Source organism: Simochromis diagramma, unplaced genomic scaffold (assembly GCF_900408965.1).
Source record: "Simochromis diagramma unplaced genomic scaffold, fSimDia1.1 OVJJ01000344.1, whole genome shotgun sequence".
Classification (NCBI taxonomy): Eukaryota; Metazoa; Chordata; class Actinopteri; order Cichliformes; family Cichlidae; genus Simochromis; species Simochromis diagramma.
Genome location: NW_024387375.1, coordinates 8,312,940 through 8,598,818, shown reverse-complemented (window position 1 = coordinate 8,598,818; position 285,879 = coordinate 8,312,940). Strand labels below are relative to the sequence as shown.

The window sequence follows — 285,879 nt, the reverse complement described above, 5'->3', positions numbered from 1 at the left end:
GTGGAGTCAGCAGAATGTTGGCAATTTTTACACACTATGCACTTCAGAGCTTAACGACCCTGCTCTCTAACTTTATGTAGTTATTAAACACTTCTCCTCTCAAATAATACCACTCATTGTGGAATATCTAGGAGGCGAGAAATTTCATGAACTCACTTTTTGCAATGGTCTTGGATCACACTCAAATTCAGTGAGCTCTTTAGAAAGACCCATTCTTTCACAAATGTGTGTAAAGGCTGACTGCATGGCTAGGTGCTCAATTTTATACACCTGTGATAATGGCACTGAAGTTAATGATACAGCTGTGGGGTGGTACTTTTTGTTCGTACATATATACACTTCTAGAATATTACAAGTGCAGTCTACTCACTGCAGCTTTGATTCTCAAAGTTTGGAGTGGGCCCACCGCTGCGGCACAGAGCCCCTGCAGGAGGGACATGGATAACCAGGGTTAAAATACTGAGTGAAGCTTTGTTAAATGAATGATGTTTGCACGGAAAATAAACAGAGTTTGCTGACGCTTCTGTGTTGACCTTTAGTTCTATCAAATTCAGCTGATAAAAATTTGGGAGTGTGAAGTTGGGAATTCCAGAAAGAAATTTGAGAATCATTGGTCGAGTGAGAGAGAAAACTAACCAGAAACCAACATTTCAGTTTACAGAAAGCATAGAAGAGAGGGCTCTGCAGTCCATTTAGTACCTCGTGTTTAAGCTAGTGAATAACTGGCTATTCATAGAAGCAGGAAACCAACTTTTGATGAGTCACTGTTACTTCCTAAAGACCTAAAAGCAGGCCTAGTGCAATTCATGATCTTCTAATTATCCACACATGCACCAGGGCATGAAACCTGAAATGCAAAACAGGAAAAAAATGCTCAGTTTGTTGAGAATTAGATAACCTTAATTTCTCTGTATTATTACAGAGAGGGTTCTCTATTACAGGGAACATTTCTAGCCATATTTTCTTTCCATCAGGATGAGTCATAATTAGGCAGTGAAAAGCCTCGACTATCTTGTTTAGTTACGCTTTCTGCGCAGAGCCACGTCAGACACCACTTGTCACTCAGCTGCTGGGACTGTCAGAAATATTCACAAGACTCAGATGTGCTTGTCTGGAGGACGTTTCAGTGAAACAAACACTTAAATAGAACACCTGTGGTGCCTTAATCAGCTTACAGTAATACGAAGCCAGACAGGTCAATGTGGCAGGAATCCAGTGTGGGGTTCACCTCATTCAAACTCAGCCTCATACTGTAATGCTGCTCACCGTTGAGGAATCATACAAATTTGCACAAGCAGTGCCGTGCGGAAGCTACTGCATCTGCTATTTGTGAGCTAGTGTGTGTGTGTGTGTATTGCCCAAACACGCACATACACTATGATCTCTTTTCTTTCCTGTAGGCACAACAAGATTATGTTGTCTATGGAAACACTATTTAGTCACCCCATCACTAACACCCTAAACACAGCCTTACAAAACTGCACAACCAGCAGCCAAGAAGAGTGTCACTTTAAATGATGGATTACTGAGATTATTCATGTTTTCACTGCTCATATTAATGACACATTAATGCATTACTAATCTATAATAGACTGCACGCTTTTATGAAATATATCTAGGAGAACAGGGCAAGTTAAACTGTGATTAAAAAAATAGCAGTTGGGGTAGGTGTTCTGGAAAGTATATGAACAGAGTCAGCATTGGGATAACAGGAGGTGTTCCATTTTGTTTTTCTACTCCTTTAACTGACACTGCATGAAAATCCTTCTCACACCTCCCACCACACTGCTAGCTAACCGATATCCACAGCGTGAAACTATTGAGCGGACGAGAAGCAAACTGATATGAGCTCTTCATTAAACCTGTGCTAATGCCGCAAATATGTTTTGGAATTATGACAATTCTCAAAGCAAAGTTGTTGCATGTGCTACGGCAATCAGTAGTTGTGATGTAACTTTTATTTTTTTTTATTTATAATCATTGCTAATGGCTTTTCAGTAAAAACATTACTGCATTTAGAGGGAAATTTTAGACAAAAGTATGGTTGTGGAATACCATACAGGGTCACAAGGGTACAAGAATGCTCTTGTACCCTTATGTCATGTGTCCAAGTAAAATTACTGCTAAGCCACAAGCTTTTCTCCACATGTGTCTTTCTTCTGTCTAGCTGCATGTCTGGGCACATCACAGAAAGGCCTGACCCACCCAAGTCTGGATCTGACTGCCTACATGACTGCTTTCCTGAAGGGTGTGAAGGGGTAGAGAGGGGTTTGGGCTAATGGAGGGAAGAGGAGATGGAAGGCACAAGGGAGGGAGGGATCTGTGGAGGAAGGGAAAATGTGGGTCAACACAGTCAAAGCCCTTTCACATGTTCCAGTCAGCTGGAATCTCGCCTCCAGTCCAAACCAGAATGTTATGTAAGAGGTTATTGATCTGCTAGAGTGCATGTCGGAAAGCAGAGTGCCAGTCGGGGCTGAGGCAGCTCTTTGGTCTCTCCGCTGCAATGCTATGACATGGTGTCAGAGTATTGCTGGCACAAACTGATCCAGTGAATATCAGATTTGTAGCTAGTATGAAACAAGAGATTTGGCTGATATTTAACCTGCTCATGTGAAAGCGCAGGTCTTGTCACCGTGATACTGAGAAATAAAAAGTGCCTGAGAGCGGTCTGTCAGCTCCAATAGCTACCACTCGTCGCTAACATGTCTTCACTCAAAGTCCCCCTTTCGGAGTGATGTCATCAGTTTCAGCAGCCACGGTTCTGCCAACCTGTCTCCATCTATTAGCTTCAGCAGTTCACATTTGGTCTTCTTTTTCTTTTTTTTAGAAAGCGAGGAGCACCTTTTACTTACTATCATGGTTATTCATGCCAAGCATCAGATAAATAAGGCCGTTTGGAAAGAACAGAAGTTGGATCAGACTGTCTGAGGATAATGTGTTCCTTTTAAACCAGCAAGGCTAATCATATCAGTAAGTAGGCCTTGGCCCTGGATGTGGCAATCAAGATAAACCTTGTGGAAATGCTGTTCTCCAAGAATTCAGGCACGGCTGCACATTGCCATGGCTTTTTTGTCCTCACATGCAAAAGGATCAGAGTTCCCTGCATGCCGTGGGGAATAGTAGCTAATGAGTAGGAGAGTGACGTAACAAGTGACACATGGACCAATGTAACCTTTTACACTTAAAAAAAAGTGTTATAATTGCTGCTGAACGGTTACTGTCAGCTGTTATTGAGCATAAAAAAAATCCTCTGTGTAGTTTCCTGGTTGCAGTTACACGCATGAATGTGGCTGACATCACACCCTGAACCAGCTTATGAAACTGGAGGATGTGGATCACATGAATCAATAAGGAAACAGCTGATTCCTGTTTCTGGCTTGAGCTCCGAATAAAGTAGGTGATTCCGAAAAGGGTTCAGGGTTCAAGTGAGAACATTTCCTGGAACAAACAAGTTTAATGTGGAGAGGTGGAGAGGGCAGTGTTCACAGTACACTGACAGCACAGAGCACAACAACTAAAGATAGGGGTGCTCAAGGAACATGACACTTTGGTCCAATGTCTAATCTACTGGGAGAGGAATCGCTTTATCTACAGTTCTAATGATTTTAATGCAGAGACTGTATGTTCACCTGGTAGGATGAGTAAAAAATAAATATTCTGTGAATATAGGTATTACCCCTTTAGCATTACTTTAGCCTGCCCATTGTAAATGCACTGACCCCACCAACCAACTATTTTGTGAGAAACAAAAAGCTATGACTTGCCTTTAGTGGGAATCACATTGTACTTATAAATATAGGATGACTGATGTGATTACTTCTTCCAACACACAGTCCTTCACACAGTCACTGAGATAGACATCACTGTTCTGTCTAATCACATTTTATGTATGTGACTAAAGACTGCCCACATACATAACCAAGCGAACCCGTAGGTGTCATGTGCAATGGAGGCAAATTTTAATTCCTGTCTACAAGATATGACTCAAGAATGAAGTATCATATGTATGAAGAGCAGTCCTCTTCACCAAAGAACCGAAAAGGCATCTGATTAAAACGTCACCCTTTTCCTTCTCATCTCAAGCCTCATCTTCTGAACAGTTCTGTCTCTAATATACGAAAATATGTATAAACAGGCTGCCAACAGATTAGATATGCGACTGTCTCCTCTCTGGACAGCTCACAGCTCACAATGAGCCAGCTAAACAAAAGCAGCTAGTTATAAGCTAACCTTATGCCAGGTAATATTAACTTTCCCTGATAAACAGTTTGATTACATTCTTACATCGTATGAGAGTTTATTTGCTAAGTGTCTGCGTCCTACAGTTCAATTCAATTCAATTTTATTTATAAAACACCAAATCACAACAACAGTCGCCTCAAGGCACTTTATATTGTATGGTATACCCTACAATAATACATACAGAGAAAAACCCAAGAATCACATGACCCCCTGTTAGCAAGCACTTTGGTGACAGTGGGAAGGAAAAACTCCCTTTTAACAGGAAGAAACCTCCAGAAGAACCAGGCTTAGGAAGGGGCGGCCATCTGCCACGACCAGGGTGAGAGAAGAAAGACAGGAGAGAAGAGAGGCAGAGATTAATAACAAGTATGATTCAGTGCAGAGAAGTCTATTATCACACTTACAGTGTTAGAACATTTCATTAGCGCTGGGTAGTAGCAGCTAACAAAGGCTAACAATAGCAAACACAGCAGCTAACAGATGCAGCATAGCTTACTCGCAGAAAGGATATCCTCAATCCGCAACACCTAACCTCAGTAATGAGTTATCAGACAGAAGTGAACTTCACTCACTCATCATCTTGTGCTGGACTAATTTCACAAAAAATTTTGATCATACTGAATAAAAAATTTAGTCCGTTTTTAAAATCTTGGTTATACTTTGCTTCTAAACAGAGTATTATCTGGGTAAGAAACAGCGCATGATCACACTCCTCAGATAGGCTTTTTTTTGGCAACCAAACCGATGACCATTGAAATGTTCACCTCAAGACTTCAAAATGTTATTTTAGAAATCAATGAGTGATGTCACAGTATGCACCAACTTTTTACTATGAGTCATATCAAAAACAGCCATTCTGTCAGATGCTTCTGGAGCTGTAAGCACCAGTTGTCTTTTGGCAGCCTTTCCATGATGCACCTGCTGCAATGGAAGGGTCGTCTTCTAAAGTTTCATTAGACGGATTTAATGCAAGTGGTGGTGGAGTGACAGCTGATTTAGACCTCTGCAGTGCCGTTTTGTAGAGCCCACAGCAAAACCTAACTGGCCAGTGCCATTACCAACATATTTTTCTCTAAAGTCTTTCTACTTCTTTTTACATTCCCTCAAATTACCTACAGGAATTTGCTGATATCTGTGATTCCTTATTTTCTACAGTCAATGGTTTCACCTGGTAGAGCAGCCACATTGATCATTTTATTAAAGATGAAAGAATTTAGACAGTTTTTAATTCTCAGTGATGCTGCATTGTTTGTTTGGACCTGGAAATGGCTTAAAGACTTAAAGACCAGAATAGGTTTCAGAGGGGTTTGCAGTTACAGTCTACAGTGTAGATTTAACACAGAAGTATACATTCCCTGTTAGTCAAAGGTTTGTCACCGTGGTGTATGCCACTTCTGTCCCATTTAAGAGTTTTGTGCTTTGAACTGCAAAAATGCTTTCTGATCTTAATTGTAATCTCTATCAGCAAAGGATTATGTCTCGTATTGTCAGAGTAAAACTATATAACATGAAATTGTGAACTATGCCTTTAAGAGGCCCATTGTCCTTTTGCAGTTATAGCTGGGATACTGGAAGTGACTGCACTTACTGAATTACTGTTAGAAACTGTTCCACAGTTCACACATACACACACAAATATATATGAATTTGATCCCGTGTCTTGTCACTGAGGTGTGCCCTGCCACGACAACAAATACAGGCCTGATCAGAACAATACTCAGGAGTATTCTTCTCCTCTGGCCTAATGGAAGTTTCCACTACTGCTCACTGATCTGAATACTGCACAATACTTCTCCCTGTTACAGAGCAGAGAGGAAGAAGGAACAGTGCCTGACTGAATCATAATGTGGGTCATTCAATCTATAACAGAGTTGAAAGAGCCAACTCATTATCAGCTGTGAATCTTTATGCGAGCATGAGGATGACTTGCCTGGTCATATTTGAGGAAACAGATTATAGGGAAGCAGAGGGTGAATTAGATTCTTACTGCGGGAAATGAAAACCACCTTTAGAGAGTAATGCTCCAGAGAGTGACTTAAAATACAAACTAGGTCAAAACTAAATTAACAAATTTCATGACATGTGGTCCATTCGTAGGAATTATTGCTGCAAGTGTATCACACTGAAGATAGGTGAACAACAAGTTTATGCGCTAAAGTCTACTTCTTTATTCCTGCTTTAAAAGAAATACAACAATATAGATTTTTCTGACAATTTTTCAGACTTTTTACTTTTATAATTGATGACCATGTTACAGGCGCTGCCTTTTAAAAAAAAAAAAAATCAAGGAATATTTGGTAATATATAAATCACATGTAAATATACAGTAGGCATTTTCCATAATTTAGTTTCATTAGTTGTGGATTCTGGTATTCGGTGCTTTTTCAGAAAGGTGGGTGTACGTCTCCAGTGCAATGTTTTTCTTTACTAACAACCTTGCAGAACAGCACGGGCCACATACTTTCAGGATCTGTACCAGAGGGAGTGAACACTTGGGCAGAATTTAAGTACATTTTTCACCTTCCTTTGGAGGGCCTGAAGTCTGCATGCTGGCCCTTTAAAGCACTGCAAAGTAACATCTCACACGCACCCAACTTTGCTGAGTCATTGGGTTCAGACTGCTTTTGTAACCTCCACCCAGCAGGGCTTCTCATTGGCTTCAGTCTCCACACGGCACTCCACGTGGTTGGCTGCCAGCACTACTAATCAGTTTCTTTTCGCCAGAAGCCTTCCTTAAAGCGGCAGAGGTACTCCCCTCGTTCCCCTGTGACTGATGCATAACTGACATCTGTTTGAGAGGAACAGATCCCAGAACTCCACAGTAATTTAGCTTTGGGAAGCTTGGGAAGAGGGAAGCTGTGTGGTAAAGATGAGGCATTAGGTGGTGAAGCACTGGGAGAAAAAAATCAGGGACTGGGGAGGAGTCAGCATCGTGGCATAAAGACAGATTAATACGTGACACCTTTGACATTTAACCAACCAACAGTGAGGTCAATGACCACAAAAATAGTTTTATTGAGTCATTATATATAATATAAAACTAAAAAAAAGGGATGCAACACCTGTGAAAGTGATACCTGGTGCTCCAGCTCTGCTGACACTTTGATTCAAAGGGTAAACTGTACTGCTGATATGGACGTGGAACAAATTTTTTATAATTGTAACCAACTGATTTAAAATATGACAGTGTGTCACATTTTCATGACACCTTGCTGGCTCTAAGACAAATGATCTGTCAATGGGACCTTGAAAAGAGAAATGTACAGTAGGCCAGTGTAGTCATTTCTATGGGATTTAATGTGCAGAACATGCAAACCAACCTTTGAATCTACTGTCTACAACAGTATAACGACATGAGAAAGTATTAAACAAAGCCAAATGTATTAACAGTTAAACAGCATTTGGTTTGTTCACAGCAGAACCTTTCACGTGCTAATGTTTGTACCGTATGCATGAAGAAATGCTGCCGTTTGGCAATACTGTAAAGCAGTAACCTCAAACTCAGCACTTAGGGCCCAGCTATACACACTCCAAGTTTTAAGTGGATCAAATGAATGGCTGACGAGACAGGTGAAGAACACAAAGGTACCATTTACCATTCTAACTCCATGTTCTCCACAGAGCGATACCTACTGATTACAGCAATCTCCTGTATTTTCATCTAGAGTCACTCTAATAGTGGTATTTTTGGTTTGCAACAGAGATCTGTTAGATCAGTTGCCATTAAATCTGTGGAGGAAATTCATGCTGGCCACATAAATTCTACCATATTTTAGCACCATCATCAAGTCACATATTTATTTGTACAAACCCAAAACCCAGCTAAGGTGATGCCATTTGCATTACATTTAGTTGCATGACTGAATGCTAGCATACTACCATGACTAGCACAGATGGCAAACATGGACAGCACTGTTCCTGCTAAAGGAACCGTCATTGTGACTTTAAAGTCTTCCATTGCAACTGACTTAAAGGATTTTAACATCAATCACACTATTATGTAACAACTGAGCAATAATACAAACATAAATCAGTGAAATAATAACATTATCATGCTATAGTTACCTGGATCATTCTGCTATATAACTGATGCACAGTTTTGTGAACAATAATGCTTTGATTCTGAATGAGAGCGATTGCTTGTTTCCCTGCAGTCTCTCTCTCTTTAAACCCTCTGACTCATAGATTCAGGCTCTCAATTTCATCTGCAAGACAGTCTTGCTCGCCCAAAGCAGAAAAGTCCCTCCCCTCCACCTGTTGATGTGAGTGACTATACGCAGTGTTCTGCTTTGAAAAGCAATTACTTGGCTTGAAGAGTCCCCAGATTGCCTCCTTGTCTGGCAGAGGTGCCTATTTCTTCTTGAAATCTGTTTAACACAGGTGTTTATGTACTTCCCTTGCAAGACCACAACTAAAGAAAAGAGGAGGCCGGTCAGAGACAGTAGACAGGAGGACGTAGATTATTCATATGAGAAAGGCGATAGCGTCACAGCAAATCACGGTATTGTTCTCACGTCTGTGCTGTGTGTTTCTGAGAAACAGGAAGTAGCAGCATTATTTTTTTTTTCTTTTTTTGCTTAAAGACGTCAGAGGTTAGTCAGATGATGCAGGTCCTTTTTTCATTGTCACAAACAATGCTGATTCAGTCAGGCTCAAAATTCATAAAGTAACAGAGCATATGTTAGAGCTTGATAGACAAATAGATTTTGTTTGTCATTGTTTGTCAAAAGTCATCAGAAAGAAATTACCTGGCTCAGAGTAGCGCAACAAAGGTACAGTATGTTGAGGTCATAAGAAATACAGAACACTGAATAAATAAGCAAGAAAAATATATGCAAATGTGTATAATATATAAAAAATATAAGTTATAAAGTAGATAGATGACATTTATTTGATTTAGGTTACATGCAACAAGTTATTAAAGAATGGCAGGATGAAGGAAGGACATGACATAAAAATGACATAATGACATAAGTGTTCATATTCTTCTTCTTCTACTAATCACATAAAAGCAAGTGCTTTTATGTGATTAGTATAAAGCTCAGCTCAGAAAAACAGTCATGATTGTTACCTGTGGTGTGGCTTTATGTGCAGTTCCGTGTTTACTTACCAGTAACGTTTTCACACCAGTTTCATGGCTTAGCAGCCAAGATGTGTTTGTGTGTCTGAATACAGACTCGAAGGCACAACCTGCCGTGATGGGTTTAAATAAACTGGCAAAATATGAAGAAAAGGCAAAAAGAAAAACTGTCAGTGTTTGCTACCAGAGGTAAGAGACACTTCACAGTGTGGACTGAGACCATGTGAAAAGACTGAGGGCAGGAAGGATTGGTTTCCTGAGTGATGTGTGGATGTGGAGCATTTCTGTCCAGCTTTGTGAGTGCACCAACATAAATTCAGTCAAGGGATAAAAAGCTGTGTCACTGAAGCAGCACTGTGCTGCTCCACTGTTACAGCAAAAGGGTCGGCAGGTTGTTGCCTTCGATCTGCATAACCCCACTTCTCTGAGCCTCAGCACAAAGAAGATTTCTGACATGAATGTAAACGTGAGCATTCCTCTGTTTGTTCAGTGACAGGTAAAACCAGGTAAAGGCTCACTCCTAAAATCCATGATATAACATAGAACGGGATGCCAGTGCAGCATGAGCACACAAGCCCCAGTGCATTAAAAAGTCAAGAGCGAATTCACTTAAGATTTGGTTCTTCTCATGCGTGCACTGCAGTGGCTTGAAAGACTTCAGGTATCTTCAATTATGCATGTCCACGGCTTGTTCGTATCAAAGACTCTCTATACCCTCTTTTGTATTTAAGGAACAAATAAGCCTTTCATACTGTACCCGGACAGTAGCTAAGGCTCTCAACAAACTTATGTAAATGACATCATCTGCATTTTAATTTCACCTTCAGCCCTCGAGAGAGAGAGTTGCTTCCACAGCTGCCACACAAATGTTTCTTTTTTTCTTTCTTTTTTTTTTTTTATCCCATTTGAAGGAAAAATGTTGCACATTCCATTCTCTTTTCCAAATGTGGAATTGTGACTTCAACAAGCAAGCCTCCAATTGAGGTTTTTTGTCCACGAGAAGTGCAATCACTTATTTGGCAGTAGAGCCAGATTCCTGCTCAATTCAAAACCACAGGAATGCTGTGTTTGCTTAAAAAAAGAGAACACTGGACAACATTTTCTTTGGAGGTTTCGTTTGTTTCAATGTCAGTTTTACGTATTTTCTGTGCAGAGACTTCTTATAGGACTGCCTGGATATGAAACATAAGGAAAGGGGTTGGGCAGTGGGGGGTGGGGGGAAGCATGGCGAGTACCATTTCACTGCCTCATTTATTTAAGGGACATTATATCAACACCGCAATAACTGCCAGGAGTTCAAGCCAATACACTCAAGTGGTAATTCTGGTGTCTTATGGGAACACATAAAATAACACATTGCACAATAAAACCCCAAATCTAAAGGCATTTTAAATGCATATGCAAGTACAACGCTTTCAGTTGCAGAAACCAGCGTTAACTACATGGTGAAATTGTCATTCTCCACTCAAATCAGCTTGTCATGCTATAGTAATAAGTGTCTTCATGCAACAGACCTGATGCATGACCCTATTAACCTTGAATCGGACACGTGACAGCCTGAGAGGTATGCACATGTATACATACGAATAATGCTATATGATGGAAAGATATCTGACTTGTATAAACAACCGTGACTCTGGCACTTGGTGTGACACACATGCTGAAAATAACAGTAATTACCACTTGACTTTATGAAGTGCGGATTGGTAACCTGTCATCAGCTACAGTAAGAAGTAAGTGATAACATTTTGTTTCTCCGCTTGTCTATAATTTCAATTTCGTCTATGGCTTAGTGGCGTAAAAAAAGTTCCTCGCAGTTCACGCATAATACTTACCAACACCTAATAGGTCCGAGGATAAAACGCCTCCCATGGGCGGCTGTAATGTCATTGGCCGCTGTCTCTAGCGCCCGCCTTAGTTCTCACAGAGATTTGTGTTGCTATTGGTCGAAGAGCCTGACCGTCATCGTACGTACACAGTGGTCATCAGCGGTGAGTTTTCCGGTTCTTGTCTGATTGGTCGCTGGCGGATGTTGACGTCACGGCCCTGCCAGCTGATCGGAGTGAGAAGCCGGTTTGAAGAACGGAGTTGGACCGGAGAGAGAGACCGGGGAGGAACCTCGAGGAGCAGCGAGAAGCATGGGGTGGGACCGGACAACCGGATACACAGATTGGATCGGGTTTTTGGTGTTTTATTTTTTTGTTACAGGTTTAAACGTTAACACAGGAGTGCAAAAGGCGACCGTTTTATCAGGTTAAAGTTGAGGGCTTTCGCGTCACGTCGAAACCTCTGGAAGTGTCACAAAATTGATTGAGAGTTAAGGTGTGGCTGATGGTTTCTGTAAGGCTTCTGCGCTGACAGAAAAGCAGAAAAACCGAGTGATTCCACTCGAGAGTATTCAGTCAGGAGGTGGGGAGGGCTGAGAGTACACATCTACCAGTCGTTTTCATTAAGGATTATATTACATAACAAATGTAATGCCATTTGATTTGCGCACCTTTTCGCTTAAATCTCCCACGGTGGCCGCGATTGATTTGAGACCGTTGCGCAGTTAAGGAGGTTTTTTGGAGGGTTTGGGGTTTTTTTTCCTAGCGGGTCGTTCTGGTTTCATAAGTCTGAGAAACGTAACGGACGTGGCAACTTTACAGTAGCCAGCCCCGCTAAATGCCACAGGCGAACTGGGCGTGTGGGGAGGAGGATGAGGTGGAAGGGCGAGGAGGGGGTGAGGGAACAGTCCGAACAGAGTCTAATAATCCTCAAATCTCCCCCAAGCACGGCGCAAATTGCGCATATTTGTCACATTACCGCCACATTGACGCGCACCTCGGCGGAACCAGAGGATTGAGCTGAACTAAAGTAAGTGCGACTGTCAGATACGTTTTTTGCAAACTTTTTTTTTCAGGCGGAGGTGACATTTAGAGGCTACAACCATTAAAGGCATTTCATCGGGTTTTATTGTCTTGTCAGTAGGAAATGAAGACACGTAACCACGTAATTTCAAGCCACTGAAGGTGGTTTCTCGGTTGGTGACGCCTGTTTACATATATATATATATATATATATATATATATATATATATATATATATATATATATATATATATACTGTAGTTGTTCGTGACACAGCCCAAGGATAGACTGCGATGGAGCGGGTGTGTCTTTGCCAAGCCTGACGTTTGCCCGCTGGATAGACAGATCTACTGCTGGAGAGGAGATGAAATATACGAGTTGCTCTTTATGTTACAGTAGTCTGTTTGACTTGTCAAAGACAACCGAGGAGTCATTCTTCGGTATTATAATGCGTTTATATCACAATAACGCGATCGTAATTGAGTGCACAGGCAGTCTGACCCCGTGTAGTCTAATTAAGATAAGCTTTAAGTCCAGGGGAAAGAGTGAATTCCTCAAGGCCCCACCCTTTGCAGCTCAACATGGATGTGAAGAGTAACCCCACCACCACCACCACCACCTCTCTCTCCCTCCCTCCTTCCCTGAGCGTCATTCATTTCCCCGTTCAAGCTTGTATTATGCTGTTTTCCCCCCTCTTCAGTATCTCCAGGTGTCCACGGTAGATCTTCTTGTTTTAAATCGACTTTTTGAACATCACGGTTGGTTCTTCTTCCAGGATTGTCCAGAGGTTTTAATAAATTGAGGTAAGACTGGACTGTTTGAGAGTCAACCTGTGGAATTCTCGAGTTTGTCATGAAGTCATGTAGCCTATCCATTGTGACATGTCTGGGCGTAAGGAGGTTTTTATCTGTCAAGACTTTTTTCTTTCTTTCCTTCTTTCTTGTTGCTCGCTTCCCTTTTTTTCCTGGCATCTCTGACTCTCAACCTGTGACCATCAACCTGTTGCAAGTTTAGCCATTCTCTGTACTCTGACCTCCATTTTCAAAGAATTCTAGTGGCAGGGATTATGTAATCTTAAAGGCTGTCTTCACAGTCCTACTTTTGGTTAATCTAATCTCAAACATTTGAGCATTCAGGATGGCAGCGTGGTTAAAGAGCTGTCCTTTCAAACCTCATATTCTTCAGTGGAAAACTGTGGTGTCTGGTTATAATTTGATAAAGACTGGGTACTGAGCTGTAATCCATGAGCCAGTGGCTTTTTCCACCTGCATCCAATCTGTGCCGGCTACGCGACAGCTCAGACCTCGTCGTCCCTGATCTTTGCGAGGCTTAGAACTCCCGATGCATCACTTGACCTCGTGCAAATCACGGCCACTTCTGATGGCAGATGGCTTGCCTTTTTTTTTTTTTCGCTGTTTATACTACAACAGCCTGCTCCAATGCTGACAACCTCATCTAGTCGAATTACATATTATAAGAATGTTATTCATCCAGTTATATACTGTGTCTTAGAGAAAATGTTTTTATCAGGGTGGAGATGCTCTGGAAATGCTTGTTAGTTGCGTCAGCCTGTCTTTTCCCCAGGAGTAGCCAGTCCTGCTGTAACTATCCTCCCTTTGCCTATGAACAGTGAATTATACATGAAGCTGCAGGCAGGGCCAGAGTCCAGTGCCACTGGACACATCTTGATTTGAGGACGCAACCATTTGAATGCCAAGACTTGGGGCAAAATTTTACTTACTGTAATAGTTCCAGTGCATGTCCCACCCACACTCTGGGAAGGAAGTGCCGTGCTGGAACTAGTTTCACATATAGGAGCGTGATAATGTATTTACAAGGCCTCAATGACCTGAGTTACAATGACTCATTGTGAGTGTTTTTAACATTAGTACCCAAAAAGGATGTGAAAATGTTGTTATTGTTAGAAGAGTCACACTGAAGTCAGGAGACTGCATAAAGTATGGCCCAGACTCGAAGTTCACATGAAGTAGCTTACCTGATAGGCTCTGCAGTCAGTTAATAATCATTTTGGGGAATATTTGTGAAGAATTAAACTGTTGTTTCGATGACAACCTTGTTTTTTCTGCCCTCTTTCTCCCTTTTCTCCCCTTTGCCATCCTGTATGAATGTTTGCTTTGTCTGAGCTCTGATCGTTTAGCTGCTTTGGATTTACCTATGTCTGTGTGCCTTAGTGGTTAGCCAGCACAGTCATTATTTCCTAGATTTGATTAATACAGCCGTCCAGCCATGACGTCTGTTACTCCACTCCTCAGAAACGACACGTAACAGGGAGACAGACAGGATCTGATGTGTGTGCCAGTAATTTTTTTTTTTTTTTTTTTTTTTTGCGATCTTTAATCTAGAGTCAAATGATAGGTCAATGTGAAAGTCAGTATTTTGGGCGCATATGAAAGCATTTATCTTTGCATATTTGTCATATTTTATGAAACTGTGTGTATGCTTGTGGTTTAGTAAACTGGGAGGGGTTTGCCTGGCAAGCAGGCCTTTACTTTCCAAAATGCCCACAGACAGATCTATAAACGCTTTGCATCACCCGCGTTCTTGACGCGAAAACGAATAATAAAAATGTTATTTGATGAGTCACTCGTCCTCTGCTTACTTATGAGTGACCGGCCCGTCAAGTGACTTGTGTAACTGGGCAGGTCTGACTTTTTTTGTCGCTGAAGGCCGATCAAAGAGGGGAGGATCTGCGTTGGACTTGTGGTAGCTGCAGTAAGGTTGCGCATTTTTATGGCCACGCCCAGACAACCTCAGCGGGCTAACTGTGACTAGCTCAGAGTAATTTATGACAGACCTTATGGTAAATGTCGCATATGCAATTTTAAGAGGGTAACAAGTGTAGAAATTGTAAGTGGGTTGAAAGAGTGAGTGTCTCGGGATATTTAAGAGAACAGGTGTTGCCATGCTGTACGTAGGTGCGGGTATGTATGGTCTGATTGAAGGACAGATGCACTCTCTTTCTCTGATTGCATGTGCACACATGCACTGCACCAGGATGTGTGGGTGTATGCAGCATGCTGAAGTCTGGCATAGAGTAGTTGATGATGCAGCTTTACCAGTATTCCAAACATGTCCCAGAATAATATTTTAACTGCCTCATATGGAGAGATGTCCACTGCTCTTCGGTGTGTGGTTTACCTGATGGGGCCTAGACTTACATGTACGACACAAACACAAGTACCTGCTCCCTGGATCTCTACAAAATTCATAAAACTGTTAGTTTTGTCTGTGTGTGCAGAAATATGCAAACTTACTTTAGGTCACCTAGTAAGTTAGAAATACTAAGCTCAATCTTTTTAAGCTTAAGATGGATGCTCATCCATGATGTGTGTGTGTTTCTTCACATAGGGAATTCTTGCATAAATGGTTTCTAGATTCAGTTTGTCACTCTTTTCTGTAGGTGACCTAATTAAAGAATATGACCATTGTGCTATATAGCTTTAGCACACATAGAGGCGGATGTAGTAGCCCGAGGGATTAGATAAACTGTAAAAGAAACTACAGCCGCCTTTGTGCAGAGAGCTAAACGAAACACCAGTGTGCGCTTGGGTTGGCCCGTATATATCTCATATTTTGATTGAAGAGGCTTAATAAATTCCACCCTCATGCTAGCATAGGCTAGGCTAACCTAAAGCTGGGTTGAGATTATTTTAGGTTGAAGAAACGCAGTAGCATGCCTAGCTTTGGGCCCGTCTACGCAGGGCCAGCAATGAGGAGCAGTGGGCCTCTCAGCAGACCGGCTGGAATGTGAACCATATGTAAGAGGCATCCCAAGAATGTAACTCGGCCTCGCTGAACTGACCAACCTAAAGACGCTGTGGGAGCGCAGCAGGATAAGGAGGTAGAAAATGAGGAAGGAGCAAGGAAAGCACGATAGAAACTGAAGCTCAGTAGATAGAAGACGAGAGGTGAAGGATGCGTAGAAGAAAAGCTTCAGGAAAAATGTGCTGCATGTTATTTATTAGACAAAAGGTTACTTTAAATCACATTCAATAAAAAAAAATTGGTGTGTATAAGATGGCACCGCAATGCATTTTAAAATGAGTCTACTTGCTGTGGTTGAAAAAAAAAAAGAAGAAAACTAACTAGGAACAAACCATTTCTAAAGGTCATTATTTATTTTTTGCCATTTTAGTTTATTTCTCAAATTTTGCATTTTGGTCAAACAAAACCATCTCAAGTTTTTGGATATGTAAATGGCTCTTTTGGCAATTTTGCTTTGCCTAATAACACAGTTATCGACAGATAATTAATGAATATAGATTTTATTTATGTATAGAGTGTGACTATATTTAGAAATCTAATCACTTCTTTGCGTCTCAGTCACAGCCCATGCGTGCTGTCTTGTTTGTGGGGATTAAAGAAAACGCTGTAAGGAACTTGTAACTTGTCAATTTTTGCTCTTTTTCATTTGAAATGTAGACAGGAGGAAGAATTGATAGGAGAGTCAGGGAGCTGGAAACGTAACAGTGTCCTGCTTATTAAATGCCTCAAAATGCCATGATGCATGTAACTTGGATAAAAACCAACCAGCCTGAAACTAAATGGTCGTTTTTGAGTAAATGTGTCAGTAATTACAGTCTAGCGAGGCAGCCTACCCCATTAGTAGAGGCCTCATTTAAGACTTAAAGCTGCTGAATACTAATGTCATGTCTAATGTCTGTAGTAAACACCTGTACAGAGCAATAGGGGATGGGTGACTCTTGCAAATGAAACGTGGATGGGTGTTATCATGCAGGTTCAGAGCTGTAGTTCCTTCTTTCTGTGGTGTCAGAGCACCGTGATCTTCCAGCTCACTAACCCAGGGTGAATGCTGCTTTCTAGTCTCTGTTAGCTTAGCACACTGTGCTCTTAGGCTATTTGGGTACAGCTGGGGCCAGAATGGCAGGAAACACACTCACACACAGATACACACACTTATACAAACATTCTCATTTTTTTGAGTCTGGCACACCCCGGTCATGCCCCCTCTCTCTCTCTCAAACACACACACACACTGTCACACATATGCACACACACCCTGCTTGATAGAGTGTGATGAGCTAGTAGTTAAATGGCTTTAATCTAATGGTTTTATCTATTTTCATCTAATGAAATATTAAAGGTATGATATCAGGACTTAGAGTTTTCCTTATGACATCTACCTTGTACAACATTAGTACTAAAACCCTTTGTTGCACTAATCTGTAGCTCAAGACAAAACATTAGACCGTTAGTACATTTTCATCTCTGCACAAATGCGAGCTGTAGGGTTAAAGGTCAAGCTATCATCACATGAGTGGCCAATCAAATTGACCCTGTGACTTTTTAAAATGTATAAATGACTGAATAGAGAAGTGTCCACGTAAATGGCTTTTCCTTAATACTCCTTTAATAACCCTGTTGCACATCAGCACATTAGAAACCATGTGAGCTAACGTAAAAAAAATCACGACATTAACGCCACTCGTTCCTTATGAGAATTAACAAATTAACGACAGGCTGTAAGCAATGCAGCTTGTTGGCATGGCTACTGCTAGCGGCGGTTAAGTCAACGCAGCACCCAGCAGTTCTGAATTAAACCACCCGGCCTGTCTTGGGAAATATCTGCAAGTAAATGATAACAAGAAGTCATTGCCAATCAGTAAGACAATGAGCCTCAAAAGTTACTAAAGTGCTGCTGTGTGTGACGGTACACAGCAATTCATTTAGTTTATGAATCTGTGACAACTGGAGGCTGTGATGATGGTAGGAGGATGTTCTCCTGAAAAAGAAAAGCTCCGAGCAGCATTTTTTTAAAAACACATGACAATTAAATGTAACCCAGTTCATTTTTAATTCTGTGAACCGATCTTACAGCTAACTACGGCAAATGTGAACGTGCACAAAACTTGGAAACCTTAGGTGGCAAGTCAGAAGCCCAGAACAGAAAGAATATCAGACTTACACCCAAAAGGTTACCATAAACAGTTCTCCAAATTAAAGCTACTGTCGCTCTATATTTAAATAATGATTTCCTTTTTCAGGCTACTTCATGTTTCAGAGTATAATCATGTGTAAATACTAATACCAGAACTTTCTTTCCTTCTTTTCCTTATTTGTGTTCAACCCACCAATCTCCATGTTTGGTGCCTTTTACAACTTCAGCTTTTCATCTTCTTTTATCTTCTTAATAGATTATTTCTGCCTTTATTGTAAAGCTGCTGAAGAAGTGATCTTGAAATATGAAACGTAAAAAAAAAAGGGTCCCTCCTGCTCACAGCATTTTTGCCCATGTAGTTTAAACCCTATCCCCCTGAGCCATCGGGTCACCCCTGCTGTGTAGCTTCCTTATTAACTTGATGCAAGTTATAAATATCTTGTGATGCAAAGTTTTAGCTTGAAGGATGAAGCAATCACCTTGCATAGCAACCTAGTATTATAACACCGGTAAGTCTCGCAGGTTCAAGAGTGCAGGGTCACAGGTCTGACCATTTAACGTGACATTTTTGTAAGCTGCAGAGTGTGTCTGCTTGTCAAAGTAAATCTCACAGAATCGTTACCGAGATGTTATATGGCATATTTCAGTCTTCCGAACCCTTTTCTGCTCCTCTTTAGAGAGGATGGTTGGGATGAAGCGATGATACTGAGGAGATTCTCTGGATTCACACCGCCCATGGGCAGCTGCCACTTCTTATTCATTTACCCGACAGGCATTTTCTGTCTTTCAGCACGCTAACTAAACTGCTAGTTAGAGGGGGAGGGTGATAAGGGATATATATATGTATATACGGAGAGAGACACAGAGAAGGGGTGAATTCATGGGGACTACAGAGTAAAGGATGGGCACAAACCGAAACATAGGGAGAAACAATGTAGTCTTTGACATACTTCGTCCCAGTTGTAGGAAGCGAGATGACAGCCAGAGGAAGCACACAAATCTTTTCTTTATGTTGGCTGTCTTTGCCCAGTGTTCACACCCCGACTTCCACCCCTCTGTTTCTGTCTCACTGTGTGAGGATCTTTCACTCAACTCTGTGTCTCCCGTTCTATTTCTTTTTTTATTTATTTACTTTTTTTCCCCAAAGGGTGATTCGATTTGACCCTCGGTGTCCTTCACAGGGATCTTGCATCAGATGTGCGCACACAGATTTGAAGTCACGCTGCATCACCGTCTCTCCGCGCACGGTAGAGACGCCATATTCTGTGTATATATTCTGTGACGCATACCTCTGTTCTTGCTCGCAGACTGCCGTGTTCACATGCATTCCTGGCTCCAGATGCTCTCCATTAAATCCTGTAAGACACACAGCGGGACTTCACTGGAAGGGCTGCTTCCTCTTCCTCTTTCCCACCTGCGGACTTCCTGTCAGTTGACATCACCTCTTCCTTAAATAAATACCATACTCTGTTTGGAGGAAGTCAGCGCATTTCCAAGCTGTGCTCACTGGATGAATGAGGGTGGCAAATTTTTACAGCCACGTGGATAATAACTGTGGTATAATTTCTGTCAGGTTGTTGAATCTGTGGGGTCTTTTTGGTCCTTTTAGTGTGTGTGTGTGTGTGTGCGTGCTTGTGCGTGTTACACCTATTGTTTCACGGGACATACTGTTAATGCTATGCAGCTGAACCAGATAGAACCTATGAGGAACATGTTAACCTTTTATGGGGCTGTTTTCTACCAGCGGAAGGTGTTCCTCCACCCACAGCTGTAACTGGTTTCATTTTGAATCATTAATTCATATTCAGATAAACATCAGCCGTGGGCACAAAGAGTGATTACACAATATAGATCCACATGCACATGCAATTCACTCTCACACTGCAGTATCTAGTTGCATCTCATAATTTAAAGTCTGTGTGTTTCTGCACATAGGGTGAGTACAAGCTGGTTACACTTCCATGGATCCCACCACACCCTCACCCACCTAGCCTCATGCATGTATTTGTTTACTTACTAAAATGCATTATACATATAAGTTATCCTCCTCCTGTACTCACCAAAGAAGATTCCAGTCTTTCGTGGTGATTTTGATAACCCAGGAGCGCGAAGGAGAAACCTTTTCCGACAGGGCGCTAGTGTTAGCTTGCATCTCTTCCGGAATTACGCTTCAGTGGGATTTGTGTATGTGCGTGCTTGTTCATGGCTTTTGAAATTCTTTCCCCCTTCACTAATCCAATTCAGAGCTGTAGGAGGAAAGCACTGGCAAATATATTGATCCACTATTCACTTGAAAGCAATTTGTCATGGCCTTCAGAGAAGGATTAAGGGAGGTGGGGGTGCACATATGATCGAGTGCAGACCAGTCCAAACCGTGACAGTGATACAATAGGCCATCGGCGTGTGCACGTATAGGATGTTAGCGTGCACACTGGGGAATGCAAAATATCTTCGAACACCTTTTGTTCCTAATGGGTTGGCCTATTACCTTAAATGCACATTTTAAACTCTCAGATGACGGTTACAAACATGGACGTGTTTGAATGCCTGGGTGTAGTACGTGTGACTGACTGTATCTTACAAGAATGAGCTCAAGGTGGCCTGATTGAGAAATGCCAGACTGTGCATTACCTCTGCTGTTATTTATATGATAGATTATGAGGAAATTCTTCAACAGATACCAGTAAACACATGTTTCAGATCATTTTTGTGGCCTACGCTGACATTTCCAATGTTTGCTGCAGTAGAAATGGTAACTTCTTCTTTCAAAGCAACCTGCAGAGCATTCCTCTCAAAACTATGGTTAATTGTAGAGGACTGGCTCCCTGTAATAAAGAGCACAAGCAGTATTGTGACTTTTTTTTTCAAGTATTACATTGTTATTTGGAGAGGAAAAAAACTGGACTTGAATGTGTGCAATTGTTATACTGGCAATGAACTAATTGTTCTGGGGTGTGCCGTGAGTTTGCTGTAATAAAACTAGCATTAGGGTTTCTGCCAGGACTGCGGCTTTCAACAGAAAATATTTTAGATGACTACGATACCAAAAAAGACGAGGGCTTGATCCTGCTTGTAAAATGGATATAGTTGATGCTTTTGGAGGACAGATAAGAGGCTTGCCAGAATCTGTTGCACAGCTGCTCATATCCTCAGCACAGGAAGCACCTGTATAAGATTCTCTTGCTTCATATAAAGAAAGCCTTCATGGTATACTTAGCTGTAGCATTAGGCTTCCACCTACATTGGACACAAAGTCTGCCTTAAATGCTTGTGTGGTGGTTTTTTGTATCCTCGTTTTAGCTTTTTTCTGTTTCGTCTTGCAGGAGAAACATTTAGCATCAATTCCCACTCGTACCCCTGACAGTAAAACTGTTCAAATACCACAATATGGGCTGGATTCATTTTTTGCAATTCATTTTGGATAAGAAATGGCATTTCTGGAATGATTCATGGGGCTTCCCATTCTTTGGTCTTGGCAGTATCATCATCCCGTATTGCCTTCTGGGATATGTTGTTGTTGGCTTGCTTTCATAGATTGAATCTAGTCTCTTTCCTCTTAGTCATACTTCCGCAATTAGATAGCATTCCAATTTACCAAAAAAGACCATTATAGCCCAAACCATACCCACAGCCAAATCCAAATAAGTGGGATTGTCCTGGAAACAAACGAGGGTGAGCGCACCCTTTAATATCAGGTCACTTTTGTAAGAGGATGTCTACTTGGCAGTCGGCTGTGAGTTATTTTTAAACGTTTTTACAGTGACTTTGCAATTAAAGCGCGTTGGTTAATGTGTTACTTTTGTCGAGCCTCTGGACAGCTTCATATTTGCTCTAAGGCAAAGTTAACAATCGTGCCATCACTACTAAATACCCTTTTTGCCGAGTTTGTGTTCTCCATGGTTTTGTTTGCATTTTTAACCTAACAGGTATTTAGTCTGTCCATGTCTCTGCTGCCTCAGGAATAACCAAAAACACATGGGCTGGTTCGCTGCGCACGTCAACCTCAGAGTAATGTCACGATTTGGGGACAATGGGTCTTGATCTCAGAAGTTTAAGCTATCACTAGCTCACTGCCAACTCACTGCTTCTATCACTCGTGCACACATGCGCTGTGTGCCACTTGTGTGTATTTGCTTGTTTCTTCCTACACACTCCGAGGAGCCATTTTCACCCTGTTGCTTAGGCTTGCCGTAATTGTCCTGGGAATCGTCAGCTCTGGGTAATAAATCAGCCCTCTGGTACACTGTGTTCTCCACTCTGGTGTACGGGATGGCCTCTGCTTGCACGTGTAGTGCGCATACTTAGCATTTCATGAGTAGAGGGAAAAAAAACACAGCCGAGAAATAATGCGGTTTGAAAACTACACGAAGAACAAAGAAACTCCAGCTCTCTGTCACAACAGGCTCAACTTCATTTTTTATTGCATGCAATTGATAAATAATGAGGATTTTTTTCTTCTCTTTCTTTTTTTGCACTTATTTTCTTCTTCCAGACTTCTTTCTTTCCTGTATGTTTCACAGGTAGAAATATTAAACAGTGCTCTTCATCTTCCCCACTAAAGTGGTGCATTTAAAGCAAATGCTACAATTCTGGAAAAAAAAGTATTATTGCCATATATGCTTCTTTTGCACTTAATCCTTTGCACATTATGCTTATATCTGAACTGACAAGCTGCTAAAGCCTAGTATATTGCCAGAGGGAGACTTGTTTCATTCTGTGTCACATCAGGGTTACTGCATGGTCACCAGTCTGATTTCTTGTAGCAGCGATGATCTCTGACCTTGTCGCCATTTGCTGCCATCTTTTCTCCATCCTGTTTTCATTATTTCATCTGTTTACATCTCCGTCCGTCCTTGCGTAAAACTCTAATCTTCTTACCAGTTCAAACACACTCCATAGGACACCAGGAGAAACTAATCTTCTCACTGTTAACAAAGTCCAGTGGTGGCATCAGGTGCCTTTTTGTAAATATGCTCACTGAGTACAAAAGAGGAAGCTTTTGCCCTGGATCTCATCTCCAATATTACGTACTCACAATGGATCCCTCTGGATTTAGTGCAAGTTCAAGGCCCACAGCAGATTCAGAATTCTCTCTCGATCTAGTCTCGGTGGAAGAGGACAATCTGGTCACACGGAGTGAGTGTGTGTGTTTTGTGTGTGAAGTCCAGAGCTTTCCAGTGTTGCTCAGAGCAGCGTGGGGTTCGCTGAGTTTCTAGGGGTTGCTGGGTTCGCAGTGCCGCTGAGGGCTAGTTTGCCCAAAGTCCTGTCCTTGAACTGTGAAAGAATATGCTGCTAGGGAAAGGCTTTTCAGACTGTCTGACTGCAATAGTTGAAGTCAGGCCAGCTGAATGGAAGCCAGGCAAGACAAATCCTGGGCTACTCCTAAGTATTACACAGTCGCCAGCTGAATGTGGATGTTTAAAGGGGAACATCCCATAAATGGTTTTCCTGTCACTTTAAATCTCTAACACTCAATAAAGTTTAACTTTAAAAAAATTACTTCATAGCAAAAACAAATAAATGGGGGGGAAAAGGCCGGTTCAAATCGGCGCTGTGCAGTCAATTCATTCAATCCTAAACTCAGGTTTTTGGATGAAAATTTGTGGGGAGATCTTAAGGTGAAATAACAACATACTTGATATGTTGGTGAAGCAGTCACACACCCAGGGGAGTAGAATTGCCTGAACTGCGAGGAAAAATTCCTTCACTCAGCCCTGTACGGCTGCTGTAAACTGAACTGCCCCACAGGACGAGAGCTGTTTTCTATCAGGAGTTCCAGGCTGTAACCAGAGGCCGAGCTATCTAGCTAGCAAAGACTTCTGTACTCAATTATAGCAAAAAGCAGAGAGAAGGCTAAAACAGTAGGCTGGTACTCCTGATGCAGGATAGCTTCGGGCACTTACACACACAGCGCTGTCGTTTACGTGCGCATGGACATTTTAACTCACCGCACCGCAATATTCACCAAAAAACAAAGAAAACATGCTCTTTTTCTATTTCTCCTTCTTTCTCTCTGGCATCTTTCTCTCTACCTCTTCACCTTTCTCCCACAAGATCCTCTTGAAGCCAGCACAGAAAGAAGCAGTTGTGTGGTGGTGTGCCAAGCAGCAACCACCACGACTGAAAGCTAGAGCCAGCGTGGATGGGCCTTAAGATGGAGTACAAATAGAGGTTACTAGATGCAGGCACCTAAAAAAAACCCTCTAAAAACAAAGTCATTATTGCATCTGGTTGACTGAGAGGTATTTCATACTGTTAGCCTTATTTTCTCTAAGTTGGCAGAAGATTGACAATAAGTGAAATTATTTTAGCTATTTTTTTAAAATTTAGGACAAGTCAAAGGCTTAAAATGTCTTTCAGAAGGAACTATAGCTGACTTCACTGATGCTCTGCATATATTTCCCTTCAGGTTATGCTGTGTATCCGAATGTTGGATATAAGGTGCTCACTGGCTGACCTACAGCAGTTCTTCACTGGCAAGCTTTATGTCCTCATGTACCAGCTAAAGCTGCCAGCTGAAGAACTGTTGTGGTTGGCTATTCCCTGCACCGAAGACACTTCCACCCCCCTCCTAGGAGTGACATGAAGATAACGAGACTAAAAATCCAGGCTCTGACCATCATACACATTTAAAAAAAAACAGGATAGTCACTCAGGGTCTGAAAATCCTGTTACTTATGCAGCACGTTCATGTGACTGGATTCACACCGTGACACCTGCTGTATCATGTAACAATAATATTGCATCATGGAAGTCATCTGTCACTCAGGGTTAGTCTTCGTGATGGCTCTGCAGCTCAGCGTTTCTTTTTAATGACATGTTATTGTAAAGTTGTTGTACAGTATTGGCACAGCTGTAAGTTTCTCCTGGCTTGCATCAGCCCAAAGACACATTTTAGACGAGTCATTTTCTTCCACTTATTTCAGTTTAACTTTGAGTGTTTAAACAAACTCCTGTGTGAAAAGCTCAGCAGCTGATGCTAATAAGACTGAAGGCTTGAGTATAATAAGCATTTACACATCCTACTTTATGTCTTTGTATTGATATTGTAGTAAAAAATAATAATTTATTGATTTATTGATTAGCGTTCAAATATATCAGTGAGTACAGAACAAAGATTACCACAAAGAATTAGTTTGTAGTAGGCTAGTGAGAGGAAAACGGAAACTGCCAACACTAAAATGTATTAAAATGTATTAAAAAAGTGTGACAGCTAAAGTTTGCTGCTGTTAAGTGTTTCCTCTCTAACAGCCGTAAGTGTCGAGAAAAGAACCCACATTTAAACAGGCAGCCCGACATCTTGCCTGTGACCTTCAGCAACGATAAATCAAACTACAAGAGAAAGGGCAATGCCCAGAGCAGGATGTAAGACCAAATGTGTCCCTTTAAAAGCTGCCAGCCGGAGTCGAACAGAGGAAAGGAATGTTCTGGGGCCTTAGCAGAACCAGATGCCCGAGCTTGCTCTCCCTTGCACACATGCTCAGTGCTGCCTTCTCTCACTCCTCGAGCTCTTAGTTAACACCACAGATGGAACCACGAGCTGGCCAGACTCATTCGTCAGCCTGTCTGAAGTGCATCTTCATCTCTATCAAATACCTTTAGAGTAGTCGGGCTTGTTCTTCCCGGTCTGTGCCCCAATCTCCTTATCTTCTTGTCCTTGTTCTTGGCAGACATTTTCTTCATCCCCACCACCCCCACAATCCTCCTTCACTTAAGTGACAGACACAAACACAGGAAACACTAACACGGGATTATTCCACTCTCCCTTCTGTACATCCTCTTCAGGTAACACTGTCATTATCCTGCGTCATAACTCTGCCTATAAGAGCCACACCTTGACCTTCCGTGCTGTCTAGGTTTCTTTCAGGTCAACGACCGCTTGAGCCACGCCTGGGAAATTGTCCTTTGAGTGCGTTATCACGTAATGGAGGAACAGCTGCTCTAAGATGAATCCACCTCACCCATACAGGGTGTGACTTTATGCTATCTGGTACGGGTTTGATACTTGTACGTGTGTGAATCCTCCTCCTTCCTCTCTCCTTCTAATTCAGATGAATCTTAGCTGTGTCAAAAGACTTGGGTGGCCTGGTACCTGAGCCAGCTGTTTTGCCAGCTGTGCAGGTCGAGAAAGCAGAAAAGCATTGCACAAAGAGATGAACAGACAGCTGCTGCAAACAGAGACATGGAAGAACATCATCCAAAGAGAACTGAATCAGTGCGGACAACATCAATAATATTATTTTATTAGCTCATAGTCATTTACAGCATGTAAGCCATTATGTTCTAAGTGAATTAAGGTTGTATAATTTGTGCACTGCAGGAAACCTGAGTGCAGAATTTGTGTGTCTTGTGTTTATCTGTGTTCAGGTTCAGAAAACCTTATTTATTCCACAGTGGGTAATTCAGTTTGACAGTCCACCATCATTATAAACAAAAAAAAATAGAAACTCAAGTAAATAAATACTTTGCAAATCTAACATACCACATTCAGCTCGTCAGTGAGCAGCTCAGCGTTAAGGACCCCAAACGTGGAGTTTAACATAATCAGATGAAGATAGAGCAAACTGCTGCCCCTGACATTTAGCATTTTGCAGTTTGATTAAAGAACGTATGAAGGAATTCTGCTTGTTGTTTGTTTTTCTCAAGGATGCATAATAGTACAAATCTGAGGGCAATAAAAAAACAAAGCTCAAGTCGACAAGTAATACCACAAAAAGTAGTAGTTAAAAAAACCATCCACTAACACCCATTATTGACATTAAGGTTCTGGGTCTAACAATTCCCTGAAAAGTATCTTACAAGCTTCTCACTAAGATTTCTAACATTAAACTTTAATATTGTGTAAGTGCTTTGTTTTAACTTTATCTCTCACAAAGCCCGGGAGCCAGATTCACATGTTGGGAGCTGAACCACAGGACATTAGTGTTCCCGTCTCCAAGCTTATGGACTTAGCTAGCAGACTTCCTGCTGTAGACATACATTATACTGCCAGAGGGAACATAAACAATAATCTTCTTAAGGTGTGAGCTGCTCCATGAGCAGTAAAAGCAAGCCCTTACTCAAGCAATTTACTGTATCCGAGGACTGACTATCAATATAGCATAGTGTGGTCTCACAGTGGTGAAAAATGCTCAGTCAGCTGGCGCACGAGCTAAAATCAACAATAATTTGGTTTGGATTTCATTCTTTTGTCCACACCTGCACAGATTCCTCCACAGTACTGTCACTTAACTTCAACAGCATAAAGCAAGCTTAGCTTACTTTGACTGATAATATAGAAGAGCAGAAATGAAACTAATAGCATTAACACTGGCTTGATTTGATGTCACAGTGAGTTGAGTATCGATGATACCACACAATCTATTCAATCGACACCTCCACTGAATACAGCTAGAATTAATGTTATTGATTACATCTTTTTACTGGCCTCCAACTGACGGCATAATCCATCTAAAACTACATTTTCATATATTTTATCTTACCATGTAATTACATTGTAATTATATTTACTTACAAATACTTAAATTAAATACACCAGAATAAAGGGCTAATAATTCAAGTTTTTAAAGGAACAAAGAAACATTTTAAGTAACTTCAGGTATTTTACAGGAAACGAGTCGCAAATTATACGTAAGTAGTTTTAAATAGTGGGTAATCGCTTGTTATTTTAGCATAAAAACAAACAAAATTACATCTTGGATCGTAAAAACCCTGTACTTTTTGGAGAACAGGTCTTATTATGTAGTGCCTTAACCCTCCGTTTTTACATTTTTATTATGAGTTATGTGGGATGTTCTGCTAATCAGTTGTACTCTTGTTTTATATTATATGTACGGTAATTATGTTTAAACCCAAAACGGAATGCAACAGAATTAATGATAAATGGTTTATTAATACTTTTAATTTCTCTGTTTTGTGATGAATATGAAGATGGAGTTTACGGTTTATTGGCTGTGAGGTTCCTCTTGTCTTACCCCTGTGTTACACACTACGTGAGTGTGTTGTGTCATCTGTGTTTATGTCTCCCTCACCTTCTGTGTGTCATAGTCCTGTCCTTGTGTTTCATTCTATGTTTCCTCAGTCATGTCTGTGTTTGGTCTCCCTCCGCGTCTCATCTCCTTTTAACTGTCCCCACGTTCCTGTTTGTCCCCATGTCTGTTTCTTTCTTCTGGCTCCCGTGTCAAGCCATGTGTCTTAGTCTGCATCTTAGCATGTTTCCTGTTTTATTTTGACAATCTCTCGTCCCGAGTTCAGTGTGTTTGGTTTTGCTTCCCCTGTGTCTTTTTGTCTGTTCGCCTCAGATGTGTTTCCATGTGTTTCCTCTCTCCCCAGTCACCCTCGTGTGTTTATATTGTGTGAGTTTCCCTTTGTTCCTTCCTAGGTTTGTGCTCATCTTGTGCCATGGACCAGGTATTTATGTTCAGATTTTTCCTTTTCAAGTATTTCATGTCTGAGTTCTGCGTTTAGTTTTTATTTTCCCAGTTTAATTTATTGTTAGCTCTGTCTTAGTTCCCTTCTGCCCTTTGTTTTGTATGTTTTTATTAGCCTCAAATAAATTACTTGCTTTAAGTTAAGTCCTTTCTTGCCTCGAGCGTTTGCTTTTCAGTTCACACTATGCACTAGCTGCTCGGCCATGACAGTTTTGCTGTATAACCAGTGAATTTTGCTCCTTAGGCCTCAGTCATTAAGGCCTAGAAACTGACCGTGTCCTCCTGGCAACCTCCTGGTCTTGAGAACTTAGACTCAGGTGGAGCCTGATTTATCTAGTGAAAGGGGCTACATTGCAAACTCTTCCTCCATGTAAACCTGAAACAGCTCACACAAATACAATGTGTAGAAGATTACAAAACATTATTTACTGTCACATCCCAGCCATCACTGCTTCAGTGAAGATGCTGTTCCTATGCCATGTGCGTAAATCCATGAATCTCTTGGTTTTTTCTGCAGTGTGAAACTAAATTGGAATAATAGACTGGGTCTTTGCCTCACACCATACAGTTAAAAAGCCTTGCTGTAAGGGTGTCTCTGAAGAAATGATCCACACACGCTTTGCTGGCTTTGCAGCTGATGGTGCAGCATCTGTGATGGACTGATGGAGAGGAACAGCACCAGCCCTGACTGAAAAACTCAACCAGAACCTGACTGTCATTCATTGCATAACTCACAAAACCTGTCCATGATGCTGTAAAACACGTTACAGAGCCAAATCATTTTCACATATTTTCAACTCTTAGCACTAACATGCCTCCTTCACTGTACAGATAATCACTATTTTTCATTATTTGATGGAGAAAATCAGAGTGACTGCAGTCAACCTGAGTCCAGTTAGGACAAGTTTCTTTCCACCAGGCGACCTATGTAATTGCCTTGTGTGCATGAAAACAGAGGACTTCCTGAAATGTTTTGTTTTTCCTTCAAGCATGAAGGTAGCCCTGCACTTTGAGAGATGTATCCTTTTTGCAGAGCATGTATAGACTTCAGGGCATTGACTTTCACCCCTGGCTGTTTGCAGATTAACGTCAGTTCATCTGCTGCTAACAGAAAAGGTCACAGAAAATTCCGGAAACTGAAGAGTTCTCCGGGGATCAAATCTGATTCTGCTCTCTATCTTTTTGTAGAGATATCGCCTCTCAGGACATCTCTGTAAAATCTGATCTCTGTTCCTTATCACTTCTCATTGTAATGATGCCAGTGTAATGGCTAATGGAACGATGTGTTTTAGCAGACCTATATATAAAGTCTGGGTAAAAAGCATTAACAGAAAAGATGCTCATATGGATTCTTTTAGATAAGTGAAGATAAGTCACTGAAGTCCACGTGTATAAATTACAAATGAGCCAAGTATTTTTTACACTAAGTACTCTGTTGTAGTGTCTGCTGTGCAGCCTTGGATCACCTCTTAAGTCAAAGCAGGAAGAAGATCCAAGGCCAGGTCTGAAGAGGTTTACAAACCTCTCCTAAATTCTTCCCTGTGGGTGAAATCATGTGAAAGCTGCTTAGGCAGATTATCCCTGCCTCGATGGCAGCTGGCAGTGAGATCCTTGGGAGTACACCTGACTCAATACTCGTGGTGACGCAACCACAGCCTGTGGCGCAGCGAGTTCCAACAATCCCCCATGACCTTTAGCCCCAAGGGAGAATCGTATCTTGTGGCAGAAAGCAGACTAATGCCATAATCAGCACACAAGTCATCTGATTATACAAAATCTAGCCATATTTAATCTGCCCCAAATAAAACAGGCCAATAATTTAATTTGATTGTATAGGAATATGCTCTAAGCAACTAGATTGCATGATTAGTAAAAAGAAGAAAGGGGGTTGAAATCTTGTCATCGAGTGGTGCCACGTAAAACATTTAACTTATATTAACTTAATATAAATGGTCAGGGATAGAATTCAAATTGTCTGGACTTTGAGTGAGCAGTAAAAACAGAAAAGTGCCATAAAAATGTCAGTCCAGTGCACCAGATGTTCTTCCAATCCAATTTTTTATGGAAATGAAGAAAGGCATTCATTTTCTGGCAAAAACCCAGTAACAGTTACAAGTATTCTATAAAGAAATTTTATTTTTTTAGCCGCTCTCATAAATCAGTCATGGTCAATACTCAGCAAGGTTCCCTGCTGATAAATGGCCCATTTGGTGTGTTTGGTGTTTTTGGTGTGGTTAGTTCAGATTGCAGGTGCACATTCACAAAGTCAGCAGTAACTACTGACTACTACATTAAACTTTAATATTACAACAACAAATTTTGTTGTCTTCTTAGTCACATTCAGTTGAGACTATGTAAATATGTATTATTAACAGAATATAATAGTCTTCAGCTCTGACAGTTTCTGTCACTTAATTTTTGATGCTGGCCATTGTTGTACAGCAAGACAGCAATACCCTATATTTAGTCTATAATGTTGGTATATGAAAACTTTTGATTGAGTTGGTATCTGCTTAAAGAGTGAAGCTTGTCTTGTGTGCTTATGTTTGTCAGGTACTGGAAAGTCATTTTTCTAAATTAGGTCTAGGCATTAGTAGAAGAATGGTCTCCCTCCAAGTATATTTTAATGAGGTCCCAGGTGCGCTGTCACCTCCTGCAAACACAATGCTCCAATAAAATCCACATCCTATCACACTCAGCCACCAAGGCAACTTTCGTTAACAGTGAAGGGACTTCAGTTTCTTGAGCTTCACACAGAAGCCTTTGTCTGGTTGAAGGCAACACAATGTCCAGCGGCAGAGCAATGCTAAACTGGAAAACGTATTTTCGCTTTCAGCTGATTCAGAGGTAAACCATGGAGCTTGAAGCTGCTGAAATACTTTTAATTCTTGAAAAACGACAATTTCAGGGTCGATTACACAACCCGCAGCTAAATATACCATCAGGCTGTCTAGACCACAGCTGTAGTTTATGATTTGAAAACAAAAATATAGATTTTCTGCGGGGAATCACATAAAAGCGAAGAAATGGGAAGTCACTGGCTCATTCCTGCCAGATGAGATGATGAACAATAAAAAACATATCGTCATATCGTCTTTCCTTAAGATCACATTTTCTAAATTTACAGTTTTAGATGTCAGCTGTACAAGTTCTCTGTATAGCGCTGTAAAGCATAACAGTGCCTCAAGGCACTTTATATTCTAAGGCAATGACCCTACAACAATACAGAGAAATCCACAATATTTAGATAACCCTGTATGTGCTAACACTTGGTGACAGTGGGAAGGAAAGACTCCTATTTAATAGGAAGAAACCTCCAGCAGAACCAAGCTCAGGGTAGCGGCAGCAATCTACCACAAAACAGTTGGGGGTGAGGGAGGAAGACATTCAGTGGTGGGGTCAATTCTCAAGAAACGTATTAGATATCACTCGTTATTTTAAGTAATGAGGTAGGTTATGATGTGACCTCATATGACCTCCGGTTCATCCAATAAATCCAGATCCACATTGTTTTATGTCAACTATTTTTTAGATACCGAGATCCGTATTCTTACATCCAGCTAGCATACCGGACATGTTCATTACACATTTTTCTGATGCTGAGTATTTCAAAATAAAGGTCCCATATAAGGTAGTGACATTACAGGTTACTTAATAACTACCCTGGAGAAAGTAATTTGTTGTTGTACTTGCTGAATTACTTTCATGACCTGAAACACCTTGTCATATAATTACCAGTTAACAATATAAACCTTAGGCTATAGTCCCACAAAACAACACAAATCCCTATGCTAATGAGGATGCTCGTATATTTATGATTTTTATTTTATTAGTCCCCCAAAAAAGCAGATGAAAACCAGCCCCAGGAGACTGCCACAGTGATTCTGCTGTAGAAACATCAACCAGTAGAAACCAAGGCTACAAGCCTGACTGCTCGTCTCTGTTTTTGTAACCTGTTGAAGATCAGGCTCTGGCTTCTGGGGTGGGGTCCAAATACAATTAGCTTTAAAATCATTCTGGGTTCTTTGCTAGCTTTGCATTAGCATGCTGTCTGTGCAGAGGCTTGCAAAGAGCTGAAGTTAGCAGTATATTGCAGTTGTTTCTTTCCTGGATCCAGTTTGCACATTATCATTGTGCTTTTGTCCTTTTGTGCAATAAAAATAAAAGTCATGCCCATATTTCCACTCCTGTATTGCTGCATCGCTGTTTCTTTGATGTTTGTGGAACTGGGTCAGACATTAATAAATTAGTCATTATTAACATTAAATTTGAAATATGTGTGAAAGGACCTTGATTTTTTTTTTGACACGGGTGGATTGCTCCCCATTTTTTGCGTAATTTAATATGTAACATTTGCATGAAGTGATAACCACAGGCTCTAGATCACAGGCTATATACTGCTAATAAAATGATAATTTTTAAAGTGTCAGTTGTCTACTTTAAAGCTATAAATTTATACTACTGCTCATGCTCCAGAAATTACCTAATGTATCTGGGAGAAAATGCAGATATGAAATTACCACACTGTTTAAAAGATTTTCTAAACTGAGTCATGAAATTTTGGGTGAAATTTGTGATGTGTGCATAAACTGTCAGCCAAACACTGAAGAATTATTGTAGAAATGGCAGCAGCTAAAATGTGGCGAGGTCTGGTTTTACTCATGCTGTCTTTCTTCAGGGTCATCTTCTTTTGAATGCAGGGAATGTGGCGCAATGGCGCTCTGTTTTGTCTCAGACAGCTGTTTTATGGGGGAATACTTATTGAAACAGTCAGTCTTTAGAGCTTTTTTTGTCATCTTTTAGTACCAGCAAAGGAGATGGCCATAAATTATTGAAGCCCCTCAGAACAAGAAGAGACGTAAAAGCAGTTGTTTGATTTTTTTTTCTGTAAATGCTCTTAATGTTGAAGCAAACAGGTGTAAATCCAATCAGAGATAATCAGAAAAATGGAAGGACAGTGTAGAAAAAGTCAGATTTTAATCCTGCATTCGTCAATGATATTGTAAGAGTGTATTAAATGTGTTGCAAAAAGGTATAAGGTCAGGCATTCTGAAAGCATTGTGAGATATTAAAAAGTAGCCTCACTCACTCACTCATCACATAGCTCAAACTAGGACTCATCCTGTCTCAACACGGCCCCTTTGCTTGTGATGTGTTCTACACATTGCAGCAGATACTTGGCTTGCACTGAGCTCTGAAAATAGATGGTAGTTCCAGATAGGTGGGCTGTGAGGGGGGGAAAAGAGAGAGAATGTGGGAAAGGAAGTGAGACATAGGCTATTGTAACAAAAGAAGAAAAGACCAGGATTGTGTGTCTCAAATCTGCTGCCCGCACTACTATTTCACCGTGTGTTAGTGTGTGTGTGAGTTTTAGTGTGCAGTGACGTAAGGAACGGTGCTCTTGTCAGTCTGGTGCTCTTCAGCGAAGCACCCATTATGTAATTCTTTGGAAAGTCTGACCAGTAGTGGCTAGACAATCTTATTAAATAGCTGTGATGTGCAGACACACACACACACACACACACACACACACTGCCACAGCGTGAGGCATGTAGATATAGTCCAACATACTTTAAACACACTCGCTAAAACGACCACTATGATGTGTTACCCTCGAATCCACATAATTAGAGCTCAGACGCCCATACATGTCTATGCGCTGAAGTAGGCCGTGGAGAGCGGAGGCTTAACTAGCAGAGTTATAAATAACTGGACGGCCTGCACCTTAAGACGGTTTTGTCTGGGTGGAGGGCGCTCAGAGTTCAATGTAACCTGACAACTTAATCCCTTGTAAGAGACAGGGAGACAGAGGAAGATTGGTGAACGTGGGGGCCGTCTAGGATTTCCAAGCTACTGTTACTTATTAGCACTCAGACAGGAACAGCAAAGTTTCGTTTTTTGTTTTTTTGGATACAGCTCAGCTTGTGTTACACGAGTGAAAACCACTGACACATTTACTTATGTGCAAGATGAACATAGTTCTGCTATATTTTTCCACTCACATTAATAGTTTTTTTATAGTATAGTTTGACATTTTGAAAAACGTGCTTATTATATTGGGGGTTTTTTTGTTAAGTAAATAATATATACGAGGTGCTGATGAGTGAATCGAGATGTACTCTTATATCATAAGATAGAGCCAAGCTATATGTGTCAGTGTATTTCCTGTGTTTATGCTAAGCCAGCTGTCTGCCTGTAGCTTCATTTTTTCCTCTCTTACTGTAAGTATTGAATATAAGCCACCTCCTTGCTTCCTCTACTTTTACGCAAGTAAAGTACCAGAACCTCTAGTGTCCTCTGGATGCGTGCACATTACCAGAGGAAGCTTTTAGGTGTTTGAAGTGAGCAAATTCAGCAGCCATGAAGAAGTAAAGCTAGCTAGCTAGCTTGCTAGATGCAGCATCCATTTGCAAGCAGGCTGAGCTTTTATTCTAGCCGCATGCAGCATCATCACTGAGATGAAAAACATTGTGCGTGTGTGTCAGGGAGTGCCCGTCTTTGTGTGCATCTCACGCATACTTGAGGAAATTGTCAATAGTTGCTCATAAAGACCAGGACCAGCTGAGAGCACATGGTCCACATTAAAGCTGGTCAGATGCTGCAGACTCCCACAAGTGCGTGCTTGCCATCAGGCTCTCCAGTCCAATGTCTGGCTATTTCAGTGGTCTTCCACGGTCAGGAAATGACTCTGGGTTTGAAACGGAGCTTCTGAGTGGATAATCTCTCCCGGCAGTGCAGACACTTCCAAGTTCACTGGGTTTGTGTTCAGTCATGCAGAGTGTACCAGTGAACTGTGATACTGTAAGGCTGGGATCGATGCATTATTCACATATCTTGGTTTAGCTCCAGAGCTCCAAAAAGCAAGGCTCAATCTCCTTTTAAAGATATGTAGTGTGCTTGAAGCTGTTCAAACTAAAAATCAGTAGGAGTCAATCTACAGGTTGCACATTTCAAAACCTAATAGACTAGAGATTTCTCATTTGTAGCATTTGTCTGAATACAACAGGTTAAAGTTGTTGTTTTTTTTTAATAAAGAGGTTTACTTTCACCTGTTATTTGTCCATACAGTAAAATAATATTATACAGATTTCAAAACCTTTTAATCAAATTTAGGTGTGTTACAAACACCCACTTATTGCCTGTTTTTTAATTTGTTAGGTTTATTTGTTTGTTTTTAACAACACACTTTTCTATTGGATAGTAAGACAGACTTTTTGTCGTAAGGACTGGGCCAGGTTAAGTTTGTTGAGATCAGATAGGTTGGCCACCAGACAGCAACCATTTAATCCCTTGACCTGGTCTAACCAACAGATTAGACCAGCTTGTTGAGGGAAAATACTCAGGTCGATCCTGTCGCTCTCTGTTGGATTCACTTCAATCGCATTCAATATTCTGCTTTTCTCTCCCATGTTCTCACTGACCCAGAAGGAAAGGTCATGACGGCATAGCTTGATCACAGCACAGAACTCTCAGAACAGGCAGGGCTTGGTAACCGGATGACTTCATGGCATTAAGTAATTTAAACCAGAAAAGGGCGGACAATACCTTACACAGACAACACAAAGATATAATAAAACATAAGCCAGAACAAAACAATAATGCTACAGCAAGAGGCTGCATCACAAATATAAGCCATATTTTTTTTTATTGATTTCAAATTTACTATAGCTTTCTATTTGGATACACTGCAGAAGGAGACTAACTGTTGTTACAGTCACAAGATTAAAAAAAAAAAAAAAAAAAGCTCTAAAGTTAGCTTTGCCTTTTTTAATATAATATATAAGATTGCTAATGTTAGCAGTTCCAAACTTGATGTTATAGCAATTATAACAACTACAGTGCTTTGAAAAAGTATTTATCCCCCTTCTTAATTTTTGCATATTTTTCATGAGCAAATACAATATATAGTTTTTAAATCATGATTTAATTAACTGAGGGGGAAACGTAATCCAAACTTACCTGGCCCAATATGAAAAAAGTAATTACCTGCCCCAATTAATTAATTAAGTATTAACCACATTCTTTGGAGTTCTTCGAGCCTGATTACTCCCAGACCTGTCGAAATTACTGAAGTAGAACCTGTCTGACAAAGTGAAGCAGGCTAAAAGATCGCAAAAAGCAACACATGATGCCACAATCTAAAGAAGAAGCTGAAAAACAAAGTCATTGACATCTATTAATCTGGAAAGGGTTACAAAGCCATTTCTGAGGCTTTGGGACTCCAGTGAACCACAGTAAGAGACATTCTCCACAAACGGAAAAAACTTGGAAAAGGCGTGAACCTTCCTACCAAAATGGATGACCTTCTGGATAAGCGCATCAATGAGTCATCCTAGAGGTCATAAAAGATCGCAGAGCGACATCTAAAGAACTACAGGCCTCACTTGCCTAAGTTAAGGGCAGAGTTCATGATTCAACAGTAAGAGACTGGCATCCAAAAATGGCATCCACGAGAGAGTTCGAAGGACAAAACCACTGCTGACAAAGAAACAACCAAAGGATCATCTCACATTTGCTTTGAGTCTCGTTATATCTGATGTAAAACTGACACAGTATCTCAGAACAGGAGCATCATACCAGCAGTCAAACGTGGTGGTGGTAGTGTGATGGCCTGGGCCTGCTTTGCTGCTTCAGGACCTGGATGACTTGCTGTAATTGGTGGAACCATGAGTTCTGATCTCTACGAGAAAATCCTGAAACACACTCAAACACACAGGTAATGCAACAGGACAATGATCCAAAACACACCAGAAAATCAATCTGTGTGTGTGAAAAGTGTGGCTGAAATAAAACAATTCTGAAGAGTGGGCCAAAAGTCCAAAAACAAAAATTCCTCTCCAGCAACTAAAAGACTCATTTCAGTTATCACAAGCAGCTGATTTTGGTTTTTGCTGCAAAGCTGTCGCAGCCAGTTATATTAGGTTTAGGGGGATACTATTTTTCAGACAGAGCCAAGTAAGTGTTTTTTTTTCCTTAATAAATGAAATTTATCATTTAAAAACTGGTTGCCCTCGTCTAAGATTAAAATTTTCTTCTATGATCTGAAACATATGCAAAGAAAGAGAGAAAGTATTGTGCATAAGTACCATTGATATAGTTTTCTGTAGAAAACAAATGATCTGTTGTTTTGTACTTGTTTGTAGCCGTTAATAGCATCAAAAATGTTTGTACCATAAATGAAAAAGTAGGAAAGTAACATCATGCATCTAGCATGTGCCTCATTTGGAGAACTCTGTTTATAGCAAAGAATTTTGTTGTTAAATTAAAAAATGTGTTTTATTGCCTTTAATGTTTCTGCCCTTGCGTGCTCTTAAATGAAAAACAGTCAGTGAAATCAGGGTTTGTTGCCATGCTACTGTAGCAACAGGCGAAGCCAGAACTCCGATTTTGCTGACGCACTTCACACATATATGGATGTGTATGGACAAAATTTTTAATGTTCTGACCTGTTTGTTCTTTTGTTCTGTCACAAGAAACATCCTGTAATTACTGTTTTTTTCTCCTATATGTCTCTGTGTACGGGATTCTTTTTCCATTTTGTATGTCATGCAGGTAGAGAAAGCGATCTGCGTGGCTTATCTTAATAGTCGAATAAGCTGTTGTTGAAAGTAAGCAATAGGATTAGGTCTGTATAGATCTGTCGGGTCAATTAGCTCTATTAGCTCGCAGCATGGCACAAGAGGATTTTCCATGTCTTTGTGTTTGTCTCATCAAAACTGTACTGCCAGTTACCTTTGACAATTTACAATCATGAGTTATTATGAGTTGTTAAAGGTACAGATGTGTGATCTACAAGTTACCCACTTGAATTACAAACTTTCAGTAAAACCATTATAAATAATAATAGATAAATGAGTATTTTAAAGCTCATTTAAGTTTAAAGATGATGCTTAAACTTCATTTTACCAAGCACTAATCTCAAGGATATGTTCATTATAGGATTTCATAATAGGGCTCATTTAATCTGCTTTGTTCTTAAATTAAAACTCCACTGAGTTGAATGTTAAAGTTACTAGTCAGAAAAGAGTAGCCTATTCAGTTGTGTAAGGTCTTTGCTGACTTTGGAGGAGCTTTGTAAAGAAAGGAAGAAATAACCCAGTGGCATAATCTGGGTTTGCACTAAGGCACTTTGGTTAATTAATGGAAATCCTATGACTGGAGCTTAAAAAGTCCATGTGCTAGTAGAAATAATCAAGTTGTGTCAAAAGAAACTGCAGGGTCCAGTGTTTTTTGAGGACTTTTGAGATAACTAATTAAGATGAAGGGAGATAGGAAATTAGATTAAAAGAGCCTTTGATGCATTAATTTAATTTTTTTGCTATAGTTCTATCTCAATCCCACAATTCTTCCAAATCATTGTCAGTTTTAACATGCTCTGCAAAGAATCACTTAAACCTAAATAATAAGGAAAAGGTAAAATGCATTTACACTTAATTTATATTTCTGCAGTGAATCTATGGAGCAACTATGACGTAGCCTACGTGAAGGTTTTGCTGTTTTGACCTACCTGTGGCATAGATTTTGCATAGAAGTATAAATTCTTTGTTTACTGGGAAAAAGGGTCAAACTTTTATATTTAAACATCAAAAACATAACTACATAGATAATTTTCAATATGCCTAGGGGTTTGTTGTACTGATATTTACCAGATTTAGCATGCTAATCAGCTAGCATAGGTTCACATCATCTGGTAATATCACTTTGTCCCTCAAGGGCAATTCTGAATCACTGTTGTGTCCAATCGTTGTCTCCAACCAGGCCCACAGCAGGGACAGGGGTAAAAGTAAAAGTAGTCCTAGTCTTTTTTTATGGTGTACAATTCTAACACTCTTGTCATCCAGGTTAGAGGATATCCCACAATGCTTACAGTTATAGTGGCTAGACAGAGTTGGGGAGTAACAGAATACATGTACCAGCGTTATGTATTACCACTTAAATGGGTGATAATTAGAATACAATTACTTTGTTGAAATAAATGGATTACGCGGTGGTCTTTTCCTGTTTCATGTTAGGCTGTCCCCTCTCTAATTTTAGTAATTCCACATATTGCTGGAAACCCAAACAAAACAAAACAAAAAAGTGGCTCTAATGTAAGCGCCCTGTTAATGTTGGTGGCGTCAGTTACACAATGGACTCGAAGCCAGCACAACAGAGCCAGCAGTGCAAGGGCAGGAATGCATTTCTTACTTGGAAATTCCAACAGTACTTCACATTTAAAGAAGAAAGGGATGGGCGAAATCTGATCGTCCAACACAAACTCTGTTTGCCAGCAACCAAGCTGCTCTCAGTGTCAAAAGACTGCAACATAAAGAAACATCTGTAAGTAACTTCTTTTTAAAAAACTAACATTAGCCTACTGCAGCTACCTTGTTTTAGTGGTAGCTGCCTGGGTTATGTCCAACTTCAGTATCTTCACTGTACTATTGCTGTGTTATTTATTACTATTACTGAAGGCTGCATTACAAGCTGCTAGCTACAAATAATCATGTGCAGTTCTGAAAGTAGACATAAAGAAAATATATTACTGATACAGAAATAGTTTTCTATACGAGATCACTGCAACAAAGTGTAGCCTTACCTAATGTCTACCCAACTGTTACTCATTTTTATTAAGATTTTAAAATCTAGCTGGTATTGCTTTCAGAACTGCACATGATTATTTGCAGCTAGCAGATTGTTGATGCTATCCATCAAGTCTAAAAGTCTGCAGTCTATGAACTACCCTCAGCTAACAATGTTAGCTCGGTGGTTAGTAACCTTCAGTAATAGTAATAAATCACACAGCAATAGTACATTGATGCAGTTGTAAAAAGCATGACAATATATCAAGTAATCCAAAGTATTCAGAATACATTACTCAACATTGAGTAACTTCATGGAATAAGTTACAAACTACATTTTGGGCCATGTATTCTGTAATCTGCAGTGAAATGCACTTCAAAAGTAATCTTCCCAACACTGTGGTTAGACTAGCATATGCCACCCTTCTAGGCTATGTACACACAAACTGAAAAAGGGAAAAACAGTGTCATGTGCAATCCATAGCATGCCAAAGCAGCAGCTAGTAATACAACTCAAGCCTTAGAAAGGCTGCTCAGTTTGAAGCCTATTAGGGTTGCCAACTGTCCCGTTTTATACGGGACATCCTTAAATGTCCTGTATATTGACCATTACCTGCACTTTTTGACGTTACGCTCACCAGATTTATTTATTTGTTTATTTATATATAAGGAACCCCATTAGCTTCCACAATAGTCTTCCTGGGGCCCAAGCCATCAAGTATAATCTAATAACATATTACACAATAAAGTAGATGCAAAAGATGTTAGGAGCAATATGCGAGTCGTAAAAATAAGGTGCTGTTTGGTCTGTGTAGGTTAATAAACTGGGTAATTGAAGCCCATATTTACAGTATTTGCTTATTTTACAAAGGAAATGCCCATGTGATTTCAGTTATCATTTACTGTAGTTTTCTTTCTTTTAGATGAGGTATTGATTAAACTGAATCCCAACACATTGCTGCATTTTTATTATAAGAATATGAACATACAGTGCATATTTACACTATGCCCAGCTGGTTGTACACTGTGCCACTGGCACGCCAGAGTGTCCTGTATTTGATAGTTAAAAAGTTGGCAACCCTAAAGCCTATGAACAATAACACAGGACACCTCTGATGTTGCAAGGCAAAATATTTGTTTTCCGTATCCACACGTAAAAGCTTTCTACAAAAGCTCTAGTGCCTTTAGTGGCTTAAAACATATTAAACGTGTGGACAAATTCCCAAAAAAACAATGAAAAACACAGAAATACCAAATTATTAAGTCTAAGTGTCTGACTAAGGCCCTGGATTGACAGGTAGTGCATGTGGCATTTTGAAAGTGCTTTTCACTTGGGGACTTCTCCGGGTACTCCAGCTTCCTCCCACAGTCCAAAGACATCAATCTTTGGTTTACTAGTGATTATAAATTGGCCGCAGGTATTAATGTGCGCGTGAAAGGTGTCTGTCTCTATGTGTTAGGCCTGTGGTAGACATGTTACCTGCCCAAGGGTGTACCTGGCCTTGTACCCACACGGCAGCTGGGATGGGCACCAGGCCCCCTCCCCCTCATTGGTGAATTAGATCAGCAGACGAGGACGGATAGATAAAGGGATGGAATTAAATTGCATGTATTATTTATTATATATGTGTGTGTTTATTTTTTATCACAGATTCTAATCACAGACTCTGATATCCAATATTTCCTGTGCCACATAGTCACCTTTGCATTATAGAAGAAAGCGAGAGCCTGCATGTACTGTAAGAGTGTATTTATGTGTCATGTGCATTTGCCCTTTGTCCTTGCTGCTATGTGTTCTGGTATGTAGCTAAAGGTCGGGGCCAGGCAGCAAGCAGGACAGCAGGGGCCCTCTCAGGGGGAGCTCAGGCTGGGAAGAGCTGCAGGGCCGAAGTCCAGCTGCACTGACGAGAGCAGAGATTAGGATGGAGCCGTGAATATCAGAGCAAAACAATACACATATTTATGTACAAAATATAGCTCGTGTGAGGAAATAATCAGTTAGTGAGCACTGTGTATTTAATTTCCTCCATGTAAACTGAGGTGTCATCAAAGTGCAGGTACTGATGTGTGCACCTCACGAATCTCAGCAAATGTGATATTCTAGAAACTTCTCGCCTCTCGTTACCCGCTGCATGACTTCACAAGACTCCAGTGCAGGCTGTTCCTGGGAAATTTGCAAGTCAGGACAGCTACTGCACAAAATGTACACACATGGAAACACACACACAGCCAGCAACCTAGAAGTCCTCCTGTTGGTCAGAAAAGGTACTGCAGGGCCAAAAGTCCTCTGTCTCAGTGGTTTAGAAAGCAGTCACCTCTGATTTTGTCTTCTCTGCATGACAAGACGCCACAGTCACAAGAATCTTCTGCTCCATGAGTGGATTTAAACAAGAGACAAAAACATATCTCTCACATAATTTCCTTATTCGTTAAATATGGAAAAACAAATATTACTTTTGGCTTTTGTTTTGTTTTTGTTTCCCCTTATTGACTCAAAGCTACATTTTGTAAGGCTAGTTGGAAGTTACACAGTCTTTTTAGATTTGTGACAATCCTTTTAAAAAACTTTGAGTTTAGAAATATGTGGAAAAATATATGGAACTAAGGACTGGAAGCAATTTATCCACAGCTTTAGTCCTGAACATGATTGCTTGAATTCCACAGTCATCTGTAATCTATGAATGCCATTTTTGTCCACAGCTTTCCTCCATTTGGTAAATATAGTGTACACGCAGTTTTAAAAAAAAACATTCAATATGAGATCCAAATATGAAATCCCTTGTGGCTGAAGGATTTGACTGGCTTGGTTGAACTGCTGCCATCTTGCTTATCCTTTTGAAATCTTTAGAGGAAATATGAGCGATGCATTGGGAATCTTAACAGTTCTAATCTAACAGGCTAAAAAGGAAATATGCCATTATTTTTAACAGCAGTTTTGAATTCACACACAAGAAAGCCCGCACGTTTATTCTGCTTAAGTAGCACTTGACTAAAATGTACCATTGTAGATTCACGTGCACCATGTTCTGCTAGCACAAAGCAAAGGCACTAAAAAAGGCTGCAAATGGTAGGAACCTAAAAGGGTATTAAAGCACATAATTGCCCCTATTTTTTTATGCTAACTTTTTGCACCACATATTTGGATGATCTAATGCAACATATGTGCTTTTGACCTAAGGTGTTATTGTGGATTGTGGTGCAAACACTATTATTCCATCAGTTATTCAGACATTTGCCTCTTTGCCTGTTCAGGCAACACATTGACTTACACTGTATGGACAGATGCATTCTCCTCTCTCCTCCTCTTAATCATTGTTTTTGCTGGGGTTGGCCTAGGTTTCTTGGTTCTAGTGAAGGGACATCTTAATGCTTCAGCTTACCAAGACATTTTATTCTATGCTTCAAACTTTATGGTAAGAGTTTGGGGAAGACCCTTTTCTGTTCCAGCATGACTATGCCTCGGTGCACAAAGCAAGTTCCATAAAGGCATGGTTGGATAAGTTTGGTGTGGAAGAACTTAACAGGACTGCACAAAGCCCTGGCCTGAACCCCATCGAACACCTGTGGGATGAACTAGAACGGAGACTGTGAGTCAGCCCGTCCAACATCAGTGTCTGATCTCTATAGCTGGATGAATGGGCAGAAATCCCCACAAACACACTCCAAAATCTTGAATAAAGCCTTCTGAGAAAAGTGGAAGCCTATATAGCGGCAAAGGGGATTGGTTTAGAATTTGATGACATAAAAGCTCCTGTAGGTGTAATGTGTAATACACTATAATGATACTTTTATCAAATCCCAAACTGGGAGCTGGTTCCACAGAAGAGAGGTCTGAGAGCTAAATATATACCAGTACTCTACTACCACTCATCAGTGAACACTTGCTGTATGTGCAATTGATACCACAATCATCCTTTTAAAATAATGATGTCAAAGTGGGGCTAATTTACAGAAACCCACAAACAGTTCAATGCACTGGCCTGAACAAAGTCATCCTTTACATAAGTATTTGGAAGGATGCCGGTCTCAAATTATCATTAATCTAAACAAAAAGGTTGAGGTTCTCTAACCTAGATTCTAAACATCTCTTTTGCAATTAGCTTTCCAAAAGAAAAAATGAAATAATAAAAAAACATTCATCTATTCAACTAAGTAGGAAAAAGGGTAGGTTGAAAGTTTTCCTTTCAAAGTCAAAGCAGATCAAACCTCAAAACACTAGTGTGCATGAGCCTTCGCATTTGTGTATGATCAAGACTTCCAGTTGAGGTTACTGACTCTGGGCTGAACGGGACGCTTGCATGTGCTTTGCAGAGAGGTTTACACTCGATCAGTTTTTCTCTGGCGATTCGAGGAAGCATTTCTGTGGAAGTGACCAGGGAGGCTGTGATTCACCACGTAACCATCGATTCTGTCACTTCTCCTAAACCTGAGAGATGTGCACATGCATAAACACAGAAGCGATAGACGGTCTGTGACGCAGTCCCATGAACCCGCTCTGTATTGTCAGCAGTGGGAGAACTATTTCGATCCTTCACCGAAAAGTACAAGTTTTGCATGCATACAGTGTATGGCTGCTTTTGCTGTATGTCGTTAAATCTTAAAGCATAGCAAAATATTTTTAAATATATTTTTTCAAGAAGTCTCACATATTTTCTTTCAGATAACTCCTTCAGTAATATAATATAACAGAATTAAAATAACTGAATACTGAACTGACTCTGAGGTGAAAATACACCTGACTAAATAACTTCTAATGCTTCATGTCTGCTGTGTCAAAGGCCAGCAGAGGCCATTCTACCTTCTCCCTGTGGGAGGATAATAGGTTTCAGTAAAATGAGACAATCTTTTGGTAGCAAAATCAAACCATTGTTTCAAAAGTGAAAGCACTTATCAGGTAAACGAGGATGTCTGACATTAAAATTACTATTAAATTTGTAAAGTAGGTCAGTTTACTTAAAGATTTATTTTTTATCACAGTCCATCCTTGACCCAGTATGCATATCATTGTTTCATTGTTATGCAGATGACTCACTGATTTACCAGCTACTGAAACGTAAATCCATGACTCCTCCAAGGGCCTCAGTGGACTGTGTAAAGCAGGGGTGTCAAATATACAGCCTGGGGCCAGAATTGGCCTGGCAAAGACTCCAATCCAGCCCACTGGACACCTTTGGAAAATGTGAACAACTGCATAGATTTTTACCTGCGTTTTCACAGTTTTAAAGCTTTTTCAATTGATAAAGACCAACCCTGCCATTGCCATTCATACTACACCAAAGTAATAGATAAACAATTACATTTTCTGTGAATTAACAAAAACGTTATATTTCATAATTACAGTACGATGTGAGCAATGAACTAAGAGAACGTTTTATGTAATCACATGGTTCGTTCCAGCCCACTTAAGATCAAAGTTGGTTGTTGTGGCCCATGACAAAAAAAAAGACTGATGTTAACACATAATTTTGTTAATCATTGTGACTGGAACTCCTAACCTCCACAATCTCTGCCTTTTGAGGATTTATATTTTTTTTAAATAAACACGTAAATAAATACATAAATGTTCTCATTAAAGTTAGCTTTTTTCAGCTACCTGCAAAAGTAAAGCCATTTCTGAGCTTCAGAGACTTTCAGATGGTAATCCATTCCTCAGTTTCATCTCGACTTCATTTTTTGTAACAGTTGTCCCGGTGTCATTGCTTACATAGTGTCGGGGTTCCTGGGTCGTTGACCCAGTGTTTTCTGTTTTGTCATGTTCAGTTTATTTTCACATGTGTTTTCTGTGCCAGCATACCGCCTGCGTATTGTGTTCCAGTTATTTCCATGTATCATTAGTCAGACTAAGTTCAGCTGCGTACTCACCGGTTTTTAATCATTCCTCACCCAGCGTGTATTTAAGTCCTCAGTTCCATCCGATCCTTGTCGTGTCATTGATGTACATGTGATGTTCCTGTCGTCTCCCCGTATGTATGTTCAGTTAGTCAGCCAGCCATTCATCCAGTCTTTCAGTCAGCCAGTCCTTCGTTCCTGCTTTGTTCATTCACCAAATCCCCGTCATTTCTGTACCTGCGAGTCCTGCGTTTGGGTTCCTTCTTCCTCGCCTCCACACAACGCCTGACACATAGTCAACTTTAACTAGATCCAAAACCCAGAGGCATGGCTGTTAATTGGCACATACAAACAAGACCTCATGTCCCCCATATTTGCTTCCTTACACTTCCTTACACTGGGTGTCATTTGGTTTTATTTTTACTCACTTTGTGTTTTATTCTTTTTAAACCCTTTCTTTTTGTTCTGTGTTTCAGCACTTTGGTGCACTTTCAAAGTGACCAATCTATAAAACATATGTGTATGTGCATGCATGTGTTTGATGTCTCCTGCTCTTGTGTGCTGGCTCCAAACCTCCCCTCAGTGTCTGTTCCTCCTCCTTTTGCATCTGCCTGATGAGCTCTAAGTGTCAATCTCAAAGAGAAAGAAAGGGTAATCGAGCTATCGCTCGCCTGTCTCCTGTTTACTCTTTGTGCTTTGTTCCCAGCAGCAGCAGAAGCACAAATGGTGTACACATCCATAAACATTATTCTATGTGCGTATATAGTGTGCGTCATGGAGGAAGTCCTCCCACGTGTGTTATGTATATGAATGAAAGGCTTTTTACAAAGTGAACAGCTCCACCCCAGGAAATCCATGACTGTGCTTTCCAGAAATAGAGTATTACTTACTTAAGGTGGAACTACTGCATCACCAATTAGTTTCCAGAAGAACCCAAATATGGCAGAGACTGGGTTGTGCTGCCTGTTGGCAGGACTACTTGTAGATGAACCCATTCTCAAAGCTATGCAAGCATGTGGTTCATCAAAGTGGCGCATTCAATTTCCCACGCTACAATGTACATGCAGAAAATTCTGAGGTGCTTGCACGCACACACACACACACACACACACACACACAAATGGACCATAGGCAGAGCAATAGAACAAGGTGTAGGCGTTGTGACGCAAGAAATATGAGTCACTCTGACACAAAGCGGTTATAACAGAAACTGCTGTGATAGTATTACCTCTCCAGCAGGTCAGATGTTTTTTGTTGTTGTTGTTGTTTTTTTTATTTAAGAAATGACCAGAAATGGTGATACACATGACTTTAAATCTGAAACCTCTCTTGGGACGTGCTATCAGGTTTATGAGTAATTATAGGACTCCAGCGATAGATTGTTCCTCTAAACTCAGAGATATGATGATGCAAAAGGCTGTAACTATAGCAACACAAATCTGCCATCCGAGAGAGGCACTCTGCCATGTACCCATGTTGCATTTTCAGCATTTCACTTTCGAAAAGGAGAGAAGACAGGGCAGGGAGAATGTAGAAGAAGGAGAAATTTATTTATTTATTTTTTTGTAACTGACATTTAAATGTGTTTGTGAAGGTTTTAGTTAACATAAGCACCTCTGTGCCACAAGACTGTGTAAATAGTTTGTTTGTAAAGGCCAGCTTTACACGTGATTCCCTCTAAGAGCTTTACTTTCAAATCAGATGCAATACGATCTAGAAGCGGGCAAACTCCTGCTGCACTGCCCTGCTCTTCCACAAGAGGGAGTGAACTCTGCCTTTACCTTGAGCAGCTGCCAAGTACATACCGAACTATTGCCCAATCCTGTTTGTCACATCAGTGGGGGGAAAAAGGCAAACCTGATAGAAGGTTGCAGCATTTTCCAGGGATATAGAGGTCTTATTTGAACAGAGATTAGACAGCTGCCTCGCTTGATAATTCAATGCGAAACACTGACTTTTCCATGTTGTTGCACACAGGAAACACAAGCCTATAAAGTTACACAATTGTGAGCGTTGCCAAGGTGCAGTTATTGGGTTTTCTATTTGTGCCATTAGTATGGAATAAGACATTAACACTGGGTAATGCTTGAGAATAATTGCCCCCTCAAACTGCTTGCAGACTTTGTTAGCAAACACTACGGGGCACTTGGATAACACACCCGCACACATGCACACAGGCACTGCACAGATGGGAGACAGATGTTTCATAGACAAGGTCAAGGAGTCCATAGAGTAATTGTCTGCTCCACCATTTCTCAGTATTCTCTGCATTGTTTGGCTCACCACATCCACATAAATCCTGGAAATTTCCTCTGGAATGGAAACCATTCCAGTTTTGCTCTTGTAGACCTGTACAGCGTTTTCTTTTCATGTTTTATCTCTAGCACAAACACACACACAAACACACAATTAAACACGCACATTGGGACTTTTCATCCAGGCAAATGTTGACATTAAATCTAAAGAAACTTAAATCCATCCCAATTAAATCTAGTCCTGGATTGTTGTTTCATTTGTTATCGTCCTCTTGGTGTTTAGAGAAAGTGCTGAGGATGAGTGCTACAGAGGGATGATGGGACATAAGGAGAGGAGGAGAAGTTTCTAATCTCATTATCTCTGCCTAAACTAATCCACCACAATCGATACCGCCAAATCATCAACAAGCTTTTACATATATTGTACCCATCACAACACAGACACAAACCTCTGTGTGAGATATATGCTTTGTAATTTAAGGTGAGGTAAAGATGTCGGATATGAAAGACGCACTCCTGCTGGGATCAGAAGGAATTAAGAAAACCATCCTGCATGGAGGGAGTGGAGACATTCCAAAGTTTGTCACAGGAGTGAAGGTACTGTAGGCCGACTTCATTTAAACTTTTGGATTATTCTACCACGGATAGGCATAAAAAAACATTTGACTTCATATTGTCTCCGGAGCCCAAAATTAATTGTATTTGACCATTTTTCATGTGATAGGTTAAATTAAAACTATAACTCACAAAGCGAGAAATATAACTCATGCTAAAACTGCAGTTTTAATATGTGCACTTAATTATCATAGTGTCATCAGCATCACAAGACCATGCAGAAGAAGAAAGGCAGCGACTCTGTTATAACACTGTTGTCTGTGGCTAATTTTGATTTTAAGCAGAGCAGATGTACCTTTTTTTAAATTACAAAGGAACAGAATGACTGTCTGCACAATGAGTTCAGGAGCTAACTGTGTGTTGCACTTCCTTGAAGTAGTATTTCAATATACACAAAATTAACAATAAAGGAACAGAGTTCAGAAAGTTGAACAACAGAGTACAGAAGTTCATATATTTAGCTTTTTAAATATTTGTGGATTTTATCTCCATACTGTGTGCTTATTATTTAATAATTCAAAGCACTGCAGGAGGGGCAAAGAGGGATGAGCATGCTCAAGTTACTGTAGTTCCCAAGTTATTGCCAGTAGAGGTCGATAGAAGATGTAGCGGTTTTTAACATTTTAATGAGATTTTAATTTTATTTTATGACAAAATAAATTATAAGAACATTCTTCAAATGAGAACTGAATTTGAAAAAAATGGCTTGGACGTTAAAGACGTATGAAGTTCTCCTTATCTCAGTTACATTATGTGTCACTCCTGATCGAGGCTAACTGACTGCCTCATACCCTGTTCTTGTGTTTTCCTAATAATGTTTACTACTCGTTTCTCATGTGCCACTGAAGCCTTTCACAAGGGTCATGAGCTCATTGATGAATTGTACTGGTGCTGCGCATTAAAGAACTGGTTTTTCTTTGTTACTACAGCTTGCACACAGTTCTTTTAAAAGGTTTCCATTCCTTGGATATTACAGAACCAGGCAACCTGTGTGACCTTCCTCCTGTCTGTCTCCTTTGTTGAGTAACTGAGCTGTGTGAAGCTCGTGACGTAACATTTTTGTTGAGATGCTCAAATTTCACTGTTATTCAGACCCATATTTCACCATAATATCTTTTCCCATCACTGAGGTTTGAATACGTTTGCACTTCCTCTTCCACTTTATTCTTCTGGTATTTACACTCATGCTATCACTATGTTATGTAAACTAACCTGTTTGGGGAAGTATTGCCATCATTTTCTCCAGTTTGTCCATTCTGTAGAGTACTGTGTAAAAATCTTGAGTCAACCTTAATTTCTTTATCTTTTGCTTCCAAGGAGCCAGACTTTTTTGTCATTTTTAAAATGGTCTTGAGGCTTTCTGAAGCTCTTTTAAAACTGTTCCTTTGGACATCGGCTGCTTTTACATTTTCAGCCCAGTCCTCGTCATATAAAAAGGCACCTAAGTCAAGAGATCAACCAGTGTTGTGGCTACACACAACAGTCAACGTAGCAAAGAGACTATTTTAAATTGTGTCTTTAGGCACTTTTTTACCAGCAGCCGGATGCAAAAGCAAATGATTTGTTCCCATTTCTTTTGTTGAATCTATGGAAAATGCCAAAGATAACACAGTTTGACAGACATAAAATTTTATTTTTGCACCAATAGGTGATTGCCAAAGAGCTGTTAGCTTGGTGTATCTCCTCGTGGTATACAATGTGTCCCTGAAAGACTTTAAAGACACCGGACAACATAAACAGTATCTGAAATTCATGTCTTTAAGAATAGGAGAAAATCTGAAGCCTCATCTGAAATCAGTGGAAGGGTGGCTGTTAATAAGCTATTCTTATAGAAGGGAAAGAGGTGGGGAAAAGGCTGAGGGGTGCAAAACTGCACAAGAACTGGACTGAAAATCAGGTCCAACAGGTTTGATGGAGTGATGAATTCAAATTTGACATTTTTGGTTCAGCTCAGGAGAACACAGAGGCTCTTTAGTGGTTTAAGGGTGTTGGGGATCTTGGTAAAATTGGTAAAATTATGAATGCAGATGAGTTCAGGCAGATTTTGATCCATCATGCAGCACCATCAGGAAAGCATTTGATTGACAGTGGCTTCATTTTTGTACAAACCTTCTATATTGTGTTTTTCCATTACGTTTGCACGTTTCAATAAAACACTTAACTATTTCCTATTTTCCTAGCAAATATGAAAAAATAACAGGCGACTCTACTGTATGTAGCAGATTCACACGGCATGGGCCTTTTTCTCCTTACTATTTATCCAGGTGACCTTCCACTTCCGCACGCAGCTGTGTGACGACGAGCGCACGGTGATAGATGACAGCAGAGCGGTTGGAACACCCATGGAGATAGTGATTGGCAACATGTTTAAGCTGGACATCTGGGAGACCCTGTTGTCCTCTATGAGGATCGGTGAAGTGGCGGAGTTCTGGTGTGACACCGTTGTAAGTGCTAATAAAAGCTTTGGTTTTGTATTTATTTGATTGCACGCGCCCTAATTTTCTCACTCGTCTAACTCAAAGTGGATTACATCCTGTTGATCCAAACTTAGTCTGAAAAGTGTTTCCGTGCAGACAGAATGACATCATGCTGCAGATGTGTGAGTTATAAACAATGCTTTAAATAACAAGGAAACAAAATAACACAGGATGAGATGTGTTCCAGATATAGAGGTTGAAGGTTAAGATATATATGGGACACACAAGTCTTCATAACTTTTGGGTTAGAAGAAAAACTAAATCATCATTTTGTGGTTTTAAACAAACATTCATGCAGCAATAATAACAAGTCGGGTACCGGCTAAAGTTTTCCTTTTAATTCACTGAATATATGATTGTTTTTATGAATAATGTCATCTCATACAGATAAACAAAGACAGATAAAAACTAACAGATAAACAGATCGATCCCTGCAACAGGCTTTATAATATAGACATGCTACCTCAGAATATGTTGTCACATGTTATGTGATCCATAACTTTTTAACTTTTTATGCTAGCGCATGTGTGTGTGTGTGTGTGTGTGTGTGTGTGTGTGTGTGTGTGTGTGTGTGTGTGTGTGTGTGTGTGTGTGTGTGTGTGTGTGTGTGCGCAAGAGACAGATGGATCGAGGCATACTGTCATTAATCCGCAGCAGCCTCACTTTTCCCTAATCGGCTCTGACTCCTGCTGAATCAGCACTACTGACTCCCCTCCACTCTGATTAGATTTGATGGGGCTTAGAGCTTTTATTCACTCCGAACAACACGTCTGCACGACATAGCCTGCTCCACTGGCTGTGTCGTGCGCTGCCACTCTTCACCCAGCAGAGGGCAAACATAACTTGTTAAGAAAACAAGCTCCAGGGAATGCTGAGTAACTCAATGTAAAATATTTAGTGCAAAGCTTCAAGATTCTTTATTGTAATTATGCAGTCACATAATGAAATTCTTTGTGTTTACGTGTCAGCTTAAAACAGGCAAGATTTGAAACAGAAATCTTGCCTGTTAAATAGGCAAACATCCTGGAGCTCATCCCAGCTACCACAGGGCGAGAGGCGGGGCACACCCTGGACAGATCAATAGGGAAACAATTAAAAGTAATACGTATGGCATGTTGCAAAGGGTTGTCCTGTTACTTTTCAAGCAATAAAATTATATCTCTGTGCTGGATTATTAGAGCAGAATTAATAGTGTCACAATTAATATCAGTGTGATCACAGTTCAGCTTCTAAGCATCTTTAAACCTGTTCATTTGGTGTAAATTATGTAATGTATGAGCAATGTTCAGTCAGCACGATAACAGTGTTTTTTTTAGCTGCTAAGTGATGCAATATCACCATAAAACATATAAATATTTAACAGACAGCCATTTCAAAGACACCAAATAATGTAAAAAACTCATGAGGCACAGACTAAAAGTCATGGACTGTTTCGTGATCCACCTCAGTCACTTTAAGTCTTGTATCACCTTGTGATCCTCCTTTCCAGCACACTGGTGTCTATCCACTGGTGTCCAAAAGCATGCGACGCATCGCTGAGGGCAAAGACCCAGTCGACTGGCACATCCATACGTGCGGCATGGCCAACATGTTTGCCTACCACAGCCTTGGCTATGAAGACCTGGATGAGCTGATGAAGGAACCGAAGCCGCTCTACTTCGTCCTGGAGCTGCTCAAGGTGAGAAAGAAGAAAGACAACCTGCAAGCTCGCCTACCAAATAAATACCTTTTAAATTAGGAATATATTTGCATTAAAGGGGTTTAGCATATCTAGACGGGGATGTCAAACTCACTGTACCCTTTGATCATAAATGGGCTGTCAGTATAAAGAAGTTTCATTTCACACTTAATCCCTGAGATGTCTGAGTATTAGAAAAAGATTTCGAAGTATATCTCAGTTTTTCTGCATAACAAAGAAACACTGCTGTAGTAAATGAAAGAAATCTGTCAGTATGACTCTTGTGAGTTGTGAGAAATAAATATTTAAAATTAGGGAACAAGTTCTGGTAGCCGGGATTGGAGTCTTTGCCAGGTCTATTTTGGCCCTCAGGCCTTATGTTTGACATCCCGGCTCTGTAGTATAATTGATGGAAAACTGAAGTCCGTGTATGTGCATGTGTGGCTGACAGGTGCAGCAGCCCAGCGAGTACGACAGGGAGACGTGGGCTCTGAGTGATGAGGAGAGGCTGAAGGCCGTTCCCGTGCTGCACGGCCAGGGAAACAAACTCTACAAACAGGGACGTTACCAAGAAGCCACACAGAAATACAAGGAGGCCATCATCTGCATTAAAAATGTTCAGACCAAGGTTAATACTTGTAATACTGATAATACTGATCCAAGGCAGAAATTCCTTTACAAAGCACTGATTTTCATTATTATAGGCATGACTTTGAACCTCTTCCTCCCTTATCAGGAGAAAGCATGGGATGTCCCATGGATGAAGCTGGAGAAGATGGCCAACACTTTAACACTTAACTACTGCCAATGTTTGCTCCGCATGGAGGAGTACTACGAGGTCATTGAGCACACAACCGACATTATCAATCAGCACCCAGGTTTGTCACTCATCACAAGCTTTTTAACTCGAGCAAGCGAGGGATCTTAAAGCAGGGGGAGAATTCTCTGCCAAGAGTATTATCACACTTTCCAGCCAGTTGTGAAAGACTGTCACATGGTTTACAGTTTATTCAGGCTTTTTTATATGCCGGGCATGTTTTCATACTGTGAGAATGAGCGTGTGAATTTTTTTATGACCCTTGTAATTGCAGGTTGCATAGTCCCGTTAAAGTCTGATCCTGGTGCCTGCGCGTGTTTTTATCATTCATAGACCTAAACAGTTATGTCAGTTATGTCTTCTCTCACTGCAGAGCTGCATATTTCTATCGCATGACTGCCTGCTTGCAAATGCATAAACAAACAAGCTTATATTTGTCCTGCAGGCATAGTTAAGGCCTACTACCTGCGAGGGAAGGCCCACGTGGAGGTGTGGAACGAGGCGGAGGCCCGGCAGGATTTCAGCAGGGTGCTGGACCTGAACCCAGACATGAAAAAGGCTGTTAAGAAGGAACTGGCCATACTTAACATGCGTATGGAAGAGAAGAACGAAGAAGACAAGCTCAAATACAAAGGCATGTTTTGACCTGATGAGACTGAGAGCTGATCGACTAAAGAAGAATTCAGCTGTTAAATATCAAACCTCTGCACAGGATACTCACCTACATGAGAGTATCTGATAAAATGATCCATCTTATAAACTGCAAGGTTGTATCAAACTCCAAATTATAGCTGAAACGAAGGACTTTTCACTGTTAAAACCTGACTTATTGTGGTTTATATGTTGTGGATGTGCATTATGATTAAATTGTAATTAATATTTTTTTGTATTTTGACTCCATTGTTAAGCATGGTCAAAATATGTACCCAAATGCTATAAGTCAGATTAAAGTCTGAAAGTCTGTACTTTAGTCATATCTTGATTATTTGATTTAAACTCCATTGTGTTGGTGTACAAAATTACAAAACCTTGTGGACCAAACTGTATATCCCTGAAGCCAGAAGCCATTTAGCACAAAGCCTGGGAAGGAAGAGACATCTTCCAGCAAAACGGAAAAACTTTGGTTATAATTTGTGACCTTTGGACAAACCTGGTTGTTTTTTAACCATTTTCCTGTCATTTATATTCCAACCATTTGCTGGTTATAATAACTTGGCATTTGCTCTATACTATGGAGACACGGTTGTGGTTATCTTAGTTTTTAAAGGCCACAAATAAAGGGAGTACATTTATTTTCCACAAATTAAAATATTTTTAAAACTACTGTTCCGGTTTGCGACGTTGTTGACTCATCGAACTTATTTTTCCATTAAATGACTCGATTCGGGACCAGATGCTCATTATGAATGTGCCAGTAATTTAACTAAGAGGCAATGACCTGAGTTGTGTGAATATTGTGGAAAATTTTAAATATTATCAAGTCGTCCTGTTAAAAACTGAGAAATTACTTTCTTAGTCTTGCAGAAACGCTGAACGTCCACAAGATGGAGCTCTAACTGTAGCTATACCTCTGCAGCAACCTGATCCCTGATGGGAAAATTACTCTGTCTCAGCAGCATTCACATCTGTCACAGGAGTGTGTGCACTGAAAACTACTCCTTACTCCCTTCATATATTTACAAATGTGCTGTAAGCTGAACATAAACTGAACAGGAGAGAAACACTCGTGAACGACACAACTGATTTTAAGTAAATGCTTTAAGAAGAAAATACACTGAAAGCAGACTGCCTCTGCGTGTACACTGAGATAATATACTAGCTCAATAGCATGACATCATACTGAGAGCTGGGTTTAATTCAGGGAATCCCCGTTTATCAGTGCTTTCCACCCAGCATCCCTATAACAGGTCACCGCTGAATGCTAATGCACCATCAAATGATGACGAAAATCAATAGAAATGTATTAAGAAACACACACACACACGCACACACACACACACACACACACATGACATTCGACACAGGCCATTAACACCCCCTTTATGCATTTGTTTTTCGGGAGGTTTGCCTGGTTTAACGCAAGTAAACAAGTAGAATAACATGGTGGTTTAATAGAGAGCCCATTAGAAACCGGATGATGTCTATCTCAAGAGGATCCTCTTCACACATCTAACAACGTATTTTCCAAATAAATAAATAATATATGTATCTAAATCTGTTCCCAAACTTTGATTTATAAAGATTTGATTTATGGTGAATTGTGTCACTGAACTGCTGCCCAAACATGCCACAACGGCAAATTCTGCATAGCAGCACAACTCGCCATTGGCTCTCGTCCATAAAGCGCTGGTGCTGATGTTGGGAGCGGGGCAGGGAAGGGAGGAGGAGGAGTGGAAGGAGGTAGAAGGGAGGGGGCTCGACAGCCCTGCTTCGCCCGCTTTCAACAGTGCAATGCGCCAAGTTAGCCACAGAGAGCTAGTTACACGGCGGAAGTACAGCGATCATGTAGGCGAAATAAAACGCTGCGAATGTCACATTATAGGAGAAGTACATGAAAGCATGATTTCTGAGATTTTCTGTCATTTTGTTTTGGATTGGACTCTGTGTTTTAATGTCAACTTTGTATTTATTTTACTTTATTTTAGAGCGTAGGCTGCTTCGTACTGTGTAGCTAACCTATCCAAAAAAGTTGTTGTCTCTTATTTTTTATACTTATATTGCAGTAACTTGGTAAAGGCATGTGTTCACGGAATTTCATTCACTATAAGCTATTTGGAGTTTGGGGTTGTGCCAAAGGACATTAGTATGGCCCATTATAATTTATCATGAGTTACACAGATCTGTGCAAAAGTCTTTAGCCAGACTTTTTTGAAATGGTCTTGCTTGTTTGTTAAGTCACTTAATGATGAGTCATTCGAACTCAACCGATGAATCAGTGTTGACACTTACCAGACAACTTATCAAAGAATCCATTTCAAATATTATCTTTAGGCAATGTGTTACTAGCAAATGCTCACAAAAACACACAAACTGTTAAGAAGTAGGAAAAAATCCAGCAAACATCCAACACAGGACCTGAGAGATGCATCTGGCCCTTCAGGGCCTCTCTTTAATGAGAGAGGTACAACAGTGTGTGATGTGTGATGGTTTGGGGGCTGGTTTTTGACCAGTGGTGTTGGTGATCTTGTCAGAATTGGTATTCTCAGACTTTTGATTCAACATGCAATGCCATCTAAGCGTGTGATTGATGACAGCTTTATTTCTCAGCATGGCAGTGATCACAAACACACTACCAATGCATTCAAAGCATACCTGGACCTAATAACACACACACACTATCAACCATGAATTTTTGCCTCCACCTAGAAAAGAACAAAAGCCATCCAGGATTCAAAGGAAAGCTCTGAATGACCTTCGAGAAGCCTGGAGAACTGTTCCTGAAGACTACTTAAAGATATTATAAGAAAGCTTTCCAGAAAGAGTTCAGGCTGTGTTGAAGGATGAAGGTGATCATGCCAAATATTGACTTTCATTCTCATTAGGTTGTGTAAACTATATTTTTTCCTTATCTACTGTTCTTTCATTTATGTTTTCAGGTTTCAGTAAATCGCTGCACCTGTTTTCTATTTTTCCACAGATACGTGGGCTAATGAAAGTCTTAGGGGTGGCTCAAGACTTTTGCACAGTACTGTGTGTGCAAAAAACAAAAGACAAAAAAAGGGTTTTTTTGTCTGTTAATGACGTAGTAAAAAAAATAACCTACATGATGCCAGTACAACCAGTTAGGATGAACTCGTTTATTTTCCCTTACTGGCTTTTTGCTGAGAACGCTCGAGTTTTATTTTGTGCATCGTCGCCGGAAGTGCCCTGTTTAAATACGTTAACATGACACTGGTCCCAAGTAGAGTGCAGTGGCTGTGTTCCTGGAGACAGAGGAGGAGAAAGTGTCCGATTTTGGGGGGGTCTGCTTCGAAAATCACGTCTCACTTTGATCTTTCTTTTTTATGAAAGGAGAAGGAAACCCTTGAAGCTACTTCTGCAAGAACAGACAAACACAGGCTCAAGTGGTGGGACTGGATCTAGATCTGCATGGGTGACAGAAGCTCCTCTCACTGATCTGGATGTGTCAAAGAGGAGGGACGGTTTGTGCTGTGAGCTCCTTTTGAAATGACTCAAGTGTCGGGTGTGAACACAAGACAAGTGATCGAAGGAGGAAAATGATGTTTACAGGAGTCAGGCTGCGTTCATCTGATTTTATTCGTTGCTTTTAGGAAGTTTTTCCATCAAATCTCTCCGCCTTTCAGATAATCTAATTTGAAGCCATCCACCGCACCTCGGCGTGTCAGCTTCTTCGTTATCAAAGTTGATCTCAGCTTTAGAGATTTGTTGTAAAAACGAAAATTTGACTAGTCAAAGTGCCGTCATTCACTGTTTTGTAATCAATCTTAAGACATTTTTTAACAGATATTTATTTTCAAAAATTTATAAATATATAAATATATCTTTCTAACTGAGAGGTGAACATGGCGATCAACACGGATGCCAACTTCCAGAGATCCAGTTTGGGTGAGGGCGGAGGAGGCGCTCCGCCGCCAGACTTCCAGGAAACTGAGAAACTACTTGCAGTGACCACTGAGCCTGGAGGGAACCAGATGAACATGTCCACCTCCTTCACGGTCAACGTGGGCAGCGACAAGGGTCTGGAAGCCGAGGAGAACGGCCACGGCGTCTCCGTGAGATCGGGCTCCACCGGGCAGCTGGCCGCCTCCGCCCCTCTCTCCCCTTCCAAGGCGAGTCTGAGCCGCTCCTCCACCGGCAACGCAGTCCAGGAGACCCCGAAGCCCCGGGATTACCTCATCCTGGTCATCATCTCCTGCATTTGCCCCGTTTGGCCCATCAGCATCGTGGCACTGGTGTACTCCATCATGGTGAGCATCTTGTTGCCTCATCAAAAGTGTTAAAACCCCTAAATATGTTATTGCTGGTGCACATGATGGGACAGTGCTATTAGGCTAAGTAAATTAAGATCTTGGAACAAAAGAGGACTGGGTTCTTGAGATTCCATCACTGCTTCTTGCAGTTAAGGCTCACTTTATATTTGAGAATGCCCTTTACCTTTACAGCCTTTTGATATATGAAGGAAGCTTTTTTTTTTTTTAAGTATGGCTATTATCCCTAACTAAGAACCGCATTTGCGTTTGGGTGAATGGTTATATTAATTTTAGACAGAAAGACCATTTAGCAGAGCTTGGATGACAATTTATAAGAGTTTCTGACACTTTTACACTTAAAGGTTTTAAATTTTTGAATATATATATAAATAACAGAAGTGCAAATGTATGTGAAAAATTGACTTATACACACAGAACACTCAGTACCTCATTAACTTTCACTATTGCTGAGGCTTTAAATGAGCTCACGCTGGCTGCTTCCACTCAGCTGCCAGATGGTCTGCTTCAGAGGGGCTGATACTTGATGTATCCCTTCACAGGAAATTTAAGGGTGCAGCTAAGACACTAAAGCTACTTCAGTCAGATATAGATATGGCATTACAGAATTGTAAATAAAATGTTGTGTTTTTGCAGATAGACCATGTGGTCTTTGTATGGGCCGCATTCCAAAACGCAGCACATGTAACTGATCTGTGATGCTGAGGATGCACTTTCCTGCTGTCTCCCTCTGCAGTGAGGTCTGGAGCGAAGATGGTGGAGCTGTTGTTTGAGGCTCTGCTTTTTAGTATTGTTTTTTACACAATACTATGCCTATATCTCTCAAAGATACATCAGTACCAGTTTGTGCTGCACATATGAGCTTATAAAAGTGCATAATGCATAATGCAAAGAAAGATGTTTGTGTTTATTTAAAAATGGCATCATTCACATGATTTGTCTGGCAATCAGGACTGGGGGGGCAAAGTGACCATTTCAAAAAGCTTGGTATATTTAAATCACGTATGTAAATTTGCCTCCATGTGATATACACACACAACTTTTGAAATAAAGTAATACATAAACAGAACATAGTGTGAAGGTCAAAAATTTTATGTATGTATATATTCTTCTCTACCAATATGTTGAAACTGTATCAAATTCCTGCCTAAATTACCACAGCTATATTTACTATATTTTTACTCTTTTCCACATTTACAATAAAACATCTAAAATAAGAAAAAAGGCTTGTAAACTACAAATCGTATGTATATAGGCTCTTCAAGCTCTGTAACAGCCACAATAGAGCTTAGCAAAGTGTGTTGTTAGCCATAATATCTAATGTGTTCTGCATTGTAAGTGTAGAGAAAGGCAAACTGCTGTTCCTGAGCAGTACAGACACAAACAGCCTATGACGGACCTTTGCAGTAAGTATCTGGAACCATTCTAGCAGAACTCTTTTAGCGCCATCAGTCGTTTCAAGCCATTTGTGTTTTTCAGCGCACTTTACTTCTGACACTGTCCAGTAGCCAATTCTCAGATCTACAGAGAAACAAAGCAGAGGAAATGCAGTAAGCCATTAGTTCTGTAATATCACTCTTGCGGGGACTACACACCAAGGGGAATATCAGACGGTATCCACAAGACAGCCTGTACTTCCCTGAGCCATCATCACGAACCCACTGACATTCACAATTCGGTTGCTGGCTAATGGCATTGAGAGAGAAAGAGAGAGAGAGAGAGTGTGTGTGTGTGTGTGTGTGTGCGCGCGTGTGTGTGTGTGTGTGTGTGTGTGTGTGTGTGTGTGCGCGCGTGTGTGTGTGTGTGTGTGTGTGTGTGTGTGTGAGAGTGAGAGAGAGAGAGAGAGAAAGTGTGGCAGAGGGAGGTTTTCACAGAGGGCAGAAGAAAGAAAAGCGAAGGAGGAAGAAACTGGAGCTGGCCACTAACTCAATAGAAGGCGAGAGAAGTCAATTTAGTTTCTCTGCAGAGGGCAGATTGCAGCAGTTAGCCAGCTCAGTAGCAGCGATCAACATCCTCTCTCTTTCCTGGGGGGTAAGGAAAGGGGATATGGGCCTCCCAAAGAAGATCAAAACATCATTCGCTACAAGGGCAGATGGGCATGAGAGAGACAGCAAATAGCCATAAAGTAGTTCCTATCACTTGATTAGAAGAAGCTGAATCAGATAGCACAGTCAGATAAGTGCGAGTGAGTCAGAAAAGGAAAAACAGAGGTGTACAACGCTCGCTTGTGAGCAGATGAATCAAAAGTAATGTGGTTGATACCACACGATACAGCTTTGGAGTGCCAGATTAGTGCTAAGTGCCAATATTCGCTACTCATCATCCACTGTGAAATGGATATTGCTGGAAAGTCAGATAAAAAAAAGAGCAGCTTTTAAAATGGTATCAATGGGGAGGTGTCAGAGGAAGCTGAACAGACTTTAGAAATTCATTCACAGAAAGACAAAAAGATCAAAAAAGACCATCTTAAGGGGTAGCCTGATATGAAATGCCACAGTTGGTGGTCAGTTGCATTATTGATGAGCCTTTAGCTTCCAGTGATCTGGATTCAGACTTCATTTCATGCCAAGAGGGTTTGTGCTTAACAGTCGTGCTATTATGTAACATTAACTGTGCTGTGTGCTGTGTATTCAATTAAAACCTGATGTAAACCATATAGCTTTTGTTTTATAAGTATAGTACGCAATCAACATTTGTAGCTAAGCAATGGCTCAAAAATGGCTGTGTAATGTGATCAGAGTGATAAGCAGCAGTATCTGTGGCACTGTCCCGTAGCTCTAAGTGGCATTTAAGCCTGTTTCAGCTCATCGCTTTAGTTCTTCAGAAATACAGCTGTTTTTAGCCACAGATTCAAGCAACAAAGCTTTGACAAATCCACAGTATTCCAGCCTGTTCGACACAAAACTGAGCTGCAACAGACCCAAATATTTACCCCAGGAATCTTTCAAACCTCAAACAGAGCTGGAAAGAAACGCAAATATAGGAGTGGATACAAATATATCCAGCTGTTTTGTTTTTAGATCACACACCTGTCTCCAGCTCCAGCTTTAAATACAATCAAAACTCGTGTAATTGTCTGTGTCTAACTGTAAATGCAGACTTCAGTAGATTCTGCTATTATGCAAAACATAAACTATATCACAGAATTTAAGCAAATACACATTTTTGTGTATGTAGACAGTGCAAACATTAAATAAGATGTATATCCATCTTTTAATCGCTTAAACAGGTAAAAGTATCCATCTGTGTTGGTCCCATTTACCCTTGTAAAAGAGTCAGCATCTTTCCACACTGTAGATGGTGCATTGCTAACAGCAGGAACAGTTACATCCATCATCATCTCCCACTACTTTCAGCAGTAGGAGCACATAAAAGCCAACTTCCAGCTGGCTGCCGCCAAAGATCTCTGACAGATGCTTGGTGGGAAGGTCTTGCGGCTGGCAAACGCGGAAGATACGCAGTCAATTATGGTTACTGGAGAGGTTGGGGTAATAGGTTTTTACAGTGCGCACTAGCCTATCCCAGTAATGGGAATGCCCAAACTGCAGGAGCATTACTGCATGTGCTGCAGATTTGCCTGTAAAATATGGTCTCACAATGCTGCACTGGCGGGATGGCTTTGTTTGTGTGTGCATGTGTGTGTGTGTGTGTGTGTGTGTGTGTGTGTGTGTGTGTGTGTGTGTGTGTGTGTGTGTGTGTGTGTGTGTGTGTAGGTAAATGAGATCTTATTAGCAGTCAAGTGCTGCAGTCACCATCAGAGAGCATTTTACACTGTTCTTACCCAATGTGAGCTCATCAGAGTGTTACAGAGAAAAAAGAAAAGCCGTGTGCTACAACTCATTTATCATTTTAAATCAATGAATGCTACAATGTGATCATCCAATGAATAATAAAACCGAATGCATAGAAAGTCATGTTTTGAGTACAAGTATAGTACAGAGCACTTACCAGCGTAAGGGCCACTAGCTATATGAGTGGCTTATTTGATAATATAGGAGCTTTTAAAATCTTCAAATCCCACTACTCGATGATTTAATATTAAAATGAATGCATCTTCACTTGTTTTAATTATATAATATTGTGACATTTTATTTACAATATTGTACAGAAATCTTGAGCCACCCCTCTTTTCTTTCTATTTTGCCTCCAAAGAACAAGACTTTCTCGTATAATAGTTCTCCAGCCTTCCAGAAGGTCCAGAAGTTTCTTTAGCTGTTTTTCCATTCATTTTCATTCCAGTGCTTCTACCTCACTATATTCAGAGGAATGTTTTTGTTAGGCCACTTAACACTGACCTATGACTCATTCAAACATAAAAAGACATGATAAGTTAGGGGATGAACCAGTGTTGTCTCTACGCAAAGAACTGTATCTTCAGGCACTTTGTTACTAGCAGCCTGCTACAACACACATAAATTGTATTTTGAAGTGGAGGACAAAAGAATAAGAATCTTCAGAAGATAAAGTTATCTGAATGCCATGTCCTTAATAGGGGAAAAGATCCAGCCTGACAGGACCTGAGAGATGCATCTGGCCCTCCAGTTGATCTGAAGGCCCAGATGTTCACTGAAGACTCACGAGATGGTCTCAGTGGAAGGGACTGTCTTCTTCTGGCAAGAAGGCATTGTTAATGAAGGGATACTGGGACAAAAGGCTGAGGTATGCCAAATTGTACAAAAATTGGACTGAAAAATCAGTGGCAACAGTGGAGTGGAGTGGTGAATCCAAATGTGAAATCAGGATGTGCAGAAGAGGTCAGGAGAGAGATACGACAGTGAGTGTCTACAGCCATCTGTAAAACATGGTGGAGGTTCTGTCATGGTTTGGAGCTGCCTATCAGCCAGTGGTGTTGGAAATCTTGACAAAATTGATTACATTTAGTTTTATTTATATAAATGACAACAACTGTTGCCTCAAGGTGCTTAATTGATACAATTGTAAACACAGAGAACTGCCATCAGATGTTGATACCTAATGCAATACCATCTGCAAATCATCTGATTGGTGATAGCTTCAATTTTCAGCATGACAATGGTCGCAAACACTTCCAGTGCAGTAAAATCATACCTGGATAGAAAAACACACATTGGAACTCTATCAGTCATGGACTGACCTTCCCCTAGAGTCCCAACTGCAACACTACTGAAGCAGTGTGGGATCATCTCGACAGACAATGGAATAAAAGGCAGCCAACACCCAAATATTTTCAATGGACCTTCATATTGTCCTTATATATCGTATTTGCATGTGAGCTTACAAATGTTTCAGTAAAACATTACACGTATTCCTCATTTTATTAGCAAAATCTGGACAAATGCAACAGAAATCGCTTCAGCACATTAATTTGTGATTAACTACCTGCAAAAAAAAAGTTATAATAATGGCATTTGCACCAGCTTAAGCTGTGCATTCCCATATCTAAGTAACAGATGCTAAACTTACTTTTCATTGTGTGATTTGCATCACATTAGATAATGACAGCGGTGTAACTAGACAACTCTTTGCTTTAGAAATCTCACCTGTGGTGAAAGCGTTTCTTAGTGTTTGCCCTTTTTTAGTACAAATAGCCCATTTCTGTTTTGTTTTTGTAGTTGTATTGTATATCGATAAACTGTGTTTGGTTTAACAAACAGATTGCTAATAATAGCATACATTATCCCGATGATAGTGCACTGTGCTATGAACTAAACGATGAAACTTGACTCTGAGTTATTTAAATATGCCTGGCAGTGGTTCACTTATAAACGATCTGCCAATGGATAAAGGTTTATACTATGATGGTCTAGTCTTTAAAAGCATTAGCACTCTGTTAGTTTGTTTGAATTCACAAGCAAATATATAAACACAAGTAAAATCGTATGTAACCATCAGCTACAATGCATTTTCTAGAATAGGTATTGTGCCATCATAGCTCTGGAAGGTTTGATCATTTGGTCGCATGGGTGGTTTGAAATTTTAATGGACATTTTCTGTAAAAAGTCTAAAAGCCTTGCTAGCCGCTTCCGAGAGACTGCGATGTTCTTTATCCCTCACCGGACCAATGTGATTTAACTTAACATACCAAAACAAAAAACCCTGCAAAAGCCTCGTACAAATTCATTTGGGGATTAAAAATGTCTGTCACTACTAAATTATAAATGATTGTCATCTTTGAACTTAAAAAAAAAGTTAAGTAGAGTTTAAAAATAAAAAATTTAAGCAATGAAATGAATATAATCTAAAAGTTTTGAAAGATATAATGTATAAACCTGGAAATCGACAGATTTGCTCATAGAAGAAAACATCCTCTCACTGTACACTTCTGCGTTCCACCATGGCTGCTGTTGGTTCTCCATTATTAATGGCAAGTGAGAAAAGAAGCACTTACTGACTTACTACCACCCACACTTGTCTGCTGAACATTTGAACACATTAGAGAGAACGAGTGTGCGTGTGTGTGTACAAAGGTAGCACAATGAACACTACAATTAGGGTAGAATTTCCCATTCTGAAAACAAATATGACCCGTAGTCGTGCTGTGAATCAATACAGGCGTGATTCAGTGAAGCAAAGGGTGCCTCCCTTTCACTACACACAGATATTCACAAACACAAATGAAAACCTCTCGCAGGTCTCAAAGGTAACATCCAACAAGACTAGGTCCAAATGAGAGTGCTGACAATGCCTTCCTTTGTTTCTTTTTACTTTCTTATTATCATTATGCAAGTAAAATATCATCTTTTTAAATCACCTCCATTCTCCATTGATGGTTTCTCTCCAAGCTGGCCAAATAGGCTGTGTTTTCTGAAAGGGACTTCCATTGATTTAAGGTGCTGATGCTGCTTTTCTCTATGAGAAAAGATCAATACAGGCTCCAGCGGGACTTTGCACCATAGCTTCACATTGCAGTCCTCAGAGCAAGAAGATGGAGTGTGTCCCTGTGAAAGAGTGAGTGAGTGAGTGAGTGAGAGTTTTAAAAAAAAGTAATGTTTTTGTTTTACTGTCATGAGCCTGGATTGTGGGATGAGACATCGCATGTAGTAGATATTTACATTTGATCAAATTTGAATAAATCCTAGAAATAATCGTCCAGTTAAATAGTTTTTGTGATTACGTTTCTTACCATGCAGGATATAGGAGTACATTATATTAGGTGACTGTTTTAAAGCAATTGCATTATATTGAAATATCTTTGTTTTAATTGCGATGCAGCATCTGTCAAAAGTTGAGTTTGAGCCTTTTAGAATTAAAAATTGGGAGGCGTTTGTGAAGCTGCGATAAACTGTGTGAGCAAATCAGTCAGTAATTTAACCCCATAACGACTAGTGTATTATATTTGATACATACAGTTTTTGAGACTTCAACATTTCAGTGTGATTTTTTTTTTCCTAAAAAATACAAATATATTGGATAATACACTTTTAAGAAGTGCAGTGCATTTCATCTTTGCATCTACAACTAAGAAAAACATAATTTTCATAATTACCAGAGCTGTTAACTTAGAGCAGCTGTTTTGGCCCAATAAATTTGTTAAGCGCTGTGTATTTAATTTATTTCTCCTTTTTTTCCTGCATCTTTAATAATCCAAAACATTCATATTTCACCCATGCCTAGTACCACTTCCTCATCTTCTTAATATTGAGTTCATTATGTACTGGGCAGCTGAAATCCTTTATCATGCAAGAATGTGAAGACATTCTGCTTTGAAAGTATATCATGAGCTCGGTTGTTGTTATTATTTCCCAAACATCAGGCATTATTAAAAGAAGAGATGAATGCCATATTTAAAAGTAGTTTTCCACTCTACCCTAAGGTTGCACTGTCCCAAACCCACGTGCACTAGTGCACAGTAGTATCTTACTACCAGACTGACTGGAGGCAGAGCATCTCACGGGAGTGAGACGATGGAGTAACAAGTTAGTAATCAGGGGAAATACTCTGTAATTCAATCTGAATTTGAGGCAGTTCCCACCTAACCCCCAACACTCTATTTCTTCAGTATTCAGTGACTGAATGAAGCAAGAAAACAGAGACACCATAGCATGATTTCAAACTAAATTGTGAGGGTAATGTGAAATTAAGAATAGTGGATTACTTCCTGAAATTCTCTTATGAAACATGAAGTTCTCAATCGCTGCTAAACTCAGGTGTAGGCAGGTTTCATTGCTGCAGTCACACATGGACTGAGTCATGATCCTTCTTCTACCTGGAAATCACCTCTTACTTTTAATTCTGATTAAAATGGTTTTAATTTCAGTCAGTGTTAATTATATTTGTTTTATTAACACTTTCATACACACAATGCCGTTTATATTTAAAGCATTTGAACTTTCATATGTAAAATGGGGAAAAATCTTTTGAGGAATATGATAGTGTAGTTAAACTGTCAAACTGATGAATTTCTTTGTTTTGTTTTTGTTTTTTAACTTTTCATATTTTTATATCTGTAACTCCAACCTGTGTAGAGCTTATATGTATTTTAGTCTTCGGACAGTAGGGCAGCACTTTCTTTCTTCTAATACCAGATAAGTTTTGGTGAGAGTTCCAATTTCTGTTTTATCACCTCTGCTTTGAAAAGACTCATCCTGGACACTTGCTGAAGTATTTAAACACCATCTGCATTCAGGTTGATCAGGTTGTTTAGTTGCTCTAGTGCTCAAGTGAAACTTGTTAAGTTATAGAGCAAATACTTGGAGTGATATATGTAAACTATAGGCAAAACACACACATGATGAAATTTTGTTTTATGACTAAATAAATGAAAAACAGCAACATAAGATTTTTTATTTGACGTGTGCATGTACATGCTGCAATACAGTGAAGAGCAGTGTTCCTTTGTGTGGATTCCCTTTCACAAAATAAAAACATACACTGTTAAAAAACCCTGCCAATCCAATGAAAAGCCTGAGACATCAGTAACGGGAGATTTGATCTTTGGGGTGACTCACATAAAAGCAATGCAGAAGGCTGAGAATTCCCATCCATCACACCTTTCACACATACGCATGAATCACTCTGTCTCCGTATCTGCAGTGTACAAGCAAAGCAATATACGTTCAGCATTAAAATGATATACAACCCCTTCATACTGCTGCACTCACCGACTCCATCCAATTGGCTCTGCAAGTCACATTCTTCCATCAGTCCCAATCTGCCGGCATGAGATTTGCCCGTTTACAGTTGAAATAAATTACTCTCTGCATTTCACAAGTCAACATTACTGTGCTGCATGTTTATCAATTTCTTTTTAAAATAAGTATTGATTAACTATATGATAAATATTTTAAAGTGTAACTCTTGAAGAGCTGCTTCAGTATTTTCCTCCGGCGAGGAACTTCATCATTTGTCCAGTAAAGCCACGATCCCTTCTCTGTCAAAACCATCACAGCTTTGCCTCTAACATTGTTTCCAAAGCACTGTGAGATGTCACTCTGACATAATCATTTCTAACCCTGTCCATCATGGTCTCTTTGTCAGTGCCACAGCAGGTCTTACTACCATCTTGTAAACTTTCCCTTTGACTTTTGATACTCTTTACATTTTCATCTTTCCACCTGTCACTTTCTCATTCACACACACGTATTCTGTTTGCTACTACTGACTTTCATTCCTTTTCTCTCCAGAGCATACCTCCACCTGTCCAGGCTCCACAGAGTCCACAGAGACCCCTGCCTGCTTTCCTTTGGCTTTGCCACCTCTCTTTTTTATATTATTAGCCTCCAGTACTCTGTGCACTTCATTCATCTTCCTGACTATCCCACTGTTTCTTCACTAACCTTTGAGTGTTTTCTTGCACTTCCTCTTTCCACCACCAAGTCTCTTTGTCCTGTGTCGTCTGCCCAGAAGATACCCCAAACACCAGTAACTTTTCCCCACCACCCAGAGCTTGTCTCAACTCACTTCTACTTGTTTTTGGTGTCCAAAGTCATTCTACAGACTACCATCTGATGCTGCCTAACTACATTGTCCCCATGAAAACTTTTGAGGGTTAGACTTTTCAAAGAGCCACAGGTTAGAGTGTGAATAATTATTGGTACACCTCAGCGCTTCAGTGTATATGCCGAAAGAAAAACCAGCTCTGGAGAACATACGGGTGTTTTATGTTTTCAGTGTAAAATATGTACTAATCTGGACATTTTTCAAGAACTTTTCACATTTGTTTCACCCATAAGTGGGAAAAGCATTGCACTTTAGTACATAAGCTCAGTGAGCAATGGTGTATATGTATCTTGAATTTCACACCTTACACTCAATGTGTGTGAAGACTTGTGTATGTTCGTGAGTTAATAAAGTTTTTTTTTAATCACCTATTTCTTTTTTTAAATGTTAAATCACATTACACCAGATCAGCAAAATCCATTGATGAGCCTGACTGATCCAGGATGATTAGTTCAGTAGTTTCAGGGTGTTCAGAATTGATAATAGTCAAACAATTTGGAGTTCTTCAGGTGCAGGTGCAATAACTCAGGTTTTGGGGCAGTCACAAAGTCTTCGTGCTGCTTGGTCTTATGGTTTTTCCTACACAAACTGGAAAAATAAAGAAATTAGAGGAAGAACTGGATTAATTACAAATAATACTTTATAGGGTTCCTGCTACATCACTGTTTGCATCTCTAGCTTTATCCAAGAACTCATAAATATGTAGATGAAAATCTCCACCCTAAGTGTATCCTTGGTTTGGCTGGTTCGACAGATCTTCCTAAAAATGTTTGGTCTACTACCTAATATATTAAATTTGTTTAATAGTCTTGCTGCTTTTGTGTGTCCTCAGTCCAGAAACAGTCTCCAGGCGGGGGACATAGACGGGGCCAAGAGGCTGGGTAAACTGGCTCGTCTGCTCAGTATCGTCTCCATTGTCTTGGGCGTGGTCATGATCACAGTCTACGTCTCAGTTTCAGGTACATTCATTGAATCGAGCAGGACAAATTTTTGAGGAGAGTGATGTTATCATGATGGTGTCCAGTGTGCTGCACCGAGATTTAGATTGAGGTTTAAAGTGTAGCTGTAGGAGGAACTATCTACTCAGAAGGGCAGTCCAAGAAACATCTGCCAAGGCAGCTCACTCTCTCAGCAGAGTGTTCCTGGTAACTCATTTTGTTTACTTTGTTCTTTTTAAACATACGTTAAGAAGTTTGTAGTGCAGTAAAAATGAGATAAGAGTAGCATGACAGATGTTTACATTGATTACATTATTGTCATTTTGACTTTTATATCAATCTTGAAGGAGAGGTCAGAAGTCAAACGCTAAAACTTTTAAATTCTTGTAAGGCTTTTTGTCAATTTTCAACCAATAAATCATTAAGTTGACCTTGAAGATAAGGCCCCTCTACACTCAAAGTTTTATCAAAATCAGAATCCAAAATTTTTCAAGCGATCTTGTTTACAGACAGAAAGAATGACATGCTTCAGATGTGTTTCCTGTTTTCAACTTTGCCAACATCTGTGTGTGTGTTAAATTTACTTTTGCTGCAATCATAAGTGTGTGACATACTTCTTCTCTTTCCCTTTTTTACAGTTTCCAAATGAACTCGCAAGAGATGATCTTTCAGCAAGTAAACAAATGAAAAACACCATTCAGAGATGCATGTATTAGAATCTGGTTAGCATTTGCTTGACAAAAATAATGAAAATCCTGATGTAAATCTGTCAGGTTAAAACAGAGGAGGAAGAAAATGCAGATTTGTTTGTGGTCAGAAGGAATCCCGTGTGTTTCCCAGTGTGGAACATGGACTTCTCTCAATGAAGACAATAATCTGTGTATGAGGAGAGAGCGACTTTCTCTGTATGAGATGGAGCTTCTTTCGAAAAATGGATTTGGGGTTTGGTCTCCAAACTTTGGACAGCTGCATATAATCCTCATATATTCCTCATCGAATCTTTTGCATTCAAAGCATATACGGTTACAAATATATTTGAAATGTGGATAGAAAAAAATTACATATATACATTGTATATGTACATTTTATATAATGTTTGTATGCCAAGCGGTGCTGGGTTTGCTAAGGCTGTCATAGTGGCTGCTTTGTCAGTACCTGGATGCTCAGTGGAAACTCAAAGGTTTGTGAAAGTGGGCAGGGGACATAATTGTTTTTATTTATTATAATTTTTCATTGAAAACAAAAAAAAAACAAGACCAAGTGCATGCCTGAATGTAGATCACCGAACCTCTGCCTTCATTTTGACTGTTATTTCCATGTTTCTTACCTTTTCCAGGAGTCTGAGAGACTAGCAGGTTTGCACATGTGAGACTGTTTTGTGTACATCTAATTATTTACCACAAAACATGACTTAGTCTCAGCTACACCTTCAGGTGTTGTTTCTCCTCACCATATTCCCTTATAATTAATTTTACGTGTGTGCGTGCACGCGTGCGTGTGCACGTGTGTTTGCTGCCTTTCTACACCATTGGCATTGTTATACAACGACTGTTAAATGTCACTGATTGTTTCACTGAATGTTTTTTCCAGCTTGTTGTATTGGTATAAAATGTATTTATATAGGAAAATATATATGCAATATGTACGCATGCTATGGGCCAAACAGGCTGACACAAACTTCTTTTTTTTTTTTAACAACGAGCGGGTCTATAAGTTTAACTTAGTAACAATGAAAAGCATTTAAACAAAAAACACAAGCATTCTGTAAAGTTCAAGCCTGACATATTGTCTGTATTCATAATTTTATCGAAGAGATGCAGATTATTGTTCTGCCTGTGGATACACATAACAAGTATGTTACAGTGACATGTACCAGGCTTGTGAGCAGAGATAAAATTCAGTAACACTATGTTGCATTATTCAGATCATTTGGATAGATTTTGGGGGCAATAATGTTATTTGGATGGCGGGGTTAATTTACATTTTGTATCATTTTCATTTTGATAAGTTACAGTGCTTGTTTTCACTTGCTCATACAGTTCAAACAAGTGAAACCTTATAGCTATATTATGCTGCTAAAGTGATACTACCAAGTCCTCAACATCATCAGTGAAAGGATGTACAACTGCTAACTGTCGAGTTAACAGACTTTCAAGTCTCCGTTCATACTCGTGGTTGTGCAAAAAGTCACTTTAGCAAAACATCCGAAAGCAGCAAAATCCAAAGATGCCCTACTGTTTACTTAGTGCAGGCGACAGCCCTGCTGTTTTTCTTACATCTACATTTTTCATCTGGAACAATTGGCGAGCAGAAGCCAACTGTCAGTAAAACAGTTCAAACTTTTCCACTTCATTTCCGTGTATTAATGTGTTTCCTTTCCAGTATATTGTATGTGCCAGTTCACCTCTCTGTGGTGTACATTTTGCATGTCAGGAATAAACATTACCATGCATGGTCCAAGTTGTGCCTTCTCATGGTAACTTCCAATTCACAAGGAATTGTGTTGACCACAGCCATGCTAGCAACTTTCTGAGTCTGTAGTCTATAGATAGCATGTTGTTTCAAATAAATGTAAATATTCCAATAATTATATCAATAAAAACACCAACATGTTGATCGCAACGGCGATCGTGGCTCAAGAGTTGGCAGTTCGTCTTGTAATCGGAAGGTTGCCGGTTCGAGCCCCGGCTCGGACAGTCTCGGTCGTTGTGTCCTTGGGCAAGACACTTCACCCATTGCCTACTGGAGGTGGTCAGAGGACCCGGTGGCGCCAGTGTCCGTTAGCCTCGCCTCTGTCAGTGCACCCCAGGGCAGCTGTGGCTACAATGTAGCTTGCCATCACCAGTGTGTGAATGACTGAATGTAGTGTAAAGCACTTTGGGGTCCTTAGGGACTAAGTAAAGCGCTATACAAATACAGGCCATTTGTCACTTAGACCTTTATGGGTCAGACCCCAGTTTGCCTACATGGTGAGGACCACAGGAGGTGTTGAGCTCACACACGTTTTTGGAAGGAGTTGTGTTTCGGTCACACAAACACTACACACATGCATGTCATCACTGCAGTAGGGCAGCAAGACTTTGTACGCAGAGACTTCAGCAGATCCAACTTCCCAAACCCTTTCACAATCATCCTACTGTCTGTCAATGTGAACAGATTCACTATTGATGTATACACACACACACACACAGACACGTACAGTGTGAAACTGATGACAACTGAATGAAGATAAAAGAGCTCAAGTTCAGATTTTCCTTGTCTGCCTGCGTTTGTTAAATAACTACTTAAATAAGCAGTTATTTCGTTAACTCTGTTTTCCTGGGTCTTTTCACGTGTGCTATGAATAAATCTTCTTTTTTTCGGTACCGGTACTAGTTTTATTTTGTTGTATTCATCCGCGACACCTTAAAGGCCGGTCCGTGAAAATATTGTCGGGCACAAACCGGTTGGTGGCGCAAAAAAGGTTGGGGTTGATCTAAAAAGGTTGATCTACACGCTTCTCACATCGCCTAGATTTAAAATCAATGTTACAACAATAAAAAGAAAAACATTGCAAAATCTCACAGAGTTGCGAAAGCATCATGAAGCATGTGAATCAGAAAAAAAGTACAAATAGAACCAAAGTGTGAAATCCACAAGCTGCTTCAGAACACACAGTATGCGCCAGAGATTGTACGTAATTGTTGGCCAACACTGCTCAAGATGCTGCAGGTTAACCTGCAGTCCAAAACAAAGAAAAACCACCCATTCAGCACATAAAAGCCTCAGATCCTTCCTGCTTTCTCTCTCAGTGAGTGTAAATACACTGTCAACAAGCAAACACACACTCATTACCCCCTACAAAGACAAACACAGCCTATGTCTGGTACCGTTGTTATTATGGACGCTCACATGCTGAAACACTCAGACAACTATTCCTGTGTGTTTGTTTGTCTGTGTGTGTGTGTGTGTCTGTGTGTGTGTCTGTGTGTGTGTGTGTGTTGTTGTTTGCAGTGCTCTGTCTTTTCCTGCTGGTGGTGGAAGTGATTTGGAAAGAATGCAGTGGAAAGGGAGAGGCGTCGTGGCCGTTAAACCAGCGGGATTGGGCCTCAAATGAAAGCGCGGTGCTAACGAGGGCAGATGCTAATTGAAGGGCCTCCTGCTGTGGGGGTCACACACACACACACACACACACACACACACACACACACAGCATTCCTTTCTACAGAATTCACAATATACATACATAAACTGTATAACGGTACACTGTTTTCCTTTCTTTCTTTCTTTTTTTTGCAAAGAACTCATACTGGGATAGCAGTGTAAACAGTTCCCTTTCAGTCGATTCACTCGGTACAACACATAAGTATGGGATATCACGCCCTCGTGTGTCCTGGCTAAAGAAACCTTTATTCACGCCTTTAAAGCAGATGACATGTGATGACATGCGGACGGCCCCGCCTGCCCATATAGCCGCTGTCATCACAGTCATCCCTCAGTTCTTACGCTCTTCACCTCGCTGTGAACACCTCTGCTGAGTTGGGCTAGCTAGCTGCTGCTAGTTAGCTCCGTTGTCTGCTGACTTGAACTTAGCATAACTGCCCCTGTTTGTGCATTGCCATGGTTACCGGTAAGTTGGCATGCGTTTACATGCATTGCCATGGTTACCGGTCCGTTGGCATGCATTTACATGCGTCACCATGGTTACTGATCCGTTTACATGCATCGCCATGGTTACCGGTCCGTTGCCATGGTTACCGGTCCGTTGCCATGGTTACCAACGTCCGTTGCCATGGTTACCAACGCGTTGCCATGGTTACCGGTTTGTTGCCATGGTTACCGGTCCCTTGCCATGAACTTGCACTACTGGTGGCTGACTAAATACTGTTTTGCCCGACTGCAAGCAAGCTTTTGGGATCTCTTTCTCTCCCTTTGTTAAAGTGTAGTCCATATTCATTCTTTAGGAAGCCCTAAAATGAAACTCAGGACCCCACACCACCTTTGACAGGTAAAGGTGGTTTTAAAGCGTATATTTTTATTCCATTGTGGGAAACTCTGTGGAGGAACTCTTTTATTTTTAGAACTTAGATTACTCTCTGTAATCCGTAGAGACAGTTGTGTGAGTAGATCAGCCCTTTCTGAAATACTCACAGTTCTCAAAGTTGCTAAAATCACCTTTCTTCCTTATTCTGATGCTCGAGTAGATCTTCAGCAACTCTTCATGACCACGTCTACATCCCTAAATACCTGAATGCCTTGATTTGCCATGTGAATGGCTAATTAGATATTTGCCTTCTTAACTTTGGTTGCTAAGGCTAAAGTACGAATAGAATATTGTTGGTTGGAAACTGAGGTATTATCATTGAGCAGATTTATAAATCTGCTCAATGATTGTTTTAGAAGTAAAGGGACACTTTTATTATTGTATTCTGGCAAGAATTTGACGTTTACAGCCAAAACATATTCCATTTATCCACTAATTATCAATGCATTTTCTTTAAAAGCTTAATTTTAGTGGTGGCACTAGAGGTCAGTCAGTCAACAGCCAAATTCAGGCAGCCTGACTATGAAACTAAATTTTTTGAATCACCCAACTTTCTTGCATGTCCGTGACCATCTGTGTTTTTCTCATGACTGGCGTCTAAAGAAAGAAAGAAAAAAAAAGAGGCTTTTCCCACAGAGAAGAAAAAAAAATCCACTGTGGTACATTTGTGAATGTAATATTTGTGTATTGTTCAGTTTTCATTGAGACTGACAGAAGAAGATATTGATATTGATTCAACTCTGCACTGGTGCTGTTGTCTGCAGTCCTGTATTGGATTTCACAGCTGTTGTTGCTTTTATTGTATCTAAGCCCTGTACATAGGGGATACACACTTCGACTTCAGGGAACACAAACACCATTTATCATGGTCACCACAGCTACAGACTGTAGAGTAGGAGAGAATTTGTGTGTGTGTGTGTGGGGGGGGGTAAACATTTTATGGCTCTCTTCAACCACACACACTCACAAATAAAGGCCTGGCTTAGTTTCAAATGCTTAAACTGCTTTTTAAATATTCACTTTGTTCACACAAAAAAGACAAGATTTCTGTCTTTACACCTTAGCTCCTTCTAATAAGGAAATTTGCTAGCCAGAAGTTACTATAGCAAGACTCTTCTGAGAGAATCTAGCACTTAGTTGAGTGGCTAAAACATTCAGGAGTTGCACCTCTGCAGTCCTCCAACAGCACGTACACACTTCTGAGCTATACTTAGACTTCAGCGCAGGATTTCCCCCTTAAAGGACGTAAGATATTAATGGGCAGGTGGCAATTTATTCTGACTGCTGTAGTATGAAGAAAAGGCTATTCCTGTCATAATGCCCAATCAGGATACAGACCATATATATATATATATATATATATATATATACATACATTAGGGGTGCAACGATACTCATATCGATATTGAACCGTTCGATACAGTGCTTTCGGTTCGGTACGCATATGTATCGAACAATACAACATTTGTAATTTATTTTATCAACTTTCCTTCTTACGATGCTGTCTGTGTTGAGCGCTCAGTGAATCTGCGTTCGACTACTCCGCCTAGGCTGCACTGTCGAGCTCAGATCCACTGAACGTTCAACACAGACAGCATTGTCAGAAGGAAGAGCGCAGGGCAAGCTAGCGAGACAGAAGTTAAGCTCGCCTTGCAACATGGCAAATTGAACCTCCCCCACCCTCATTCAGATCTGGCGTTTGGAATTATTTTGGTTTTCATGTGATGTATGACCCTGAAGGTAAGCGCGTCATGGACTAAAGTAAAACAGTATGTTGGATGTGCCACGCAATGCTCAATTACATGGGTGGGAACTAGTGTGTTAGCGCAGTTAGCTCGGTAACGTGTTGGCCGTCTAGCCCCACATACGGGGCAATCAGGGGTAGCTCGTTAACGGAGATTTGCCGTGTTGTGGCGTTAACGTCATTTCAACGAGATTAACGCTGACAGCACTAGTGGGAACACAACGAATATGACTGCACATTTATGCCGACATCATCCTAGTGCAAAGACAAGTAGAAGCAGTCAAAAACAACAAGCATGCATGCTACAAACTTTACCCGAGTCATTTAGACAGCCGTTAGCACATGATTCTCCTTATGGGGACCTGATATGTTTAATCAGACAAGGTGGAGACGGAGGTGTCGTTTGGTCTTGCTTCCCGTGAGCTAGCCAGGGAGCACAGCCGTTTATTGACATCTGCAGAAGAACACTGCCGCTAGCTAACTGCTCAGCGCTGCAACCGCACAGCAACAACAACACACAGGGCGCCCTCTGACCCCGGAAGGACACACCGTCGCAGCGAGAGGGCGTCACCCATCACTATGGCAACATAAACAAAACATAACTGTACAAACAGAACCCCGAACAGCCCTGACCCGCTACATAGCCCCCACCTAAGGGGTCAGTCGTCCCCGACGACCCCATTACCCCACACAAAGTCCTGCAAATGTCCAGGTGCCTTCTTTTGGCGCACCGGCCGGTCACGACCGGCGGGGGGGAAAGTCACTCGGGTCAGAACATGGGGTGCCACCATCATCCCACTTCTGACACCAATGTGGCGAGCTCAGACAAGGAGGAGACGGAGGTGTCGTTTGGTCTTGCTTCCCGTGAGCTAGCCAGGGAGCACAGCCGTTTATTGACATCTGCAGAAGAACACTGCCGCTAGCTAACTGCTCAGCGCGGCAACCGCACAGCAACAACAACAACACCACACAGGGCGCCCTCTGACCCCGGAAGGACACACCGTCGCAGCGAGAGGGCGTCACCCGTCACTATGGCAACATAAACAAAACATAACTGTACAAACAGAACCCCGAACAGCCCTGACCCGCTACAATATGCTGCTGAGAATATAGCCCAGAAGAAGCGTATAGTATTGCTTTTATTTTGGAAAGAGCCATTTCTCTGTAATATGCAATATGACGAGCTATATAACCGGGGCTGCACATAAGTGGTCCGCAGGTGCGCATTCGCTGTCAAAAAAAAAAACGCGCACAAGATATGAAGTTGCAACGCGTGTTTGCATACATAAGATTTTCTGGAGGAGGACAGACATTTGTTTAGAACTCTTAAAGATGTCGAAGAAGCTCCTTTAAGCAATTACTTTGGTGTTCCTCCACCTCCAAACAAACATCAGAAGGAGTCCGAACCACAAAAGAAGCGCGTATTCTCGGAAAAGTGGCTGCAGGAGGTGAGCTGGCTTCAAACAAATGATGAACGCACAGAGATGTGGTGCGGAATGTGCCGTGAAAATCCCACTCTAGCGGACAAAAACAGTGCTTTTTATATGGACGCACACGCGCGTTGCAACTTCTTATCTGGTGCGCGTCTTTTATTTTGACAGCGAATGCGCACATGCGGACCACTTATGTGCACCCGTGTAAATAACATAATGTTCTGCCGGGTGTGTTGTTGGTTTTCTCTCGATTTCTGAGTCGACAAGCGCCTTTGTTACTGGGACCAGTCATTTTAAGAAAGGCCCCCATTAGAACCCATGAGAAATGCAAGAAATGCATTATTGCTCAGTCTGCAACATCTTTCCCAGAACAAACACCAATTGCAAATAACATACTAAAAATAAACCTGAAAAATCTGTTTAGAACAGCGTACTATGTTGCAAAGAGTGAACTACCACTGGCAAAATTTAGCAGTCTTTGCAAACTTCAAAAAGCAAATGGCCTCGGTCTTGCTTCCACTTGTCTCTTACCCGTGACTTCAGTGGAAATTTCAAATTCAGGATCTGACACAGACTGATTCATGTCCTACACAGTTCTTACAAGTTCATAGAAATTTCTGTTCAATTAGAACCAAGTATTTGAGTTGATGATTGTAATTTTTATACAATGTTGTAATTTGTTTTTCAACAATTTTTTGATTAATTTTTTGTTATACTTTAATGTATAATATTGTAAAGGAAACAAAACATCAATCAAAAAATTGCTCTCTTTTTTATTCGGGCTACTTACATTTATTTTGGGCTACCAAAAACTGAAGAGTCCCTGCCCGAAGGGCTACCAGGGATTTTGAAATTTTGAGAGCCCTGAGATATATATATATTTTTTAATTACTTTTGTTTCAGCAACATTAAATTTAAAAACTGTACTTTTGAGTTAAAATATATATTTATAATTTTAATAAATGACAAATTAAAAAGGCATGAACATTTTTTTTGTATCGAAAAAATATCGAACCGTGACACCAAAGTATCGAACCGAACCGAACCGTGAATTTTGTGTATCGTTGCACCCCTAATATACATATATATATACACATACATACACATACATACATATATATATATACATATACAGGGAGTGCAGAATTATTAGGCAAATGAGTATTTTGTCCACATCATCCTCTTCACGCATGTTGTCTTACTCCAAGCTGTATAGGCTCGAAAGCCTACTACCAATTAAGCATATTAGGTGATGTGCATCTCTGTAATGAGAAGGGGTGTGGTCTAATGACATCAACACCCTATATCAGGTGTGCATAATTATTAGGCAACGTCCTTTCCTTTGGCAAAATGGGTCAAAAGAAGGACTTGACAGGCTCAGAAAAGTCAAAAATAGTGAGATATCTTGCAGAGGGATGCAGCAGTCTCAAAATTGCAAAGCTTCTGAAGCATGATCATCGAACAATCAAGCGTTTCATTCAAAATAGTCAACAGGGTCGCAAGAAGCGTGTGGAAAAACCAAGGCGCCAAATAACTGCCCATGAACTGAGAAAAGTCAAGCGTGCAACTGCCAAGATGCCACTTGCCACCAGTTTGGCCATATTTCAGAGCTGCAACATCACTGGAGTGCCCAAAAGCACAAGGTGTGCAATACTCAGAGACATGGCCAAGGTAAGAAAGGCTGAAAGACGACCACCACTGAACAAGACACACAAGCTGAAACGTCAAGACTGGGCCAAGAAATATCTCAAGACTGATTTTTCTAAGGTTTTATGGACTGATGAAATGAGAGTGAGTCTTGATGGGCCAGATGGATGGGCCCGTGGCTGGATTGGTAAAGGGCAGAGAGCTCCAGTCCGACTCAGACGCCAGCAAGGTGGAGGTGGAGTACTGGTTTGGGCTGGTATCATCAAAGATGAGCTTGTGGGGCCTTTTCGGGTTGAGGATGGAGTCAAGCTCAACTCCCAGTCCTACTGCCAGTTTCTGGAAGACACCTTCTTCAAGCAGTGGTACAGGAAGAAGTCTGTATCCTTCATGAAAAACATGATTTTCATGCAGGACAATGCTCCATCACACGCGTCCAAGTACTCCATAGCGTGGCTGGCAAGAAAGGGTATAAAAGAAGAAAAACTAATGACATGGCCTCCTTGTTCACCTGATCTGGACCCCATTGAGAACCTGTGGTCCATCAAATGTGAGATTTACAAGGAGGGAAAACAGTACACCTCTCTGAACAGTGTCTGGGAGGCTGTGGTTGCTGCTGCACGCAATGTTGATGGTGAACAGATCAAAACACTGACAGAATCCATGGATGGCAGGCTTTTGAGTGTCCTTGCAAAGAAAGGTGGCTATATTGGTCGCTGATTTGTTTTTCTTTTGTTTTTGAATGTCAGAAATGTATATTTGTGAATGTGGAGATGTTATATTGGTTTCACTGGTAAAAATAAATAATTGAAATGGGTATATATTTGTTTTTTGTTAAGTTGCCTAATAATTATGCACAGTAATAGTCACCTGCACACACAGATATCCCCCTAAAATAGCTAAAACTAAAAACTACTTCCAAAAACATTCAGCTTTGATATTGAGTTTTTTGGGTTCATTGAGAACATGGTTGTTGTTCAATAATAAAATTATTCCTCAAAAATACAACTTGCCTAATAATTCTGCACTCCCTGTATATATACATATACATATATATACACACATACATATATATCTATCTACATATCTATCTATCTATCTATCTATCTATCTATCTTTTGGTTTTCTTTGTGAGGAAGGCATCAAACAGAGGGGATGAGGACAAGAAACCAAAGGCTCTCTCATCACTCCACTGTTGTGGACATTTTTGTATTGGATTACAGTCAACTGACAGCCTGAAGCAGTGAGAGAAAAGCGCATTGATGTTTCTCACACAGCTGCTTTGCTTTCACATTCCAGCACCGGCACCAACAAACTAAGACTTTAATCAAATGAGTCGAAGCCTGTCTGCAGTCATTCCCTTCTCAGCTGAAGGATTCAGCTCCTCTAGTGCCTCTTTGAGTTCCAAGTGGATTCAAACCAGACGCAGTCAGTCAGGCTCAGGTCTGCCAGGTACACTGTGAAATGTGCAAAACGTTTAACTCCACCAGAGGCTGGTCATCAAGCCCTGCTTTCATTTTTCTGCTATGGAAACCTTGAAGCAGTGCACTATAAAAAGGTTTGTGACTGAATATATTTCACCAGTTTTTTTCTTCTTAAAAAATACTTTATTTTGCATGGCTTTGAAAACAGCCAATTAGGCAAGCATGTGGATCAACTGTCCCAAAAGAGAAAAGCTGCCATTTATTTAATGCTTTCTTATATTCAACGATTTAGGACTGAACTTAGACGATCAAGCAAGTTACAAAAACTTTAATACAAGTTTAAAAGATTACAGTAAGAAGTAACTGAAATGTATATATTAATGTGGATGTGTGCAAGTAATGATTGTTTTCATTCTATGCCATGACTGCCTTATACTAAAAATGCCTTATTTTAACAAGTAATGGCTCCTGATTAACCTGTGAGTTAATTTATTGACAGTGCTGTCCAAAAGTCTTGAGCCACCCCTCATTTCTTTATATTTTGCTTCCACTGAGCCAGTCTTTCTTGACTTTTTTAACGCGTTCTTGCGCAATAGTGCTTTAGTCTTCCTGAAGGTCTTTCAAAGGTTTTATTTGGATATTGGCTTCTTCTTCACTAATTTTCTGTCCGTCTACTGTTCACTGAAGTCTCATCAGAAATGGTCTCAGTGGAAGGTAGAGAAACAGGGAGGAAAGGCAACATTACACAGGTTTTTATTCAAATCGTCGTGTTTTGGGGCTGTATTTGCAAAAGTATCATCAGACTCATCCACCATGCAGTTCCATCAGCTTTTTTAGCATGACATTGATCCCAAACACTCTGCCAAAGAACAAAAGGCATCGAATATCCAAAGAAGAGTTTTGAACGTCTATCAAGAAATCTGGAGAACTTTTGCTGAAGACAAAAGAAATTACAAGAAAGCTGGTCCCACGAAATATTGACTTTCAAGCTTATTAGAACTGTACCAACTCCTTTTTTGCCTTATGAACTGTATGTTAACGCAGGCTTATACATGTTTCAACAAACTGCTGCACATATTTCCCATTTTCAAACAAAAACGAAGAAATGTGGGGTGGCTTAACACTTTTGCTCAGAACCTCTGAATGTAAAAATGTAAGATACAAACGATGGCTCTGCCTTTGAACCTCAATATCACTTACTTGAATCTCTCTCCCACCTGTCATTAACTTTATAAATCCACTTTCCACGAGTAAAACACATAAAATGTAACAGATTATTATTAATTATTATTAATTGTTATTATTAATTGTTATTATTATTATTATTATTGTTGGAGCCTTGTGGTGGCATTAAATTTATGCAGAAATGTTGATGAAGTTTCAAATAATAGAGTTTCAAAAATGTTCTAAATGAGCATCTTCTAGTGTCACACACTTTGTTGTACATACTGATATGAATAATTTATTAATTCACATTGTACAGCCCACAATTAACTATCCATCCCACTCCACCAATTAAAAACAACCATTCAGCTTAAAATCCTTCACCTGTGAAAAAAATAAAAATAAATCCATCACACAATCTCAGTCTCTTTACACTTTCAGTGGCACAGAATTGCTCTCAAAGTGATTTATCAATATATATTTTTTATCTAGTCTTATTTGTAGTTTTGGTCTTCGTTCTCTTGTTGGCAGAAAACACCCAACCACCAACCCGCCATCTGTCCCCGCTGCTAAATACAGGTTCAGTAGAAAATGTTGGCCAAAATTTGCTCCTGTCCCAAAACTGGACCAACTTAATGTCCTTCTGCTTGGGAACCTCCAGGGTCCTCCAATCACTCAGCTCACCCCCCAGAGAGTTTCCATGCTACAAAGAGCAGATGAATCCTGCCTCTTTAAAGACTGAGTTTCAGTGGAAGGCATAGAGCAGGAGGAGAATGGTGCAAACGCCAATCACCGCGCCAAGGATCAGAGAGTCCCTTCTCTTTCGCAGGTTGATTCGCTGAATGAGGTTGTTGATAGCTGGGAAACGGTCTGAAAGAGTGTAAATTAAGGAAAAATACACAAATATGGGATATAGTAACCTCAGTAACACTATTACTGGCTACATTTCTATAAATCCTAATAAGAAAGACCATTTTCTATCAAATATGTGAGCGCTAATTTTTGAATGTCCTATACTGATTTCAGTCTAGAAATCCTTTAAAGATAACTTTAAAGAAGGCCATTTGGTTCCCCGCATACAACACTGCACATGTGCAACATAAAGGATACTGGCCAGAGTATTGACCTTGCTCTGTATGGATTTCAGCATGCCCCTTTGGAAGGTTACGTTCTCCTTGGTCGCCATAGCAATGCTGAAGAAAAAGAAAGATGTAGCAAAACAGATGAGTAGAGAAAAGTGACAATCCTTCATGTCTTTGCTCTTTATTAGTAATGTAAAAGTACCTCTGACTGTAGGCGAGTTAGAAAATGTAATTTTTATCTTTTCTTTTTTACTTTGGTTGTCTCCACCAAACATCGTGGTGCTGTAAATCCCCTGTGTCATTCAGTACTGTTTCTAAACTTTTTTTTTGTAAACCAAAACTACAGAAAAGGATTTAAAGGGTAAAACCTAAAATTGTGATCATTCCTGCTCATTCAAACACTATTCCTCCCTCCTACATGCAGTATCTTTATGAGATGGTTAGGCACCTATAAGGACAGTACAGATGTGCTGTGGTATTGTGCCTCTTGTTCTAAAACTTGGGCCTCAGGAATCTTCAGAGCAGCAAAGTGCAGCTGAGCAGTTGGCAGGAAAAGTTTCAGGCTCTATGTTACACAAAATAATCAATACAAGCTTCAGAGCCCACCTTCAAGCACTTTGTTCAACTTTTAGTTGTAAGAGCTAATCCCCAATAATCATTTATTTCTCTTACAGTAACCTCTCCACAGCTGTACCAAAAAAGATCCACAAACAGGTTCTATAAACAATAACTAATGGCTAGATGCCAGCAGCAGTGGCTGTGAGTGGTACTGGTTTGCTTATGCAAGGAGAGAAATTACTTTAAAAAGACATGACATGCTGAGAAGCATCATTTAATCTGTTTAAAGATGATGTGACATCAGCCAATTATAAAAGCTTTTAGACTCGTTCACGCCCCTTATATACGACATAATGAATAATATACTATTTAAACATATGTCATTATATTATAGAAAGGAAAATTTTGATTCGAGCAAAAAATGTTCAATTATTCTAAATTTTCACTACATGTAGGATTATGCTAGTATTCAGACTGGTGACAAACAGAACTAGTCATAGGAGACCAATTCCTCCCATCTCAGAGTAAAAGATCCCCAGAGGATGCCGGTGAAAACAAAGTAAATGAAATCACCAGTTGTTTACTCTTTTGGCTGGTAAAGATGATGAGCTGTGTGTGTGTGTGTGTGTGTGTGTGTGTGTGTGTGTTTCGACTGAGCACTGAGAGACTATGACCACTGTGTTCGTCTGATTGTGTTGTGCGTGTGATGTGTGAGCACGGGTGGGTGGGGTCTTAGCATCTCCTGTGGTTTGGAGGTTGTTGAGGGGACAATCTGCAGTCTTGGCCTGGAGCTGTGTTTTGGGGATCATGTTCTCCTCAGTCAGGAAGAATCACTTTGCTGATACCAGCAACCTCGACTAGTCAGTGTTAACCGGCTCATGAGAATCAGAGCTGGAGGACAGAAGTGCACTCTCTAATCAGTCAGTTTTTGTTTTTTGGTGACCTAAACGAGGAATGTTAAACTGTCCAGCAAACTGTTGAATAAAACCCCAGATCACAAATTATGATAGTGCCTCTTAATGCAATATGTGCAGCAAACAGTGCCTCTTCTCCTTGGACTGAGGTCATTAAGATTAAACTAACTACATCTACAAAACTTTTTAAAAGGATAGCCTGTAAACTACAGTTCATTATATTTAAGAAGATAACGTGTTATCTGTCACACCTGAGAGAACTGTAATTTTTAAACCCATTTTTTAACTATAGCCAGAAACCAGAACAATACTCATCTTAAGAGACTTTAAATTATATTGAAAAGAGCCAGCCACATTATAAAGGGGAAACCAATGCAAAGCAACAATGCTCTGTGAGCACATACTTAGCAACAACAAACAAGAAGAAATCTTTGTAAGAACCAGACTCAGATGAATAAGGGAAAGAAGGGCTTACCTTATTGTGTCATCCATCAGTCGATCTGAGCTATAGACAGTGAGAAGGAGAGAAAAACGCAGGGGAAGGGCACTGGTTAGATATTGATACAAGCACTGCAGAATAAACAAGGAATCTGCATGATAGATTTGGCAGAATTTGTATACTTCCTGACACAAAACCAAAGGCCATGCTACAGTATGGTTTGATCTGGTCAAGCTGTTGGAAGACTGATATACTTTTTCACTTTAAAAAAAAAAAAGAAAGAGCTGTGGTAGCTGTTAAATTAAAAAACAGAACAAAACTTGCACAGTTTTGAGTGTCTTTTAGGATCTCCTCCTGTACAATCTGTGAGTCTCTGAGCTTCTGTACTGATTTATCATTAAAATGGGAGCAAAAGCCAGCAAATTGTACACTCGTGCGCCAACTGCAACAGGTCCGTTGATGTTTGCAAGGGCGACAACACCATTATATTTGGCCCATATAGCAGTGACTGAGTTGCACCAAAAAGGCATTAGTTGGGTTTTTTTTTTCTCTTTTTTTTTTTGTTTTGTTCATTTTCCCCTCATGGATAAATCAACTCAGATGCCCGGAGGTTAACGTTCTGCATTACTGCATAAAAGAGGGGAAAGTGGAAGGCACTGCTACACTCCTAATCCCACAAACCTCTTATGCTGTAACACTTGTTTTGTGTCTCAGGTTGCTCATAAGCAAAAAAGCTTTCAGCGGTTTATCTTCTAATTGGAATCAATTTGGATAATGTTCCAGAGAACTAAAGTCAACCAAACAAACAAAACTGCAGGGATTGTATTTCATAGTTCAACAGTCATTCATCTTCCATTCAGCAGCTCCACATCCTCCACCTGCATGCTCAATGTGTGGTTTCCGTTAAGCTCTTAACAATGTTGAGATGAAGTAAGAGAAGGCGCTAAAAGATTTATACCTCACTTGCAAGATGCGAGATCTTCCTGATTGCATCACAGTTTTTGTGATTCTGTCATTCTCTCTCTTGATGGGCAAACATGAGAGGAAACCACCAAGAGCTGGAAAATGTGGCAAAAACTGTAGTTCCTCTAGGTTACTAGCAATTAGGGCAACTAAAGACTATTTTGGTAGCTGACTAATCTGCCAATTTTTCTTTGACTAGTGGATAGTCAGTTATCTTATAACTTTTATTTATGCTCCCTGTGGGCAAACCTCCCGTTCTAGGTTCCAGTACCTCACTTGCTCAAGTCTGCCCACCTGCGAATATCACTCTGTTGTCTTGTACCACAGCAAATCAAAATAATGACCTACGAAACATATCAGTTTACTCAGAATAAAAAGGAAAATGCACAGTTTGTGTTTGTGTGTGTGTGCACGCATGCATCTGCATCATAAACTTTTAGAGCGCTTTTATTTGAATAATATTATGGTTTGCTGCGAGGTCAAGTCAGTCTCAGATATCTGTGCTTCAGTTTTGATAAACTATTACTGGGTACCAATTAGCAGTCCATTTCTTCATCTGTGACTTGATAGAACTCTTTTCTGCTCCAGCTGACTTTTATTTTGCTTTGCAGTGAGTGTTTACAGGAAAGGTGGTAAAGAAAGCCAAGCCCAGACATAACAAGGGACCTTTTTTCACTAGAGCTCCCTACTATCTGTGGTATTGAAAGGTAATATGTCTTATTTAACTTTTTGTCTTCTAGACAGCGAGTGGGCAGGACCAATTGGACTATAATGCATATTCACAATGTGGGCTATGCATCCTTCTGTTCTTGGATCACAGCTGCCCACACTGGCACCAACCTGCTTTTTTTGGCAGTAGTTTGTAAGATCGTAACTGCATTTGTCTGACTGAATGAAATCAGTTACAGGAGGTGAAATGATAACTGGCATCTAACTTCATTATGAGTTAGATGCCAGTTACCATTTCACTTAATAAATGTATTGTGGGAGCTGGTGGGTGGAGTGAAGAAGACTGCAATTAAGCAATTATGCAGTAGGAATAAGACTTTATAGCATTAGAAAAAGACCAGAAATTATATTCTAGGATCTGAGATTTTAAAACATATAAAAACTTGAAATAAGTATTTGGTTAATAAAATATTAAATTAATTGGTGCGAACAAACACTGTATGTCTGAAAGAGGCCAAAGAAGAAGAAGAAGAACTTAAGAATGCAATATGGACAGAGACTGCTTAAAAGATGGAAGGAGGTGCGACAAAAAAAACGAAGCCTTTAACTGTCCTTCACCTGACAGTGTTCTGCTGATAAATAATGAGCTGAAGAGGAAAAAGAGGAAGCTCGGGATCCGCCTTGATTTATGGAGTTTTTATGTGCAGAGATGAGATGTGGCAAAAGATTTATGCTTTATATCCTTCATAATCATTCTGCAGCTATAGTGGTGAGCTTGATTGTGCCATTTATGTATATTAGAATTTCTGTGGTTTCAGCTTTGAGTGGGGTTCTTTCTGTTTCCCTTGGTCAGTTGTTTTCCTGTCGTCATTAAGTCACTCGTTAGCTTCCAGCTAATTGCCCTTTCCATTTTGATGAATCAACCCATACTGTCCATATGATCTGCTGCGATTCACAAACAAATGATCACGCAGACAGAATGCTTATTGACAATTATGTACACTTTGGTTTCACCTGAACAGTATGTTAAAAAAAAAATACTACATGCATTGCAAAATCATGGCTACAAGGATTAAAACAGTACTGCCCACAAGTCCTTTAAAGTTGTCTCAAGCCAATAGTCCTTTAGGCTTTCTGAATGTCTTTCATAGTTTCTGTTTGGCTGCTTTTTCACTCATCTTCAGTCAAATCCTTGTACCTCACCCTTTTCAGAGGAAGGTTTTTTTTTTGTCTTTTAAGCCACTCAAGTGAAAAAAGCACCTAACTAACCTAATATGAATCAGTATTGTGTATACACATAACAGTCGACTTAGCAAAGCACTTTGTTTCTAGCAGCTTGTTGCAAATACACATCATTTGTTCAGCTCAGTCTATGAAAAATGCCAAAGATAACAAAGTTTGATACACACAACATTGTATTTTGCATCAACATGATGATTCCCAAAGAGCTCTTAGCCAAAAACCTGGCCTATGTCAGCATGGTGTGCCTCCCCAGAGCGTGGACCACAACATTATTGATGCAGTGTGGGATCGTCCTGACAGAGAAAAGAAGAAAAGGCAGCCAATATCCAAAGAAGGGCTTTGAATGACCTCCAAAGTTTACATCAAAGTTTAGTTGAAGGGCCAACAGATAACATAAACTGCACGCTCAGTCATCCTGGTAAGGAAATCCCAGAAAGTTCATTCTGTTCATCTGGATGTAGCGTTTCTGGTAGGAGAATCATTTGTCAATGAAGCTATGGTACACGTTTTGCTACTGAGAAGTCCCACTAAAACATTACCAACATTAAGTACTGAGAGGAAAATCAGAACATGCCAGTAAGCAGCTAAACACTTTCAACTCACTGAAATGAGTCTTCTCTCCCAAACCGTAAACAATCTTAATGTTTAAATTGCTTTCACAAGGAAATGGATATGAAATAGATCATAATGGACTGTTTTGTGTGAGCTAGTCAGTGAATATGGTTGATATGGATGATAGATTTAAAATAAGCTGTGGTATTATCCTCATATCATTACAAAAGTGTGAAAAAACATAAATTAACTGACACAAATTGGTCCACAAACACTCTTGTTGGGTAAATCTATAATTAAATCTCTAAACGTCCTCAACTAGTTCTGTGGTAAGTTGTAATGTGATAGAAAGAATACGAGAAAGCACTTCACCGTGTATCCATGGTGCAAACTTAAAAATCGGCAACAGGCTAGACAGACTAAATGCAGGCATCTTGAAGACGACAGAGTGACAGAGAGACTTTGAACACCTGTTTAAAATGCTAGGTGGAAAACCTGAAGAGTTCACCATGATCAAGACCTTGCAAAAAAATTATAAAAGAGATATTGGCATGATATACTGGCCACTACAGTTTTAGAAGTACCAGCCCTGGCTATTTGAGTATTTTCATTATTAAAATGGGCAATTAACTGTCCTTGTTAAAAGAAAACAGATTAACTGGACAACTGTGAAGATAACTAACCCACACAGCCTAAGCACTGTAGTTGTAAAATACCTAACTCTCACCAAATTACTATTGTGTACTTTGCTAAATTACCTAAGTAACTTAGCAAAGTACACAATTATTCAGCAACCATGCTGGTCTTAATGATTAGCAAACAGAAACATTCACAAATTGCAGGTTCTTTGCAGCTGTTGGATGTGGCTCATGGATCGTGCGATTTGATGCCCTTGTTCGTTATGCTGCACTAACTTTTTAATTTTTTATTTGTTATAAAAATGCACAATTTGAATATGTCTTGTTTGATATGTAGATGATATTTAGATGCTTTTTCACTTGAAGCAAAGCACCACATGCAATTCTCATGAACCTGGCAAACAGAGCTTACACATTTAGAAACAGGCAGACTATAGAGCCTAAATGGACACAAAATGATGAGTTGTGACAGTATTTACTGAAATAAAGACTCAGAGCATATCTTAAAGCTTAATAACTCAACTTTGTGAGTGACAAGAAAAGCATCCAGAGAATCATCATTGGATTTCCTTGTGAGTTTGAACTAGAAGTCCTTATGTGACCACTACCATTAAAGCTGTTGCAGCATGAACTTTTAATGGACTTACCCCTCCCTATCTCTTGTTTATTTATGAAGGCTAACCTCTATGGCAAAGAGAAATGGAAAAACAGATCTACAAGGATGGAGAAAGAACCAATGATGGGGCGAAATAACAGATCAGCAGCATTTATAGTAGCTTTAATTACTAAATGGCATCAAGTTACACTTGCCAAAGACTATTATAAACTAAAGCTAAAGCAATGAGTATCAGTGACAAAACTGAAAACAGCTTTCAGCTCTAATATGTAGAAACATCTGACTGCTGTAGAACCACATACTGAAAACTGATGAAAGCTATCTTAAAGTTACAGTGTATAAAACCTCACCACTAGATGTCAGTAGATTATAGACTGGATTCAACTTCATTCAAGTTTTTTTTCTTACACCTTCCAATTTAAGTACATAATCCTAGCTATAGTTGCAGCTTTAGTCAACCAAGAGAGATCGAAAACATTAAATTTAGACTGTACCCAGTAATAGTTGTGGCCAATCGGTGTGTTTCTACTACTGTTTGTGTGTTAAAAAAAACAAACAAACAAGCAAATAAACAAACAAACAAAAAAATAGTCTTTCACTATTTGGTTTGCCATCCTGTCTTTAAGTCTGACGTCATTAGCCATTTCCGGGTCCAAACTCCGCTTCAGGTCCTACAGTCAAACGGACAACGTGGCATCACTGAGAGTTAAAAATGGTCTAAATTCTTTCATCTTTAATAAAATGATGAGTGTGGCTGCTCTACCAGGTGTAACAATTAAATTTAACATCCAGGCATCCACGAAAACAGAATTTATGAAGTTTAACGGAGTTTGAAGTTAGCAGGGAGTTGGCTCGCTAGTTTCCATCTAAAGATAATATAGCATGTTCTGACTGAGGGATTTCAGAAAAAATTAATACATACCGCTCTGCTATCACTTCTGACATAAACAAAGACAAAAAACTAAACAGCAGTGACGTTTGTAGGGTTACTGAAGTTGGGCAAGCTGGTATATAATGATGTGGTAAGTGGTGGCTAGCTACGCAGCTATGGTTAGCATAATATAAACACGGTAAAGCTGGAGGATGAACGCTAACTTTTTTCCACTTGATTCAAGTTAATGTGAGGGTTTCCAATGGTTAGGGACAAATGCAATTGCATGGCAGGATGCTGTAAACGGGCCAAACTTCAGTCAGGAGAACAACTGAGATAATCCATCCACAATACAAGGTTAGTGATTAATATTAGAGGTGGGAATCACCATACATCCCACGATACGATATTATCACAATACTTAACGCACGACACGATATTATTGCAATTTTTTTAAATATTTTGCGATATTCAGATTCTGTACATAAAGGTAAACTTTATCAATATTCATTTTATCTAATATCAAAGTCTCACACTCAGTCTTTCTCTCATTTCAGTCAGTTTTATTGTTGACAAACTGAACGGTTTGTATTACAGTCTAGTCCAACTTAACTGAATGCAACCATCTGGTACAATTATAGCTATTCTGAACTATGCAATTTATGAAAACTATGCAGCCCATTCAGCAGCTGAAGAATTTGAAAGTAAATTAAAACAAAATATAATTTTACATTAAATAAAAAAGTTTTAAACTTAATTAAAATAAAACATGTCTTAAATTTAGTTTATCGCTGCCAAAAAAAAAAGTTAAACACATTTGGACAGTGAAGGAATGTCAGGATTCTTGCTCAGAAAAAGGAGCTGATCAACATGCTCTGAAGTCAGAGCATGTTCCAGTCCACAAAAACTTTTTTTTGTAACAAAATATCGATTTCTGCTGTCCCTGTATCGATACATTATTAGCAAACAAAATATCACAATACTACACACTATCAATTTTTTCCCCCACCCCTAATTAATATGTTGTTGTATTTGCTGGTCTGTAGTTATACTGTAAGGTTTTAAAAACCAATCTTTAAAATGTGCTGCCGAGAGAGGCCAACAGTGATCACTTAATAAACGCAGAGTAGTTTGGACCTGGAAGCAGGTTTATACGTCATCACTTAACAACTGGATTTGGTTAAGAAAATTTAACCAGTCCACTGTTTATATGCCAGATGACAAGCTTATGTAACCATTTACTCTGGAGGAGGCTGTAAATCTTTGTGAAACGAATCCGATAAAAGTCATGGAGTCAGAGAAGCTCACTTCTTCCTGAGGACAGCAATACTGAGGTGAGATGTTGAGGATACAATGAACTTTTCTGTCGGTTAGCACCGCTGTTAGCTATTGTTATCCACTGTTACCGAGCATTAATGAAACTTTTTTTTTTTTTTCCTTAAGTGGACTCAAATTATATTCTCACATGAGAGAAAATACGAGAGTTAATTCGCAGAGTGTCAAACTGTCAGAGAGAAAATGTGATTTTTAAGACACTGAAGCCTAACGTTAGCTGGCATAATAGCTTACAACCAGCTACTGTTGTTAAAGTCGGCTCATTCGTAGCTGAAAATGAGTAATTGCAACAATATCTAGAACACATAAACACGTTTATACACATTTTCATGTGTTAGAGGCCTGACTTCAGCTCAGGTGATGAATCTTGAGGTGAGGAGGAAGAGGATGATTTTTTTTTTTTTTTTTAAGATGCGTGCCACATTGTCTCCTTTCTTTATATTTTCACTCCTATGGTAAAGCGGACCCCTTCTCAGATGATAAAACATAGGTATGAATCTTCATATCTGAAGGTGCAGTCATGAAATAAATAAAAGTTGCTCACTGATATTTGTTTCAGTGGGTTCTCTTAAGAATCAATAGAGATTTGCAAGGATTTCACTCACTGCAGTAGCTTGTAGATTAACTGCAAGAGAGCTGTTTTATAGGCTGCAAATTGATTAGTCTTAGCTGACCAGTTTGGCAGCCTCAAGCCATCATTTGCCAATTTATAAATGGTTCAAACACAGTCATTACACAAGGCCTCCTACTTACATTTTCCACACTAAATTATTGGGGCAGCATGATGAAGCAAAAAAAAGTTCAATAAATTAAAACAGATCATGCAGCTTTACATAAAAGAAACCTCATTATTCATGCTACTTTTCCATAAAAGTCACCTTTGACAAGAGATCATCACAGACTGCGCCAGGAATCGGGAAAGTAAGATTTTCACTCAAATCTCTCATATTTATCGGGTATCTGTGGATAACAGTGATACTCACCAACACATTACATCCCTTTTCTCTCTTTTCCCTTTCCTGTTTTATGGCTTTAATAGGATCAATCAAGTGTAACTCAATCCTCATCTCCAGTATCCACTTTCCCTCCCATCTATGCCAATGGTAAGGGGAAGCCCTATAGATAGTATGGGCTGTGGTTTAATAACATAATTTAATTATCAATATCCTGATCAAATGCAAATGACAAGCAAAACAGCCCGACTGCTGAGAAAGCATCTCAAATGGTAATGTTTAGCTGTGTGTGTGTGTGTGTTTTTAAATAATCTTCATTTTAAAATAATTTATATTACATATTCAGTTAAGATGTTTGGAGCCAAAATATTCTTCGACCCACTCAAGCACTTGAAGCATTAACTTGTCTCCCTCATGTGCTAAAACGAGCACACCTAAATATTCACTGATCAGCCACGAAATTGAAGCCATCTCCAGCTATTATGTCACAGGAGTACTGTCTGGTACTGGGATGCTGTTAAAGCATCCATTGTGTTATGTGGGTTGTATGATACATCCACTGAGCAGTTTCTGTGGTGTGGTATACACTGTTCTCTGTGGGACGCCAACCCCATCAGGGGGTTGCTCGGTGTCCAATAACATGGGCAGTAATGTGTTAGAGTAGCATCCATATGAATGCTAGGACCAAATGTTTCCCACCTGAACAATTCATGGTAATGAAATGTCATGTTATACAGTTCAGCAGTCAGCAGTACCTATGTGATTCTTGAAAACCACTGGACTTACACAGGCTGAATTGTACTCCAGTTAACCATCAATATTGAGTGTTTTGTGAACGCTAGAATACCTCTGCTCATTTTTTATTCTGTTTAACTCAGCAATACCTTTGATTATATCCTTGAGCTCTAACAAATGTGTTGAATCCATTTCCTTCCTCTCAATTATTTACATCCATTTCTTTTGGCCTGCAGTCCTCTTCTTCTTCATCTTTATTTGCACATTGCTATATATCTTGGCATGTTGCTGCCACCTATAGGTCAGTATAGAAGAGTCACAGCATTTGTAGCACCGCATTCCATTTCCTTCTGGACAACACAAAAGAAATGGGGGACGACAAAGAGAAAAATAGACACAGCACACCAACCAGTCATGGCAGATGGCCGTCTTCTCTGAGCCTGGTTCTGCTGGAGGTTTCTTCCTGTTAAAAGGGAGTTTGTCCTTCTCACTGTCGCCAAACCGCTTGATCATAGGGGTCATATGATTGTTGGGGTTTTCTTTGTTGTATTATTGTAGGGTATAGCTTACAACATAAAGCGCCTTGAGGTGACTGTTGTTGTAATTTGGCACTGTATTAAATAAAACTGACTACAGACCTACAGAATACAGAGATGAGGGAGCCATGGACACTTTCACTGCAGTATTAAATTTACTGATACTGTTTATCAGTACCATTAAATAGGTGCTATAAAGACATACCGTCAAAAAACAAACAAACAAACAAATAAACAAAAAACACAGAGACATATGGTACACCCTAGGCCACTTCCACTCCCAGCAGAGCTTCGACAACATTCCATTGGTAGACTAGGGACATTGAGTCATTGCTGAACCTGCTACACAGAGCTGTGGCTGCAAGGTAGTTGGTGTCTGGCATGGGTGTAACCCCTGAACCAAATGGTTGACACTGAAGGTGAAGAGCGTAATCGAACTAAAGAGGGAGTCCTAACCTAGCTTGGTTAGCCTGTGGGACTTTGGAGGCAGCCGATAGTTACCAACAGGCCAAGCAGAACACATCTCGGGCAGTGCCTGAAGCAAAAACTGGGCTGTGGGAGGAGTTTGGAGAGGCCATGGAAAAATACTTTTGACTGCCTCGAATGGTTTCTGGAAAACAATCAGTCGACTCAGGAGGGGAAAGTGGTGGTCTACCTGCACTGTGTATAGTGCGGGTGGAGCACTGCTGACTTTAACTAAGAATTTTGTTGGACGGTAAAAGATCTTTGACAATCCAAAGGTCTGATTGGCAAACTGGGGTGGTTGTTCCCATCTTTAAAAAGGGGGACCAGAGGTTGTGCTCCAACTATAGGGTGATCACACTCCTCAGCCTCCCAAAACCTATGTCAGGGTGCTGGAAAGTAGAGTATCTGAGGTTCGACTAACAGATGGTTAGTCGAACCTCGGGATACAGGAGGAACAATGTGTTTTTTGTCCCAAATAACTGCCCTGGTCACGGAACACTGGACCAGCTCTTTATACTCTTGAGAATGATTGAGGGTTCATGGGAGGTAGCCCAAGCAGTCTACAAGTGTTTTGTGGACTTGCAGAAGCCATACCCTCTGAGTATTCTGTGTGAAATGCTTCGGGAGTATGCGTGGTCAGACCCGTTGCTAAGACCCATTCGATCCCACAGAAACTGTTGCTTTGTCCGCATAGCCAGCAATAAGTCAGACTCGTTCCCAGTGGGTTTTGGACTTTGCTAGTGCTGCCCTTTGTCACAGATTCTGTTCATTTTTTCTGGAGCAGTTTGCTCCAGGCTGCCCTGGGAATCTCTTGGTGTTTCCTCAAACAAGCTGGAGGAGGTGGCTAAATTAACATTTAAGATACCTGTTAAATACAATTTAATGTTGTTGAAACAGGAGCATTACTGACCTTCGTGCTAGTTGCTTCGTGTTAGTTACTAATTTAAATGCAAATTTATATTTAACTGAACATATAGTAAAAGTGTAACTGCTTTATTTCAAAGACATAAAAAAATCCATAAAATGCTATGCGATTAAAGTTATTTAACTAGACCACACTGTATTTTAAAGGGTCATTACATAAACATCAATTTCAGTATATAAATATTAGCCATGCATTGTGGGAGCAGGTAAAGCCTGTTAGAAAATGAATGGAGAGGTCTTTGAGAGGGAATAATTGCAGCATTATTCCTTTGAGAACTTGATATGGGAAACAAATGCAAATACTAATCAGTCACACTGCTATGTATTGGCCATGTAAATAGCTCTGTGGTAAATTTGTGTTTCGTTTCTTTGTGTGGGTATGTTTGTGTGTGTGTGTGCGCCCTGCTGCTATCCAATTTTACTTTCCATGCAGTGTGCATCTAACACCTCTGGCACAAACACAGGGAAACGCATAAAAAAAAGAACCACATGCTGTTCTGCAGGGGTTGAGAGTCAGCCAAAAGATTGTGGGATATTAAGGTTGCTAGAGATCAGGATTTGATCTTCTATGTCATGCATGCTCATATAAGACCTTAAGTTATGAATTAACAGAAGACTTTCACATCTGCTATGAAGTAAACGCATGAAGAGAACAAATGAATGTGTCAGAAAAAGACATTTTTATTTGTTTTTCCCAAATCATGGGCCTGCGCCATCAAGGTTATTCCAAAAAAATCGGACTATTTCACATTTAGGGTGGCAACCTTATTCTACTTTTAACTGCTATGGTTAAATAATACAAATGCTTTGGGAACTTACTTTCTCAGATGCTCATGCTCCTTTAGGAACAGCTCTGTTCTTCTGTTGTTGACCCCAGAACCGCTCTTGTATGTCCTAAAAAGGCAGGCAGATACACTCGTGAATAATACTTTTTTTTTTTTTTTTTTAATGAATGGTAATTTTCAACATTTAGGCAATGTCAGAATTACTTGTGTGTCAAAATCAAGTTTTCAAAGTGTAGATAAGAAATAAATCTAAAATGACAGCCCAAGTTAACAGGCGACAGCCTTGATCCCAATTCTTGTCTCTGTAACTATGCATACATCAGAATCAGAAGTCAATCAAAAAGGAGCAATCTGTAAGGCTGCCAATGTAATTTTCACAAGCAGATTGCCACAGGGTACCAAAGGCTGGCTAACTTTCAAAGTGAGGTGACAATCTGCGTTTTATCCTGCAGATCTCACTCTTCTTTGCAAGGACCACTAAAACACACAGCATATACAAGGAATATAAAAATGTAAAGGCCTTGTTCCTTAAACTGCACATTAGCAATGTGATAACATCGTTAAAGGTGTTAATCGCTTTACTGGTATGGTAGTGCTTTACTAATTCACACAAACTGCTAATATTTGTAGCATATATGGTTATTGCATACAGTGATTATGTAATGATTAATTAATCAGAAAAGCCAGACAGAGAAGGTAAGCATTTTAAACTTTTTTTTTTTTTACGACTTGATTGTCTTTCATGACTCTTTTTGTGTTTCTAACCCATTCTTTTTTTTAACACTGCATCAAATAACTAATTTCCTTTTTGTATTTTCACACCAAGGATGCCACCCTTTGCAATAATAATAATAATTCTTCAGACTAAATATTGTGTTTCCATAAAACTATAAGCCATGATTGGTCAACTGCTCAAGTAGGTCTGAGTCTGAGAAACTGCAGGGACATTTAAAAATAATGATTCCTTAAATGTGTCATTTTTGTCAGATCTTTTGAATTAAAGCTGCTGCAGTGAACAAAGCAAAATTCAAAGAACTGTTTGAAGGGCCTAACACAGATCCCTGAGGATCTGTGTTAGGCCCTACCCTGTTCTCATTATATATGCTTCCTTTAAGTGCTATCTTTGAGAAATACCACATTGCTTTTCATTATTATGCCGATGACATCCAGATTTATTTTGAGTTAAATGATGATCTAGCTCTGTCCTTGAGTAGCTTTCGAGAGTGCATGTGTGAGGTCAAGCAATGGCTTCTGGCAAATACTCTTATCCTTAATGATAAGAAAACTGAAATTATGATCTTTGGTAGTGACGCTCTCCGTGCCAAACTTCATGATGCCTTTGGTTTTCTCACTAGCTCCTTCTCTGACACTGTTAGAAATCTGGGTGTGCTACTTGACAGCTCATTTAAACTTGATAAACAAGTGTCTGCTGTCGTCAGATCCAGCTTTTACCAACTTCGCCTTATTTCTAAGGCCAAACACTATATCCCGCACAATGATCTGGAAAAGCTCATCCATGCCTTTGTAACGTCAAGGCTAGATTATTGTAATTCACTTTATTTTGGTCTCCACTCTACCCTTCTACATAGATTACAGACAGTCCAGAATGCCGCTGCACGCATTTTAACTAAAACTAAGAAGTTTGCTCACATCACTCCCGTCCTTGCTGATCTGCACTGGTTGCCTGTGAAATTTCGTATTCAATTTAAAATTCTGTTGCTTACTTTTAAAATTACTAATAACACAGGACCAAGCTATCTTAAGGAACTCTTAAACTCATATGCTCCTGCGAGGGCTTTAAGATCATCCTCACAGTTATTGTTGGTTCAGCCCAGATCTCGTTTGAAGTCTAGAGGTGATCGAGCGTTTGCTCTAGCTGCACCTGAGCTGTGGAACAATCTTCCGATTGGCATCCGGGCGTCTGATTCTATTCAATCTTTTAAATCACACCTTAAAACATATCTGTTTGAACTTGCTTTTTCTACCAGTTAAATACTGGCCTTGTTTGCAGTGAGTTATTCTATTAATTTTTCTGTTTGTCTTGCGTTGTCTATGTTCTCTATCACTGTGTTTGATGGTACAGCTTTACTTTGCTATAGCTATGTGCTATAGTTTACTCTTATTAGTGGTTTTTACCTGTGAACATAATTCCACACTTATATGACTCTGATATCATAGTGTTAATTGTTTTATTCTTTTATTCTTTTATGTAAAGCACTTTGGCATGCCCTTGGCTTTTAAATGTGCTCTATAAATAAAGATTGTTGTTGTTGTTGTTGTTTTCCTAGAGAATAAAAAAAGGAGAAAAAGAGATTTTTTTTTTTATGGTTAATGAAGAAACAGAAAAAGAACTGTGCTCTCCTCTACTGAGCAGTCAGAAGTGATGAATGGGCGTTGCACCACTCACAAAGTAAACACAGCAAACCCATTCTTTTCTGTTTGATGAATCTCTAGCTATCAGCAGCCCTGAACTGCTGACTCCCATGCCTTCTTCGTTTCTGGTCATTTAACACTGCCCTACCCTCTCGTCGAGCAGGGGAGGAGGAAGGCTATGAGCACATATAGTACACCCCAGAGTGACTGCCTTGAGCCCAATCTGACCACCCTAGCAACTGGGCTGATGCTTCTGTGGGACCAGAATTCTTTGTACTGACAGACCGATTCATCACTCCGGCGAGGCTTTTTAAAAGGGCACCAATGTAAATCATAGAAAACTGTCATTTTTGTTGCTGACATTTAAAAATCAAAGCAGGAGAAGAAGGGTTGTTACATCTCAGCTCAGCTCTGCAGCATGCTATTACTATGAATGTGGTGTGTGTGTGCTTCAGTAGTCTGTAAGCACAACGCAAGTTATTGATATGGTGTTTGATAAATGCCTCACTGTTTCATTTGAGTGCTTGTATCAATTAGATAGTTTGGACTCCTTCTTGTTACCAGTATGGACATGGAAAACATATTCTGAAACGTGTGCTGGTCCATTTACTTCACAGCCAAGAGCTCTACTGCCCTCTGCCTGACAAAAGAGAAAATGCTTAGCTGCACCAGATATTCCATCACTGTATTAATGTCATGATATTTTACACATTTCTGTACTGACCCCAAAATTGTATTTTATAAAAGCATCTTGTAACTACGTTAGTGTTCAGATAGGCCAAGGCTTAAACTGTGCTGCCAAGAAGACAATGTAAAAACACAAAGTCCAGAATTCTGTGATCAGGAAATTGTTTTTGCTGTTTTCGACAACAGAATTTTGTCATATATTTTCAAGTCACATCTTATTGCTTTCTGTCTATTATTTGCCAGTATTGATATTTAGGATCATTCAGATAAGGGGTGGTCTCTTTAATTAAAAGTCATTTTCCGGTTGCTAGGCAATAAGTTGTCACATCATGCTAGAAAACTGTATGAAAATGCATTTTTTTGCACTTAAAAGATCAGACAAAGGTGCTTTTAAAGTGGTGAAAAAGCAGAACAAACATTAAAGTGGAAAAAAAAAACCAAATAAAAACAATTGGCCAAAAAAAAAAAAAAAGCTCCACCGATGTCCTATGTAATGAAGTGGCTCCTAAAATAAAGAGATACATTTGCGTCCTTAAAAAAATATATATTACTTTCAGTGATTTCAAATGTAATGAAAATCCTGATTAATACTTTATTAAGTAAAGATTCACACTATATTTGATAACCTCTCCCGTCCTCTGTTAAAACAGAGAGAATAAAATCATGCATTTGACTGCTCCTTTACTGCTGCTGGTGGTTAAGGCATCATTTTCTAGCAGTGTCTGATTCACCAGAATATCTGTCATTCCATCGGTATTTTACCTTCTTCTTGTGCTGGACTCAAGACACACTCGAGGCTCCAATGACTTAATACAACATCTCGTGACACAAATTGGTATTACACAAAAGTCTGCTTAGTATCCTGTACCCTATCCTTAGTTTCATAATTTAAATGAAAAACTGCACCCAACGCTGTTTAATCTGTTGTTTTTTCACACTCAGGTCATTCTGGAAAAATGTAAACTATTTTAATTTATAGTAAGCTCCTTAAGAGCTTTATAAATTACTTAATGAATACTACATTTGTATATTTATATATAGTTAAGTGAGTGTATTCCTATTGAACATGTATGCCTGCCTGCAAGACGCCTCTGCATGAGAACTCTTCTCTTTGTACTCTAGATGGACAGGGAAGGATCAATAAGAATTCTGCAGTACTCACTGTTTGCCATCATCAGTGCCTTCACAGATCAATAAGCCACTGCAAAAAGAAGACTCATGGTCTAGGGAGACCTTCGTTTCAATAAATTCCCTCAAACTGTGCAAATCTGAAGAGAGGATGCACTTCCTCAATGCAAGGCCAAAGAGAGCACGAATCTTCTATTTGTTCAAGAACATGCCAAATGGAAGTGAAGTTTCAATTATTCCTCTCAGGAATAAGGTCTACGACATAAGAGCAGTGCTTGACCGTTTTTATTGCTCAGCACCCTTTCAGATCAAAACACAAGAAAGCATGCGTGTGTAGGATCTTATCATTTACTATAATATAATAAACAACAACGACATTAATAAAAATAATAATTAATTAATTAATTAAAACATTCCCACACTTCTATAAAAGCTAAATGAAATTAGAAGGTGCTGTGGCTGAGTACTCACTCAATGTCTTTCCTGACAGACCCTAGAAGGTCTTCCCTTTCCCGGATGGCCAAAAAGTTGCCTTTGGTTTTGTGGAATTCATGTGTGTAGTCCTTCGAGGAAAATAAAGGTTTTTTTAAAAAAAAAAAAAAAAAAAAAAGGATTACAGGAAAGACAGAGAAACAAACAAGTGGTAAACAGGACAAAACTGAACCACTAAGGCTAGGTTCACACTGCAGGTCTTAGTACTCAATTCCAATTTTTTGATCAAATCCGATTTTTTTGTCTACTTGTTCACACTACAAATAAAATGTGACAGCAAACACGCTTTAGTGTGAACCCTCAAAGCGGCCCGCATGCACAAAAGAAGACGTCACACACAACGCGCTCTGCTTAGACCCAGACCAAACAGTATTGTTTGACTGATGGCCGTTAATATAAAGACTTGTTTCGGACTTTACGTTTCCCAATTTTGCTTTAAGTTATAAAGTTATTTACATATGGCCTAATAATTATCCTTATTGCTGTTTTAGAGAGGAGCGGTGCTTCAAAGGATAGTTGCAGATTTCTGTCAGAATCTGCAGATTATACAGTACAAATATAACGTTTCTCCAATGTTGTCTTCCCAACAGTTTCACTAACATCTGCACGGGACGGCCAGGAAGCGTTCGCGATGTCTTATCGGGCGCTTCTCCAGCGCTGATAATTGGTGTCTGTCTTGTGTCAGTGACGTAGAAGACTGATTTAATGCGACCTGACCATTCAAGCAGCAGTCCCTTTCTAAAACATCAGATATGTATTGGATTCAGCACCACATACGAAAGTGACCCAGATCGGATTAGAAAATATCGGATTTGTGCCGTTCACACTGTCATACCATTATTGGATATGGGTCGCAGAGGGTCAAAAAAGTCAGATTTGATGCACTTTCGCCTGCAGCGTGAACGTAGCCTAAGACTCAGTATGTGCTTTAGAAAGTAGTTCTTGGGCTCTTCATTGAGTTCAGTAACTGTAACTGAGAAGAAGTCGCTATGAAAGAAAATTATTTCAATTAAATAAAAATTTAAAAAAAGCTATAGAAAACAGATGAGCGACAGGAAAAAAGGAACAAGACAGCAAACCTGTAGGATGTCCCTGTGCCTCTGGAGCGTGTGCATGAGAGCAGCGTTGAGAGCAGCTGCGCCCGGAGAGTTGGTGTACTCCGCCATCTTGTCATTCACTGCAGTCAGCTGAGAGAGAGAAGGAAACAGAGTGGACGGATGGATAGACACGAAGGACGAGGCATATATCCATTTCTGTTCTTATTATATTCTTTTTGCCGTCCTTTTCCACTGACCTGAAACAATTTACTTACTTTGGCTAGCAACTGTTCAATCTCCACTGACATGGTGTCAAACATCCTGTCCTGGGTAGAGTTGTTTAGCAGAGGTGTGGTGTCTGACCTGAAAGGAAAAATAAGATGGAAGAATATTAAGAATTTTTATTTAAAGCAGCTTATTTGTAATTGGTTTTTAACTCACATTAAAAAAATCTTGTACGGTTTTCTTGTGTTTAATGAACAAGAAATGTGCTTTATTTCATAGCAGAAATTACACATTCATCAAATAAAGAATTTAAAGCTGTTAGTAAAAAATAAATAACTGTAATCAAACAGAAGTAAGTAATCAAGTTTTTTTTTTTTCTTGATTGGTAATGTTTCAAAAGCCTACTTGGTCTCAAAATCCTTAAGGTCTGCAATAAAGAAACATGTAGTTTTTGTGTTAGAATATTCCATTCAAGCTACTTTAGGGGTGGCTGTAGATTAGGAGAGCAGGTCATCCACTGATCTGAAGGTTGGTGGTTCAATCCCTGGCTGCTCCAGAATGCATGCAAAATATCCTTGAGCAAGATACTAAACAAAATTTGCTCTCCATTGCATCCATCAGAGTATAGGTGTGTGATTAGTAGACAGAAAGTAATTAGGCATAGAGAAAAGTGCTTGGTGTATGGGTGAATGAGGCATGCTGTATAAAGCGCTTTGAGTGCTTTTGGAGACTTAACCTCTTTTTTTTTGCTGATTAACAAATATGCATTTTAACGATTACAATTCAGGCTAGATATGAAAAATCTGAATGATGAATATAATTAAAAATAATAACATTTTGACTAGTAACCCATTTTCAACTCCAATAAAATAAAATAAAAACATTAAGTTTAAGCTTTGGAACCAATCTTTGCTTTCATTATATCTTTATATCTTTTCACTATATCGTTGTTTTTAAGAATAATATTAAATATGTGATTAAATATGACAACAATAAAATACAATAAATACATCTTTACATTTGGTAAAGATTTATTGCTAGAAGAATATTAATTGTTTCAGCTTTTTAGTAGTTATTAACTCTGCAGTTGAGTGAGAAGCCTTAATCTTACGTGTCTCCTCGACGTCCATCTCTGGAGCTGCTGTAGCTGGTGCATAATTTACTGAAAGAGACCAACTTCAGGTCAAGTTCGTTCTCCAACTGTCTGGCCTGCTTTCGCAGATCTGTAACAGAAGCACACAACCCAGTAAAATACTTAAAAATAACTAAAACACCATCAATTAAGTATTACCCCAGAGTAGAAAATAGATGGTAGATAGATAGATGGTCCATTCAACTTTCTTGTAATGCCATTTTCTTAATTAGCAACTCAACATGAAGACAACTTGACTCTACTGCTCAGCTGTGATGTCTATTTTGTCTGTTGCTGACTGTGCAGAGAGTGTATAGTAGAGTATGAGAGCTATGTAGAACAAAATTTCACCATGACAAGATTTTCAAAACTGAAAATCTTTTTGTGCATCTTCTATTAAAAATATTTTATATCAGATATCCAAAAAATGTAACACTGAAACTTATACAGAGGAATAATTTATGTTAAACACTAGGGCTGGGCCATATCATACCGTTCACGGTAATATCGGTATAATGTTGGGCAATGATAAGAAAATGAAATATCGCGATAGAATATGGGTAAAGCGTGCATGCGCAGTGCCTTTGTTTTCATACGTACCTGGCGGAAAAAGCATGGCGGCGACAGAGAATGAGAAGGGCGAAAGCGGATCGTTGAATGAAACGGATGAACCAGAATTGGTTTGTAAAAATGGTTCAGTGGTGTGGAACTGGTTTAGCTTTCGTCCGTCAGATACACACCAAAGCACTATTTTTGGTAGAGCATGCTAGCGGGCCGTCGTTATTACCGTGTTTTTTGGAAAATAAGTCGCTCTTAAAATCAATCCTTTGATTTTCTGAAAAATCGAAGTGCGCCGTATGTATGAATTCTGGTTGTGCTTACTGACCTCGAACCGATTTTATGTGGTACACGGCGCTCAAAAATCTGTCAAAAAATGTTTTAGTACGACTTTGCTAAGCTAAGAACCCGCACCGCTTGATGGATTGTCAGAGCATTACGGCTACCGTAGGCAGGAGTCTCGCCGAGTAATACGTACTGTGCTTCAACATAATATTACCGTATTGTGTGTGTATAACCTCTTTTTAAGTTTTGTGGATATTATACATGGTTATGCTGAGGATATGTCGGCCCATTTCCACTGGAAATGCCTTTTTGGTTAAACTGTCAGCAAGAAATTTGCATTTACACTGTTAAATTTTTATATAGCTTTAATGCACATAAAAAACAGCTGCTTGTTTAAGTGAAAATACATTGATGGGGTTTTTTTTTTGCATCAATAAAGTTGTGGAGTTTTAAAGTATTTTGTCTCGCGTCAGTTATATCGTCAGTTATATCGTTATTGCAAATTTCAAAATATATATCGTGATAAATATTTTTGGCCATATTGCCCTGCCCTATTAAACACTTTCTAGCCAATTTGTTTAATACACACATCCAAATACTCATTAAAGCAAATATCATAATAAGAAGAATCAGAATCGTGTTTATTGGCCAAGTATATGTGCAAACACGGTTCCGGTAGATGGTGACACTCTCAGACAATCAATTAGATAAGATAAGACTTTATTGATCCCACAACAGGGAAATTTTTGCGTCAATTCAATGCATTTAGGCATAGTCAAGTCAAGACATAGTCAAGACAACCTGTTGAAGTTCAAATTGTCAAGGAAGGTTATTTGTGTGACTTGAATGTGGCATGGTTGTTGATGGCAGATTGGGTGGTCTGAGTATTTCACAAACTCAGACTCAGGATTTTTCCGCATGACCATTTCTAGGGGTTACAAAAAATGGTCCAAAAACATAAAATATCAACATAAAATATCAAGTGAGCAACAATTCCCTGGCAGACAATGCCTTGTTGAAGACAGAGGAGAATGGGCAGACTGCTTCAAGTTGACAGGAAGGCAACAAGAACTACTTAAATGGAAAACAAAAACAATTGTAATAACCAAAGTATGGAGAAGAACATCACTGAATGCACTATACATCAAACCTTAAAGCAGATAACCTACCTACAGCACACTGGGTGTCATTTCTGACAGCTAAGGACAAAACAGGGTAGTAAGATTACAGTTCACAGGTTCACCAAAGATGGACAGTAGAGGATTGGAAAAACGTTGCCTGGTACATGTGTCTTAATTTCTGCTGCAACATTAAAATAGCAGGATCCTAAAAAAACAGGAAAACATGGCTCCATTTGGCCTTGAATCAACAGCTCAAGCTGATAGTGGTGTTATAATGGTCTGCTGGCTATTACCAGGTCCCTTATCTCCAAATGAGCATCAATTAAATGCAGCAGCCTACCAGAGTCTTGTTGCTGACCATATCCATCCCTTTATAACCACAGTTTTGATGGCTGTTTCCAGCAGGATAACACACCATTCCACAAACCTCAAATCACCTTAAACTGGTTTCCTGAACATGATAATGACTTTACTGTGCTCAAATGGCTACCACTGGCTTCAGATCTCAATAGAGCATTTTTGGGATGTAGTGGTACAGGAGATTCACAAATTGGCGCCAACTGTGTGATGTTTTCATGCGAATATAGACCAAAGTCTCTGACCAAAGTCCGCGTTTACCCAACATGGTACTACGAAGATGAAATGTCCCATGAGCAATTTAGTTGTTTTAGTTGTGACTTATTCAGGGAGTACCCCGCCTCTAATCTAGTGACAACTGATACAGTTGTATCAGTTGTCACCGGATTGGGGGGGGGGGGCAATTTTACAAAATATGCGATTTCTTTTTCTGCATTAAACATCAACAAAAAAAACTCCTGTGCTACCGAAAGCTAAAGCAACAAGACCGTTATAGCAACAAAGCTCATTGTTTTAACACTACATTAACCAAGGGGGGAAAAATATGAAAACGCTATCTGCTCACTGCCGACAATTAACGAAGCAGCTGATACACTCGATGTGCCAGGCTGATAAGCTGTTTAGATCAACGACACGGCTTAAACCGCCGAAGGAACAGAGTTAAATTAACTTACACGGCGTCTAGTTCGCTAGCTTGTTGGGAGCTAACTTGTTATTGTAGTGGCATGTATGTTTTTAAACCATGTTTCTTACAGCCAGAGGTGGGGTGACAGGGGCAAATTAATTGCTGATATTATGAAAACGGTTAAAAAAAAAAGTGCTGTTATAATACTACTTGCTGTAAACAGGCTCGAGTGTTGCCTTACCTTCCCAGTACGTGCTGCTTCCTATTCCTGCCATCTTTGTTGTTCTGCGACGTCATCAAAATCCGGGTACTGTCACGTGTCAGCAGAAAACGTAAAGGACGTGCCGCACGACCGCGTCAGCCAATCAGCTACAACACAGCGTCACCTAGAGACCAGTAGCAGCCTGGGCAGAGTAAGACCCAGCTTTAAAATGCCACCATCTGTTAGCACAAATGACTGTAGAAAACATTGGTTATTGCAATAACACGTATTTTTATTATTATTATCTTTTTTGGGGAGGGGGGGTGGCAGATATTTAAACTTTACTGATAAATTCTCCAAGTAAAAAAATACCAGGGTCAAAAAAAAAATGTCCTATGACAACCCAATTGGCTTTTGGGATGTGATGTCACATATTTAGAATCTTACCAAAATTTTGATCCTTTGATCATTTGATCCTTGAATCCATAAATGAAAAGCTGCTGTCCCCTCTATCCCTGCATGGTTCTAAGCTACGTTTTCTTTCTTGTTTCTGTTGTTCTTGTAGTTTTTGTCCTCAGATAAGGTTTAAGTGTCTGTGTTGTGCAGCTGGTCTGGTCTGTCTCTAGACAGGCCAGGCTGCACCCACCAGTAAATGGTGGAGGCTCACAAGGACATACTCAACACACAAGTTTCTGGCTTTCTGAACAACTCTGCACGAGGGTTTCTCCGACGACGGCAGGGCAATGAGGCACAGCCCCCCGTCCCCCGGTGACCCTGCTATGCCCACCTTCTTAGGGAAACCCTCTGCAGAGGAACCGAGAGAGCCAGGAACTTGTGAGTTGTGTACGTCCACTCAGGCATCATTCATACTTCCTCTGTAGGCAGTTCCTGTCAGAAGGAGGAGGCACAGCAGGAGCGTCGGGGGGCGGAAGACGGTGCCTCAGTGCCTCTCTCCTTCTGACATTGTAAAAAAAAAACCATTTATAATTATTTATATGTAGGTAATGTCCTGAAGAGCTTGCTAACCACTTTTTCCTCTCTCTCTGTTTGTTTCTCGTCTGTTGTTGTGTGTGTTTGTGTGTATTGTCTCTTTCAGACAGCTGCTGGTCCTCACCTCTGCAGTGCTGCCGTCTCCTGTATCCCTGCATGGTTCTAAGCTACGTTTTCTTTCTTGTTTCTGTTGTTCTTGTAGTTTTTGTCCTCAGATGAGGTTTAAGTGTCTGTGTTGTGCAGCTGGTCTGGTCTGTCTCTAGACAGGCCAGGCTGCACCCACCAGTAAATGGTGGAGGCTCACAAGGACATACTCAACACAAAAGTTTCTGGCTTTCTGAACAACTCTGAACGAGGGTTTCTCCGATGAGGGCAGGACAGTGAGGCACAGCCCCCCGTCCCCCGGTGACCCTGCTATGCCCACCTTCTTAGGGAAACCCTCTGCAGAGGAACCGAGAGAGCCAGGAACTTGTGAGTTGTGTACGTCCACTCAGGCATCATTCATACTTCCTCTGTAGGCAGTTCCTGTCAGAAGGAGGAGGCACAGCAGGAGCGTCGGGGGGCGGAAGACGGTGCCTCAGTGCCTCTCTCCTTCTGACATTGTAATACAAAAAAACCCATTTATAATTATTTATATGTAGGTAATGTCCTGAAGAGCTTGCTAACCACTTTTTCCTCTCTCTCTGTTTGTTTCTCATCTGTTGTCACATGATCTCAGGGACCTGTTGGAGATGCATGGATATTAATGATCTCTGATATATGTCGGTGCCTGTTCATGCAGAGCCCCTAATGTCAAAGTCATATTCTTAAAGCGGACTCTGAATTTAATGGGGAGCCACTGCAGCTGGATCAGCAGGGGTGTGACATGAGAGTACTTGGAAGACTAGGTCAGAAGCCTTGCAGCAGCATTCTGAACACCCTGCAGACGTTCCAACGAAGCATTACATAAACAAGTGAACAAAGAATTACAATAGTCCAAATGAGATGAAAGAAATGCATGTATGACAATTTCGAGGTCTGAGCATGACACAGTGGATTCAGCTTTGCAATGTTTCTTAAATGATAATAACAGGAGCAAACCAGAGATTTAACATGAGCATCCAAAGTCAGAGCTGAGTCAAAGTTTACTCCAAGATCCCTAGTAGAGGATTTGCCAAATGTAGCAAGAGGACCTAAATTTTCCATAATCTTGGGCACAAATTTATTGGGAGCACAAACAAGGACTTTGATTTTCTCCTCATTAAGTTGAAGAAAGTTATCATCCATCCAACCTCTGATGTAGTCTATGCGCCTATGCATAATCTGTAGTTTGGAAACATCTTGGGGCTTAAAGGAGATGTACAACTGAATATCATCTGTATAGTAGTGATAAGAAATGTCCTTAAGAGTGCTCAGAAGGTGCTGAAGAGAAAGCAATTACAACAACAACAATAAAGGTCCCAAACAGGACCCTTGTGGCACACCTGGCTGTAGCTCAGGCAGGTAGAGCAGGTCATTATTTAAGCTATAATCAATTTGAATCAGAAAATCTTTTTTTTTTTTAACCCACTCCTATGAAATATTCCCACCAGGCTATGTGACAACAACAGCAATGCCACATTCCTTCATCATTCTTCCTTATTCTGAGGCTTGGTTTCAGCAGGCTGTCTTGAGGATGTTTGCATGTCTAAGTGCTTTGAGTTGCTGCAAACGGATGATTAGATTTGTGGATTACTGCAATGAATAGTGGAACAGATGTACCTAATAAAGTGGTTGCTAATTACATGTAGCATGACTTTGCTGCACTATACATCATGCTTTGTTCTCAGATTGCCTGATTGTATAAAGTTTTCAAAAAAAAATCTACTCTACATTAGGCCTATGTAACCAAGGTAACATCTGACACCACTTCCGGAAATCCCTTCATTGTGGCGGGAATGAACTCTGTAAGTTTCGGGTCGATCCGCTGCATCTCCCCTGCTCTCATCACTGCTGCTGCTTCTGTGGTTGGTGTGCTTGTCAGATACTGGATTTCGTCCGAAACTCAAACGTGGCAATGGCGGAGGAGCGCGGCTAAAAACTTTTAAATATTACTCTTTCTGGGTCACAAAATAAACTTTTAAGTTATTTTCAAGCAGAGGCGGAGCCAGACATTTTATACACCCGGGGCTTAGCCCTAAAAGGTAGTATGCATGTGGGATGGGGGGGTGTTAGAAATGACTGAAAGATTTATTTGGCTGTGTTTTGAGTTTTGTTCAAAAAAGAATGACTTCATATGGGAAAAACAAATCACATATGCAGGACACCTTAAACTAGTTTGTTAATCAAGCAGCAAGGCAGAACAAAATCAAGACACGAGGACTAAACCCCAACTCAACCAGATCCAGAACTGATCGGGAATTAAAACAGGACTACAACAGTTCAAAATCAGGACTACTTTAGGACGTAACCAAAACAGAACCAGAATCAAAACTCTGAAAATCATCATAGACCTGCACTACACTTATTTTTTAATTCTACCAAAGAACACTATTTAGATTGAGAAGTTTATATAATTATTTAGCCTTGTTGTGCAAACAAGCCTGCATAACTTAATAAATATAGAATTTGAAAAATAACAAACCTAAAAAGATACACTATGTACGAGATACATGAGTACCTATGATACAGTGATACTTTTGGTAAACAACCATGTGACTAACATGTCTCACCTGCTCTTGTTCCATCTCTGTTCTGTCCTCTCTCTCTCTCTGTGCTGACAATCAAGCCAAACACCAACATCATCAAATATACAGTTGAAACCAGATATTTACACACTCTTCAGATCAAAACACAAACACTTTTTTAATTGTAACATCAAATCAGACTAAATGTTTATTTTTTTAGATGGATAAATATAAAAAACATATTTGTTAACTTTAAGAGTAAAGAGAGAAATTGTCTGTATTCCTTAATTGCAAATGGCACCAAATTGTATTCAAAATTGAGCCACACTTATGCAGGTCCACAATTCTTTTCCTGGTGTTTTGGTTGACATCTCTTGATTTTCCCATGTCAAAGAAACAGGCTCTGTGTTTTGCTTTATATGCATCCACAGGTGTGCCACCAATTTACTCACATGGACTCTACTAACCTATCAGAAGCTTCTTCAGCTCAGAATGGAATCGTCTGCAGTTTTCTTATTAATTAACAATAAACTTAGTGTATATGTGCTCCTAAATTTGATAAAAGTGATAAAAAAATAGCTCTCTCTCTCTTTATTCTGATATTTAACTCATTCAAAAGATATTTCAATATTTATTTATCTAAAACAAAAACGTTTACTCTAAATCGATGTTTAACAGTAAAAAAAATCTTCTTGTTTTTTCCCTAAAGTGTATGTAAATATCTGGTTTCAACTGTGAATATACTGCTGTGTATTGAAATTCGTCTTGTTTTGCATACAGATATACTGAACAACATACAAGCATAATATATAAAATAACAATAGAAATAAGGGGCTTCTTTCAAAGAAAAAACTCAGGTAAATGTTAAGTTCATCAGTAAATGGCCTGTATTTGTATAGTGCTTTTACTAGTCCCCCCTAGGCACCCCAAAGCGCTTTACACGCCCAGTCATCCACCCATTCACACACACATTCACACACTGGTGGAGGCAAGCTACAGTTGTAGCCACAGCTGCCCTGGGGCAGACTGACAGTACAGTACATAACTGAAACCAATTTAGAGTGCTTTATTAAGCCGTGGAGGGTAACAACTGAAAATATCAAATAAACACACATGTAAGCTAAGACTTTCTAAAAAAAAAAATGGCATTGTTGTTCGGCTTTTCACTTCGCAATTTGTTGTTTCACTCGAGGAGCAAGTAACATAATATGGGTCAAGTGATCAGTTTGATATCAATCTTTTGTGATACACCGTCATATTTACATTATTTGTACAGTACGAATGATTTGCTTTAGTAACTGGTAGAGTTGGATGTCTTGAGACCGGTCTTGGTCTCGCTGTCTCAGATCGACATAGTGGTCGGGAGATTTGGAGTCAATAGTACACCCTAGACAGGTTGCCAGTCTGGCAAAGGGCTAACACATAGAGACACAGACAACCATTCGCTCTCACATTCACACCTATGGGCAATTTAGATTAATCAATTAACCTATCCCCACTAACTGCATGTCTTTGGACTGTGGGAGGAAGCCAGAGTACCCAGGGAGGACCCACACAAACACGGGGAGAACATGCAAACTCCATACAGAAAGGCCCTGCCTGATGGTGGAATTGAACTCAGAACCTTTTTGCTGTGCAGCAACAGTGCTAACCACCGTGCTAACCAATACTGTCTGTAGCTTTTGTTTTATACAGTTGTCAGTCAGGCATCTAACTATGAAACAAATTATACTCCAAAAGGGGTTCTGAAAAAATTACCCAGGCTTAAGCCCAGTAACCCCCCGCCGATGCGTTCCATCGGTACAAGCTACCACCACGTGCAGGTATCTGGGAAATAAATTCCCTCATTCCTTTTTGGCTCAGTTTTCCTCGACAAGGGAATTTGACAAGTGAAAAATCCCCAGTTTCCTACTAATTTAGTGCAAAAAAACCAAAAAAAACTGCCTCATGATTAAGTTACTCTCATTTCTTTATCATACAAGTAAACACAAAAGCAACGTGTTGTGAGAAGTTTTATTTGATTGTGTTCTGTGAGTTTTTGTGCACATCACAAAGAGGATTTTAAATGTTTTGTTGCATGTAGTTTCATGGTTAACATTTTACAATTACCAACATTATTTACAGTTGATTCCAGTTGATATAAAATGTTCACACAAAACTGCCCGACTGTGGCACGCACTTAACTTCAAAGGTGCCACTCTCTCTCACACACACAGTTTAAGAAAAATAATGTACAAAAGTGTCTCCCTACACAGATGTCAAGAAATCTCTTCTCAAACTGAAAATCAGGGCAAATTCTTCAGAGAACACACCTGTATTGCTTCAAACTACTGCCATGTAAAGAAATCACAGCGTGAATTTCCAACCCAGGAGATACTTAACAGATCAAGGATCCAGCGCAGTGATTTGAAATGGTGCTGCTGGGGACTGGAGCCTGTCCCAGCTGTCACTGTTCCTCACACAGTGACAAAAGGGTCTCTGATGGACTACCAACACAAAAAACTTCAACCAAACTCATAATTATCTCAATCACTGCAATTTAAAATAAGTCAGGAAAGATATAAGATTATAAAACCTTTATATGGTGTGGTATGGGTGTTTTAGACAGTCATGAATGGTCAAACCTGGTTTTCATTCTGTGATCAAAATATTTAGTACAAAAAAGGCAAAAAAGCCAAATATATTCAGATAAAAACTCAAATCATAGTGAAAGATTACACATATAGTGATCAAAAGGTGATGGACACAAAAGTAGTAAGTTTCCATATACAGATAAATTATCTTGCAAACAAACTTATTGTTAAAACAAAAAGGAAATAAAAATACATTCTTTTTATGATTACAGATTTAAAGATTCATTGTTTTTTGTGGCCAAAAGGGTGATTCTTTCCAATTTGTGCAAGTCCCTCCAACCCACATCACCCCCCACCCTACATATATCAAGTCCACGCCTTGTAACATTTTCCCTGATGGTTCCACTCATCTTTGGAAGGGAGGGGGCAGCAGAAGGAGGCAAGAAAAAAAAAAATTTTCTCTTTCACTCCACCTGAGTATAAGATGGATCAAATTCCAGTATTATGGTATTATATTTCCAGTATGTTACTTTCAGCCACACATTACAGCCTGACTGAGACTGTAAACTTTATAGAAGCCAAGGCACAGAACTGGATTCAGTCTCCCAAAGGCTTGGACACAGAGAAATAACCTACTTTCTAATTCAAAGCAGTTATAAAAATAAATACATGGTGCTCACAGACATTAGTGAAGAGAAACAAGGAAAAATAACGCACTTTTATCTAAAGTTATTTGGACATTTCGGCTTGATGTCTCAGCCGGGCAGGATGTGTGGTCGTCTTAGAGGATTCTTGGTTGGCTCGGATAACAACAACAACAAAAAAACACAAAACAAAACAAAGAAGCAAGCTGCTGTAAGGGCTGGATGATGACAAAGGTGGAGTGAACCTTTCTCCACCCTCCTTTTGTTAATTTCTTCCTTGCTCCATATGTTGAACAAGTTGATCAGAGATATCTGCAGGGAAAAAGAAAAAAAAGCAGCCCCTGCAGTCCAGACACCGACAGGATGGCAGGGAGAGGGTCCTCAGAATATACTGGTGTAACAGAAATAGTCTCCATCCCTTTCATACTGGCCATAAAAAGAGATGGAGGTCAAGTTCATGGTGGTCCTCGTGGGTCAGGTGTTTGATCTTTGGGAGACAGCGAGGAGGGGGCTGAGCTTCAAATAAAACACTGAGCAAACAAAAACTTTTGCTGTGTTCCTCAGATTTTGTTGGCATACAACGTCTCCTCGTCGCTTTCGCTTTCGTCCTGAAACTCGTGGGCAAGCAGGGACTTTTTGGAGCCCATAGAGGTGAGCCGGACCTCGTCGTCATATTCGTCTCTGTGTTGGCGCAAACGGTGGAAGCCATCTTTTTGGCGATTAGACTTAGCGGCACACACGCACCAGATGATGCACGCGGTCACCACCAGTGCTGTCATGGTGGCGGCTGTGGGGAGGAACAGAATATGCATGCATGACTTGGCATTATGTATACTTTGTTCTTAATTTAATAAAGTTACCCTCTTGCTCAAAAGAGCTGAGATCTACAGTAACTGCCAGTGGATTTTAGCACCGTTAAGACTTAATTTGAAACACATAATCTACTGAAACACTGAAAATCTATCTTGTTCATGAACAAGGAGCATAATTCATGCGACGTCAGCTCTCAGCAGGTGACAAAAAGCTGCATTATAAGACATGTTTACCTGCACTGGCTACAACAAACTCTCTGGGAAGGCCAAAGATGTTGTTGTCCATGTCAAACTCTATGATGATGGAAGTAGCAGCTTCAAAGGAAGATACCACGACCTAAAAGATAGAAGAAATATTTAAAAGTTAGATAGCAGAAAGTTGTCAAACATAAGAATCACTTCTCTCCTGTAGTTATCAGAGGCTTCTTAAAAAAATGAAAGTCGATGGTCATGCCAATCAAGGCTCTTCAAACAGATTTCCAGGATTTCACAAACAACTCAAAAGATATTTGAAGCATTTGGACCTCAAAGTTTCATTAGGGGTTTTTTTTGGTGCTTTTATTAAAGGACTTAAAACTTGCAACAAAAAGAAAACATCGAGCTGTTTTGTCAGAGAGGTAAAGTGTTTTTAAGCACTCTGCTGAAGCTCCTTGGAAGTTGGGCTTGTTAACTATCTAATCAGCAAGAGCTACTCGCAGGTGCGCCTGCTTTGTATAATCTGGTGCAGGTTGTGTCTGATGTCTGAAAAAGTGCTAAAAATCTCAATTTACTCACCCCAGAGGTAAATTACAAGAATCTCAGGACTTACTTTTTGCAACCTGCTTGATTATTTTCAGCAGCAAAGAAGCGATTTCACAATCCAGTGTAAAGAAAAATGGGAAAGCTGTACTTATAGTTCAGGAATTAAGGATTTTCAGACCTTTTTTTTTAGTGATGTTGACTGAAAATACACCAAGGAGTAAGTACCTTAATGGTTTCTTCCCCCCCAGTAACCATATATTTTTGTTGCAATATATATGATAAACACACAAAAGAACCTGAAGGGGCACAACCAAAACTGACACCACTTTTCTTTGCAGAGGTATGAGATGCGTCCCTATGGTCTAAGGCAGAGTATTCGATGTCCTAAGAAATATGGCGAGACGATTAAGGAGAGAAAATATTTGCTGGCTCCAGCTTACGATTTGCACCTTGTGTGGGAGCAAAAAGAAACGGACCACAAAAAACCCTTGGATGACAGATATATAAGGAATGCCGCCGCTCTTCCAGATCTTTTAGACCTGCCACGCAGCAACAGAGTTGTCACTACTGAAGAGGGAAACTCCAGTGACGAGCTCATGATCCACGGTTTCACAGTGCGAGACTACCAGCAGATTTATCACTCTGTGGTGGATCCCTTGCTCTTTAAGCCATGCGGGAAGCTCGCAGCCTACAGTCTGGATCTTGGACACACCATCAAGGAAAATCTGTTTAGAGAGCTGGCCTACCCCATGCTTCAAATGGCAGAGCATCCAAAAGGAAAGGTGGAGGTGATGGAGAGATTTTGTCTACTACGTCCCACACCTTGCATAGATATAGACCATAAATGAGACCTGTAGTAGAGTTATTCTTATTTATGTGTCTTTATGTTGCTTCATTTTGTTCATCTGCAACCCTTGCGTGGGATGATTGTAATAATCATATTTCTAATGTTTTTGACTAAAAGCTTCAAATGTTTTAAATGAAGCTCCTCATGATAAACCTCTGAACAAGAAATAATTACCGTGTGTGCGTCTGTGTGTACAGCAGTAAACTATTATATTATTCTTCCTGCGAGCGAGTACATTCTGTTGAAGAGAGTACCTTCTGACGCTGGCGTTGGTAGCCTTCAGCAACTGCTTCAATATTGTGAGTGCCAGGAGCTAGCAGGGCATGGAAGTAGCCACCTTCCACAGTAAACAGTCTCACTCCTCCGTTCAGTATAACGATCGCCCCAACAATTGGTTTTCCACTCTTGTCTCTCACTATGCCTCGCACACCTTTATGGATCTGGAAGGAGCAGAAACAGAGAAATGCGTGGCTGTATGACAGTTCATTAAAATACAAACTATGTATTACAGCAGCCATAACTTGTAAAATAAATAAATGTCAATGTCGCTGCAGTCCCCTAATAAAATCATGCATCATACCTCTACCAACATGCTTAGCAGAGACTTCTTGTTCTCAGTCCAGAGTGTGGCCAGCTGCTCAGCGGGAGGAAACAGACAGCAGCCAGTGTACACTGTGATTTCTGGACAATGGCCAAAGTCCATATTGAAGTCCTGGAAAGGAGATGTGGACATAAGCTGATGCATTTCCTATGCTTTACTTCTCATTTTCACTTGATCAATAACTCCAAAAGAACTTCAAGATTCTCAGAATTGTCAAGGAAGTTTTCAAAACAAACACTCTTGACTCCGTTTCCAATTAAATATGAAGTAGTGCCTTTTGTTTTTAGATTGTACACAATGACATGATGGATGCCAACTTAATTACAGAAAATGACAGCACAGACACACACTTACCTTCATGCTTCCCAGATGACTTTGTCTCTCCGCTGCTCTCATAACTCCATCTGGGATGTTGCCTAATGAGTAAAGCAAAACTTGGCCATTAACCACTTATTTGCATGACCGACGTGACAAGAATATGTAGCAGTCGTATGACTTACTCTGCCCATTATTTGAACATTCAGTGTTCCCAAGGTGCATTTTGGGGTGATTGCTGGCATAGACAGTTGCCAAATACTTCAAGGTGCCTTCATTGTCAACTGAAAAACAAAATAACTGATTCAATAATTAAACAGTGAAACCAGCGATTTTAAGGAAACTGTTTTCAAATGATTTATTTATCTGCCTGCAAGGGGGAAAACATGGTTCTGCCATCAGCTCTACAGACCATCAGTTACATGTTTACTATCACCAGGGGGCAGTGTCACAAACAACTGGTCTGTGGGCTGCTCTCACTTGTGCGCTTGCTGGTCCTGCCAGCGACAGAGAGGAGCAAAGTTATGAGATAACAAAGAGCTGAAGTGAAACCGAGTGATAAAACAATGAAAAGTGTCCACTGCAGCAACAATCTGTGCTTCACCTTCTGTATTTTTTTTTTAAACTTTGATATCTTAGTCTCCAAGGTGTCTTGACCGCTTTCATTTTTCCAGCCTAGTTTTCAACCAGTCAGCATTCAACCTATACATAGGCCCACATACACTGACGTGCTTGTTTTTTTGTGGCTGATACTGAAAGGCACTGACCACCCCCGTGTTTGGAAAACAGTGCATCTTTTGTAAATCACCCATAAAACTAACAACACCTATGAGCGCTATTTGGATATTGGGTCACATGCTATTTTTCCCTGTTTAGTAAATCTTGCCCACAGATGAGCTACAGCAAGCGTTGTTGGGTTTCTGAAAAGGCCCACAAGGGATGTTTGTCTCCTGCATGAATTCACATGTCACTTTCTCCAAACTCAAACAATTTTATTTTAATGTTTCCTGAATCTCATATGTGTGAAAAAGTGGTGCCCACAATCACGTTGCACTCATGCAGCATCAGCTAAGAGCTATCCTGGTGTTCTCAGATTTTTATACACAATATACTTTTTGTTTCTTGTCATAGTGGTATTACCAGTCTGGACAGGCTTGTCATAAGGATAAGTGGCAACAAGGGCGCCTCCGTCAAGGGCTACAGACAGAGTGAAGCGGTGGCTTTGAATGAAGTTCATCATCGCTCTGGTCTCAGGTTGGGGATCCACCAAACGCTGTGATGCGTTGCCTGTTAAAGAGGACAGACAGACAGACAGACAGACAGACAATCTTTTTTTTTCTTTTTTCTTTTGTAAATGGTACATGTAAACGTCAAATCTGTTTTTCATTTCAGCTTCACACATGCAGAAATCAAGACAACTGACCAAAGAAGTCTGTGTCCAGGTCCTTGCCACGAGCGTTGGTCAAGCCCTGGGTAGATTTGCACTGCTTCTCAACAGCCTGTTCTCGTCCGTCAGGGTTTACAGAAGGAACAATGAATATGCGAGTCTCGTTGATCAGCTGGAGAAGGATAAGGAACAATTACAGTCATATATTCACAGGTACTAAATGTTCATTGAGAAATAAATCAAGCTTTGGCTCCCTTAAAGCCAAAACGAGCTGATAAAAATGCTGTTGTTATAATCATAAAGAGGTCTTAAGGCACACCTTGGTGATGGCTGGGTTTTTGCCATAGTTGATGCACAAGAAGGCAGCAAACTCCAGCAGCAGCTCTGTCCCCACTGGGGCATTACCATGGATCCCTGCTACAAACCGAATATTTGGCTTGGACGGTTCAGATTCTCCTGGTTTGTTAGAGATTTCCAAAGCCCATATGGTCCTATACTCCACACTCTGGCCCAGGCTGGACATAGAAAAGAAAAAAAAGAAACAATATAGGTCACTGCAGTAAAATAAAGACTGGTTCAAACTCACAGTTTAGGGGAAAATAAAATCTTCTTACCTGTGTAAATATGTAATGTGGGGAAAGTTAAGCGTGAGGCCTCTCAAGAAAGCCGACATCTCTTTGGAGGGTCGGTAGCGGAAGTTGCTCTCGGTGGCTGTGTTTTTCACCAACTCATCCAAACCCTGGCCTACAGAGAGCTCCTTGATTAAGCTCTGAAACTCCTTCTCAGATGGGTTTTGTGTGGGTCGGGGGCCACTGGAAGAATGACGGTTACCCTCTGACCGCACAGATGTCAGTCTGAAGTCCACCACCTCCACTCGATCCTTTGAGACTGTGGCGTAGATCGTCACAGGCTTATAACTAGACAACATAACAGAATAACAGAAATAAAGGTCGCAATAAGACAAAAACATACTGAAACTAGATTTCATGTGGCTACTATGTTTTCCTTCTGAATAAAGCTGTTACCCATGAGCAGAGGCAGTGATAGCGTAAGTCCCAGGGACCAGCAATCTCCAGTAATCTCCAGTCTGAGCTGTAGTAATCTTGTGGTTTATCTTCTCGACACTAATGGTGGCATTGGGAATTCTCCTACCATCCCACATATCTGAAACTGTGCCCTTCACCCCAGTGTGAACCTAAAGACGCAAATGCCCACAAAAACATGAGTGAATGCAAAACTACGCTGAAGGCTCAGGATAATGTTGAGATCTATGTTTACTACCTGGTGTATAAACTGAAGCAAGGATCGCCGGTTTTGATCCCAGTATTTTGGGAGGTCCTTGGCCAGAGGATATTTGACACAACTCAGCTCAATTGTCACCTCGAAACAGTTTGTGTTTATGTAGTTCCAGTCTTGCATGCCACCTGGAAAAAACATGCACTCCTTTTTAGAGTCATATCAAGAAACTGTGTGGGTAAATAATCTGACAATTTCATAATAGAACATAAAAAAATAATTTAAAAAAAGTTATTGTGAAAAATATAAAAATTAGGGAATTCTTTTCTACATTAAAAATATACAATTTACACATTGATAGAATAAAAATCACATTTTCTTTTATTCCAGTGAAGAGCCCAAAACCTACTTTAGAACTACAAGTCACCATAGTGCCTTTAGGCTGCACTGCGTTGTCTCAGGAACACTTTTTTCCCCTGCCTTCTTGCCAGAAAACATAGTTTAACTACTACTGATGCAGTGCCAACACTCTCTCATGCAAATAGCTGACCACTCGGTTACTAAAGACATACTGAGGGCAAAGTAGAAAACTATCCCTCAGGTCTTACCAACAAAAAACTGAAATCTCTGTAAAAACTGAAAGCTGAGTACCCCAGGCTAAGAAGGAGAAAGACCACCCAGCTTGGTATCAGCGCACATCTTAAGGGCGGCATACGTGACATTATAGCAGCAGAAGTGCACATAACATGGGGTATATCTGTGAAGGCATCATTAATGCCTTTCTTTCTTTCCTTTCTTTCTTTGCCAGGAAGAATTCAAGTAGATCTTAATTAAGGCTAACCTCTTATATAAAAGGGTTTTGTGAATTTTTAAAAACATGGAGTATGCCAAAATTAATGAAGGGTGTAAGCATACCAGGAACACTATACCACTGGGCACCATTGGTTATGCCATCCTTAAAATAGTCATTAGGGTACAGGTCCTCACAAGGGTGTCCTTGGTGCATCAGAGGATTTTCCTGCATACAAGTAAAACCAAACAATGATCACTGTTGTTGTCAAGTTTTCAAACAGTCATTCCACAGATTTCAATGAGCTTCCATTAGTACTAAAAGTTGAAACTATAAGCATCAGGCTCAAACAGCTCCCACAGCAACGGTGTCCAGTTACCTGTGAGTAGGCTCTAGAGACCTGCTGAAAGACCTCGTCATCAGGCGACTTGCTGTAGTAACTATTCCCATCTTTGTCATCATCAAAGGGGTAGTTGACAACCAAGGACCCTGAATTGCACAACAAAAATAATACAGCGTAAAACACACACATACACACAAATAATAATATCTGAATCTGTGGGTAGGAAAGAAAATTTAGTCTGTGAACATAAAATAATTTTTTGTTACTAAAAACACTAATTATCATAACCATAAAATATAGAAAATATTTACAAATTTTAACAACACTTAGCAGATCACCACATTCAAAAGCTGGCGACACTGAAACACCACTGTACAGTACGTGCCTCCGTGGAGGTTGGCTGACAGGACGAAAGGGATGCTCTTCAGCCATTTCATCGCAGCTTTAGTCTCTGGCTGTCTGGGTTCTGTGATGTTGGCGAACTGATCGGGAAAGTTGCGGTTCAGGTCAAAATTGTTGGTGTTGTTACGCCCTTTGTAGCCCTTTGTATCACCTGTCAGGAAACAAACACCGGTGAGCAGCCATCTACATGCATCATAACCACAGCATATGCACATCCTCGGCTCCTCCTCCACAACACTCCCTTACATAGGCAAACAACAGTAGCTGTTAGCAAACACAGGATATGCCCTGTAAAACTTTCCCTTAAGTCAGACACTTATGTATGACTTCATACACTTCCTTTTGTGGACACTTACGTGCTCACAAAGGGAAATGAAAGCTATTTTAACACAGACGGCATAGCATGGAAGGAGATAATATAATTCTGCCGAGAAGAACAGCTACTCCTCATATGTCTCTCTCCAGGGTCAATTGCTTCTTTCTTTGTGACCACTGAAGATATCAAGTATACACCAATGTGGTGTGGTCAGTTTGTAATGCAGTTTCATTAGCAAAGGCAGTAATTTAATAATTGCCACAGACTCAAGGAACGCTTAGTCAAATTACTGTTTAAGGCCTGTAAGGTTACACCTTACGTATCCAAAAGCCATAAGTAAAGCCTGTAAAGAGCTCTACAGAATATGCACATGACCCTTTTACTTACCTTCCTCAGCTACCTCGTAGCCATCGGGATTCATCGAAGGCATGATGTGAATGCGGGTGTTGTTGACCAACTCGGTGACCTCTGGGTCAGTACCATAGTTACGACACAGGTACTCTATGAGGTTGAGCATTAACTCGCGACCCACCACTTCATTGCCGTGCATGTTGGCCACATATTTAAATTCTGGCTCACCTGGGAGAGTGTAACAGACAGAATGATGCTCTCTGGTTTGCATTTGATGTTTTTCAAGATTTACTGGTATAAAAAAATAAAACATTAAATCAAATATCATCACATACCATGCTCATGAGTGACAGGGTTGTCTGAGATGACCATCACATACAGCTCACGCTTTTCTACAGACTGTCCAATAGAGTAAAGATGGGTAATAGAAGGAAACTCGCTGCTGTACTTCCGTAGAAACAGCTCCATGTCTGCATAGTTGTGATGACGGAATTCCTGTGGCTGGTTGGCCAGTTGGTGTGAAGTTGGAGAAACAGAAGTAACCACCGGAGTCTGGGTGGAGCCAGAAGAGCTGGTAGTGGAACTGTCTGGATGGCTGATGGACTGCACTGAGGTTGTAGCCACAGTGGTGCTGCTACCTGCTGCCTCACCGACCACAGGTGTCAAGGTAAAGTTAAGCTCTTTTGCCTTGCCCTCAGAGACCTCGACACTGCTGACTGTCACTGATATGTACCTGTACAGTGAAAGAAGCACATGTTGAAGAGATTTAATCTGTTATACAACACAACTTTTCACTGAGTGTACCATAAGAAAACCATTTCTTTTAACCAAGTTTCGATCCAATTATGTACGTCAGGTATGTTTTTTAGGAGTCATGTAGCTTGCTATGCAGGCAACGTGTGTAAACATAGATTACATTTAGTATTTGTAGTATTTGTTCTTGTATTAAAGACAATCACAGGAAAATATTAGAGACAGTAAAATGTTATGTTTAAGAATGTTTAAGATACACACTATCGGGACAAAAGTTCTGGCCCGCCTACATGTTACACCTACACGGCCTCCTTGGCAATAGAAACGCATGCAAGTTCCTGGCACACAGTTTTGTGCTGATGTTAATGACGCAGGAAGTTAACAGAAGGTTGGAGACTTAATTTTACGATTCAGTCACTCAGTGACCCTATTCTGTAACTTTTTATCCCTAAAGTCTTGTAATAATACCACTTTAATTATTCAAGAGGCTATAAATTTCACTAACTGGTTTGTTGCAACAGTTGTATCCAATTGTGGCTGGCTTAGAAGCTGTTTTTTAGAACGTACAACATAACCTGTGTAAGTGACCAAAACCACTACCAGCATTCATACTTTTGCGTGATGTTTTACATGTTATCCTGTAGTCACGTCTGGGCTTTTATATGCGGTACCAGATTGTTTTTGCCTCATATGAGCCCTTATATTGAGGATATGATTAACTTTCCTTATATTGAAGTGATGTAATTCTCTCAAAAAACTGCAGCAAAATAGCAGCTAGAAATGCATAAGACTATTCATGAGCAATAAGCCAATCACAATAGCTGTGAGCTTCATCGACAAGAGGTGTAGTTACATTTCCAGGCAGGTACACTAAAGGCGTAGGGGTAGGGTTTCAGTGGGGTTTGCAGCTACCAGCATCATATATACAGGGTGGATTTAAAACAGAAGAACAAATTCTGTCTATATAGCACACTATCATTCAGTCAACTCCTTAGACTAACTCATTAAAAAAAGCTGAATTCAAAAATACTTTTGTCCATATAGGGTATGGTCGGTAGATGCCTCTGTTTTAGTGAATAAAAGTTGACCTGAGGCAACAAAAAAAAGACACACGTAACTTACTACACAATACTGGGTGTTAGTTAGCCCGAGATTAAGAAATCGTTTTGTTTTGCGGGGTTTTAACTTCACATTAGTCTAACTTGCATTACTCTTATATATACACCGTATTTTTCGGCCCATACGGTGCACTATTGATAAACGGGTCTGTTTTCATTCATAAGGCGCACCAGATTGTAAGGCGCATTAAGCGAAACAAGCAACAGCATTCGGCCTCCAGCTTCACTGGTTATTTTATGCTAACATAGCTTTGCTAGCGATCACGTAGCACATCATGATATATCAGCTAACCCAACTTCAGTAACCCTACAAATGTCACTGCTGTTTAGTTTTCTGTCTTCATTTATGTTGGAAGTGATAGCAGGGCTGTACGTTTTACTTTTTTCAGAAATCTTTCAGTCAGAACATGCTATATCATGTGTAGGTGGAAACTAGCGAGCTAACTTGCTGCTAACTTCCAACTCTGTTAAATTTTATAAATTCTGTTTTCATGGATGCCTGGATGTTAAACTTAATCGTTACACCTGGTAAAGCCGCAACACTGATCATTTTATTGCAGATGAATGAATTTGGACAGTTTTTAGCTCTCAGTGATGCCGCAGTGTTCGTTTGACTTTGGGACCTGAAGCGGACGAAGTTATTACTCCGCGAGGCTCCTGACTATGGCAGCCGTAATGCTCAGACAATCCATCAAACAGTGCGGCTTCGTAGCTTACCAAAGTCGCAGTAAAACATTTTTTGACAGATTTTTGAGCGCCTTGTAAAATTTAAAATCAGTTCGAGGTCAGTAGGCACAACCAGAATTCATATATAAGGCACACCGGCTTATAAGGCACACTGTCGATTTTTAAGAAAACTAAAGGATTTTAAGTGCGCCTTATAGTGCGGAAAAATACAGTAAGCAAAATCAAGGTTGGTCTAACCCAGACCTTCCCAAAGTGTGGGGGGCGCGGTATGAAAAGGGGGAGAAAACCCCCCCCCAAAAAACCGCTTGGACACTGCTAGCAGGGGGCGCCCACACAAGCGCAAAGCAGGAGATGAAGCATAGCTGAATATGTTTCCAAACCAATTTCATTCTAAGCCAAAGACTAGAAAATATGGTGAAGCATATCTTCCCTTTGGTTTCGCCTGCACAAGTGCCAAAGTAGGTCTCCCCTGCAGAATTGCTTTTCCCTGCGTCGGGAGCAGCGCTGGGCTCTTCAAATCACGGACAAACAGTATCCCACGTTCTTGATTTTTAGTTCACAAACACTTCTCATAATCATTAACTACTCCTGTCATTTTGGAGATGTTAGCTCTTTATACAGTAAAGTTACAGTGGGATACAAATAATATCAGGCTCATCCTGCCACGATTTGTTTCCCCTGTCTAAATCACGGACAAACAGTATCCCACAGTTGTTTATGTTTTTGAACCCATTTTGCACAGAGAGGCATTTTTTGAAAAATGTATTGATAGCAATGTTGAATATTATTACAAAGGAAAAAAACAACTACACGTAAAATAATCACACCGTGACGCCTCTGCCTTTCTAAATGGAGGGACAGTAACTGTGTATGTATATTTAAGCGTTTAAAAACTGAAGATAGAGACAAAATATTGTTACTGTTAATCTGACTATCTGCCATTCTGCAATTCATCTCATGTAAACAATAACTTGGCGCACAGCGTGACGTGGAAAAAGGCACATACCTTTGACGTTGCGTGACGAACTCTGTATTCCTCGTCCACACATTAACGCAAAAAAGGAGTTTTAAAAAAGATCTCCATTTTCAGTGATTCGAAATGCCGTTTACATGTGGACGAAAGCTCCAAACGCATAGAAACAGCTGCGTTTTCAAAAATACCCATGTAGGTGTGGACGTAGCGTAACAGAGTTAGTAGTTTATTTTATTACTACCTGTAATTTATTGCAGTTTACTTGTATTTGCTTAATTGTTTACTAAATGTTTGAGGTGTGAAATAGACTGCAATGGAGCAAAATATGGGTGTGTATGGTTGGAGGATCTGTTTGTGCGCGTGCGTGCGCGCGGGGGGGACATTTTTCTTGTAAAACAAAGGCGGCCCTAGCAAAAAAAGTTTGGGAACCACTGGTCTAACCCAACAAACGAGTCTAAACTCTATCAAAAAAAAAAAAAAAAAACCCTTGGTAGCAATCAGCAGGGAGCAATCTGCAACCTCTGGGCCGTCACTGGTCACTGAACTGAAACTAGAGATCTGGCCCAGCATTAAGTGTTTCCACTAATGAATAACCTCTGTTTGTAAAAAACCTGTTATGTGCACTCACCCTGGAGCCACAGCTGTTATGTTGTATGTTCCTGGTAACAGAAGGCGGTAGTAGTCCCCATATTCCCCCGTCGTCAGGTTGTGGCGAACGCCTGCTACCACAATGCTGACATTGCTAGGGACAGCACCACTAACTGCATCTTTCACATAGCCACGAACACCGATGTGCACCTGGAAGACAGCAGTAATATGAGTGCAAAGAAACCCTCAGTGGTTATAAAATCACTGGTTTGACTACAGTTGGTATTAATCTATAAAACACTTGTAATAACGTGATTTTTTTAAATTCGCTGAAAATACCATCTTTGTGGCTTTAGGCTAATTTTTTTCCACATTTTTTTTTTTTATTGTATGCATTTTCTTAAATGACCATTATGATTTTCAACAAAAGTTAAAGAACCTTACACTTGGCTTAAGTGGAGAAACTACATGACAGAAATGTTGATTGTGCTATTATTCTTTTATATAAACAAACAAAAGACACATCTTATGGACAATTTATTTCTTATGTACCTGTTCTATGTAGGCTAGCAGGGATTCCTTGTTTAGATCCCATTCCCTTTGGAGCTCAGAAGCAAAAGGGTATTTGCAACAGCTCAGCTCCATGGTGATTTCCAGACAGTTTCCATGAATGTAGTTGTAGTCCTGCATCCCTCCTGGATAAAAGAAAAAGAACATAAAAAACATGTACATAAAAGCACAAGTTAGAAACAGCTAAATCGATATTAAAGTCACATTTAAAAAGATGCATGCAAATGATGCAAAAATTACATATTCTACATACTATGCTGCCCTGAACGGTAATCCAGCAGTGCCAGAACTGTTTATTATACGAGAGGATCTGTCTGTAAAAGTTCAAGTCTGTCTTTGTCCCCCTCAGTGCCAAAGTTTACAGAGGGAGTTAGTGTGGCAACAAACCCCGACATCTGGGGTTTGCAAGGCACCTTGCAGTCCAGTAATGCAAACAGAAACGCACACAGAAGGGCAGGCTGTTCATCCCTGTGGAACATGAGCAGGCAGTCAGATGCTTCCTGGCTGCAAGGTTTCCATGACTCCTGGCTTGGTGGCCCCGGGAACCAAATGCAACAGACACTTCTGCCCCCAATCCTGTATGCCAATGATGTGCGGCTGCTTGCCCTACCAAGTGCCCAGAGTTGTTGGTTTGTTGTTACACATTTCATTGTTTCTATATGGGCTTCGTTTCTCTTTTTCCCCCCTCTGCCCTCATCCTACACAGTTGAGCCAGGGGGTCTGTCAAAATTTCTATAAACCAGCTTACACCAGCCTCAGTGAGGAAGATGCAAACCACAAGACAACAGAAAATGCTGGCACACAAAATTTGTGATGCACAACAAAGCCACATGCAAGTAAATCTGAGGAGGAAAACGTACAAAAAAAAAAAAAAAAAAAAAAAAAAAAAAAAGCGTATGGAAAGCCCCTACCTTGTCACAATACTCACCACCACTTTAGTCTACACTACTTGCAATCATTTTCTTAAAAATACTAATAGAACTACTATTATTTGTGCAATTTTATGATTGCTTGTATAACCCACTGAGTATCTTCCAAATAGCCATACTGCTGACCATTTTATAAACCTGGTCTGCTTGTCTGTTGTATTATTGGCTTTACTATGTTACAAAAAAACGCAGTAATGAAAATCTCAATGAATCTCTTCCACCCTAAGGACAGATGGTGATATGGTACACTCAACTCAGAGAGCAACCTCGGAAAAATACAAGTTATTCTGAGTCATCCCTCGTGAAGCGACAGCTGTTTGGCTGCCCGAAACTCAGAGTGTCTGCCAGTTCACTCAATGGAAGCTGAAAAGGGACATTACAAGCAAAGTGATGAACTCTTCCTATACCAACACAAATGCATTTTTACGGCTCTATAACCTTATGTTCATACCAACCACTGAAAGATTCCCTTTCTAATACACAGTCATTGCATAAGATGAGGGTCAAAATATAGTCATCATTTGTGTGTCTACTTGGTATAAACACCAAAGTTTATTTTGTAAAGGGGGTTCAACAGTCTAAATAAAGAATTCCAAAGACTCCAAAGCTAGCCTTTAATACAAAGCTTCCTTCTTGCTGCAGCTAAACAAGTAAACTATCTGAAACTGTGACTTTTAAAGCTACCAGCCAGATTTGACTTTTTAATAGGAAGCATGGCCTCTGGGCTTATTTGGAATATGGGTGGTGTATTTAGACGTGTCAGGGTAACGCTTTAATCACTGTGTTCACAACAGAGAGAGTAGGGGCATTGTCAACCCAGCAGCAAACAGGTCTTAAAATATCTTACCTGTTAAAGTAGAATAATTGCAGTAAGTGGCATTCCCCTGTTTCAACTATGTCTAAATCCAACTGCCTACAACAACATGACAAAAATAAGAAGCTTGTCTTTGGTCATAAGATGTTAGCCAAGTCTCGCTGTCTTTCAGGCAAATCACTTAAAGCAAACATCCTGCATATGCAGGAGTTGGATAAACACACAAAAAGGCCTAGAGCAGCCCCAACCTTACATGTCCTGTCTGTACCGGATCCAGTGACACACCCTGAACTCAGAGTGATGATTTAAGAAGCTGAGTCAAACATTTAAGATAGCAACCCAGGGCATAGAGTATAAATGTCAGGTGACTGGTTTTTTAAAAGTGTGGTTATCAGAGGCGTGAGTGAACTTAGACACTGGCAGAGCAGTCAGATAATCGTGGCTGTGGAGCGGTATTTTCATGCAGTAAAATTAGATTCAGGACCTTGTTCTCTTGTAAGTGTCTATGCAGCGACGCGTTTCTTTCAGCACAGACAGCAACTAAATGAGCCAAAAATATTTCAAACAGATAAGACCCTGGAGACAGCAACGCACATCATCAATAACACCAGATCTGGTTACATGAACAAAACACAGTTCAAAAGTAAGAGCACGCGAACAATAGACTGTGTCAAAAGATTATAGGTCATGATTACATGTTATGCACAATTATTATTTCAAGCTCTGACTCCCAAACAACAAATCCCTTGTTCCTGGTTCCTGGAGTTTTGCCTGAATGACTAATTACGTCACACAATGGCCTGACCGCTTCCATCATCTGCCGTTAGTCCGGTTTTAGTCGTGACATTTCATCCACTGTGGCATGGCAGACAGATGAACCCATTGTCAATTCAAAGGTTGTTCTTGGCACCACCTTCATCAGTGAGATATGAATATTATCGCTGCTAAGAGGTTCAATAAGTGTCTCATACTAACAATGTGAACCTCCACAGAGTAAATAGTGCATGTTTCAGTCAAGGATCCATAATATTTAACCTGAACATTAATTTTTCTTTCACTGTGTTTCTGATAAGTACGAGGATATATTGCCTGCTATTTAAGCCTTTAAGGCGATGATTTAGTGTTTCCTTTTCTCTAAGTGGTAAACAAATATTGTTCCATTTAATGACAAACTGAAACAAGAACAAATAGTGCTTACTTTTAAGCCATCTTTATATTCAGAGTTTCACTGCATAGACTATAAAATCAGCTGGGAAGATACAGGTGCATTCAGTCAGATGACACTTAAGTATTTTTGCTCAAATAGCTGGCTGACAGACACTTTTATAAACATAAAACCTTTATCATACATACTCCTACTCAGAGTTACCTTCATACTATATTCATAAAAAAGCTCAGACTTTGAAAGTGTCTGCAGACTTGCATATAGAGAAGACAGGTCCATTAATAAAACTAGGAGGTTTCATATAAGAAACTTGAAGAACATGTGCTTATATATAGCGCTTCTTTACTTGAATCCTTTATTCAAAAACATCCCTCACACCATTTTACACACCAAAGTTCGTTCTTCACACACATTCATACTCAACTTTGAGCAAGTTGGGGTTCAGTATCTTGCCCAAGGATACTTAGATTTGCAGACTAGGGACTGGAGCAGCCAGGGACTGAACCACCAACCTTCTGATTAGTAGATGACCTGCTCTACCTACAGCCACCCAAGTAAAAAGAGTAAAAGACACGCTAGTTACACAAAGCTTGAGTTTAATCAAAGCAGTTAATCTGGTTGAGGCAAATCCACCGCTAACCTGACATCTACCACAGCGCAATACAGAGGAAGAGCGGTTTGGTAACCCGACGCTCCAGACACATCACCAACTCCCAACCCCTCAGACAAGCCAACAAAACAAAGGTGGAGCGGAGCATGCTGACTGAGTTTCTGGCCCTCAGGTTCAGAGAAGAGCTTGTTTTCAGCCTAAATTACACTGAAGTCAAGGAAACAAAACAAACTGCTTTTAGTTTAGTTCATGTAAGAAACTGATACATGCAGTGTATTGACAACTGAAAAGAGTCAGCCCACAGAGCCATAAAAGGCCTCCAGCTCTAAAATGTTGCATAATTACAGGCTTTGGCAGACGCAAACGCGATGAGCAGTGCACTTCTGGTTTTGGAGTAGGGTCAAAATCCCGAAGCACTGTAAGCACATAAGCTCTTTGTGTTTCAAAGCACTAAGCATAAGACCTCTATTCTGTTATATGTACATGTATTAAAGAGGCTGTGAACTGGCTATCATGTGTTAAACAAGACAGCGAAATAAATGAACCGTAGATGAACACTGCGTTATAATGTGTTTTACAAAGAAGTCTTGCTACTAGAAATCTATCAGGAAACAACTGTGGGAACTTTTGGAGGCAGTTATTGTGAAGTTTTATCTAAATTAATCTTAAACTCAATGATCACTGGGACAAAAAAAAGGAAGAGGAACAAAGTAAAAAAAAAAAAAAAAAAAAAAAAAAAAAAAGCTTACCCCCCACTGAAAATTATTTTTCAACCGCCATCTTTGCATGAATTGTTGCATGGATTTTGGAATGCCATGTCCCGCTATTATAACGGCTCTGTTTTAACCAAGCTTATATTTAATGAAGAAATAAAGAGCCTTAAAGAAGGTTTACTACGTGCCATTTCTGGAATGTGGCATAATGTTTTCTCTGATGCAAATGCAGATATTTTGCATGCAATCTATCATGGAAGAATCTTTAAAAAAAATCTTTAAACTTCACAACATAAATAGTTTGTTTATCTGTTTTAAGTGATGGTGCTGCCTGGATACTCTATATCTGCACTATCCTTCACATCTCTAGAAGATTGCTTGCCTGCAGTGCATGTGTGAAGAAAACTGAAATAATCTCCAAGCCAGACCCTTCAAACAGCTTGCAGCCTACATACAATGCAAACAATGCAGCTGTAACAGAAAACATTCAGCTTGCAACCACACTCACCTGCTTGGCAAAGTAGACTTTCCAGAACAATGACTAAATAACCATCTTACACAACAATCAGCTTTCATTCAAAGAAACAACACACCGGTTCCACTGATCTCCATGCCTTCACTTACACAAAGTGTCTCAGTTTGGACTGTTATTTCCTTGCCCAAAAACAAACAAGGACATCATACGTTTAGTTCTAGCGGAAACAAACATTATATGATTAACGAAGCTCAGTTTATTCAGCTGAATCCAGTGAGATAACCTCATTTACCCTGATAGATTATTGAGGGCGTTCTGCCCCACACAGATCAATAAGAGCAAAGAAACTTGGCTGTCTTACCTGGCACGTCGTACCACGCCGCTCCATTAGTAATGCCATCTTTAAATGTTTCTTCTGGCGTATCAGGACACTGAGGCTTACCGGTCTTCATTACAGGGTGGTTCTGGGAATATACCAGGGCCAGGTGGCGAAACAGACCATCGTCCGCCGACGTGCTGTAGTGACCTTCTTGCTCGTGGGAGGCTGAGTCATCAAAAGGGTAACTGGCAACCACAGTGCCACCATGCAGGTTCCCTGACAGCACAAATCTAAGGAGATAAAGACAGATTTATATCACTAGCTTTAAAGCATAAAATTCACAGTGCTCCAAACTCTTTGTTACCATAACATTCATGTCTATACTTGCCATGAAGTAAAGAAAGAATCTAACACTAAAAAGACTGCCAGCCTGAGTTATGAACAATTGACTTGATTATGTTTGACTGCTGACATACAAATTATTCTTGGCTGAATATCATGAACAACTATAAAGAATAAGGACTTTAACGCTAGAAAGGCTCAACATATGGACATGTACATTAAATTAGGATGAAACTGTGAACCTTTTTGTATAAAAGTGATGATGAAAGAGAAATGCCTATAATGTAGGATGATCTGAGGTGCATCCCCCCTTTGCAAAGAGCTGTGAAGCTAGTGTGACAACTTTTTCTCTGTGAACCTTGCACTTCCCTTCCTTGTGAATGATGGAGTTGTTCTTTGATCTCCACAACTAGCTAGAGAATAACTGGAAACAGATTAACTAAAGTATCAAAGCCACACGAGTCAAAACCTCAAATAGCTGGACAAAAACATCTGGTATCTGCGTGTTTAAAACAAATAACGCCAAAAATACTGACTTTTTCTCCTGGATCCATCTCATCACTGCCATCACCTCGGGGATATTAGCTGGATCCACGGTGGTTTTGTCGAACTGGTCAGGAAAGCTTCTGTTTAGGTCCTTATTGTTGGCGTTATTTCGACCGCCGTGATCACCACTGCATTCCCCCTCTGTGGACTTCTCAAAGCCGTCGGGATTCATGCTGGGCATGATGTAAATATCCGTGCTGTTCACCAGTTCAGCGATGCGCTCTTCCTCCCCGTATTTGGTTAGCAGGTACTCCACTAGGTAAACCAGCACCTGTCTGGACACGGTTTCGTCGCCGTGCATGTTCCCAACGTATTTAAATTTAGGTTTCCCCAGTGACTTCCTGTCGGGGTCCCTGGTGATCCGCATCACCCACAGCTGCCTGCCCTCCACGGACTGCCCTACAGTCGACAGGCTAGCTATGTGAGGGTATTTCTGGGCTAACGACTGTAAACGTTTTGTTAGTTCATTATAATTGTAGTATATGTCGTAAGTTTCTACCGCTTCCTCCGTAGAGGCTCGGGCGCTTCGTGTGCCGAGCAGTCTGTCGTCGCCAAGAGAGACGACAAAAAGGAAAAGAAAGGCGAAAAGTGACACCCGTAGTTTCAGCGTCATCGAGACATGTTCCCAGTTAGCCACCATGTTGACCTGTCTTCTACTTCTACACCATCCGGAACTGGTAACTGAACAACAAACACTACACTCAGATATTTTGGTATTTGGCTCCGCACGGACGGACGTCTTTCCGCTGCCACAGTTGTTGTTCTGGCCTGCCTGTTTCCATCTACTTCCGTTCACCTCACAGGGTCGGAGCTTCGTGGTGACGTCAGATTTTAAGGTGGGCCGGAGTAGTTCCGCCTTTGACCCTTTAAAGCCCGAAATAATTGCCAGAAAAATCTATTTGTTGAAAACGGTGTTTATTGAACCTGGCCATTAAAAAAAAATATTGAATAACAATTTATATAGATTAGCTTTAATTTGTATCGTACTTGGTACATCCGTCTTTTTTGGTCATTTGTTAAAATAAAAATGCTAAAAATGTAGAAGAAAAATTCTGTATAAGTCCCAAAAGCACTCAACAACTCATCAAATATACTACATTTGGCTTTAAAAGGGTTAATTTTACTGGAATGGGGGACTGATATAAAACAGAATACCGTCTATTTTGTACAGTTTTAAAGCATTTTAAATTCATATGGTATTTTGATCTCTTAAGTATATTATTTCATACATTGCATTGTCTTTTTATTTTTATATTATTACATATGGTTTTTAATTTATTATGTGGCCATTATGGGCCTCGACTAGACAAGAAGGAACTGCCAAAAGAAAGGGAGGTCTGTTGTCCATATGAACACTTTATCTGCAATCTCTTCACAAAACCAATGTTTAGAGCATAGAAATCAACGCTTTAGTGTCTGGAGAACAAAATTATCCCAAATTGTCAGCTGTTAAGCATGGGGGGTAGGAATATCCTCCTGTGGGGTTGTATGACCACCACTATTGGGAAAGAATGGATGCTACCAATATTAGCAAATTCTGCAAAATTGCAATCCAAAGCATCTCTCAGAGCCTTCAGATTTCAAAAACACAAACTCTCCTCACATTTTCCAGGCTAGGATGTACATACAGCCTGGAAATCTTTCAATGCATGTATTTTTCACCTTTCAAAGGTTCTGAGGACACTTCAAAATGCTTTCAAAGTGCTTTGTTCTCCCTGAGCTGGTAGCAAGTTGTAGAAGTTTTTGAAACCCCCGAGGTGTTTAACTTCAGACAGCTCTGGCTAAACTATAACTGCAGGGGTTAAAGCTGCAGCAGCAAACTAAACTAGATCTAATAGGTTTAGCATAAGGGATCTAAGAATTTCATTGTGTGGTTTCCTTATCTGTGCTGTTGCTTCCTGCTGTTAGCCATTATAAGGAAGTCCCAATGCGTCCTGATTTTAAAAGCTGAATTTATTTTTCTAAGTAATTAGTCTCATTTCCACATTAAAAGATTCAAGAAGATGCTCGTGCTTTCCAATAATTAACCAGCTTTAGTACTGGCTAATGACACTCCTTAGGCAAAATACTAAACCTTGAGTTGCCCCTGATCCGAGTGTGAGTGCATGTGATTGGGTGACTTGTACTAGAAAGCACTTGTGAGTGCTCAAATGGAGTAGAAAGGTGTTATGTAAGTATAAGTCAATTTTGCTTCTGTTAAGGCGTAAAACAAAACATGACTACCAATATACCTACTATCCCTTATGTGCTCCCAGCGTCTTTTCACTGCAAATAGTCACAGTTAAACAGAGAAGCCTAAAGCAAAGCTCGCTGTTTTAAAATAAATCACAACTGAGCACACCAGAGGTTAGCAGCAGACTCTTTATTTAAGTTGCCTTCTTCTTTCTTTATTGAACACTGGCAGCACCACAGTTACCCACAAATATGAGGAGCAATGACTCTGAGTGACATCACCACCCTGCTGCTGCCTTGAGGCCTGTTTTTAGCGTCCTCCTTTTCTTTCCTCAGTGGGGCATCAGTCAGGAGCTTCTCTACAGTGGCCTGTTTTTAACTTTCTTTTATTCTTCTCATGTTTTCTCTTTATTTTCATTTGGCAACAGACAAGAAAAGTGTCGTAAACATCTCGATGATAAAGCACCAGAAGGTGCTGGAATGATTGGGTTAAGGGTGGAAGAGGAGGAGCAGGAGGGAAGATCTGGAGGAGGTAAAGAGCGAGAGGCTGGGAGAGGAGGCCGCGGGGTCTCATTGCTGGATTCGACGCAGCGACTGCACCTGGAAGGACTGAGCGTGGGAGCCCCACTCTCTGTAATGTTTGTACTCGCCACCGTGATGGTCACACTCCATGATGTACTGGTAACCACGGTAACCTGGAAACTGGTAGCACACCCAGCTGGTGGAGGAGGAGGAGGAGAGGGGAATTTGTGGTTTAGACAGCAAGTGAAATGAAATGCATTTAGAAAAATATACGTGAAGCTACAGGAGGAAAAGACAACAGTTAGATGCCAGTGGATAAGCCTGGAAGCCACTATCAGCTACAGTTTTCTTCACTTGTTCCAATTTTAACATGTGTGAAGCCTGTAAAGAGTAATACAAGTTCTGATGTCGAGACTTACGCGCCGCTCTGAACTTGCATAGATCCGATCTCGTTGTTGCCCCAGCCCATAGCCTGCAGGGAAGGATAGTCATCGTTTATCTCCCACTGGCGCCCCATGAAGTTCTCCTTCTCAAATAGCACCATCTTGGACTCCTTGTGATTCTGTGCGAGCATGAGTCAGCCAGAGAAAACAGACAAAAGAACACATGATGTTGGTGATAGGTGTAGTAATGAGGTAGCAACCTTCCAGGCATAAAAGAGTTGCATAATAATCATTAAAATTGTGTGAATTGGGCCCAAAATCTAATAATTTACAAGTTGCAAGTGCACTCCATTCTATTTTAGGCTGCACTCAGCGCCTTTATTAGTCACTCTATTGAGCTTTATACACACATGAGACCATTTCATGAGACAAATACATTTTTTTTTTACATTTTGTATAGATGGAGAAAAAGCAGAAGCTGCTGATTTAGGACAGAAACTCACAGCAGAGCAGATGGGGCGGAAAGACATCATCCTCTCAATGTGGTAGGCGTTGCTGCCGCTCCATGACTCCCAGTAAGGGTACTCTCCCCTCTCCAAAACAAACTGCTGGCCACAGAAGCTGGAGTGCTCATATCCTGCCCAGCTGCCACGAACAAACAGAGAGACACATGAATGCATCGCTGGATCACAGGAACACAGACCAATTAGAAGACATCAGGCAAATGTTTTGTATATTTAAAAAAAGCTTATAGTGAACTTTAAATAGTTATAAGTGAGGTCTATAAGTAATTTCAGATGTTATGTTTTGAGTTTAACTACTAACAGATCTTTCAGTATCTTTCTAATAAATGATAAATGTGTTTCAGGTCACACACTGGTTTCGAGATTTTCTTTTCTCTGTGGGTGACTTACGCGCCACACTCCACCTTCAAGGATCGAATGTTGTCAACGCCACACTCCATGATGTTCTGGCAGGCTGAGGTAAACTCCAGACGCTTCCCCTGGAAGTTCTCCTGGTCATAAACTGTGATCTGGAGCGGACACAAATGCATACATGTAGCATGCACATGTTGCACGCACACACTGATGTGTGCACAGATGCACACGTCACACATTTATCAGGCCAGGCTTGATATTTAAAAGCATTATCTGCTTTTGTTGTTGATCCATGACAAGGGCGTCAGACTCACCTTCCATGGTCCCAGTGGGTTAGGGTTGTTTAGAGCCATGCTACTTTGTGTTTCCGACTTGATATACCTTCAGAATGAAGAGCAGGGAGTGTTGCATTTATTAAACATACAGCTTATCATTCACACCACTTAAAACAATAACGAGCGTTTCTGCAGTTTTTATGCAAAATATAAGAGGATCTTACAGACTGTCATCATTTTATGTGTCATGTTGGTGTGTCTTTTTTTTAATTTGACAAAATTATATAACAAAATTTACAAAGTTCATTAATTAGAATGTTTTTGACATATATAACAATACTGCCTTTGTCATACATGTTTGGGCTTGAAACAGCTAACTATGGGAAATTCTCCACACTTGATGAAACCATGTTCAGATGTAGACACAGTGCATACGTGTCCTCCCTGTGTGTCGTCAGTACACCTTTGCATATGCATGTCTGCTCTCTGTCTTTACATTCATGTGACTCAGCGAAATCCACAAAGAGAAAAAAAAATGCAAAAATGTAAGTGACAATAGTCTGCACAAGGTTGTATAGGCTGAATGGACTGAGATAGAGGGCTTACCTGACCGGCCCCAAAGAATAGCTGTTCAGTGCTCACAGGGGGCTCCACAAAAACGATGTCCTGACCTCAGAGTAAACGGACCTATTTATACATGTTGGTGCTGAAAAGCAGCTGGGCCTGTGGGTCGGGGCAGGAGTCAGCACATTGCTGCTCCGCACATTGTTCGGCGCTGAGCTGCTGGGCTTTAGCTGCAGTAGGACTGGATGGAGGGCACGGTGCCCAGTGCAGATAAGCACAAGTTCCAAATGGTCCATGACCGGTGGGCCGGACCAAGTCCTGGCACGGCCTAGTCTGATAACAGATAACAGATGTTCACAGTCCTGGCAGAGACTGCCCTGCAAATAGGAAAAGCACCACAAGTAGAATTAAGTTAGAAAGCAAAAAAATTGAAAAAAGATAGGCAAGCTTAGACTTTTCATCATTAAAGGTTTTTCAAAATCTAAGGGGACATAAAAAATTGTCTAATACAAAAGATAACTTGTCTCTTGTTTACTCACAAGGGCTTTCCAGAATGCGGTGTGCTCTGTCTCAGATTTGTACATCATGTCCGCTTCTACTGACCCCACGTCTCCGATCCTTTCACCTCTCCCCTCTCAAATCAATGTGCACGCATGCTCAGTCATGCAGGCAGACTGTCATGGACAGAGACAGACATGCAATGGCTTCATTCATGCACTCACACACGCATGCAGAGCTTACGAAGGACACACAGAGAGAAAACCATTTACACGGGAACAACTGACCTTCCAGTGTACACTCATCTTCTCCCTGCATATTGCTATTACTACTGTTAATAATAATAATAATAATAATAATAATAATAATAATAATAATGAAAAGGAGCCAAAAATTGCTTTGCACTAAAAAGTCAAAGGCTGTCTGTGAATAGGTGGCATTTCACATGTTATTATTATGCACCCTAATATAATTTTGTCTTTAAGGCAGAAAAAATAAATAATAATTTCTGACTTAATTTCCTGCAAAGATATTCATACAGGCGGCATCAATTACACTCTTTTTGTGAAGATTAAAGCTTCACATTCTGCATATTGTGGGTCAGTGAGGAAAAACTAATGCTTTGAAGCAGAAAACCTGTTGGAGTTTTATCTAAGAAACTTTTGGTTTAGCATTTGAATAATTAACCACTTGATTAAACATGGACACTGTGAATTCTTTTTATTTTAAGTGAAGCTGTTGTGCTGATCTAACATTCAAGGCTGAAGAGCTAAACCATTGTGAAATTACTTTCTCAAATGTCAAAAAGATACAAGTACAGTGTTGAAATCAGTGTAACCCAAACTAAATGGAAAGAAATATGTCACCAATATAGAAAAGGCTTGGGATCATTGTCCTGTTGAATGACCAAGCTTCAGGGAAGTTTTATCTGTCTCACATTTGACTCTAGATCACTTTGATATACAGATGAGTTCATGGTTGACTCAGTGACTGCAAGATGCTCAGGTCCTGTGAGGGCAAAACAACCCCAAATCATCGCTCATCCACCACAGTGCTTGACAGTTGGTATGAAGTGTTTGTGCTGATAAGGTGTGGGGGATTGTCTCCAAACATGGTGCTGAGCATTACAGCCAAACTTTTTCATTTTGGTCTCTGTTGAAAGGAAATTGATCCAGAGGTTTTGTGGTTTGTTTTCTCCTGGTAGCCATACTGGTTCAGTCCTTTTCTGATAGTACTGTCATGAACTTTAACATTTAACATGCTAACTGAGGCCTTTAGTGTCTGAGATTTAACTCGTGGATTTTTCACAGTTACTCTGAGCATTGCACAGTCTAGTGCAAATTTGGCAGGACATCTATTTCTTGGGAGATTTGCAACAATCTTGAATGTTTTCTTCATTTGAGTCGTTTTTCTTTCCTTCTTTTTTTCCTTACTGCAGAATGACTCGTTTCTAATTCTTTGAAAATAGCCTTAATTTCACATTTATGGGCAGCAACAATTGCTTTAAGATCATTGTTGATGTATTGCCTACTTGGCATTGTGTTAGCACACACCTGAATACTACAGACCGGCAAACTGCTAAAAGTCCCACTTTTATAGAGTTGCTCACACTTGCTGTAGTTGTTCACTACAGCGAAATTGATTTGCAGTATGTCCATACAAACAAACAGACAACCAACACATCACATACACACACAAAAATAATATAATATAATATAAGCCTGAGAAAACAGCCAGTATCAGGTCTGAGTTTTGTCAGTGTATGTTTCCATGTTCCACTTTGAAGGTTCATGCCTGATGTCAGTGTATTCAGTTTTGCTTCCCCTGGCTCGTCTTGTCAATTACTCCCAGCTGTGTTCCCCACCTGTTTGTAATCTCCCTGTGTTCTTCTGCGTGTATTTAAGTTGTGTCTACTCGTGTACCAGTTGCTGGTCTGTCTGTGTATCCACCGTGTGTTCACCCTGCTGTCCACCTTGATATGCCTCTGCTCACCCTTTGTCATGTTTGTGTTCATGTTTGATACTTTAGTTTCTTACACTTTAGGTTATCTTTAGTTCCGTTCCGCCATTTTTCACCTTGTGTTTTATTTTTACAATAAACCTCCTTCGCACCTCCACAAGTGCCTGTGCTTGGATCCTCCTTTATTTTCTCCACACGGCTCATCCCATTCGCCGTGACACTGCTAAGGACTAGATTATGTTTTCATTGTGTCCAGATACATAAAACCTTAAAATTTAAAGAGAGAGTGCACTTGCTTTTACCATGATTGTAAAAGAAAATGACACCGTGTTTTTATTTTAATATAGCAAACAAAAATACATTTAATGTTTCTGGTCTTTTGGTCATTTCACAAGTCATGTCAAGAAGCTGCCGCTCTGCAAGTCTGCTGCTGTGCATGTAGAAAATAATGCGTCTGTATGATACAATCATGGATGCATGTCTATCTGCATGACTATAGCCTGTCAACCACCCAAATGTTCCACAGAGTGTCCGTTAGCCTGCCTATACAAAAGCTACTGCAGTCAGCATATTAGAGACGTGGGGCTCAAAAGCTTAGACTGCATGCACGAAGCATCAAAAAAAAGAGAAAAAATGGAAGTGAAAGCCAAAAAATATATATCACAGAGCAAGAAGTGAAAATGAAATGAAAGACAGAAAAGAAAAAACATGAAGAAAAGAAAAAGCTTTTTAAAAGAAAGTCATGAAGAGAAGTGACAGCGTCACACACACAGGACAAACACCTAAATGTGTGTGTGTGTGTGTGTGTGTGTGTGTGTGTGTGTGTGTGTGTGTGTGTGTGTGTGTGTGTGCGTGCGTGCGTGCGTGCGTGCGTGCGTGTGTGTGTGTGTGTGCAGACTTTCTGCTGATGGCAGTGACTGTCCCTGGTCCCCCACAATGGTCCAGGACAACAAAAGGAGCAGCTGAGTCATCATGACTTGTCCACGGATTAGCAGCGTGCCCTTTGACCCCACATTGTGAGCCAGCTCACAGCCAATGAGAAGTCAGAATCCTGCCTCTGTAGACTTGGTTTGGATGTGAATGTATATATATATCCCCTCTCATAAGGTCGGCGTCCATCACTTTCTCTAAAGGTCGGCCATTCCTTCAATTGTAACTGTAAGTTTTCCTCTTTCTAACTTTTAAAGAACTGCTAGACTCATTATTTGGAAATGTTGTGTTTATTTTCCTGTCTACTGACACCTTGGACTCAAAGAACCAACTAGGGACTGCCTCTTCTCTTAAACCTTAACTCTGGCCTGAACAGGAGGAATATTGACACAGAATGCAGTTTACGTGTTCATTTGTCATCCTGAAGTTAACATGAATGAGAAAGATAAGAGACTGCGCCCAGTGCTTTTGTCCTTAAAAAGCCGCTCAGGCCACTATTGACAGATTTATGGATGATCATTGAATGTTCTTGCAGTCCTGGAATATTTACACAGTAAATACAACTTTAAGGTCAAAATCTGATAAAGTGAGTTATTATAACTAAGTTAAGCATTAAAAACTGATCAGCCTTAGATTTATGTTCACATAATAACAATGTGTCCAAAATGCTTGAATATAAAGACACCCATAATTTATTTTTTTATTTTATAATGAGCTCAATCATTTTCAGAACGGATTTTTTTTTTTATCCTTAATGAGCAGCTTGACTCTACTTAAACCCTGTTTTTGTTGAACTGGTGTGGCTGAAGTTCTCACCTTGACCCCAACTGTGATGTCACTGCTGGATGTGCCAGAAGAAAAACTGACTTCAAATTATGTGTTTCAGTTTGCTTTGTGTTGACTCGTTTTATAGACTGCAAAAGTAAAACAAACTATATCTGAAAACAGCCATTGGATAACTCTGAGAAAAACCTACTTTTAAATGAATAAGCATCAAGAATCTATCCAGCGAATCTTTAGAAAAAGAAAAGAATAGTAATCTTTGATTTTAAATGACCACTATTTTAATTTAATTGCTGTGCTGGAGTTTATGCCATGTTCCAGCAGTCGAGTGGAAGTAATTATCCTCTTCAGGATCTCTAAAAACAGCTGACTGACTTCATGCTTCTTCCCTCTAGAGCTGATCATGTCTCACTCAGGTGCTCAAGGCAGCATAGGCAGCCACTCTGCCATTGGGCTGCGCAATCACAAGGTACTGCTACGGTTTTCTTTTTAACATGAAGAGCCCTAAAAAAAACATGAAAACAAGTAATTATGTATCTAAAGTACTGTACTTGAGAAACTAATGCTTTCAGTGTGTTTTTGCTTTCCAGATATACCTCTATGAATACGAGAACTTCCAGGGACGTAGAATGGACCTGTTTGGAGAGTCCCGTAACCTGTGCGAGAAGGGCATGGAGAGAATCGGCTCCATCCGGGTAGAGATCGGACCGTAAGTCACTGACCCCGTGTTAGACACAGTGTGAGTGACAGCACACTTTAGGTTGCCCCTTTTCCTTATCTGTTTGTCCGCCTCTCCAGCTGGGTCGGGTATGAGCAGCAGAACATGACCGGTGAGATGTTCATACTGGAGAAAGGAGAGTACCCCCGCTGGGACACCTGGTCCAACAGCTACAGGTGCGACCGCATCATGTCAATCAGACCTCTCCGGATGGTAAGTTGTGGTGGACATTTTTCAGCCTGTCAATTTTTGGTTTAGTTTCTGGTGTCCGCCTCACGTTGCAGCTTGTGTCCATCTATTCTTTCTTTTGTCTTTTGCTGGCTCAAAGGAAAATTTTTTTTGGTGTGAGGGGAGGGGTTCACAGTTATACGTGTATTTATAGTCTTCTTCCATTTTTGGATGAAAGGATTCATTAGATGTCTTTTTTTGCAGCTGTTTCAATTTCAACTATAAAAAACCCCCCAAACAACAAAAAGTATTCACTGTTGTTTTTCAAGGATTTGATTTTATCTTCTAAAACATTTATATTACACAACCATTGTGTATTTATGCATACATCATTTATCCTCAGTAATCATAATAATGCTTTGGTTATGTTTTTTTTTTGTTTGTGTTTGTTTAGTTTAGTTTTGTTTGTTAATCTAGAATAGAAATATGAACATTTACACAATCTGCGACAAACAATGTATTTCTCCAACAGGACCCGCAGGACCACAAGATCTGCCTGTATGAATGTGCAAATTTTGAGGGTCGTAAGATGGAAGTGTGCGACGAGGATATTCCAAGTTTGTGGTCTTACGGCTTCCAGGATCGTGTTGCCAGCATTCAGGTCACCGGTGGAACGTAAGCCATTTCTAGTTATCTTTTTTGGCTAATTCGACTCAGGCTCAGTGGCAACTCCCCACTTGGTTTGAGCTCTCTGTTTAGGGCGTGTTTTTTGGGGTGATCGAAGGGTACTGTTCACCCTGACTGGAGGGGGATTGGGCCATAACTGGTAGACTTGATGACCTCACTGAAGGCCATGAAAACAGATGTAAAATACGAAGCACTGGGAGGTGTTGTCTTATACAGAAAATACCTTTGTCATTTGTATAGCAACGTAGCTGAAAACTGAAAGCTAAAGCATTGTAGTTAACCTGTTTCTGTCTTCTTCACATAGCTGGGTGGGTTACCAGTACCCTGGCTACCGTGGCTACCAATATATGCTTGAAATGGGTCCTTTCAAGCACTGGAATGAGTGGGGAGCCCACCACCCCCAGATCCAGTCCATCCGCCGCGTAAGAGACATGCAGACGCACCGCAGGGGCTGCTTCGAAATGATCGCATAGAGGAGTCCAGTTGACTAAAAAGGAGGGAATAGCAAGGGTGAAGTCGTGCTGCTAAAAACATCCCCTGGAGATCCTTCAGCAGCCACATGGCCACACCAGCTAACAGCGTTTTAATATTGTTTCCTGGTAGGATTTGGAAGTATGTGGCGGGGTGAACGATTCTGAATGGGATGAAAATTTCTTATTGTCACAGGTTTAAAAAAAAACAGTAGCAAAGCTCTCTGTCTACAGACCTCATGGAAAGATTATATGATTTATCTGAACGGGGGATTAAAGGGGATTAGTGGATTTAATGGTTTGTGTTTATTAGTTTGTTTCAATGCTATTTTTCCAATCATACCTGCAACTCTTTGATTTTATTTTTATTTACTCGATGATGTATTTCAAGCTGAAATGATGTCACTAAGCCTGTTCATCACGGAGCTCTCCTTCTCCTGGGATCCATAGTCTAGTCTAGAATAAAGGTACACATATCATATCTGCTTACAAAGTACTACCATGGACAGCTCTCAACCCAACACATGGCCTGCAGTTATTTCTCCAGGCAGAGGGAGGCACCATATCCTCATCGCAAAGCAACAGCCTCAGAGACTGGACGGCAATGCTGGTTAATCATTAAAATAGACTTAAAAGGAAGAAGAAGAAAAAAGAGCAGTGCAGAGCTGTGGGTTTGCTGATGTGAATATCTTTTGGCTGGCCTGTTTCACCTCACTGATGGGGCTGTCCAGAAGGTTTGCATTTTAAATGTTCTCAGGGATGCTGGCATCTGGAAAGCAACTTTCCAATAGAAAAAATAAAAGAACTGTACCTGAAAACAAGTCTCACTGGGCCTACTTTCTTTTCCCTCTTGTTGTTTTTTTCTTTTCTTCAGATGTTGCTGATGTTCGATGCTGCTCAGACTGGCTATGAAACAGCAGTCTGAAGTGCCTTGCTTTGTCATTCAGTTCGCTCTTTTGATTTTCCAGCCTGGAACTCAAGTTTCTTGTTTCTGGTTCACTCTCAACACATTCACTGGACCCTACCTGCTGGCACACAAGCTTCAGACAGATGTGATCTTCAAAGCAGACAGTGTCAAAGCACAATCTAGACCATATGGTCTAAATAGTTCTGTGACTATACCGTGACATTATTTGGTTTGCCGGTCGCTCTGCATTTCTATCTTGATGACTCTCTTCTTCGGCTAAATACCTGCCCTAAAAAAATAAAATAAAAAACAGACAGCCTTGCGTTGTGTAGCTTGCACATTCGAGCTCTGCCGTGCACTTTAGCACCACTGTCTCTTTCCACTCAGCGGTGCAGTGAACGCATCATCCACAATACGATTTCCAGCGGTTATTCCTGACCCCCACTAACTTCCACGCGGGAGGTGCCAGAGCTCATCTCGGAGGTGCGAAACTGTTATTGAGCAAAAAGCCAACCGCGCACGCACCGGCAGCGCATGACGAGGCGCGCAGACGGACAGCCACGCATCGCCGGTCGCTTTAAAGCCGCAGGATTTGGATTAAATAGCTGCGAGAGAGCCGATGAGGCTTGGAGGAGGAGGGAAGGAGGGAGGGAGCCGAGGGCTGATTTTTATCTTTTACCGGATCGAGAAGGGGAGGAGGCTCGGAGAATGAGTTATTCTTGTAACAGAGCAGAGCCTATTTGCTGTACGGCGTATTAGCCATCGCGTAACTAAAGGCGCAAGTAAATCGGCTCCTGCGGCGACGACGCCGAGAACATCAGAAAGCCTCAGTTCCTGCCAGGTCGCGCTCCGAACAACCCTCTCCTGTCGGACATGAAAGTGCAGCAAGGCTGCAACTCATCAGACATGGGCATCCCGGTTACAACCGAAGAAGAATTGCGCAAACACACCGTAATAACGCCCGAGGATGTGCTCGGGCTACAGAAGATCACCAAGAGTGAGTAACCCGCCGCAACTCGCACGATACGGGGGGATGAGTTCAGCCTTACTGTTAGATGGGATTAGTGCAGACCCATGTGCTCCTTCCTTGTTCGCGGTGTCTTTTTTTGTAAATGTGCTTTCCTTGTTGACAGATACCATGGACAGCGACTCTGACATAACCTCCGAGTGTTATAGCTTAAAAAAAAGATTAACCACTTGTAATCAGTGTGCGTTTCAGTCAGTGTGCGGTTGTAGATTAGATGTCTCGTCCAATTGCAGTTGTATTTGCCGTGCAAAGTTTGACTGGTACTACTAATGCATCAGTGTGTGTGTGTGTGTGTGTGAGAATGCTTCCAGTTGTTTTGTTTTGTTTGTACCTCTGTGTTTGACTGTGTGGGCACTGAAAGAGACAGCAGGTGAGTGTAGGTGCTTCTAATGTGCGCCTCTCAACTCCCACTGCAGGGGAGGGGGGCCTGAGTGATGCTTACTACTCCCTCACCTCAAGATACCTGTGGCTCTGAGGTAACAGGTGGCCGGAGAGGTGATCCACTGATTATAACTCCTCTCAGACAGTTGGAACAAAAACAAGACAGTGATACCATTAACTTGTTGTTTGTCATATATAACTGACACTTTCCACATTATGTAATGGAAGCAGGGAGGCCACAGAGGCTCTCCCCAGCACCAGGCCTGCTTTCCCAACACTTTAATAAACTTGTGCTGGAGAAGGGGAACAGTGAAAGCCTCTCTCACGTGTCTTCTTCTCACAAGGATGTTTCACGCAGGTGCTTTTAGTCCATCTATTGCATCTCTGTGGTGATCAAGGATGCACTATTATGAAACTGTACAATTTGTGGAGGTGGCTTGTGTGAAAACTTACAGTATAGTAACACTACTCGAGGCCTGCGACAGTTAGTGTGAGCAAAGAAATGTGATTAGCTGATTTTACTTTAGTTTTTTTTAGCCTCATCTTAACAACTTTAGGAGCAAATGTGACCAAACTGTTACTAATGACTGGAATATCCATATGCAGTATTAAAAGACTGTGTGTGATGAAGCACTAAATCACACCCCAACTCAATGAGAAAAAAAGATGCTAATCTAAACATTAGAGTTAAGATTTCCCAACTATTATTATGCAAGTAGAAGGGATTTCAACAAGTGACTGATCTTTCGACAAAGTGAAAAGGCAAACAAATCCAATTTTTTTGCCTTTATTTTTATTTATTCAGTTCGGTTTAAGTCAAGCTCTCATTCTTTTCTCAAACAGTCACATGGATTTTCATCCAGTAACCCCTCAGAAGAGGAGAGGCAGTGCTCGGCCTGCATCAGCCTGATAATTCCTAAATCACTCGTGATGGTGCGGTAATCTCCGCTCTCCACTGACATGTAATCTGGATTATGTCAGAATGGCTGTAACAGCATTCTGCAGTGGAGCCATACACCTCAGGTAATTAATGACCCTGGAGACTAAGAATACGCTTACAAATGTGCTTGCCACTCATTCATTTATTGAGCTGCACCCTGTTATAGACATGCGGTGTGGCTGTAATCCTCGATGGTGAAAGATGACTTTTTCAACCTGTCGTCAAGTCCTATTTCACACCGAGGTGTCCAAAAGTGGTTCCAAGTCCTCACCATTTAACAAAAAACACACACACACATATCCCACAGATAAGCACAGTTTTATATAATTTGGGCTATTGTTTTCTGCTGCAAGGGAAAGAAAATCTTTTCTAGAAAAGGCGTCTGCAGAAAATACCGCAGCCTGCTGTGTAAATGACTTCGCCTTTTGTGCTTTTGGGAAGCAAATGCCACCATTTTGGGGCAGCCCAGCTCCAGTCTGTCATGGTGGTTCAGTGCTGATAAGCAAGGCACAGCGCCTCATTGTCACACAGGCAGAACGGAGAAGCAATATAATCCAGGCAGATGAGAAACAGTGCTGTGACATGAAAAATGGCACATAATCAGTTCACTGTTTGCATTACAGATGATTTATGATATGGCTGCAGACGGACATACTGTAAGCAGACTTACTGCTGACACTAAATTAATGTTGCGCTTGTAATCCTGTAACCTTATATCAAGAATTACTGATGGACAAGAGCGGTGTGAAATATGTTATTCTTGGTTATAATCAAACAGATTTCTGAAAAAAACGGGAGACTTAAATTTAAAATATTTGATCCTGTTACAGACATTTCTGGAAACATTCTATGCTTATTTAATTCTCTATTGTAGCCACTTTCCTGTCATCCACCATGTCTAACTATGTCTCCATGTAAGTGCACTTGAGTGCCGCAGAAAGGCAGTCAGGATTTCAGGCAAATTGTGCCTCTTGCTGAAAATGCATTCAAATTTCCAGCTGACAATTTAAAGCATACAGTCCACAGTGAGATTACAGCTACCTGAGAGATCCAGATCCCTGAAATACTGCTGTTAGCAGGTGGATTCAGACAGAAACGACCCTTTGTTGGAACGCTATGGGAAGGGTTGTGACTGTGGGTGTGTTTGGTTTATGATATCAGTGTGCAGCAGTGGATGCATTCACTGTTGCACACCAAAACCATAAAAATACTGAATCAGTCATTCATTACACCTCAGTTGTTTAAACAAATTATAGCTGATTTGAAATGGTCTCTGTCAAAAGTGCTCATCCTCCACACCTGCACTGAATTAACTGTATTTAACGTTTACCTTTCCTTATATTCTGCTGTTGATACAACCAGTATACATAGCCAAACTTTCAAACACTGAGGTCATGATCAAAGATGGGCTTACTGGTTTTGTTCTTCAGCCTGTTGTTGCACTGTACCTGATATGGATGAAAGAATGGAGTGCTAATTTATTAGCTAATGCTAGTTAGCGCAGTTAGCTGCAATCATAAACTGACAGCTACAATGCAAAGACACCCATACAGGCTAATTAGTGCTAATTTGAATGAATGAACATAATGGTGGATACACTTCATGGATTTGCTTCATGGATTTGCTTGGATGACAGAGCAACCAAACAAATCCAACATAAATGCTCCAAAAGACACAAATACAGTAAAGACGTTCAGTTTAATGACTGTTCGATGCTAGATGAGGCTGTAGGTGGTCTGGCGAGGAAGGAGCGGCTAGCAGGTCCAGCGGGCATGTGGTGTGGAGGTTTGCCGGACAACTTGGAGGCCAGTCAGTTAGACAGACTAACAGATCTTTATTTGGCTTTAACAGAACAAGACCAGACAAGCCAGGTCTCCACAGCACTACCCTATTTACCTTAATGAGAATAAATACGTATTATTTTCTCTTAGTTTTTAGGTACAACCATGAAGCTGAAAACCAGGCCAAAGAGACTTCAAAGCTATCACCACACTGATTTTAAATTAGAAACATAAAATGGTAGAAATAAAGGCTTCAAACCTGATTGTCCATCACTGCTTTCATTACCTGTTGAAGATCAGGCTTTGGCTACTGGGCTGGGGTCAGCAAACATTCAGATTTAACATCATCCTGGGTTCTTTACTAGCTTTCCATTAGCATGTTGTCTCTGCAGGTGCTTGTGAAGCAGTATAATGCATTTGTTTCTGTCTTGGATGCAGTTTGCACTTTACCTTCTCTCTCTTGCCCTTCTGGGAACTAAAAATAAAAGTAATGTCCGCTGTAGACTGCGCTGCTATTTTCCTCCTGCTACACATGAACTTTAAAAACTTTATCCAAGCGGCACGCAGATAAATGAAGACCTTTTGTAATGACACAATTGCAGCTAGTGTAATTACTGAATTTAGTACAGTATTGCATTACATTATTGCATTGCTGTAAGCTTTTAGACTTTGTAACCTGTTGGAGTCAGTCTTGAGCAGCACACAGAGGAAGTGAAGATTTAGCCACTTACATGCTGGCTTTATTTTTCAGAGACCAGAGACGGTCCAGTCAGACCCTTCTAACACAAGCTTTTAGAGTCCATGTTGTGTTGGCAGGTTAGCTATCAAAGCCATGACTTCGATCACATTTTATGGTACTTAAGTTTCTGTTTTGTTTTCATAGAGAAATCATAATGTACCAAAATTCTTCTTAACAACCATGACATCCACAAAACAGCTGGAGCAGACAACCAGATAACAGCACAACCTTTAGAACTGTTTCTTAAATACGATCAAACAGCGATCATTTAACACAATTTTTGCTGGGTACTTACATTCATCATGTTACCCGGTAATGTGAAACTGTCCAGACTGCTTATGCAATTCAAAAATGCCTCAGCCCAGATTTGAACCCAAGCCCTTTTTGGCTGTGAGGTAACAGTACTAATCACCATGCTGCTCTTAAAACCACAATGTCCATTATGAATAGAATGACCACTAGATTTTACCACTTTTCAAGGTGACAGCTATCTTTAGTTGAGACAAAAGCACACATGCACGCAGTAGAAGTTTAGTTTGTGTTGACTTTTTTGCTTTCGATGTTGTTTCATTCATGTCCTAATTAGCCTGAAAAAGGAGATTGGTCAGTTTAAATCAGTTCGTCTGTGCAGGTTTGAACATGGTAATCGCACTCGGTTGCAGACCAAAACAACCGCACCAAGACCACCTCCTCCAAAGAGTCTCAGTCTCCAGAGCGGTTCGTTTATGGTGTGAACATGATCCTACCCTGATACTACTACTGTGTACTATAGATGAGCACAGGTCCAGAATACAGAACCTTCTTCCTGTATTTACTTTTGTAGTTCCCGCCCCAGACACATCTGGCCAATGAGCGGAATGAACATTCTCACGTGGTTAGTTTGCTACAAGTTTACAAAGTAGCTTTGGACCAAAGTAAGCAAACTATAGGTTTGAAAACACCCTTAGAGAGCTTTCATCCAGCTGTACCTGTTGTAATGGTCTCGTGAAGGATGGATGTAAAGTTTGGAACCTGACACTTCCCTTTTTCTAAAATACAGCCAGGTTTAAAAAAAAGTTATCTTCAGTGTAAAAAATGACACCTTCATGGGAAGAGAGGAGCATGACCACACTAGATGCTTTCTTAGACTGTGGGTCTTTTTACTCAAAGGATCACTTGTGTGTAATTTTGAATTATCCAGATGATTTACTCAAAGCGATCTTGCTCCTTTTACATTAATGGGCAATCAATTATTTGGCCTTAATAAGTCTGGGACACAGAGCAGCGCTTTATCTACATCGGGCGGGATTTCCACTCTGTGATGTGTGCCAGCACAATGGATACAGTTTTAATTAAAATTGATTGGTGTAGCCGGTTCTTAATCTCCCATGCACAGCTGTCGCAAGGTTATTCTTTCGGAGCGATCTGAAGCGCAGAGAGATGGCTTTTGAATCCACATCAGTCACCGGCACGGTCTCGTGAGGTGTCCCTCACATGAGTTTAGGCCTAATTTTTGCTTAAGCAATTGGATTATGGTAAACGTGCACTTGTGAGACGGCCATCACCCTGTATCGGGTTTAACATGGTTACTGATCAATAACCTATGACTCTGTGCTTACTGGCTGGTGCTGGTATTTGTGTTAAGTCATATAATCAATTCTGATTGCTTGTGGATGACAAACCGTGAGAGCTGAAATAGAAAAATTACCACATGTCAGGATTTGGTGCTGAATAATTTCAGTTCAGTTGTGTATGCGAAGATGCCACCAGAACCCTCGTAGTGTAATAAACCTTTAGTTTTACTTGAAGATGAATTTAGACTCCCCAGCATAGCTAAGCTAAATGACAATCATCAGTGGAGCATCTGAATAAGTAATTGGAAAATATTCTGCTTATTCAGTAACATTAATATTCTTTCATGCCCCTTACAAATTGCAATCAGCAGTCTAGAAAATTTACTGTGGCTTCAAGAGACTAAACATATGCTTGTAGCCATTCATGCTGGATCTCTGCTCATTTTCTCCTCCTGATAGGAAGAATTTTCTGAAAGAGCTACATCAGATTAAAAATGGGTGATCCTAAACAGGATGTAGTCAACTTTACTCTCTGCTTTTCTGATGAGCTGGACGTCCTTTACTTATCGAGCCATTTGCGGAACTTAATCCATGTTTTATACATGTTATAGAATTAATATATTGAGCACACAAAGGACTCTTTGTTCTTATGACTAAAGTTATAAAAACTCTAAATAATAACAGAAAAAAACCTTCTTTCATCTGCTCCCTTTAGGGCTCGCCACAGAGGTGCGTGTCCTCCTTCATCCACAAACTTCTTCTGTGGTCTTCCTTTTTTTCTCCTCCATCTTTAACATTCGTTGTCCAATACTAGTAAAAAAAATGGGCGTTTTCTTCTTTTTACACCATCACTAAAATAGGACACTGCACTACTTTCAACACAATCACATTAATATCAACAACAAGAGCTTTTAACTTTTAAACTGAAGAAGTTACTGTCCTTTTGATACACTCATTTCTAATTTTATCCATCCTGGTTGATCCCAATGAAAATCTTCACATCTTCAGCTCAGCCTCCTGTCTTGTTGTCAGTGCCTCCATCTCCAAACCATACAACAACACACAGCTCAAACCAGATATTCACATACACTTCAGAAAAAAACACAAAAACATTTTTTTCTTTACCATCAACAATCGAATGAGAGTAAACTTTTTTGTTTTAGATCAATAAATATTAACATATTTCCTGTATTTGTGAAACGTCAAAATAAAAAGAGAGAAAATTGTTATGTATTTTTTACTTTCATCAAAGCCAGAAGTATACATACACTAAGTTTATTGTGTCTTTAAAGAAAATGAAAACTCCAGATGATTCCATTCTGAGCTTGAGAAGTTTCTGATAGGTTAATTGAGTCCATTTGAGTTGGTGGCACATCTGTGGATGCATATAAAGGCATACCCCAATCACAGAGCCTTTCTTTGACATCATGGGAAAACAGGTCCACAAGTGTGGCTCATCTTTAGGTGCAATTTCCCGATGCCTGAAGGTCCAACGTTCATCCGTTAAGATATATAAAAAGCATGGGAACGTACAACCAATCATCTGGAAGGACACGGATTCTGAGTCCAAGAGAGGAATGTTTCTTTGATGCGAAATGTGCGAATCACCCCCAGGACAACAGCAAAAGACCTTGTGAAGATGCTGGCTGAAACTGATACGTCAGTGTCACTATCCATAACAAAACAAGTCCCGTAATACCAAAAGCTGAACGGTTACGCTGGGAGGATAAAAGCCATTACTTCAAAACCACCATTAAAAAAGCCAGACTACAGTTTGTAACTGCACATGGGGACAAAAATCTTAATTTCTTGAGACATGTCCTCTGGTCTGACGAATCAAAATTGAACTGTTCGGCCGTAATGATAAAAAAGGGGGAAGCTTCGAAGCCTCAAAACACCATCCCAACTGTGAAGTATGGAGGTGGCAGCATCATGTTGTGGGGCTGTTTTGCTGCAGAAGGGACTGGTGCACTTCACAAAATAGAGGGCATCATGAGAAAAGAAAATTATGTGGACATATTAAAGCAACATCTGAAGACATCAGCCAGGAATTTAAAGCTTGGGCGCAAATTGGTCTTCCAAATGGACAATGACCCCAAGCACTACCTCCAAATTAGTTACAAAGTGCCTTAAGGACAACAAAGTCAAGGTATTGGAGTGGCCATCATAAAGCTCAATCCCATAGAAAATTTGTGGGTGGCACTGAAAAGGCGAGTGCGAGCAAGAAGGCCTACAAACCTGTACCAGTTACACCAGTTCTGTCAAGAGGAGTGGGACGAGATTCCAGCAAGCTATTGTAGAAAGCTTGTGGAAGGATACCAAAAACGTTTGACCAAGTGAAACAGTTTCAGGGCAAACCAAACACAAAGGAAGTATATGTATACTTCTGAGTTTGATGAAAGTAATAAAAAAATACATAACAATTTTCTCTTTCTTTAATCAGACATTTCATAAATACAACAAATACGTTAATATTTATTGATCTAAAACAAGATCTGATTTGATCTTTGAGGGTAAAGAAAATGTTTTTGTGTTTTTTTAAGTGTATGTAAATATCTGGTTTCATTTGCAGCAGGCCTCACTACTATCTTGTAAATCTTCTTCAACTAAAGGAAAAATAAAAGTATTTACATTAAAGTAGTATTAAATTTACACGCTGTGTATATTGGGAGAAACTAGAGCCCCACAGTGCTGACTTATGCAGGCTATTTGTTAGATGTTTGCTGTGCTGAACTTCACTTTTTACCTATTATAATGAAAGAATTTCCCAGCTTTGAGATTAAAAAAAAAATACATTTTTTCTAATGTTATCTTAACGGAGGGACACGGCTTGTTACATATAAATTAGCCTACAGTAACATTGCTAACAGGTTTAAATAGTTAAAATCTTTCACCACATGTAATTACTCTGCAGTAGACTAGTTATAGTGATTATTTGGTACTCTGACGTTACATTTCTTTTTCAGTGTTACCAAGATTTTGTTGCATTCATGAAATTCGAGACCTAAAATAACTAAAAGCGTTTAGTTTGCTTATGTTTTATTATCAACAAAACAGAACAATTTTAAAGAAAAACAAACCGTATAGACCCACTTTAAAACAGAGTTAAGCCATTATGAGTTCTTCCCATGCTTGTGCTAAGGAATTAAATTAAAAGTAATGATAATAAGTTTGAGAAACAGATAAAAGTATTTGCTGAAATATAGGAAAATAGTAAAAGACACATTTCAAATTAATTCTGACAGAAGTCCAGCCACAGGTAAAGTATACCAGCAGCATTGGAGATGAAAGCAAACAAATCTGACCATCACTGTTAAGTTTCTTATGACACTTTTATTTTCAGTTCATAGCTAAGGACACTAAAACAGGACGTGTATAGATGTGCATCCATGCTAGCCACTGATACGGAGGTCTAGAGAATTTAAGAGGATCATTTTCTTAATTTAGTTTTCTTGTCAGAGCCAAAGGGGGCCACTGGAGACAGGTGGAAGGGCCACATATGGATCCAAAGCCACAGGTTGGAGGCCCATACTATAAGACTTCAAATATTCATATCAGTGTGCTGCTGAATCTGCTGCTTTAAGCAGTCTCTATCTATTTGCAAGGTGATGCAGTTTTACAAGTTACAATAAACACATCAGTAGTTTTTTAAATATGTTTTTATATTTTGAGCTGTTTTGTTCTGCAGTTTAATTTGAGCTATTTTATGCACTTTTTAAAATGGATGATGTCCATGAAGAGAGGTGGAGTGTGTGTGTTTACTACCAGGCAGAGGTTATATCCAGTGTTGGGACTAACGCGTTATTAAGTAACGCGTTACAGTAACTACGTTATTATTGTGGTAACGAGCACGGTAACTAGTTATTATGCCAAAATCAGGAACGCGTTAGTCGTTACTGGGATTTAGATAGGGTCGTTACTCGTTACTTCGTGTGGTGGCTGTCGCGGAGCTTCCACAGATTCAGTAACATTAGCAAGTGGTGGAGGCCAGCAGGTGGATGAAGGAAAAGGGACGCAGGAAAAGAGACCCGAGGCGGCCGCCGGTCCAAGTGTGAACTGAACTTCAGGTAAGAAGTTATGACCTGCAGTCTCTCTGGGTCAGATATAAACCAAGTTTAGGTGGAGTTTATTTTCGTTATTCTGACTTTTTCCGTACTGCGTGCTAGCTAGCATGACGGAGTTTCTATACAGCTGGGTGGGTGCTATGAAGCTAATGATGTTGAACTTTATTTTGTTCATAAGTTATTAGAGTTGCCAACCGTCCCGTCTGGTATTCAGAGAAAATATTACGCGTTTCTTATTGAGGTGAAAAGGAACAGTTTGTCCCGTAATTCAGCTACAATGAAAAAGACACAAAGCTGGAGTTATTCTGTCTTTGCTGCACAGCTGCCTCTTCTTCTTTCATTCTCCCCCCCTCCTACTTCAATCATGAAACTGATCAATGATCAGCTGATCGGCTCTCTTGTTTGTTTATCGCTCACTTTGCGCCGAAAGAGGAAACCAGCGGATGTCGCGCTAAACAACAGCAGCACGTTTAAGCTTGATCAGCTGTTGTTAGAATTTATTTAATATTAATTTCTAGTATCAGCTGATGTTTGCTGGAGCCACAGCTGTAAAAAAGCTGCTGGTCATGATATGGTTTGGTTATCTGGTGAGAGGGAAACATGAAGATGAAACCAGGAGATGTCCTTACTGAATCATCAGAGCTGAACAAGTGATGGAGAAACAGGTTTACCTTTTAGGTGACATGAATGAGTTGAAGGGAAGTTATGAACTGTTTCTGAGAGACAAATAACACCAGGATCCTTTTTTAGGTAGCTGACAGCTGGTAACTGTGCAGGGGCGGGTCTAGCAAAGTGTTGCCAGGGGGCCAGGTAGGGCATTAACAGGGAAAGGGGGCACAAAGAAATACTTTTCTTTCTTATTCTCATTTAAAATGTCTAGCTTTTAAAAAATAATTATCTAAATCTTACAACAAACGATTGATAGATTGATGCATATATACCATCAGAACAGTGAACATCACTGTCACAACAGTATTTATTTTCATTCAAATGCTTGATGATTTTTCCTATAATGGTGGGCCGGTCTCTAGTCAAAATGCCCGGGCCAATTTTCTGTCCCAGTCCAGCCCTGTATGCAGCTCATCTGCAGTCTGGTGTTACCTACATCTTCCTATTCAGAAGGCAGAATTTCCGAGTTCTGAGTACAATCGAAAGCACCACGACTGCAATTTTTGTGTTGGATGTAAAAGGCGCACATGACTCTGTGACGTAGGCTAGAATCATGGCAGCAGTCAATGATGGTCCAGGCGTGGGATTTCTCTCGTGGAAATATGCACATTATCTTTTTCTTTCTATTGGTAGGTGGCACAGTGCACTTGTGGCAAGTAAGCAAGCTAGAAGACTGGCAAAGTTATGGAAGCAACACATTAACAAGAGAATTCTGAGTAAAACCAAAGTTACTTTCCCTAGTAACTAGTTACTTTGAAAGTAACGAGTAACTTGAAGTAACTGAGTTACTTTTGAGAGAAGTAACTAGTAATGTAACTAAGTTACTATTTTAAAGTAACTTACCCAGCACTGGTTATATCATACTCCATACTGAAGTGGTTCCACCTGAAGAACAGATGACCTACATTCAGTGTACATGTGTGCACTACCCTACAAATCAAACCTGCTGATCTTTGAGGATCTTTGCCTGCTATCAGCTGAAACACTCAGTTTATTTAAATGCAGGTTGAAGACTCACCTATTCTCAGCTGCATTTGAATAAAGCATCAAATCCACACTTTTAAGCTTAAATTTCAAAACTTACGTTTTAACTACAGATTTTATCTAATGTTTTTTTTAATCAATTTTAAATCATGCTTTTTATTTGTTTTTGTTTTTTAATGTCTCTGTAAAGCACTTTGAATCACCTTGTTGTTGAATTGTGCTATATAAATAAACTTGCCTTGCTAGCAAAAAAGAGAAATTATATGTTTAATTTCAGCATTTGCAGTTTTTGTAGGGATTTTACTTTTTTATTCTCTGAAGGCTAGTTTAGGCATAAAAGCTACTCTCAGCTGTTCTGTTGCCACAAGGGGTCGCCCCATTGGGTAGCACCGCATGTTTGCTCTGCATTGGCAGAGTTTTATGCCAGATTCCCTTCCTGAGGCAACCCCAGAAGGGATTTGTGCCTCCAGCTGGAACCAAACCAGCATGCTTGCAATTGCCAAGCAAATGTTTTAACCACTGCACCATAGCTAGGCATAAAGGGTGGAAAAGGAAAACAGCTGGCAGAGGTAACAATCACTCCTTGTAGTAAGCTAGGTGAATGCTATCATCTGTTTTCACTCCAACATCTTAAAAAGAAAACAAAGGGAAAGAAATTCTCAAATTTTCATTGCTTTGTGTGCTTTTATATGTGTGTGTGTGTGTGTGTGTGTGTGTGTGTGTGTGTGTGTGTGTGTGTACATAAAGTGCCATTTTTCAATATGCCAAAAACTGGAATGCTAATATATTTGTGGGGGCAAAATGCCCGTCCCCACGAGTTTAAAGGTATTTTTGAGACTCAAAATGTGGGTTTTGTGTCAGGGTTACAACTAGTTTATGGTTAGGTTAGAGTTAGGCATTCATTTCTGATGGTTAAGGCAAGTGGCTAGGGAAGGCATTATGTCAATTGTTTGTCCTCACTAAGATATGAAAACAAATGTCCACAAGATTATTTGTTATATCCACCCCTGAGAAGCTACAGACGACTCTGCTATTTTTATCCAAATCCGCCACGTGAACCAAAGTCAAGTGATTGGTGCACAAGCAAAAATTATGCAGGTAATTAAAGAACTTGCGTAACAAAATTTACATAAATATTTGATTAGTAACTGTAATGTGATTACTTAATTTAGGAACCATAGTGCATTGCAGACGAATGTAAAGAATTACCACCAGCACTGATCATAAGATACAGGAAGCCCCGGATCTTTTCCCCCCTCCTTTTTCTGGTTGGAGAAAGATAAGAGGAGAAAAATCTCATCTGCATTCAGCTGCTCAGAATGCAACCTCTCCATGAACCTCACCATTTGTCAGTTTGCCTGCAGGTTCTGTTAACTGAGAGACATGAAACAACCCGCCGCACTCAGGTGCACCATACATCATTACGTGAACTCCAACGTGTAATGCTAATGCCACAAGCAGCCAAAGGCTATGGATTTAAGGTGAAAACATGCAAACATGTTTTGCATTTTCCTTACTTGTGTTCTTAGATTTATTCAAAACAAGGTCTTAAAACTAATCAAAGGCCACGCAGTCAAAGAATGAGCCATGTGGAGTCAATCCCTGTGGCTGAAAGTCTGTAACTCCGGGCTAATCTCAGGGATTAGGGAGCTATAAGTGGCACCCGTCAGACAGGCTCTGGGAGTCTGAACGCAGGAGCACAGCATGACTCTTGACTTGGTGCTAATTTTACTCTCTGTAGAGGTGCTGCTGCCTCTTTTCAGGACTCTGTTGACAACTGAAAATTCATGTATTTAACAAAAGCCTGATGTTAGTCTAATCGCATGAGTCTGATTGTTATCCAAGAAATTAGATGTGTCGAGGTTAGAGTAAGATCCACAAGGCAAAGGCAGAATTAAAGGCAGCCTACCTGAGCTGGAAGATAATGACATGTTTCAGCAAAATGACAAGTACAGTAAGGTCTCATGTCACAAGTGGAGTCACTGTTTTCACTGCCACAGGATGTCTAATTTCTCCTGCACTTCAGGCACATCCTGCACAAACCTCTATAGGAGGAGGCCTCAGGCATACCTCCATTGGATCCCAGACGTGGTGCATTTCGTTTGCATACGACTGATGTCAAATCCGAGATGCTTTCCTTTGATTTGCTGCTGCACCTTGTTGTTGTGGAGCAGGCAGGTGGAACAGGAGAAGGAAAAAGACTGGCTAATCGAGCTAGTGCTCTATCACAAGGAGCGTTGCTAGGTGACAGTGTTGAAGGAAGTGAAGTGCAGCACTTTGTGTGTGTGTGTGTGTGTGTGTGTGTGTGTGTGTGTGTGTGTGTGTGTGTGTGTGTGTGTGTGTGTGTGTGTGTGTGTGTGTGTGTGCAAAAAGGAAAGAAGAGCAAACTGACGAATAGAACCATCATTTTAACCACATTTTTATGGATGTCCTGTCTTTACAATGATGGACGGTTATTTTCTTGTACTCTTTTCCTTGTTAGTGAGATGCTGTGTACAGGTTTCCTTTTTACAGCACCAGTAAAGCTACGTGTTCAACAAGTTTTACTCTCTGGACAAAACTTACTGTGTGTAAAGCCTAAAATGTTCTATTTTAAGCTTATTCTTATTCCCCAGGTGTTAAATAATGCTGTTTTCTGAAAGTCACTTAGAGGTACATACAGTGCCCTTTAGCATTGTGTATTTGTGATGCGCTGATTGAAACAATAGTTAGACGACGGTCACTTCCCAATCCTCACATATGGATGCTTGCTCTAGACCTCTGTGTCACATTGACACAGAGCATAATTTTTTAAATGTGCAGGGGTAATCTTTATGGCTGGAATATGTTAAGATGCTGGCTTCAGCAGTAGTATTTTTCTTCCCATTAATCAGCAGTTATGTAACTTACAACAGACTCCTGAAACACCCCTCACAGGACACCTTAAAGAAAGCAGTCCAATGCCTTTAGACTGGTTGGGTAAACTCCCACACACCCTTAAATATCTTCCAAAGATACAACTGGTGGAGTAGCAACTGACCAGGATGAAAACCATCCAGAGCAGAGTTAAGTCCTAACTTAATTGCTTTCACAGACGATATATAAATAATTCCAAATGTGCTATAGTAGGTAGATTTGCCCCAGCTACATGTTTTCAGAAACCAGTCTGAGACCTATTTGTTTATACTGTACTTCTCTGTCTTTTTTTATTTCTTCTTCTTTCTTTCTTTTTTGGTGTTCTAAATATGTTTCACAAACTGAAAATGACATTTTTCCTTCAGTTTGTGTGTTTTTCCCCTCACACCAAATTTTGTGTTCTCTAAACACCGAGCATGTGAAAAGGGCATATTTTATGACTACTACAAATCTCTGAAAGGCAGTCACCCATCATCAGTCAAGCTGCTCCATGTGCAGAGGCTGTGAAATCAAAGTGTGTTTTGTAGTGTGTAGTCTGGGCTTCATGCGACCGTAGGAGCACACAGAAGTGTGCAAATTCTTGCACTGCACTGGATGAAAGTGATTTCATTGGCTTTGCTATCAGATGAAACGCTCCATCTGTCTTTTTCATCAGGTTTGGCAAGAAGCCGTCTCTGATTCACAAAGTACGTCTATCAGTCATCTGTCCACAAAGACAGCAAGTTTAGTAGCTGTTACAGAAAATACACTTAGAGCACTCGTCAGACAGATTGTGAGAAAAGGAAGGGCTATTTCACCAAAAATGATGAGTTCAGTTTTCCTTGAGGTTGTAACATAAAAGATTCTTACTGGACAGAGGGAAAGAGCACTGACTTTGAGCTTTCAGTCAGTGTTCGTTCGATCAAAACAGCCAAAGGCGTTCTAGCAATGTTATAATATACTGTGAGTAAACTGTGGGAATAGTTCTGACCTAATCTTTGATTTTGTATGTACAGTACTGTACAAACGTTTTGAACCACCCGTCATTTCTTATATATTTTGCTTCCGAGGAGCAAGATATAGTTCTCCAGGTTTTCTGAAGTCCTTTCAGTGTTTCTTTGGACATTGGCTGCTTTTTCACATAATTTCAGTCCAGTCCTTGTACCTGACCATTTTCAGAAGAATGTTTGTCTTATGAAACCTCAGTTGAAAGTTTTGGTTCAAATCAAGGAAGGAGAGAGGCCATCTGTAAAACATGGTAAAGGCTGTTATGGTTTGGAGCTGCATTTCAGCCAGTGGTGTTAGAGATCTTGTAAATATCGATGTGACTATAGAAGCAGAAAAGTATCATCAAATTTTGATCCACGGTCCAGCATCATTTGGAAATCATCTGATGGGCAATAGCTTAATTATTGAGCATCACAAACATCCTAAACACACTGCCAGTGCAGTAAAAGCATACCTGTCAGAATAACACATAGATGAACACTATCAGTCATGGATTGGCCTCCCCGGAGCCCAGACCTGAACATTATTGAAGTAGTATGAGATCATCTTGACAAAGAACAGAACAAAAGGCAGACAACATCCAGAGCTTTGAATATCCTTTAGGAAGCTTGGAGAACTATTCCTTAAAGAAATTACAAGAAAGTTTAACAGGAGAGTTCAGACTGTGCTAAAGAATAAAGGCGGCCTTACCAAATACTGACATTCAGGCCTATTAGCATGGTAACTATCTGTGTCTTATATGCTGTATTTCCATATATGTATGCTGATGTTTCAATAAGTCATTGCACCTATTTCCTGTTTTCATAGCAGAATATAAAGAAATCAAAGGTAGCTCAAGACTTTTGAATAGTGCAGTACGCATGCGAGAGTTTCCTTTTTAAGTTGATGGTTTAACTGTGTGAGCAGGGTAACACACTGATGGACTTCAGTGTAACATACCCAATACATCCTTCACTTTGAAAATAATGTCAAAGCTGCAATTACAGTAGCTATTTTAAGCTTTGGATCCTGAGTGTAAACACTTTCCTCTCTGACTCTGCTGCATCCCTGAAACAGTCATTTAGCTCAGGACCCTGACATGCTGTCATATTAAACATGAGCTGTAAATGGTTTGGGGGAGGTGAGAGAGGTTGTAGATACTTATGTTATTAGTGTGAGTAACCCAAACAAGCATCTAATCTCTGCAGCATGAAGAGCGTAGTTTTGCACTGTGTTAGATAACAGTATTTGATTCAGCTTTCAGCCAAGACGACGATTTCAGTTCTTGGGTTTATTTCAAAACGACTCCGCGCTAATCGCATCTAGGCCACATAGCATGCAGGCACTCTTTAAATCCTATGTGAAAGTTGCATTTGCAGCAGTAACATTAGGCTTATAGTAATGTTCCCAGTGCATATAAGCCCCTCACATTAAAAAACCACAGCACTAGAGGGCGCTGCAAATAAACACACGCTATCTATACTCTCACTGTTTCAGAAAGTAACCGAAAAATATTAAAAAATAAAGGCAAAAATCTCTTGCTCACGCCGTTATTCACTATGAAAATGGAAAGCCACTTGTGTTTCAGAAAACACAAGCAATATAAAAATGCTGCAAAAACACACAAAAGAACAACAGAAATAGAAAAAGAAAGCAGCAAAACCTCATAGAAAGGGGAAGCATTACCATGACGGACCAGCTGCGGAAGTGACAAGCTAACGGTAACTGTTTTAGTGACTAAACCAGGGGGTTGCGTTCATTCAGCCATTCTGTTCATGGTTTAGTGTCAAAGTATCCACATTAATCTATTAATAGCAAATTCATTTTTTTAATGATCAAATATCCCAAATTGAATTACACTTAATGTTTAATGTGGTAACATAATATTCTCCCAAAAACACTTCCGTTTTGTTCTGTCTGCTTTTGTGGTGTTTTTCCATTTTTCATAAGTTGCAGTTTGTTTGACTTCACAGGGCCACCGTAGAAAGATGACACGATCTCATTCACCTAAATATCAAAGCTCATAAAGTTTTTAACTCTATGCAAATTGTGAGTTAAAATACATGTCAGATGTTAGAATTGGTTGGAGTTTGAAAGAAACTCTAAAGAACCAAAGAGACTGTCCTTAGAAAAAATAATAAGGTCTGTTAAGTAATGGGTCTCACTTCACCACCTGTGTAAATCTCCATTAAAACCGTGCAAAATAAGGGATTTTCTTTAACTCCGGCATAACAGCATTCAGATTTCTTCTTTTTTAAGATTATTATTACTTTATCAATACATTGATTGATTGATTATGATTATTATTGGTGTTCAGTAAATTTCACATTAAGTGTTGTGTGTTATCCTTTATGAAGAAGTCTATAAATACCTCGGAGCAGGTGGCTAAAGCCTGTGTGGCCCATCTGCTCCTTAACCCTCAGAAGGAAGGAGTCAAAGATGTAACTGTGCAGGTGTGTGTGTGTGTGTGTGTGTGTGTGTGTGTGTGTGTGTGTGTGTGTACAAATACATAGATCCGTTCAAGTCAGGTGATAACGCATTTAGTGTAACTTATGTTTGTCTTTCTTAATGTATCATATGAAAGGCTCAGAGAGAAAGACCCTTCAACACTTACGCAACGTAAACAGCTAATAATACTTGCCCTTACCATACCCTAATGAGATACAGTGTGTGCGTTTGTGTCTGCGCTTCTCAAACAGTCAGTCCATGTGATGGTAAAACACAATAAGCCTCTTAGGTCTAATCCTGCCCCGTTGGGAAGGCAGTGTCTCACACATGCCACGCACACATACGTGCACACATAGCGCCAACGTGGCCAAATCTGACAGTTCTTTGGTTTAATGCCATCAAAATCCTGAAAGAGAAAAGTGATAAAAAAACATTTATTGTTATTGTCGGAAAGCAACCTGTTTGGTCAACAATATTACAGGACAGTAAGAAAGTCATCATCATCATCTTTATTCATAAAGCATTCTAAAACAACCACAGGTGATGCAAAGTGCTGAACATTGGAACAAAATAATAAAATTATATAATACATTAATAAAAAACAACTGAAAGCAAAAAGCAAAGTAATTAATTAATTAGTTAGTAGCTAATTTAATTACAAGAAAAGCTAAGTCTTGCTGAGGCCGAAAATCAAAGGATAAAATTGGTGTTAAGACGTGTTTTAAAAGTGGACAGTGTGTGCGATTATAAAAATTCTTTATCGTAATTTAGATTTTCAGCACATGAGAGCAGCAAATGAGAGGTAACAGCATCCGAAATTATATGAGAATGAGAATGTTTGCTATGACCCAATACAATGTTTCTTTAAAAAAAAAAAAACAATAAAATAAAAATCAACAACACACAACAAAAAGGAGAAACTGGAGACATGTTAATGTAATGTGGCATATAAATGCACAGGAAGAGGAAGAGAGGAGAACTGCTTTTTGCACCATGGGAGGTCTCCCACCAGCCTGAATTTACAGCAGGAAAAACCAAGTTGTGGTCCAGAGCCATCCATAAGCTTCAAAAACAGCCACAATGAGGCAAGATTTACAGTGCTGCTTTGGTGTCCGGTTGTAGATCCTAAGCAGGTATGCAACTGATGCAGTTCTCCAAACAATAACATGTAGCTTTGAGTTGATGATGCCCTGCATAGGTCAAATACAGAATAGTTGAAAAGTGCAGTCCAGAGCAGGAAAGTGGAAGGCAGATGAGTTCCCCATGAAAGAGAAAACCTTTGGTTGGCTCTAAAAGGCCCCTGAAAAGTCTAGAGAGGAACAACTAGAGAGAGAAAGCGAGATCATATTTCTCACATATGCGCTTCTCTTTATTATTTCCCAGTGTAATCCAGAATTGAATCCTTCTCTTCACATACAAAGGCTTGAATGATTAGGCGACATTGTCTGTGCTGCTCATAGGGGACTGTCAGATTGTTTGGGGCTTTCAAGGTATAAAACCTGAAGCAACTGTTATTGTTAGCTGCCAATATGAAAACTAAATACAACTGAAATTAATTAAATTGAACTGAATTGGGTGACTGTGGGAAATTATTTTTGTTTGTAACACCGCTCCCTGGTGATTGTAGGATCCGTATCTTACAACACAAAGCACCTTTGCTTCTCTATATAAATGCATGTAGAAGTTGATCTGCAAAGCTGTCTGTAGGCTCTGCATAGAACCAGAGCAAAACTATGTTTAAGCCATTAAACTTCAACTTTAGTTAAAAGTTAAATAAAGAAAAGCTATTTCTAAACAACCCTAACATACAACTCATGCATACAATAATAGGATCACCATATTGTTTTCTGTATTGTTTTGTGAGATTTCTTTATCTGAAGGTAAGTATATGCATACTCAAACCAATCACAAAAACAATTCAATCACTCGCCAGAAATGAGACTACATAACTGCCGCTGTCAAACCTGACTCTGGGCGTATCTTCCGGTGCACATAAGTACAAACGTATGAGAGATTAGTGAGTTGCTTTGAAAGTTAGAAACTTTGAGTAACGTGTTTAGCTTCTGCTTTGTGTGTCTATCCTTTTGAGCGACTCAGACAATTCCCTGAGCTCAGCGTGACCTGAACGTCTGTGTTGGCTTTCACTGAAGTAGCTGAAGTAGGGAGTTTTGTATTGTGACTTCTCTCAGCGCAGAGGAAGATAAAAACGTGCAAAAATGGCTTTCCTGGCACCGCTGTGATGTTACACCGGTGACTATTCTTCAGCGCAGAGCTGGCTTTTATGAATGTGAGACCGGTTCGGGCCTGCCTGTAACAACAGATATGACTGTTTCTTGGAGTGTAACAGAAGTCTGTGGTTAACTGACAGTTGGTTTTGTATCATGTACAAAACAACAGAAGAACCTAAGACACATTTTTTTTCTTTTTTTCTGTCTTCAGATTACCTCTGCTCTCCAGAAGAAAATGTCCACATGATCGACTTCACCAGATTTAAGATCCGTGACATGGAAACGGGGACTGTCCTCTTTGAGATCACCAAACCTCCGACACCAGGTGAGCTCCAACGTGCAGAAACTAGATAACACATTATATGGCAGGTCCAAAGACCTTCCAGTATGTCAGATGGTTTATTGGTTCATCAGTTTAATAGGAAAAACCTGCACGCATATGTGCATAGCTCAAATAAGCCGAGCAAGGGCTGGAACTCAAAAAGCTGACTGCTTTTTATTGTTTTTATTCATCTTGTCTTCAGCTGGTGGTAAAAAGCAGTGTGACCCCAATGCCGGCCGTTTTGTCCGATACCAGTTCACCCCGGCTTTCCTACAGCTGCGGCAGGTTGGAGCCACGTAAGTCCCCATGTGGTGTAATATCCGGTCAACCCTGCTGCGACGACTGAGGGAACGTACCGGAAGTAGGATGTGTGTAGGCTCTGGTGTCAGGCAGCAGGCTGACAGCGATGAGTGTGAACAGAGTGGCCCAGCCCATCTGCTGAGTCAGGCACCAAGTAGCCAAAACTGCTCATCATGAGACTGAGTGCAGATTTCAAACCAACACATCAACTGACTAATCTAAACTGGGATTAGCCCTAAATTTGTATCATTATTATTGGTAGTAGTATTATCATCATTATTATTATTATTATTATTTGGATTATGTGTGTGTTAACCTGTAGAGTAAATGGTTTTAGTGCATTTGACAACTGGATGGATGGACCCAAAATGTAGGCCTGAGAAAATGGAAAGTAAACTCAAAATCAGCTTTAATGCTGTGTTTTTACTAAAATACAAAATAATGCAGGTCAAGAACAAACTTGCCAAAACTACAACTCTTCTAAGAAAACACGCAAGGAGGAAAGACTGAGACAATAAATATACACCGGAGAGGAAACAGGTGGGAGGGCAGCTGAAACCAATCAGAGATGGCGCGACAGGGGAAGTAGAATTAAATGCAAAGCACTAGTGACAGGAGACTATCAAAATAAGACAAGGAATAACTAACACTGAGACCAAGACTCAAATATACAATTATATAGTTAGGGCTGGATCCCTTTGTTAGTGTGCAATATGCTTAGGCTGCTTGGGACTTGGGACCATGATGCACTGGGTTTTTCTTCTTCATTCACCTTTTTTCACTCCGCATTTAATCATTAGTTATTCATCTCTGTTTTCCACAATGTGCCTTTTGTCCTGTCTTCTCCCCCTCGTCCTCAATTGGTCGCAGCAGATGGCTTCCCTTCCCTGAGCCTGAAGTTTCTTCCTGTTAAAAGGGAGTTTTTCCTTCCCACTTTCGCCAAGTACTTGCTCATGGAGGTAGTCTTTTTGTAGGTATATATAAAGCACCTTGAGGTGGCCGCTGTTGTAATTGCTGTTCTATATAAATGAAATTGAATTGAAAAGAGGTCAATACATAAGATGGATGGAGCAGAATTTGGAATACAAAAGGGAATTTTAAAACCTATCGTCAGCTAAAACAAGCAGGGAACTAAAGGCACAGATAAGAAATCATAAACACAAGGAAAGTAAAACTAACAACATAAACAGAGAGCTCCTATCTGAAAACCAAAAGGAAGTCATAAACCCACAAAACACAGACCAAACCTAAAGGTCTTTGCAACAAAGGGTCAGAACTAAAGTCGTGAAAACAACAACCAAGATTGAAAAAAAAAGACCCATAAACACTAAGAAATACAGCAAGCTAAATATCAATATTATAGAGTATAGGAACATAAAACAAGATAAGAATACAAAATTAGAGAAAACCCAAAACTCAAAACCCCTGACAGTCTTCATTTTTTAATTTTATAACTTCTATTTATCCTTTTTATCATTTCTAATCACATTTAATTCACCAAACTATGTTTTTTTAAGCCTCCTTTATGGGTGTGCTCCAGAGCAAGCTAAACAAAACCAGGCCTTCTTTGCATTACCGGGCTTAACAAAATCTGAAACCTCAGTCAGAGATGACAGGTATCACGACCATGATTATCGACTCTCTTATTTAACTCAGACTTTCAGCTTCAGGCTCACATAAAAGGGGGCGTTTGATGTGTTGTTTCACTCTTCTTCCAAGCAAAAAGGGGATCGATGGCACATGGTCTGCTCCAATCAGAGACATTATCAGAGGAACAGGTGATGGAGATGTATGCAGAATGTAAAAATATAACAGTAAAGAATAATTAAGACAAGAGAGCAGTGCAGAGTGTTGTAAGTAAAGTGATTTGCTCGTCACAACTGCATAAAAATAATAAAGCTAATGTGTTTATTTTTTCACCGCTATTTATTTCTAATGTGAAAGCTACTTGTTAGAGCTCTGAAGGAACCAATGCAATTAAACACTAAAGGCTACTCAGCGTGTTCAGATCTGACACTCTCCCATAACCTAATAAAGGAGACTTGCATCCTTTCTGCTTCCATAGGAATTAAGAGGCTTTAGTAGCAGCCAGGTGCTGCTTATCGGATGTCTGTGAACTTCAGGCCCTCAGACTGTGCTGCATTAAAAACAGACATGATTCTGTCAGGAATCAGGAACTCTTCCAGAAATCGTTCTCTTTGATCACAGTTTGTTGTGAATTCCACAAATCAGTGAAAAAAGACATATCCATCCATAATCTAGAAACACCACCGTATTCTTCTCCTAAAAGTCCAGCAGCTGCTCTCCTCAGTTCCTACATTTTACAAACTGTTATAAGAAGAGGTGATGTTACACGGTGGTGAACACAAACCCTGTCCCAAATTTTTCCAGACGTGCTGCTGCCATCAAATTCAAAACAAGCTTTTTCTTAAGATGTTAAATTTTCTCAGGTTAAGTCCTTGATATGTTTTCCGTGTTCTGCTGTGAGTAAAATATGGAATTTCTGAGATTTGCAAATAATTGCATTCAGTTTTATTCACGTTTTAAGCAGCCACCCTTTTGGAATTGGGTTTGCAGATAATCTAGATTGATTGTTACTAGGCTTTTCCCTTGTTGCGTTATTACAACTGTTATCATAAGTGTCAAAAGCAGCGACAGCAGTTTGTATTTCTATTCCCTTACTCGTTGGTGGGTGTATTTTGTCCACTTTGTGTCTCTGCAGAGTGGAGTTCACGGTTGGTGACACCCCCATCAACAACTTCCGTATGATTGAGAGACACTACTTCCGCGATCAGCTGCTAAAGAGTTTTGATTTCGAGTTTGGCTTCTGCATGCCCAGCAGCAAGAACACGTGCGAGCACATTTATGAGTTCCCCACGCTGTCCGAGGAAATGAGTGAGTGTCACACACTCCGACGCACTCGAGACAAATACCCCCGCCCCATGTTTAGATGGATTTGATGTTTTAGAACGCCGTGTGCTGTCTCTCTCCCCCTCTCAGTGCGTGAGATGATCCTGCACCCTTACGAGACGCAGTCTGACAGCTTCTACTTTGTGGACAACAAGCTGGTGATGCACAACAAGGCAGATTATTCCTACAGCGGAGGGCCGTAGGAAAGCCTCCATCCTGCAACCTTCCACCATTTCTCTCTTTCTCCTTCCCTGTTTTAGACATTTTCGATAATCCAGCTATCACTTCAGGACCAGAAACAGATGAACTGATGGACAAATCACTGGCATTAAATACTCATGTCTCCCTCCCTGTTAAGCTCCATGCATTTCCATTCAGGTACTGAGCTGCCCGGCCAATCAGATTTCTCCCTTTGCCTCTTTTTTTTTTTTTTTTTTTTTTGCAGAAACACTGAATTCTGACAGTTTTATCCTCAGTTTGCATCAGCGTGCGTGAGTGAGTGTGTGGGCAGCAAACACATGCAGTGTCTGTACATAGTGTTGATTTCTGTCTGTATATGTGGGTTCCAGTTTCTCATCAGGAAAACTTTTTTTTAATTTTTTTTTTTATTTTGTGTGTTTTGGAAGAGAAACCGAAGTCAAACAGACGAGGCGGAAACAGAATGAGACAAAGGAGGAAATGAAATTGCCCTAAAAGCAGTAAGAATTAAAAAAAATCAGATGTATATTTACAGTATATAGTTTGTATAGGAGTCTCACTGTATTTGTACTGCAGAGGTTCAGAGAAGTCTTTGTAGTGGCACACGCATCTGAATGATTCGGTCCTCCTCCTGTGATCTGCCATCGTTCAGTTGAATGACGGCACTGTGTCTTTGTGAATGTGTCACTTGTTGTCATATATTTTCATGTCCGTAGTACTACTACTACTACTACTACTACTACTGTAGTGCGTGAGGCGTATTTTTTAAATAAATAGCCATTTTGGAAAAGTGTCAGAGAGTTACACTAGCCCAAAGTCAGATACCAATTTTGATATCCAGTAAGATCTCTGTAGTACTGAGCACTGTGTAAACTTTAATTACAATAAATGTTTTAAGCAAAAAAAATAATAAAAGTATGTAAAAACGTTTTGACAACCAAAATTCCATAACTGCAATAAATGTGGGATTTTTGTGGGACCTTGATATTTGCTGTTTTTTTTCCATTAACAGTGAGGTTCACTCCAAATACACCCACTAAAAAAAAAAAAAAAGACCTAAAGTTGAGGTACAGACGATACTATTGACTGAACTTGATTACCTTTAAATGGACTGATGCCCAAACCGCAGTGGTTTATAAATTCCCCAGACTGCAGACTTTCCATTTAGCATCCTCTACACTTTAAGATCCGCAGGTCGTTTGTGTGCTTTTACTTGGAATTCTTCTTCCTTTGACTTATTTGATGTAGAAAACAGTCAAATACACACAGAAAGTAAAGCATGTCCAAAGATTATTCCTAACACGCAACAAGCAAAACGTGTTTTTGTCGCCATCTTCTGTAGCAACAGTCTTACTGCACCGTTATTATTGCATCTCCCACTGTATCACTCATCAATCATCAGCATCTTTTCTTTCTTTTTTTCCTCTCAGCACATACTGTGCATGGTTCGAGCCAGTGAGTACATGATACACAGACTCTGGTCAATGGTGTGTAAACATGAAACAACAAGAGGTTTTTTGGACACCCAGAGGCAGTGGAAACCTTTCAGAGCAAAATTAGCAACCATGTAAGGTCATATTTCCAACCACCTGGTTTCATCCAAATATCTATCATCGACAGAATATTCTAACAGTTTCCAACTGTTTTCTTCTAATAGCAGGTAAAAGCAGGTGTAACTAATCACATTAATGAAGCTTGGTGCTGTTCTGCTTAGAAACTAAGCCTTCATTAATGTGATTAGTAACACCTGCCTTATCTTGTTGACTAGTTCAAGTCAAAAACAGCTGCTGTGAAGAAGGTTTGTTGTGTTTGTTTGCCGCTTGTTGCTGATCCGGGAGTGAGCCGCAGGAAGAAACAATGAACCAAAACAGGAAATCTTTAAGTACGACAGTTCAGCGAAACTCTCTTTATAGCCAGGCTTTATAAACCTGAGAGGAGCTGCTTTGCTTTTCTTCAAGTTTTAGTTACAGTTGTTATTGCATAATCATAGCTGGTTGGGAAAAATTCTAATAATAGAAAATGTTATTAACAAGATCGTTTACAGCCATTTTGTTTTATTCATTTTATTAACCACGTAGAAGAGATCATAAGTGTGCACAGATTCACACAGGAGCAGTTGATTTATTCACATTTATTTGTACTGGATTTTCTTTTTTTACAAACAGTAAAAAAAAAAAAAAAAAAAAACTGATAATTCCTTAAACTACCTAAAAATACTGGGATACACAAAAATACCAATGTGACAACACACTCTGGGAGGGGTAAATAAATAGATACATTCAAAAAAATATATATATAGTTTTGCAAGAGAGCTTTATGCTTATTAAGTACTTTAATTACAGTTTTAATTCAGCCATTTCTCTTTTTATCCTCTGTGTATCAAACTTTTTTGGCTAATTATGAAGAGATTCAAAAAAACTCCAGCAACAATAATATCGCTTGACTGATGTATTTCTGGTTTTCACGGGGGTGTTTTTTGTTAACCTGTTTCTTTGCAATGACCTGATTAAGGTGTTACTGGGGTTTTGATCCATCTGAGTTTATCCTCCATGCACTTTGTAAATCTCTAATACTGAATAGTTTAATTCATCAGGAGCTATAAGAAGAAATGGAGGCGGAAAAATGTTTCAGACAATAACTATACACGAGCTCTTCTGTCCTATCAGCTGAACTGTGACTGCATGCAGTGAAAATCTCAACAACCAATCTCACCAGAGTCTGTTGCAGCGATGGCTTAAACAGTGGCGTGTCTAGAAAATTTTTGTTGGGGGGGCAGGTAGGGGCACAGATTTGGAGAAGGGTGGCAGATGTAATTGGCAGATAATGTTTAAAAAAAAAAAAAAAAAAAAAAAATTCTACCAACCGTTAACCATAATTCAATAACCCTATAAACCTAATAACCGAATGCGCTTTTTTAACTCTTATTAGAATGTAAATTAATTGCAACTACGGTGCAAAGTTTTTAGATACTGTGTTGATAAAGTACAAGAGATACAATCAGTGCTTTGTCAGTGTTTACTCAGCATTCAAGGACAGCAATATTTGCATAGTATTTTTACTGACATATAGTGCACATATGTTTTGGGCAAAAACATTTTTGAATATTAAAATACAAACATTTTTAACATACAAGCGGCAAATTAGCCAATGCAAAACTTTATCTGCGTATTAAAAAAAGAAGATAATCTTCTCACAAACTGGTGTTTGATTTTGAAACAGGAAAAAAAGTGGGGAAACAACTGAAAAGACTAACATTTGAATAAAACCTGAAAGCAAGTAAATACTTTCTATGCTGCCTTATGGTAAACTTTGGTAATATTGATGTATAAAGAACAACACTGGCTGATGATGAAATACTTTCAGCTGGCATGGTGACACCGTCAGTATTAACCTGCAGGGCTGGACTGGGACAGAAAATCGGGCATTTTGACTACAGACCGGCCCACCAGGTATTAAAGCCATAAAGCCTTTGAATGAAAACAAACGCTGTTGTGACAGTGATGTACAGTCTTTTTGGTATATGTATGATTTCTATACATTTTACGTCAGATAAAAACTTTGGTTGTAAGATTCAGATAATTATTTAATAAAAGCTAGACATTTTAAATGAGAATAAGAAAGAAAGGTATTTCTTTGTGCCCCCCTTTCCCTGTTAATGCCCTACCTGGCCCCCCTGGCAAAACTTTCCTAGACCCGCCCCTGCAGTTACCAGCTGTCAGCTACTTAGAAAAGGATCCTGGTGTTATTTGTCTCTCAGAAACAGTTCATAACTTCAACTCATTCATGTCACCTAAAAGGTAAACTTGTTTCTCCATCACTTGTTCAGCTCTGATGATTCAGTAAGGACATCTCCTGGTTTCATCTTCATGTTTCCCTCTCACCACATATCCAAACCGATATCATGACCAGCAGCTTTACAGCTGTGGCTCCAGCAAACATCAGCTGATACTAGAAATTAATATTAAATAAATTCTAACAACAGCTGATCAAGCTTAAACATGCTGCTGTTGTTTAGCGCGACATCCACTGGTTTCCTCTTTCTGGTGCAAAGTGGAAGATAAACAAACAAGAGAGAAAAGCCGATCAGCTGATCATTGATCAGTTTCATGATTGAAGTAGAAACAGGAGAGGGAGGGTGAGAGGATGAGAGAAGAAGCAGAAGCTGTGCAGCGTAACGACAGAATAACTCCAGCTTTGTGTCTTTTTTTCATTCTAGCTGAAGTACAAGACAAACTGCGTCTCTTCTCAGCTCAATACGAAACGCGTAATATTTTCTCTGAATGAGGGACCATTCCATTTTTAAGGAGAATAAAATAAAGTTCACTATCAGTAACATCATAGCACCCACCCAGCTGTATAGAAACTCCTCATGCTAGCTCACGCAGTATGAGTTATTGCAACTGACGGTAAAAAGTCAGCACAACGAAAATAAACTACCCCTAAACTTGGTTTATATCTGACCCAGATAGACTGCAGGTCATAACTTCTTACCTGAAGTTCAGTTCACCTGACACTCGGACTGGCGGCCGCCTCGGGTCTCTCCTCCTCCTGCCTCCCCTTCCCTCATCCACCTGCTGGCCTCTGTGGAAGCTCCGCCATAGCCACCACCAAACAACTGAGTTACTTTTACACATCGGCCAGCATCTGGCCAATCCACCACCTCTCATTGTTCATGTCGTTACAAAATAAATAAATAAATAAGTCATCAGCCCACCGGGCAAATGCCCGGTATGCCCGATGGCCAGTCCAGCTATGTTAACCTGTTAATCTTTCACCGAAATTTTGTTTTCTGCGGTGCCGTCTTTCGTGCTTGGCTCTCCTACCTTTGCTAACATGATGCTCATAGTGCAGAAGCCGATGCTGCATTCACATACACTCTGATATCTGACCTTCACTATGAAACATAATCATACATTTGATATTTCATTGAATTTTATTGTTTTAGCTTCGGGGTGGCACCTTGGGGTGGCCAGTCTGGTTTGGGGGGCCCCCCCCAAGGCCACCCTGCTGGACACGCCACTGGGCTTAAATTACCACCAATCATACACTGTAGTGTGAAACTGCTTGAAACTATATTCCTCATTCAGACTCACATGGTACATCAAATCCATAGAGCGAAGGTTTACATTAAAGAGACTGATGCAGTGCAGGAGGTCAGATACCCAGCCAAGCTTTCCACTCCTGAATATAATACGGGATTTAGTCCGTTAAAACAGCCATGCTGCTCCACATTTCGCCCTTCGTCCCCGTCCTCGTACTCCGCTTCACAACGACCGCTGGCAACCACAGCTGATGTCTGACTGATGGGAGGCACAACGTGCAGGCCGCTGCTCTGGATGTGGTGGTTCTGAGGGACAAAGGTAGCGGACGAGCTTGTGCTAACTTGTGGCTCTGCCACCAGACTGTCGACTCTCAGCTCCTCCCACAGGTTACCTGCAAAAAAGGAACCACAGGTCATATTTTAGAGAGCAACACCAATCATTATTTAGCAGGTCCTACACTCACAACAGTTTGCTTTTTTGTTATTTTTACAGTTAAAGCAGCCTGCAGAAATGCAGGGTGATCTCAAGTTGTGTAAAATATTATGATGGGCTTTGTCTACCAAGCAAGGAAATCAACTCTTCAGTGCTCTCTGGTGGGCAAACTATGCAACTAAGACACAGCTCCTAAATTCCCTTTTCTTTCCTATCAGCTTTTAAACCAGTTTGTCAGTATCAGTAATAAATATCTGCTGAAGCTTGCACAAGCAAAGCTTGGTGCACTCATTTTCCCTCCGTATTGTCCCTGTCTTTCATACCTTGCAGCTGAAGGTCAGTCAGACTGGGGTTGAGCATGTCAATGTCATAAGTGGTGTCTCCCTCCAGCAGAAACTCCTGCATGGTGGTCCTGGGCTCACTGTAATCACACTGGAGAGCATTGTTATAAACAGGTGGTCTCTTCCCAGCTACCGGTGAGTTGAGGCTTCCAGTGGATGATGGGATACCGGCCGCAGGCTGCTGTCCACAGGGTGAGAAGAGGGCGAATGAGTTGCTGGGGTGTGTGACAGCAGGGGGGAGGTAGAAGGGCTGCTGAGGCTGAAGGTGAGCATACTGTGACTGGCAAATGGGCTGGCATGCTGGGCGAAGCTCAGCTGGAGTAAAAGCGGAGGGGTTGTAGACGGGGGTCGCTCTGGTTAATGTGCCTGATTTGGGGTTCGGTGGCACAGACCTGAGTCTTTCCGGTCTTTCTCCCAGTAGTCGATCAAGATCTTCTACAGGAAAAGTAAAATAAGCAAAATAAGTAGTAGAAAAGAATCTTCTGTATACCTTAATTTCTACTCTGCAATTTCTCAGGTTGGATATCTACGGGACTGACCTGGCTTTGCCATGCTCCTGCGAATAGTAACGGGGTCTTTCCGGCGCCACTTGTGCAGCTCCTCCTGCATTTTCTCCACCTTGGCTGGATTGAGCGCCCACAGGCAGCCTTTACGAGACGTGCTGCCATTCTTGTTCTCCACCTTCTCAAAGCACTTATTCAGGGACAGATTGTGCCGCACAGAGTTCTTCCATCCATCAGGAGCCGTCTGAACACAGGAAGAAAAAGATAAATGAAGAACATTTATGTTAAAAGAATTCAAGCAGATATTCTTAAGTGAACCACTTGGCTGCCGGGACACCTCAAATGACTTTAAACAAACTGGACAAATTCTCCTGATGGCTCATGAATGTTATTATGATTCATTGTTTCAGGGAACACCCTATACAGAATTCCAAACAGAACATTTTTCCCCATAGTTTCCACCGTTTTTTTTCCCCACATCTTGAGTATGACTTTGAAAGAAACTCGACCTCACTTGCCTGATTGTCTTCCGCTGAAGGTGTTACATTCTTGTTAAAATATCTTGAGAGCAACTATAAATTAATTGTGAACCATCTAATAAAATCAGGGTACTCAGTCCACCCTGCAGGAAATATTACAACACACAGTATATTAATATTGCCACCATCTGCTCTGCCAGTAAATGGTATCTGCATGCCATAACAAGTGTCCACTGAACTGCACATAAGTGATGTGTTGATTGAAGCATTTAGACGTATCTAGAAACAGCTTTTACAAAGTGAACCCAACTTTTCTTCAAATATCACTTCATCTGTCTCATGTATATTCGAGCCCTGCGGCATATGTTTAACTTTTTTTTCCTCATTCTTTTTTTTTTAGGCAGCTGTTTGGAAAACAGCCATCTATAAGCCATCTTGAATATGAATGGCAGCAAGTCTTTCAGCTCCCTCCAGAAGTTACTCTGAACCTATTGAACCGATTCATAGATGGCTGGAAAATGTAAAATATTTGTCGTTTGCAGGGTTCAAGTCCAACCCTGCAGCTGCCTCATTTATCAAAATTAATGAACAAAGGCATTCATTTTTAACATGATCACATCTGTCAACTGCTATACAAAAATGTATTATTTATATATCTGTTTTTACATCAGCTCTGACACAATGTGGCTTTAACCACTAAAAAAGTATGAAAGTATTTTATCCATCCATCCATCCATCCATCCATCCATCCACTTTCTTCCACTTTATCCGGGGCCGGGTCGCAGGGGCAGCAGCCTAAGCAGAGAAGCCCAGACCTCCCTCTCCCCAGCCACTTCCTCCAGCTTATCCGGGGGAACACCAAGGCGTTCCCAGGCCAGCCGAGAGATATAATCTCTCCAGCGTGTCCTGGGTCTGCCCCGGGGCCTCCTCCCGGTGGGACATGCCCGGAACACCTCACCCGGGAGGCGCCCAGGAGGCATCCTTGTCAGATGCCCGAACCACCTCAGCTGGCTCCTTTCGATGTGGAGTATTTTATGAGCGTAACTAATCTAATCTAACTAAATCTAATCTGTTACTTAGAACTCCTCACCAAAAAAAGGATGCAATGCATTGATATGTATACTTCCCCTCCAACAAAAAAGTGCATCACTGTTTTATTTGTAAATTAATGCCGTGTGTGAGAACTGAGAGCAAATAATGTATAGCAGGGGTGTTAAACATAAGAAATGGTCCAGCAAAGTCCCCAATTCAGCCCACTGAACAGCTTTGGAAAGGAAGCATGGGTTTTCAGAAATGTTCCCAAGCCCATGAAGCGATTTCCATGGTTCCCAGAAAAAAATTGCAATATCAGTAAAACATTTAAAATCGCTTAATAATGAAAAATGCTCCATTTAAATATATGAGCTACTGTCTTACAACTATTTTCTGTTACATTTGTTAACAATTGTATTTTTCTGTCCTTTACCCTGGAACAGCTGTTACAAAATTGCCCTTAAAAAAAACATTTCTGAAGTACTGAAAGGTTTATTTATTTAAACTACTATTAATTAATTAATTAATCACTAAGGAAAATACGCTTGGTATAAACTGCACACATATCAATCAAGTTTTAATGGTAATTATATTGAATCTTTTACACTTTAAATTTGCAAAAAGAAAAACCAAATCACTTCGTTAATCAGCATTTTGGGCATAAAGATTTTTTTGAGTGTACACTCATGGTTCCACTTCGATTAAACACACAGAATAACATTTAGGAAGCCCATTACAATGAAGTCCCACATGTCAGTTCAGTGTCAAGAGACACTTGTATACTCAAGAACACAACAAAGAGCAAGGGAAGACTGGGACAGACACAGGAAGTTGAGACAGCTGTGAACACAGCAGCGACTAATCTGGAGTAAGGACACAGGAAGAAAAACTGAATGCAATGCATATAGGAATAAGGGATTATCAAAATAAAACAGGAAGTAACAAACACTGAGACCAAAATTGAGACACATGAATTTGACACAGGGACTGGAAATAAACATGGAAATATGACTGACTGAAGAGACAAACCATAGAGACTAGACAGACTACAACAGGAGATCTTGATGACAAGACACAGAGACGAGACTAGAAACAGACTGGTCACGAAAGGGAGCTAATGTAACAAAACAAGAATCAGGAACTAGAAATAATAAACTATGATGCACTAGAAAATACAAAACTCAGGACTAACTAATACCAAGCTAAAACTTAAATCCAAGAAAGTGGATCAAAAGTCGAAAATAAACTCAAAGCACTGGGTCATAGTGACTATGTCACATGCTTTGTTTCTATATCACGTGTCTGTATGTTTACCCTTAAAAACAAAAATGTCTTTAGCACACAAATGTCTCTTGAAAAGAAACCTTGGTCTCAGTGAGCCAACATGCTTAAGTAAAGTATTTAATAATAACGTTGTGGTACCTTGAAATATGGGAAGTGTTCAGTCATGAAGCTGTAGATCTCGCTGACTGGGAGACTTCCTGTTTTGCTGTTCTTCAGAGCCATGAAAATCAAAATGCTGCCACAATAAAGAATTTTATTTATAATTATACATTTTAAAAAGCTACCCTGCTTGTGATAGCACGCACAGTATTAAATATTAGTAAGTAAAAAAATGTAGACAAAAGATTTAGCTTCAGACCTGTATGAGTAAATGGGCTTAGGAAAGATTGACTGTGTGGTCTCGTACTGGTGTGACTGGCTGGAGAGACTATATTTTGAGGTGCTGGACTGGTCCTTGTTAGGATACAGTCTAGAAGAGACCTTTTGAGAACAGAGAAGAAATCATGATCTGACCACTGTGTTATAGTCCACTGTGCACACCATATCATAAATGCAAATATTAGATATTACTCGTGTCCTAAACGTCATGTCCTCTAAAGCATTTCTGAGTGCCTGAAGCAGGACACTCACCTGTTGTTGAGGACTTGCTGAGCTGTAGGATGGATAGCTCTGAGATAGAAAACAGGGAGGATCCACAGGTATGCCTGGTAGCTCTGGATATGAGTTCTGCAAATGTAAGTAAATGAAGGAAAAATGTTTGGAGAAGCTTTCAAGACAGTGTTTTTTGCTGTGATGTGGTGGATCTTTTTTTTTGGCCTGTCTATCTTCCTGTGTCAAATCAATCAGGCTGCTTTTGGCTGTACAAAACCTTATTAATATGGAAGGATAAAATGAGTGTATCATAAGGATAGAAACCTGAATGCTGCCATTGTACTGGTCCCAGGATGGTGGCATATCGCTGCTGTGCGAATGACTGCCAGGACTGCACACCTCATGCAGACTGCTAAAGGAAGAAGAGCACTGTTGTAGGCACTCTGTCACTGCTCCGTCACTGAACTGTCGCTGATACGGGTGGAAACGGTCAGCGTCCACGTCCCCTCGCCCTGACCGTGAACTGATCATTCCATCAGCGCTGTGCCTCCTGCTCACTGCTGCAGTTCTCAGGCTCAAGGTGTTGCTCTTTTCCTGGGTGAAGCAGCTGCCTTCTTTAGTCTGTGGTGTGAAAACCATCAGGGTTCTCCTTTTAGTCTCAAATCAATAAAGCCTCAAATCAATAAAGCAAAGAAGGAAGGAAGGAAAGACACACATGGACTGCCAATGCTGAAAGAAAACAGAGATTTAAGTTACTCATTACCGTAAACAATACATAAAATAAAAATAGCATCAAACAGAACCTCACCTCAGCTGCTGCCCCATGTGGGAGTGAAGAAAAAGTGAGCCAAAACTGAATGCAGTCCTTATATAATGTGTGACAGGTGAGTGCAATTGAGGACAAGCACCACACCCAATCAAAGGTGAGAGAACTAAACAAGGTGCATCTGGTGAAGTGAGTGGGTGTGCTGGGATGTGCTAAAAGGTGGGTCTTTACAACAACAGTGATTTGACACAGGCTGGATTTACTTGGAAATACAAATATGCTAACTGCTGCAAAACAGGTGGCACCCATCTCTCCACTTTAATTTTAAACAAAGAATTCAGATAACAGTTTTTCCAGGGAATCCCCTAAGGTAAACAGAAGTGTGCCATCTTGATTTATTACTATTCTTATTTATTTTATTGTTATTTAGAGTGTGGCCACAAAATAAAATGTGTCGGAAGTCTTTTTGAAGGATTTAAGACGGGTTTATTTATCCTGACAGCATTAAAGTGGCATAAGTTGTATCTGTTTGCAAGTCGGTAGCTGTACAATCCCCCTATATGCCCTCATATACTTTGTTCTTGTTATTTTTGAAAAACTCACTCAGTTTAATTCAGAAACACTACACAGAAATGCAGACAGCAGCTAGATGCGACTCAAAGCAGATTCAGAACTGGTTTATTTGCAGTGTTACATTAAAAAAAAGGTAATTTTGGGTTAAAATAGCAATGCCAGAGGCGGCTGCCTCTGTTTCTACCATCTGTTGGTGTGAGGCTCCAAAGGGTTCACAGGTGTGTAGACTCACCTGAGGGGATGATGTTTGATGATGAGATTTGCTGCTCGGGGAAAATGTCAGTGACTGTGACATCCTGCACCAAAACCTGCTGCTGTGAAGACATTTGTGAAAACAAGTTAAATGAGAAACGTTTGGGTTGTCGTCAGGGGCTTTAGTCAAATTGAACGTTAAAAAAAGCTGTGAAAGTAATTTAGTAAAAACGTAAATGCTGTTTGACCAAAATAAGACAACGAGACTGACTCTGGTGTCATTTTTGTATGCTAAATATAATGATGTTGTATCTGGCAGCTGCTTAGCTTAGTTTAAGCTAGCAGTGCACAGCTTAAAGACTGCACTGCTTGCTAGGATGTGACAAAATTGGCAAAAGCTGTGCAGTTAAACCTCACATTTGTTTATATTTTGCTAGGAAAATAAGAAATTGATGCAGTGATTTACTGAAACATAAAAAAATATACGCAAAAGCATCTTTAACGCAGCCTTAGGCAAGCTTTCTTGTAATTTCTTCAATTAGTCTTTAAGACATTTAAAGCTCTTCTTTGGATCTTGGCTGCATTTTGTCCTGTTCTCTGTCAAGATTAGTCCACACTGTCGATAATGTTGATCTTTGGGGAGGCCAATCCAAGGCTCATAGTGTTCCACTGTGTTTTAAAGATGGCTGTAGACCAGGGGTCTCCAACTCCAGTCCTCAAGATACAGGGGGTGTCCAAATTCATAGGCTGCACCCTCCTGATGCCGCGTTTGTAGGCCGATTACGTCACAGCGACGCGACAAATGCTGTCCAAATTCATTTAATGTTTTTGTTTGGCTTTTTTCAGTGTTTTATTAGTTCGTGAGTAAATCGGTTTGGCTGAGATTAAAGTTATAGTTTTCACACAGCTGAATAAACGTCAAAAAGAAAACTGATTAAACAGAAGTGTGAGATGATCAAGCATTTACGCCAGTGTCCTGTTATATTTTACATAGCAAGGAGCAGGCGGCTGAATTTATTAAACTCCACCGAGACAGCCATCTATACTCCAACACAGCTGAATTAAATAGCTGAATTACCTCTTCAACTTGCCATCAAGTTTGGCAAAGGATTGGTAACAAGCCATTAATTTGATTCCGATGTGTTGGAACAAGGATGCATCTAAACGCTGCAGGACAGTAGCTCTCAAGGACTGGACTTCTACAGATACTCACCGTGTACCTCTCTTTTGACATTCATAATGGATTTGTATACATCAATTAATAATATCTGTTGACACTGATTTTCAGTCCAGTTGTCCAGCTTTTTCCATTCTTCTCCCTGTTTCCCATCTTTTAAGAATTGTTTCTCGACAGCCATCCTTTCACTGAGAACATTTCCAATGACACTTGAGTAAACAGAACTGAAGAGCCAACTACATGTCTGAGGTAGTTGGTAAATTTTCATACATTTAAATGACATGATACTGATACTGTTCATCTGCTATAGAGTTTTCTAGGCCTGTGAATTCTCCTTTCCCCCCCCCTACCGATCCGGTTTCCTAAGTCTTTTAAAGACACCCTGAACACTATACTGAGAAATGCCAAGTTTTCAGCTATTGTAATAACTCTTTTGGAGCCACCTTGTTGGTGCTAAAATAACATTTCATGTCTGTCAAACTGTATTATCTTTGGCATTTCTCATAGATAAAACTAAAGATTGAAAACGACAACAATCAACTACTTGGAACAACAGGTTGTAAGTAACAAATTGCCTAAACATGCGATTTAAAATCAGTTCTTTGCTAAGTTGTCTGTTATGTTTTGACACAACACTGGTTTATTCCTTGGGGTGGGTGCCCCTTTTGACCTCAAATGATTCACATTGTTAAATGGCTTAACCAACAAACTAAACATTCCTCTGAAAATGACCGGGTACAAGGACAGGGCTAAATTAAGTGAAAAAGCAGCCAATGTCCAAAGATAAAAACAATTGTTCAACTACTACTAAAAAAATCTGGCTTAAAGAAATGAGGGGGTGGCTCAAGACTTTTGCACATGACTGTAATTTGAAGTTGTTGTTTTACAATGGGTTTTGTGTTTTACCTGTGTCCAGTATCATGCTAAGCTAAGCGGCTGCTTACTGCACTCACTCAACTCTCTGCTAGAGACCAACAACAGAAACCAATTCCCTTCATTCTGGAGTAAAACATGACAAGAAAACTCAAGTGGACGGTGGTGAAATCTGATTCATATTGCTGTTGCCACATAAGAGGAATCAACTCTGACATGTTTGGGGAAAGCACTTCTGTTCACTGATCCTTTGTGATAATATCGAGTGAGTCATTTCTCTACTGTAAATCTGACAGCACGAATGCAGGCGTGGGAACAGCTGAGTTCATTTTCACCACCAGAGCATTAAAACTCCAAAGTGCTGGTGGACGTATGTGGGTCAGGAGGGTTATCTGAAAGTGTTATGTGATCCCATCAGAGGTGTGAGACACGTGGCCCTGGTTCCAGTAAAGGTAACCTCAGCCTCCACATAAACCAAGCTCATTAAAACTGCCAACAAACCGTGGCGCTGGGTCACGTAAAGTAAAGTAATGCTGAGGCGGACAAAGTGCCTCTCTTAGAAAGTTTGTGTGTGGAAAAGAGAGAAGTAGCAATCGTAGCTCTTTCTGTTCACATCAAAGGAGGCTAAAGTGTTGAGGTGAAAGCTGAGAGATTGACGTTTTCATCACTGTGGCAACAAATCCTCTCATCTGCTTGACAGACACTGTCACCAGCCAGAACGGATGCACTTTTAGTAAGAAAAGAAGGAGCTGTAGTGGTGGCCATAATGTGTGTGTATGTGTGCTTATCTGTGTTTCCATAAATCAATACCTAAAAGTTGTGTAGTTTTTAAAAACTGCATCTATCTTAAAAAGAGAGGTTGTTCCTCTATCTCTTTGCTCATTTTGCACAAAAAAACAAAAAAAGTTTTGTAATGTTACAGAGATCAGTGTTCATGATTTCCATTTTATTTAAACATGAAAGTATACATGTATTAGGGCGGTTGAGAGGCTCCTACACTTTACATGACACTACCAAGACTTTGATGTGAAATTTACCCAAAATGAAAAAACGCATACCTGTTCAGTCTTAAAAATCTTTCTCATATATGAAAAGGATTTTTTATTTTGTCCATGCTTTTTATGGTACTTTTGGATGACTATTAATGCACAAGAGACAGAAATTTAAGTGACTAATCTTGTGTAAGTATTAAATCTGTAAATAGGTCAGCTGTGAGGATTCATCACCAAGTCAGGATAAAATTGTGCGCTAATAGTTTTAAGGAGCTTCATGACTCTCATGTCTGCTATTTTATTCTATTCCTTTCTATTTCTTATGCTTTCTAAATGTTCCAACTCACATTCCCTTTTAACAATCAGCAATCTAGTGAGTTTTCTATTTTATTTTAGAAAATAATTCTTTAAACTTAACAGAGCATGTGATACTTGTAATACTCTACATGACAAGGAACAAATAATGTATTGCATGTATGCATTTCCATTTTTGACACTTTCCTGGATTTTACACAGTTAGCCCCTTTTAACTAGCATTTAACTGTAAACCAGGCTTTTAACTACTGAGATAGTTTGTGTCATTTATTGTTAGATTATGACCACTTGGCTTCTTATGTTTAATACATAGAGGCAGAATAGTCCAAATTAAACACAAGATCAGAGTTTTGTGCTAAGAGTGAATGCTACAACCCTTTGATCTTCAGTTCGGGGTTATTTGTTATGTAAATTATTCAAGCTAAATAATCTTGTTTTAAATTATTGGAAATTATTTTTTTATGGGTGTAGATTTTACCACAAAGTGTCACAATTTCTGTGGTTGTATCTACACATAAGTTTTAATCATGATATAGAAAATATTGCATAATATACTTTTTGACCTCTGCAAGCAGCAGTAGATGTAGGATGGTGGATGTTATGCATGAAAAAATTCAATTTGTGTACTTTTTAATGTGAATATTAAAATGGGTTTTGTTGTGCTATTATTTTGTTATATTTGATAAATTCAGTCAGGTGGTTCGGTTTGTATGCGCTTCAGTGGAACTGGACAAAGATGATGAAATTTTATGAGCATTTAACATCTATTCTTTATCATTATATGACTCTTGCAATTGCAATTATTTTTAATGTACTGTGAAACAATAAGAATGAAAGTGACCATTTTATTCTATTAATTCTATTTGATACTATCAACAGTATTGTTTCTCCTCCAACTCAGCATGCTGTGTTACTTTCTGACGAAGATTGTAGCACTTTCCTCAATTACTTTGTAAATAAGGTGATGGACTTGAGATCCAAAATCTCCTCGAGTGCCTCCCCCTATGAAGATGCCCCTTGTTGTCCCGGGTCATTTACTTCTTTTTCTCCAATCACACTCAATGACTTAATTGCAGTAATATATGCTATACAAAACGCAGCAGCCAGACTACTAACTCGCTCTAGCAAGCGAGCTCACATCACTCCTATTTTATGTTCTTTACATGGGCTCCCAATAGATTTTAGAATTCGTTTTAAAATTATTGTTTTAACGTACAGAACACTAAATGGCCAAGCCCCAGATTATTTATCCAAGCTTCTCACAAAATACACTACTGCTCGCCGTCTCCGCTCACAGACTCAGAGTTTGTTGGTTGCTCCCAGAACACGTCTGAAGACGAAAGGGGACAGAGCCTTTCAGTCTGTGGCACCAAGGCTGTGGAACAGTCTGCCTCTACAACTACGTTTGGTTGACTCTGTGGAATCCTTTAAAAAACAGTTAAAAACTTTACTGTTTAAACAAGCTTTCTGTTGACCAATGCTTTTCATATTTTTATATTTTTTAATTTACATTTAAACTCTATATTGTGTATATTGTGCATTTTGCTATTTATTGTCTATTTATTGTACTGTTTATTTTAATCTCTGTGTGCAGCGCTTTGTGACTACCTGTCTATGAAAAGCGCTTAATAAATAAACTTTACCTTACCTTTATGCAATGCTAATGAAAACATTTTGACTTAAGGGACCTTCAACAGTCACATGTCAGATTCTGCCCTGCCCTATGGTGATAAATTGATCTTATAATATGCAAATTCTTCTCTAATGATTGTGTCACAGAAACAACACCGATGGCTGTCAGTGGAATGAATAATAAATAAATCACATGTGAAAGCTGACAAGCTGTGGACAAGACGCTGTAGCTGATTCAAATGTATGAATGTGCCCGCGGCACATGTCCAGCTACAGTGGCTTGCAAAAGTATTCGGCCCCCTTGAACTTTCCCACATTTTGTCACATTACAGCCACAAACATGAATCAATTTTATTGGAATTTCACGTGAAAGACCAACACAAAGTGGTGTACACGTGAGAAGTGGAACGAAAATCAGACATGATTCCAAACATTTTTTTTTATAAATAAATAACTGAAAAGTGGGGTGTGCGTAATTATTCAGCCCCCTTTGGTCTGAGTGCAGTCAGTTGCACATAGACATTGCCTGATGAGTGCTAATGACTAAACAGAGTGCACCTGTGTGTAATCTAATGTCAGTACAAATACAGCTGCCCTGTGACGGCCTCAGAGGTTGTCTAAGAGAATATTGGGAGCAACAACACCATGAAGTCCAAAGAACACACCAGACACGTCAGGGATAAAGTTATTGAGAAATTTAAAGCAGGCTTAGGCTACAAAAAGATTTCCCAAGCCTTGAACATCTCACGGAGCACTGTTCAAGCGATCATTCAGAAATGGAAGGAGTATGGCACAACTGTAAACCTACCAAGACGAAGCCGTCCACCTAAACTCACAGGCCGAACAAGGAGAGCACTGATCAAAAATGCAGCCAAGAGGCCCATGGTGACTCTGAACGAGCTGCAGAGATCTACAGCTCAGGTGGGGGAATCTGTCCATAGGACAACTATTAGTCGTGCACTGCACAAAGTTGGCCTTTATGGAAGAGTGGCAAGAAGAAAGCCATTGTTAACAGAAAACCATAAGAAGTCCCGTTTGCAGTTTGCCACAAACTAGAAGGGGACACAGCAAACATGTGGAAGAAGGTGCTCTGGTCAGATGAGACCAAAATGGAACTTTTTGGCCAAAATGCAAAACGCTATGTGTGGCAGAAAACTAACACTGCACATCACTCTGAACACACCATCCCCACTGTCAAATATGGTGGTGGCAGCATCATGCTCTGGGGGTGCTTCTCTTCAGCAGGGACAGGGAAGCTGGTCAGAGTTGATGGGAAGATGGATGGAGCCAAATACAGGGCAATCTTGGAAGAAAACCTCTTGGAGTCTGCAAAAGACTTGAGACTGGGGCGGAGGTTCGCCTTCCAGCAGGACAACGACCCTAAACATAAAGCCATATCCATGTGTTAGAATGGCCCAGTCAAAGTCCAGATCTAAATCCAATCGAGAATCTGTGGCAAGATCTGAAAACTGCTGTTCACAAACGCTGTCCATCTAATCTGACTGAGCTGGAGCTGTTTTGAAAAGAATGGGCAAGAATTTCAGAAGATGATGGACTTATTTTAAATCACTTACACTGGCCAGCTATCACATTTAAAACATGGGCAGTTGTATTAACAATAAAACCCTATGATGGGAAACCTTAGGTTTTGGGATCCATATGGATGCTTCTTTGACACATAACCAATGATGTAGACAACAAGGACTAGCCATGCAGGTGCCACCCCTCAACCCACAGGATCCAAAGGGTCCGCTGCCAGTTTCACAGGATCATACAGGACACGCCCAGAAATTAATGTGGAAGATGTGGTATGTAGCTCAGCAGTATTTATTTTTGTGTTAGTAGAAGGCAGATAAATTTTCATTTGTGTCAAGTTGAATAATTATTCCCTCTAAACTCAGTGATTCAGCGTTTCAAGAACTCCCATCCCACTCTTCACATATTTCTCAGCCCATTATGAAATCCTAATATGCAAATCTCATGATCTGAGGCAGTGCCAGTAACCGCAAGCAGCTAAATGACAGGTAAGCTGAAGACGAGATACCAATTGTCTGGCTAGCTGAGTTGCTTTTCAGTTAAGTCTTCACAGACCGGATGATTTTAAAGTTTGTGGTCTGGTGAGCAGGAAGTGGGTGGTACGTTTATAGTTGTTGTATTGAATCAGTAGTATCTGGCCTGAATTCATGTGGGATTTGACTGCTGCATAATGTGTCATTTGTATTTGCATTTCATGGGGGTGTGCAAATTAAGGTAATGTTCCAAGACAACCACATCCAGCTGGACTATTTACTGTTTTCATTTTAGTCAACTACTTTAAACCCTTAATTTGAGGATAGGGCATATGATCCCTCATTAGATCACATGTCAGTTGTTTTAATGGAAACAAATCTGGTGGCTGTCACTAACTATAAGGTATCAAGTAAAATTTGTTCATTTTCTCATGAATGCTTTTCTTGCTGCAGGCTGAAATTCTCTCTGGGTGATGTTGTGAGGATTACATAATGTATAGGGGTTCTTTTTAACTACTTGCTATCATGCAATTTGTTTGGAATAGATGCCTCCTTACGCCAACATTTTCTACAAAACATGAGGAAGCTTGATGCATATGTCAGCAGTCAACTGTCAGAATAAGCAAAGCTAAATTATTACCGTTTCTCCCCACAAGCTAAGTCTTACGCACACGATTGTGAAGGTGGGTAATTCACCTCGAAGTCTGTTGTTGGGGGGGAAAAAAGAGCAGGCAGATCTGTTAATGGCCTGGATGATACCGATGACAGTTGTGTTGGCATGAGAACGTTGCCACTCAAAGTTCAGAGGTTAATGAGGATTCCTCTCCTGCACCCATGCCAGCAGCAATACTGCAGTGCTGCAACTTTGCCATTAATAGAAGGATAATAAACTAACCCACTCATGGTAAGCATAAAAATAACAATGTCAGAAAATATCAAAGAAAGCTTACAAAAATTTACCACAACTATTCATTTCACTTTTATTTACATAGCGCCAAATCACAAGAACACTCTCCTATATTGTAAGGTAAAGATCCTACAATGATACAACAACTAGTAATTTAACTCACCTAGTTTTTGGATTCAGTGGCTGCTCTTTCTTGTCCCAGTCAGGTTCTCTCACTCAGCCCTCTAACCTCTGTTGACAGCTTAAGTCTATTTCTCCTGTGGACCTGTGCACCTCCCACTTCCTTATACCTGATAGTGAGGTACTTCGATTAGATTGACTGTTTAAATGTGTATGGAAATGGTTGATGGGTTGGTTTCAGATTTTGGCAGCTCGGAATATCATCCTCATGTTTTGAGTGTGAGTGTGTGTGTGTGTGTGTGTGTGGCACTCGTCCAAGCTAGCCCAGCAATAAGAAAGAAAAACCTGCTGGAACAGGTTTCAAAAGATCTACTTGGTGCAGTCACTGGCAGCTGGCAGCCCTCTCTTCCTCCTTCCATCAGTCTTTTCTCTGAATGTTTGGCTGTCTGTACGGGACATAAAATACAGCACCGCTCACAGCACAGAACGGGCATCTTGCCCTGCTTTCTGAGCTTGCCCATGGCAAAGGCTGCCTTCACTATGATCTGTTTTCATTTAACTATTGAGTGTTCAAACAAACATGTGCACAGGTGAATGCAGGCAACACCGTTTGTGCATTTGAAGCCTGCAAGAACACAAACGCGCCACTGCTTCTGTTGCTAGTGAACAGAAGCAGTCATTCTGGAAATGTTAGTTTCTGATGTAACCAGTAACAGTAAATGTCATACCTCGTGGACATATCGAACCAGTTGTTTCTTACAGTCTGCAGAATCTGAAGTCAACCTGATCTTAGGACCACCAGGCAGCTCCCACGTACATTTTAAGATCCCTGATATTTTTAGGAACCTGGTGTTTAAAAATCAGCTGTTAAGCTTGAAAAGAAACTGAGGTAGACATTTACCGAAGAATGTGAGAGAGGGAGTAAAGGTATGTCAATACAGGTAGATTCCTATCCTATCCTCCCAATGAACCAGGAACAACAGCAGCCTTAGCTCGTAGCTATACCTTGAACAAACCCTGTCCTCAGTGAGAGGGTGAGGCTGAGTGACAGAGAAAGACTGAGGATTAGTTACAGACTGAATAAACTCTTGTGTTACAATGCAACGCCTCTGCAGAGTGAAGATAGTGCCCAAGGCCTTTTCTGCCAAAGATGAAGATCTTGAGGAGGGAGTAATGTGGGAACAGATTCTGGGGGGCTCTTCAGTCAAAGTCTCAATGTCTTCTGGAAAATAATTGCTCCGGTGCTCGAGTGTTCTCAGTTGCAATATCATGTTTTCTAGAGCTGGAGCAACAAAACAATGCCTCTGACAGCAAGTCAGAGCACAGTTTGTACGGTTTTGAACTTGACTTATATCTTTAGAATTACATCACACGTAAGCCAGATCTAAAATCATGACAGGAAACAGGACAGAAAACAACATTCACTCTAAACATTCACTCGAATGTTTAGAGTGAATGTTTAGAGTGAATGTTGTTTTCTTTGAGGGCTTTTGCTTATAATTTACTCTCTGCTATATGCAAATAAAAATCCTGCAGAAAAACAAATGCACACTAACTTGCACATCCAGTTTAGTTGTTTGATCAGGTCAGTGATCAGCCTCTAACCTATGTAAGCCATTGTGAAAATGAATGGGATAAATAATAAATTAAAAGGATGACATTTTCATGTCTGTTTCTTCTCTGACCGTCCCCTCCATGTCACCACAGACTCGCTAATAGCAGATATGGTATGTACCTTAAATAGATAGATATCTCTACTGACATGCTGTTGACGGGCATGTACTTGTTAAATTGCTTCCTGATCTTTATTTGGCAGCTGTCGGCTGGCTTACTCCCTCATAAAATTTTTTTTTTTTTTAAAACTTTCTTTTTTATCTTTTATCCGCAAAAACTAAAGTCATTCCTGGAAATTAAAAAAAGACCCCAAAATGATCAACATAAAAATGGAAATTTGCTAAACGTGTTAGCATTATTAGCCTGCTAACTTTGCTTTTCAGCTCAAAGCAGAGTTGTGCTGTAATATGTTAGCACACCACTCATATGCAGTACCTGCTTCATGACATACTTTACAATGTGAAACAGACGTCATGTTTGTGATTTGTTGGCTAATATTTGAATTTTGACCTGGTGTTGTTTGCTTGTTCTTTAAGGATATTAGTTTTATGTGTTGTTACCCAATACATCACTAACAAATTCTACCATCATCACTAGTCCAGTCGACAGTTATCCATCCATTATGTTAATTGTTTAACTAGTTTAGGGTCGTCTGAGTGTCTGGAGCCTATCCTAGCGCTCATTGGGGGGGAAAACTGGCATTCACCCTGGTTAACTACCAGGTCTCTCATTGTGTTAGTTATTGATTAAAAGTCATGCATGTATATGTCTACCTTTCCTTTCAATAAAATTTTAATGGTGTTTAAAGCTGGTTGGAGTAATAAGACTAGGTACCAGCTAACAAATGAAGCAGTTTTTTTTTTTTTTTTGTTTTGTTTTTTTGGGGGGGGGGGGGGGGTTGCAATGATTGGCTGATCTCATAAACCCTTATTTTACTCATATCAAATGTTTACACTGGGGAAATGTATCATTTTAAGAAAAATGCTCATTTATTTTGAAATCAATGGCAACAACACATCTCAAAAAGTTTGGCCAGTTTAGTATTAAATGTTTCAAGTTTTCCCAAAATATTTTGCTGCTGTGGTTCAGAGAAGACAGCAGCATTTCTGGATCACGTTTACATATCGACAGTCATTTCTGAACGTGTTCATGTGTCCATCAGGTGATTTCCATGACAGAATCATGTCGGTTTTTAATTCAGTGCGGTCCGGGGAACCTGGAAATTACATAGATATAATCTTCGTCTTTGTCCCTTGCACACAGAGATTTCTCCCGATTCCACTGAATCTTTTCATTTTATGATAATATCGGGCACTGTAGATGGTGAGAAGTTTCTCTACAGACTGGTGAATCTCTGCCCATTTTTAATTGGGAGAAACTCTGCCTCTCTAAGATTGTTTTTAATACCAAACCATGTTACTGACCTGTTGCCAATATAACAAGTAGGTAAAAATGGTTTCTTTGTTCTTTTACAGGATTTTGTTGTCATCTCCCTTCTTTTGTGAGACATGCTCCTGTCATCCAATTTAAAATGAGTTAATATGTTTCTTAAAATGATCAATCTTCAACATGTTTGTTCTATTGTGAATAAAATATGAGCATCTGAGATTTGCCAATCACTGCATTCTGTTTTTATTTACACTTTATGCAGCTTTTGGCGCCCCATCTTTTTTTTTTTTTTTTTTTTGTCTTTTCTTTGTATACATATGACAAAATGTAAACCTTTTTAAGAGGGATGGATTTCCTGTGGCCATCAGATCACATAAATTGTCAATCAAATATCACCTGAAGGCAAACATGCTTTTTTTTTAAACCAGCTGGTTAAATTAAACATTGATTTGTTTTGTTTTGTTTTGCATGGCCTCAAACTGACAAATTGGGCATTTGACTCTTTATTCACAAACGATAAAGAGAGATAAGGAATGTTGGGGGAAAGTGGCTGAAACGTGAAAACCATAGTGTATCTACATGTGCTGAGAGTAATCCTTAAAGCTACAAGAACAATGTATACAGCTAAATCTAAGCAGAACTTTACCTGATAGCAGACCTCCTTTATTACAGTAAGCATGAAATATGTGTGATCATTAACAAATCAGGACTATTATAGGGTGGACCTTTAATGGTGTGGCTGCACGTGCTCTTCCCAAAGTGGACGTTATGACACCAGGCCATCGACTATATTTTCTTCCTCAGATCCACAGCTTAGCCATCCTGTTTAATTTAAGCATTTGAAACTACACACGTGTCAGTACACAGTACACAGCACTTTATCGCACACAGGGGTGTGTGCGATAAAGTGAGAATAGAGCTGAAATTCCACATTAGAAATAATGATTTATGAATGGCCTTTAAAAACTCAGGAAAACATTCAGAGTGCCTGAGGCAGCGAGCTTTATCACCGAGTACTTCACATTTATGGCTCAGTGTGCACTTAAATGAATTCAGTAATTACAGTTGGTATCCCAGGGATATTGAATAATAAAATGTGCAGCTGTTTCTCCAAATGACTGTTCGTGGTATCCTATTTGAAAGAAATTACCATTTCATGACCAGTTATTAAAAATCAGAGGTGCATTAAAGCAGTAAAGCTTTCCACTTGCATTTCAGATCATTATGCATCATATTGATTCTCTTCTCACTTATTATTACATGATCAGTAGCTTGAGTCTTGGGATAACCCAGCTGTACTGCAGCATTACAGGGCACAAAACACAACACTGGGATGTGAGTGGTGTAATAACCCCTCACATCCTATATAAAGGCATAAATGTTGAGTCTTACCTCTGATAGCTGACATCAGTTGGACCTTCTTGAACCTCCATAACTGTGAGAATCAAATCCCTGAGAGCGAGTGATAGATTTTCCTTTGTGTGATGCTGTCGTCCAGCCTTTACCAGGAGCATGGTCTGTAGATTAAATAAAAATGTTCTGGGCTTCATACCTGCTTACTCCTTTGACCCTTTGAGTTTTCTGCTTCCACCATTTTAAAGTCCTTTTTGCCCCATGCCTTCACATACAGCAGATATACGGCCCCCTGCCAAGAGGTTCAATGAAATGTTTTCAATCAGCGTCATATAATAGATTTTACCGACCTTCAATCATTTTGAATTTCTCCCACATGACCCCTTGAAAGGATTTGCCTCCTGTTCCCATGGCTATCCTTAAATCAGCCAAGGGGTCAGTGGTCATAATCCTATAGATGGCAATGAGATTTGAGCCCATCATTAGATTTAAAAGTAACTACAACTCTTGGATCTGCAGTGTCGCTATTGTAAAGATGTGCTTTCTTTAAGTAAGTTAAATATTCTACCTTTGATCAAATAATCAAAAGTTTGATTATCACATTTCTGTGTACTACCATGTGTACAATCTAACCATACTGACAGGATTGCAGTTTCACATGTATGCTTAATACCAAAAACACAATTTGTACTGAGGTTGAACAGAGGAACAGCAATCCCCATGAAGCCATTTTTATGTAGATATCCTGTCAGTAGACCTAATGTGAACCATTATGTAAGATGTATAAAATGCAAACACAATAAAATATCCATCCATCTATTCATTCTGTTATGCTCATCCAATTAAGGGTCAATAAAGTATCATTAAATCAAAATAAACTAAAACGATGCTGCTTGGGAATCAAGTGCAAAATCATATCGATGTTTTGGACATTGAAAGAGCCAATCTAAAATACAGCCAACATAACATTTCAAAAAGCATTTCAATATTGAGTGAATTAAGATATTTTACGGGCCGCATTTTGCTCCATGTTCTCTATTTTTCACTGATTTCACCGTGCTTAAATTGGGGCTAACCCTAAAATCATTATCTATATTGCAAAAAAAAAGGGGGATTGTTCATAATATGAGTAATAAAGATCATACAAATCCCTTATATCTAAAATCAAAAACATTAAAATTAACAATCTACTTCATTTTCATATATATATCAACTATATCAAAACCATGTTTACCAGGTTAGGCAAATAACAAACTGAATGCACAGTTTTATACCTGCACAACAGACTTTTCTGAGAGGTCAGAAATTAATAAAGCATAACATTCAACCACTAAAACTATTTTTTCTGCTCAGAAATACAAGTAAAGAACTGTTTGTTATTTACTTTGTAAGTTTGTAACCTGCTTGTTGTAAAACAGAAAATTTGAAAATTAATTGAGTGTTGTCACTCAGTAAGAGGCCTCAGTGGCTATCAGGCCACACGAAGGAGCTTTGATTAGAACTACAAAGACAGCCTCGTTGTTGCAGTCCTGCAAAAGTAGGAGATGTTTTTCAAATAATTAGTACTGCTAATATTAGCCCAGCTTGGAAATACACTCAGCTGAAACGTGGCTATGTTCCCCGCGTTAGTGGTTATGATGGCTGTTATGACTCCAGCGGGATGATTGCTGCCTTCGCTCGAAGAAAACAAATTATGTCTAGTGCTTGACCCGAGACAATGCAATGTTTTGTTAACACCATCAGCTTTCTAATAGGATCGATGGCAATTTATCAAACCACGGAGGCACGTTCACATTGCATTTGCTGCTTAAGCTTCCTGAGATCAGTTTCCATGGTAATATTCAGGATATTATGGCCACGCAATTAGATAATAAAGATCAGATATATGAGGATTAATATAAGCTGCTTATCAAAAAATTGGATATAATCTTTATCCAAAACCCTGTGTGCATATCAACATGCTCACTTATAGAGCTTTGTATGTAAATCTATACAAACATTAAAATACTATCACAGCCAAATGATGTGCATGGCCAGGCTGTAAAGCTTTTTGTTTTGCAATACATTTTTTTTAAGTCACAAATGACCAAAACCAAGATGAACTTATTGAAGTTTTAATACATTTAAAGGTTAAAGATATAAGAGATTTGTATCTCTGCCTCTGAGAGTGATATTCACCATGTTGTGGGCTTGTTTGAAAGGTTTTCATGATATTCTTCTTCTTATTGTTCTTGTTAGTGTCATGTTGTGTCTCACCATGAAGGCCAGTATTAGTACAAAGACCTTGGTGGAAACAACACTGCTGGAACATTCAGTGAATGTGGCCACCAGCACACACACAGCAATGTAGAAATGCCAAAGAGATTAATCTCTTTCTTTTTCTTCTTTCTTCAATCCACAGTGGAATTTTAGACTTCTTGATCCCAACATCCAAATATTAATAGACTGCATTATCTTTATAAAAATATGGTCTTGATGAACATCTGGCAAATGCAAATCATCTTCAGCGGAGCATAAAGGATGCTCCGTGGAACCACGACAAGAACAAGGAGACAAAGAAATACAATAACATCAAAAGCACCTCGATAGCTGTTTATTTTCTGTCCCAAAGCCTTCCTCTGTATTGTCTCCAGATAATGAATGTATATGATGAAAGATGAAACACAAGAATGCTTTAATGTGTTGTTGTAACTTGGTTTGTACTTCAACAGGTTTTTCCACTTTCCCAAAGTGACTAATGGACTATTGGCACCCGAAAGTCTGCATCACACCTTTTAAACCAAGTGTGTGTTAATCATTATGTCATCCTTCTGTGTGCAAAACACACTGATGTTTCAGCTTTTTGACGAGCACCAAGGCCTTGTTGCTCATAAGCAGGAGCAAGACATGCTCAACTTAAGTTACCAAGGAAGAAAAATTAATCTTTGACACTGAAGTAGTTTGACTGATGAACAGCACAGCAGGAACTGCTGCACAGGCTTGACCTTGAGGCTATCAGGCTACATCTCTGCAAGGAGTTGGTATAAAGTTAATTAGAAACCACTGAATCAGCGAGATGAGTTGTCACAGGCGGTAAAAGTAACTGACTGTATCTTTGGCTGTTACAGAAAACAGCATAAAATCGTAAAAAAGCTGTGTTTTTATCTTTAAGAGAGAAGTTACAGAGGTTAAACTGTGACGCAACAGTGAAAAGCACACTTTCCTTTGTGCTGCATGTATAATCGCAGTATGAAAAGTCTTCTTACTTTAGCATCCCTCCTCTTATCCTCCTAAAACAAGCTGACTTGTGCTTTTGTTTCTTCATCATGACCGTGTCAGTGTGACTCTGCAAATGAAAGCACAAATGTAAAGATGGTTCCATTTCAAGTGAACAGGAAGACTCATACAAAATAGAGCCGATAAACCTTCAGTGTCAGATTTCATACCTTCAAAATCTGATCCTGAAAAAGTGCCAGTCATCTTTTTATCATAAAAGTGTTAATAACTTTATACCTGTTATAAACAACTATACTGATCTCATTAGGTGACCTCTGGACTTCCCACAGCATCAGGGGTAAAGTGGAGAGGGTGCAGAGCAACAATGATGGTCTTATTCTGGCCACAGAACATCATATGCCTAAATTCCTATATTAAATTTAAAAAATCACGATTCTATTTCAGCAAATGGGTCTAAAAATAAAGCTCCTAGAAACGTGTTAATAAACCCAAAAGATTAGAGAAGCAATTATTACCAGGTTAATACAATAACAGCCCGCACTGATACAAGATGTCACTATTTGGTGATCGGTACACATTCAAAGCTGTGTAATAAACAACTACTGTACCAAGAGTTTGTCTTTGTTAAGGAGCACAGTGGTTTCAGCCAAGTATGAACTCAGACAAAACCAGAAATGTGACTATAACAAGCGCACAGCCCTCTGCGAAGCTCATGCTCCATGCTTTTATATTCATCTTTGATCGCTCCGTTGATTGTTTGGTATGTCTTGTTGCCTTCATAATCCTTTCTGTTCTTTCAGAGTTCCACAGAGTACAATCCACAGAACCCAAAATAATGAACTGCAGGCATAACAAAGAAAGGGCGAGCAGTAAAAGGATTTCAGGAGAAACAATTATCAGTCTCTGACAAATACATATAAATGCACACAGACATTACAACAGTTTAGAAATTCTACAACAGGTAGAAATTAAATTTGCATTTTAAGATGTGGTCATTACAACAGTCACATTATCTTGTACATTAGGTCAACTGATTTGGTAGTGGGAAGAATAATGCCCAGTCGGTCGTTATTAAAGTGAGCACAGCACATTGTAAGCAGGTATTCATGTAACAGCATGAATGTTGAACGTCATCCCACCTAACCTCAAAATAGCCCAAGAATAAATCCCTGAATGTGGTTGATTAAAAAAGTTGAAAGATTGGTTATGTCTCAATGCTGCAGCAGGATCATCTGTAAAAACAGGTTTTAGTCTCCGATGGGTGTAACTTACCAAGAAGACCAATGTTATGATTCCAGTGTAAAACCTTTCATGAAATTAAAATGTTGACAATCCAGAGCATTCTCCCGTGTGTGTGCGTGTGTGTGTGTGTGTGTGTGTGTGTGTGTGTGTGTGTGTGTGTGTGTGTGTGTGTATATGAGTACATAAAGTCAAATCAGTTCTGCAGAAAAGAGCGATCAGTGTTATTGCCTGAGGCAAACATGAGTTGTGTAAAAAATAAAAGCCTCTGATATCTGCAAAGATAAAGGTATTTTCAAAGTTTTAAAAAAAAAAGGATATCAGTGAGTAAACTTTTGCTTTAAAGAAATATCTTAGGTTGTGATGACATTTCGGTTTTACTGGCATTGTGCTGATGGGTGGTGAGATTCCTATAAGGCCATTGCTCAGGAATAGCCTACAGAGAGTTTGTGCATATGTCAGAAAATCAGAAAGCCTGATACAAACACAAACTCGGAAAAAAAAACTTTACATTTCAGATTAATGAGAAATATATTTTAGATAAATGATAAAAACACAATTACGTACACTCACTGTCGACTTCAGTGGACACACCTTGCAAGTACTGAGTTGGGCCCCTTTCATAGTCAGAGCTGCTTTAATTCTTTGTGGCATAAATTCAACTAGATGCTGGAAACATTCCTCGGATAGTTGCTGTAGATTTGACAGCTGCACATCCTTGATGTGAATCTCTTCTACCCGTTCATCCCAAAGGTGTTCTATTGGATTGAGATCTGATGACTGTGGAGGCCATGTGAGTACATAAAACAGCTCCTGGAAGCAGCCATCAGTACATGGTACACTGTGGTCATAAAGGGATGGACACGATACTCAGGTAGGTAGCTCACTGGACATTTTCTCTTTTTCAGACTGTTCTCTGTAAACCTTTAAGAAGGTTGTGTGGCAAAATACCTGAAATACTCAAACCAGCCCATCTGGCACCAACAACCGCGCCACGTTCAAACTCACTTAAATTATCTTTTTTCCTCATTCTGATCCTCAGAATCAACTTCGGCAGGTCGTCTTGACCATGTCTACATGCATAAATGCATTGAGTTGCTGCTATATGACTGTCTGGTTAGATATTTGCGTTATCCAGTGGTTGGTAATAAAGTACCTGGTGCGTGTTTCTGTATTGAATACACTATAAATAAAAGCTCTTGCTTTCTTTCTTGTAGTGCCATGGCTACAGGCTGCCAACCTTAATAACCACCCACTGAACCTTGTCAGTTTTTTAATTAAACAATTGAATGACAGAGAAAACGACAGCAAAGGCGGCACCTTTTTGTTTTTTCCACACCCAGTTGCACCTACACATTAGTGTGTGGGTGAAATGAAAGCCAGCAAACATTTTACAGATGTTTTTATTGGCATGTGGTCGAAACTTTAAATAACCTACTGTCACTGTATGTAATAACAAAAAGAAATTACATTAAAATTTATCAGAAAAACATGTTGTTCCAGCCCCCAAGCTCTGCATGCTGCTGTTAATCACTACCTGAAGGAGTGGAGCTTAAAAAAGGAAAGCACCCATCTGAATGAAATAAAATCTGCCTAGAATCACAGAGTACTGATGTGTGCTTTCATTTTCAGCATTGCTCTGTCACCATTTCTGCCAATTGACCTGAACCACCGCTTGTGATTCAGCAAACAGAAGTGAAATTAGATTTCATTTGGTCTCAAAATAACTCAGAACCATTTTAGCAGCCTAATCGTGCAATTATTTAAAAGAACTTAGATCTTATATTTATTAATGCTGAGTTATTCAGGGGTGAGGAAATGTTTTATTATTAGTGTTCTATTTTATTGCTGCTTGAGGGTAGATTTCTAAGAGAAGTGCCAAATTTTTACAGCCAGTGTCTTTTAATGTTCCCTTCATGTCTGTCCTTGACTCCTGTTTTATTCTCTTCTTAGCAGATTATCTCATCAGGCCAGCAAATACAGATGTTCTCTGTGCTTTTTATACTGACTTTGAGCAGAATAAAAAGAAGAAAAAAACATGTGTGCCCACATGACTCGAATCATGTTAAAATCAGGAAGGATTTTTCAACTGATAGTGCAGTATTTTTGCAAGGCTGTAAATAAGTGCTCTAAAGTTGGCTTCTCGTTTGAGTCTTAATTTTAGACCTCTTTTAAAAACTACAATTACAGAATCAAATTATGCAGAAAGTAGGCAAGTAAGCATCAATACTTTTTCTGAGTCTGACAAAGTACTTCGTGCAATGATGTTAACAAGCAAGCACACTAAGGTTAACCAACTAGGTGTAACTTATCTATACTGCATGAATCCAGCCACATTTAGTCTGATTTACCAGCCAGATCAGCCCCAGGGGTTTAGATGAATGAATTACTGATAATTATATTAATAACACTTATCAAATTACCAAAATCACCATGTTCTTACCCTATTATTGTATTCATGCACTGTCTTGCCCTGTCATTCCCTAAAGATTCCTGATATTTGGATTCTCTGTGTCTGTCCTGCGATTGTTCTGGACTTCTTTATATTATTATGAGCATTAAAGCTTTTTGTGTCTCCCAAGTCCTGCATCCGGGTCCATAGTTTGCCTTCCACACAGTTCATGGAATAAAAATTCTTCCAAAATAGGTCATTTCTTTATTTTACATATTTTTTTTTATTTTTTAAATAAACTCTTATGTCATCATCATTGTCATGAAAAAAATGAAAGAAAAGCTGTAAGAGTACAATCTAAATATTAGGGGTGCAACGATACTCGTATCGATATTGAACCGTTCGATACAGTGCTTTCGGTTCGGTACGCATATGTATCGAACAATACAAAATTTGTAATTTATTTTATCAACTTTCCTTCTGACGATGCTGTCTGTGTTGAGCGCTTGGTGAATCTGCGTTCAACTATTCCGCCTAGGCTGCACTGTCGAGCGCAGATCCACTGAGCGTTCAACACAGACAGCATTGTCAGAAGGAAGAGCGCAGGGCAAGCTAGCGAGACAGAAGTTAAGCTCTCCTTGCAACATGGCAAATTGAACCTCCCCCACTCTCATTCAGATCTGGCGTTTGGAATTATTTTGGTTTTCATGTGACGTATGACCCTGAAGGTAAGCGTGTCATGGACTAAAGTAAAACAGTATGTTGGATGTGCCACGCAATGCTCAATTACATGGGTGGGAACTAGTGTGTTAGCGCAGTTAGCTCGTTAACGTGTTGGCCGTCTAGCCCCAGGCACGGGGCGATCAGGGGGAGCTCGTTAACGGATATTTGCCGTGTTGTGGCGTTAACGTCATTTCAACGAGATTAACGCTGACAGCACTAGTGGGAACACAACGAATATGACTGCACATTTACGCTGACATCATCCTAGTGCAAAGACAAGTGGAAGCAGACAAAAACAACAAGCATACATGCTACAAACTTTACCCGAGTCATTTAGACAGCCGTTAGCACAGGATTCTCCTTATGGGGACCTGATATGTTTAATATTGTGGCGAGCTCAGACAAGGAGGAGACGGAGGTGTCGTTTGGTCTTGCTTCCCGTGAGCTAGCCAGGGAGCACAGCCGTTTATTGACATCTGCAGAAGAACACTGCCGCTAGCTAACTGCTCAGGGCCCTATTTCAGGAAGCCGGTTTAGAAAACTCAGAGTGAAAAACGATACTCAGGGTTGAGTAACCCCGAACTGTCCAACTCGGAATATTCGGTTTCAGAAAGGCTGATAACAATTAGTTCAATCAACGCAGAGTTGCTTTAACCCCAAGTTAAACGCGCGCACGAGGATACATAAAGCCCTGATTAGTGGAGCACAGATTAAGCGAGTCACCATGGAGACGGAGGGAAAGAAGGCGCGGTCAATGTATCTTACAGCGCTTGAGGCCGAAATTCTGATGGCAGCATATGCCGATAACATGCAAATTTTGCCTCAGCTGCAAAAGAAAGGGAGCATGCATGGCAAAACATAGCCGACAGAGTCAATGCGTGAGTGTTAATTTAAACATTGATCTAGGGATTTCCACCCATGTAACACGTTATTTTATTTTATTTTATTTTATTTTTTATTTTATACATTTTATTTTGTGATGTGATTTGAGCGCAGGTGCAACCCAACAGGCCCCAAACGTTCCTGGCAGCAAGTAAAAATGAAATATAAAAATATAGTCCAAACAGGTAAGGTGTAATTGTATTATGAGCCATAGTGCTTGGTCTGTTTGTCCGATGTAAATCAATTGCAGTTAGAGGCTACATTAATTTTCTTTCTGTAAGCACTCATTGAAATTATCTGAGCACATTACAAGTACATATTTGCTTACTCTGTATTCTCAAATGTGACCCGTTATAGCCAACAGAAAAAAAAGCGGAGGCCCGAAAAACAGGTGGGGGTCCTCCACCACCACCACTCACAGAGGCTGAGCAGTTGGCTTCCACATTTGTGATAATGTTGGCAGCATCACATATGATCTTCACAGTGCAGAGAACACAAATTAGCATCCATTACTATAATGAAATAATTTGTTAGTTTGAAATGCTACAGGGAACTATGTACCTGTACATTAATGCTGTGGAAAGACTTCCTGTTCACATAGTCTCCTTCATTTACTGAAGGAGCAATGATTGGAATGTGAGTGCCATCTATACAGCCAATCACGCCTGGGAACCCTGAGAATAAATGTAAAATTTAAGTAGTAGTTCAAGTATCACCACATCATGAATTAAGTTTTGTTCATCCTGATACCTGCAATTTTGCGGAATCCCTCTTTGATAAATCTTGTGGGTCTATGACCGGGGAACACCACAAACGAGTACAGGAGACGTTTCTGTGCAACTGTAACATTCCTGACTGCCCGACAGACGGTAGCCTTGGAAACGTGCTCAGCGTCACCAATATTATACAGAAAGCTCCCGTTTGCAAAAAACCGAAGTGCAATACAAATAATATGTACAGAACTGAGAGGATGTCCGCGATGTGTCACATGAGCAATATTAGGCCTGAGGATGTTATTCAAATAAATTATAGATTGTGCTGAAAAACGGTAACGTTCACACAGAAAATCATCAGGAAATGATAAAATGTCCGAACGCGCTCTAATCACTCTCTCCCGGCGGAGAGCTCTGCGGAGAATTTGGGCTTCAACATCTACTGGCTCTTCAAGGAAGGGGCACGCCATGTCTGACACTTCCTACAGTTAGGTTTCTGACAAAGAGGCGGAGAAAGTCAGGGTTAGTTGAAGTAAACCTGCTAGGGGGCAGGTTAGCTTCACGGAGTGTATCGTCATAGTAACTCACTCAGAATTAATCTAAACTCGCTTTGTGAAACCGAAAACCCAGAGTTTTCGTTAACTCGGGGTATACTTACTCAGAGTTTGCACTAAACCGGCTTCCTGAAATAGGGCCCAGCGCGGCAACCGCACAGCAACAACAACACACAGGGCGCCTTCTGACACCAATGTGGCGAGCTCAGACAAGGAGGAGACGGAGGTGTCGTTTGGTCTTGCTTCCCGTGAGCTAGCCAGGGAGCACAGCCGTTTATTGACATCTGCAGAAGAACACTGCCGCTAGCTAACTGCTCAGCGCGGCAACCGCACAGCAACAACAACACACAGTGTGTCCGGAAGGACACACCGTCGCAGCGAGAGGGCGTCACCCGTCACTATGGCAACATAAACAAAACATAACTGTACAAACAGAACCCTGAACAGCCCTGACCCGCTACATAGCCCCCACCTAAGGGGTCAGTCGTCCCCGACGACCCCATTACCCCACACAAAGTCCTGCAAATGTCCAGGTGCCTTCTTTTGGCGCACCGGCCGGTCACGACCGGCGGGGGAAAAGTCACTCGGGTCAGAACATGGGGTGCCACCATCATCCCACTTCTGACACCAATGTGGCGAGCTCAGACAAGGAGGAGACGGAGGTGTCGTTTGGTCTTGCTTCCCGTGAGCTAGCCAGGGAGCACAGCCGTTTATTGACATCTGCAGAAGAACACTGCCGCTAGCTAACTGCTCAGCGCGGCAACCGCACAGCAACAACAACACACAGGGCGCCCTCTGACCCCGGAAGGACACACCGTCGCAGCGAGAGGGCGTCACCCGTCACTATGGCAACATAAACAAAACATAACTGTACAAACAGAACCCCGAACAGCCCTGACCCGCTACAATATGCTGCTGAGAATATAGCCCAGAAGAAGCGTATAGTATTGCTTTTATTTTGGAAAGAGACATTTCTCTGTAATAAACTCTCTTTTCCAAAGATGAGTGATTCCTCAATCAGATAAAGGGCTTGCAAAATCGCTAGCCCGACGTCCCGGGGCTAGCGATTTTTCCAGTCGGGCTACCAAAATCTATCTCTGCCCTGCCCGTCGGGCTATTGTAAGAAGGAAAAATATATGTCAATGCTTTTGCATTCTTTCGGAAATGTAGCTGGGTAATTATGTCATTGGCATCGGTGAGCCACTGTCAATATGTGACATATTGAAATCGCGTTTGAATTTGCGCTTGTTTTTTGCTTTCACTTTGCAATCGCGCGAACTGCGTATAGAGAGCGACAGCACTGATTGGTGAGTGGTGATAATTTGCGCACCAATTCCTCTGACATCGTCTTATCAATCGTTAGCTTACTATGCAAACATGACAAGTGAAATCTCCCGCAGCAAGCTTAAACATATGAGAGGTTGATCGCGCAGAGAATCGCTGAGCGTTATGTTTGTGTGTGTGTGTGTATGTAAAAGCAGCAGGATATATATTTTAGTTCTGCTGAGCCAAATAAGACAGGTCAGGGTGAAGAAGTGACAGCCAAAGAAAAGCTTACCACAACACGGAAAAGTTATGACAAATCAGACTATAAGGCAAAAAGAAAGTGCAGCTTTATGGTTTCATGGACAAAAGAATTTCTGTCGCTGCAATATGACGAGCTATATAACCGGGGCTGCACATAAGTGGTCCGCAGGTGCGCATTCGCTGTCAAAAAAAAAAAAAAAAACGCGCACAAGATATGAAGTTGCAACGCGTGTTTGCATACATAAGATTTTCTGGAGGAGGACAGACATTTGTTTAGAACTCTTAAAGAGGTCGAAGAAGCAAGCTCCTTTAAGCAATTACTTTGGTGTTCCTCCACCTCCAAACAAATGTCAGAAATGTCCTGCAACCACAAAAGAAGCACGTATTCTCGGAAAAGTGGTTGCAGGAGGTGAGCTGGCTTCAAACAAATGATGAACGCACAGAGATGTGGTGCGGAATGTGCCGTGAAAATCCCACTCTAGCGGACAAAAACAGTGCTTTTTATATGGACGCAAATGCGCGTTGCAACTTCTTATCTGGTGCGCGTCTTTTATTTTGACAGCGAATGCGCACATGCGGACCACTTATGTGCACCCGTGTAAATAACATAATGTTCTGCCGGGTGTGTTGTTGGTTTTCTCTCGATTTCTGAGTCGACAAGCGCCTTTGTTACTGGGACCAGTCATTTTAAGAAAGGCCCCCATTAGAACCCATGAGAAATGCAAGAATGCATTTCTTGCATACGTCGTAATCGTAATCCTTATTGCTCAGTCTGCAATATCTTTCCCAGAACAAACACCAATTGCAAATAACATACTAAAAATAAACCTGAAAAATCTGTTTAGAACAGCGTACTATGTTGCAAAGAGTGAACTACCAATGGCAAAATTTAGCAGTCTTTGCAAACTTCAAAAAGCAAATGGCCTCGATCTTGGTTCCACTTGCCTCTTACCCGTGACTTCAGTGGAAATTTCAAATTCAGGATCTGACACAGACTGATTCATGTCCTACACAGTTCTTACAAGTTCATAGAAATTCCTGTTCAATTAGAACGAAGTATTTGAGTTGATGATTGTAATTTTTATACAATGTTGTAATTTGTTTTTCAACAATTTTTTGATTAATGTTTTGTTTCTTTACAATATTATACTTTAATGTATAATATTGTAAAGGAAACAAAACATCAATCAAAAAATTGCTCTCTTTTTTATTCGGGCTACTTACATTTATTTTGGGCTACCAAATACTGAAGAGTCTCTGCCCGAAGGGCTACCAAAGATTTTGAAATTTTGAGAGCCCTGAGATATATTTATTTTTTAATTACTTTTGTTTCAGCAACATTAAATTTAAAAACTGTACTTTTGAGTTAAAATATATATTTATAATTTTAATAAATGACAAATTAAAAAGGCATGAATATTTTTTTTGTATCGAAAAAATATCGAACCGTGACACCAAAGTATCGAACCGAACCGTGAATTTTGTGTATCGTTGCACCCCTACTAAATATGACAGCTGTGTTTGTTATGGGGGGGGGGGGGTTAATTAATTATTTAAAGAAATAGTTCGTTAATTCATTTTGGCACTCGTGACCCACCGCAGTTATCATTTCAGAATGTAGTTCACCTCTTCGTCCAGCAGAGGCCGCAAAGCCCGCGCTTTTATGGTTCATGTTTTTGTTTCATTGATTTTGGCTGAGCTGGCAGTAAAGTTACCTTCACTCTCCTTAGCGTAACCGTTGTTAGCCAGCCGCACACGTTAATGCTCTCGTTTTCACTGTATACTCCGTTAACAGGCAGCTTAAACTAGTCAACACACTTAATGTTTACAGTTGAGTGGATCCAACATGGACGAGCAGGACACTGCGGCGATCCTACACGGAGATGTCCTCAGTGACACAGCGGAGGAACCACAGCTCGACGTAAACAAAGAGGAGCCTGGTGTACCGTCCACCGACGTCGTACGACCGCCTGTTACATGCTCGCTGCCGGTGTCTGTGGAGCCGGTGTTGTTCCTGTCCATGTTCTCCCTGGCCCTGCAGGCACCTCTGTCGACCCAGTACCTGTGGGACCGCATAAGCGAAGACCTCGGCTACAACGGCTCCAAGAGGTCGGAGTGCGGCAACAGCTCAGCGCCCCCCGACCCGCTTCAGAAGGTAGTCCGGTCACCCTGAAATGTACTGCTGCTGCTGTCCACGTCTTTTCTGCGTGGGAAAAGCATTTGAATTACCCTTTAATTTAAAAACCATGTATGCTGTTACAAATAAAGGCTTTTCAACGTGAGTTTAATACATTGTGAAGTATTTTTATAACAGGAAAAGCACAAAAACATCTTTCATTAATATTACGTTACATGTTTATAACCTTAAAAATTCAATGTATTTTAACCCTTTTCTTCAGGCTCTATAATGGCGGAAAACTTAAAGGGGTTGTAGACACTATAACACTGTTGATTGATTTTATTAATGAAGCCATGCATAAAACAATATGCTCACCCCCAAGTAGACTAGTCCCAAGTAGCACCACAGCTTACAAGCACTAAAGAAGTAACCTGACAAAGACCACGGAGAAATGTGTGATTTAGTCCACAGAAGGACTGTGGTACCCTGTTTACCCTCATTTTTTTGCTACTTGGAATATTTATGCAGGCTTTAAAAAAAACATTTATACTTAATATCTTGTATATAAAAAAGCTGAAAAACTTCTCACTTAATTTATTATATTTATTTAATTTCGCTGCACACCATGAGTCAGGGAAACACGGCATTTCAGTCCTGTGTATACCCGGGACATATTGCAGAATGGACAATAAATCTGACTTTGACTCTCATCTCATATCATGACTCACTAATCCAATATTCTGTTGAACAGCCAGCAAACCTGCAGCATTATTTATTATTCATCACAAGTGAGACACAAAGTAATGCTAACATGCTAGATTTACAGTTAAACTAACTGGTTCAGTAGGAGAGGCCATCCCACTTTGTTGATTTCTTCAGGTTACATAGTTACCCTTAACAAACAACAAAATGAAAACAGTTATTGAAGAAACTGCATGCAAAGCAATCCTAAAAATAAGCCATTCCTGTATCATATTTTTTTACCTGTTCTAACAAGTAAAGCACGCTCATATAGTTATAAGCATCACCAAAAGGGCCATTTTTTATCACGCAAGCCCTTTAAAGATATGCAAGACCTCCTGTCAAGTGCTTACAATTTGGGGAAAGCAAAAGCAATGCACAAACTAATACACACATAAAGACATGCAGATGTGTTTTAAAGGCTTTTTTTAATAAGTAAATTGATCATCAGCACCTGAATGGCTGCATGTGTAGTCATTTAAGGAAAAAAGGAGTTGTAAGCCTTGAACCTACAAGCAGTTCAACAATGAGGAACAGCAGTCACATGCTGAAAATGGGAAAAAGGAATACAATCTACAAGCTCTGCTAAAAAAGGTGAAGCAAAACTAGTGTTTGGGCAGATCAGACGCAACGATGTATGGGTCTAATTACGCTGGTGCACAGACAGAGTTACACCTGGGATGCAGCTAAGAAACAAAAAGTAGAATCACAGCATCTATTAAAAAATCTTCTCCACCTCTTCGCTGATCACTGAGATTGATTGTTGTTAAATGTGTCTTTTTCAGGAGGTGGAAACCTTGACAGCACACTGGAACCTGTACATCAGTCTGGGGGGCTTTTCTGTCGGGCTCTTGGTTGTGCCTCTCCTGGGCTCTTGGAGTGACCTCGCTGGTCGCAGACGAGTCCTCATCCTCCCTAACCTTGGCCTGGCCCTGCAGACGATCGTGTACCTTGTGGTGATGTATCTCAAGCTGCCCGTGGTCTACTTTCTAGTGGGACGGCTGCTTAGCGGCCTGTCGGGTGATTTTAATGCCATCCTGGCAGGCTGCTTTGCCTATGTGGCAGACATCAGTGACAGGCGCTCTCGCACCTTCAGGGTGGCAATCCTAGAGGCGTGTCTGGGCCTGTCAGGGATGCTAGCCAGCATCATTGGAGGACAGTGGCGGCGGGCTCAAGGGTAAGGAATGTGTGTTAAAAGGTTTGTTCACACTGCTCTAATATATATCTAAATCAACCATATAAGCTTTACCTCTCTATTTCTGTGCTTTGTTTAGTTACATCAACCCGTTCTGGCTCGTGCTGGCCACCAACTTGGTGTCAGCTCTGTATGCCTTCCTCTTTGTCCGAGAGTCTGTGGTGCCAGACCCGAGTGCTAAGCTCCTCACTACTCGACACCATAAAGCTGTCTGGCACCTCTACTCATCAGGAGGCAGCAGCAGTGAGGCTGGAGGACAATTTCACAGATGCAAGCTGTGGCTTTACACGCTGTGCTTCTTTCTGGTGGTGACTGTTCACTTTGGCTCCAGAGAACTGTACGTGTTGTACGAGCTGAGCTCACCTCTGTGCTGGGGCCCAGACTTTATTGGCTACGGATCAGCAGCTCACCACCTGGGCTACCTGAGCAGTCTGGCGGGGATAAAGATCATGCAGCGCTGCATGGAGGACTCCTGGGTGGCTCTTGTGGGTCTTGCCTCCAACATTGTTGGTCTGGTGGTCTTTTCTGTGGCTAACAGCACTCAGCTCATGTTTACAGGTGAGAGGTGTCGGAGCACATTCATAACCTCCAGATGGTTTATAAACCGATTGTAAAAAGTCAATCTGAATGTACTATGTGAGGAAAAATGTGAGGTAGGATAAATTAAGTGAAGATGACTTTTACTATTGTAGTACTTTACCATGATTAGGTGTTTTCTCTCTTCTATTATGTGTAATGGAATGCGGCCTCTGCCCAAGAAAAAGTCTTGTCTGTGTTAAGACTTACAATATATATTGGTGTCAATTTAATTTGGAGTTAAATGTCACTGCAGCATGGTGGCACAGTGGTTAGCACTGTTGCTTCACAGCAAGAAGTTCAACTTGGCTACCTGGCCGGGGGCTTTCTGTGTGGATTTTGCAGTTTACATGTTCTCCCCGTGTCTGTATGGGTTCTCTCCGGTGCTCTGGCTTCCTCCCACAGTCCAAAGACATGCAGTTGGGTTAATTGGTGAATCTAAATTGCCCATAGGTGTGAATGGCTGTCTATCTCCCTATCTTAGGCTGGGAACCTGTCCAGGGTGCACCCTGCATGTCGCCCTATGTTAGTTGGGATAAGCTCCAGCCTCCCTTTAGACCTTTTCAAGGATAAGTGAATGGATGAATGTCTGCTTGTTACTTTGATTATCTTCCTGTATTTGTGCTTTTCAAATCCTTTTACCCTATGTTATTGTTATTTTTAAAGCAAATTTTAAACATAATGACATGTCAGTGAACAAAAGGCCACTGATTGTAGCCTTGTACTCAGGGTTGTCAACCCTGAGTACAAGGCTACAATAAACTGTCTCTGATTGTAACCTCTGGAAATAATTAACACAGTTTATTCACCCGCTCTGGATTATTTCATGGATATTGAACAATTACACGCTTATAAACGTAAAAATCAGTTTTTGTTTTGGTGTTTTTTTGTTCCCAGGTTATGGTCTGTGTTTGCTCTTCATGACATCGACACCTGTGCTGAGGTCCAAGCTGTCCAAGTTGGTGGAGCCGTCAGAGCAGGGTCAGCCCGTGATCGTGTACAAGTGTTACACATTTAAAACCAAAGTTGTGCGGATTGTGTGAGAGAGAGAGCTCAGTGTGTCAGCTGTGCAGTGGTGGAGCCAGTGAACTAATTAGATCAGCAGCACATTTGAAGCACATGTTCCCTTGTCACGCGGGACAGCTTGTGCTCTGCAGGTTGTATGTGTAATTGTGCTACTGGGTGTATGTGTGCTTTTTCTTAGGTGCCCTGTTTGCATCTGTTGCCTGTGTGGAGAGCTTGTGTTATCTGGTGGGCAGCGGCGTTTTCAACTCCCTCTACCCAGCAACCCTGCACTTCATGAAGGGATTCCCTTTCCTCTTTGCTGCTATCATCCTCTTCATCCCAGCTGGAATAATAGGGTGAGTCTGTTCATGCCTGTGTGACTGGCTTTAGTCTTATGGGCTGTAAACAACCAGACAAATGTCATTACTGACCACCTCCATGTCTGTATTTCTAGGACTCTGCAGTGTTTGGAACAAAGGAGAGACCAGAGAGATGCCACAGTGTCCTGACCTGCAGAGAGGTGGAGGGCAGGATCACAAAAGAGAGTGCAGGTTCATCCTGGTGTTAGTCTGAAAGGTGAGCAGAGGCATCCGTCGTGTCTGCAGTTTTATTCGCTCACCCAGGGATGGGATATTTCCATCTTGTTACACCAGAAAGAATAAGTAAGCGATGAAGAAACGACATCCTGACTGACAGTTCTGCCAAACCCAAAAATGTGTCTTTATAATTAAAATTTGATGTAATTTTTTAATATCATGAGCTACTGTAGAGCACCGGAGATCATGACACTGCAGTGTCGTCACAGATTCTATGTAACTCGTCAACAAAAACAAAGAAGTTATTTTGTAAATTGCTGCTTTCTGATTTTGTCCAAGTGCTCACTAATACAAATATCTGATCAGCTGATCACATGGCGGTACCTCATGCATAATAAGTGGAACCTTGAAGCGGATGTGCTACAGCAGCAGAAGACCACACACACTCCTGTTAACTAACTCCTGTTAGTTAAAACCGTGAATGTATGTAATTGTTGTATATCTCCAGGTGTCACTGATTTAAGCCATATGTAGAATCAATCAGGAATGTTTTCCATTGTATGAATGTTAATCATTTTTATCTAAATGACTGCTTCTGCATTACACGCTGATCTGTGAAGTAATGCAGAAGCCGTGCACACAGTGTCACGTCCTAGTTGCACAATGAAGGAACAGGAGCTGTCGAATCAGCTTTAAATGCACAAAGGGAAGTTACTTGGCTGAGTGAAGTTTCCACTGACCTACCATTAACTGATTAGCAAGATTCGCGTGATCATGTGACCAAAGCCATCCTTAGAAAACATACAGTGTGCTACAACTGTCTGAGAAACCTGTCTGTTCTTCTATAATTTCCAATATTTAGCAATCTGAATACATTTTAGAGTACATTTTTTTAAGTGATAAAATAAGTGATGTTTGTGTTTTAACTTTTAACATTTTGTTTTTTCTAGAATTACAAAATGCGATTAAATTATGGTTTTGCACTTCCAGTTCTGTCAACAGAGTGATCTGTTATAATGTAAAGTGTGATAATTTAATGATTTCAAACCCCAAAAATCTTGTTAATCGAGTTACATAATTTTTTTTAATAAACTTGATTAACACATCTGGATGACTGCTTTTGTTGGTTTTTACAGGTGTACATTTATGCTTCATGAATACAGGACAGGTGTGTCAGATTGCTGTATTTAATTATTTATTTATTTTCTGAACAAGGATACACTTTGGGGCAGTACAGTGGTGTGGTGGTTAGCAGTGTTGCCTCACAGTAAGATTGTCCTGGGTTTGAATCCACCGGCTGTTTGGGGCCTCTCTGTTCTCCAATGTCTGTGGGGATTCCCTCCAGGTACTACAGCTTCCTCCCACAGTCCAAAGGCACGCATGGGGTTAGGTTAATGGGTCATTCTAAACTGGCTGTAGGTGTGATCATCTGTCTCTGTGTGTCAGACCTGCGATAGCCTGGCCACCTGGCCAGGGTGTACCTCTCACCCTGTGACAGCTGGGTGAAACAGCCCACCCACTCCCAAAACCCTGACTGGATAAGCAGAAGATGGATGGATGATACATTTTCAGTTCAAAAGCAGACATATAACTATTGGACAGACTGTGGTGAAGTAAGTCTTATGTCAGCAGTAATAATGGATTACACAGTGTGGTAATTCACAATTACACCGTAAAACAGAACAGATATTGAGGTCCTTTTTACCCACTTTTATTACAGAACAGTATGTTTAACGCTACATGGAGTTATTCCCTCTACACATATTTCACTTGTTTATGGTTAAATTTGGGGCTTAGATTAAACTCACAGTAGTCACTCATCCTAAACAAATCAGCAAGTCTGCCGAGGAAGATTTCTTCTATCACAACACAAACATGAAAACGGGAGAAATGTTGGTAAAGTCAGAGACCTGCTTTGGTCCATTTGATGTACACAGGTTAAAAAAAAACGATGACTGCATATAGAGGAGCTTTGATGAACACTGATGTGTTAGCAGTGATAATGTTGCTGGGTGTCCATGTCAGCTGGTCTATCACAGTTATTTTCCTGAGATACAGAAGGCGCTTACTGTACCTGATTACACATATACAGCACTGACTAACATTAAAGGCTTAGAGTTTTTATATACAATCCCCTTATCAGTTCTATTTATTGTTAATAATTAAGTGTGTGCATATCAGGTATTCCGGTCAGCAAGTAATCTAAACATCCGGATTCATTTCACATGCATTAGGTCAGAGCAGGGAAAGCTGCCAGACTATTCACTGTAGGTTATGTGGAATTTTGGCATCATGGATAGTTATTATAGCTGAAATCGGACTGTGTTTATCTCAGTTTATTTCTTCTGCTCTTTGGAGCCATCTGAGCGGTCGACTTGGTCTTGGGGTCCTTTCAGAAAGCGCAGGATCTTCTCGATCGTAGCCTCCTGATATTCGTGGGACCACCTATGTGAAGAGACGTCAGCAGGCATTAGATGATGTCGATTCAGGGAAAACAGTTCCCTCTAATTGGAATTTTTACACATCTGCACTAAAGTGAATGAAATATTAATGAGAGAAATATGAGTGCTATTGGGAGATTGTAATAAATGCAGTACAAATGGAACAAACAGCTGTGGTTTAGACCTGGTGGGAAAACAGTTTCCCCGCACATCACAACAGGACTGTGTCCACTGTCCAATCGGAGCACAGTATGCAGGGACTCACTTGATGCCGTTGAAGTTGAGAATGGCTCTCATGTCTTCTGGCAGGGACATGGGGTCAGGCCATGCAAAGTTATCTGTGACAGGAACTATGTTCTTCTTACCAGCCAGGGCCGTGACTATCTCCTGCAAAATGAAACAAATGAATTGGAGATAATCTATCTGAATTTCACTCCCCAATGGCAGCAGCTTCCCTCATAAGGGTAAAACTGCCTACCACAACACAAACACTGCTCAGGAACAGTGTGAGCAACACGGCAAAGAGCCCGACACAAGAATCATGCTTTCTCATAATAACATGCATCCTAACCATGTTATTATGAACCTCTATGTACGCTTGGTTAACCTCTAACCAAGGATAGGATGTCCTAGAGCAAGTCCAACGCCACAAATCACAGGGAGCAGACACCACAGGACCCCTCCAAGGGTCCCATGTCCTGTTGAATCAGAGATATTTAATGGCATAATATTAGGCAGAGTGGGATTTCCGTTAATTCAGTTTTTAGTCATGATATTTTATTAAAACCCGCCATCATGAATTTAAGTGGGTTTAAATGGAACTATAAACCTATTCATGAGTTTTAAGAGAGTTGTGTTCCACTGAAAATACAAAAACACTATCCAAAAATGACTCCACAGAACAAACTTTAAATGCAATCTCACAAATCTGATCTGATGTAATCCAATTGCCTCATAAACAGAACTACTGTGGAACATCTCGAGAAGAGTTCGAGGTGCAGTGATCTGACATTTTTCAGCAGAAATTAGACATAATTAGCCCTGACATTTCAACCATCGTGTGCAGGAAATGGAAAACTGACCTTATGCACCCAGTCCTTCATGGCTGTGTCTCCCATACACTTGTCGAGTGCACTGGCAGACAGGACCAGGATGAAGTTACGTGCTCTCTGCACACTCTGAATGAGTTTGTCCTCAAATTTACCAGCCTCCAGCTTCTCCACATCTATGAAGACGCTGTATCCTCGAACCTGCAGGTGCACCTTCAATAGGCTGGGAGCAAAACAAGATGAGCAGGATTTAATTTTAACCTTATCTGATCTCACTCTTCATCCTAAATGACCTTCTGCACAAAATCTCCTCCAGTTCTAACCTGGCCAGCTGGGAGCCCGTGGTTCGTCTGTAGCTGATGAAGACGTCAGGCCCTGAAGGCTGTGCATCGGTGTGGCTCAGTTTTAAGGGCCCGCGGCTGGCAGACAGTATCTTTGCTCTGTGGACACCATTCTCAATGTGGCAGTCGTGCTGGAGCTGCTTATCGGTCAGGCTCTGGATGTTGTGACGGTCCACGCCTGACTGGACTAGGCCGTAGGTGTACTGACGAAAACGGGGGTCCACCTCGCTTAACCAGTCGGCCATGTTGTTGGGGTCACATGTGGAGTAATTGGCGTAAGTCTTCAGCACACGCAAGTCTCTCAAAAACCTGGATGATCAGACAAATTAGAGGGTTGTTTTTTTTTTCAAGACAAATAAACGCGGGTTCAAATATTATTCACCACTTGCCTCTTGCGAGTAAGGTTGGTAGTCATGCTCAAATCACAGCTCAAATCTTCATCTGTGATGTTCAGAAGGAGGTCTCCATCCACCTGGAGTTCCTACGTAATAACATCACCAAACACATCAGGCCAGTTTAGTCTGATTTTATTTATAAAGCATGTTTACAACAACAAAGTCGGCCAGCACACTGTACATGAAAATGAGGGTTACACAACATAATAAAAGATACACCACACGCACACACCATTGCCCACACACATCAATAAGTATATGTGAAGAATCACAAATATACTAGAGGCAATAAAGTACCTAAATACCTACAATTTTCACTCTAGGATAAAAGCCAAGGAATGAAAATGAGTTTTAAGTCTTACTTTAAAAATGTACAAGGTGGGGGGCAGTCTAATTGGCAGTCCAATGATATTCTTCGGTGCAAAAGGCAAAACTGACCCTAAAACCTTTCTCTCCACTAAACCACTCCTAAGACCCAAACCACATCCATGTCAGTGCAGCCGTTAAACTGAGCTGTGAGATGAACATGTGGATAGATATTTCATCTTTCTGTAGGAATAATGTGTCGCTCACCTGAAAACGATCACAGCAAGCGCTGAAGCCGATCTGCTGCAGCCACGTCTGCACCTCACAGGTTTTCCAGTTGGGCACGCTTGACAGGATTCGTTTCGGTACTTCCTCTCCCATCATGCTCAGCGCCCGCTTAGCGAGGGCACAGACTGTGGCATTGCTGGAGTACATGACGATTCTTTTGAGGCTCTGCACAGCACCAATCTCTTGAAATATCTGAAAAGGAAAGAGAAATTGGGGCTCAGCCACAATATATTTCAATTTTAAGTGAAATAGCCACCTGCCACAACAACAAGGCTTAAAAGGATCAGTCAACGCTAAAACATACATCTCTTCATAAAATAAAGGCAAATAATTAACGTGAGAATTTTCTCAAATTTTACTTTCCAATTAAGGTGAGGTTGTTTTGAACTGTTATCCAACTTATACCTGTCGAGTCATGCTAAATACAAGGAGTCATGCTAAATAAAGCTCAGTTATTCAGCTTTTCTTAAGTACTGCTAAATGGTGATTTCAATCAGTAATGTTTCTTAACAACATTAAAACTGAATTTGTTTGCAGGTTTTGCCTCTGTAGGAGGAAGATGAGGCTACTCTTGTCCAGAAGCAGCAGAGCCCTTCTTGTGGAAAAACCTGAACTGCATACTCTGCTTTTTCAGGCACACTTCCTGCAAATCTTTGTTCTGTTTTATGAGGTCTGTCTTCTCTCTGAAAAGTTCTTCATGCTGCACTTACACCTTCTTACACCTTCTCTCCAGTTCTTCTAAGGTTTCCTGCTTTTCTTCACGTTTTTCTCGCAGTTCTTTGTTTTCCTCTTCCACGTCCTTTTTTGTTCTTCTTTTTTTAATGGATTGTTTGTAACGCCGCATGTCTCTGCTGTAGTTCTTGAAGTAAAGACTTCATGTCTTTCTGAGATTTGTCCTCCTCAAACATTACACGCAAAACTTCATTGTTTTTCTCCGATACTTGAAGCTTGCACACGATTTGTTGGTATACTGCTTCCTTTTGTTCCTTCTCGTTTAGCAATGGTGCATTTCTTCTCAGTGCTTTGTCTATCTTTCTCTGTGGCTTGGAGCTTGGATTGCATCTCTTCATGTGCTGCTTCCATAAAAGCTCCTTCTGCTCCTTCTCAGAACTTCGTCGAACATCACTTGCAGGCCTTCATTTTTTCTCCATGTCTTGGAACTTGCATTTTCTCTGCTCTTCATTTTCTTTCAACATTTCTGTAATTTGTTGCATTTTTCCTCTTTCATTTGTTTAATCCTGATCTTCAGGTCTTGTTTCTTCTTGCATAAATGTTCTAAAGCTTTTCTGAGGGCTATAAATACACCCAGGTGAGCAGTGCTGGGATCTTGCCTTTGGCTTGAGTGGTGCTGTGTCTGAGACATTTTGGGACCTCGATACAATAACTCTGTAGAGGATTTAGATGTTAGTAATATTTGTTAAGTAATGTTTTAATGAATATGTTGAATTGTTAATTTATTTTATTAATTTATAATCAGTTTTGATTCAAATATCTATAAAATCCATGCACTTCATTAATCTAAAAAATAAATACTATGTGTCAGCCACTGGAAGTATTATTTATTATTTTATGCATCTGATGCCTTTCCAACTCATTAAATAAGAGAGACAGTTTTACCTTTGTGTTGCGCTGACGGGACTTGATGCTGGCCTCAACACACAGGTAAAAGGCTGAAATGCACTTTCCCTCCACTCTCGTGCCATCCAGTAACGGCAAAAGTTGCTGCAGGTCAGATGCGGTCCTTCCCTGCATGCTGTCTGCACTGTCCAGTAAACTGCGGGCAAAGTCCTCTGGATCCAGAGATGCGATGAACGGCTCCACCAGCTCCAAGGTCCCTGATTTCACCACCTCTTTCTCAATTTCTCTGTTTGCAGCTAACACAGTTACAGCCAAGCAGGCATAGAAACGAATGAGTTCATCCTCTTTGGAAAAGGCCAGTGGGAAGAGCCACTCAGCTGCCCGTTTCTCGATCATCCAGCGCTGGCAGCAGTGGCCTCCATACATCGCACAGTTAGCCAGTGCCACGGCACAGTGACGCAGAACAGTGGGGTCCGTACCTCGGCACCAGAAGAGGAGGGTGTCCAGGGCGCCGTTGGTGATGAGGTGGATAGACGTCTCCTCGGTGTGTTTGAACATGTGCTCGAGGATGCCCGAGACGCTCCGAGCCAGCTGAGCATCTTCCTGCTGACGAGTCAGATTGAGGATGACCCCCAGACCTATGCGAGCCACGTAATCCCTGTAGACAAATTTGGAAGATGGTAACAAACACTAAATACAGACTTCATACAGTCTGGGAGACTGAGTGACAGCACTTCAGCAGCCAAGAAATTGAAGTTCATACCCACCATCCCACATTCTTTATCACTAATTAACAGAAAAATTGATCAGAGTTTATTTACACAGCTAACACCCATATTTGACAACTGTTAGAATTTATATTATGGTATGAACCAATCGGTTAACTAAAGAGAAACGACAGTCTCTCATTGTTTAAAGAACTGAATGTCAGCCAGTCTGCAAAATTGCTAAAATTTTGAATGTGTCCCAAAGTACAGTCGCAAAAACCATCAAGCACTACAACGAAACTGGCTCACATGAAGGAAAGGAAGAACAAGAGTCACCTCTGCTGCTGAGGATAAATTCATCATCATCGCCAGCCTCAAAAAGTTAACAGCACCTCAGATTAGAGTCCAGATAAATTCCACACAGAGTTCCAGTAGCAGACACATCTCTACATCAACTGTTCCGCCACAAATCAGGCCTTTTCGATCAAATAGCTGCTAAGAAACCACTACTAAGGAAAGCAACAAGCAGAAGAGATTTGTTTGAGGCAAGAAACACAATGAATGGACAATAGACCAGTGGAAATCTGTGCTTTGATATGATGAGTCCAAATTTTGAGATTTTTGGTTCCACCTGCCATGTCTTTGTGCGGCACAGAAAAGGTGAACAGATGGTTTCTACATGCGTGGTTCAAACCATGGAGCAAGGAGGAGGAGGTGTGATGGCGTGGGGGTGCTTTGCTGGTGACGCTGTTGGGGATTCAAACCAGCATGGCTTCCACAGCATCCTGTAGTGACATGCCATTCAATCCGGTTTGCATTTAGTTGGACCAATGACCTCAAACACACCTCCAAGCTGTGTAAGGGCTATTTGACCAAGAAGGAGAGTGATGGCCTGGCCTCCACAGTCACCTGACCTAAACCCAATCGAGATGGTTTGGGATGAGATGGACTAGCAAAAGGGATGAGACAGAAGGCGAAAGTGCCAACAAATCCTCCGCATCTCTGGGAACTCCTTCACAACTGTTGGAAAATCATTTCAGGTGACTACCTCATGAAGCTCATCAATAGAGTGCCAAGAGTGTGCAAAGCAGTAATCAAAGCAAAGGGTGGCTATTTTGAAGAATCTAGACTATAAAGCATGCTTTCAGTTATTTTACACTTTTTTGTTTACTACATAATTCCATATGTGTTCATTCATTCATTGTTTTGATTCCTTCAGTGAGAATCTACAATGTAAATAGTCATGAAAACAAAGAAAAAACAATAAAATGAGAAGTTGTGTCCAAACTTTTGACTGGTAGTGTACGTCAGTGTGAATTCAGTCTATTAAAGCTTTTGACGTCTGTTTAAGTAAAATTTGTTGTTTCAAACTGCAACATTACATGTTATTTCTGTGACAGGTGTACATAAGAAACGCTGCATGGTTTTAAAAGTATTCAGCAGACAGATCTCAGTACATGCAGGTAGAAGGGAATCACTTAAAAAAATTACCAATAATCATCCCACAGATGTAATATTATCTACAGCTACTCTTAGTACCATTGATGTTAAGTTAGACTCTTTTTCTCCAATTGATCTTTCTGAGTTAACTTCAATAATTACTTCCTCCAAACCATCAATGTGTCTTTTAGACCCCATTCCTACAAAACTGGTCAAAGAAGTCCTGCCATTAATTAATTCTTCGATCTTAAATATGATCAACCTATCTCTAATAATCGGCTATGTACCACAGGCCTTCAAGCTAGCTGTAGTTAAACCTTTACTCAAAAAGCCATCTCTAGACCCAGCAGTCTTAGCTAATTATAGGCCAATCTCCAACCTTCCTTTAGGGTTAGGGTTAGGGTTAGGTTACTGGAGGCATTACCTTGGCCTCCAGTAATGCTGTGAGGAACCTTGGAGTCATTTTTGACCAGGATATGTCCTTCAACGCACATATTAAACAAATACGTAAGACTGCGTTCTTCCATTTGCGCAACATCTCTAAAATTAGAAATATCCTGTCTCAGAGTGACGCTGAAAAACTAGTTCATGCATTTATTACTTCCAGGCTGGACTACTGTAATTCATTATTATCAGGATGTCCAAAAAACTCACTGAAAAGCCTTCAGCTAATCCAAAATGCTGCAGCAAGAATCCTGACAGGGACTAGAAAGAGAGAGCATATTTCTCCTGTTTCATTGGCTTCCCTTCATTGGCTTCCTGTTAAATCCAGAATTGAATTCAAAATCCTGCTCCTCACATACAAGGTCTTAAATAATCAGGCCCCATCTTATCTTAATGACCTTGTAGTACCATATCACCCTATTAGAGCACTTCGCTCTCGCACTGCAGGCCTACTTGTTGTTCCTAGAGTATTTAAAAGTAGAATGGGAGGCAGAGCCTTCAGTTTTCAGGCCCCTCTTCTGTGGAACCAGCTTCCAGTTTGGATTCGGGAGACAGACACTATCTCTACTTTTAAGATTAGGCTTAAAACTTTCCTTTTTGCTAAAGCATATAGTTAGGACTGGACCAGGTGACCCTGAATCCTCCCTTAGTTATGCTGCAATAGACGTAGGCTGCCGGGGGATTCCCATGATGCATTGAGTTTTTCCTTTCCAGTCACCTTTCTCACTCACTATGTATTAATAGACCTCTCTGCATTGAATCATATCTGTTATTAACCTCTGTCTCTCTTCCACAGCATGTCTTTATCCTGTCTTCCTTCTCTCACCCCAACCGGTGGCAGCAGATGGCCACCCCTCCCTGAGCCTGGTTCTGCCGGAGGTTTCTTCCTGTTAAAAGGGAGTTTTCTCCTTCCCACTGTCGCCAAAGTGCTTGTTCATAGGGGGTCATATGATTGTTGGGTTTTTCTCTGTATCTATGAAGCGCCTTGAGGCGACTTTTGTTGTGATTTGGCGCTATATAAATAAAATTGAATTGAATTGAATTGAACTTACAACTTGGTTAATGCAACTAAAAGTGTGCCCTGGGGTTCAGTTGAAAGAACCCTTTCACTGTAATGATGATAACAAGGTGGATGGACTGCTCTGCACATACTCCGACCCAGCCTCTCCTTCAGCTGCAATCAGCTGCTAGTACATTACAGCACAACATGTTTGAAATCCTGACGACACCGAACTGATGATCTTCTCAAATGCAAACTCAAAACCACTGAACCGTATCACTGCAGTCCTGGGCTGTGAATCAGTATCTCAGTATAAGTGCTTAAGAATTATAATAGATGACTCACTCTCTTTTACACCTCACTTTCAGCAGCTGTCTGTATTTTGAGGCAACAAAGAGACTTGTTGCTCCCCCGTCATATCAGAGTTGTTATATGCATTTGTATAATGCCTGCAAAGAAGTTCCTTCAACTAAAACTTCATACGATTCCAGGTGAATATAACTGATCAGTTACTTCAGGCTGTAGAAACAGAGCAGAGGTGTCTGGCACAGCTTCATCTACTTTCGAACTGCATGGAGACGCTCCAGCAACACTTGTACTATAAAAATGAACTTTATCGCTTGACTGACGCGTTTCGGCTTGTAGTCTTCATCTGGATCTGGAGAGCAATCATCTGGATCGTGGATGCCAAGCAGTAAAGTTGTTCTTTATGCTACAAGTGTTGAGCTTCACCCTCTTCATGCTGCAAATATTTGACCACCCCTGTGTTCTGGCCCCAGACGCTGAAGTTTAAATTGATGACTTGGAAATGTACTACACTTATTTTGTGTATTTTTGCTGAGCACTCATTTCTGAAATTGTACTGCTGCCAGTCTTGGCCAGCTTGCTTGTGGAAAGGAGAGTAATAATCTCAAGAGTCACATTAACCCCATTAAATAAAGGTTCAGTAAATAAAGATCACATTTTATAATCATTTACTAAGTGATTACTAGAATACTCAGACAAATATGGAGACACACAAACACAAATACTGCACTACCTGCAGCAGTGTTTAAACTTTATGTCTAAGTACAAGAACAGACTGCAATGTAGTACAGTCTACTGCGGTCCTGCACCGCATCACACCGTTACACCATACCTGTTCTCTGAGATCAGTATCTGCTCCAGCAGTTTTGCAGACTCGTAAGTTATCTCCACAGCAGGCGACTGCTGGAGCTGAAGCAGCAGCTCCAGGCCTCCATGCAGCCGGATCCTGTTGCAGATCTCCTCGGCCACTTGACGACCCAAGGTAGGTAAAACCCAGGCCTCCTCCACCAGCTGGAAGATCTCCGCGATAGCTCTGCGGGTCTCATCTGAATTCGATGTTTCCCTGGATGACTTCAGCCTACTGATGGCGGAGCGCAGGGCGGGAAGTGACGTGTCCAAAACCGCCTGGACGTCGGCATTGATCCCCGGAGAGATGGACCTGGGGTCGCATGCGGAGCCGCTCCTCCCTCTCTGCAGCCGGCTGACGTAATCCGGGACTGTGAGCCGGTCAGAGCTGAACATGATGTAGAAATGTCGGTAGAGCCTCCACAAGAAGAGCGTCAGGGAGAAAAGCATCTACCGGCACAAACAATGTGATCGATCTGGATGCGCACTGCTAGAAGCAGCACTGCTGTGTTCACTTAAGGCCTGTGATCCGTGTTCAGCCTACTGGCCGCCCTGTAAACAAAGCCAACTCCTGCAGAAAAAGCAAGGCCTCGGTTATTAATCAAAAGTGACACCTTTCACCAAATCGCACATCACCTCACTCTGGGTGTCATACGCGCCAGTAAGCCATTAAAGACGTCTGAGCAGATCTTGAGCAGATCAGCGGGTATTTACGCTTCACAGTTGCTGCTTTGTCTCTCTCAGTAGATGTGCTAGTGGGCACAATTTGTAGAAGTGTCCTTAAAGCGCACAAGACCTCGAACCGAAACGCTGGGAAGCACGGCCTGCTCGTTTTGCTAAGAAGAATAACAATAAACTATTGTTGTCTGTATTCTCGCTCGCATTCATTCACTGAGGCTTGGCTAACAAAGGAGACTTTTAGTTCTCATAGTTTCCCTTCCAACGCATCCAGCGCGCTGCCGCGGATTGTTTTCTCCAAAAATATCAAAAGTAACGCTCGTACCCTGCGGAAGTTCCTCGCCTGACATCCTTTGGTCAGCATCCGCAGGCTGCCTGCATCTTCAAGGCTTCGCACCGCCCACCGGCCCCGGATATGTTATCAGTGATGTACAGTGAAAGAAGCAGCACCGCTCCTCATCATCTCTCAACTCCCTGCATCACAGCCGGTCAGAGCATGCGTATAGTGGCAAGGGCGTTTGTAAACACTGCAGGCCCTCTGTATATCTGGAGGGCCAGGAGTGGCGAAATGAATGAATTAAATACGCCATTAAATAATTAATTAAATATGTCGATAATTAATTGAAATTTGAAGTAATTAATTAAAGAAATATTTAAATAATTAATAAAATGCCCATTCATTTCATTTAAAACATTAAATACATACTTTTTATTTATTTCAAATTTTATTTAATTAATGACACATTAATTAACAATTGCTTAATTGTATATTTGATTAATTAATTTTTGACAAATTTGATTAATTATTTATTTATTTCTTATTTAAATTAATTATTGAACCGTTTAATTAATTACTTAATGATGTATTTATTTAATTCATTTTGGCAGTCCTGACCCTGTGGCTGTCTTGGTGAATTCGTTTTACCTGTCAGCCTCACCCATCAAACTCAGGGGGCGGGGTTAACGCTGTTCAAGTCAAAGCCATTGCTTTGGCCTGGTGGCCATTCTTTTGGGCATTTCTCCACGCCAACAACCAGCATGTGGAAACTAACTAAACTGTACTTTGAAATACCCTGTTTTTGTCTCACCAAATGCACTGTTATTTATTTTTTTTAGCCGAGAATGTAGTGGTTTAATCTTCAGATATCTGGTCGGTTTGTCAAGATAGAGCCTATTTGCAAAAGTTCTTCGATGATTTCGGAGATGTCTGCCCAGCCCAGACTCACAGCAAAGCATGTGATAGACCTGTTCCCCTCATAAGCGCTTGAGCTGTTATACCACCGACAAAGCTCAGGTCCTGGTACACACCTGTCATAACCCAGAGTTTCCCAGCTCACATGAAAGTGTTGGCATCAAACTAACCTAACGGTCATCTATGACTCTAATTCACAGGTCACATCAATATTCTTTTACAGAAAATTATCCTCATTACTATCAACTATTCCAGAGACTCGAAAATCTAAAGCATAAAGAATATAAAAATATACCAGTCTGAGGCAACACTGTTGTAAAAGAGATGAAGGCTTCAATTTGTCGCAGATCAGATTCATGATGTGTGTTCTGTGGTGTCTGCATTTCCATCAGCGTAAGACTTGCTAATTAAGACTGCTAATTAGCAGCAGATTAGAATCAAGTATAATAACATTTATAGGCTACATTTAATAAATCACCAAATTAATACCTGCATGCTCCCGTGACAATGCCAGGCACCATGCTCATTTACAACACATTCCTCCATCATCCCCCCCGTTTAAAACACTTAAATCGTGCTGTAAATAAAAGACTGAGCGAAAACGTGGCGCTTCCAGATGACTTTAAAAAGAAATGATCAATCAGTTTGAGCTTGTATTCTCTTAGCAGCAGACTTGCTGCTGTTTAAAGGTTTGAGAGTAAAGATTAGATATAAAAACAAACGTCAAACATAGACTCAGTCCACGTATATATTTGATATTAGGTCAGCAATTACAGTGTCTGTGTCCTGTTTTAAGATCTTATATGTAAAAGTTGTCTGACCTGCGTCGAGCCAGCCGCTCGGAGTCCGTGGTTACCATGGTTACTTGCATAAGCTCCTGTGAATTAAACAGCCGGCACTGCGGTAACTAACCGGTGATATGAGTGTTTATGTCTTTCATTGCAAAAGAACTGTCTGACTTGGTTAACTGATGTGTACTTGGATAAATTATAGTTTAGGAATATCATATAGATTATGGATATGGATAACGCCCACGTGGCCACCTGTGGCCTCGGAAATTTGAATTCGCGTACACCACTATACTGAAATAAACAGCCTATTACTGAAATACACGTGCAATATAATAAACTGTGATATAAATGTGGAGGTGCTGTTAACATGTTTAGTTATAAAACACACCTCCTTGCCTTTAGTCTCATTCATGAGCATTATTAATTGTCTTCTAACATCCAGAAGTCTGTGACGTGTTTCATAGTTTCTAACAAGCTTTTGACAATTAAAGGTAATATTTCAGTTCAATTGAATTTTATTTATTTAGTACCAAATCTCAGCAACAGTATTGTAAGGTAAGGGCTACAATAATACAGAGAAACCCAAACAATCAGACAACCCCTTATGAACAAGAACTTTGGTGACGGTGAGAAGGAAAAACTCCCTTTAAAGAGGAAGAAACCTCCGGCAGAACCAAGGTCAAGAAGGGGCAAACATCTGCCACGACCAGCTGGGGGTGAAAGGAGGAAGAGAAGACAAAAGACACACTGTGGATGAGAGCCAGAGATTAATAATAGCTAATAACCAAATGCAGAGTGGTGTATAAAAGTGTTAAAAGGATATGTGTACAATAGTTGCTTACAGTGAAAATATCTCTAATTAATATATTGCTGTTCATAATTTAATGCCAAAAATTCCTATTTAGCAAGAGACCAGATTATTGATACATTTTTCATTTTTAAAAAAGTTACAAGGAATCCCTGAAAGATGCTTTTCATCATTTTTTCATCAGAAAAGGCCTTTAAAGTTATTATCAGCCAGAGTAGAATATCTGTCTTTAGAATATTTAGAGTCAATGTTGATTTCAATAATTGAAATCTGTAAAAATGACCACAAACTACTTAAAATGCAGAGGTGTGGACTCGAGTCACATGACTTGGACTCGAGTCAGACTCGAGTCATTAATTTTATGACTTTAGACTTGACTTGAAAAAATGTTCTAAGACTTGTGACTTGACTTGGACTTTTACACCAATGACTTGGGACTTGAATTGGACTTGAACCGGTTTACTTGAAAAGACTTGATATTTTACCCCAAATATAAAATTTAACATGCATATTATATAGAGATTGAAAATGTGACGTCATTCACGGGTAGAACCGCAAAGGATTCTGGGAACTCGTGGCAAGTGGTACTAGCGCACGCAGGCTTTCAATTAAAATCAGTTACACAGCGATAAAAAGAAACACAAAAATGTCAAGAAGCTGTTGTATTATTAACTGCAATAGCCGGTCGCATGACAGCCACGGGAAGCCGACGGGTAAAGAGATCGGTTGTTATCGGATTACGTCGTTGAAGAGAAATTGTTCGAGCCATTTTTCCGAAGTAACAAAGACGCGACTGGATTGCAGCCATTCAAAGACCAAATATAACGTCCCAGAACACTCCAGCTCACAGGTTAGTCTGCTCCAAGCATTTCCACAAAGGTCAGTCTGCTGTTGTAGTTAATGCGTCATTTTCATAACATAATTGGTGATATAGGTTACAAGCAAGTCTGGCGCTGAACAGAAATGGTCGCGCTATGCTCCTTTGTTTATTGTGCATAAATAGTGAATTGTCCTGACACAATATTGCGTTTCGCTTCTGTTATTATGGTACATTGACAAAAACATATACTTTTATTCACAGGATAAAACAGTTGTTTTGTATCACTAATTGCCCAGTACGATTACAGCATACAGTATTATTGTCACTGCTACATTTCTGTAATGGGTACCAGAAATTATTTCCACTACTAATTAATTACCCTTGAGCTCAAAGGTCCTATTAATAAACGGTTAACGAATGTGTATTTATGACGACGATTTGTGAGACTGGTAAACTTATGATACGTACGATGGTCTTTACTTTCTACACGGTGCATTTCAAGGTCCTGCACCCATCCGTCGGTAAACTGTACCTGGGCTTGTTGCAGTGACCTGAAGTTACTAAACTTCATGAGTGTATGCACTCACTCCAAGAACCGTGTAATTATAAATATGCATATAAATATGCTACGATGAGATAGCTGACTTCATCTAACTAGCAAATGTTTTCCAGGCTACGTTGGTGATGCAGTTTTTTTTTTAAATGATATTTTAAAAAAAATATCATTTATTTATGTATGATATTTTTGTCATGTGATTTTAAAGCCAGTCCTACAACCGCATCCAAGAATAACATGCAGCTTATCTCAGAACTGTCGGTGAAAATTATTCTTGGAGCTAGGTTTAATTGAGCTGCATTTTAAAGAGGTGCAATTTCACAATTTGTGTATATTTTCTAAGTTCACTATTTTGTCATGTGTTGAGAAAAACACAGATTTAAAAATTACATGGTCTAATATTTACATTTAGCATAACTGCAACATGCTTTTTTTCGTTTTTTTTTTAAAGACTCGAAAGGACTTGAAATTCAAAATTTCAGACTTGTGACTTTACTTGGACTTTTACACCAGTGACTTGAGACTCGACTCTGACTTGCCTGACATTACTTGAGACTTGACTTGAGACTTGAGGATAAAGACTTGAGACTTACTTGAGACTTGCAAAACAATGACTTGGTCCCACCTCTGTTAAAATGTACAAACATCTTTGGTCAGATGTCAAACAGTAATCCCCACACCCACCCCATTGATCTTTTCCCCCTCTCAGTCTGTGTTTATTTGTCCGAGTAGACAGAAGTCTGCAAATAAGGTTCAAGTGAATGAGGAGGTGGGGTGACTGGCACATGCTTCCAATGATAGGGAGCACACAGGCCTTCATTATTTCCTCAGTCTGTCCTCGGACACAGAGGAGGCAACATGGACCTGTGGGCCGTGCTGCTGCTCACTCTGCTCGCCGACACTTTGGCTTCAGACGGTGAGTCTAACAAAATCTACTTTTGACTTCATGAAGACTTCGTTGTGAGAAACATAGAGTAGCTTTGTGCTCTGTTCAGGACCCTGCTTCAGATCTGATTTGGGACCCATTGCGTACAAGTTTGGGTGGTAAAAGTTGAATTATGTTCATTAACTGTTGTATTAAAATGTCTGACGCATAAACTTTGAGGCACTAGCAAACAATTTGCTTAACAAGTAGACATATTTATTATTGTCAGTACAGCTAATAAAAAACAATTCATTTGATTATTTTCATAATAAATTAATTATTTTGTTTCCAAAATGTTGTTAAATATGTGGAAAAATGAGTAAAGTCTTTAGAGCACTTTGTTAAATCTACAAAACTGTAATCATTTTGAATTATTACAACTGTCTTTTAATATATTGTGTTACGTTTCGGTAACAATTGCCTAATTCACTGTAAGATTGAGTTTTCCATATCCCATGAGTCTGTGCCGCTGGCATGCAGTCAAAGCCTCATGGGAGCTGTAATCAAATTTACGTTTATTAACCAAAGGAGGAAATGAATTTTGTTCTGAGGTACAAACAGCGGAGAGAGGGAATGACTGAAGCATGTTGTTTTATCTCCAGAGTCATGTTTGGACCGCTGCGAAAATGGCTTTGACGCCCGGAAGAAGTGCCAGTGTGACTCCATGTGCAAGTACTACAAAAGCTGCTGCTCTGACTTTGAATCCACCTGCAATATGATGAGTAAGAAACCTCTCTGCTCATTGGTTCATTCATTCTGTTAAGAACTCACAGGTCAAAAATGGATGTTGACATTTCTCTCACACCCCCCTCAGCTCGCGGAGACACATTTCAGTTTGCAGAAGATGATTATTACGATGGGCAATCTGAGAGCACGCCTCAGCCCACACGTCGTTCAGCACGCAACCAGCTGAGGCCTACACAACCGCCGGACTTCAATCCCAGAGCGCAAGAACGCCCTGAGACCACGCTGGAAATGACGAGACCGACCAGACTGAGAGTCTCTAACATCCCGCCGACACGTGCGACACACCCAGACACCCACACATTGGAGGACTCCATCACGACCAGCGCAGCAACCGAGGTGACCACAGTTCCTGCCACAACAGCCACCACCGTGGCCCCTGATCCAGATGCTGAGGTCTGCAGTGGCAGACCTTTTGACGCCTTCATGCAGATCAAAAATGGCTCCATCTATGCTTTCAGAGGTCAGTGAGTGAATTCATCTGTTACAAGACAACCTTTCAGGCTCTGTCATGGTCTCGCTCATGTTTGAAAGTAACAAATAAAACAGCATGATCGCTCTGGCTTTGTTTTCCAGGGGAGTACTTCTTTGAACTTGACCAGAAGGCAGTGCTCCCTGGTTATCCAAAGCTCATTAAGGATGTGTGGGGCATCAGCGGGTCCATTGATGCTGCGTTCACCCGCATCAACTGTCAGGGGAAGACCTACATCTTTAAGGTGGAACCAAAACAAATCAAATCCAATTATCTTTATAATTTTGGTCACTTTAATTGTTTGCAACTCTCCAAAGAAATCAAATGCTCTAAGAGAACAAAAATAATAATTCAACAATAGAAAAAAAAAGATAATTCAACACAACAATAAAGTACTGTTGGGCGAGGAACCATATTTGGTGACTTAAGTGGACATGAAAATTGGCCTCCTCGTGACTCACTGGGAGGTTGTAGAAACACATGGATTTCTCCCAGCTAATCAGCAAAGATCAGCTTATGTGACATTATTGCATCTGACCAATCATTAAAGGCCTGGAACATTTTAAACTTCCAATCAAATTCTTCCTGAATTTAGGAAATTGGCTTTTCCCCCATGCCTACTCCCACACTTGTGGTTAAAGCATTAAAACTAACAGGGGTTGGCAGGGCTGCACTCTGATATGTGTGTTATATTTATGAAAATTGCCAGTGTGAAACAAGGAAAATGTTCAAAAATAAATCCTCCTTTAAATATGTATTTTATTCTTATAGTCTTTTGTAGAAAAAAATGCTCTAAATGTGTGAGGAACCATATATGATAACTTCAGTGACTTTGCACTATAAAAAAGTAAAAAAAACTTTGAAAAAAGTTTGCTTTTTTAATGTCCTCCAATAACACTCAAATTTTCCATTTCCATGTATTTCAATGACTGCCTTATAAAGGGCAAAGCCAATATTGGAAACATTATGTCATAGTTTAGGTTTAAAAGTATTTTTAAAAAGCTAATCTACTACAAATTTGATGTTTACCCATGTAGGGAAACAAGTACTGGAGGTTTGACAATGGCGTGCTGGATGATGACTATCCCCGATACATAAACGTTGGCTTTGACCGGATTCCCGATCATGTGGACGCAGCGTTTGCCCTTCCTGCCCACAGCCACCACGGAAAAGAGAAGGTCTATTTTTTCAAAGGTACAACCAGATGCTTTGGTTTGCATACATCTCCAGCTGTTCCTGTAGTACTGAACATCAGTGGCTCATCATACCATCCTTTCTGCAGGTGACCAGTATTATGTGTATGAGTTTTTGCACCAGCCGTCTCATGAGGAGTGCATCAAAATGTCTGAGAGCTCTCCGTCCACTCCCTTCAGGCGCTACACTGATGTGTACTACAACAACTATGAGCGTTTCTTCGGCGAGCTCTTCTCTGACCGTGAGTTGTGCAGTTATAGACCTATTTGTGCAGACAGGAGTCACACGTGTGTGTGGTTTAACTTATTTTTAATCTTCTGCAGTGCCTCAGCATCATAGTAAGCACCACTTTATTAACAAGGACTGGAAGGGCCTCAGGTCTCCAGTGGATGCTGCCATGGCGGGCAGAATCTACATCAGTCCTTGGAGGTCGACGCGACGCCGCTACAACAGCCAGCAAGGCCAGCAGTGGGACCAGCAGTGGGACCAGCAGTGGAACCAGCAGTGGAACCAGCAGTGGGGTCGGCGGAGACAAAATCGTTCACCCTCCTGGGGCTCCTTTGCTGAGCAGGGAATGAACATGGGGCGGGAATTTGCTGAAAGAGGGATGGAAATGGGTATGAGACTGGCAGAGAGGAGGATGGAAATGGCAGAGAGGCTGGGACAAGGCTGGGACAGACGGTGGGATCAAGACTGGGACCAGGACAGATGGAGAGATCGTTATGGCCAGAACAACAGAGGCAACTATGACTCCAGAGATGACCGATACGGCTACGACTTCCAAAGGGAGATGCCCATACAGACCGTCTACTTCTTCAAAGAAGGTAACAGATTCAGAATGGGACGCACCGTATCAAACAATGTTTCTGAAAATGTATTCAATCATTCATTTCCACTGCCTTACAACATGTGGTTAATTGGTTATTTTGTAATTCATAGTAATATAAATTAGAAAAGCAGCAAAGCATTGCATTTAAAAAGTGCAGTTTAACATTTTCTTTGTTAAATTAAGCAACAGTTTGTAGATTTCAGTCCATGTTGACATGATAGCATCACACAGTTGCTGCAGTTTTTATCGGCTGCACATCCACCACATCCCAAAGGTTCTCTCCTGGAGATCTCGTGGCTGTGGTCATTTGAGTGCAGTGAACTCGTTGTTATATTTAAGGAACAAGTTTGAAATGATCTGAGCTTTGTGGCATGGTCTGCTATCCTGCTGGAACCAGCAATCAGAAGATGGGTTTGCTGTGGCCATAAAGGGATGGACATGGTCAGCATTAATACTCAGGTAGGCGGTGTTTGAGAGGCCTGAAGTAAGCGAAGACACCACCACCACCACCCTGAACTGCTGGGAAAAGGCAGGATGGATCCATGTTGTTTTTTTACAACAAATTCTGACCCGGCTATCTGAATGTTTCAGACGAGGCAACGTTTACCCAAGCTTCTATTAGCCTCAGTTTCCTGTTTTTAGCTGGCTGAAGTGGCATCCAGTGCGGTCTTCTGCTGCAGTAGTTCATCTGCTTCAAAGGGCTGAGCGTTCAGTGATGCTCTTCTGCATACCTTGGCTGTAAAGAGTGCCTTTTTTGAGTTACCTGTTGTCTTCCAATCAGCTCGAAGCACTTTGGCTATTCTCCTCTTTCCGCTGACATTAACAAAGCATTTCACACAGAAAATGCCACTTCCACACTCCAACACTCCATCTGTTTGTGGCAGAGGGCTGCCCCTCCCTGAGCCTGGTTCTGCCAGAGGTTTCTTCCTGTTAAAATTGAGTTTTTCCTTCCCACTGTTACCAAATGCTTCCTCACTGGGGGCTGTCTAATTTTGGGGGTTTTCTGTGTTTTGCTGTAGGGTCTGTACAATTTAAAGCACCTTGAGGTGACTAACAACCATGTGACAGTCAAAAAGAACCTAAATCACCTTTCTTCACCATTCTACCCCTAACTAATGAAGTTATCAGTGAGTGTACATTAATCATTACAAAGTCAGCTAGAGCAGAAGGAAAGAGAAAAGGCATATCCCATGAGTTATTGTCTTTATTTCAAGGTTTCCTGGGAACTGTAATCAAATCAAATCCATTTTAAGGAAGATGAGGATGTTAAAGAAAAAGAATATCTCATGCTCATAATCCCCCACAGCAAAAGCAGGGCCGTTATTAACAGCAATGCTTATGAAGGCTAGTACAATAATGGTTAAATGACTAAATAACAATGATGAATTTATCATTGTTCAAATATTGTGTGTTTGGTCTTCACACTGCTGGCACATAAACTAAGAGCTGAGTCACAGCTGTAGACGGCAGACAGCTGGGGGAGGCAACAGGAACTAACGTGCTCGGCTCTCTCTCACCACACACTAGTTTCATTACATTTTAATGCTGTATATAGTTCATACAGCAAAAAACAGATGCCTAACATTGTTTCTGTTTTATACTTTACTCCAAGTGCATTTCTGTTTGTAATCTTTACGTCATATTCAGTGTCATTCTGGTTTTTGTTTAACCACTACTCCACACACTATAATAATAGTATAGTATGTGTACAAAGCAGACAATATGAATACTAACTGTGACTGGTAAGCATGTGTTGAGTGAGTTTTTGTGTTTTCTAGATAAATACTACAGAGTGGATATCAGGACTAAGAGAGTTGATCCTGCTGTTCCTCCATACCCCAGATCCATCGCCAAGTACTGGCTCGGCTGTTCGGACACCCCTGGAGCAGAGAAGAAGTAGTTTCCAGAATTTTAGTTTGTTATTTTGATCAGTGTAACCCAGTTAGCGTGTAATAGAGCTGTTGTTTTTACTGCAGTAGGCAGTGGTAGGGGTTAAAAGTGTCGAACATGCGCAGTGTAACACACAGCTAGCTGACTTCAGCAAATATTGGTGTATCGGTGAGAGTCCACATGCAGCTTAGGGCCAAAGTTCAGCTGGCTGACTTTCAGTCAGCTTTATTAAACGCAGCTAAAGTGAAAAACACATTTAACAGAGAGACCCAGAGACAGCAACGTTTATCCGTCTGAAAGCTAAACTCTGTTAATGATAATTAATCTGCAATTATTACTGTATTCATTACTGTGTATTCTGAATAATGTATCTACAAAAGCCAAAGTGTTTATTGTCTTTTTATTAATCACGGTCATGTTTATACAGTGAAATAATAATACTATAAAATATTAACACAGACTTCAGGGGAGGTTTAATTCACCAGTGGTCACAAGCAGGGCAGCAATGTGTTTCTAACCCCACAGCAGTGTTCGTGCGCTGTGGACTCGCAGGAAACTTTAACATTGGGTCACAGAAGTACAAACATTTTTACAATTCCAGTTCTCTGACTGATTTATACGATAGAATAAACAACCCTGCCGGGCTTTTCCCTCATGTGTAAAGCATGTACTGATTCTGAGTGAATCGCGACTACAATCTGTTACAGCCTGTTCTTACCTGAGTTTCATCCAAGACTAATAAAATATCCACAGAGCAGCAGACTCAGATCCTTTCCTCACACTTAACTGAATCAATCAAATCAATCAAAAAGTTCATCACACTCATTTTATTATCTTCTGGGAACCCACCCAGATGTTCATCACTGCTTCTTTTTCCACAAACTTCCACTCTTTACTTCCATTTATCCTTTCTGACTATATAAGCACAATAGGTGCAGATATTACATCTGTCCATCCATCCATCATGGGGGTGCTGGAGCCAATCCCATGGATCGTCACACATTCACATTCACACTTTCAGCCTATTTAGATTCACTAATTAATCTAACATACATGCCTTTGGGCTGCGGGAGGGACTCAGAGTACCCAGAGAGAACAGAAAGGCCCCAAAACAGCCAATGGATTCAAACCCAGGACCCAGCTGATGTTGCTCCTAAAGCTGTTGGCTAATGAAAGTCTAAATGCAGGACTTTCACCCACGAGACTGTAAGTTTGTGCTAACGTAAAAGTAAATATTTTGATTTTTAGGCTTAGATTAAAATAATACTAAAAAGAGTAGTTTCAGTTTTCAGTTGCAGTTGTTTTTAGGTTAAACCAGAAACACTTGGTTACAGGTTTAGAGAAAATATGTTTAGTGAGTATTGAAAAGGCCTGAAGAAAAACTAAGTTGCAAAGATAAAAATTCATAACAGCATGATCGGTTGGTTCAGGGTCATGGTACTGGGGAAACATGGGTTACAGTGTGGGAACAACACCAAGGCAACAACGGACTGTGTAGCGTTCTTGTTAGAAAACACCCTATTTTCTTGTTCCATCTGTTGCTTGAAATTTCATTAACGGTTGCTATTTTTAAAATCACAATTTCTCTGTCATTTCAGTCATGTGAGCTGCAGCTGCACAAATCTCTCAGAGAAGCTTTCCCCATTGTTCAGTTATAACTGCAGGATAACAAACATGCGGCTGTTTTTCGATCAGTCCTGCTGACCCGTTTTCTCAGAGGTCACGAGTTTTTGATCTGGACATTTTCGTACCAGGGTTCATCAGTCACACTGACCGCCGCTCCTTCGTTGGTGATGATTTCAATGGGGCTTGCGCCATCTCCCACGGGTCTCAGAGTCCGGTAGGAGCTCTCAATTTGTTCTTCATGATGCGGGGCAGCGTGCTGCCTTTCGTCTCCTTCGGCCCGCAGATTAGACCCAGAGTCGGCTGACGCCACTTCAGGGACGCTCTTTAAAATGGACGACAGCGGACGTTTTGGAGTGCCACTCTCTGTTGGCAGTGTGCCATTCGATCCAGCTGCATCAGAGGAGTTGTGGGAGGAGTGCTTCCTCCTGATTGGCTTACAAACTCCAGCCTCCCTTGTAGACGGTCCTCCCTGCTCCCAAACAGCCGCCCGAGCTCCCAGCTTCTTCCTGGGTGGTTTGATGATGCCTTCACTCCCCTTCGGCTTAGGCCTGCCAGACTCCTGCTCTTTTTGCCTCTGGAGGCTGCCCAGTCTTCGCAGCATCGCCTGAACGGGGCCCTCAGAGCTCGGCTCTGTTTTTGTGATGGGCTTACCCGCCTTACCCACCGTCACATACACAGTGGTGACCTTATGAGAGCCCCCTTCTTGAGCATCAGAGGCGGACGATGTCCCTTTATGAGCAGCTGTGTTAGACATAGTCCGCCTCCGTCCTGATGCTCCAGGAACCTGCAGGGTGGACCTTGATGGGGTTCTGTCTACTTCCTGGTCAGCCTCCTCACAGTTTAACTCCTGACTGTCGGTCACATCCACTCCATCTTTCTCCTTCTCGCCCTCAAGTCCGTTCCCCTCCCCAGTTCTAGCTGTGCTTCCCTGACTTTGCAGGGCCGATAGCATCAAAACCCCCCAGGATGATTTGGGTTTGCTGCGAGGGAGAGCACAAGGGTCCTGAGCAGAGCCACGCCTCTCTTTGGGGCTGAAGCGGGTGCCTTCTGCAAATGAGACGGATGGCCGCTTGGCCTTGGCAATGCTGGAGGTGCGAGGGATGTTAAAGGGTGAGGAGATGTCCTCGCTGCTGAAGCCCGATGGGTCTAAGAACATGTTACACTTTGAGCTCATCTCCTGGAACTCACCGCCCGCCACAGCCGGGATGTCTAACAGAAACAGAGCAAAACATCAACCAGTGCCAGAAAGAGTTTTTAAAAGTGGCAGTTCTACCTTGCACCAAAGGAGGGCACTATAAACTTTGTTAACTGGTGAACTTTATTTTTGCCCCTACCTTCCATTGGAGGGACGCAGTAAAGAGCCTCTCCCGTCTCCTCATCGCTGTCGAAGGACGATCCCTCCGTCACCCAGCCAGAGGAAGGAGGCTCAATGAAGCTGTGGTTGAAGGTCAGCTCAGGGTCATGGTGTGACACTGTGTGTGTTTACATGAGACATAGAAAGCAGATTAATTTAAAAAGAATAATAATAATAGAACTAAATATCACAGCTTCTGGTCATAATTCATGCACACAGTAGACGTTTTAAAAGAATTCAAATCTTAATGATGAATAAAATAGTCTTTTTTGTACTTTTATGAAGTTTGTATACAATAGTTGCATTACACTGTGAGCACTGTGAGTGGCAAGACTGACCGGTGACACGAGGCAGGCCAGAGGACCAGGCAGAGATACACGGCAGGGCAGCGCCAATGTTTGCCAGGACGCTATAAACGTGATACTTCATCCGAACCAAGAAGCCGCCATCAGCAACAGTTGTACTACGACCAAAAGAAATCATGTGAAGTTATATAGAATGATAAACGTAGCCTGCTTTCCATGTTTTACCGTCTATGCAAAGTGAAGATAAAATGCCTAAAAGAAAAGTAGCTGCTGACCTGTCTTTGTCTCTGTCACCAGCCGGGCGTCCTCCACAACACAAGCAGCAGCAAACTACAGCAAGAAGCAACAGGAGCAAAGGAACCAGCACACCCGCAAGCACAGCACCTCTGTAACCTGTCATTCAAACACACACACACAAACATGTAAAGGAAAGTACAAGACACACTAATGTACACATTTATACACAAAACTGACAGATAACTGAGTGGATGGATGGACGTACTGTTAGGACAGGCTCCAGTCACAGAGTCGCAGGCCACCCCCTCACCACAGTCGCAGACAGAAGAACAGTTGAAGCCAAACCGGAGGGCAGGGCAGCTGTTGTTACAGCTGGAAACATCCATGAGTCACAGTGAGTAAGAAAGTTAAATCAAGATTTTATTTTAGTACTGGGTGAACACATAACGATGACGTACAAGCATCACAGAGAAGAAAGTTAAGGGGGCCACGTTTTCCATGTTTTAACCTACTAACCTCAGATCATACACTCAGGGCAAGAGAAAGAGTGAAATCAGAAAAAAATTACAATTTGAAGGCTTCTTGAAAAGAGTTCAATGTAGTTTTATTAGTTGAAACCTTGACTGCGATTACACCAGTGGGCAATATATGGTTGGATAATGTAAAGGACATCCAAGTCATGAAGGTAGTTAGTGTCATTTTTTTTTACCATGGTTGGTGTGACTAGAAAACTTCTGCAATGCTACCACCTTTTGGAACATCCCAAAACTAATTAGGTTAATTGTAAGTTTCTAAATTGCTCGATTGTCAGTTAAACACAGTCTTTAACTGATCTGGGAGTGCAGTTTAACTATTTAAAATCTAAATCCTAACCTTTGATAAAAGCTGCATCTGCAACAGTAAGTTTATCCAACAGTAAGCAATGCTTTAATTTTCTCACCTCTCTCCCTGGAAGCCTGGCGCACAGACACATTTTCCTGTCACATGATGGCAGTTGCCATGAAAACAAGGACTACACGTCAAGAGGCAGGCGTCTCCAAACCTCCCGTTAAGGCAGCGCTCCTGACACCTGGACGAGGACAGAAAAACGAGGACAGAGATTACTAACACACTTACACTGTTGGTGGTACAAACTTTCCATCCTCTATAAGCAGACTGTTTTTGAGCTTAAGTGTCATAAGCAGTGCTCATGTTTTACCACATGGATCATTTTATTAATTTTGCATCTTTAGGCAACTTAATCCATAAGTTTTAACTCTTCCAAGCAACTCTTTGAATCCGTCATGTTCAAGAGACTGCAGTACAGTTGTAAGCAGTGAATAACTTGGACTTTTTAGCAGATTCATCTCTTTTTGTTAAACTCAAATCATCTCTTGTCTTCTGGGTCTGACTTTCTGATTATGTCTCTAGTCAGCGAAATGCGCTTTGACAGCCAACTCACGGATGTCAGAGCCTCCCACGAACAGCTGTATGCACAAGTACGGAAGTGTTTTCACTCCCCAGATCACACCACAGGATGACAATGGAGCTTCTGACAAAAATAACTATAATCTGTGACAGACAGACAATTTACTGATTGATTGATTTTTCAGTTTGAGCTAAAGCATATGAACCACACTGATCACAGGATGCTTCCTAAGACCAGTGAGGTGCAGGCCGCTGATCATTTTTATTCTTCTTTTTTTTTTTAAATAACACAGTGATTAAGTAGCCAGTTATTACATTTTAGCATTTCTGTATATTTAGAACCCCAATTCCCAAAAAACTCAGAAGTAAAGATGGACAGAGGTTCAAAAAATTGAGCCATTAACTTGTGGAACAACTTCAGCTTTGACTAATTTTTATCTACAATACAGAATCTGTAGAAATCTCTGTGTGCAAGGGACACTACCAAAAATCAAAACCCGTGATCTTCGGGCCTTCAGACAGCACTGCATTAAAAACAGACATGAGGGATGCTACAAAGCCGTAAACGTGACCCTTTCGTAACATTTTTGAGATGTGTTGCTACCATCAAATCAAAAATGTGTAAATATTTTCCTTTAAATTGCATTTTCTATGTTCTACTGTGACTAAAATGCGAGTTTATGAGATCTGCAAATCATTTCATCATTTTACACGCGTCCTACTTTTTTGGAAATAAGGTTTTAATTGGAAAGCTACTTCTTTCCTTTTACCTATTAATTGCTTTGATTATGTCAAAGTGTAAAAACGCACCAAAAAAAGGTGGAAAATAATGACTCGTAATGTACTTTGTAAAGCAGTTAGTTGTAAATAGTGTAAATTTTTATGTATTGTTGCTAATGTTTCCCCAAAATATGCGCGCGCACCTGGGTCCAGTCCATCCGGGATCACAGCTCTGACACAACCCAGTTTTTGGGTCACAGGGTTCATTGTTCCTGCATCGTGGACACCCTTCTTTGCAGCCATCACCATGGAAACCAGATGAACATGGGCGGTCGCATCGCGTACCGTTCCAGCCCGGCTCACAGGCTGCACATGTGCCATCGATCAGAGAGCAAAGCTGGTTGTCTTTACAGTGACCACAACTGAAGACAAGGGATAAAGTTCAGCAGTGAGAACACACACATTCACGTGTATCCACCTTTCTTTCCACACACACACAGTCGTGTTTTTATATCATTGTGGGGACATCTAATTGATATAATGCTTTCCCTAGCTACTTACCCTAACCATCAGAAATGAATGCCTACCCCTAACCCTGACACTAAATCCACATTTTAAGTCTCACAAATGCCTTCGAACACACGGGGACGGGTTTTTCGTCCTCATAGGGGTTGTTGGTCCCCACAAGTATAGCAAGCTTTCAATATTTGGTCCCCGCAAAGATATGTAAACATGATATACACACAAACAAACAGAGACACAGGCACACACACATTGAAACCTACCTCCTTTTACAGTCAATGCCATACTTTCCTGCTTCACAGGGCTGGTTGCAGAAGACGCCCTTGTATCCTGGGTGGCACAGACACGTCCCACTCATTACGTCACAGCTGCTGTGTTTGAGGTTACATTTACAACTCTGGTCACAGCTGGTTCCCCACATGCCAGGCTTGCACTCGCACACACCATTGCGCTGATTACATGGGGACTGGTTACAGTCGCACGGGTTTGTACACCTCATCCCCCAGTGCCCCTTGTGGCACTGACACTTGCCTGTCTGCTGGTCACAGCTGGGGCCTACAGACCCACCGATATCACACTGGCACGGTTTGGCACAGGTTGAACCTGAATAGCTGGTGTCGCAGGTGCAGTTTCCGTGGATGGGGTGGCAGCGCCCGTGCCGGGAACACCTGCAGGTTTGCTTGCATAGTGGGCCCCAGCGGAGTGGGTGGCAGGTGCACTCGCCACTGGTTGGATGACAGCGCCCGTTAGGATAGCACTTACATATCTGACGGCAGTCTGGACCCCAGAACTCAAGAGGACAGTCTAGAAACAACACACCAGTGAGTACATAAAGAGCTATTACTAGACTAAAATATAGTAATTATTATCACTATAATGTTTTTATATTGTTATTTTTCTTCTTTCTTCTACAACGAATGGACGTTTTAACTCACTGGTTTTGCACTCAGCACCATAGTAGCCAGGTGGGCAGCGACATAATCCAGGATATAAACAGATCTCACCCTTCAAACAGGCCTGCTCACCCTCACATACAGCTGCACACAAACACAAAGAGAAAACAAAGCCAATGTAGAAGTGGTAACAGCATAGGAATAATAATCATTAGAATACTAGAACTTACGTATTGTGCACTCTTTTCCCTCCTGGCGCCATCCAAGGCAACAGAACAGGTTAGAGGGATCCCTAAGAATTACAGACATCATCAAATCAGCTTGATAAATCTGAAACCTTAGTAGAAAAAACACTCCAGTGCCTGCATTCAGCCATGTCATCCTAAAGAAGGACGGGCCACACAACCCACAAGCCAACAGTACAATCTCATGGCACTAATATTCATCACAAGAACTCAAAGCCAGACGAAGGCCGCCAAAAACTTTAATTCGGTAACCCGCTGTTGCCACTTAAGACTCAAAAGCCAGTATGTGCGAGTGAAGGAAAAGCTGGAGTTTACCTTATATTCTGGCAGACGTTCTTCCCAGCAGGATCCAGAGTGTGAGCGCAGGCCAGCGAGAAGCAGAGCAGAGCACTGAGAGCTCTGAGGAGAAGCTTCATCTCCAATCTGAAAGCACAACCAGGGACAAATATATTCCCGTCTTTATTTCTGCTCCCAACTTGTCTTTGTCTCAACTCGAGGGGAGAAAAACGAGGGGCAGTACCTATCTCTCAGCCTACCCTCCACCCTTCCCTCCACCCTTCCCTCTCTCTTTCTGTCCGGTGAGTCGTCTTGTGGCTCCAGCGTAGCCAGAGAGGTCGAAGCCCCCGGGTTTCCTCTTCCCATTTCCTGGGGAAGTCAGAGCCACTTCCTTCTATTCAGCCAGACACAAGAGCTTTTTAAAGATGGTCGAACACTAACACACAAAACTCGCCGTACACAACGATGGGGCGCGTACGAACAAACACACACGTACTGACGGTCACCCTTTTGTCAGAATCTATTGCAGTAGGTCTTACAGGAGATGATGAAGGAAGCCTTTGTCTTCCTTATAAGTCGTGAAAGTCGGTGAAAAGATGCCCATGTGATCAATTTGAGATCCAGTGAAAGCTTATTCAGCATTCTTTGTTCCTTTTCTTATGAGGGTAAAAAAAATGAACTGAGATTGTTTCACTTTTGTAAATATATTCTCTGTTTAATAGATGTTTTTATTGAAATCTCAATGTCACACATTTTCAGTTGTTTTATAATAAAAGTCACTCAGATGGCAAATAACACCTTAAATGTGTTTACATCATAAAAACAAACAAAGAAAATGCTCCATTACAAAGATGCTTACAAAAATAAATTGCCCACAAAGGATGTCAGGAGAAGGTGGTTTTACTCAATGTTCATTCATTCTCCCTTTACACATGCCACTGGCCTGCCTGAGTAGTTTCTACTACATTTAGAGGGAACAGAGGGGTTCATTTAAAGTGGTGGTGCTGAAAGCACACGTTTAGGGCACCACCATCAAATACCCGAATACTGATACATGATTGATTGATTTTTACACTACGAGCACTAAAATAAGGCTTATGGGGTTAAGATGCACTCTCCTAACCTGCACTGCACTCACTGCAACTTTTCTGTTTCCTTGTGCATAGAAGTGCTTCAGATCATTTAACCTCCTAAGACCCGAACTCTTCCACGGCATGCATTTTTAGTTTCTCTTTGATATTTGGACATATTGGGGCCCAATGAATGTAAAAACAAAGAATTACCAGATTTTTTTTTACCTTATTTTTGTTTTTAAGAAAAATAAGAGCCACATATGAGGATATTCATTTAAATTTTTGATAGAACAGTAGCAGTATAATGTCCTCGTGAGTGGATATCAGGCTCTTGTAAAGCAAAATTGAGTATTTTGGTCTAAATAACCCAAAATGTGATGTCCACATATGTGGACGCCAGGTCCTAGGAGGTTAAACATAGAGTAACCACATGGCTTTAAAATTCCCTCACTGAGGTATGAGTTAGATTGTAATTGTTTGTGAAAATATTTGTATGAGTTATAAAATGAGCAGAACTTAATTTACTGCTTTATGTACTATTAAAGTAGATAATTATATCTATTTAAAACTCAAACTATGTCTTTGGTTTTTTTAAAAATACATATAAACACTGAATCTGATTTTACTGAATTACCAAAAATACATTTTTTTTCTAAGAATGAAAAAAATCATGATTGTCTTCCTGTACAGAATATCATAGCAGTATTTCTTATATCATACTGTAGTTACACAATGTTCCTCTTGTTTTCTCCTTCCATGATAAAGGGGAAGGCATCAGACATGAACTAATCATGGTTGAAACTTAATTTCAGGAAATAAGAGGGGATTGTTTAAAAGCGCTTCTTTATCTTCCTGTGGTGCTCTGGGTCTGCATTCAAATGTCCTCATAACCTTTGCCGAGCAAAAACCGCAGAGAAGTTGTGACTGAGGTGAGGAGAAAGTGTTGTCTGAGTGTCAAACTTGGAGAAATCTCTCAGTTCAATCTCTGTGCTCAGTAACGCGTTCAGGAAGACCTCAGCTGCTCCGCCTCCTCATTGGCCTCGGAGTCTCTGATGATCTCCCAGGAGGAGTTGTTCACGTCGGTGGGACCCGGGCCGCTGCTTGACCTCGTCAGGAAGCCAAAGCTGCAGGCGACAGAGCAGAAGGGACAGGCCTGAGATCAGATCTGCAGTCAGGGATTACTGCTAAATATAGACTGGGATTGACAAAATCTGAGGAGGGTGACATTGTTAACAGAGCGAGGGAGATGGAGTGATGTCTGCAGTGTTTCTGCTTTTATTCTTTCTTTCTGAGTGGTTCATTTTCTTATTCCATTTGCTCTATGTTTATTGACAGGAACAGCGCAAAGTGCTGAAGCTGTTGAAAATTAATTTATGGTTCATTTTGCCAGCATTCTGTTTCAGTAAATGTGCAGCAGATGTGGAAATGAGACGAATGACAGCTTTAATCAGCACTGTGACCTCATGTAGGAACGAAAAGAGCACTAATATAAGCCGAAACATAAATATAAAACACCACCAGGTTCTGCTGCTTTTTACAAACCAGGACTCTGGCTTCCAGTCTGACCAATGCGGAGTGATTGTCCGACATCGTACTCACAAGTTTCGAATACGTGACTCAGCCGGTTTCACTGTTCCATCCACTTCTGTTTGGCCAAACAGAGAACTCCTGTCTTCCTCATCACTGCCGAGGAAAAAACAGAGTCACTCAAACCCCTTTCGCTTTCTGAACATCTTTTTAAATCTGCGCATTGTTTCCTATTGTTGTTCTAGAAATGATGTCTGTAAGAAATACCTGCTGCTGCATTCGTTGTTAGGAATCCCAAGCATCTTGGCTTTGATGAGCTTTCTTTTTTTCTTGATGGCAGAGCGCACAGCTTCTAAGAGAAAACCTGGACACCTCTCCTCATTCAGTATTTCCCTGCAGACACATACAGTCCTTTCAGCGTGTAGACAACTTCACTGGCACCATGACCATCAACTAAAACAAGAACACATGCACCCAAACAAGAAAACCCACCTCTGATAGTAGCTGAGCTCCTCCTGCACCAGGAAGAGGTTGGTTTTTAGCTCGTTCCTCTCGAAAAGGATGTCGCGCACCTCCTTCTTGGTGAAGCACGGCTGATCGGGATCCTTCTGATCGGATGTTGGCTTTTTCTTTGGCTCCTGTGCTGTTTGACTTGGTCGGGACTGACGGGACAACAAACAGTGATCAACAGATTAATTCAACCACAAAGCTGATTCAGCAAAGAGCAGCAGTTATTTGATCAACAGTGCAAGCTTAAACTCTCTAAACACTAGAGTGACGTTGGAGTCCAAAGTTCACAGATTTCCCTTTTAAGGCCTTAAGTAAATATTAAGGTATCTCTAAGAAGCATCTTATTCATTATGCGGGAAAGTAAAGAAACATATCTGTCGTATCCAGTGTGACAGGTGTGCATACCAGCGTGTTGCTGTTGGTTCTGTCGAGCTGTGCTTGGAGGTTTTCTATTTCTTTGTTTTTCTCCTTCAGGTCGGCCTCCATGTCGGCCTTCCTCTCCACGGTGCTCTTCAGCTGGGCCTGCAAAACATTCTGCTTGTGTCGCAACTCTGCATTCATTTTCATAAAGCGCTCCAGCTGCTCCTGAAGCTATACACACACACACACACACACACACACACACACATAAACATACACATATATATATGATTTACAAATTTGCATCATGAGCAGTACTGCAGACAGTTATAAACACAGCTTATGGCTAAATCAATGAACCAAGGCTGACCCACAAAAATGGAAATTGGAAATGTGGTATATAAGATTACTCTGCCTTAATATAAAGGATTAAAAAATAGGCATTATTTAAAATAAAATAAAAAATACTCCTTGGTTAACCAAACCAAATCAAAGCCAACTCTTTTACTTCCCCCAGTTGACCATGAAGTGAGTTTTTCTTTCTGTTTAAAAGTCAGCTGATTGGGTGCAAAACGCCAAGCATTAACAAACACACCCAGTTATGGCCGCTATTTAAATCATGTGGTATACATGCCCTGACACACATACAGCCACGTGCAAACGCTCACACAATAGCACACACCCACACTGTGGCTGTACCAAGATGAAAACAGTGCCCTGACTTGTCTAAAGTGCAGCTTAAATCATCAAGCAGTAACTGTGTGGATAATCCCTGCCCTCTTTTCCTGACAGTTAGCACACTTTCTGCCTTCCAGTGGCTCCGTTAGAGCAGTTTACATGATGCAAGTTCTCTTGTGTTGCTGTGCGACACATGACTCCACGACTGTGTATGTGAGTATGTATGATATATATATAGAAATAACACAATACATAAAACAGGGTTTGAGAATAATGAAAAAAATGCTACTGTTTCCATGAGAAAAGTCAGAAAGTCTGTAAGGAAACACAACTTGCAGCCATAAATTTGATTGAGTGTAACCTTGTGATCCACATGGACAAAGAACACTTTTTATTATTTAAGGGCTGCACTTCATACATGTTTTCATCTTAATTCTCAAGTGACCGAGCCAATATATTTTAATGTTTGTTTATTTATACTTCTACTATTTCCTTTCCCTTTAAAAGAAATGATAAAATGTTTTGATTAAATTAAAGATGTTTTCAGTCGTTATTCTTCAGTGAAGAGTTAACCCGACCCAGCTCCATCTTTAGATTAGTTTCCATTGTCACCATGGGAATCATCTGCCTCAAGGCCTCTGCAGCAGTCAGACTTGTTACTCTAGGTCACTAAAATATTTGTAAGTGGAACATCACAACAGAAATGTCAAAGCTTATAATGTTATCAAAAATAGATAGACACACTAGCCACTTTATAAGGTATACCTTTTAAGCACTGCTTGTTTAAACAAAGATCTAATCAGCTGATCACATGGCAAAAACTGAAGTTCAAACTGAGCGGCAGAATGTGAAAGAAAGGTTATTTAAGTGACTTTGAACGGGCATGGTTGTTGGTGCCAGATGGGCTGCTCTGAGTTTCTCGGAAACTGCTGATCCGCTGGGATTTTCCCACACAACCATCTCTATAGAGTTTACACAGAGTGGTCCGAAAACGAGAAAATATCTAAGAAAGTTAATCTATCATCCTCCTAAAAAGAAAGAATGAAAAAAGGTTAAGAGTGAATTATATCGTATGTCTCCTTACCGCCTCCACCTCTTTGGTGATGGTAGTTATCTCCTGGCTTTTGGCCCTCAGGTCATCTCTTTGTTTATCCACCACCTCCTTCAGCTTTAGCATCACCTCACGCTCCTGCCGCTGAACACGGTCTAACACACACACACAAATTCACAAAGTGTATCAACTTTGTGTAGCTACTTTTTTAACTACTTTTGTCCCTCTTTGTCTTCATAATTTCATAGCTTACGCTCATTCAAATTGGATTTAACATTTAACCTGTGTTTTATTGTTGCTAATGCTCATAATAGCTTACTCGTGTCATCTAAAATGTAATAAACTCATGAGCCCAAACTCTTTCTAAGAAAATCTGCACTAAATAATATCGAAAGACAAAAGTCAGCATGAGAAGTAATTACCACAAGACCTCAACATTACACGAGCTTAATACCTTGATCCCATTTGTGTCGATGTGCACGAGGACAGCACGCTGCACGTAATCTTGATTCATTCTACAGAGACTTGAGATTTCAGAGCACAGGCAGTATCTCTTGCTTGCATCTACTGTTATCTTGCTTTGCAAATAGTTTTGCTTTCACATTAACAGATTCTGAGAAGTGCATCTCTCAAATGATGCCAACAATTCAGCAAACGAGTTTCATGTAGTTCACCCAGCAGTAAAAATGAGCAGATAATAATAACATTTCTTTTTAACCCTTACACTCTGGGACCTTTCATCAAAACTAAAAAATAACTGAAAGCATATTTGCGGTGAACCTCAGTGGCCAAACAGCCATTTCACTTTTACTACATGAAATGAATAGTCACGTTCACCTGCCTCAGGGCGTCCTGTCAAAGAAATCACAAAGTTAAGACGGCATGAGTTTATCTGCCAGTACGCAAAAACTGGAGCCTTACTGTGTATTATGTTTAAAAGACTATTGATCGTATCTCTCTGCTGTTTAATTTTTATAGTGTACAGAGTAATTGTTCAGGTTGTTGTCAGGGTTTAATTTTGATGTTTGCTTTTTCTGAACACTTTCACAACTATGAACTTCAGCCAGCAAAAATAACTGCACTATACACACAGCGATGGCCAGTTGGACTGGTTTCAGCCTCAGAGAGTATGATGGTTAACCCACTGCTTTGAATATTTACTGGAACTGGTTGATGTCACGTTTACAGACTAGAATGAAGTAAAAAAACCAACATAACCACAAGACCTCGAGGTTGATTTACCTGTTTGAAGAGCACGCACTTACTGCACTTCTATAACATGATGAATTTTTTTTGTTTTGTTTTTTTAAGGGGGGGGACTGATTTTCACATAGTTCCGATTTTAAAAGCCTATAATATACCTTACATTACAGTTCACTTCAACAAAAATAATTCCTCATACATACCTTCCTGTGCATGGCTGCCTCTCAGCCTGCTCTCCAGCACCTCCCTGTCTTCCTGGAGCTGCTGTATCTGGACCTGCAGCTCTTCGCACCTCGTCTTCCACTGCTGCTCCTTCTGCTGAAGTTCCTGGATGAGATGACAGGAGTCAGACTGTGAAACTAAAACCTCAAAAGCAGGTTCTATTGCATTTTTAGAAGGGGGAAAAAAGATCTGATGTAAGCTGTAGAAAATCTCTAAAGCATTCAAAATCTGGATTCAACTTAACCAGTTGTGTCCAAGCAGGTGTGTCAATTTAGTGTTAAGTCATTGCAGATGTTTTTCTTTTCCAACTTTGTTTTATTGATTTCAACCATGACATACATGACATCATGACAACAGCAAAGTCGATCTTGATTTCAGAACAATTGTATGTCCATTACACCCTCCAACCCCCCATCCCGAATTCTCCCCCTTCAAGGTCCACACTAGACAAGACACCACAGAGATCCAGTCTCTGCACATAAAAAATATCTCAAGGCCCATACACATAAGCATAAATTGCAGATGTTTTTCTAATGGCTGTGAGACATCTAAACAGCAAAGTCTGACTTCCCACGACAGCAGAGCTTTTCCATATAATGGCAGCACAAACACTAAATAAAGAGAGAAATAGTCTGACAAAAGACAGTTCATACAGAATAAATGTTATGTTGTAGCTCTGAGAAATCCCCAGGAGGCTGGTTATTTTTGTAGGAGCTGTTTGACAGCCAGGTCTATCTGTGTGAGGCCCACCTCATGACACAGACATGACACAGGACCTGAGAGATGCATCTAAACCTTCGTTTGATCTACAATCTGCTGCTTCATCAGATATGCTCTCAGTGGAAGGGTGGCTGCCAAGAGGCCATTCTTAAAGAAGGAAAACAGGAGAAAAGACTGACAAAGAAGAACTGGGCTGAAAATCAGTGGCAACAGGCCCTATAGAGTGTTGAATCTGAATTTGATCCATCATGCAATACCAGCATAGCTTCACTCTTCAGCATGACAATGATCACAAACACAGGACCTCAACATCCATGAAGCAGTGTGAGATCCAAAGCAGAGCTTTGGGTGTTGGCTAAAGGTGGCCAATCCAAATACTGACTTTGGAGCTCCTTAGAATTTGACATGTTCTGTTTTTACCTTATAAACTGTATTTCTATGTATGTATGCACATGTTTCAATAAATCGTTGCATTTTCCAAGCAAAATATAAATAAATGAGGTGGCACAAAACTTGTGTACAGTACTGCAGAAGCTCCTAAATGATGCTATGACCTCAAGAACGTATTAACGTGGTTCTTCAACATTTATAACTCTATAGCTACAGTTATAATTAACGAAAAGTCCCTTTTAAATGTGGTACTTTACACCAAGTGATTACTGGTAAGCAGTGTTGGGACTAACGCGTTATTAAGTAACGCGTTACAGTAACTACGTTATTATTGTGGTAACGAGCACGGTAACTAGTTATTATGCCAAAATCAGGAACGCGTTAGTCGTTACTGGGATTTAGATAGGGTCGTTACTCGTTACTTCGTGTGGTGGCTATCGCGGAGCTTCCACAGATTCAGTAACATTAGCAAGTGGTGGAGGCCAGCAGGTGGATGAAGGAAAGGGGACGCAGGAAAAGAGACCCGAGGCGGCCGCCGGTCCAAGTGTGAACTGAACTTCAGGTAAGAAGTTATGACCTGCAGTCTCTCTGGGTCAGATATAAACCAAGTTTAGGTGGAGTTTATTTTCGTTATTCTGACTTTTTCCGTACTGCGTGCTAGCTAGCATGACGGAGTTTCTATACAGCTGGGTGGGTGCTATGTTACTGATGTTGAACTTTATTTTATTCATAAGTTATTAGAGTTGCCAACCGTCCCGTCTGGTATTCAGAGAAAATATTACGCGTTTCTTATTGAGGTGAAAAGGAACAGTTTGTCCCGTAATTCAGCTACAATGAAAAAGACACAAAGCTGGAGTTATTCTGTGTTTACGCTGCACAGCTGCCTCTTCTTCTCTCATTCTCCCCCCTCCCTCTCCCGTTTCTACTTCAATCATGAAAACTGATCAATGATCAGCTGATCGGCTTTTCTCTCTTGTTTGTTTATCGCTCACTTTGCGCCGAAAGAGGAAACCAGCGGATGTCGCGCTAAACAACAGCAGCACGTTTAAGCTTGATCAGCTGTTGTTAGAATTTATTTAATATTAATTTCTACTATCAGCTGATGTTTGCTGGAGCCACAGCTGCAAAAAAGCTGCTGGTCATGATATGGTTTGGTTATCTGGTGAGAGGGAAACATGAAGATGAAACCAGGAGATGTCCTTACTGAATCATCAGAGCTGAACAGGTGATGGAGAAACAGGTTTACCTTTTAGGTGACATGAATGAGTTGAAGGGAAGTTATGAACTGTTTCTGAGAGACAAATAACACCAGGATCCTTTTTTAGGTAGCTGACAGCTGGTAACTGTGCAGGGGCGGGTCTAGCAAAGTGTTGCCAGGGGTCCATGTAGGGCATTAACAGGGAAAGGGGGCACAAAGAAATACTTTTCTTTCTTATTCTCATTTAAAATGTCTAGCTTTTAAAAAATAATTATCTGAATCTTACAACAAACGATTGATAGATTGATGCATATATACCATCAAAACAGTGAACATCACTGTCACAACAGTATTTATTTTCATTCAAAGGCTTTATGATTTTTGCTATAATGGTGGGCCAGTCTCTAGTCAAAATGCCCGGGCCAATTTTCTGTCCCAGTCCAGCCCTGTATGCAGCTCATCTGCAGTCTGGTGTTACCTACATCTTCCTATTCAGAAGGCTGAATTTCTAAGTTCTGAGTACAATCGAAAGCACCACAACTGCAATTTTTGTGTTGGATGTAAAAGGCGCACATGACTCTGTGACGTAGGCTAGAATCATGGCAGCAGTCAATGATGGTCCAGGCGTGGGATTTCTCTCGTGGAAATATGCACATTATCTTTTTCTTTCTATTGGTAGGTGGCACAGTGCACTTGTGGCAAGTAAGCAAGCTAGAAGACTGGCAAAGTTATGGAAGCAACACATTAACAAGAGAATTCTGAGTAAAACCAGTTACTTTCCCTAGTAACTAGTTACTTTGAAAGTAATGAGTAACTTGAAGTAACTGAGTTACTTTTGAGAGAGGTAACTAGTAATGTAACTAAGTTACTATTTTAAAGTAACTTACCCAACACTGCTGGTAAGATGCTACTTAAGTGGCTGACTGCTAATTAGCTAGCTTCTTTTTCTAGTGTGGGTGGTAACACTCCCAGTGCTAAAGCTAAAATCACTGCTGTGTCATCATGTGATTTATAAAATACATTTTACAATATATAACAGGGGACATAACAATTAAAGTTAAACTATGCCAATGTTAAATATTCTCACTGAAAACTGTTAAATTACAGAGTCTAAGAATAACTGTCGGTCTACGTGGTTGCCTTGACGACATGGGGCGGCACATCAGGTATTTATAGGTGGCGGTGGATTGATATCAAACAGGCAGTTATAAGGTTTATATCACGCGAGGTCATGCAAATATATATGCAAGAGTAATTTTAGTTTCACAGTGACATAGTATCACAGAAAAAAAAAAAAGAGTTATGGAGCTACGTTTTCACTACAGTTGGGAGCAGTAGCATGTAGGTTACCCAAACGGCGCAAAATCACCTCGAAATACATCAGACTCGTTGACAAACAGCTCCATTAACCTGCTGTTATAACACAGAGACGCACACTCGGTGAATAACACGCACAGGCGCCGTTGTATTATTTACAAAATGGTGGTGTGACTGAAAATCCCCCGCGTCTCTCACCCGTATCTCGTTTTTATCGTTGGCCTCGTCGTTTTCCTTCCCCCCGCGTTTCTTCTGCTGTTGCAGCTGTATGGTCTCGAAGGTCTTCAGAAGCTCCTCTTCCCTCAGTTTGTGAGCGTGGTTCCTCGACGCGAAGCTCTCCAGCAGCTCCAGCACTTTCACTATCTTCGGTACTAGACCCTCAGCGCTCTCTTTGCCGTAACCGTCGATGAGTTTCTCCACATCGGTGCCGATCACTTTGGCTATCTTGTACACATCATCGACGGTGAGAGCGGAAAACGTCCTGCCGAAGCAGTCCTCCAAGTTTTTGGTCTCCGAGAGCGTCTCCATGTCCGAGCAGCTCGCTTCACATGCTCTTCACAGGCTATCGAAACCGACAGGAGAGACGTGACGGCAAACCGTCAACCAAAGCAGCGTGCAAATTTTAAACCTCACCCTCTGCCGACACGTCTGAACTTGACCTGCTCCGCTCACGACGATGCCACTTCATTTATTTAATGTGTGGTCACATTACATCAGCCTACCCCAAAAAAATAGACACCGAGCACAACAGTGGACAGTAGGCTGCTGTGTACTCACTGCTGGGTCCTCCTACTTTTTTGACCAATGTAGTGCGAGTACAGAGAAACATGCACAAGTATGCCTGCTAGGTCGAGCTTACTGATGCATGCAGCAAAGCGTAAACTTAATTTCCTCTGCAGATCTGCAGTCAGAAATGCTGGCCTAGAACTGTCTAGGGAAATAAAATAACGGCAGAACTGCACATAAACCTGGAAATATAGCTTCATTAACCAAGACTAAAACAGAAAGTAAAGTCCTGGCTTATTATGGGGATACCAATATGCTTAAGCAAGCGAAACCAATATGAGTGGTTCAAGAGAAAGCAATTTGACCTCTCAAAACAGGGGAAGTGAGCCAGAAAGTCGCTGTCCAGCCTCACTTCCCCTCTGGGGGCCAAAAAAACCCAAACCTGACATTACCACCACACTGTTCATAAAAATTGAGATCTTTATTTAAACTCAAGCTATGGTGTGACAGGATGTACAGTATGACATACAACACAGTAATAATGGGGCGTTACTGGCATGAAAGAACAACTTTCAGTTTCAATTCTCAAAAGAGTGAACAGTAAGCATGTCATTTCCCCTTCCTAAACAGAGGTCTGATCAAATATTATACCAAATTACTGTGTACTGAAAACTACACAAATGCACATGTGAGATGCCACAAAGACTGAAGTAGCCTTACTGTAATAGAGGGGAGGGTAGAGTAATATCAAATATCAAAAAGGATCCTAAAGCCTTTACATTAAAAAACAAAACAAGAATTCCATCATCACAGTTACATCTTTTTCAATAGCAATATTACAGGTTCTGAAATCTGAGCGCCACATAATTCTGACAGAGCTTTCAACGAAACAGGTCAAGTGCAGCGCGTCTGCCCTCAGGCGTACATGTCCTCGCGGTCGGCATTGTAGATCTCGCCCTCCTGCAGAGAGGCAAAGTTTAAGAAGTGCGAGGGCCGGTGGACTTCGTGGTAGAACTCCTTCGGGTTGGCCAGCTGGAGGTCGTACTTCATGTTTGGATCGTGGCGCACGCCTGTGGTAAAGGGAATTGACAGGTTTATTATTAGCATATATAAATAACTAGAGCAGGGGTGTCATAAGGCGAGCGACCAGAACTAATTTTGTTATTTTACACATTTATCATGTAGAAAAAGAAGGCATACTGTTGTATATCTTACATTAGAATATGTCAGGGATTAAATGTTTAGCTAAATGTCTTCACATTTTGCCTAAATGTCCGGCCAATTTAAGGTTAAAGTGCAAAATGAGTTTCACATCCCTGGATCTAAATAATTGTGAAGCAAATCTGCACACTAAAATCAATGAAACAGACACTGGGGCAGTGGAAACATCAATGTATCCTACTGATCATTCAAAAAACAAGAAAACAAAACGTTGCACTCAGGGCAGATTTGGCAACAGATATATAGCAAGCAATACTAATATAAATACAAGAGCTTTGAATACTGACCCATGAAGTTGTAGTTCCAGGAGCACTGGCCAGGTACCATGAAGAAGCCCAGGAAACGATCAGACAGCAGCATCTGCACTCTTTCATAGTGAGACGGTAGGTAACCTTTGGGGTTGTTGCCCTTGTCCGTGTTCTGGCGACCCCATTCGTACCCGCTGGGTGTCAGCTTGTAGGCTGTGAGCGTGCATGAACCTGGGGTGAAGCTGAAAAGCACAGACAAGACACTCTTAAGTACAAGTCAACTATGTCTGAAAATACAGTTATAACTACAATTTCTTTTAAAGAGTCTGGTGCATTTTTAAAATTTATTTTAGTAATTAAAGAGTTTCTTAATAAAATTATAATATAAATAAATGGATTTCCAACAGAATCACTATACTGCGTATTGAACTTGCAATACTTTAAACTCCATTCAAGTTAGTTTTTTTTTTAAACTGCTACAGATTTTACCTTCCTACACTCTTTTCATAGCAAAGTAATAAAGCCTACCTGCAAGTAATGATGATGGTCTTTTCTCCATCCCATGAAGGGTTATCAGCCATGATCTTGGCATGGGTAGTGACATCCTGTGGGGACAGCTGCGGCGATTCATTGGGCTGCGTGTGAATCCAGCCAAGGGGTTCCATTTCCTGTTTAGGGAAAATAAAAATAAAGCTTTAAAGCTGGAACAAAGCAGCCAGCAACGCTATCGTGTATCAATTGTTAAGAATAAACCGGAACTTACTTTCAGGTATTCATGACCAGGCAGCTGGTTGGGCAGGTGGACAGTCTGGTGAGTCCCCCACTGGGGCACCATGACAATACAACGGATCTCCTTCACCTGGGGGTTGTCAGGTGGGCTGGTGCCATACAGGTAGCCTGCAATCTGGAACAAAATAATATGGTCAGCATATATACCTGAGCATGTTGTTACAATGGGCTCAGCTGATGAAGTGATGTGTAATATGATGAATACATACCTGTGCTCGCAGATCTGAGATGCAGATGAATTTCTTGAGGACATTTTTGGGCAGGATGTAGGTGTAACCCGTCTCCTTGATGTCATCAGATGAGACGTAGATGTGGTTGGTTCGGAGATGGAGGTTCGCAGCAGATATGGCCCTGACATGGGGAGAAAAAAAAACAACAACAAACAAACATGATTTATGTCTTCATATTTTACTCAATCACGAGTGAACTCTTAAAACAAAGTCTGAACCCCACAGAAGCTGCATTCATACCTGACTCTCCATTCAGTCTTGGATGAGAACGTCTGGGTCTCGTAGTTGGAGGTGGTGGAGGTGATGATCTCGTCTCCATGCTTGTTGACCGTGCGGGTCTGTGTGGCGGTAAGCTGCGACTGTTCTTTGGTCTGTTTCTCGATCTCAGCAATTTGCTGGCGCTGTTGAGACGGAGCTGAGATCTCCATTCCCAGGATGATGTCACGGATCTCAGACTGGGTCAGTGAAGCTACGTTCACACTGAAAGGAGACACAGGAAGTATTGACCACAAAACTGGTTATATTTAGCTCCAAGTTACAGAAAACAAGCAGCTATTTGAGGTACATACAGCAATTAGTTTGTGCAAAACTTGGGAACTCAAACTGAAGACTTACTTGTTCTTTTTGCCATAATCAGCCAAAATGAGATCTTTGAGTTGCACTTCCACCTTGATCCACTCCTCATCAGTGAGCGTGGGCCAAATGTGATGGGGCTCGGTGATAGTTGTTTTGTCAGGTTTAAGGATCACCTTGGCACGGTCATTGTTGACGTGGAGCGCTCTGAGGATCAGGATAAGTCGAGAGAAGGCCTACGGAGCAGACAACCAAACAAAAACTACTTACACAGGGAAGGGAGTAAGGGGGCTTTAACAAAAAACCACCATCATTGTAAAACAATTACAACCCTGGTGTGAAACTCACTGTGTAGGACGAGATTGTCTTCAGCCAGTCATCATAAAGGTTGAACAGCACCATCTGTGGTTCTGTAGCCTTCAGGATCAGGTCTCCAAACTTCTCCACTTTCAGACAGGCCTGGAAGGGCAGCTGCAACTCCGAGCCTTTGATCACAATGTTGGGGAAGTCAAGCAAGTGGACCTGCACAGGGAGAACAATGCATCACAAACTGGAAAAGTGCTGCAGTCTGGTTTCACCTCTGAAATATTACACTGAGCTAATCTTCTAAAGTTTTATTAGCATAAAGAGTCTCACCTCCAGAGGGTCGAGCATGCCCTTCCTGGTCACAATGATCTGTTTTGGCTGCTCCTCCACTGGGAGGGAACGAATCAAAGCAGCCACTTCCTCAGCTGTTTTCCACTTGGCCAGCTACAGAGATAAAAAAAAATAATAATAAATCAAGTTAAACACCTTTGATAAAAATAAATAAATAAGTAACTTACTAACTAAAGCCTTATATTTCATATCTCTGCCACAAGCTATGCTGTATTTCTGAGAGTAAGGGATGTACCTGTCCCAGACGTTTCTGCCCAGCCCACACAGAGGTGTGAATGATTTTGAGGAAGAGCTGACCGGTCCTCGGGTTGAAGATGAAAATGGCTCCATTGATGGGCTTCGTGGTCAAGTTACCCTCAAAGGTCTGTTGAAATAGGTGGAGAATACTTGTGACTACATTTTTTGCATTTTTTTTTTTATATTATTATTACTACTACTACTACTACTACTCCTCAAAAGCAAAATACACTTTACTTTCCTAGAATTACAAAAACACCCTTTTACCTTGTGGATAGTGACTCTGTAGACATTCGTGTCATCCACAAACCAGATGATCTGGTTGGAGAACAGTTCACCGTAGTTCTGTGAGGACAGGTACGGCTCAGTGGGCTCAGAGGAGTACAGCTGCAGACCTTTGCGGATGCGTTCCCTGAGCACATACAGGGCAGGGTTGGCCTTCATGATCTTAGCCATGGCCTGCTGGATCAAAGGCTTGCCTCCAGGGAACCAGTTACCATACGCACTACAAAACAAGAACACATAAAATGCTGGGTTTAAGTAGATGCTTAAAGATGGGAAACAAGATTCTTATCTTCAAACAAGACAGTGCTCAAAACCTGGCCCTTAGACAATACTAACCTGTGGAGGTTGTAGGCCAGATCAATAGCAATGAGCACCCCAGTGGGAGAGGGGTAGATACTCATGTTGTCTGTGGTGTAGTCGAGGAACTTGGCCCTGGCATAGCGCTCGATGTCATGGGAGTCATAGTCACCCCATCGGAGCTGAATGTCAATCCAGTACTTCTGTGTGGTGGTGCTGTCCATCACGTCCCTGCAGGAGGAAGTGAACATTTCAATTTAAACAAGATTTTCACTTTTCTGTTTTGGACCTCATTATTCTATTATAAACTAATGTTTCATCCCCTAAAAAACTTAAAATCATGCTAAAAGTCATACTTTGAGTCAGCAAGCAGAGAAGGCCGGGAGACGTTCCACTTGTATGATGCAAAGAGAAGTATGTCAGCACAAGATGAGTTCATCTTGTAGGACTTCCTGGGGTGGATGGTCTCCTTCTGCACAGTCTCAATTTCCAGAGCATCCAACTCCTGGTCAAACACCTGAAAACCAGAATCAGAAAAAACATACAAATTTACGTTCTGACTTGCACAATAATTCCCGTGCTGAGGAAAAAGTTTGGTAAATGAACAGAACCTACCTGACAGAGATCCATGACAATGCTCTCATGGATCTTCTGCCACAAGTGAGCCCTGAAGATCTGAATGAGGGAGATCTTCAGCGTTGGGATCTTGCCGTGCATGAAGATTCCTGTCAGGTCAAGCTGCACTTGGAAACCCACATACACCTAGAAACAAAAACATACAAACTTTAAGCCACTACAGACATTCTTTAGTTTTCCTACACAACAAAGACTCATATGTTCTGTAAGATGTTTCTTTTCCTCTCTGGTTCCTGGTTGTACTTACGTTGGCTCTGTTGATGGTGGGTGACCACCAAAGAGTGAAACGACGGTTGGGGATTTGGTTGAGACCAGATCTCTGGGCATTAGTCAGCTTCTTCCATTTCATGGACTCCTCAAAGCCACTGGCTTTTTCCCTAAAACGCACAGAGAGAGAATCTGTTTTTAAAGGCAATTAATTAAATTTATGACAAATTAGTTTCCTGGCAGTTATACACTCCCCAAGTGTATCGAGAAAAGCACACAAAGTGAGCCAAGTGTAAAGTCTATTGTGTGATGCTTGCAATATAATTAATTCCTGTAAACATTTAAAGTGCTCTCACCAGAAGAGACCCTCCCAGGTGGGGAAATAAGTGCCTTTGAAGAGTGTGTGCTCCAGAATGCCCTCCACGCCACCGAGCGCCTGGATCATGTCTGTGCGGTAGTTGTTCAGGTTCCACAGTTTGCCATCGTGTCTCTGGTGTGTCCACCAGAACGGATTCTGCTTCAGCACCTGCAACCAACCAAGGAAGAAAATACAATCAATAGCTGGAAATAGCTAAATGATAAACATCATGTAATAGCATACAGACACGTGCATTACAAATAAAACTGTAAACAGTCTTGTTGATCAGTAAACCATTAAAGTCAACACAACTGCTGCAGAGTGCAACTGAGACCAAGAGTCCCAAATATTTTTAATCTGCTTGAGTTTACTTAGAATGCCTGAATTATTAAAAGGCACTTCATGTTTTTATGTAGAATCTTAACACTTCTGCTCTTTGCACATCACTGTCTCCATCATACCTGGTACTGTTTAAAGTCAGTTCTGACTCTCCAGCCTTTGTCATAGGCCAGTGTGTGTCTGTCCTTCTGGAAAAGAGTGTTGATCCTGGGGATTCCTCTGTCCCAGGAGTCCTCCAAATCCTCCAGAGTTAGACGCCTGGAATAAAGATGAAACACTGGTTATTATGGTGTCTAAACTAGCTGCAGTGAGTCCAAATCAGATAAGAGTAATCTGCTCTACCTGTTCTGGGCAATGGCCTCCTGTCTCTTGAGCGCATACTCAGCCCAGACCCTCTGAGAGTCGATAAACTCGCTCTCCCACGGCTGAATGTAACGATACAAGTTAGGGATCAGCTGGTCTTCTTCGTGGCTCATTCCAGACCTGAAGTGGGTGATGCCCACATCTGTCTGCTTGGACCACCTGTTAAAGAGTGAGACAAATGAGTGTGTGATTGGTTAAGACACCACAGCTGAATGAATTTACAGACTAGAAGTTCACACAGATCTGCAAGGAGACCTACCTCAGGTCTGACTGCGGGATAAGCACGTGGCCCATGGACAACATGCCGAGACCGCCCAACTCTTTGGGAGTGTAGAAGACCACGGGAGGGAAGCGGCTAGGCATTTTGGAGTTGAGACCAATCTTAATACGTGTCTGAATCTTGTTCTCACACTTCACCAGCAGGTCCAGTAGCTCCTGTGTATTTACCACAGCCTCACGGAAGTAGGTCATCAGACCAATCAGAGCTGTGTTCCACTTATTCACAATCTGAAGATTAAAAATGGAGAAAGTAGTAAGTTTTCCTTGATCTAAATGCAGCTATAAAAGGATCAATGAATGTAACAATAATACTCTAGTTTATAAAAAGCAAGATCTCTGTTAACCTTGGTGAATGTGGTGGATCCAGAGGCCATCAGGATCTGACGCACTCTGTTGTGAAAACGCTGCATTGACTCATCATCCACCCGCAGGAAACACTGTGCTGTCCTCTCTTTGGTCACCTGAACAAATAAATACAAATGTGAACTTCAAGCCCATTTAATCAAAAAAGGGAAAGTCTCTTTAATTTGTTTTCCAGACACTATAGCAGCAGGTTTGTTAGCATTATAAATTTCACCTCATTCTGCAGGTTCCAGACACCATCCTTGTGAGTGAACTCCTCATAGCTGGTGCGACACTTGGGAAGGATGCGGCACTCAAACCCACACATGTTGAAGAGCAGGTTGGGGTTGTCTTTGCTGTACACGGACACAAAGCTGTTCTCCCACTGGACTGTGGTCACAGACCTGGGCAGGCGATTCTTGATGTCCCAGAACACTGCGCGTCCACTGGGAAGATTATTTGGCAAGTTCAAGCCATTTTTCATAAAGTCTAATTTTCGTTATGTGCAATATTCAACAAAGATTAGATCTACATAACAATAATCTACAAGCTTAAGAGTGAAAGGTTGAAAGAAAAACTCACAGATTCACATCATGCTTCATCAGCCTCATCCGGGCATCACGAGGCCAGCACTTCTTATTGTTGTAACCCACAATGTTCTCGTTGTTGGGGTCCGGGTGCTCTGTCAGATACCTCTGAATCAGGTCCCTGGCCTCATCAGCAGAGAATCTAGAGCCACAAAAACAGTGACATCACTTAAATGTGTAAAAACAAACAAGTGAGAAAATGTCATCTTATCACTTAGTGCAATCCTACCTGAAGAAGATGTGGATGCGGTCGATGTAGCGGCAGTACAGTCGGATTGGGTGAGCGCTCTCCGTGGCAGTGTCTTGAAAACTGAGGAAGTCGTTGGGCATCTGAGGGGGACCAGCCATCTCACTGGCACGGTGCAGGCCGAGAACCAGGAGGTCCATCACCAGACCGTAGTACTGCACGATGAACGAGGCAAACTGGAGACCCCTGATGATGCCGTAAGAGTTGGTGTGGTTCATGTCCTATGTGAGAGGAATAAAGATGAAGAGAAACACTCAAAAAATAAATAAATCTAATCAGTTATCTTTAAAACTCCTATATGAAAAGAAATAAGCACACTTACCTTGTAGTTGATGACCACGTTGTTCTTGGCTGTCATGTAATCAGCAATGTTGTGGTCAACGATAAGACGCAGCAGCCTGTTGAGCAATGTCAGATCAATCTTCTCGTACATCTTCTCATAGCGGGACTCGAGCATCACGTTGCACTCTCCTTCTCCAGTCTCCCACACGTCCTGCAAGTTGTTGATGCCTGAATAGAATAAAGGAGCATTTAAATAAAGCTGAAAATGTCATCACATTTGCCCACAATGTTATTCAAACTGAGATTATATTGTATTCTGGATCCTTTCTGAGATACTACACAACACAATCAGCTATATTCGAGTCTTACCTTGGCACCACTTGTAGACCAGCAGCGGTGGTGGTTCTGTATCAGCAGGTTTGATCCAGGGTGGGAACAGGCGTCTCTTGTCTGCTTCATACCACAGGTACTGGTCCAGGTAGGCATCAGTTATCTTCTCCAGGGGCTCCACATCATACACTGGCACCAGGTGGCTGTACAAGTCCATGAACTCGATGCCCACCTGCAAAAGAAGTAGTCACTTAGAAACTAACAAACGGATGTGATGAGAAGAAAGACTTTTACAACAGAGAAACTCAAGGCTGTAACAGAAATCAATTCTTCTGGTGGTTTCCCAAAACGACATCCCAGTAACTATGTATCTACACAGAAGCTAGGAAATACTGCCTCACATTTATGTTACTTATGTTTGTAAACTGACCAGTGAAACAAAAAAAATAAATTAGAGCAATTTTCTTCTAGTGTTCTTGTCTACTGTTTAAAGCCAGAAACATCCCTGTTAACTAAATGAAACTCTTAGAAAGTATCCACACATCTTCTCCCTGACCTCTTTGAAGGCTCTCTGTGTTAGCAGGTGACGCTTGATCCTGGAAAGAGCCTCGTGAGGGTTGTCGTAGGCCTGCTCTATGAGCCCGAGCTCCTCCCTCTGACTCTGGTTCAGACGAGACTTCACGCTGGAAGGATTTAGAGTGGACATGGAAACAAATTAATAATAAGCAAAACATACTCTGGCAATTCTGCTGCCTGATGTGAGAAAATATGCATCGCTAAAGTTAAAGGCAATGTTCTCAGCTTGCTTACCTGTAGGCTTCTTTGAGCCTCTCCAGCGCCAGGATGAGCAGCTTGGTGTCATGTTTGTAAGACAGTGGGGGGAACGGGATTGGTGAGAAGCGCCGACTCTCCAGCCAGTGCACAGTGGTGGTGTAAATGGCCACGGCCTCTTCTGCAGTGATGTAGGGACCATCCTGTAAACAGAATACACACACTTTCAATTATATGGCAAAAAAACTAAAGGATGCAGCCATTTTTACCTTTGATACAGAGATACAATGAGACCTGTTTTCATATATTATAACATCATGTAATAATCAGAAAAGTGTCTGAATAGCAAAGGGCCAGTGGCAAACGCAACCAGCAATCAAAGAACCACTATTCACTTTAATATTCCTCCAGTTCTTACGCACAGGCAGGCAGTCCAATGCAAGTGCGCCTTTGTAGGAGGACAACAATCATCATTTCACCTTAAATGCGTTGACAATGCAGGGACTTTACTAGAGTTCTTTTTTTAAGATTTCTTCTTAGAGTATTACCTTCAGGTAGTTGTGCTGTCTCTCCTGTTCAGCTTTCAGGTACAGACGGGTCAGTCTGCCCAGGTTTTTCTTGCACACCGTCTTATCCACAGTGGCTCCGCGACGGATTCGCTCACGGTTGTAGTGGGCTGTGTTGGTCCACCAGTCAGCTTTGGCCTTCACGTATCGCAGAATCATGTTCTCAATAGGAGTAGGCAATCCAGGTACCTAAAGTGAAAGAAAAAGATAACATTAGATATTTTCTTCTCACTTAAATTCTAATTTTTAACGATGTTTGTAGTATCTTTGTGAAGTTGTTCCAATATCTAATCAGTGCTTTCAATACTGTTCCCTTTATTATCCAATTACCTGATATTTTATTCATGTTACCAAGAATTTCACAAATCCTTATTTTTCAAACCACAGGCCATAAATTCAAACGTAACAAGACACTCAAATGTCAAAAAATTCCTGAGGAGACCTGACCTTCCATGGGATGTTTGCTTTCCAGCACCTCCAGGACTCGCTGAGGTGCTGCAGGATGGTTCTGGCCTTGTTCTGTTTGATCCCCTCAGGCATCATGTCCAAGATGTCATGCATCACAGCCGCACGCAACTCCAGGTCAAAGTGAGACTCCACACGCTGTTTGGTCACAGTCTTTGCAACACCCTTCGAGTGACGTCCTGCAGAGGAAATCAAAGCAGAACCGCCGCTGCTGCTGAAACTGCTACAGTTTCCCTCAGAGAATAACTCTGATTGTGTCAGAGAATCACACAAGTAAAATATGTATGTTCAGACCTTCAAACTGTCTGGCCAGCAGATTTCCGAGCCACCGCTCCAACAGGGGGGTGATGCCCCTCATGAAGAACAGCCACACCCTCCAACCAGGGGCCCAGAAGCCACAACCTGGACCCTTGCCCACAGGACCCTGAAAACACAGACAAGATTAAAACTTAAATGTGATTGTGGGAAAATATTTATACAGAAAACAGCTTCACCTTAAGTGTGCAAATTGTTAACATTAGGCAATTACTCACGGTATTGAAACGGTAGTAGATGAGATGCTTCAGGTCTTTGCACATCCGGATTTGTCTCATCAGCTTGTACTTGTACCGGTACATGCCTGTGAGCTGACCCACATGAGCGAAGATGTACTGCAGTCCATCAGCCAACTGCAACACAGAAACACACCTTTGAGGTTGGTCACGTGTGCAAATCAATACATAAAAATAACTACTGAAAAAAAAATTTCAAATAAAATCATGTTTTAATCTTATGAACATGAAAAAGATTTCCCAAAATCCTTTATCAATACAAAAGATACATCCTTGCATTTTACACTGCTTTTCATTAAAGAGCGCTTTTACCGCTACCCTGTGAAAGCAACGCCTGGCCAATTTCCACTTCACAACTAACCTGGAAGGCATCAACATTTCCCAGTCTGTACTGCACGTGGCTGTCAACCACCAGCTTGCTTAGACGGAGAACCTCTCTGCACAGATGAAAGGCATTGCCGAATCGCGACTTCTTTCTCTCCTGAAGGAGGCAACAAAACAAAAAAACAAAAAACAAAAAACAAAACAGTCATAGGTCAGCAATGGTCAAAAGAAGTGCACTTTCATACTAGAATACAGTCAGACACTTAACAAAAACAAAATGTGAAGTTAGATCCTGCTCTGCAGATTGTACCTTTGTGGTCAGTGTCTTGACAGGCTTCAGGTTGAAGTTGTAGTCCAGATGCAGGTAGTTGAGGTTCTTACGATGGATGAGCAGATTGAGCATGTTGTAGCCCTGTCTGCAAACCTGCAGGCCAACCTCCACCCAATCCAGCTTTGTGGACTGGAAGAACTTTGTGGCCTTAAAGGAGCGGAATAGGTATCTACAAGACAACAGAGGGATAACTTTTACAGATGAACTTGGATAATGAGCAAAATAAATAAAGGTTTAATTAAAAATGCATGAAAGCAGGATATCAAAATAAATCCAAGGATGCACACCTCTTCTTCTGGGCCTTGGGTGGTCTGTGTTTGAGAGCATTGAGCACGTAGTACTTCAGCAGTTTCTGGTATGACACACGTACTTTCACTGGCTGTCCAGCAGGGCAATGCTCGCGGTACCTATAAAATATTTTAGCAACATATGTTTAATACTTATCAGACTTCTTTTTTTTTTTTTTTAATTTTAACCCTAATGCAAAACAAAATCTTCCACACAGCCAACATCTCTTCAAACAGTAAAGTACTTCAGATTTACTCCTGTCCTAACAGCTTCACAGTTTGCTCACCAGTTCTTGATCAGGGGGATATCGATGGCACGTCTTGTTCGGCCAGATCTGAGGTTGAAGGGTCTCGGCGCCCACAGGAGAGCAATGCCATTGGCTGTGTTGTCTGTGTAGAGTGGGGTTTCTTTGAGGAAGGGTTCCACAAACTCAGCAAGCTCAAACTCCTCATCATCATCTGGCAGAGGCTCCTGACTCTGAGAGGTGACGGGAAAAACAATGAATCACTTTTAAAGGGCAGAAGGGCTGGAATTCAACAGACTATAAAATAACTAGAAGAGTTATCTGAATGGTGAAGGTGATCTGCAGCTGCAGCCAATAATAACAAGTCACCATTCATTTTACTATTCCTCCAGTTCTTACGCACAGGCAAGCAGTCCAATGCAAGTGCGCCTTTGTAAGAGGACTTTGATGCGGGGTGTTATTCACCAAAGGGAGACAAGTAGATAATGTGCAACACTTACCTTAACAGAATGTCTGTGTGAAATGGGGTTGATCAGTGGGTCAAAGTAAAATGCAGGAAGATCGGGGTCTTCTGTTTTGATAAAAACCACATTTGGTGTGTGGTACCTAGGAAAAAAAAAAACCAAAACCAAAACGTCAGAAGTGTTGCTTTTATATAGCCATTATGAAAAATAAAACAAATCTATGAGGTTTATAAGCGATGAATGTCTCTCCTGTCTTGAATGAAAAAGGATTTTTCAGTCAGCCGGTATTTCAAGTAAACAGCAGTTCTCACCAGGTGAGGTGGACGTGGTGGGGCAAATTGTTGTACAGGTAGGGGAAGGCGATTTTGTACTCTGTCCTGATGGGCTGTCGGATGATGATTTTGTTGATGTCGTTGAACTCGTTCCAGTCTTCATCCCTACAGAGGATACAGAGAAACCAGTTAGGACACAAAAACGCCAGCTTCTATTTTCACATTATGTTTGGAATCAAACAGCAATATCAAACAATTACAAGAAACATTTAAATTCTGCACTTTATTAACATTAATAACAATAAGTCTTTAGAATATTCATTTTATAAAAGGGCAAAAGAACATACTGGAGGTTGATGTCTCTGACCAACGGCTCAAACTTTGGTCCTCCAGGGATGGCCATGTTTAAAGCCTTGGATGTGAAGAAAGCCTTCAGGTCAAAGAGGTAAAAGTAGTTTCTATCAACCAGATCTGTCAGAAGCTGATTGGCCAGACGGTACAGTGTGGACATCATAGGCAGTGTGAACTGCCAACGACGATAGGTGGTCCCATTCACAAACCTGAGCAAGACAAAGATAAATCATCAATTAATGTTTTAAGCAACATATCAGTTGAATATGTAAACCTGTCTGTGAAGAGAGCCATGGCTGCTTACTTGGCTGTGTCCTTGAGGGGCTGATGTTCATAGAACCAGTCCACAACTGAAGCATCTTCCTCTGGATCAAGCTCCATCTGAATGGCCTCCAAGGGTTCCACATCAAGAATATTGTCAGCGTAGTCCAGTGGCGGCTCCTCATCATCAAAGGGTGGAAAGCGCATTCTTTTGAAGTGCCGACGATCTCTTTTCTCACGACGCATCATGATCCACATGGTGCTGGGATTAAAATCGGGAAAGAGACAAATTTACATTTTATTGAATGGAAATGATCACAGTTGGCTTGAAAGTTTTCAGCAGTAGAAACTCTCCCTTACCCCCACTGTGAAATGTAGACTGGCTCAATGACCCAAGGGATTTCATTGACAAATGAAATGGCTCCAGTGATGTGATAAAGCACGGGCACATCTCGAATCTGTTCCCAAGGCATCGGCATGTTTTCCAACAGCTTCAGCACTGCATGGGGCATGTACTTGAGGGCACTGTTCAACAAACAGACACAGAACAAGCATATGAAGATGTTATCAAGAAGAAAACACACCGACTTTTGTTAAGACTTTTAAAAAGGGATAAAGGAGTCATCTTTACCCAAGGTAGACCCTCTTGTCATGGCGAAACTTTCTATTGGTCATGTCTCCATGGTCCCTGATGATCTTGCGGACATGTTCAGGTGGCATATCTTCCTTCTGAGCATCCACAAAGCCAAACTTTCTCTTTTCTGAGTAGCGCTTTGCCTGTAACTGCTGCCATTTTCTTGCTGTAGAGTTGAAAGACATTTAATAATCGCAAAGTTAATCTTGTCCATTTGTGAACAACATCTTCGCTAAAAGCTCAAAACATGGAAGTCCCGCTTTAGTGGATACAAACAACATACCCTTCTCTTGTAATTTCTCCTCAGACATGTAGTCTGGGACAGGTGCAGGAGGGGGCACACCAGGCGGCACAGCAGTTGGTACCCCTGGTGGCACACCGGGTGGCATCGCTGCAGGGACCCCTCTGTAAGGAAAGGCAGCTGCCATGGTGCCTCACTATCCAAAACAAAGACAAAAACCAAGGTATTAAAATAAGTGAGGTTTTTGATTATAACTGTATATAATCAAAACCCTGAGGAGAGAGGCGTTACATGTCAAAAAACCCAAATTACATTTAATTTAACTGAAACAAAAAACTGATCAGAAGCATATTACACTGGCACATGAATTCCTTGTCTGGCTCCTGCAACCCACAGATTAAATAACAGAAGCCACAAAGTGAACGCGTGTGCTTAATGCCTTGCAAAGTCTAGAAAATAGAATGGCCTTGGACATAAACGCCTTTCAAAAATAAAAACTAGCTTCTTAATTCGGTAGAAAATGCATTTATTTCACATTAACTCATCTGTGTAGCTTCAACATCTTCGTGCTCACAGTTGATGAGCTAGCTAGGTTAGCCTAACATGGCCTCCCGGATGGCACAAAACTGCAACAGCAAGGCGAACTTTGCCCGCGTTTAACTGTTGTTAGCTCGTCCAGAAACAGCGTAAACTCGGGATATCATTCATAAATGGCTACATTATGTTACATGTAACACATTGTACTTCACGCCGCAGCACCTGTTATTAATTAGGCCAAGCGTGGAGGAAGCGGCAACTTCGCCAACTGCTAAAGCTAGCACGGTGGCTAACGATTGGGTGAGAGGTAAAACTAAGCAATAACAGAATGCATTCAACAACACGTACCTCGCTTACTTCACTCCCAGTGTTTCTTATCGTTGGATAAAGCCTTAACCCGCACACAGTCAGCTAGCACAACATTTCTTTCTTATTCTCCGTGTTTTCCGCCTCAGTGTTGGGTTGATGTGCGCTAACACAAAACTGCATAGACGCACGACGGCGGACACACGATGAACGAGCTTCAGTAGTATTCACAGACGGCGGTTACGCCCGATATTTCTCTACCCCCGGTAAAGAATCTGCTTTACGTCAGTAAATATGCGTAGAAGTTAAACAAGCGCAATTTTTGCGAATACCCGTATGATCCCGTTTCCGGCGCACTACTGCCCCCTGCAGTGTTGGAGTGCGATCCTGTAAAGTTTGTTGCTTAAACAAAAGTATGATTTGCTGATTTGTTGTATTATTTAATCACATTCCAAATATTTCATTAGTTATTTGCTTCTTGTTTTATTTCTGACCTGAAGTCATTTATTTCTTTCGTCATTTCTCTTTCGTCCTTTGTACTCCTCTCTAGGGACTACAAACACAAATGTAAATCTCCAAAAGTTGATTCTGTTCACCTGGACGTAGCGTTTTGTGGGAGAAACGTTTCGTCACTCATCCAAGTGACTTCTTCAGTCTCACCCGAGGACAGTCTGGAGACTGAAGAAGTCACTTGGATGAGTGACGAAACGTTTCTCCCACAAAACGCTACGTCCAGGTGAACAGAATCAACTTTTGGAGATTTACTTTCCTGGATGATTGAGAATGCATCAAGACAAATGTAGATTGCGTTGCCGCCACCCCCCGCCAAAAAAAAGCCGGTCACGACAGACAAACAATGATGCCTTTATTGTGAAAAGACCACACCGGAAGAACGGCCAGACGTGACCCCACTGTCGTCTTTCACACCAGTACACTGACTGATTTTTACACCATTTGAATTTAGTTTTTGTAATTTTGACAGTTTCTCGGAAGAAATGGCGACCAGTGAGGACGTGCGGGAAAATGTGAAGGTACTCTAGTCCTGAGTGTCGCCCAGACACTGCTCAGCTTTCTGTTCATTCACAGTTTATGGACATTTTTTTTATTTTGTCCACAGTTATTCGAGCATTGCAGAATAGTTGCTCGGGCGTGATCAATTTATAACCAGTGGAATTTCTTTTGATTTTAATAAGTTTCTTTTCAGGTTATTTTATGTATTCTGCAAAAGAAAGGTTTGCGGTGTCAACTTTGCTGTACGTTGTCTTAATAAACGTGCATGAGGACAGCTGTTAATGTGGCTGTGCAGAAATACTACGGCAAGCGGCTGGAGTCCTCGGGTGATCTGCAGACAGGTGCCGCCTCCTGCGGATCGTCCTGCAGACCAGCGCCCAGAAGTGTTACCGAAGCTCTGAGTGAGGTTCACCCTGAGGTGACCAAAAGGTGAAATCTCGCTTTGGAATCATAAGCAATTAAAGGTGTTTTTATTCTTACCAGATATCAGCAGTGAAAAAAAAATCCCAGCCGACCATATTTGAGTTACCTGAAGAAAGTTCCAGGATGATGCACTTTGTAATATTCAGTAGCATCTTCAAACATTTCTAAGCAGTGTTGTCTGTTTTTCTGTGGAGCAGAAGCCACGTGTCTGCTACTGTGACTTCCAAAAAAAAAAGATAGACTCAATGATGGTGCCTGTAAACACAAATATGAATTTTTCCAAACTTCATTTAGGAAAAGCAAGGCCAAACACCATCACAATCACAAACTTTAGACATCTTACTACCAGACGCCACATCTTTCCATAGATTTTCTTCCACTTATCCTGATCTTTTCACTTTTGCTCAGGCTGGAAGCATTTGGTCAGCTGACATGGAATAGACCCAGACAATCAGATTTTTGAGATTCCCACTTATGGGATCATTCTGTATTGCCTGATTAGAGACAACAGGTTTTCCTGTAATGACTGGTGTTATTGGCTCTCTTCAGGTTCTTCGGCTGTGGTCTTCCATTTCCAGCAAAGCTCGAGGGCTGCAGAGTCCTGGATCTCGGCAGTGGCTCCGGCAGAGACTGCTATGCTTTTAGTAAACTGGTTGGGCCGAATGGACACGTGACTGGGATCGACATGACACAGGAGCTGGTAATTACAGGTTTCTGCACAGATGGCACTTTGATGTCTGCCCCTTCTTGATGTAGTTAATTCATGTTCTTTTAGATCACAGCAGCTCGTCAGTATGTTCAGTATCATCAAGATAAGTTTGGCTATAAGGAGCCCAACGTCACATTTGTCCAGGGCTACATGGAGAACCTCAACGAAGCTGGCATTCAGAGTGACTCCATGGATGTAGTGATGTAGGTTTAAATGATGTAGTTGTGTTGGCTGTCAGGTGGAAAAAAGGAGCTTTAATTTGGTTGTTAAAGTTTTTCCCCTCTTTGTAATCTCTTCAGATCCAACTGTGTGATCTGTCTATGTGCTGATAAAAGAGCAGTGCTGCAGCAAGCCTACAACGTCTTGAAGGTTACCCTGACGAATCATCATTAACACAAATAAATGTTAACATGTTGTCACACACACACAAAGAAATATAGGAATATAAGGTGCACTCACTTATTTCATACAGGAGGGAGGTGAGCTTTACTTCAGTGATATGTTTGCCAGTAAGATCATCCCTGATCACATGAAGCAAGACGCAGTCCTGTGGGGTAAAACAAACACTGCTTCTAAATCCAGTTAATTCAAAGCCAACCATCTCTGCCGTCACCGATAACTCTTCAGTCCCCGTCTCCTCTGACTTAGGTGAGGGGATGGGCGGCTCTCTGTTTTGGCCCGATCTAATCTCATTGGCCCACAGCATGGGTTTCAGCTCTCCACACCTCATCTCAGCGAGCCACATTGTGGTCTACAACAGTGAGCTCAAAGCAAAAGCAGGTAACAAAGAGGCACATTTTCAGACAGCATTCACTCTGATTTCACAACTGAGCAAGCTCTGCATTTTGTAGGCGACATCAGTTATGCTTCAGGCACTTACAGGCTCTTTAAGCTGCCCAGAAGTCCAGCGATGTCAAACGCTACTGTGACCTATAAAGGGACGTTGGCAGAATTCCCAGATCAGCTGGACTTTGATTCCTCCCACTGCTTCAAGGTATAAAAGGCACCCTTTCTCTTATCAGCATGTACGCAGAGACATTTATTAACCTGCTTTTATTCTAAAAACACAGGTGATAATTAGTCTGGAAGTGTTATAGTTTTTAATTTCAGAAAAAAGACATAGATATCCAATTAAACTCTTTTCCTCTTACACAGAAAGACGCAGCAGTGCAGGTAAACGGAGAGATGGCATCAGTCCTCCAGAGTTCCCGTTTCTCCTCAGACTTTAAAATCCAGATGTTGGATAAACAGGAGTCCAAGTCAGAGACAACACCAGAGGTATCCAACACCACAAGTTCACTGTGGCTAAAATGCTTTTAAATTTGAACTTTTTACCCCTTGAGAGTGAACTAAGAAAAACTCTTGAAGCTCTTTTCTGAACTGAGCGGTCGTCAAATCACATTTTTAGTGATATTGACTGAGATGTCAAAACTCATTATTAAAGGTACAAGTCGTTAATTGGTGTTTTGATATGGGAAAGAGTTAACGCTTCAGCGTGCTTAAGTTATGATATTAACATAGTTTTATCTTCTCAGTATTGCCACCTCAACCCATTTCTGCTGGCTGACAAACTGGGATCCTCCGTGAAGCAGTGCTCTAAAACAAGCAAATGAAGAGGCAAGTGACTGATCTGAAGGCTTAACAGAAATGTTATTTTTGAATTTTGGCTTTATAAAGACATAATTTTACTAACTAATGGGGAATCTTGTAGATAATCTCACAGATCGTGGCCAGTGACGTGTCTCCATATTTCATATTTAGACATTAAAATGTATTTTTGTAGAAAACACAAGTATGTTTCTCTGTAACACTATCAACTCAGAGTTTGAGCTTCTTTATGCTGATGTCATAATTACCATGTGAACAACGAAATTTACAGAAGTGGAAATAAAAATACTTAATGACATAATAACCAGTGTTTAATATTTGACATGGAATTTTACAACAGCATAATAAAACGACTGCATTATAGGGGATTTAAACAGCAACATTCAGGTACTGAAGTGGATGCATGACGAGCAGCTGCCGACAGGCTGACAGTGTTAAATACGAAATGACGTAAACATTCAGGGGTGTTCAAACAGAAAAGTGTCGCACATGTTTAACATCTTTACCACCATAAAGGAGTTGTTTATTTTAAGGAACTAAAACATGTTTAAAGATGCCGCACACTTTCTCATATCATACGGAATACATGAGCTACAACTCTGTTGTATAATGTATTAAGGCACTACAGTACACATAAAAAAGAGGTCAAAAACAAACTTTTTATCTTATTTATCTTTCATGGGCAGTATTTTAAAGTGTTTTGTAAATGTTGTAAATGTAAATGTTGTATTCTCATGTGAAGTGTAGTGACGTGTGTGTTTAAGAAGTTTTGAGTGTATAGTATGAAATGAAAAAGACCTTTAAGTAACTGAGAAAGTTGATAAAGTCTTAACATTTTCAGCTCATAAAAACATCTAAATGCACTCAGTGGCCACTTTGTTAGGTACACCTGCTCAACTGTACAAATATTGAATCATCCAATCACATCACAGCAGCTGGTTATCTCTTGAAGTTCAAACTTAGTGTCTGAATGTGAAAGAAAGCTGCTTTAAGTGACTTTGAATGTGATGAGATTGTTGGTGCCAAACTGGCTGGTCTGAGTATTTCAGAAGCTGCTGATCTGCTGGGATTTTCCCACATAGAAATCGAGGGTTTACAGAGAACGGTCTAAAAAAGAGAACATATCCAGTGAGTACTCAGCGTAAAAATGCCTCGTTCATGTTGGAAGAGAATGACCAGACAGCTTCAATCTGAAGCTGAAGGTAACCGTAACAAATAACCATTGGTTACAATCAAGATATCTAGAAAAGCATCTCTGGGAGCACAGTATCTCAAACCCTGATGCAGATGGGCTACAGCAGCAGAGGACCACACTGGGTGGCACTCCTGTCAGCTGAGAAAAGGAAACTGAAGCTTCAGTTTACACGGCTCATCAAAAATGGACAAGAGAATGTAAAATGTTGCCTGGTCTGATGATTTCTGTTGCGAGGTTTAGATGGGTCAGAATTTAGCGTAAACAACATGAAAGCGCAGATCCCTCATATCTTGTCCCAGGGATTCAGGCTGCTGGTGGAGTAGATGTGTGGGGGATTTTTCTTGTCACACTTTAATGTTGCCTGCTAACCTTAACTACAGACTGTACCTTCCTAAGACATCACACCTTTAGTAAAGCAACCAGAAAAACATAAAAATAAACTCATTAAAGAGATCAGTGTGCACAAAGAGAGAATTCAATAAAGCTGTGACTGCTACTATAGTAACAGGGCTCTTTAATAAGAGCAGATAAGAGAGGCCGGCTGGTTTCCAGGCAGCCTGAGGCAGAAAGTGGATTAATTGATGTCATGTCAGACAGAAGGAGAGAAAACCAAAGCAAGAGATGACATCACTCATCGCTGAGAGGCGTAAATCCTGGTTATATCTGCAGCCAGCTCAGGTCTTCAGCTCTGAACAGAAGAGAAGAGGAGAAAACAAAAATTAAACACTGAGCAGCTTTCACGTTATAAGCTAGTGGCTTGGTTTATTATTTTTTAAAACATGAACTAAGGTTGGTTTTGGTAGCATACAGTAGTGGTTAAAACTGCTATAAATAATAGTTGTCATCAAATTTTACTTTAAGTATTTTTCATGTTTTAGATTGCAGGTTGTTTTAGCATAAACACTCCAATAATACACTTCTCACTTCCTGCATAACACCATGTGGCAGACAGATGCTATAAGCAGCTAACCTATAAATCATAGTGAAGAATTTAGCATCTGAAGGACCAGATGTTCCTCTGAGAATTTAGTGGAAAGCAAACAGAGGCACCAGTGGATTTCAACATGACACATAAATGACAGACAATGTCGTCCCGTATGTCCTGCATAGGGTTTGTCTTTAGTCTGTAAAGAAAAGGATATAACTTCCAAGGCTAAAAAGTGACGCCAATGCAGAAGCTGCAGTTTTTCTAGTGACCAGCAGGGGGCAATGCATATGGCTTCTGATCATACAGAAGTCAATGTCACTCCCATCAGTTAGATGGGAGATTAGATGTTCGAACATTTAATTTTAAAGATAACTGGAAAGCAGCATGGTTCAATTCAATTTTATTTATATGGTGCCAAATCACAGCAAAAATAAATATATATATATATATATCACCTAAAGGTGCTTTTTTTGGTAAGACCCTACAATCATACAGAGAAAACCCCAACAGTCAGACAACTCCCGACAAGCAAGCACTTGGTAACTGTGGGAAGGAAAAACTCCCTTTTAACAGGAAGAAACCAACAACAAATGTAACCAATATTACAGTTGAGGAACTAAACATTTTTGTATATTTTACAGTCTAACTTGTATAAATGCAGGACAGCACTCACTGAGCCTGTGCTTTTGTTAAGATTTGGCCTCTAGCCATCAGCTCTGCGATGCAAGCCACGGCAGGATCGAACATCAGGCTGGCCGCTGCCACCACCACATCATCCCTGTCAAAAAAAAAAAAAAAAAGGGTAACGTGAGAAACTTTACACACAGAGGACGAGCTCATGGTCAGCTGTTCGGGGCTAACTCTGCACTCACTTTATGTAGAAAGCCAGAAATTTCCTTTCTTCCATTTTTCCTTTGAATATAATTTCTGTGTATCCTTCCCCATAGCCTAGAAAGAGGAAATGAGAGGAGGAACAAAGATTTAACACAGCCTCATCTTTTAAAAAAAATTACATTTTAAAGGTGACATTTAGAAGTCAACGCTCCACCGGCGTATCGGATACTCTTCCCAAGCAAAACAGTCCAGAAGAAAGGAACAGACTCGATTTTTGTGGATTTCTTCAGCATGTTCAGAGCTGCTACTCTTCCTGGTACAAAAGACAATGATAAGGTTTAACTCGGCATTAAATCACCCATTATAAGTTTTCAACTGAATGAAAAACAGTCCTTTAGCCTCTCACCGTGAGCGTGTGACATTTGCCAGTGACCAATGCTGACCCTCTGGTCGCCTCGAATGGTCAGAGGGAAAGAGGTAACATCTCCAGCGGCAAAAATATCTGGTACGTTCGTCCTCATGAACTGTTAGAATAGATGAATAAAGGCTACAGCAAGAACCTCAACATAAGACGTGTATAATACATACATGCAGCTATTCCCTCCATTCATCAGGGCACACAGTTAGGGCTATATTTTCTTTTAGTTTTTGCCTCTGTATGTTTTCAGGCAATGTCTAATCTGGCCTTCCATGTCCTTGAGTGAAATCAGTAGTTTGCACCTTGATGTAAACTCTCTCCATTTACATTCATGACGCTGTCTCTTGATTGTAGACTTTGAAAATAACACTTTTGCCTCCTTGAGAGTGTTTATGACTCTGTTAGATGCTGTGAAGCTGTTTTATTTATTTATTTTAAACTGAGGAAACATTACTATGGTCATGAACTTAGATTCATTCTTTGTAAGAATGAACCAGACTGTTGATTTGACAGGTTTATTTTGGTTAGCGGTCATCAGATGTGCAGATAATGTAAGAAAGAGACCTTTTTGAAGCAAAAGTTTTAATTTTAATTTTAACGTAGGAAAAGCAAAAGTGTACTCATATTGACGATGCTGGCTCACCATCAAAGCTTACGGTAACAGTTAAAGAAACGTAGACACCTCTGGGTGCCATGCTTTATGCTTTAGTTATATCAGCATAAGTTCGGCTGTGCCCTCTACAGGCTGCGTTACCTTGTCAACAATCACAGCTTTCCTTGAATCCACTTCCACCTCGCTTCCTGCCAATAAGTCTGAATTGGGGATTACACCTGAAAAACATATATTTGACTCTGATATTGGTGGAACTACACAGGAAGTTTCTGTCTGACTTTGTTTAAAACAGTCATCACTCATAAAGCAATGTTAGCAAACACCACACATCCAAACGTCTCCACACTCAAACACTCCCAAACTTGATTTGCATTTCAGGCAGACCTGAACACTGAAGTAGAAAAATAACTACCAATGCCAGCAATCACAACATCAGCCTCCAGGACTACACCACTCTTCAACACCACCTGCTTCACCTGAAAATCCCCCCCCAAAAAAACATCAGTTATGGCTGTTTAAGCAGAATATATTAGACTTCAGAGATAATGGGTTATTTTACAAGCGATACCATGAGGGTTGATGTTTGATCTTTGTTACTAATGCTGCGGGTGACATGTATTCCTGTTCTACAATCATTAACCAAACCGTCCGTCATGAAAATAATGGCAGGCAGAGATACCTTCCCATTCTCTCCTCTGATCTCGGTGACTCGATCGTTCATGTGGAACTTCACATTTTTTTCTTCCAACATCTGAAAGTGAAAAACTGTGTTTTAATTATGTTAATTAAAAAAAATCCAAAAGAGTAGCACTGAAAACTGTTGTCATCATAGTCGCGCACTTGCATACTCAGCTGGCCGATCTCTGACCCCAGAGTGCGCTCAAACGGGTATTGAGTAGTGCCAACCATAGCCACACTGGCAGCTTTGTCTGAAAAGTAGGACGCCACCTCCATACCTAATATGCAAATGAAAAACACATCAGCGACGTGCACATTTGTGTGCCATAGCTGTCAGTTATCTATGAGCAAAGAGCGTCATGTCAACCCCGATGGGCAAAAAGATGAAAGGTGTCTCATTCTTTAACATAAAAAAAGAAACCTTATTTAATAACCTATGAAAGACGCTCCGGTAACAACTACTTTCTGGCCAAGGCTGGAGCTGTAAATGTCTTTGGCGTCTTCGTAACTCTGCAGTAACTTTACTCCTTCCAGGTCTGAACCAGGACAGGTGAGCGGCCGTGCCCTGTGAACAAAAAAAAATAAAATTTTAAAAAGGGACCACAACTTGTGACATGTTGTGACACATACAATGTACGTTTGCTTTTGCTCATTAAAGACGGTCTCACCTGCAGCCTGTTGCGATGAGGAGCTGGTCGTAACGCTGCAGAGTGCCATCACTCATTTTCACTTCCTTCTTGGCCGGATTTACTGACACCACCTGCAAAGCAACACACAAACCTTACACATACACAAAAACATACCCCTGTAGTCAAGTCACTTCACTGGCTCCCAAAACACAATTACATTTAAAATCCTTCTATTAGTTGATAACACTCTCAGTGATTTGGCCTCCGAGGACCAGGGGCGCCTCCGGAAGTTTTTCATAGATGTGGCCATATGGGGGTGATAAAAAATATACGGGTGGCACACCAAAACATAATTTCTAGTTTTATTACGCCCTTGTCAAATATAGGTTACCTGATAAATACTTGAAAGGAGAAAGAAAGGTATTATATGTCTAATTAATTTCCTGCTCTTAAAGTTGGTATCACTGTAAACAGGTACATTTGAAAACCAAATAACATTTTGAAATCCATAATAATCTGTTTTAATGGACTGATTGACTGGAAGTCCCAACCATCGCTTTAATGATTCTCAGCGGAGCTGAGCAGAAGATGCTTAGGATTCACTCTGCCTGAATGGAGTTAACTTTAAGAGCAAATTTGTTCAGGAAAAACAAAAAGTATGAGATCACGTAAGCGTGAACTGTTGCCTTTCTCCATGTTGACCTGGAGATGTACCAGTGATCTGCCCAGGGACTGGCATCAGCTTCTCTGCACCCTAATTACATTTTTACCAACATAGGACAGTCTTGCTATCAGGTGAAGATATTTTTATAAAACTGCTGCACCTGTGGCAGTAGCTCAGGAAGTAGAGCAAGTCATCTATTAATTGGAAGTTATGTGGTTTGCTCCAGTCTGCCTGCCAGTATCCTTGAATTATCCTTGTTGCTCCTGATGCATTCATCCAGAGTGTGAAAGTCAGATAAAAAGCACTTACAGTGGGGCAAAAAAGTATTTAGTCAGCCACCGATTGTGCAAGTTCCCCCACTTAAAATGATGACAGAGGTCAGTAATTTGCACCAGAGGTACACTTCAACTGTGAGAGACAGAATGTGAAAAAAAAACCCCATGAATTCACATGGTAGGATTTGTAAAGAATTTATTCATAAATTAGGGTGGAAAATAAGTATTTGGTCACCTCAAACAAGGAAAATCTCTGGCTCTCACAGACCTGTAACGTCTTCTGTAAGAAGCTTTTCTGTCCCCCACTCGTTACCTGTATGAATGGCACCTGTTTGAACTCATCATCTGTATAAAAGACACCTGTCCACAGCCTCAAACAGTCAGACTCCAAACTCCGCCATGGCCAAGACCAAAGAGCTTTCGAAGGACACCAGGAAAAGTATTGTAGACCTGCACCAGACTGGGAAGAGTGAATCTACAATAGGCAAGCAGCTTGGTGTGAAAAATCAACTGTGGGAGCAATCATCAGAAAATGGAAGACATACAAGACCACTGATAATCTCCCTCGATCTGGGGCTCCACGCAAGATCTCATCCCGTGGGGTCAAAATGATCATGAGAACGGTGAGCAAAGATCCCAGAACCACACGGGGGGACCTGGTGAATGACCTGCAGAGAGCTGGGACCAAAGTAACAAAGGTCACCATCAGTAACACACTACAACGGCAGGGAATCAAATCCCGCAGTGCCAGACGTGTTCCGCTGCTGAAGCCAGTGCATGTCCAGGCCCGTCTGAAGTTTGCCAGAGAGCACATGGATGATACAGCAGAGGATTGGGAGAATGTCATGTGGTCAGATGAAACCAAAGTAGAACTTTTTGGTATAAACTCAACTCGTCGTGTTTGGAGGAAGAAGAATACTGAGTTGCATCCCAAGAACACCATACCTACTGTGAAGCATGGGGGTGGAAACATCATGCTATGGGGCTGTTTTTCTGCCAAGGGGACAGGACGACTGATCCGTGTTAAGGACAGAATGAATGGGGCCATGTATCGTGAGATTTTGAGCCAAAACCTCCTTCCATCAGTGAGAACTTTGAAGATGAAACGAGGCTGGGTCTTCCAACATGACACTGATCCAAAACACACCGCCCGGGCAACAAAGGAGTGGCTCCGTAAGAAGCATTTGAAAGTCCTGGAGTGGCCTAGCCAGTCTCCAGACCTCAACCCCATAGAAAATCTGTGGCGGGAGTTGAAAGTCCGTGTTGCTCGGCGACAGCCCCAAAACATCACTGCTCTCGAGAAGATCTGCATGGAGGAATGGGCCAAAATACCAGCTACTGTGTGTGCAAACCTGGTAAAGACCTATAGTAAATGTTTGACCTCTGTTATTGCCAACAAAGGTTATGTTACAAAGTATTGAGTTGTATTTTTGTTATTGACCAAATACTTATTTTCCACCCTGATTTACGAATAAATTCTTTACAAATCCTACCATGTGGATTCATGGATTTTTTTTTTTCACATTCTGTCTCTCACAGTTGAAGTGTACCTCTGGTGCAAATTACGGACCTCTGTCATCATTTTAGGTGGGGGAACTTGCACAATCGGTGGCTGACTAAATACTTTTTTGCCCCACTGTAGATGTGGGGGAAAAGTGCTCGTATGAATGTGTGTGAATGAGACATGCTGTATAAAGAGCTTTGACTGCTCAAGTAGAAAAGTGCTATACAAGAACTTGTCCATTTACCATTTTACCGTCTCCAGAATTAGATCCAAGTGTGCTGAGGGTACTTTCAGTTACTGACCTGAGGTCAGTTCCAGCTGTGTCTACATTCAGAAACAGACTTAAAAACCTTTCTTCTCTCACAGGCCAAGAAACTGGACTAAGTGTGTGTGGGTGTGCATGTGTATGTTCGCTTGTATTTTAGTTTTATTTTGCTGTTTTCATTGTAAACCTACACAGGCATTTATGTTTTTATCTTCTGTGCTAAGCACGTTGAGTCTGAGCATAATTAAATATACTAAATAAATAAAACTGCTATTAATACTACACCGATTACCAAACAGCAGACCCTCTTAAGGCCCGCAGATCTTACTATTCCCCAAGAGAAGATTGATTTCCAAAACTTGGCGAGAGTGCATCAAAAATACATTCTAACCTCTTTCTTCGTCCACATCTCTATCCCGTATCGTTGATAAAAGTCATCTGGCCGGAGAAGGATGCTGCTGCTCTCCACATTCAGAGCCTGAAAGAAGGAATGCCACTCACTAAAACCACTCAGAGAGAAAAACACAAATCAAAAGGCAGACATACAAACACATGGGGCATCTACCCCCTTATCCTGGTGCTTACCTTGCTCAGTTTGGGTTTATCAAACGGAGGCACGGAGTCTTTAGTTATGATGATGATGCGACCCTGGTAGCAATTTTGCCGAAGCGTCTCAGCGCAGACCAGAGAGGCGGGGCCTGAAATTACAGTTTCTATGTTCAGGACTGTGATTTTTTTTTTTTTTTTTTTTATACCTCCTAGTCTCTGTCTTCACTTTTGCCTGAATACTTTAAATAGTACAAAAAGCTGCCATGCCTTAAACCTGCCTGTCGGTTAAAACGGACTGATGAATATTTCCATCTCATATTCATTACAAAGTTCTCACCTCCTCCTATGAGCAGAATAGTATGTTTGACGTCCGGCACCACACTGCACATCTCTTTCACCCGTTTGGTTACGGTCAGAGACTGAGACAAACACACAGTGCATTGTAACACAACATAAAAGTGCACTTTGGTTCATTTTAATCGTCTTATACCTGATCTGCCTTACTTTTTTGTTGATTGAAACGTACACCTTGCCGTCTTCAACTTTCACCTGTTAAATGAAACCACATTTATGATTGTTGCCTGACTGTAGGTGAACAGAATAGTTTCCCTGAAAACATTTTTAATAGGCAGAAAGTTTGCTGAACCATAATGAGATAGGATAACAGAACCAGACGTGTATAGGTTTAGAAAGAAAAGCCCTTTTCATACATTTTTGCCTTTTTTTGATCAAAAGTTCCCTGTTTGAGAAGCTCAGATGCAAAAAAACCCACAGCCTATCTCCTAAATGTTTTTCATAAGCTCAAATATAAATATAAATATTGTTAAAATGATCTGAGCCCTTAATTAATTTAAACTCCTTTAATATATCTTTATTCTTTATACAATTACATTAAACTGGAACCAGAACGTATATTAGTCAAATCGTCTCATGAGCGATCACAAGACACACGTTACTGCCTGTAAAAGTAACATGTATGACCTTGAACTTGAGCACAATCTGAGTGAAGACGCATTAGGTGATCACAGTGATCCAATTTTTGACCAAAACTGTAGGTGTAGTGATTCTGGTGAAGCGAGATGGGACAGATGAATGAGGGACACCTCACCATGGCAGAAGCTGATCGACTCTTTGGGCAGGTGAGCTACAAAATGAATCCATCAATTTGTGAGAAAATGTAATAAACAATGGAGAAAATGACCCAAATGCAGGAAGCCACAGAATCAGAGGTCAAATCCAAAAATCCAGCTGTTGAATTGAGGTAGGTGTAAACCAAAAGTGAGGGATGAAACAAACAATACCACTCGCAAACTTCTTTAAAGCCTTTGACCAAGAATATCTGACAACATGGCAGTGTTAGGCAGGAGGTGTTTGCATATATACTGCAGAGACGACTTGAATACAGGTGTGGCAGAAAGAGGGCTTAAAAAAAAAAAAAAAGCCAACAGAAAATATTTCACAATACAGGAAGTGACTGAGCAGAAAACCAGAATCATGACAAAGAAAATCCTGGATGAACTTGTGATAAGTGCCACTTCACCTTGTAGCAGGGCAGACTGTCCAGACCTGGATAATCCTCAATATCTCCATTCCTGACATTGAAGCACGCACCATGAAAAGGACATCTCACTCTGTCACCAACCAGTGTCCCTGAATTAACACAGAGCATGCAACTTAGAAAGTGAAAGAAAGCGAGAAAGATAAATAGCCGAGACGTAACTTAAGTCCTTACCCTTGATCAGAGGTGCACCGTAATGAGAGCACCTGCCTCCAACAGCGCTGTACTGACCCTCGCTGCGGACTAGCAGCACCTTCTGATCCCCCACAGTTACTTCTTTCATTCTGCATGAACACAAAAGGAGCAAAAGAAGAAATCATTATAAAAACATTTTTTGTTTTTTACCATTTTCCTCTTTTATTTTGATGTTGTTTCTAACGTCCCTCTGTTTTTTTTAAACTCCCTGTCTTTGTGCTCTTTCCCAACAGCTTGTAAATATCACATAGTAGTGGATCACACAATTACTGTGCCACCCAAAGGTCGATCTGCACATCTTTTAAGATTAGCAGCAAAGGCCTGGCTTCAGGGCTTTCTGCCAAAGAGCTTTCTTATCCTTTAAACTATTTCATTTACTTCGGCCACTTGGTTTGGTTTAGGAAAATATAACATCTTGGGTTCAAATATATCCTTTCAATTACATTCACCGTTTCGTTAAGAAACGTTGGAATAAGATACCATGCTTCCCTGGGTGACAGATCAGGTCTTTGCTCCCGGTGTTTGTTTTTCTTAGATTTTTCGCTGTGTCGTATATGACCGTTGCTTCTCTGATCCCTCTGCACTGATTTTGAACTTTTGACCTGGTTTCCTGTTTGCAAAGGTATCACAAGCAGATGTGGTGAATTGCATTGTGACTTACTGTCCATCTTTGAGATCAGCCTCCTGACACACCAGTTCCGTCACCTCCTCCTGGGTGTCCGTTTGACCGGTTTCTTGGCACTGATTCATCCTGCAATACGTTAACCACCCTAAGTAAACATGTTTGCTGTTAGAATGACTGGGTGGGCCCGCAGACTGCCAAGATTTATGATAATGCGTGTCTAGACCAAAGTCAGCTACAAACCAGCTTAGTAGAAAACAGACAACATGCAGGATATGGCCAGAATAACCACGCATGAATGGATTTAGCTGCTGTGAAACATTTTCATTGCAAATACTCCTACATTTCAACTGAAATGCTTCTTGGTAATTAAATATTAAACATTAATCACAGCTCACCTATGTTTCTAATTAACAGAAGGTAAGAGAGCAAATGCAGAAAAAAAAATATATGTTGGGTACAGAAAACACTTTCTGCCTCGTTCTGCAGAATCGATGAAGATCATATACAGACTTTGAGCTGTACAGCAGCCTATTAGTATAACAAGGGTTAAAACGAAGTAAACAAGCATCATTATTTATATATAAGAAGGCCAAAACTTTAGGCTAAAACTAAGACCAATAGGTCAATGATGTCAAACTAATTTTACATCATGGCCCACATCTTAACCTTTTCTTTACATGCTCTCTTTAACCTTATTACCCTTCATGCTACAGACAAAATTCAAACCATTTCACAAAAAAGACGAGCTTTACGGGGACATTCGGTGTGTCATTGTAACACAAGACAGTTGCAAGGCACTGCTGCCTGATCAGCACATGGTGAAATCAGCGCTGCATAGATTTTACCATGTGCACTTCACATTATAGTAACTCCTCAGTGATTTTTTTTTTTTTTTAGTTTTACAGCCAAAATGACTGAAGTAGTCTATCAGCCTGTATAAATCAGAATTAAGGGTTTATCGCCCTTTTTTTTTTAGTGTAACAAAGTTTAACTACGCATTTAATTCCTGAAATAAATTGAGGAAAAGAAGTGCAATTCCAACAGTACATCTCAGGTTTTCTACATGACAATGAAATCCTGCTGTAGAGAGAGAGAAAACAGGAATTTTGCTGTCATTTAATTGTTTAACTAGCACTTATTAACTTATTATTTGTCATTATAATTATTATTATTTTTATTAATGGCACCATAATGAACAGCCAAGGGGGAAAGGTCTTTATCAGCAGGAAAAGCTGTAAAACTTATACAAAAAAAACTTTTGTATATGATTTGTTGATAATCTGTTAAACATAAATGATGTCAAGACACAATGAGATGGGGGAAAAAAATTCTGAAGCTGCAATCAGTTGTTGCCTGTTGTGACTTTTATACATCTTTATTTATCCAGGTAAACAGTCTCAAGAGAGACCTGGACAAGCTGGCAGCAAAACATAAAAGTTCTGTAGAGATATTTTAAGAAATAAAATGGACTGGGCTGATAACAATGTCAAACACGGAGTGGGGACAATAAAGCAGAGTCATAATGATGCTTGCAAAAACTGGCCACCTCTTTATTTCATATATCACAATACCTGTTTAGCTGTATAAACAATATTTAAACAACGAAAAAACAAAACAAATAACAAGCATGTAAATAGCAAAAATCACTTTTTGGTATGACATCGGAGTCTTTGCCGTCAGATTTTGGCCCCCGTGCCCTATGTTTGACACCCCCGCTATAGACTGTGATTTACATCTAGCTTACAGCGATATCGAAATCTCCGCGTGCAGAAACTACGCATTATTTCCACGTATACAATAAAAATACAGCTAGCTGGTTTAAAGACAGAAACAGCGAGCCCCGTGAGGCTGCACTCACTTGTTTCCTTGCACCTGAGCAGCACGGAGGAGAATACCAGACTGTCAGATAAACACCCCCCGCGTGACAGCCAGCCGGTCCCGTGAGCTCCTCCCTCAGCCAACCGTAACCGAGGAGGAACAATAAAGGGATTGACAATGGGCTGCACAGCACGTATAGCGTATACAGTCCGTATACGGGAGGAACAGACCGTACAGTTACGCCATGAAAAAAAAAGATTAGCGCTGACTAACGAAGGATCAGTACGAACAGCTGTGTACCAGAGGATAGATACCTGCAGAGGAACCGCTTTTGCAGGTTTTAATCGGCAGAATAGCAAGGAGCAGGGGCGTTACTGGGCTGTCGTCAGTGGGGTGGCACACCAGGGTGGGGGGAGGGAGGGCATTTAATCAGAAATGATCAGCAGCCTGCAGCATGCTGTGCATGGTTTTCAGGCTTGTGTACAGCCATGTGCCCTATTATTAGCTACATGGAAAGAGGCAAAGCATAAAGGTTTCAAAATTAGTTTCTATTCCTTAAATGTAAAAGTCATAACCCAGTTTTAGTTCAATCACAGCTGTCATGTTGTGAGAGTTGATGATGATGATGATACGGTGGCCCTGAGAGGCCAAACAGACTGCAACTTAAGAAAACACCAGCAATAAGAAAAACACTGCAAAGGCACACAAAACACAATGGAAATAGGAAAAACAAAACACAAATAGGAAAAACGAAAACAGAAATAGGAAAGAACAGATTTCCAAAAGCACAAGGGAAGTGTTCCTGGGGAGACAATAACCCGACAGACCATTTGCAGGAACCAAAATATGCTAAGAATTGCGCTGGGTGACACTTAAAAGAAGTGGAGGATCTATCGGTTTTGTGAGGAAAGAAAAGATGAGAGGTAAGTCTGTTAGCCTAACTATTAGCCTAAAACGCCGGCATCTAATAACCAACTCGCAAAATAAAACAAAATAAAAACAAAACAACAAACACGAAAACACCAGACATTATAATACAGACTTATAATTTGCACCGATGTTTTTTCTATAAATTCTATATGCGAAAAGTGAGCGCGAGAGTCCTCGGTGCGCCTGCTTGCTGCTGAAGTCAAAGTAAACTTTATTGTCATCTCCGCTACGTACAGTCCAGTATATAGAGAGACGACACGACGAGGCTCCAGTTACAGCAGTGCAAGTAAACAAACAATAAATATAAGAAGAGTAAGAAAATAAATATACACTTTAGGACTAGGGGTAAAGGAATCAATAACAATTTAAAATTTATAATTTGCAGTTTGATGATTTAAAGTCTCACACACAACCCGTCGAAATGGGAGGGAGGCCTGCTGCTTCCAAATAGAGCACATTTCATTCATAATGTTTTAAATCCAAGCCCATTATGTATTCATGATTTGAATCCCGGGTTGTGCGAAATCCCAGAAATGTACCTTAGACAAAGTGAATCTGTGAACTAAGGTGTAGGTCTACTAGGTTATGTTGTGGTGATCCTCGATATGGGGGATTTGTCTTCATACTGGAGTGCAAAATTAAAACCAATGGAAGATGGACAAGAAAAGTTCAAAGCCATGAGGTGCTCAGTTTTAGAAAAAAATAGAAAAGAAGAGGAGGAGAAACGAGCAAAAGATACAGGTAAGCAGATGTGTCATTGAATAATGGCAGGTCATGTATCCTGAAACATTCAGAATCAGAATACTTATTAATCCCTAAGGAAATAATGTGGATTACAGTTGCTCCAAAAAGAAATGGTAAAAATAGTAACAGTAACAGACAAAACTCCAAACAATACATTATGTTACAGATTTTAATATTAATTAGTTCCGACAACAGTTTTATGTTAATGTACAATCCTTAATATGTTTTATGTGTGTGCGCGCGCGCGTGTGTGTGTGTGTGTGTGTGTGTGTGTGTGTGTGTGTGTGTGTGTGTGTGTGTGTGTGTGTGCCAAACAGGCTAGGACCGCCACTGGTCATCAGTATTATATGGCTGTATCCCAATTCAGGGTCTGCAGCCCTAAAGTACGCAGCCTTAACGGTCCACAAGGGCCGCGTACTCAAAGACCGCTAAGGCCGGAAGTTCGAGGCTTATGAAATGGGACAGTCTGGCCTCCATCATGCTGCCCAGGTTGCCTAGCAACCATGACACCAACCGCTGGAAATGTTTCATACAGCTTTGTTTGACAGAAATGAAGGAGAACATCTTTTGTTCATTTGTTTGTTTTCACATGAGCTTTGATTTGGTAAGTATCTGAGGCTGAGACCACAGGACTGTAAAACATGATTGTTGGGCTTAATTTCTGTACTGAACAGTCTTTCTAAGATTAGCTATAAATAACAATGAGCTAAAATATAGTTTATGTTAGTTTGGTAAAAAAAAAAAAATGTTATCAGAATTTTTTTGAGATTCTGGGTGTCCACACCACTGGGAGTTTACTGCTTTTTTATTATAACACCTGTACACATTTTCCTAAATATTGCCACTGACTTACTCCCTCCATATAATAATAATTAAAAAAGATTAAGACCAATAAAAACTAAAATAATACCAAACAGTTTCAAACTATTAAAAACAAAAGTGAAATAAGAGAATCGCATCTGGAAACTAACTGAAACTGAATTTAAAGCAAAAAAATAAATCAAACAAAATGAAAAAGTGTGCGTACTTGCCCATGAAGTTTTCTTCACAGGTGTACAGGCGTGTGAGAGGAGGAGGACACTAGCGTTGAATTTGTCCAAACCTATCACCTCACCTCTTGCACATACAATGGGTTGCTTTTGTCTTTGCAAACAATAAGCAGTGTTAGGAGTGTCGGGTTTCAGGGGTTTAGGAAATAAATGGATCATGACAATGACAGTTACAAGTAGGTTTTTGCTAAATCACCATTGCCGAAGTCTCTGTACCCTTTTTGACCACTTTATAGGGAACATATAGGGTTTTTTTTCTCCATGGTAGGACTCACAGTCAGAACAGATAGATGCTTTTACAACAACAGTGGTTAAGAACACACTTGTTGTGGATAATCAGCTTCGTTTAGAGGTCAAATGATACTTCAGGCGTGTCATTATTAACAGAAAACGAGAGAAGAGAGGGAGGCAAAGAATTGCTCCCTGAGTCTTGGACCCTTGGTTTTTAGTTTTCTGTTCAATGTTTAGAGGGTTTTGAGGGATTTATGTTAATGTTCTGTAATATTTTATGATTAGAATAAGAAAGGAGAAATGAATGTATCAGAGGAGCAGTTCAGGTGGAGTGAATTTGGAAACAAAGTTAAGAGAGATGAGGCTGGATGGTTTGAATGGATGAACACAAAGCTCTTAGCACATGAAAATGATCACAAAGGATGGTGTGGATATGGTGGGATGGAGCTATACAACCCCTAAAGGAAGCTGCCAAAGGAAGAAGAGTTCATTAACAACAATACACAAGGTTATCAGAGCTCAAGAAACAATCATTCAAATGTCATTAGCCTTGCTGTGAAAAAATACAGTTAAAACATGAGACTGAAATCTGCTCATGTTCTCTTCTTATCTTTTGCTAGTGTGTCTTATCTTTTTAATTGTCTGTTTGTCAAAATCATTGAATATGTACACTGGACAATCATTCCACTCTAGAAAGAGAACAGTTCAAACATATGATTAAAAGCCCTCAAATTACCATTCCCATCACCAAATTACCAATCATGAGGCAATGTGACCTTCAATAATGTAGTACCATATCATAGCGTGCGTGATAGTGAAACCCCTGAAAACTGTTACCTATAACCTATACTCATGGATTTATGTGAATCATTCTTTTATTGGATCATGATGCTGCTTGACATAAGTATGGGTTGTTTCTCACCTCGGTCCAATAGAAAGAATGAATATTCCTGTGCAGACTGTTGAATAAATGCATGAAAACCTTAAAGCTTCTCACCCTCATCTTCTCAACATAACAGGCAATGCACAATCAGGATCCAAGGCGGTGACGCTTTGCCTCTGGATGCTTTTCTTTAAATCTCTGTTGATTGTGAAATTTATAAAAGAAGCGTGCTTTATGCCTGATGATTCATTTGACTTCTAAACTAAACTAAGCTCGAAACTAACCGCTGTTGTTGTAAAGGCATCTTTCTCTCCTAACTTAGAGTCCTACTCTGTGGGAAATAAAACAACAAAAACTAAATGTTCCTGTGATGTAATCAGAAAAGGGTAGGAC

At 40.6% G+C, this 285,879-nt stretch overlaps 16 protein-coding genes and 1 long non-coding RNA gene across 34 annotated transcripts; 7 read left to right on the top strand and 10 right to left on the bottom strand.

Moving 5' to 3' along the window:
* The first annotated feature begins 12,395 nt into the window (after positions 1–12,395).
* Positions 12,396–55,884, top strand: aipl1 (aryl hydrocarbon receptor interacting protein-like 1). 2 transcript variants are annotated; one of them, XM_040008733.1, is made up of 6 exons: positions 12,396–12,974; positions 51,046–51,225; positions 52,748–52,936; positions 53,388–53,564; positions 53,673–53,814; positions 54,199–55,884. In XM_040008733.1, the coding sequence occupies exons 2-6, from the start codon at positions 51,124–51,126 to the stop codon at positions 54,396–54,398; spliced, it is 810 nt and encodes a 269-aa protein (XP_039864667.1). In that variant the 5' UTR covers positions 12,396–12,974; positions 51,046–51,123; the 3' UTR covers positions 54,399–55,884. The 2 variants fall into 2 exon arrangements, with proteins under 2 accessions (XP_039864667.1, XP_039864666.1); XM_040008732.1 differs by lacking the exon at positions 12,396–12,974 and adding an exon at positions 46,253–48,763.
* Positions 17,633–18,806, bottom strand: LOC120719507. Its single transcript, XR_005692709.1, has 2 exons — positions 18,285–18,806; positions 17,633–18,246 (listed from the first exon to the last, which is right to left on the bottom strand). It is a non-coding gene; the product is annotated as an uncharacterized LOC120719507 (long non-coding RNA).
* A 1,697-nt stretch (positions 55,885–57,581) lies between the features above and the next one.
* Positions 57,582–72,018, top strand: trarg1a (trafficking regulator of GLUT4 (SLC2A4) 1a). The gene is made up of 3 exons (XM_040009556.1): positions 57,582–58,681; positions 69,453–69,579; positions 70,197–72,018. The coding sequence occupies exons 1-3, from the start codon at positions 58,277–58,279 to the stop codon at positions 70,205–70,207; spliced, it is 543 nt and encodes a 180-aa protein (XP_039865490.1). The 5' UTR covers positions 57,582–58,276; the 3' UTR covers positions 70,208–72,018.
* A 9,545-nt stretch (positions 72,019–81,563) lies between these two features.
* gosr1 (golgi SNAP receptor complex member 1) lies at positions 81,564–106,661 on the bottom strand. Its single transcript, XM_040009651.1, has 9 exons — positions 106,529–106,661; positions 103,321–103,432; positions 102,260–102,347; positions 102,027–102,134; positions 100,927–101,018; positions 96,302–96,376; positions 85,020–85,049; positions 83,101–83,183; positions 81,564–82,860 (listed from the first exon to the last, which is right to left on the bottom strand). The coding sequence occupies exons 1-9, from the start codon at positions 106,560–106,562 to the stop codon at positions 82,736–82,738; spliced, it is 747 nt and encodes a 248-aa protein (XP_039865585.1). The 5' UTR covers positions 106,563–106,661; the 3' UTR covers positions 81,564–82,735.
* A 5,462-nt stretch (positions 106,662–112,123) lies between these two features.
* Positions 112,124–136,266, bottom strand: cpda (carboxypeptidase D, a). Of its 2 annotated transcripts, XM_040009650.1 has the most exons (22): positions 136,260–136,266; positions 132,075–132,478; positions 131,239–131,486; positions 126,154–126,296; positions 125,642–125,811; positions 121,818–122,215; positions 121,519–121,710; positions 120,799–120,966; positions 120,450–120,559; positions 120,196–120,298; positions 119,326–119,468; positions 119,070–119,239; positions 118,659–118,961; positions 118,364–118,559; positions 118,081–118,216; positions 117,798–117,944; positions 116,843–116,941; positions 116,697–116,758; positions 116,322–116,453; positions 115,996–116,181; positions 114,388–114,490; positions 112,124–114,128 (listed from the first exon to the last, which is right to left on the bottom strand). In XM_040009650.1, exons 2-22 carry the CDS (start codon positions 132,449–132,451, stop codon positions 113,902–113,904), a joined length of 3,813 nt encoding a protein of 1,270 aa, XP_039865584.1. In that variant the 5' UTR covers positions 132,452–132,478; positions 136,260–136,266; the 3' UTR covers positions 112,124–113,901. The 2 variants fall into 2 exon arrangements, with proteins under 2 accessions (XP_039865584.1, XP_039865583.1); XM_040009649.1 differs by lacking the exon at positions 136,260–136,266 and having other exon boundaries at positions 132,075–132,886.
* On the bottom strand, positions 134,475–137,607 carry cryba1a (crystallin, beta A1a). Its single transcript, XM_040009656.1, has 7 exons — positions 137,418–137,607; positions 136,921–137,255; positions 136,354–136,420; positions 136,076–136,194; positions 135,665–135,806; positions 135,198–135,340; positions 134,475–134,974 (listed from the first exon to the last, which is right to left on the bottom strand). The coding sequence occupies exons 3-7, from the start codon at positions 136,390–136,392 to the stop codon at positions 134,827–134,829; spliced, it is 591 nt and encodes a 196-aa protein (XP_039865590.1). The 5' UTR covers positions 136,393–136,420; positions 136,921–137,255; positions 137,418–137,607; the 3' UTR covers positions 134,475–134,826.
* crybb1l3 (crystallin, beta B1, like 3) lies at positions 136,032–143,975 on the top strand. Its single transcript, XM_040009652.1, has 7 exons — positions 136,032–136,144; positions 140,232–140,493; positions 141,444–141,517; positions 141,639–141,757; positions 141,847–141,979; positions 142,467–142,609; positions 142,926–143,975. The coding sequence occupies exons 3-7, from the start codon at positions 141,452–141,454 to the stop codon at positions 143,092–143,094; spliced, it is 630 nt and encodes a 209-aa protein (XP_039865586.1). The 5' UTR covers positions 136,032–136,144; positions 140,232–140,493; positions 141,444–141,451; the 3' UTR covers positions 143,095–143,975.
* Positions 143,976–144,607: 632 nt separating this feature from the next.
* On the top strand, positions 144,608–168,911 carry unc119a (unc-119 homolog a (C. elegans)). Of its 3 annotated transcripts, none has more exons than XM_040009653.1 (5): positions 144,608–144,995; positions 164,885–164,998; positions 165,198–165,291; positions 168,018–168,190; positions 168,296–168,911. In XM_040009653.1, the coding sequence occupies exons 1-5, from the start codon at positions 144,872–144,874 to the stop codon at positions 168,406–168,408; spliced, it is 618 nt and encodes a 205-aa protein (XP_039865587.1). In that variant the 5' UTR covers positions 144,608–144,871; the 3' UTR covers positions 168,409–168,911. The 3 variants fall into 3 exon arrangements, with proteins under 3 accessions (XP_039865587.1, XP_039865589.1, XP_039865588.1); XM_040009655.1 differs by lacking the exon at positions 144,608–144,995 and adding an exon at positions 164,205–164,695; XM_040009654.1 differs by lacking the exon at positions 144,608–144,995 and adding an exon at positions 164,207–164,732.
* Positions 168,912–173,067: 4,156 nt separating this feature from the next.
* On the bottom strand, positions 173,068–188,317 carry foxn1 (forkhead box N1). Of its 6 annotated transcripts, none has more exons than XM_040009414.1 (9): positions 187,707–188,317; positions 179,679–179,760; positions 178,432–178,728; positions 178,147–178,242; positions 177,875–177,996; positions 177,655–177,751; positions 174,749–174,965; positions 174,201–174,653; positions 173,068–173,836 (listed from the first exon to the last, which is right to left on the bottom strand). In XM_040009414.1, the coding sequence occupies exons 2-9, from the start codon at positions 179,739–179,741 to the stop codon at positions 173,526–173,528; spliced, it is 1,656 nt and encodes a 551-aa protein (XP_039865348.1). In that variant the 5' UTR covers positions 179,742–179,760; positions 187,707–188,317; the 3' UTR covers positions 173,068–173,525. The 6 variants fall into 6 exon arrangements, with proteins under 6 accessions (XP_039865348.1, XP_039865351.1, XP_039865349.1 ...); XM_040009417.1 differs by having other exon boundaries at positions 179,679–179,757; XM_040009415.1 differs by lacking the exon at positions 187,707–188,317 and having other exon boundaries at positions 179,679–180,361.
* Positions 188,318–204,913: 16,596 nt separating this feature from the next.
* Positions 204,914–211,413, top strand: slc46a1 (solute carrier family 46 member 1). Its single transcript, XM_040008522.1, has 6 exons — positions 204,914–205,420; positions 206,911–207,302; positions 207,400–207,878; positions 208,794–208,877; positions 209,101–209,257; positions 209,356–211,413. The coding sequence occupies exons 1-6, from the start codon at positions 205,112–205,114 to the stop codon at positions 209,408–209,410; spliced, it is 1,476 nt and encodes a 491-aa protein (XP_039864456.1). The 5' UTR covers positions 204,914–205,111; the 3' UTR covers positions 209,411–211,413.
* Positions 210,620–223,370, bottom strand: sarm1 (sterile alpha and TIR motif containing 1). 2 transcript variants are annotated; one of them, XM_040008520.1, is made up of 9 exons: positions 223,270–223,370; positions 220,565–221,149; positions 215,875–216,493; positions 214,237–214,449; positions 213,658–213,749; positions 213,251–213,577; positions 212,961–213,150; positions 212,144–212,265; positions 210,620–211,882 (listed from the first exon to the last, which is right to left on the bottom strand). In XM_040008520.1, the coding sequence occupies exons 2-9, from the start codon at positions 221,026–221,028 to the stop codon at positions 211,774–211,776; spliced, it is 2,136 nt and encodes a 711-aa protein (XP_039864454.1). In that variant the 5' UTR covers positions 221,029–221,149; positions 223,270–223,370; the 3' UTR covers positions 210,620–211,773. The 2 variants fall into 2 exon arrangements, with proteins under 2 accessions (XP_039864454.1, XP_039864453.1); XM_040008519.1 differs by lacking the exon at positions 223,270–223,370 and adding an exon at positions 221,582–221,763.
* Positions 223,371–226,205: 2,835 nt separating this feature from the next.
* On the top strand, positions 226,206–232,232 carry vtna (vitronectin a). Its single transcript, XM_040008521.1, has 8 exons — positions 226,206–226,339; positions 226,951–227,070; positions 227,163–227,555; positions 227,669–227,808; positions 228,602–228,758; positions 228,847–228,999; positions 229,082–229,582; positions 231,366–232,232. Exons 1-8 carry the CDS (start codon positions 226,282–226,284, stop codon positions 231,485–231,487), a joined length of 1,644 nt encoding a protein of 547 aa, XP_039864455.1. The 5' UTR covers positions 226,206–226,281; the 3' UTR covers positions 231,488–232,232.
* scarf1 (scavenger receptor class F, member 1) lies at positions 231,864–240,344 on the bottom strand. The gene is made up of 12 exons (XM_040008518.1): positions 239,307–240,344; positions 239,102–239,209; positions 238,772–238,833; positions 238,584–238,685; positions 237,912–238,452; positions 237,330–237,548; positions 235,940–236,068; positions 235,265–235,371; positions 235,038–235,155; positions 234,796–234,920; positions 234,438–234,575; positions 231,864–234,312 (listed from the first exon to the last, which is right to left on the bottom strand). The coding sequence occupies exons 1-12, from the start codon at positions 239,426–239,428 to the stop codon at positions 233,198–233,200; spliced, it is 2,886 nt and encodes a 961-aa protein (XP_039864452.1). The 5' UTR covers positions 239,429–240,344; the 3' UTR covers positions 231,864–233,197.
* Positions 240,345–240,450: 106 nt separating this feature from the next.
* LOC120719386 (Rab interacting lysosomal protein) lies at positions 240,451–250,245 on the bottom strand. The gene is made up of 8 exons (XM_040008524.1): positions 249,510–250,245; positions 245,668–245,791; positions 244,295–244,416; positions 242,578–242,763; positions 242,155–242,324; positions 241,930–242,055; positions 241,735–241,818; positions 240,451–241,259 (listed from the first exon to the last, which is right to left on the bottom strand). The coding sequence occupies exons 1-8, from the start codon at positions 249,837–249,839 to the stop codon at positions 241,139–241,141; spliced, it is 1,263 nt and encodes a 420-aa protein (XP_039864458.1). The 5' UTR covers positions 249,840–250,245; the 3' UTR covers positions 240,451–241,138.
* A 249-nt stretch (positions 250,246–250,494) lies between these two features.
* On the bottom strand, positions 250,495–265,414 carry prpf8 (pre-mRNA processing factor 8). 2 transcript variants are annotated; one of them, XM_040008516.1, is made up of 43 exons: positions 265,193–265,414; positions 264,350–264,503; positions 264,064–264,232; positions 263,793–263,957; positions 263,476–263,694; positions 263,168–263,380; positions 262,860–262,985; positions 262,585–262,690; positions 262,127–262,317; positions 261,840–261,959; positions 261,532–261,721; positions 261,259–261,378; positions 260,880–261,014; positions 260,641–260,770; positions 260,329–260,525; positions 259,864–260,070; positions 259,355–259,518; positions 259,101–259,227; positions 258,584–258,776; positions 258,255–258,442; positions 257,915–258,153; positions 257,681–257,827; positions 257,334–257,544; positions 257,101–257,217; positions 256,737–256,984; positions 256,457–256,636; positions 256,237–256,372; positions 255,774–255,943; positions 255,458–255,587; positions 255,190–255,336; positions 254,931–255,091; positions 254,614–254,805; positions 254,260–254,497; positions 253,991–254,119; positions 253,735–253,848; positions 253,447–253,620; positions 253,141–253,334; positions 252,766–253,005; positions 252,505–252,646; positions 252,270–252,410; positions 252,035–252,174; positions 251,546–251,748; positions 250,953–251,107 (listed from the first exon to the last, which is right to left on the bottom strand). In XM_040008516.1, the coding sequence occupies exons 2-43, from the start codon at positions 264,492–264,494 to the stop codon at positions 250,953–250,955; spliced, it is 7,053 nt and encodes a 2,350-aa protein (XP_039864450.1). In that variant the 5' UTR covers positions 264,495–264,503; positions 265,193–265,414. The 2 variants fall into 2 exon arrangements, with proteins under 2 accessions (XP_039864451.1, XP_039864450.1); XM_040008517.1 differs by lacking the exon at positions 265,193–265,414 and having other exon boundaries at positions 250,495–251,107; positions 264,350–264,494.
* Positions 265,415–266,024: 610 nt separating this feature from the next.
* zgc:153372 (uncharacterized protein LOC767695 homolog) lies at positions 266,025–269,370 on the top strand. 3 transcript variants are annotated; one of them, XM_040008803.1, is made up of 10 exons: positions 266,025–266,181; positions 266,457–266,590; positions 267,134–267,284; positions 267,360–267,496; positions 267,593–267,662; positions 267,766–267,847; positions 267,921–268,073; positions 268,145–268,287; positions 268,449–268,571; positions 268,829–269,370. In XM_040008803.1, exons 1-10 carry the CDS (start codon positions 266,146–266,148, stop codon positions 268,904–268,906), a joined length of 1,107 nt encoding a protein of 368 aa, XP_039864737.1. In that variant the 5' UTR covers positions 266,025–266,145; the 3' UTR covers positions 268,907–269,370. The 3 variants fall into 3 exon arrangements, with proteins under 3 accessions (XP_039864737.1, XP_039864738.1, XP_039864739.1); XM_040008804.1 differs by having other exon boundaries at positions 266,026–266,181; positions 267,942–268,073; XM_040008805.1 differs by lacking the exon at positions 266,025–266,181 and having other exon boundaries at positions 266,188–266,590; positions 267,942–268,073.
* Positions 269,195–284,452, bottom strand: aifm4 (apoptosis inducing factor mitochondria associated 4). Of its 5 annotated transcripts, none has more exons than XM_040008797.1 (19): positions 284,351–284,452; positions 279,868–279,976; positions 279,186–279,295; positions 278,994–279,103; positions 277,958–278,002; positions 277,791–277,872; positions 277,490–277,602; positions 277,296–277,382; positions 274,236–274,327; positions 274,002–274,132; positions 273,730–273,845; positions 273,569–273,640; positions 273,302–273,365; positions 273,031–273,107; positions 272,265–272,382; positions 272,073–272,171; positions 271,897–271,972; positions 271,698–271,802; positions 269,195–270,784 (listed from the first exon to the last, which is right to left on the bottom strand). In XM_040008797.1, exons 2-19 carry the CDS (start codon positions 279,954–279,956, stop codon positions 270,754–270,756), a joined length of 1,617 nt encoding a protein of 538 aa, XP_039864731.1. In that variant the 5' UTR covers positions 279,957–279,976; positions 284,351–284,452; the 3' UTR covers positions 269,195–270,753. The 5 variants fall into 5 exon arrangements, with proteins under 5 accessions (XP_039864731.1, XP_039864733.1, XP_039864736.1 ...); XM_040008799.1 differs by having other exon boundaries at positions 279,868–279,957; positions 284,351–284,373; XM_040008802.1 differs by lacking the exon at positions 284,351–284,452 and adding an exon at positions 281,690–282,022 and having other exon boundaries at positions 279,868–279,957.
* Between the last annotated feature and the right edge of the window lie 1,427 nt (positions 284,453–285,879).

Bases quoted from the DNA above. Each gene is read 5' to 3' on its own strand.
- slc46a1 (XM_040008522.1), top strand. From the start codon at position 205,112: ATGGACGAGCAGGACACTGCGGCGATCCTACACGGAGATGTCCTCAGT. The intron at 205,421-206,910 runs GTAGTCCGGTCA...TGTCTTTTTCAG, and splicing joins CCCCCGACCCGCTTCAGAAG to GAGGTGGAAACCTTGACAGC. The intron at 208,878-209,100 runs GTCAGCCCGTGA...GCTTTTTCTTAG, and splicing joins GGTGGAGCCGTCAGAGCAGG to GTGCCCTGTTTGCATCTGTT.
- scarf1 (XM_040008518.1), bottom strand. From the start codon at position 239,428: ATGGGAAGAGGAAACCCGGGGGCTTCGACCTCTCTGGCTACGCTGGAG. The intron at 236,069-237,329 runs GTGCGCGCGCAT...GTCCTCGTCCAG, and splicing joins CCCGGATGGACTGGACCCAG to GTGTCAGGAGCGCTGCCTTA. The intron at 235,156-235,264 runs GTACGTCCATCC...TTTGAATGACAG, and splicing joins GACTGGAGCCTGTCCTAACA to GTTACAGAGGTGCTGTGCTT.
- crybb1l3 (XM_040009652.1), top strand. From the start codon at position 141,452: ATGTCTCACTCAGGTGCTCAAGGCAGCATAGGCAGCCACTCTGCCATT. The intron at 141,758-141,846 runs GTAAGTCACTGA...CCGCCTCTCCAG, and splicing joins ATCCGGGTAGAGATCGGACC to CTGGGTCGGGTATGAGCAGC. The intron at 141,980-142,466 runs GTAAGTTGTGGT...TTTCTCCAACAG, and splicing joins CAATCAGACCTCTCCGGATG to GACCCGCAGGACCACAAGAT.
- cpda (XM_040009649.1), bottom strand. From the start codon at position 132,724: ATGGTGGCTAACTGGGAACATGTCTCGATGACGCTGAAACTACGGGTG. The intron at 122,216-125,641 runs GTGAGTGCACAT...TTCACTGTACAG, and splicing joins ATAACAGCTGTGGCTCCAGG to GTACATATCAGTGACAGTCA. The intron at 119,240-119,325 runs GTAGTAAACATA...TTGCGTCTTTAG, and splicing joins TGCTTCAGTTTATACACCAG to GTTCACACTGGGGTGAAGGG.
- zgc:153372 (XM_040008803.1), top strand. From the start codon at position 266,146: ATGGCGACCAGTGAGGACGTGCGGGAAAATGTGAAG. The intron at 267,285-267,359 runs GTAATTACAGGT...ATGTTCTTTTAG, and splicing joins TCGACATGACACAGGAGCTG to ATCACAGCAGCTCGTCAGTA. The intron at 267,663-267,765 runs GTTACCCTGACG...TATTTCATACAG, and splicing joins AAGCCTACAACGTCTTGAAG to GAGGGAGGTGAGCTTTACTT.
- cryba1a (XM_040009656.1), bottom strand. From the start codon at position 136,392: ATGGCTCTAAACAACCCTAACCCACTGGGACCATGGAAG. The intron at 136,195-136,353 runs GTGAGTCTGACG...TGTCCGCTCCAG, and splicing joins ACCCACTGGGACCATGGAAG to ATCACAGTTTATGACCAGGA. The intron at 135,341-135,664 runs GTGAGTTTCTGT...ATGCTCGCACAG, and splicing joins TCCGCCCCATCTGCTCTGCT to AATCACAAGGAGTCCAAGAT.
- vtna (XM_040008521.1), top strand. From the start codon at position 226,282: ATGGACCTGTGGGCCGTGCTGCTGCTCACTCTGCTCGCCGACACTTTG. The intron at 228,759-228,846 runs GTACAACCAGAT...TCCTTTCTGCAG, and splicing joins GAAGGTCTATTTTTTCAAAG to GTGACCAGTATTATGTGTAT. The intron at 229,583-231,365 runs GTAACAGATTCA...TGTGTTTTCTAG, and splicing joins CGTCTACTTCTTCAAAGAAG to ATAAATACTACAGAGTGGAT.
- LOC120719386 (XM_040008524.1), bottom strand. From the start codon at position 249,839: ATGGAGACGCTCTCGGAGACCAAAAACTTGGAGGACTGCTTCGGCAGG. The intron at 242,056-242,154 runs GTGGGTTTTCTT...ATGTGTCTGCAG, and splicing joins GAGCTCAGCTACTATCAGAG to GGAAATACTGAATGAGGAGA. The intron at 241,260-241,734 runs GTGAGTACGATG...TGTCGCCTGCAG, and splicing joins GAGTCACGTATTCGAAACTT to CTTTGGCTTCCTGACGAGGT.
- aifm4 (XM_040008798.1), bottom strand. From the start codon at position 280,124: ATGCGTGGTTATTCTGGCCATATCCTGCATGTTGTCTGTTTTCTACTA. The intron at 278,003-278,993 runs GTGAAGTGGCAC...TTCATTTAACAG, and splicing joins ACAGTCTGCCCTGCTACAAG to GTGAAAGTTGAAGACGGCAA. The intron at 272,172-272,264 runs GTGAGAGGCTAA...CTTTTGTACCAG, and splicing joins GCAAATGTCACACGCTCACG to GAAGAGTAGCAGCTCTGAAC.
- gosr1 (XM_040009651.1), bottom strand. From the start codon at position 106,562: ATGGCAGGAATAGGAAGCAGCACGTACTGGGAAG. The intron at 103,433-106,528 runs GTAAGGCAACAC...CTTCTGTTACAG, and splicing joins AAGCAGCACGTACTGGGAAG to ATCTGCGAAAGCAGGCCAGA. The intron at 83,184-85,019 runs GTAAGCCCTTCT...CTTTTTCTTCAG, and splicing joins CTGATGGATGACACAATAAG to CATTGCTATGGCGACCAAGG.
- sarm1 (XM_040008520.1), bottom strand. From the start codon at position 221,028: ATGCTTTTCTCCCTGACGCTCTTCTTGTGGAGGCTCTACCGACATTTC. The intron at 213,750-214,236 runs GTGAGCGACACA...GTTATTACGTAG, and splicing joins CTTGCTGTGATCGTTTTCAG to GAACTCCAGGTGGATGGAGA. The intron at 213,151-213,250 runs GTTAGAACTGGA...TTTTGCTCCCAG, and splicing joins ACGGGCTCCCAGCTGGCCAG to CCTATTGAAGGTGCACCTGC.
- aipl1 (XM_040008732.1), top strand. From the start codon at position 48,659: ATGTCGGATATGAAAGACGCACTCCTGCTGGGATCAGAAGGAATTAAG. The intron at 52,937-53,387 runs GTGAGAAAGAAG...TGTGGCTGACAG, and splicing joins TCGTCCTGGAGCTGCTCAAG to GTGCAGCAGCCCAGCGAGTA. The intron at 53,815-54,198 runs GTTTGTCACTCA...TTTGTCCTGCAG, and splicing joins CATTATCAATCAGCACCCAG to GCATAGTTAAGGCCTACTAC.
- foxn1 (XM_040009412.1), bottom strand. From the start codon at position 179,182: ATGGGTGCCACCTGTTTTGCAGCAGTTAGCATATTTGTATTTCCAAGT. The intron at 174,966-177,654 runs GTACCACAACGT...TCCTGTGTTCAG, and splicing joins AACACTTCCCATATTTCAAG to ACGGCTCCTGATGGATGGAA. The intron at 173,837-174,200 runs GTATGAAAGACA...CCTTTTTTGCAG, and splicing joins GACTGACCTTCAGCTGCAAG to GTAACCTGTGGGAGGAGCTG.
- prpf8 (XM_040008516.1), bottom strand. From the start codon at position 264,494: ATGGCAGCTGCCTTTCCTTACAGAGGGGTCCCTGCAGCGATGCCACCC. The intron at 255,092-255,189 runs GTAGGTTCTGTT...TCTGGTTTTCAG, and splicing joins TTGTCATGGATCTCTGTCAG to GTGTTTGACCAGGAGTTGGA. The intron at 254,498-254,613 runs GTTAGTATTGTC...CTTGTTTTGTAG, and splicing joins CTGGCCTACAACCTCCACAG to TGCGTATGGTAACTGGTTCC.
- trarg1a (XM_040009556.1), top strand. From the start codon at position 58,277: ATGGCGATCAACACGGATGCCAACTTCCAGAGATCCAGTTTGGGTGAG. The intron at 58,682-69,452 runs GTGAGCATCTTG...GTGTGTCCTCAG, and splicing joins CACTGGTGTACTCCATCATG to TCCAGAAACAGTCTCCAGGC.
- unc119a (XM_040009653.1), top strand. From the start codon at position 144,872: ATGAAAGTGCAGCAAGGCTGCAACTCATCAGACATGGGCATCCCGGTT. The intron at 165,292-168,017 runs GTAAGTCCCCAT...GTGTCTCTGCAG, and splicing joins CTGCGGCAGGTTGGAGCCAC to AGTGGAGTTCACGGTTGGTG. The intron at 168,191-168,295 runs GTGAGTGTCACA...TCCCCCTCTCAG, and splicing joins CACGCTGTCCGAGGAAATGA to TGCGTGAGATGATCCTGCAC.